This window comes from Bos mutus, chromosome 5, assembly GCF_027580195.1.
Source record: "Bos mutus isolate GX-2022 chromosome 5, NWIPB_WYAK_1.1, whole genome shotgun sequence".
Classification (NCBI taxonomy): Eukaryota; Metazoa; Chordata; class Mammalia; order Artiodactyla; family Bovidae; genus Bos; species Bos mutus.
Window position 1 is genome coordinate 16,493,555 of NC_091621.1, and position 282,615 is coordinate 16,776,169.

Sequence of the window (282,615 nt, forward strand, 5' to 3'; positions counted from 1 at the left end):
AGTTTTCCTAACACAATTTATTGAAAAGGCTGCCTTTTCTCCATTGTAGATTCCTACCTCTTTTGTCATGGATTACTTGACCAATACATATACATCATGGAGCTATCTATTCTGTTCCATTGATCTATGCGTTAGCTTTTTTGTCGATACCATACTGTTTTGATTACTGTAGCTTTGTAGTAAAGTGTGAAACCAGAGACCATACCTCTGGTTTTGGTTTGCTTTCTCAAGATTGTTTTGGCTAGTCAGGGTCTTCTGTATTTCCATACAAACTTTAGAATTATTTGTTCTAGTTCTGTGAAAATGCCATTGGCATTTTTATAAGGATTACATCTGTAGATTGCCTTGGGTAATATGGTCATTTTAATAGCAATATTAATTTTTCCAGTCCATGAGGACAGTATATCTTCCCATTTGTTTGTGTCATGTTCAATTTCTTTAATCAGTGTCTCATAGTTTTCTGTGTACAGGTCTTTTACCTCCTTAGTTAGATTTATTCCTATGCATCATTAATAAAATCGTAAATGGGGTTGTTTATTTAATTTCTGTTTCTGATAATTCATTGGTAGTGTATAGAAACGCAACAGATTTCTATGTATTAATTTTCTATCCTGTAACTTTACTGTATCCAATGATGAGTTCTAATAGGTTTTGGTAGTGTTTTATGATTTTCTATATATAGTATCATGTCATCTGGACAGTTTGATTTCTTCCTTTTTGATTTGGATGCTTTGGGCTTGTTTGGATGCTTGATACTTTGGGCTTATTATGTTGCAGTACTCTACCCACATTGTTGAGCCATGTTTTTTTTTTTTATTATAAAGTATATATAAAGAAACACACACATATATACAAACTAGAAAGAAGAATTACAAAAGTAACCCCTGTGTACCTACTATTTCGTTTAAGAAATAAAACATTACTTATTTCTTTAAAGTAGCTATTCTCAAAGTGTGGTCTATGTATGCTTCAGGGTCCCCAAGACCCTTTCTGGGGAATCCATGAGGTCAAGGCTGCTTTCATAATATACTAGATGTTATTTTCTCTTTTCACTGGGTTGACATTTGCACCGAGGGTGCAAAAGCACCGGTGGGTAACTGCTGGCCTCTTAGCACTAATCAAGGCAGAGGCACCAAACTGTACTCTACATTGTGTTCTTCACTGCCACATGTTTGCAGTTGATAATGCCAGTTTCACTCAAGAATGTCCTTGAACATCCCTGGTGGCATAGTGGATAAGAATTTTCCTGTCAATCCACAGGATGTGGATTTGATCCATGGTCTGGGAATATTCCACAGGCTGAGAAGCAAATAACCCTGAATGCCGAAACTACTGAGCCCGTACTCTTGAGCCAGCAAGTCACAACTACTGAGCCCACGTGCTGCTACTACTGAAGCCAGAGTGCCTAGAGCCTGTGCTCCACAACAAGAGAAGACGCTGCAATAAGAAGCCTCTGCACCACAACCAGAGAGTAGCCCCTGCTCTCTGTAACCAGAGAAAGCCTATGCAGCAGCAAAGATCTAGGGTGGCCAAAAATAAATAATTTAAAATATTTAAAAAATAATGTCCTTAATAAAGCAGTAAATACCATTAGTTTTGTTAAATCTCAACTCCTGCATGTGTGTGTATACACACACACACACACACACACACACACACACATATATATATATAAAGTATTTACTTGGCTGTACTGGGTCTTATTGCAGCACTTGGGATCCTTGATCTTCATTGGGACATACAGGATCTTCAGCTGTGGTATGTAGGATCTAGTTCCCTGGCCAAGGATCAAACACACACCCCCTGCATTGCAGGGTGAATTCTTAATCCATTGGATCATCAAGGCAGTCTCTGTGTTGTTGTTCAGTAGCCAAGTCTTGTCTGACTCTTTGCGACCCTATGGACTGCAGCACACCACGATCCTCTGTCTTTCCCTGTCTCCTCAGTTCAGTTCAGTCACTCAGTCGTGTCCAACTTTGCGACCCCATGAACCACAGCACGCCAGGCCTCCCTGTCCATCACCAACTCCCAGAGTTTACCCAAACTCACGTCCATTGAGTTGGTGATGCCATCCAACCATCTCATCCTCTGTCATCCCCTTCTCCTCCTGCCCTCAATCTTTCCCAGCATTAGGGTCTTTTCAAATGAGTCAGCTCATCAGGTGGCCAAAGTATTGGAGTTTCAGCTTCAACATCAGTTCTTCCAATGAACACCCAGGACTGATCTCCTTTAGGATGGACTGGTTGGATCTCCTTGCAGTCCAAGGGACTCTCAAGAGTCTTCTCCAACACCATAGTTTGAGGATGATGTGAGGCAGTGGATTCAATTTACTTTCTTTATGGACTTGTCCCAATATCAATTACTGAAAAGTCTATCTGCAGTGCTCTCTGTCACGTTATATCATGTCTGTATGTGTGGTCTGTTTCTGGGTTCTCCTTGCTCTTCTGTTCTTCCACTTATGTTTCCTTGCACAGGTATTATACTATTTTAATTACTATGATTTAAAACTGTCTTTATACCTAGGAGGGCGAGTTCTCCCATCTTGTCGTTCTTCGTGGCTATTCAGCCATACAAATTTTAGAATCAGATTGTCAGGAGCAACAAAAATAACTTAAGTCTGACTGATATTTCTTTCTTTTTCTGTTTTTCATTTCACTTAAAATGTGTTGTGTATCTTTTCATGCATATCTTACCCCAATTAACATTGTTCATGGTGTCTTATTCTGTAGATGATCTACATTTTTAGGTAGTCAGATCACTCAACATTTCCCTTTATGGTTTCTAGGTTCGGGGCCATGCTGATGCAAGCTTTTCCCATCCCAATATTTCAAAATTTTTTGTATTTTCTTCAAACTTTAAACAAATCTCTGTGTGTGTGTGTGTCTATACATGTGTGTTTAATCCTCTAATATGTACTTTTGTATGTGGTGGAAAATAGAGATGCAACTGAGATTTTCATTTTAATCTATGGATGTGTTTGAGAACTAATATATTTTGAGTATTTACTCTTCCAATCCATCAGTTCAGTTCAGTCGCTCAGTCATGTCCAACTCTTTGTGACCCCATGAATTGCACCATGCCAGGCCTCCCTGTCCATCACCAACTCCAGGAGTTCACTCAAACTTATGTCCATCGAGTCAGTGATGCCATCCAGCCATCTCATCCTCTGTCATCCCCTTCTCCTCCTGCCCTCAATCCCACCCAGCATCAGAGTCTTTTCCAGTGAGTCAACTCTTCGCATGAGGTGGCCAAAGTACTGGAGTTTCAGCTTTAGCATCATTCCTTCCAAAGAACGCCCAGGACTGATCTCCTTTAGAATGGACTGGTTGGATCTCCTTGCAGTCCAGGGGACTCTCAAGAGTCTTCTCCAACACCACAGTTCAAAAGCATCAATTCTTCGGTGCTCAGCTTTCTTCACAGTCCAACTCTCACATCCATACATGACCACAGGAAAAACCATAGCCTTGACTAGATGGACCTTTGTTGGCAAAGTAATGTCTCTGCTTTTCAATGTGCTATCTAGGTTGGTCATAACTTTCCTTCTAAGGAGTAAGCATCTTTTAATTTCATGGCTGCAGTCACCATCTGCAGTGATTTTGAACCCCAAAAAATAAAGTCTGACACTGTTTCCACTGTTTCCCCATCTGTTTCCCATGAAGTGATGGGACCAGATGCCATGAGCTTAGTTTCCAATCCATGGGCATAGGCAAATTATTAATATCATAGAAAGCCGAGTTCCCTAATCAGCAATTGTTATAAACCAATAACAGAAAGAGCCTCATAAAACACCATACCTTTAGAAATTAAAGAAATAGTTCTTAGTAACTCAAAAGTCAAAGAAAGAATGAATATCCTCTTCTTTTTAGTAGGTCTTGTTAATGGTTGAAAATGAGGTTTTATTGTTCTCTCCCCAAAGATTTTGTACACTTTTGTTAGATTTACTAGGCACTTTATATTTTTATGCCTTTGTAAATAGCTTCTTTTTAGACATTTAATTTTATAACTTTTTACTAATATCTAGAAATTTGATTGACTTCTGTATACCAATTTCATCTTAGTAGCCTCTTTAAACTCTCCTTTAGGGATTTCCCTGGTGGTCCAGTGGTTAAGACTCCAAGATTCAAATGCAAGGGGTGTGGCTTTGATCTCTGGTAAGACCCCATGTGCTGTGTGGCATGCCCCCCAAAAAAGAAAAGGAAGTTTCCTTTAATTTCTTATGAAATAAAATACAAATGCAAAAATCTCCAAAAAAAAATGGGTACAAAGTTTTTATAAATACCATTCAAGTAAAGAAATAGAAGTTTACCAGATATTCCATGATTACATCCATGTGCCCCTTTCCAATCCTTATTCTCCACTAAAAGAAACCGTTATCTTGATTTTTATAGTAACCATTTCCTTACATCTCCCTATGGTTTAAGTTTCCAAATGTGATTCCCTAAACATGATAGACTTGCCTAAGACCCAGTCTTAGGCTTCTGCTTTCGTGTCACTTTTAAATAGGCAAGCATTTTTAAACAATTACATTAAGATATAATTTACATGCCATAAAATTAATCCATGATATGTGTACAATATTATAATTTTTACTTGATAATTGTTGTGTAACCATCATGGCCGTCCAGTTTCAGAACATTTCTATCACCCCCAAAAGTTCCCACCTGCCATTTTCAGTCAACCCCTACTTTTGCCCCCAGCCCAGGTACCCCTGATCTGTTTTCTTTCCCTAAGATTTTTTTCCTCTGGCATTTCATGTAAATGAAATAATAAAATATGTAATCCTTTGCATCTGACTTTTTTTATTACACATAATATTTTTGAGATTCATTCATGTTGTAGCATGTGTCAACAGTGCTTTCCTTTTTAGTACTGAATGATATTCCACTGTAGGGATATATCACATTTTGTTTATCCATCACTTGATGGACATTTGAATTGGTTCCTGTTTTTAGTTAGTGTTAGTTGCTCAGTCGCATCCGACTCTGTGACCCGGTGGACTGTAGCCCTCCAGGCTCCTTTGTCCATGGGATTCTCTAGGCAAGAATACTGGAGTGGGTTACCATTCCCTTCTCCAGGGAATCTTCCAGACCCAAGGATCAAACTTGGGTCTCCTGCATTGCAGGCAGATTTTGTATCAACTGAACTACCATGGAAGTCCTTTCTATTTTTGGTCACTATGAATAATGCTGCTACAAACATTTGTTCTTAAGTCTTTATGTGAACATATGCTTTCATTCTCACTGGCTAGATACTGAAAAAAGGAATTGAGAGTTTGTAGGGTATGGCAACCCACTCCAGTACTCTTGCCTGGAAAATCCCTGGTGGGCTGCAGTCCATGGGGTCGCTAAGAGTCGGACACGACTGAGCGACTTCACTTTCACTTTTCACTTTCATGCGTTGGAGAAGGAAATGGCAACCCACTCCAGTGTTCTTGCCTGGAGAATCCCAGGGACAGAGGAGCCTGGTAGGAGGCCATCTATGGGGTCGCACAGAGTCGGACACAACTGAAGCGACTTAGCAACAGCAGCAGCAACAGCAGGATAAGTTTATGTTACTTTTCAAAGAAAACATCACTTCCCAAAGTGGTTGTACCATTTTACATTACCTCCAGAAATTTAAAAGAGTTCCAGTTTCTCTGTGTCTTGCCAATATTAACTATTGTGTCCTTTTCATTATATAGCTATATAGCTGTAACTATTCTAGTGGGTATGTAGTGCTGTCTCATTGTGCTTTGAATTTGCATTTCCCTAATGACTCATGATCAGAGAAGGCGATGGCACCCCACTCCAGTACTCTTGCCTGGAAAATCCCATGGATGGAGGAGCCTGGTAGGCTGCAGTTCATGGGGTCGCTAAGAGTCGGTCATGACTGAGCGACTTCCCTTTCACTTTCCACTTTCGTGCATTGGAGAAGGAAATGGCAACCCACTCCACTGTTCTTGTCTGGAGAATCCCAGGGACGGGGAGCCTGGTGGCTGCCGTCTATGGGGTCACACAGAGTCGGACACGACTGAAGTGACTTAGCAGCAGCAGTAGCAGCAATGAATCATGATATTGAGCATAATTTAAAGTGCTTATTATTATCCATTTGTTTATTTTCTTTGGTGAAGTATCTTTTCAAATCTTCTGTCCATTTAAATTTTTAAAATTTTTATTTTAAAATATTTATCTCCTTGACTGCACTGGGTCTTAGTTTCAGCATGTGGGATTTAGTTCCCTGACCAGGGATCAAATCAGGGCCACCTGCATTGGGAACTCAGAATCTTAGTCACTGGAAAACCAGGAAGGTCCCCAGTCTACTTTTAAATTGAGCTATCTTCTTCTTATTATTGAGTTGAAAGAGTTTTTATATATTTTGTGGTACGCATCAATATGCTCTCCCAGCTTTTTTTTTTTTTCCATTTTCTTAATGATGACTTCTATATAGTCTAATTTACCAATTTTTCATTTTATGGATAATGCTTTGGTGTCATGTCTAAGAATTCTTGCTTATCTCAAGGCCATAAAGAGTTTTTCCTATGCTTTCTCTTAGAAATTTTATAGGCATATATTTTACATTTAGCTCTGTGATTCATTTTGAATTAATTTTTGAGTGTGGCAAGTCTAAATGAATCTTTTGCTTATGGATATTGAATTGTCTCAGCACCATTTGTTAAGACTATCTCCCCTTCATTGAATTGCCTTGGAATCTTTGTCAAAAGTCAATGGGCCATAAATATAAGGATTTTTTTTTTTTCAGAATTCTCAAATCTGTTTCATTGATCTATATACCTACCTCTACCCCAGTACCATACTCTTTCAATTATTGTAGCTTTATAATAAGTTTTAAAATGAAATGGGCTGAGTCTTCTGAACTTCTTTTTAAAAATTATTTTGACTACTATGAGCCCTTTACACTGCCACATACATTTTTAGGGTAGACTTACTAATTTCTACCAAAGATCCTGCTGGGATTTTGCTATGGATTACATTTAGTCTATACATCAATCTGAGAAGAATTGTCAGCACACTGAGTCTTTCAAAAGACTGACAAGGCAAACCACACGCAGGGAGAAAAATTTGCAAAAGATATATCTGCTAAAGGACTGTTATCCAAAATATACAAAGAACTCTCAAAACTTACGAATAAGTAAATAAATCAATGAAAAGTTGAGTCAGTTTTGACAGTTTTTTTAGGAATTTGCATATATACTCAGTTATTTATATATAAATTTATATATTCATATATATTTATATATGAATTTATTTCTTAAAGTTGGATCATCAAAAAAGCAAGAGAATTCCAGAAAAACATCTATTTCTGCTTTATTGACTATGCCAAAGCCTTTGACTATGTGGATCACAATAAACTGTGGAAAATTCTTCAAGAGATGGGAATATCAGACCACCTGACCTGCCTCTTGAGAAACCTGTATGCAGGTCAGGAAGCAACAGTTAGAACTGGACATGGAACAACAGACTGGTTCCAAATAGGAAACGGAGTATGTCAAGGCTGTATACTGTCACCCTGTTTATTTAACTTATATGCAGAGTACATTATGAGAAATGCTGGGCTGGATGAAGCACAAGCTGGAATCAAGATTGCTGGGAGAAATATCAATAAGATATTTCTCAGATATTATCTGATATTTCTGATAATATTATCTGATATTTCTCAGATAATATCTCAGATATGCAGATGAAGCCACCCTTATGGCAGAAAGTGAAGAAGAACTAAAGAGCCTCTTGATGAAAGTGAAAGTGGAGAGTGAAAAAGTTGGCTTAAAGCTCAACATTCAGAAGACGAAGATCATGGCATCTGGTCCCATCACTTCACGGCAAACAAATGGGGAAAGGGTGGAAACAATGGCTGACTTTATTTTTCTGGGCTCCAAAATCACTGCAGATGGTGATTGCAGCCATGAAATTAAAAGACGCTTACTCCTTGGAAGGAAAGTTATGACCAACCTAGATAGCATATTCAAAAGCAGAGACATTCCTTTGCCAACAAAGGTCTGTCTAGTCAAGGCTATGGTTTTTCCAGTAGTTGTGTATGGATGTGAGAGTTGGACTATAAAGAAAGCTCAGCGCCAAAGAATTGATGCTTTTGAACTGTGGTGTTGGAGAAGACTCTTGATACTCAACCTTGGACTGCAAGGAGATCCAACCAGTCCATCCTAAAGGAGATCAGTCCTGGGTGTTTGTTGGAAGGACTGATGTTGAAGGTGAAACTCCAGTACTTTGGCCACCTGATGCGAAGAGCTGACTCATTTGAAAAGACCTTGATTCTGGGAAAGATTGATGGCAGGAGGAGAAGGGGACGACAGAAGATGAGATGGTTAGATGGCATCACCAAGTCAATGGACATGGGTTTGGGTAGACTCCGGGAGTTGGTGATGGACAGGGAGGCCTGGCGTGCTGCAATTCATTGGGTGGCAAAGAGTCAGACACTACTGAGCGGCTGAACTGAACTGAATTTATACCTAAAGAGAAATGACTGACATTTGTTATGCATTTTAATGTGTATGACTTGAGTTTCACAGTATCTTTTTAATGTTGGCAGCATCTTTAGTCATGTTCCATTTTCCAGCCTGTGGTTTCTATTTCTATTAGAATTTGGATTTAATTAACTTTTGACTTGTTGGTCCTCTCTATTGAGTGTTTATTTTATACTTCAATCTACTCTTTTTTTTTTTTTCTTGGCCGTACCATGTGGCATGTAGGATCTTAGTTTCCAGACTAGAGATCAAACTTATGCCTCTGCACTGGAACTGTGGAGCCTCAACCACTGGACCACCAGGGAAATGCCTTCAATCTACTGTTTATTTTATCATTTATCTTTTTTTTTGGCTTTCTTTTTCTTGCCTTTTTTCCTGACTTCTGGAGATGGGTGTTGAACACATTCATTTTCAACATTTTTTCTTTATTAATATATGCATTAGTAAATGCATAAGGCTATGGATGTCTTTCTACATAATATTTTACTTTCATCAAACAAGTTTTGTTATGCAGTTCTTTTGTTATTATTCAGTTAAAATATTTTCTAATTTCCATTATGATTTCAATTTTGACCCATTAATTATTAAGACATTTGAACATTTCCAAGTATATAGATCAGTCAGATCAGTCGTCAGTCATGTCTGACTCTTTGCAACCCCATGAATCGCAGCACGCCAGGCCTCCCTGTCCATCACCAACTCCCAGAGTTCACTCAGACTCATGTCCATCGAGTCGGTGATGCCATCCAGCCATCTCATCCTCTGTCGTCCCCTTCTCCTCTTGCCCCAGTCCCTCCCAGCATCAGAGTCTTTTTCAGTGAGTCAACTCTTCGCATTAGGTGTCCAAAGTACTGGAGTTTCAGCTTTAGCATCATTCCTTCCAAAGAAATCCCAGGGCTGATCTCCTTCAGAATGGACTGGTTGGATCTCCTTGCAGTCCAAGGGACTCTCAAGAGTCTTCTCCAACACCTAAGTTCAAAAGCGTCAATTCTTCAGCACTCAGCCTTCTTCACAGTCCAACTGTCACATCCATACATGACCACAGAAAAAACCATAGCCTTGAATAGACGGACCTTTGTTGGGAAAGTAATGTCTCTGCTTTTGAATATGCTATCTAGGTTGGTCATAACTTTCCTTCCAAGGAGTAAGTGTCTTTTAATTTCATGGCTGCAGTCACCATCTGCAGTGATTTTGGATCCCAAAAAAATAAAGTCTGACACTGTTTCCATCGTTTCCCCATCTATTTCCCATGAAGTGATGGGACCGGAGGCCATGATCTTTGTTTTCTGAATGTTGAGCTTTAAGCCAACTTTTTCACTCTCCACTTTCACTTTCATCAAGAGGCTTTTGAGTTCCTCTTCACTTTCTGCCATAAGGGTGGTGTCATCTGCATATCTGAGGTGATTGATATTTCTCCCGGCAATCTTGATTCCAGCTTGTGTTTCTTCCAGTCCAGCGTTTCTCATGATGTACTCTGCATATAAGTTAAATAAACAGGGTGACAATATACAGCCTTGACGAACTCCTTTTCCTATTTGGAACCAACCTGTTGTTCCATGTCCAGTTCTAACTGTTGCTTCCTGACCTGCATACAAATTTCTCAAGAGGCAGATCAGGTGGTCTGGTATTCCCATCTCTTTCAGAATTTTCCACAATTTATTGTGATCCACACAGTCAAAGGCTCTGGCATAGTCAATAAAGCAGAAATAGATGCTTTTTTGGAACTCTCTTGCTTTTTCCATGATCCAGCAAATGTTGGCAATTTGATCTCTGGTTTCTCTGCCTTTTCTAAAACCAGCTTGAACATCAGGAAGTTCACGGTTCACGTATCGCTGAAGCCTGGCTTGGAGAATTTTGCATATTATTTTACTAGCATGTGAGATGAGTGCAATTGTGCGGTAGTGTGAGCATTCTTTGGCATTGCCTTTCTTTGGGATTGGAATGAAAACTGACCTTTTCCAGTCCTGTGGCCACTGCTGAGTTTTCTAAATTTGCTGGCATATTGAGTGCAGCACTTTCACAGCATCATCTTTCAGGATTTGGAATAGCTCAACTGGAATTCCATCACCTCCACTAGCTTTGTTCATAGTGATGCTTTCTAAGGCCCACTTGACTTCACATTCCAGGAGGTCTGGCTCTAGGTGAGCGATCACACCATCGTGATTATCTGGGTCATGAAGATCTTTTTTGTACAATTCTTCTGTGTATTCTTGCCATCTCTTCTTAATATCTTCTGCTTCTGTTAGGTCCATACCATTTCTGTCCTTTATTGAGCCCATCTTTGCATGAAATGTTCCTTTGGTATCTCTGATTTTCTTGAAGAGATCCCTAGTCTTTCCCAGTCTGTTGTTTTCCTCTATTTCTTTGCATTGATCGCTGAGGAAGGCTTTCTTATCTCTTCTTGCTATTCTTTGGAACTCTGCATTCATATGTTTATATCTTTCCTTTTCTCCTTTGCTTTTCACTTCTCTTCTTTTCACGGCTATTTGTAAGGCCTCCCCAGATAGCCATTTTGCTTTTTTGCATTTCTTTTCCATGGGGATGGTCTTGATCCCTGTCTCCAGTACAATGTCACGAACCTCCGCCCATAGTTCATCAGGTACTCTATCTATCAGATCTAGGCCCTTAAATCTATTTCTCACTTCCACTGTATAATCATAAGGGATTTGATTTAGGTCATACCTGAATGGTCTAGTGGTTTTCCCTACTTTCTTCAATTTAAGTCTGAATTTGGCAATAAGGAGTTCATGGTCTGAGCCACAGTCAGCTCCTGGTCTTGTTTTTGCTGACTGTATACAGCTTCTCCATCTTTGGCTGCAAGGAATATAATCAATCTGATTTCGGTGTTGACCATCTGGTGATGTCCATGTATAGAGTCTTCTCTTGTGTTGTTGGAAGAAGGTGTTTGCTATGACCAGTGCATTTTCTTGGCAAAACTCTATTAGTCTTTGCCCTGCTTCATTCCGTATTCCTAGGCCAAATTTGCCTGTTACTCCAGGTGTTTCTTGACTTCCTACTTTTGCATTCCAGTCCCCTCTAATGAAAAGGACATCTTTTTTGGGTGTTAGTTCTAAAAGGTCTTGTAGGTCTTCATAGAACCGTTCAACTTCAGCTTCTTCAGTGTTACTGGTTGGGGCATAGACTTGGATTACTGTAATATTGAATGGTTTGCCTTGGAAACGAACAGAGATCATTCTGTCGTTTTTGAGATTGCATCCAAGTACTGCATTTTGGACTCTTTTGTTGACCATGATGGCCACTCCATTTCTTCTGAGGGATTCCTTCCCACAGTAGTAGATACAATGGTCATCTGAGTTAAATTCATCCATTCCAGTCCATTTTAGTTCGCTGATTCCTAGAATGTCGACATTCACTCTTGCCATCTCTTGTTTGACCACTTCCAATTTGCCTTGATTCATGGACCTGACATTCCAGGTTCCTATGCAATATTGGTCTTTACAGCATTGGACCTTGCTTCTATCACCAGTCACATCCACAGCTGGGTATTGTTTTTGCTTTGGCTCCATCCCTTCATTCTTTCTGGAGTTATTTCTCCACTGATCTCCAGTAGCATATTGGGCACCTACTGACCTGGGGAGTTTCTCTTTCAGAATCCTATCATTTTGCCTTTTCATACTGTTCATGGGGTTCTCAAGGCAAGAATACTGAAGTGGTTTGCCATTCCTTTCTCCAGTGGACCACATTCTGTCAGATCTCTCCACCATGACCCTCCCATCTTGGGTTGCCCCACGGGCATGGCTTAGTTTCATTGAGTTAGACAAGGCTGTGGTCCTAGTGTGATTAGATTGACTAGTTTTCTGTGAGTATGGTTTCAGTGTGTTTGCCCTCTGATGCCCTCTTGCAACACCTACCGTCTTACTTGGGTTTCTCTTACCTTGGGCGTGGGGTATCTCTTCACGGCTGCTCCAGCAAAGTGCAGCCATTGCTCCTTACTTTGGACGAGGGGGTTTTATAATTATTGCAACAATGCCAGCATGATGACTTATTTGCTTTATCACATAATATACACAAGAAAGTAGGGTAAAAGTATAATACCTCTAATCCTGTGATTACTGAAAGCAGGTAAAGATTTTGTGGGTCAAATGTACATATTATTGTATTGGAAAGACACTTAGGGTTGTTTTTTCCATGTAGTTATGCCACCAAATGGATAGATAGTTAGGCTAATTTGTTTAATTTTGTTTTTAAATTTTAGGGGTTAATTTCTTGTGAGGGGTTGGGAGACTTATTTAGTCTTATTTTTTGCAACATGTTTACACAGTCCAAAATCTTATCTGAAAAATAAAGAACAAGGCTGTGGTAGGCAGAATAATATCCCTCAAAGTTATCCACACCCAGATCTCCAGAATCTGATATGTTTTGTTACATAACAAAAGGAACTTTGTAGATATAATTAAGGTTACAGACTTTAAAATAGGGAGATTACTTTGGATTATGTGGGTGGGCCCAGTATAGTCATATAAGCTCTTAAAAGCAGAGAACTTTCTTCAGTTTGGAGCAGAAAAGATGCAGCAGAATAATGAGTTGGAAAGATTTTTCTGTATCTATTGAGATGGTCATTAGATTTTTCACTTTCATTTAAAAATTAAATTAAAATTAAAAATCATCTTAACCATTTTTAGTGTACAGTTCAGTAGTATTAAATATATTTAAGGTATACTATTGTGCAATGAATCTTCAGAACTTTTTTGTCTTGTAAAACTAAAACTTATTCCACCCCTTTTTAATTTTTTAAATATGGCTAATTAATTCATCTAAGGGTTTTTATCTTTGAATTTTCTGTGATAATCTATGGTCATAAAGTATTTTTTTAGTACATTGCTGTATTCAGTATCCTAATGTTTTAATTTATTTTTACAACTGCTTTCATACATGAGATAAGGCCATGCTTTTTTTTTTTTTTGTACTGTCCTTTTTTTGTTTATTTATTTTGGAGTCAGCTTATTTTAGCATCATAAAATGCCTTCAGGAGCATCCCTCTTTTCCTGTTTTCTGGAATAGTTTGCTAAGATAGGCATTAATCTATTCTTTAGAGATTTGGTATCAATAGAACTCTTTAAAATGACCCCATGGGGATGGCTTTTACTACTGATTTAATTTATTTAATGGCTATGCAATATTTTAAGTTTAGTACATCAAGAAGTTTCAATGAATTATAATTCCTTAGACCATTTTTCCAGAGAAGGCAATGGCACCCCACTCCAGTACTCTTGCCTGGAAAATCCCATGGACGGAGAAGCCTGGTAGGCTGCAGTCCATGGGGTCGCTAGGAGTTGGACACGATTAAGCAACTTCACTTTCATGCATTGGAGAAGGAAATGGCAACCCACTCCAGTGTTCTTTCTGGAGAATCCCAGGGACGGGGGAGCCTGGTGGGCTGCCATCTATGGGGTCGCACAGAGTCGGACAAGACTGAAGCAACTTAGCAGCAGCAGCAGCAGCAGACCATTTTTCTGTTGTCTGAGTTTTCAAATGTGTTAGCATAAAGTTATTTATGATGTTTTCTTTTTCTAAATACTATTTTTGTAGATTATCCCCTTTTTCATTCCTAATATTGACTTTTGCCTTTTCTCTTCTTGATGGTCTGTCTTACCAGAGGTATGTGTATTTTATTAGTTTAAGAACCACTGTTGGTTTTTTTTAACCCTTTATATCATCTACCATTTCATTAACATCATTATTTCTTTCCTTTTCTTTTCTCTATGTTTTTTCTTTTTTTTTTTTTTTTCTTTCTGAATTCTTGGGATTGCTTTTAGCACTAAAAAAAATCTGTATTAAAATTTTTTTAATTTTATTTTTAAACTTTACATAATTGTATCAGTTTTGCCAAATATCAAAATGAATCCATCACAGGTATACATGTGCTCCCCATCCTGAACCCCCCTCCCTCCTCCCTCCCCATAGCATCCCTCTGGGTCGTCCCAGTGCACTAGCCCCAAGCATCCAGTATCGTGCATTGAACCTGGACTGGCATCTCGTTTCATACATGATATTTTACATGTTTCAATGCCATTCTCCCAAATCTTCCCACCCTCTCCCTCTCCCACAGAGTCCATAAGACTGTTCCATACATCAGTGTCTCTTTTGCTGTCTCGAACACAGGGTTATTGTTATCATCTTTCTAAATTCCATATATATGTGTTAGTATACTGTATTGGTGTTTTCCCTTCTGGCTTACTTCACTATGTATAATAGGCTCCAGTTTCATCCACCTCATTAGAACTGATTCAAATGAATTCTTTTTAATGGCTGAGTAATACTCCATTGTGTATATGTACCACAGCTTTCTTATCCATTCATCTGCTGATGGGCATCTAGGTTGCTTCCATGTCCTGGCTATTATAAACAGTGCTGCAATGAACATTGGGGTACACGTGTCTCTTTCCCTTCTGGTTTCCTCAGTGTGTATGCCCAGCAGTGGGGTTGCTGGATCATAAGGCAGTTCTATTTCCAGTTTTTTAAGGAATCTCCACACTGTTCTCCATAGTGGCTGTACTAGTTTGCATTCCCACCAACAGTGTAAGAGGGTTCCCTTTTCTCCACACCCTCTCCAGCATTTATTATTTGTAGACTTTTGGATCGCAGCCATTCTGACTGGTGTGAAATGGTACCTCATAGTGGTCTTGATTTGCATTTCTCTGATAATGAGTGATGTTGAGCATCTTTTCATGTGTTTGTTAGCCATCTGTATGTCTTCTTTGGAGAAATGTCTATTTAGATCTTTGGCCCATTTTTTGATTGGGTCATTTATTTTTCTGGAGTTGAGCTGTAGGAGTTGCTTGTATATTTTTGAGATTAGTTGTTTGTCAGTTGCTTCATTTGCTATTATTTTCTCCCATTCTGAAGGCTGTCTTTTCACCTTGCTGATAGTTTCCTTTGATGTGCAGAAGCTTTTAAGGTTAATTAGGTCCCATTTGTTTATTTTTGCTTTTATTTCCTTTGCTCTGGGAGGTGGGTCATAGAGGATCCTGCTGTGATGTATGTCAGAGAGTGTTTTGCCTATGTTCTCCTCTAGGAGTTTTATAGTTTCTGGTCTTACGTTGAGATCTTTAATCCATTTTGAGTTTATTTTTGTGTATGGTGTTAGAAAGTGTTCTAGCTTCATTCTTTTACAAGTGGTTGACCAGTTTTCCCAGCACCACTTGTTAAAGAGATTGTCTTTAATCCATTGTATATTCTTGCCTCCTTTGTCAAAGATAAGGTGTCCATAGGTGCGTGGATTTATCTCTGGGCTTTCTATTTTGTTCCATTGATCTATATTTCTGTCTTTGTGCCAGTACCATACTGTCTTGATAACTGTGGCTTTGTAGTAGAGCCTGAAGTCAGGTAGGTTGATTCCTCCAGTTCCATTCTTCTTTCTCAAGATGGCTTTGGCTATTCGAGGTTTTTTGTATTTCCATACAAATTGTGAAATTATTTGTTCTAGCTCTGTGAAGAATACTGTTGGTAGCTTGATAGGGATTGCATTGAATCTATAAATTGCTTTGGGTAGTATACTCATTTTCACTATATTGATTCTTCCAATCCATGAACATGGTATATTTCTCCATCTATTAGTGTCCTCTTTGATTTCTTTCACCAGTGTTTTATAGTTTTCTATATATAGGTCTTTAGTTTCTTTAGGTAGATATATTCCTAAGTATTTTATTCTTTCCGTTGCAATGGTGAATGGAATTGTTTCCTTAATTTCTCTTTCTGTTTTCTCATTATTAGTGTATAGAAATGCAAGGGATTTCTGTGTGTTGATTTTATATCCTGCAACTTTACTATAGTCATTGATTAGTTCTAGTAATTTTATGGTGGAGTCTTTAGGGTTTTCTGTATAGAGGATCATGTCATCTGCAAATAGTGAGAGTTTTACTTCTTCTTTTCCAATTTGGATTCCTTTTATTTCTTTTTCTGCTCTGATTGCTGTGGCCAAAACTTCCAAAACTATGTTGAATAGTAATGGTGAAAGTGGGCACCCTTGTCTTGTTCCTGACTTTAGAGGAAATGCTTTCAATTTTTCACCATTGAGGATAATGTTTGCTGTGGGTTTGTCATATATAGCTTTTATTATGTTGAGGTATGTTCCTTCTATTCCTGCTTTCTGGAAAGTTTTATCATAAATGGGTGTTGAATTTTGTCAAAGGCTTTCTCTACATCTATTGAGATAATCATATGGTTTTTATTTTTCAATTTGTTAATGTGGTGTATTACATTGATTGATTTGCGGATATTGAAGAATCCTTGCATCCCTGGGATAAAGCCCACTTGGTCATGGTGTATGATCTTTTTAATGTGTTGTTGGATTCTGATTGCTAGAATTTTGTTAAGGATTTTTGCATCTATGTTCATCAGTGATATAGGCCTGTAGTTTTCTTTTTTTGTGGGATCTTTGTCAGGTTTTGGTATTAGGGTGATGGTGGCCTCATAGAATGAGTTTGGAAGTTTACTTTCCTCTGCAATTTTCTGGAAGAGTTTGAGCAGGATAGGTGTTAGCTCTTCTCTAAATTTTTGGTAGAATACAGCTGTGAAGCCATCTGGACCTGGGCTTTTGTTTGCTGGAAGATTTTTGATTACAGTTTCAATTTCCGTGCTTGTGATGGGTCTGTTAAGATTTTCTATTTCTTCCTGGTCGAGTTTTGGAAAGTTGTACTTTTCTAAGAATTTGTCCATTTCTTCCACGTTGTCCATTTTATTGGCATATAATTATTGATAGTAGTCTCTTATGATCCTTTGTATTTCTGTGTTGTCTGTTGTGATCTGTCCATTTTCTTTTCTAATTTTATTGATTTGATTTTTCTCCCTTTGTTTCTTGATGAGTCTGGCTAATGGTTTGTCAATTTTATTTATCCTTTCAAAGAACCAGCTTTTGGTTTTGTTGATTTTTGCTATGGTCTCTTTTGTTTCTTTTGCATTTATTTCTGCTCTAATTTTTAAGATTTCTTTCCTTCTACTAACCCTGGGGTTCTTCATTTCTTCCTTTTCTAGTTGCTTTAGGTGTAGAGTTAGGTTATTTATTTGCCTTTTTTTCTTGTTTCTTGAGGTGTGCCTGTATTGCTATGAACTTTCCCCTTAGGACTGCTTTTACCGTGTCCCACAGGTTTTGGGTTGTTGTGTTTTCATTTTCATTCGTTTCTATGCAAATTTTGATTTCTTTTTTGATTTCTTCTGTGATTTGTTGGTTATTCAGCAGCGTGTTGTTCAGCCTCCATATGTTGGAATTTTTAATCGTTTTTCTCCTGTAATTGAGATCTAATCTTACTGCATTATGGTCAGAAAAGATGCTTGGAATGATTTCTATTTTTTTAAATTTACCAAGGCTAGCTTTATGGCCCAGGATGTGATCTATCCTGGAGAAGGTTCCATGTGCGCTTGAGAAAAAGGTGAAATTCATTGTTTTGGGATGAAATGTCCTATAGATATCAATTAGGTCTAACTGGTCTATTGTATCATTTAAAGTTTGTGTTTCCTTGTTAATTTTCTGTTTAGTTGATCTATCCATAGGTGTGAGTGGGGTATTAAAGTCTCCCACTATTATTGTGTTATTGTTAATTTCTCCTTTCATACTTGTTAGCATTTGTCTTACGTACTGTGGTGCTCCCATGTTGGGTGCATATATATTTATAATTGTTATATCTTCTTCTTGGATTGATCCTTTGATCATTATGTAGTGACCTTCTTTGTCTCTTTTCACAGCCTTTGTTTTAAAGTCTATTTTATCTGATATGAGTATTGCTACTCCTGCCTTCTTTTGGTCCCTATTTGCGTGGAAAATCTTTTTCCAGCCCTTCACTTTCAGTCTGTATGTGTCCCCTGTTTTGAGGTGGGTCTCTTGTAGACAACATATGTAGGGGTCTTGTTTTTGTATCCATTCAGCCAGTCTTTGTCTTTTGCTTGGGGCATTCAACCCATTTACGTTTAAGATAATTACTGATAAGTATGATCCCATTGCCATTTACTTTATTGTTTGGGGTTTGAACTTATATACCGTTTTTGTGTTTCCTGTCTAGAGAATATCCTTTAGTATTTGTTGGAGAGCTGGTTTGGTGGTGCAGAATTCTCTCAGCTTTTGCTTGTCTGAAAAGCTTTTGATTTCTCCTTCATACTTGAATGAAATCCTTGCTGGGTACAATAATCTGGGCTGTAGGTTATTTTCTTTCATCATTTTAAGTATGTCTTGCCATTCCCTCCTGGCTTGAAGAGTTTCTATTGAAAGATCAGCTGTTATCCTTATGGGAATTCCCTTGTGTGTTATTTGTTGTTTTTCCCTTGCTGCTTTTAATATTTGTTCTTTGTGTTTGATCTTTGTTAATTTGATTAATATGTGTCTTGGGGTGTTTCACCTTGGGTTTATCCTGTTTGGGACTCTCTGGGTTTCTTGGACTTGGGTGATTATTTCCTTCCCCATTTTAGGAAGTTTTCAACTATTATCTCCTCAAGTATTTTCTCATGGTCTTTCTTTTTGTCTTCTTCTTCTGGAACCCCTATGATTCAATGTTGTAGCGTTTAATATTGTCCTGGAGGTCTCTGAGATTGTCCTCATTTCTTTTAATTCGTTTTTCTTTTATCCTCTCTGTTTCATTTATTTCTACCATTCTATCTTCTAATTCACTAATCCTATCTTCTGCCTCTGTTATTCTACTATTTGTTGCCTCCAGAGTGTTTTTAATTTCATTTATTGCATTATTCATTATATATTGACTCTTTTTTATTTCTTCTAGGTCCTTGTTAAACCTTTCTTGCATCTTCTCAATCCTTGTCTCCAGGCTGTTTATCTGTGATTCCATTTTAATTTCAAGATTTTGGATCAATTTCACTATCATTATTCGGAATTCTTTATCAGGTAGATTCCCTATCTCTTCCTCTTTTGTTTGGTTTGGTGGGCATTTATCCTGTTCCTTTATCTGCTGGCTATTCCTCTGTCTCTTCATCTTGTTTAAATTGCTGAGTTTGGGGTGTCCTTTCTATATTCTGGCAGTTTGTGGAGTTCTCTTTATTGTGGCTTTTCTTCGCTGTGTGTGGGTTTGTACAGGTGGCTTGTCAAGGTTTCCTGGTTAGGGAAGCTTGTGTCGGTGTTCTGGTGGGTGGAGCTGTATTTCTTCTCTCTGGAGTGCAATGAAATGTCCAGTAATGAGTTATGAGATGTCTATGGTTTTGGGGTGACTTTGGGCAGCTTGTATCTTGAAGCTCAGGGCTGTGCTCCTTTGTTGCTGGAGAATTTGCTTGGTATGTCTTGCCCTGGAACTTGTTGGCCCTTGTGTGGTGCTTGGTTTCAGTGTTGGTATGGAGGCGTTTGATGAGCTCCTGTCAATTAATGTTCCTTGGAGTCAGGAGTTCCCTGGAGTCAGGGTTTGGACTTAAGCCTCCTGCTTCCAGTTATTGGTCTTATTTTTACAGTAGTTTCAAAACTTCTCCTTCTATACAGCACCACTGATAAAACATCTACGTTAAAGATGAAAAGTTTCTCTACTATGAGGGTCACTCAGAGAGGTTCACAGCGTTACATGGAGAAGATAAGAGGGAGGAGGGAGTTAGAGGTGACCCAAATGAGATGAGGTGGAATCAATAGTGGAGAGAGTGGGCTAGCCAGTAGTCACTTCCTTATGTGCACTCCACAACTGGACCACTCAGAGATGTTCACGGAGTTATACAGAGAAGAGAAGAAGGAGGAAGAAGACAGAGGTGGCCAGAGGGATAAAAGGGGAGAATGAAAAGGAGGGAGACAGATCCAGCCAGTAATTAGTTCCCTAAGTGTTCTCCACCATCTGGAACACACATAAACTCACAGAGTTGGGTAGAGTAGAGAGGGGTTAGGGAGGAGACACAGGCGACCTGGTGGAGAAAAAGGAGAGTCCAAAGGGAGAGAGAGCAGTCAAGCCAGTAATCTCGCTCCCTAGTGAAAAATGGGTCCTGAAGATTGGGTTCTTAAAGGTACAAAATTGGTAACAAATACATAAAAGCAAAAATTAAAAATCTAGAGTAGAGTTTGGGATTTCAAAAATACGATGTTAAAGAAAAGAAGAAGGAAAAGAAAGAGAGAAAAAACGAACAAAGAAAACAAACAAAAGGTTTTTAAAATTATAAAGAAAATACAGGTACAAAATTGATAACTAATACCAAAAAGCAAAAATTAAAAATCTAGAGTAGAGTTTGGAATTTCAAAAACACAATGTTAAAAAAAAGGAAGAAGAAACATAAAGAGAGAAAACAAACAAACAAAAACAATGTCGCAAAAATTATAAAGAAAATATAGGTACAAATTTGATATCAAATACAAAAAAGCATAAATTAAAAATCTAGAGTAGAGCTTGGAATTTCAGATATACAATGCTATATAAAAGAAGAAGAGAATGAAACAGAAAAAAAAAAGTCACAGAAATTATAAAAAAAAAACTGTAGGTACAAAACTGATAACATATACCAAAAAGCTAAAATTAAAAATTAAAAATGTATTAAATTTTTTAATAGGCATTACATTCATATAGGTCACATATATAGAAAAGTTACATATGGCAATTTCATGCAAAGGTGAGCACAATAAAGGTCAGAAAAAGCAAGGACTTTACAGAAATTGAAGAGATTAAGATGAGGTGGTAAGAATACACAAAAGAACGATATGAAAAAGATCTTAATGACCTGAATAACCATGATGGTATGGTCACTCACCTACAGCCATATGTCTTGATGTGTAAAGTCAAGTAGGCCTTAGAAAATATTACTATGAACAAAGCAAGTGGAGGTGATGGGATTCCAGCTGAACTTTTTCAAGTCCTAAAAGATTATGCTATTAAAGTACTGCACTCAGTATGTCAGCAAATTTGGAGAACTCAGCAGTGGCTACAGGACTGGAAAAGGTCAGTTTTCATTCCAATCCCAAAGAAAAGCAATGCCAAAGAATGTTCAAACTACTGTACAATTGTACTCATTTCACATGCCAGCAAGGTAATGCTCAATCCTTCAAGCTCAGCTTCAATAGTATGTGAACCAAGAACTTCCAGATATTCAAACTGGATTTAGAAAAGGCAGAGGGAAGATGGCGGAGGAGTAGGACAGGGAGAACACTTTCTCCCCCACAAATTCATCAAAAGAGCATTTAAACGTCGAGTAAATTCCACAAAACAACTTCTGAATGCCGGCAGAGGACATCAGGCACCCAGAAAAGCAATCCAACTCTTCGAAAGGAGGTAGGAAAAAATATAAAAGACAAAAAAAGAGACAAAAGAGGGAGGGACGGAGCTCCGTCCCGGAAAGGAGTCTTAAAAAAAGAGAGAAGTTTCCAAACACCAGGAAACCTTCTCACTGCCGAATCTGTGCCGAGCTTTGGAAGCACAGAGGGCAACGTAACAGGAAGAAAAAATAAATAAACAATTAAAACTCGAAGATTGCGAGTCCTACGGTAACTCCCCCAGTGGAGAAGCAGCGCAGACGCCTGCAGGCGCCATTAACAAGCGGGGGCTGGGCAGGGAGGCTCAGCGCGGGCTGCATCGCTTAGAGTAAGAATCTGGCCTGAATACCCTGAGCACTATCTGAGCGAAATAATTTGGGCTAACAAACCAGACTGTGGGATATCTACTACGCGAAAAGCCAGCCCCAACCTAAGACCGCCAGGCCCGTGCACGGAACAAAGAATTGAACAGAGATAGCCGGCTGCAGACCTTCCCCCTCCGGTGATAGGCAGCCAGAGCCGGAAGGGGGCAATCGCAGCCCCAGAGAGACATTATCTATAAAACTGTAAGCAGGCTTTGCTAACTAAAACTTCTTGGGGTCTGGACGGTTAACATCTGCCTAAGAAGGTGCGCGGTTTTGCGCCCAGATAACCGAGTGGCGGGAGGCGATAAGTTGCAGCATTGGCGCCGCCAAACACCTCATCACTTGAGCTGCTCGGACCTGGGAAGAGCACAATACTCAGGCCCAACTGAGTCTGCGCCTCTGAGGACTATCCGAGTGCCTGAACCTGAGCGGCTTGGACCTGGGAGGTACATGCAACCCAGGGCCAGCCTTGGATTGTTCCCGGCGGAACAACCTAGAGCCCGAGCAGTGTGGGCAGGGAGGCTACACGCGCAGTGAGCGGGGGCAGACCCAGTGTGGCTGAGGCACTGCGAGAAAGACGCCAGTGTTATTTGCTTGCAGCATCCTCCCTCCCTCCCCACAGCGCGACTGAACAAAGAGAAGAAATACAGTTCCACCCATCAGAACACTGACACAAGCTTCCCTAACCAGGAAACCTTGACAAGCTACCTGTACAAACCCACACACAGTGAGGAATAGCCACAATAAAGAGAACTCCACAAACTGCCAGAATACAGAAAGGACACCCCATACTCAGCAATTTAAACAAGATGAAGAGACAGAGGAATAGCCAGCAGATAAAGGAACAGGATAAATGCCCACCAAACCAAACAAAAGAGGAAGAGATAGGAATCTACCTGATAAAGAATTCCGAATAATGATAGTGAAATTGATCCAAAATCTAGAAATTAAAATGGAATCACAGATAAATAGCTTGGAGACAAGGATTGAGAAGATGCAAGAAAGGTTTAACAAGGACTTAGAAGAAATAAAAAAGAGTCAATATACAATGAATAATGCAATAAATGAAATTAAAAACACTCTGGAGGCAACAAATAGTAGAATAACAGAGGCAGAAGATAGGATTAGTGAATTAGAAGATAGAATGGTAGAAATAAATGAATCAGAGAGAATAAAAGAAAAACGAATTAAAAGAAATGAGGACAATCTCAGAGACCTCCAGGACAATATTAAACGCTACAACATTGAATCATAGGGTTCCAGAAGAAGAAGACAAAAAGAAAGACCATGAGAAAATACTTGAGGAGATAATAGTTGAAAACTTCCTAAACTGGGAAGGAAATAATCACCCAAGTCCAAGAAACCCAGAGAATCCCAAACAGGATAAACCCAAAGTAAACACCCCAAGACACATATTACTCAAATTAACAAAGATCAAACACAAAGAACAAATATTAAAAGCAGCAAGGGAAAAACAACAAATAACACACAAGGGAATTCCCATAAGGATAACAGCTGATCTTTCAATAGAAACTCTTCAAGCCAGGAGGGAATGGCAAGACATACTTAAAATGATGAAAGAAAATAACCTACAGCCCAGATTATTGTACCCAGCAAGGATTTCATTCAAGTATGAAGGAGAAATCAAAAGCTTCTCAGATAAGCAAAAGCTGAGAGAATTCTGCACCACCAAACCAGCTCTACAACAAATACTAAAGGATATTCTCTAGACAGGAAACACAAAAATGGTGTATAAATTGAACCCCAAACAATAAAGTAAATGGCAACGGATCATACTTATCAGTAATTACCTTAAACGTAAATGGGTTGAATGCCCCAACCAAAAGACAAAGACTGGCTGAATGGATACAAAAACAAGACCCCTACATATGTTGTCTACAGGAGACCCACCTCAAAACAGGGGACACATACAGACTGAAAGTGAAGGGCTGGAAAAAGATTTTCCATGCAAATAGGGACCAAAAGAAAGCAGGAGTAGCAATACTCATATCAGATAAAATAGACTTTAAAACAAAGGCTGTGAAAAGAGACAAAGAAGGTCACTACATAATGATCAAAGGATCAATCCAAGAAGAAGATATAACAATTATAAATATATATGCACCCAACACGGAGCACCGCAGTATGTAAGACAAATGCTAACAAGTATGAAAGGAGAAATTAACAATAACACAATAATAGTGGGAGACTTTAATACCCCACTCACACCTATGGATAGATCAACTAAACAGAAAATTAATAAGGAAACACAAACTTTAAACGATACAATAGACCAGTTAGACCTAATTGATATCTATAGGACATTTCATCCCAAAACAATGAATTTCACCTTTTTCTCAGCGCACATGGAACCTTCTCCAGGATAGATCACATCCTGGGCCATAAAGCTAGCCTTGGTAAATTCAAAAAATAGAAATCATTCCAAGCATCTTTTCTGACCACAATGCAGTAAGATTAGATCTCAATTACAGGAGAAAAACTATTAAAAATTCCAACATATGGAGGCTGAACAACACGCTGCTGAATAACAAACAAATCACAGAAGAAATCAAAAAGAAATCAAAATTTGCATAGAAACGAATGAAAATGAAAACACAACAACCCAAAACCTGTGGGACACAGTAAAAGCAGTCCTAAGGGGAAAGTTCATAGCAATACAGGCACACCTCAAGAAACAAGAAAAAGTCAAATAAATAACCTAACTCTACACCTCAAACAACTAGAAAAGGAAGAAATGAAGAACCCCAGGGTTAGTAGAAGGAAAGAAATCTTAAAAATTAGAGCAGAAATAAATGCAAAAGAAACAAAAGAGACCATAGCAAAAATCAACAAAGCCAAAAGCTGGTTCTTTGAAAGGATAAATAAAATTGACAAACCATTAGCCAGACTCATCAAGAAACAAAGGGAGAAAAATCAAATCAATAAAATTAGAAATGACAGTGGAGAGATCACAACAGACAACATAGAAATACAAAGGATCATAAGAGACTATTATCAACAATTATATGCCAATAAAATGGACAACGAGGAAGAAATGGACAAATTCTTAGAAAAGTACAACTTTCCAAAACTCGACCAGGAAGAAATAGAAAACCTTAACAGACCCATCACAAGCATGGAAATTGAAACTGTAATCAAAAATCTTCCAGCAAACAAAAGCCCAGGTCCAGACGGCTTCACAGCTGAATTCTACCAAAAATTTAGAGAAGAGCTAACACCTATCCTGCTCAAACTCTTCCAGAAAATTGCAGAGGAAGGTAAACTTCCAAACTCATTCTATGAGGCCACCATCACCCTAATACCAAAACCTGACAAAGATGCCGCAAAAAAAGAAAACTATAGGCCAATATCACTGATGAACATAGATGCAAAAATCCTAAACAAAATTCTAGCAATCAGAATCCAACAACACATTAAAAAGATCATACACCATGACCAAGTGGGCTTTATCCCAGGGATGCAAGGATTCTTCAATATCCGCAAATCAATCAATGTAATACACCACATTAACAAATTGAAAAACAAAAACCATATGATTATCTCAATAGATGCAGAGAAAGCCTTTGACAAAATTCAACACCCATTTATGATAAAAACTCTCCAGAAAGCAGGAATAGAAGGAACATACCTCAACATAATAAAAGCTATATATGACAAACCCACAGCAAACATTATCCTCAATGGTGAAAAATTGAAAGCATTTCCTCTAAAGTCAGGAACAAAACAAGGGTGCCCACTTTCACCATTACTATTCAACATAGTTTTTGGAAGTTTTGGCTACAGCAATCAGAGCAGAAAAAGAAATAAAAGGAATCCAAATTGGAAAAGAAGAAGTAAAACTCTCACTATTTGCAGATGACATGATCCTCTACATAGAAAACCCTAAAGACTCCACCAGAAAATTACTAGAACTAATCAATGATTATAGTAAAGTTGCAGGATATAAAATCAACACACAGAAATCCCTTGCATTTCTATACACTAATAATGAGAAAACAGAAAGAGAAATTAAGGAAACAATTCCATTCACCATTGCAACGAAGAGAATAAAATACTTAGGAATATATCTACCTAAAGAAACTAAAGACCTATATATAAAAAACTATAAAACACTGGTGAAAGAAATCAAAGAGGACACTAATAGATGGAGAAATATACCATGTTCATGGATTGGAAGAATCAATATAGTAAAAATGAGTATACTACCCAAAGCAATTTATAGATTCAATGCAATCCCTATCAAGCTACCAACAGTATTCTTCACAGAGCTAGAACAAATAATTTCACAATTTGTATGGAAATACAAAAACCTCGAATAGCCAAAGCGATCTTGAGAAAGAAAAATGGAACTGGAGGAATCAACCTACCTGACTTCAGGCTCTACTACAAAGCCACAGTTATCAAGACAGTATGGTACTGGCACAAAGACAGAAATATAGATCAATGGAACAAAATAGAAAGCCCAGAGATAAATCCACGCACCTATGGACACCTTATCTTTGACAAAGGAGGCAAGAATATACAGTGGATTAAAGACAATCTCTTTAACAAGTGGTGCTGGGAAATCTGGTCAACCACTTGTAAAAGAATGAAACTAGAACACTTTCTAACACCATATACAAAAATAAACTCAAAATGGATTAAAGATCTCAACATAAGACCAGAAACTATAAAACTCCTAGAGGAGAACATAGGCAAAACACTCTCTGACATACATCACAGCAGGATCTCTATGACCCACCTCCCAGAATATTGGAAATAAAAGCAAAAAATAAACAAATGGGACCTAATTAAACTTAAAAGCTTCTGCACATCAAAGGAAACTATTAGCAAGGTGAAAAGACAGCCTTCAGAATGGGAGAAAATAATAGCAAATGAAGCAACTGACAAACAACTAATCTCAAAAATATACAAGCAACTCCTACAGCTCAACTCCAGAAAAATAAATGACCCAATCAAAAAATGGGCCAAAGATCTAAATAGACATTTCTCCAAAGAAGACATACAGATGGCTAACAAACACTTGAAAAGATGTTCAACATCACTCTTTATCAGAGAAATGCAAATCAAAACCACTATGAGGTACCATTTCACACCAGTCAGAATGGCTGCGATCCAAAAGTCTACAAATAATAAATGCTGGAGAGGGTGTGGAGAAAAGGGAACCCTCTTACACTGTTGGTGGGAATGCAAATTAGTACAACAGCCACTATGGAGAACAGTGTGGAGATTCCTTAAAAAACTGGAAATAGAACTGCCTTATGATCCAGCAATCCCACTGCTGGGCATACACACTGAGGAAACCAGAAGGGAAAGAGACACGTGTACCCCAATGTTCATCGCAGCACTGTTTATAATAGCCAGGACATGGAAGCAACCTAGATGTCCATCAGCAGATGAATGGATAAGAAAGCTGTGGTACATATACACAATGGAGTATTACTCAGCCATTAAAAAGAATACATTTGAATCAGTTCTAATGAGGTGGATGAAACTGGAGACTATTATACAGAGTGAAGTAAGCCAGAAGGAAAAACATAAATACAGTATACTAACGCATGTATATGGAATTTAGAAAGATGGTAATGATAACCCTGTGTACGAGACAGCAAAAGAGACACTGATGTATAGAATAGTCTTATGGACTCTGTGGGAGAGGGTGGGAAGATTTGGGAGAATGTCATTGAAACATGTGAAATGTCATGTATGAAACGAGATGCCAGTCCAGGTTCAGTGCACGATGCTGGATGCTTGGGGCTGGTGCACTGGGAAGGCCCAGGGGATGGTATGGGGAGGTTGGGAGGGGGAGGAGGGTTCAGGATGGGGAGCATGTGATTTTTTTTTTAAAAATATAAAAAAAAAAAAATAAATAAATAAAAAAAAAAAAAAAGAGAAAAGGCAGAGGAAAGAGAGATCAAATTGCCAAAATCCATTGGATCACAGAATAAGGAAGGACATTTAAAAAAATCTACTTCTGCTTCACTGGCTAGGCTAAAGCCTTTGACTGTGTGAATCACAACAAACTGGAAAATTCTTAAAGAGATGAGAACACCAGACCACCTTACCTGTCTCCTGAGAAGCCTGTATGCAGGACAAGAAGCAACAGTTAGAATCAGGCATGGAACAGCGAACTGGTTGTCACCCTGATTATTTAACTTATATGCAGAGTACATCATATGAAATGCCAGGCTGGATGACTCACAAGCTGGAGTCAAGATTGCTGGGAGAAATATCAATAACCTCAAATACGCAGATGATACCACTCTAATGGCAAAAAGTGAAGAGGAACTGAAGAGCCTCTTGATGAAAGTGAAAGAGGAGAGTTAAAAAGCTGGCTTAAAAGTCAAAGTTCAAAAAACGAAGATCATGACATGTAGTTCCATCACCTCATGGCAAATACATGGGGGGAAAGTGGAAACAGTAGCAGATTTTATTTTCTTGGGCTCCTAAATCACTGTGAATGGTGACTGCAGCCACGAAATTAAAAGACTCTTGCTCCTTGGAAGAAAAGCTATGACAAACTTAGACAGTGTATTAAAAAGGAGGGACATCACTTTGCCAACAAATCTGCATAGTCAAAGCTATGGTTTTTCCAGTAGTCATGTATGGATTTGAGAGTTGGACCATGAAGAAGGCCAAGTGCTGAAGAACTGATGCTTTTGAATTGTGGTTCTGGAGACAACTCTTGGGAGTCGCTTGGACAGCAAGGAGATCAAACCAGTCAATCCTAAAGGAAATCAGTCCTGAATATTCACTGGAAGGACTGATGCTGAAGCTGAAGCTCCAATACTTTGGCCATCTGATGCCAAGGGCTGACTTGTTGTAAAAGACCCTGATACTGGTGAAAACGTTAACCTCAGATTAGGACTTGATCCCATGTGCCAGGGCTCAAACCCAGCCAAAACTCTGCTTGGGACTTGAACCCACAATCTTTTAAATAGAATCACTCACCTGGTATCTGGAAATACTGAGGCTCAGGATCTTTGTGTCTCATTGCAGAAAGAATTCAGTGAGAAACAAAGCGTGAGGAAGAAGGGGATTTTATTCAGGGAAAAACACACTCCACAGACAGAGTGTCAGCCATCATAGAGGGTGAATGCTGCCTTGAAATGTGGTGTGGTTAGCTATTATGGGCTGGGTAATTTCATAGGCTAATGAGTTGGTGGATTATTCCAACTATTTTAGGGAAGGGGCAGGGATTCCCAGGGGTTGGGCCAGTGCCCACTGTTCGGTCTTTGATGGTTGACCTTGGAACTGCCATGGTGCCTCTGGGTGTGTCATTTAGCTTGCTGATGTGTTACAGTGAGCTTGTTCTGAGGATCAAGATCTAGTCAAGTTGACTTGTCTGCCATCTTGGACCCATTTGGTTCTAATCAATTTATGTTGTGCCTTGGACTTTGTCATTCTTTCAAAGGTTGTGCCCTGCCCCCTTCCCTCCTCTTTCACTGGGAGAGGTTGAGGGCAGGAGGAGAAGGGGGTGAGAAAGGTTGAGATGATTGGATGGCATCACTGACTCAATGGACATGAGTTTGAGCAAACTCTGGGAGATAGTGAAGGACAGGGAAGCCTGACATGCTGCAGTCCATGGGGATGCAGAGTCAGACACGACTTAATGGCTGAACAACAACAACAACCAGTGGTTAGGACTCCACATTGCTTTCACTGCCCAAGGCCTGGTTTTGATCCCTGTTGGGGGAACTGAGATCCCACAAGCTGTGCAGCTCCGCCAAAAAATAAGTAAATAAAATGAAGCTACCCACTTCACTCTGAGGTCCATGTTGGTTGCATCTCTAAAGTTTTGATATGTAGTGTTTCCTTGTCATTATGATTTATACTTGGCTTTAAAACTTATTTAGAAATTATACTTATTATATTTCTAAACAAATAAGATTTGATGTGTTTTGTTTCTGCTGCTTTTATATGATTGCTATTGATTTCTAATTTTGTGCCATTCTGTCAGTGATTTTTTGGTGATTATTTTAAACTTCTGTTTGTGATAAAATTTTGAAAAGTAGTCTGGGTAAAATTGTAAAAGCATACACATATTATAATAAGGTCTATATATATTTAACAAAGGAATAAAATCTAATAAATCAGTTTAATGAGCCTGTTTAATCATTGTCATCTGTATCCTATTTTAGTATAATATCTACTTTATTTGTCTATGCCAATTGGTTTCCAAAATTGTACTCCATGTACAGTGTATTAGAGTTCCCAGCATTTCATATCCTGGCCGATACTTGGTATTGACACACTATTAATTTTTTAAATAATTTATTGGATGTTTAATGGTATATCATTGTGAATTTAATTGATATTTCACTGATTCCTAACAGTTGATCATATTTCAAGTTTTTATTGACTAATATGAAACTGATTTAAACTAATGTACTTAACTGATATGCTAAAGTCAAACTTCAGGATGAAATTAAGTGTTATTTATTTTACTGCTACTGCTGCTGCTAAGTCGCTTCAGGCATGTCCGACTCTGTGCGACCCCATAGACGGCAGCCAACCAGGCTCCCCTGTCCCTGGGATTCTCCAGGCAAGAACACTGGAGTGGGTTGCCATTTCCTTCTCCAATGCATGAAAGTGAAAAGTGAAAGTGAAGTTGCTCAGTCCTGTCCGACTCTTAGTGACCCCATGGACTAATGTTAAACCAATTTTGTATCCCTGAAATGAACCCAATTTAGTCATTATGTGTTATCCTTGACCATCTTTTTTATATCTTGCTTGATTCAGTTTACTAATTTGTGTATGTTTGTGCTATTTTTAAAACTGAATATGATTCAAATATAACCTTATATGAGTTTTAGAGTGTACAATAGAATAATTTGATATTTGTATATATTGTAAAATGATCACCACAATAAGTCTAGTTAATACCTATTACTCTACATAGCTACAAAACTTTTTCTTGTGGTGAGAATTTCTAAGATTTACTCTTCAAATTTGCAATACAAGAGCCTCTTGATGAAAGTGAATGAGGAGAGTGAAAAAGTTGGCTTAAAACTCAACATTCAGAAAACTAAGATCATGGCATCCAGTCCCATCACTTCATGGCAAATAGATGGGGAAACAATGGAAACAGTGAGAGACATTGTTTTGGGGGCTCCAAAATCACTGCAGATGGTGACTGCAGCCATGAAATTAAAAGACGCTTGCTCTTTGGAAGAAAAGCTATAACCAATCTAGATAGCATATTAAAAAGCAGAGACATTACTTTGCCAACAAAGGTCCATCTAGTCAAAGCTATGATTTTTCCAGTAATCATATATGGATGTGGGGGTTGGATCATAAAGAAAGCTGATCGCTAAAGAATTGATGCTTTTGAACTGTGGTGTTGGAGAAGACTCTTTAGAGTTCCTTGGACTGCAAGGAGATCAAAACAATCCATCCTAAAGGAAATCAACCTTGAATATTCATTGGAAGGACTGATGTTGAAGCTGAAACTCCAATACTTTGGCCACCTGATGCGAAGAACCAACTCATCGGAAAAGACCCTGATGGTGGGAAAGATTGAAGGCAGGAGGAGAAGGGGACGACAGAGGATGAGATGATTGGATGACATCACTGATGCAATGGACATGAGTTTGACTGGCTCTGGGGGTTGATGATGGACAGGGAAGCCTGGCATGCTGCAGTCCATGGGGTCGCAGAGTTGAACATGACTGAGCGACTGAATTGAACTGATTATTAACTATAGTCACCATACTGCACATTATATCCCCATGATTTATTTATTTTATAACTGGAAGTTTATATCTTTTGACCCCCTTCACCTATTCTGCTATCTCTCATCTCCCACCTCTGGTAACCACCTATCTGTTCTCTGTATCTATGAACTCAGTTGTTGTGTTTAGTTTTTAGATTCCAGGTATGAGTGAGAAAGTTACAGTATTTGTCTTTCTCTGTCTGACTTATTTTGGGCTCCCCTGTTGGCTCAGAAAGTAAAGAATCTGTCTGCCAATGCAGGAAACCCAGTTTTATCCCTGGATTGGAAAGATCCCCTGGAGAAGGGAATGGCTACTCACTCCAGTATTCTTGCCTGGAAAATCCCACAGACAGAGGAGCCTGGTGGGCTACAGTCCATGGGGTCACAAAGAGTCAGACATGACTTAACACTTTCACTTTTCACAATGCATTCAAGTTCCATCTATGTTGTCACAAGTGGCAAGATTTCATTCTCTTTTATAGCTGAATGATATTCTATTGTGTATATATATATACACACACACACATACATATATGTGTGTATATATATACCACATTTTCTTTATCCATTCATCCATTGATGAACAACTTAGGTTGTTTCCATCCCTCACTGTTGTAAATAATACTGCAATGAACATTAGGATGAATATACTTTTGAGTTAATGCTTTCATTTTCTTCTGATAGATAACCAGAAGTGAAATTGATAGATCATATTGTTTCTGTTCAGTCACTCAGTCGTGTCCGACTCTTTGCCACCCCATGGACTGCAGCATGCCAGGCTTCCTTGCCTTTCATCATCCTGGATGGACCATATTCTAGTTCTATTTTTAGATTTTTGAGAATCTTCCATATTGTTTTCCATAGTGACTGCAAACTTTATGGTTCTGCCAACAGTGCAGAAGAGTTCCCTTTTCTCCACATCCTCTTCTTCCTGTTCAACATTTGTTATTTCTTGGCTGCAAGGCATGTAGAATCTTAGTTCCCCAACCAGGGATGAACCTGTGCCTCCTGCAATGAAAGTCCAGAGCCTTAACCACTGGACTGCCAGGGAAGTCCCATTGTCTTTTTGATAATAACCATTCTAGAGGTGTGACACGACTGAGCGACTTCACTTTCAATTTTCACTTTCATGCATTGGAGAAGGAAATGGCAACCCACTCCAGTGTTCTTGCCTGGAGAATCCCAGGGATGGGGGAGCCTGGTGGGCTGCCGACTCTGGGGTCGCACAGAGTCAGACACGACTGAAGTGGCTTAGCAGCAGCAGAGGTGTGAGGTGACATCTGTCTGTGGTTTAGATTGCATTTCCCTGAAGATTTTGATGCTGCGCACCTGATTTTCATGTGCCTGCTCGTCCTGTCTTCTTTGTAAATATATGTATTCAGATCTTCTGCATATTTTAAAATCAGACTGTATGTTTTTTTTTCTATTGAGTTATATAAGTTCTTTATAGATATTGACTATTAACCCTTTATCAGATATTGTTTGCAAATATCTTCTCCCATTCAGTAGGTTGCATTTTCATTTTGTTGATGTGAAACTCCCTTTGCTGCGTGGGAGTTTTTTAGTTTGATGTAGTCCGACTTGTTTATTTTACTTTTATTGCCTTGGTTTGGTGTCAAATCCAAAAACTCATCCCCAGGACCAATGGCAAGGAGCCTACCACCTATGTTTTCTAGTTTGTTAATTGTTTAACACACTGATCCTGAGACATAATGATTTGGGGTTTTTCCTCCTAGTTCTTTTCCTGTCTTTCTCATGTTTTGGTAACAAGGGTATACTAGCCTCAAAAAATAAGTTCAAAATGTTCTCTCTTTTTCTTCCTACTCAAAGGAGTATGTAAGATTGTAATAGTCTTTTATTCAATTTTTTCTTAATAGAATTCACTCATAAAACCATCTTGGCCTAAGTTTTTTTTGTAGAAAGATTTTAGACTAGGATTCATTTTCTTTAGTAGTTTTAGGACTATTTAAAGCTTTCAATTTCTGGTTGGATCAGTTTTAGCAAGTTATATTTTTTAGAAATTTATCTAGTTTATGTGATTTTTCATACTTATCATCATCAAGGTGTTCATGATATCCTTCTATTGTCTTTCTAATCTCTGTAGCATCTGTAATTTGGCTCCTCTTTTCATTTTTCATGGATTATTTTTTCCTCATTCTTGATATTGGTCAGTCTCTCCAGAGGTTGTTTAGTTTTGTTAGTTTTTTAAAAGAACCCATTTTTGGCTCTGTTGAGCTTCTGTATTATATTTATTCTCTATTTTATTAATTTCTACTCACTTTATTTTCCTTCTGCTTAGGAGGGCTTAATTTGCTGTTCATTTTTTCAACTGCTTTTTTAAAATATTGAGATAATTTTGTCTTACAACATTATATTATTTTCAAGTGTCCAACATAATGATTTGTATACATTGCTATTTGTATACATTGCAAAATGATAAGCCTGGTTAACATCCATAACCACACATAGTTATAATGTTTTTTCTTGTGACTAGAACTTGTAGGATCCAATCTCTTCATAACTTTCAAATATATAGTGCAGCATTATTAACTATGTTCATCGTGCATATCCCCAGCACTTGAACTGTGTTCATGGATCAGAAGATTCAATATAGTGAAAATGAGTATATTACCCAAAGCAATCTATAGATTCAGTGCAATCCCTATCAAGCTAGAACTGGACATGGAACAACAGCCTGGTTCCAAATAGGAAAAGGAGTACGTCAAGGCTGTATATTGTCACCCTGCTTATTTAACTTCTATGCAGAGTACATCATGAGAAATGCTGGGCTGGAAGAAGCACAAGCTGGAATCAAGATTGCCGGGAGAAATATCAATCACCTCAGATATGCAGATGACACCACCCTTATGGCAGAAAGTGAGGAGGAACTAAAAAGCCTCTTGATGAGAGTGAAAGAGGAGAGTGAAAAAGTTGGCTTAAAGCTCAACATTCAGAAAACAAAGATCATGGCATGTGGTCCCATAACTTCATTGGAAATAGATGGGGAAACAGTGGAAACAGTGTCAGACTCTATTTTTTTGGGCTCCAAAATCACTGCAGATGGTGACTGCAGCCATGAAATTAAAAGATGCTTACTCCTTGGAAGGAAAGTTATGACCAGTATAGATAGCATATTCAAAAGCAGAAACATTACTTTGCCAACAAAGTTTCATCTAGTCAAGGCTATAGTTTTTCCAGTAGTCATGTATGGATGTGAGACTTGGACTGTGAAGAAGGCTGAGTGCCGAAGAATTGATGATTTTGAACTGTGGTGTTGGAGAAGATTCTTGAGAGTCCCTTGGACTGCAAGGAGATCCAACCAGTCCATTCTAAAGGAGATCAGTCCTGGGTGTTCTTTGGAAGGACTGATGCTAAAGCTGAAACTCCAGTACTTTGGCCACCTCATGCGAAGAGTTGACTCATTGGAAAAGACTCTGATGCTGGGAGGGATTGGGGGCAGGAGGAGAAGGGGACGACAGAGGATGAGATGGCTGGATGGCATCACCGACTCGATGGACGTGAGTCTGAGTGAACTCTGGGAGTTGGTGATGGACAGGGATGCCTGGCATACTGTAACTCATGGGGTCACAAAGAGTCAGACATGACTGAGCAACTGAACTGAACTGAACTGAACTGAATGACAGATCCCCAGGAGGAAGGGTGTCTGGCACTCAGAGAATGATGTTCATACAGAAAGAGAACTGGGTCTGAACTGAACTGAACTATCAAGCTACCAATGGTATTTTTCACAGAGCTAGAACAAATAATTTCACAATTTGTATGGAAATACAAAAAAACCTCGAATAGCTAAAGCAATCTTGAGAAAGAAGAATGGAACTGGAGGAATCAACCTGCCTGACTTCAGGCTCTACTACAAAGCCACAGTCATCAAGATAGTATGGTACTGGCACAAAGACAGAAATGTAGATCAATGGAACAAAATAGAAAGCCCAGAGATAAATCCACACACCTTATCTTTGACAAAGGAGGCAAGAATATACAATGGATTAAAGACAATCTCTTTAACAAGTGGTGCTGGGAAAACTGGTCAACTGCTTGTAAAAGAATGAAACTAGAACACTTTCTAACACCATACACAAACATAAACTCAAAATGGATTAAAGATCTAAATGTAAGACGAGAAACTATAAAACTCCTAGAGGAGAACAAACACTAGGCAAAACACTCTCCGACATAAATCACAGCAGGATCCTCTATGACCCAACTCCCAGAATATTGGCAAAAAAAGCAAAAATAAACAAATGGGACCTAATTAAAATTAAAGGCTTCTGCACAACAAAGGAAACTATAAGCAAGGTGAAAAGACAGCCTTCAGAATGGGAGAAAATAATAGCAAATGAAGCAACTGGCAAAGAATTAATCTCAAAAATATACAAGCAACTCCTGCAGCTCAATTCCAGAAAAATAAATGACCCAATCAAAAAATGGGCCAAAGAACTAAACAGACATTTCTCCAAAGAAGACATACAGATGGCTAACAAACATGAAAAGATGCTCAACATCACTCATTATCAGAGAAGTGCAAATCAAAACCACAATGAGGTACCATTTCACGCCAGTCAGAATGGCTGTGATCCAAAAATCTACAAGCAATAAATGCTGGAGAGGGTGTGGAGAAAAGGGAACCCTCTTACACTGTTGGTGGGAATGCAAACTAGTACAGCCACTATAGAGAACAGTGTGGAGATTCCTTAAAAAACTGCCATACAATAGACCCAGCAATCCCACTGCTGGGCATACACACTGAGGAAACCAGAATTGAAAGAGACACATGTACCCCAATGTTCACTGAAGCACTGTTTATAATAGCCAGGACATGGAAGCAACCTAGATGTCCATCAGCAGACGAATGGATCAGAAAGCTGTGGTACATATACACAATGGAGTATTACTCAGCCATTCAAAAGAATACATTTGAATCAGTTCTAATGAGGTGGATGAAACTGGAACCTATTATACAGAGTGAAGTAAGCCAGAAAGAAAAACACCAATACAGTATAATAATGCATATATATGGAATTTAGAAAGATGGTAATGATAACCCTGTATGCAAGACAGCAAAAGAGACACAGATGTATAATAGAACAGTCTTTTGGACTCTGTAGGAGAGGGTGAAGGTGGGATGATTTGGGAGAATGGCATTGAAACATGTATATTATCATAAGTGAAATGAATCGCCAGTCCAGGTTTGATGCATGATACAGGATGCTCGGGGCTGGTGCACTGGGATAACCCAGAGGGATGGGATGGGGAGGGATGTGGGAGGGGGGTTCAGGATGGGGAACACATGTACACCTGTGGCAGATTCATGTCAATGTATGGCAAAACTAATACAATATTGTAATTCAGTTCAATTCAGTTCAGTTCAGTCGCTCAGTTGTGTCTGACTCTTTGCGGCCCCATGAATCGCAGCACGCCAGGCCTCCCTGTCCATCACCAACTCCCAGAGTTCACTCAGACTCACGTCCATCGAGTTGGTGATGCCATCCAGCCATCTCATCCTCTGTCGTCCCCTTCTCCTCCTGCCCCCAATCCCTCCCAGCATCAGAGTCTTTTCCAATGAGTCAATTCTTCGCATGAGGTGGCCAAAGTACTGGAGTTTCAGCTTTAGCATCATTTCTTCCAAAGAAATCCCAGGGCTGATCTCCTTCAGAATGGACTGGTTGGATCTCCTTGCAGTCCAAGGGACTCTCGAGTCTTCTCCAACACCACAGTTCAAAAGCATCAATTCTTTGGCACTCAGCCTTCTTCACAGCCCACCTCTCACATCCATACATGACCACAGGAAAAACCATAGCCTTGAATAGACGGACCTTTGTTGGCAAAGTAATGTCTCTGCTTTTGAATATGCAGTCTAGACTGGTCATAACTTTCCTTCCAAGGAGTAAGCATCTTTTAATTTCATGGCTGCAGTCACCATCTGCAGTGACTTTGGAGCCCCCAAAATAGAGTCTGACACTGTTTCCACTGTTTCCCCATCTATTTCCCATGAAGTGATGGGACCACATGCCATGATCTTCGTCTTCTGAATGTTGAGCTTTAAGCCAACTTTTTCACTCTCCACTTTCACTTTTATCAAGAGGCTTTTGAGTTCCTCTTCACTTTCTGCCATAAGGGTGGTGTCATCTGCATATCTGAGGTGATTGATATTTCTCCCGGCAATCTTGATTCCAGCTTGTTTCTTCCAGTCCAGCGTTCTTCATGATGTACTCTGCATATAAGTTAAATAAGTGGGGTGACAATATACAGCCTTGATGTACTCCTTTTCCTTTTTGGAACCAGTCTGTTGTTCCATGTCCAGTTCTGACTGTTGCTTCCTGACCTGCATACAGATTTCTTGAGGGGCAGGTCAGGTGGTCTGGTATTCCCATCTCTTTCAGAATTTTCCACAGTTCATTGTGATCCACACAGTCAAAGGCTTTGGCATTGTCAATAAAGCAGAAATAGATGCTTTTCTGGAACTCTCTTGCTTTTTCCATGATCCAGCAGATGTTGGCAGTTTGATCTCTGGTTTCTCTGCCTTTTCTAAAACCAGCTTGAATATCAGGAAGTTCACGGTTCACATATTGCTGAAGCCTGGCTTGGAGAATTTTGCATATTACTTTACTAGCGTCTGAGATGAGTGCAATTGTGCGGTAGTGTGAGCATTCTTTGGCATTGCCTTTCTTTGGGATTGGAATGAAAACTGACCTTTTCCAGTCCTGTGGCCACTGCTGAGTTTTCTAAATTTGCTGGCATATTGAGTGCAGCACTTTCACAGCATCATCTTTCAGGATTTGAAAGAGCTCAACTGGAATTGCATCACCTCCACTAGCTTTGTTCGTAGTGATGCTTTCTAAGGCCCACTTGACTTCACATTCCAGGATGTTTGGTTCTAGGTGAGCGATCACACCATCGTGATTATCTGGGTCGTGAAGATTTTTTTTGTACAGTTCTTCTGTATATTCTTGCCACCTCTTCTTAATATCTTCTGCTTCTGTTAGGTCCATACCATTTCTGTCCTTTATCGAGCCCATCTTTCCATGAAATGTTCCCTTGGTATCTCTGATTTTCTTGAAGAGATCTCTAGTCTTTCCCATTCTATTGTTTTCCTCTATTTCTTCTTTTTTTTTTAAACTTTACATAATTGTATTAGTTTTGCCAAATATCAAAATGAATCCGCCACAGGTATACATGTGTTCCCCATCCCGAACCCTCCTCCCTCCTCCCTCCCCATACCATCCCTCTGGGCCGTCCTAGTGCACCAGCCCCAAGCATCCAGCATCGTGCATCGAACCTGGACTGGCAACTCGTTTCCTACATGATATTTTACATGTTTCATTGCCATTCTCCCAAATCTTCCCATCCTCACCCTCTCCCACAGAGTCCATAAGACTGTTCTATACATCAGTGTCTCTTTTGCTGTCTCGTACACTGAGTTATTGTTACCCTCTTTCTAAATTCCATATATATGCGTTAGTATACTGTATTTATGTTTTTCCTTCTGGCTTACTTCACTCTGTATAATAGGCTCCAGTTTCATCCACCTCATTAGAACTGATTCAAATGTATTCTTTTTAATGGCTGAGTAATACTCCATTGTGTATATGTACCACAGCTTTCTGATCCATTCATCTGCTAATGGACATCTAGGTTGCTTCCATGTCCTGGCTATTATAAACAGTGCTGCAATGAACATTGGGGTACACATGTCTCTTTCCCTTCTGGTTTCCTCAGTGTGTATGCCCAGCAGTGGGGTTGCTGGATCATAAGGCAGTTCTATTTCCAGTTTTTTAAGGAATCTCCACACTGTTCTCCATAGTGGCTGTACTAGTTTGCATTCCCACCAACGGTGTAAGAGGGTTCCCTTTTCTCCACACCCTCTCCAGCATTTATTATTTGTAGACTTTTGGATCGCAGCCATTCTGACTGGTGTAAAATGGTACCTTATAGTGGTTTTGATTTGCATTTCTCTGATAATGAGTGATGTTGAGCATCTTTTCATGTGTTTGTTAGCCATCTGTATGTCTTCTTTGGAGAAATGTCTATTTAGTTCTTTGGCCCATTTTTTGATTGGGTCGTTTATTTTTCTGGAGTTGAGCTGTAGGAGTTGCTTGTATATTTTTGAGATTAGTTGTTTGTCGGTTGCTTCATTTGCTATTATTTTCTCCCATTCTGAAGGCTGTCTGTTTTCCTCTATTTCTTTGCATTGATCGCTGAGGAAGGCTTTCTTATGTCTTCTTGCTATTCTTTGGAACTCTCCATTCAGATGCTTATGTCTTTCCTTTTCTCCTTTGCTTTTTGCTTCTCTTCTTTTCACAGCTATTTGTAAGGCCTCCCCAGACAGCCATTTTGCTTTTTTGCATTTCTTTTCCATGGGGATGGTCTTGATCCCTGTCTCCTGTACAATGTCACGAACCTCCGCCCATAGTTCATCAGGCATTCTATCAGATCTAGGCCCTTAAATCTATTTCTCACTTCCACTGTATAATCATAAGGGATTTGATTTAGGTCATACCTGAATGGTCTAGTGGTTTTCCCTACTTTCTTCAATTTAAGTCTGAATTTGGCAATAAGGAGTTCATGGTCTGAGCCACAGTCAGCTCCTGGTCTTGTTTTTGTTGACTGTATACAGCTTCTCTATCTTTGGCTGCAAGGAATATAATCAATCTGATTTCGGTGTTGACCATCTGGTGATGTCCATGTGTAAAGTCTTCTCTTGTGTTGTTGGAAGAGGGTGTTTGCTATGACCAGTGCATTTTCTTGGCAAAACTCTATTAGTCTTTGCCCTGCTAACATTGTAATTAGCCTCCAATTAAAATAAATAAATTTATATTAAAAATAAAAATAAATAGATATTTTAAAAGTGAAAAAAAAATAAAATTGGAATCAACTTCTTGAATGCTTAACTCATTCATTTCCAGCTTCTCCTCTTTCATAATAGGAACATCTCATAAATTTCTTATCAAGGACTACTTTAAGTATCTCTCACAAGATTTTTTATTGCTATTTTAACTTCCTTATATAATTTAAAAATAAATAATACTTTCCTATGATTAAACCCAGAAATTTTAAAATTATGAAAATTTTAAAATTATAGAAAAGTGTATAAAAAAGAAATTATAGAAAAGTGTACAGTAAAAATCTACCTCCAAACTTCTCTCCCATAGCTCAGTTTTTATTGTGCCCTCCCCCACCACCAGGGTAACCGTACTGTTAGTTTTTCATGCGTCCTTTCAGTCTTTGTGCATTTACGAGTAATTATGACTAGGGATTCTTTTTTCCTGGTCCCTTTGTTCACACACAGATATAGGATATTAAATGCATGGCTCCGCAGCTTATTTTTATTCCCTCGAATAAAAATTGTGTTCCTCTTAGAGTTAATTGCATTCCCCCTTAGAGTCTTTTCAGCAACAATACGTATAGAGCAGCCTCCTTTGTTTTTATGGTTGTATAGTATTTCATTTAGGAATGTTCCATCATTTTGTTCCTATTACTATCCTAATTGAAATGGTTCCCCCAATCATTTGTTATTCCAAAAGTTTATCACATTGTAAATACATAAATATAACATGTTTTTGTGTTTAGTCACTCAAAAGAGTCATGTCTGACTCTTTATGTCCCCTTGGACTGTAGCCTGCCAGGTTCCTCAGTCCATGGAATTCTCACGGCAAGAATACTGGAGTGGGCAGCTATGCCCTCCTCCAGGGGATCTTTCCAACTCAGGGATCGAACCCAGGTCTCCCACATTGCAGGAAGATTCTTCAATGTCTGAGCTACCAGGGAAGCCCAAGAATACTGGAGAGGGTAGCCTATCCCTTCTCCAGGGGATCTTCCCGACCCAGGAATCAAACTGGGGTCTCCTGCATTGCAGGCAGATTCTTTACCATATGGACATATAAATACATCCATAAATGTATAGTTACTTTGCAAAGAGTCAGACATGACTGAACGACTAACACTGGGGGAAAGGTATGTTTATTTAAAGACTTCATTAAAAAAAATTTTATTATGGAAAATTCAAAACAAATATAAAATTAGAAATATTATAATGACTCCCTATGTATCACCTGGCTTCAATAATTATGGCCAAACTCATTTCATTTATCCCCTGCCCACCTCCCTGCACTATCCCCTACCACTCACAGATAATTGTGAAACAAATCCCAGACATCATATTGTGTCATCCATATGTGAAACATATTTCTGTTTTTACCTCTAAAAGATAAAGCCTCTTTTAAAAATATAACCACATACCATATCACACTAAAAAATTAACAGTGATTCTTTAACAGAATCAAATATTTGGTATTTCCAATTTTTCTAAAAATTTATTTTTTAATTGTATGATAGCTTTACAATCTTGTGTTGTACAACAACATGTGTTCTGCTGTACAACAATGTGAATCAGCTAGGAAAGTGTTAGTTGCTCAGTCATGTCTGGCTCTTTGCCACCCCACGGACTGTATCCCACCAGGCTCCTCTGTCCATAGAATTCTCCAGGCAAGAATACTGGAGTGGGTAGCCAATCCCTTCTCCAGAGGATCTTCCCGACCCAGGGATCAAACCTGGTCTCCTGCATTGCAAGTAGATTCTTTACCATGTGAGCCACCAGGGAAGCCCAAAAGAACTTATAGTGCAGGTCACAGGGATTAAACCTGTGACCTGGTGTCACTAGCACCAAGCTTATATGTATACATATGTCTGCTCCCTCTTCAACCCCCCTCTCACCTCCCCATCCCACTCATCTAGGTCATCACAGAGCACTGCCTTAAGTTCCCTGTGCTCTACAGCAGCTTCCCACTGGCTATCTATTTCACACATGGTAGTGTACATATGTCAATGCTACTCTCTCAATTCGTCCCACCCGCTCCTCCACCCACCCCACATTCACGTCCTCTGCACCAGATTTTTCTAATTATCTCAATCTTTTTAAATAAGAAAACTATACTTGGCTTGGTTGAATCACAATCTAATAAGGCCTATATACTCCATTAGATTGTTATAGCTCTTAAAATTTCCTTTAATCTGTGGAAAATTCCACCATCATTTTTTATTTCCTGTCCATCGTTTGTTAAAGAAACTAAATATTTGCCTCCTTGTTTTCCATAGTCTTCTTTTGCTGATTGCATCCCCAGGGGTCTTTTGATGTTTTCCTCAGTCCCCCTGTGTTCTCTGTAAATTGGTAAATACTGGTCACATTCAAATTTCTTTTTTCTCTCTTTTGTTGATTCTACAAGTTTTGCTATAATGATATTTCCATTACCAATTAATTACAAATGTTTTCTAGTTACATGCTGATTTCTACTTTGAACCATCAACAAATAACAGGAAGAACATGATGATCACACAGGATATTTACAGGGCCAGGCCTGAAGGTAGTGGACATCACTTCATGCACCACTGGACAAAACTCAGTTACACAGTTCCATCTGACTACAGCAGAGACTAGGAAATGTAATTTAGCTGTAGGATAAGTAAGAAAATTAAACAGGTTTGGTGAACACAGGATGTGGCCTTTACCTGAGTCCATCCTTTTAGTCACCAAATATGCATTTTATTTTTACTCACACACGTATATTACACACTTGCCTCAAGTTTTGAGAGAACCCAAATTCCCAACTAGTACTTGCATCAAGTTCAGCCCAAAATCTCAGAATGAAGTCTTCTTCCTCAGTTCCAGGTGTGGCTCCTCTCTGCCTCCACCCCCTCCTACCCCTGGCATAGGTACAGAAGAGCTGCAAATAAACACCCAGATAATCACGATGGTGTGATCACTCACCTAGAGCCAGATATCCTGGAATGTGAAGCCAAGTGGGCCTTAGGAAGCATCACTATGAACAAAGCTAGTGGAGGTGATGGAATTCCAGTTGAGCTATTTCAAATACTGAAAGATGATGCTATGAAAGTGCTGCACTCAGTTCAGTTCAGTTCAGTCACTCAATTGTGTCCGACTCTTTGTGACCCCATGAACCTCAGCACGCCAGGCCTCCCTGTCCAGCACCAACTCCCAGAGTTTACCCAAACTCAAATCCATTGAGTCGGTGATGCCATCTAACCATCTCATCCTCTGTTGTTACCTTCTCCTCCTGCCTTCAATCTTTCCCAACATCAGGGTCTTTTCAAATGAATCAGCTCTTTGCATCAGGTGGCCAAAGTATTGGAGTTTCAGCTTCAACATCAGTCCTTCCAATGAACACCCAGGACCAATCTCTTTTAGGATGGAGTAGTTGGATCTCCTTGCAGTCCAAGGGACTCTCAAGAGTCTTCTCCAACACCACCGTTCAAAAGCATCAATTCTTCGGGACTCATCTTTCTTTATAGTCCAACTCTCACATCCATACATGACTCCTGGAAAAACCATAGCCTTGACTAGATGGACCTTTGTTAACAAAGTAATGTCTCTGCTTTTTAATACGCTGTCTAGGTTTGTCATAACTTTCCTTCCAAGGAGTAAGCGTCTTTTAATTTCATGGCTGAAATCACCATCTGCAGTGATTTTGGAGCCCCAAAAAACAAAGTCAGCCACTGTTTCCACTGTTTCCCCATCTGTTTGCCATGAAGTGATGGGACCAGATGCCATGATCTTCATTTTCTGAATGTTGAGTTTTAAGCCAACTTTTTCACTCTCCTCTTTCACTTTCATCAAGAAACTCTTTAGTTCTTCTTTGCTTTCTGCCAAAGGGTGGTGTCTTCTGCATATCTGAGGTTATTGATATTTCTCCCGACAATCTTGATTCTAAGTTGTGCTTCATCCAGCCCAGCATTTCTCATGATGTACTCTGCATATAAGTTAAATAAGCAGGGTGACAATAAAAGCCTTGACATACTCCTTTTCCTATTTGGAACCAGTCTATTGTTGCATGTACAGTTCTAACTATTGCTTCCTGACCTGCATACAGGTTTCTCAAGAGGCAGGTCGGGTGGTCTGGTATTCCCATATCTTTCAGAATTTTCCACAGTTTACTGTGACCCACACAAAGGCTTTGGCATAGTCAATAAAGGAGAAATAGGTGTTTTTCTGGAACTCTCTTGCTTTTTCGATGATCCAGTGAATGTTGGCAGTTTGATCTCTGGCTCCTCTGCTTTTTCTAAAACCAGCTTGAAATTCTGGAATTTCATGGTTCACGTATTGCTGAAACCTGGTTTGGAGAATTCTGAGCATTACTTTACTAGCATGTGAGATAAGTGCAGTTGTGTGGTAGTTTGAGCACTCAATATATGCAAGCAAATTTGGAAAACTCAGCGGTGGCCACAGGACTGGAAAAGGTCAGTTTTCATTCCAATCCCAAAGAAAGGCAATGTCGAAGAATGCTCAAACTACCGCACAATTGCACTCATCTCACATGCTAGTAAAGTAATGCTCAGAATTCTCCAAACCAGGCTTCAACAGTATGTGAACCATGAACTTCCAGATGTACAAGCTGGATTTAGAAAAGGCAGAAGAACCAGAGATCAAATTGCCAATATCCGTTGGGTCATCGAAAAAGCAAGAGAGTTCCAGAAAAATATCTACTTCTGCTTTATTGACTATGCCAAAGCCTTTGACTGTGTGGATCACAACAAACTGTGGAAAATTCTTCAAGAGATGGGAATACCAGACCACCTGGCCTGCCTCTTGAGAAATCTATATGCAGGTTCAGGAAGCAACAGTTAGAACTGGACATGGAACAACAGACTGGTTCCAAATAGGAAAAGGAGTATTTCAAGGCTGTATATTGTCACGCTGCTTATTTAACTTATATGCAGAGTACATCATGAGAAACACTGGGCTGGATGAAGCACAACTTGGAATCAAGATTGCCGGGAGAAATATCAGTAAGATATTTCTCAGATATTATCTGATATTTCTGATAATATTATCTGATATTTCTCAGATACTATCTCAGATATGCAGATGAAGCCACCCTTATGGCAGAAAGTGAAGAAGAACTAAAGAGCCTCTTGATGAAAGTGAAAGAGGAGAGTGAAAAAGTTGGCTTAAAACTCAACATTCAGAAAATGAAGATCATGGCATCTGGTCCCATCACTTCATGGCAAATAGATGGGGAAGCAATGCAGACAGTGAGAGACTTTATTTTTTTGGGCTCCAAACTCACTGCAGATGGTGACTGTGGCCATGAAATTAAAAGACACTTGCTCCTTGGAAGAAAAGTTATGACCAACCTAGACAGCATATTAAAAGCAGAGACATTACTTTGCTGTCAAAGGTCTGTCTTGTCAAAGCTGTAGTTTTTCCAGTGGTCATGTATGGATGTGAGAGTTGGACTATAAAGAAAGCTGAGCACCGAGGAATTGATGCTTTTGAACTGCAGTGTTGGAGAACACTTTTTTAAAAGAATTAATTAATTTATTTTAATTGGAGGCTATTTACTTTACAATGTTGTAGTGGTTTTTGCCATACACTGACATGAATCAGCCATGGGTGTACATGTGCCCCCCATCCTGAACCCCCCTCCTACCTCCCTCCCCATCCCATCCCTCAGGGTCATCCCAGTGCACCAGCCCTGAGCACTCTGTCTCCTGCATCGAACCTGGATCCTGGACTCTTGAGAGTCTCTTTGACTGCAAGGAAATCCAACCAGTCCATCCTAAAGGAAATCAGTCCTGAATCTTCATTGGAAAGACTGATGCTGAAGCTAAAACTCTAATACTTCGGCCACCTGATGCGAAGAATTGACTCATTTGAAAAGACCCTAATCCTGGGGAAGATTGAAGGTAGGAGGAAAAAGGGACAACAGAGGATGAGATGGTTAGATGGCATCACCTAGTCAATGGACATGAGTCTGAGTAAACTCTGGAAGTTAGCAATGCACAGGGAGGCCTGGCGTGCTATATTCCTTGGGGTCACAAAGAGTTGGACATGACTGAGTGACTGAACTGAACTGAACTGAAACACTCACACTCAGAAAAGGAAAGAATGGAAGGAAGACCAGCTGTGGTCAATGGTGCTTAGTGACCTGGGCATCTGGCAGGGCAGGCCGACAATTTCTCTGATTATATTCTGGTTCTGTAATTTGAATAAATGTTGTCATCTTTTATTCTCCATGACTCATGGATCCGCCTTTGGCATGGGTGGGAGCTTACCTTATTTCCCTATCCTCATGATTGCATCTCAAGTGCTTTGGAGAATACTTTCTCCTTGAGGCTATAGAAGTTTTATATCCAACTTCCTATATGTAGAAATTTGGATGCCTTATAGTGGTTTTACATTTGCACCATCAGAGACAGTTTGTAGTTTCTATGCAGTACAATGAGGCAAAAACTTAGAGGAGATTTTTATGCCCTCTTAATTCAAGACAGAACACATTTTCAATTTGTGTTTTGCCACAAGGCAGGATACTCATGAGACTTTTTGGTCAAGGGCTTCTCAATTTTGTTTCCCACTGTTTTAAGTCTGGAAGCAATAGATTTTTCCAACACTTTAAGACCTAATGTTTCTGAACATGTAATTCCCTTTAATATTTGCTTGCAAAAAAAGGCCAGTTCTCCCCTGAACTCATCTCTTTTTTTGGTAATGCATCCAAAATTTTCCAGTACACGCTGGCCATTTGATTCTTCTTAATGCTTTCTTTTGAGCTCAGTAGCATGTAGTATGTTTTCCCGATTATTTCAGGCATCATTTTACCAAGGACTTTGTCACCATGTAACGTGATGTTCCAGATAGTGTCTTTGGTCTCTCAGCTTCATACTTATCCTTTTAGAACATCTTTTCTAACGTCAAGTAAGACTACTTTCCTCATCATGTGGTTTCCTGTTTCTGACAGCAGTGAAGGGATGATGACATCCACCGCACTGCAGTGATGACAGTGGAGGCAATGGGATCCTGAGTTCCTGTTCAGGCAGCTGGATTTCAAGAGCAGCAGCCTCAGTGCTCAGCAATGGTAGCTTTTAGGGAATGCCATTTCCCCTTTTGCTCCTCTGGGAGTTCGTGACTTCCTGCACTTACTAATGATGGAATAGTTTTATCTTCCCCTTTTTTGCTACGCCATCCCTTGTGACAGTTTGTAAACAATTTTCTGTATTAAATTCTCTCTATTTGATACCCAGAATTGTTTCTGTTTTCTTAACTGAACGGTGTTTACCATCTTGCTTGCTAACACAAATAAATCTCCATCCTTTGAGCCTCCAGTATAATTTTCTCATTGGCAGCCACCTGGTTGCTATGTTAGTTTCATATATTTTGGTTTTAATTATAGCATCACTTCACTTCCACTACTGTAACCCTGGTACTTAACCCAGACAAAGAACTACAATAAAACTACAGACAAGTATCCTTTATGAATGAACATAATGCAAAAATCTTCAATAAAGATTTATATTCTTTCTATTCTAGCAAATAGAATTCAGCAAGAACAGAAGGGATTTCCCTGGTGGTCCAGTGGTTAAGACTCCACTCTTCCATGGCAGGGGGCATGAGTTCTACCCCTGGTCAGGGAACTAAGATCCCACATCTTAGTTCAGTGCAGCCAAAAAGGAAAAAATAAAAGCAGTCACATACCCAAAAGCAAAGTTGGATTAAAAAAAGAAAATAATTCAGCAGCTTATTAAAAGGATCATACACTATGACTAAGTGGGATTCATTCCTGGAATGTAAGAATGATTAAGTATAAAAAGATTGATCAATGTAATATCCCACATTAACAAAATGAAGGGAAGGGATCACATAATCATCTCAGTTGATATAGAGTAAGCATCTGATTGCTGGACAGGGTATGGAGAAAAGGGAACCCTCCTACACTGATGGGAATATAAGTTGGTTAAGCCACTGTAGAATGGAGGTTCTATGGAAGTTCCTCAGAAAACTGAAAATAGACGATCATATGACCCAGCAATCCCACTTCTGGGCATATACCCAGACAAAACTGTAGTTCAAAATGATACCTGCACCCCTGTGTTTATAGCAGTACTAATTACAATAGCCAAGACATGGAAGGAAACTAAATGTCCATCAACAGATGAATGGATAAAGAAGACGTGGTACATGTACGCAATGTAATACTACTCCGCCATGAAAAGAACAAAATAATGCCATTTGCAGCAACATGGATGCAACTAGAGATTATCATAGTAAGTGAACTAAGTCAGAAAGAAAAAGACAAGTAATATATGGTCACTTATCTGTGGAGTCTAAACTATGACAAATGAATCTGTGAAACAATATGTATCTGTGAAACAATAGAATCATGGACAGAGAGAACAGACCGGTGGTTGCCAAGGGGGAGGGGTTTGGGGAAGGGATGAGGGGGAGTTTGGGATTAGCAGATGTGAACTATTATATATATAATGAATACACAACAAGGTCCTACTGTATAGCACAGGGAACTATATTCAATATTCTATGATAAACCATAAGGAAAAAGAATATCTTAAAAAAAAGCAGAGTCTCAAAGAGATTTTTTAATATTTATCTTTATTCATTTATTTGGCTGTGCCAGGTCTTAGTTGTAGCCCACGGAATCCTCGATCTGTGTTACCACATGCAGGATCTTGAGTTGCAGCATGCGAAGGCTCAGTGGCAGCACGTGGAATGTAGCTTCCTAACAAGGGATTTATCCAGGCCCCCTGCGTTGGACATGCAGAGTCTTAGCCACTGGACCAACAAAAAAGAGATATTTGTACACTCATGTTCATAGCAGCATTATTCCCAATAGCTAAAATATGTAACCAACCCAAGTGTTCATCAAGACAAGACTGGATAAGCAAAATGTGGCATATATATGCAATGAACTATTATTCTGTAATATGTAATATGCTTCCATGTAGATGAAACTTGAGGCCTTTATACTGAGTGAAATGTCAGTCACCAAAGTACAAATACTATATGACTTTGCTTTTATGAGGTACTTAGTGTAATCTAAATGGTAAAGACAAAAAATACTTGGTGGTTGCCAGGGGCTGGGGTAGGGGATCAGTTCAATTCAGTTCAGTTTCTCAGTCGTGTCCAACTCTTTGTGACCCCATGAATCGCAGCACGCCAGGCCTCCCTGTCCATCACCAACTCCCGGAGTTCACTCACACTCATGTCCATCGAGTTGGTGATGCCATCAAGCCATCTCATCCTCTGTCGTCCCCTTCTCCTCCTGCCCCCAACCCCTCCCAGCATCAGGGTCTTTTCCAATGAGTCAACTCTTTGCATGAGGTGGCCAAAGTATTGGAGTTTCAGCTTTAGCATCAGTCCTTCCAAAGAACACCCAGGACTGATCTTTAGAATGGACTGGTTGGATCTCCTTGCAGTCCAAGGGACTCTCAAGAGTCTTCTCCAACACCACAGTTCAAAAGCATCAATTCTTCGGCACTCAGCTTTCTTTTCGGAGAAGGCAATGGCACCTCACTCCAGTACTCTTACTTGGAAAATCCCATGGATGGAAGAGGCTGGTAGACTGCAGTCCATGGGGTCGCTGAGGGTTGGACACAACTGAGCGACTTCACTTTCACTTTTCACTTTCCTGCATTGTAGAAGGAAATGGCAACCCACTCCAGTGTTCTTGCTTGGAGAATCCCAGGGACGGGGAAGTCTGGTAGGCTCCCGTCTTGGGGTTGCACAGAGTTGGACACAACTGAAGTGACTTAGCAGCAGCTTTCTTTATGATCCAACTCACACATCTATACTTGACTACTAGGAAAACCATAGCTTTGGCTAGATGGATCTTTGTTGGTAAAGTAATGTCTCTGCTTTATAATATGCTGTCTAGGTTGGTCATAGCTTTTCTTCCAAGGAGCAATCATCTTTTAATTTCATGGCCGCAGTCACCATCTGCAGTGATTTTGGAGCCCAAGAAAGTAAAGTTTCTCACTGTTTCCATTGTTTCCCCATCTACTTGCCATGAAGTGATGGGACCAGATGCCATGATCTTCATTTTCTGAATGTTGAGCTTTAAGCCAACTTTTTCACTCTCCTCTTTCACTTTCATCAAGAGGCTCTTTAGTTCTTCTTTGCTTTCTGCCAAAGGGTGGTGTCATCTGCATATCTGAGGTTATTGATATTTCTCCCAGCAATCTTGATTCCAGTGTAATAGCCACAGAGTTTCAATTTTACAAGATGAAAAGTGTTTATAAGATGGATGGTGATGATGGCTGCACAATGTGAATGTACTTTATATCACAGAACTGTACACTTAAAAATGGCTATGATATAAAATTAATTAAAAATTAAAAAAAATACAAAAAAAATGGCTATGATGGCATATTTTATGTTACGTATATTTCAACACAATAAAAAAAAATCTTTTAAAACAATTGTTTGCCTATATACCAGTAATGAACAAGGGAAATTTGAAATTAAACTCACAATATCATTTACTTTAGCATTTCTCCAAATGAAATAATTAGATATAAATTTAACAAAATGTGTATTGTATCTTTATGAGGAAAACTAAAATTCTGATGAAGGGAATCAATGAAAAATTAAATAAATAGAGAGTATTCATGTTCATGGATAAAAGGCCTCAATATTGTCAAGATGTCAGGTCTTCCCAACTTGATCTATAGATTCAACACAATTCTAATCAAAACACCAGCAAGTTATTTTGTGGTTATTGACAAACTGGTAACTAAAGTTTATATGGAGATGGCAAAAGACCCAGAAGAGTCAACACAATATCAGAGGAAAATAACTAAATTGGAGATTGACACTGCTTGACTTCTTGACTTTCTATAAAGCCACAGTAATCAAAATACAGTGGTACTGATGAAAGAAGAGACAAATCAATGAAGCAGAATAGAAATCTCAAAGATAGACCCACATAAATATAGTCAACTGATCTTTGAGAAAGGAGCGAAGTCTGAGAATTTCCTGGTGGTCCAGTGATTAGGACTCTGTGCTTTCACTGATGAAGGCTTGAGTTCAATTCCTCATGGGAGAATTAAGGTCCCAGAAGCATCATGGCATGGCCAAAAAGAGAGAGAGAGAGAAAGAAAGAAGCAAAGGCAATATAATGGAGAAATCGCAGTCTTTCCACAAATGGTTCTGGAACAACTGGACATCCATACACCGAGAGAGAGAGAGAGAATCCAGACATGGACCTTACACCTTTCACAAATATGAAAATTATACAAATTCAAATGGACCATAGGCCTAGGTATAAAATGCAAAACTATAAAACTTCTAAAAAATTAGTGGAAATCTAAATGATCCTGGGTATGGCAATAACATTTTAGATACAACACCAAAGATACCATCTATGAAAGAAATTACTGATAAGCTGAACTTCCTTAAAATTAAAAATTTCTGCTCTGTGAGATATGCTGTCAAGAGGCTGAGAAGCAAGCCACAGATTGGGAGAAAATTTTTCAAAATACATATCTGATAAAGGAATGTTATCTAAGATATACCCTGAAACTCTCAATTTCAACAGTAAGAAAACAAACAAGCCAATTAAAAATAGGGGAAAACACCTGAACAGAAACCTTACCAAAGAAGATATACAGATGGCAAATAAGCATATGAAAAATGTTCCACAACCTATGTCACTATGTCACTGCTAAGTCGCTTCAGTCATGTCCGACTCTGTGCGACCCCATAGACCGCAGCCCACCAGGCTCCCCAGTCCCTGGGATTCTCCAGGCAAGAACACTGGAATGGGTTGCCATTTCCTTCTCCAATGCATGAAAGTGAAAAGTGAAAGGGAAGTTGCTCAGTCGTGTCCGACTCTTAGCGACACCATGGACTGCAGCCTAACAGGCTCCTCCGTCCATGGGATTTTCCAGGCAAGAGTACTGGAGTGGGGTGCCATCACCTTCTCCACACTATGTCACTAGGGAACTATAAATGAAAACAACAATAAGATAGCACTAGCACATTGCTGTGTGGATCACAACAAACTGTGGGAAATTCTTCAAGAGACAGGAATACCAAATTACTTGACCTGCCTCCTGAGAAATCTGTATGCAGGTCAGGAAGCAACAGTTAGAACTAGACATGGAACAACAGACTGGTTCCAAACAGGAAAAGGAGTACGTCAAGGTTGTATATTGTCACCCTGCTTATTTAACTTATATGCAGAGTACATCATGAGAAATGCTGGACTGGATGAAGCACAAACTGGAATCAAGATTGCCGGGAGAAATATCAATAACCTCAGATATGCAGATGACACCACCCTTTGGCAGAAAGCAAAGAAGAACCAAAGAGCCTCTTGATGAAAGTGAAAGAGGAGAGTGAAAAAGTTGGCTTAAAACTCAACATTCAGAAAATGAAGATCATGGCATCTGGTCCCATCACTTCATGGCTAATAGATGGGGAAACAATAGAAACAGTGAGAGACTTTACTTTCTTGGGCTCCAAAATCACTGCAGATGGTGACTGTAGCCATGAAATTAAAAGATGCTTGCCCCTTGGAAGAAAAGCTATGACCAACCTAGACAGCATATTAAAAAGCAGAGACATTACTTTGCCAACAAAGGTCTGTCTAGTCAAAGCTATAGTTTCTCCAGGAGTCATGTATGGATATGACAGTTGGACTATAAAGAAAGCTGAGCACTGAAGAATTGATGCTTTTAAACTGTTGTGTTGGAGGAGACTCTTGAGAGATCCAACTAGTCCATCCTAAAGGAAATCAGTATATTCCAATATTCATTGGAAGGACTGATGCTGAAGCTGAAACTCCAGTACTTTGGCCACCTGATGCAAAGAACTGACTCATTTGAAAAGACCCTGATGCTGGGAAAGATTGAAGGCAGGAGGAGAAGGGGACAACAGAGGATGAGATGGTTGGATGGCATCACCGACTCAATGGACACGAGTCTGAGTGAACTCCGGAAATTGGCGATGGACAGAGAGACCTGGCGTGCTGCAGTCCGTGGGGTCTCAAAGAGTTGGACATGACTGAGCAACTGAACTGTAGCACACACCTATTAGAATGGCCAAAATCTAGAACCCTGACAACCAAAGGGCAATGTGGGTCAGAAGAAACTCTCATTCATGGCTGGAGGGAATACAAAATGGCACAGCCACTTCAAAAGACAGTTTGGAAGATTCTAACAAAGCTGAACATACTCTTAGTATACAATCTAGCAAAGTGGGCCTTGGTATTTATGCAGATGAATCAGAAACTTACATGCACACAAAAACTTGCACATGAATGTAGTAGTGGCTTTATTTGTAATAGTGCTAATACCTGGATGAAGGACAAAGATGTCCTTAAGTAACAGAATGGATAAATAAACTGGGGTACATTCAGACAATAGAATATTATTGAGCAGTTAAAAAAAAAAAAAAAAAAGCTATCTAAGCCATGAAGAGACATGGAGGAAACTTAAGTGCTTATTACTAGATGAAAGAAGCCAATCTGAAAAGGCTGCAGACTGGATGATTCCGACTATATGACACTGTGGAAAAGGTAAAGCTATGGAAACAAAACGATCAGTGTTTTCCAGGACTTAGTGGAGAAGGGGTGAATAAACAGGTCACAGAAGATCTTGAGGGCACTGAATCTATTCTGATGATACCATTAATGGTAGATGTTATTACAACATTTGTTAAAACTCAAGGGAAACAAGGGCTTCCCTGGTGGCTCGGTGGTAAAGAATCCACCAGCAATGCAGGAGACACAGGAGACAGGGGTTCGATCCCTGGGCTGGGAAGATCCCTTAGAGGAGGACATGGCAACTCACTCTAGTATTTTTGCTTGGACAGAGGAGCCTGGCGGGCTACAGACCCTGGGATTGCAAAGAGCCAGACACAACCTAAGTGACTGGGCATGCATGCCTGGGATCCAGAGGCCCGGGCTGGGAAGGGAGCACAGGCAGCTGGTTTCAGGAGGAGCAGGAGCAGTTGGCCACAGTAGAGACCTCCCAGCCAATCACAGGAGAGGAACGTTGAAGGACACCAAGATGCCTGGTGAACAGCAGATTGAGGAGTGTGGGGAAAGGAGGAGGAGGAAGAGATGCAAGACGAGATGGTGCTGCCAGTGAAGAGGGAGGAGGATGAGGGTGAGAAGTATGATGTGGTGGCACTCAAGATCCCCATGGACCACAAGGAGGTCTCCAGCAAGGTGCCAGCGCGATTGGCCAACATGGCAGGTTCACACTTGGGCTGACCTGCAGCCACACCCTCGCTGGCCTCCCACACTGGCCAAGTACCCACTGACATGGGTGAAAGGCCCTTCCTGTGCACTTAGTGCAGCCAGGGCTTCTTGGTGAGATGGGTGCACACCAAATATAGCCAGAAGAAAAAAAGAAAGAAAAAACCCGCGTAGAATGTATCACTATAGCACCAAGAGTGAATGAACCCTAGTGTAATCTGTGAGCTTGGATGATGTGTCATTGTAGGCTCATTAATTATAAGGGATGGGTCACTCTTGTGTGGGATGTTGAGAGCAGGGGAGACTCTGTGCGTGCGAAGACAGGGGATACATGGGAACTCTCTGTACTTGATACTCAATTTTTCTGTGAACCTGAAATTGCTGTAAAAAATAGAGTCTGTTTACAAGGGAAAAAAATGAAACGTAGATTTTCAAAATACAAGCCGCAGGACCACAGTGGTATATAGAAGGGTGAATTTGAAGTGGAAAGACATTCATCTGCTGATGGGCATCTAGGTTGCTTCCATGTCCTGGCTATTATAAACAGTGCTGCGATGAACATTGGGGTACACGTGTCTCTTTCCCTTCTGGTTTCCTCAGTGTGTATGCCCAGCAGTGGGATTGCTGGATCATAAGGCAGTTCTATTTCCAGTTTTTTAGATGCCCATCAGCAGATGAATGGATAAGAAAGCTGTGGTACATATACACAATGGAGTATTACTCAGCCATTAAAAAGAATACATTTGAACCAGTTCTAATGAGATGGATGAAACTGGAACCTATTATACAGAGTGAAGTAAGCCAGAAAGAAAAACACCAATACAGTATACTAATGCATATATATGGAATTTAGAAAGATGGTAACAATAACCCTGTGTACAAGACAGCAAAAGACAGCAAAAGAGACACTGATGTATAGATCAGTCTTACGGACTCTGTGGGAGAGGGAGAGGGTGGGGAGATTTGGGAGAATAGCGTTGAAACATGTATAATATCATGTATGAAACGAGTCGCCAGTCCAGGTTCGATGCACGGTACTGGATGCTTGGGGCTGGTGCACTGGGACGACCCAGAGGGATGGTATGGGGAGGGAGGAGGGAGGAGGGTTCAGGATGGGGAACGCGGGTATACCTGTGGCGGATTCATTTCGATATTTGGCAAAACTAATACAATATTGTAAAGTTTAAAAATAAAATAAAATTTAAAAAAAATTAAAAAAATGACTATTATCATGGCAAATGCAAGAAAAAAAAATGAAGTGGAAAGACATATTTGATAATCAGCACACTCTCCTTGCAGATAATATAAGAAACCTTGAAAATTTTAATTTGGTTCATCAAGTTCCCAATGTATGTTATTGCTTTGGTGTGTTTTAATTCCTCCCTCTTAAAAGTTAAACCCTAGAAAAAGTTTTTTTTCAACTGTCAATAGTCACGTAGGATTTTTACCTATTTCTCCACTTCATTCCTTCTTATACCTCAGACCTTTCATTTAGTATCCCTGCCTTTCCCCTGAAGTATATCTTTTAGACTTTCCTTAGTGACAGCCTTCTGGTTGCAAACCCTCCTGGGGAGTTGTTTTTGTGTGGTCTGAAATTTTGCCCTCATTATTGAAAGATATTTTCAGTAGCCATAAAATTACCAGTGGAGATTACTTTGTTTCATCACATTGAAGATATCATCTATTGTCTTCTGGCTTCCATTGCTGTCATTCAAGAAGTCAGCTCTCAGTTTAACTGCTACTCCTTTGAAGATAATCTGGTTTTCTGGCTGCTTTACATTTTTTTTTTTTTTTTGATATTTGTCTGCACTGGGTCTTTGGTGCTCGCCTGGGCTTTCTCTCGTTGGCGGGGAGTGGGGCTACTTTCGTTGTGGTGTGTACTCTTCCTGTTGCTGTGGGTTCTCTTGTTGCAGAGCACAGACTCTAGGGCGTGTGGGCTCAGTAGCTGTGGTGCACAAGCTTAGTTGCTCCGCAGCATGTAGGATCTTCCCAAACCAGGGATGGAAACCGTGTCGACTGCATTGGCAGGAGGATTCTTAACCACTGGACCACCAGGGAAGTCCCTCTGGCTGCTTTTAACCACTTTTGTTGTGGTTAAATGTACATGTAGTGAAATGCACAGGACTTACATGTTGTAGGTCAATGAGTTCTGAAGAATGTGTCCATTCATCCAACTCACACTCTGGGTGCTTTTAGTATCTGTTTTTCTTCAGTGTCACTCAGTTTTATAGTGATATACCTATGAACAGACTTCTTTTCATCCATTCTGCTTTAAAATTTTGGTGGGGGACATCTTGAATCAGTGGATTTTGTATCTTTCATTAGTTCTAGAATATGCTAAACCATTATCTTTGCTTCATTCTTTCCTGAACTTTAATCGGTTTTCTCACTTTACTCTTTATATATCCTATTTTCTCTTTCATATTTCTCCCTTTGTTGTTCTGTGTTTCATTCTGGGTAACATCTTCCAGTGTATTTTCTACTTCACTAATTGTATCTTCAGCAGAGACGTTACTTTGCCAACAAAGGTCCGTCTAGTCAGGGCTATGGTTTTTCCAGTGGTCATGTATGGATGTGAGACTTGGACTGTGAAGAAAGCTGAGCGCCGAAGAATCGATGCTTTTGAAGTGTGGTGTTGGAGAAGACTCTTGAGAGTCCCTTGGACTGCAAGGAGATCCACCCAGTCCATCCTAAAGGAGATCAGCCCTGGGTGTTCTTTGGAAGGACTGATGCTGAAGCTGAAACTCCAGTACTTTGGCCACCTGATGCAAAGAACTGACTCATTTGAAAAGACTCTGATGCTGGGAGGGATTGGGGGCAGGAGGAGAAGGGGACGGCAGAAGATGAGATGGTTGGATGGCATCACCGACTCGATGGACATGAGTCTGAGTGAACTCCGGGAGTTGGTGATGGACAGGGAGACCTGGCGTGCTGTGATTCATGGGATCACAAAGAGTCGGACACGACTGAGCGACTGAACTGAACTGAACTGTATCTTCAGCTAAGTTTAAACTGCTCTTTGAGAGTTTAAAAAGAAAATTTAAATGAAAAATTTTCAAATACAATTCAAAGTTAAGAATAATGAATCTGTATGTATTACGCGCTGCTTCAACTAAAAATATGATCAATTTTGTTTCATCTATGCTCTCACCACTTCTCCTAGACTCCCACAGAATTATTTTAAGGCAAATGGCAGTCATTACACTCTTTCATTGGTGAATACTTGAGTATGCAATCCCTAAGAGATAAGAACTATCTTTTCAACATAACCATAATGCCATTATTATATCAGCAAAATTAACAATGGTATTTTAATATCGTATAATATCTACTCAGGGTCTGAATCTCCCTAACTGACTCATAAAGGTCTTTTTATAATAGTTTGATTCAAGATCCAAACAAGAGTTATATGTTGCATTTGACAGGTTTCTCAAACCTCTTTTAAACTATAACAATTATTTCCCCCCGCTTTTTCCTTGCAATGTATTTGTTGAAGAAACTTGAGCACTAATCCTGTTTTATTCTTGATTACATTCTGATGGTGTTTAACATATTGTCCCATTTCTAATATTTCCTGTAAAACCAGTATTATATTTATAGTCTTGTGTGTTTTTTTTGGCAAGAATCCTTTGTAGAAAACGCTCTGTGCTTCCTACTGTATGCCATCAAGAAGCACATACTATCCGGATTCTCCTCTTTTCGTAATGTTAAGTTTTATCGGTATATGCACGTGGTGTCAGTTTGATTCATGTGTCAGCCTCTTACTTAATATTTCTGATAGTCATTGATGACTATTGCCTAGATCATTTCATTGGGATTGTAAAATGATGATGGTATATAATTCCTTCTGCTCTTATTAGCTAGAATTTTTCCATGAAGACTAATTGCTTCTTAGACTACTTAGTTACTTTATTCAGTTTTTAGTTTAAAACTTTATAATTTTATTTCTAGAATCTCTACTTTAAATGTTAGATCATTTTTATAGCTTCCTGTTTTCTGATATATTTTCAATTTTGTCTTATATTTCTTTAAGTATAGTAAGCATAATTACTTTATAATCTATGTCAGATAATTACAATATCTGAAGTCTTTGAAGCTCAGTTTCTGCTGTTGTTTCTTCTGGTTCTCATTCACAATGTCTTACCTCCTTTTGGGTTTAGTTATTTTTCATTACGAGTCACTAACTTCCCTAGGAAAATGATCTGTAGGCGTTCTTTGGGGCCTGGGATGAAGGGGACATTTTTCCAGAGTGAATTTGTGTTTACTTCAGCTAAGTGCCTACAGCATTATTTTCTCGTCCTTGGAACCACTTAAATCTAAATTTACAGCTTGAATTAAAAAAAAAAAAAAAAACATTTAAACATTGTGAAATTGTTCTGTAAAATTTTTTAAAGTCCTACTTGTAATCACACATTCTTCATCTTTGTTTGGCACTGAGGCTACCTTCCTTGCAGGTCTCTGGAGCTGCAGAGCTGGGGGCAGGTCCACCAGCAGGAGAATCTTTCCTCAAACTCTCCACCCCCGATGGATCTTCTTTCCCTTTCTCTAGAGAGCAAAGCTCACATCTGCACACTGTTGGTGGGAATGTAAATTGGTGCAATCACTGTGGAAAACAATATGGTTTCTCAAAAAACTAAAACTAGAGCTACAATATGATCCAGCAATATGTATATACATACAGTGGAATACTACTTGGCCATAAAAAATAACGAAAACCTGCCTTTGCAGCAAATGGATGGACTTGGAAGATATCATGCTAAGTAAAATGTCAGACAAAGAAAGACAAATACTGTATAATATCACGTATATCAGATCTAAAAAATACAACAAGCTAGAGAATATAACAACAAAAAGAAGGGCAAACTCACAGATATAGAGAAAAAAGCTAGTGATTACCTGCACAGAGAGAGAAGGGAGGAGAGGCAATAGAGAGTAGTGGATTAAGAAGTACAAACTGTTAGGCATAAAATAAGCTACAGGGATATATTGTACAGCACAGGGCAGATGACCAATACTTTATAATAACTATAAATGGAGTATAACCTTTAAAAATTATGAGTCAATACACTGTACGCCTGTAACTTACATAATTTAGTGTATCACCTATGAAGTGAAGTGAAGTGGCTCAGCCATGTCTGACTCTTTGTGACCCCGTGGACTGTAGCCTACCAGGCTCCTCCTCCAATATAGGTGAAGTATATCACCTATACTTCAATTTAAAAAAGAGTTCAAAACATACATTAAAAAAACAAAGCTTAATTCTGCAAATTTGGCAAATGCCCTCCAAGCAAATGTGACTACAGGGTTTTGAATACCTCTCTAGGTTTCTGACTTAATTTAGGTTTTAGCCTGTTAATTCTTTACTGTTTTGTTGGCTTTATCCATGCTTTAAGAAGGAAGATAATTATATTTCGCTCAGCATTTTAAATCATCTTTAGTGTAAGGTTAACAAACTGTGTTGAAGAAAACAGAAGTCTGGTTAGCTTTTCTAGCACAACTTTTTATCTTCATAAGGATTAATGTGTTTTTTTCCCCTTAACTTTCTACACGTGTGTGCGTGGGTTCATTCAGTAATGTCTGACTCTTTGACGTGCCACGAATTGTAGTCCCACTAGGCTCCTCTATGTACCTATCATTAATATATCCCCAGGTTCTCCTCTGGTTAAGCAAATGTCTCTTCAGTAAGTTCCAATGTCTTAGGTAGTCTATCAACTTTATTTCTTAAAAAAATCACTCCTGAATCCTGAATTTTCTCTAATCTTGATGAATTGATCTCTGGTCTTGCCCTACAACTTGAAATCTCCCTTTAACATCACCTTGGGGATTCCTTTTTCTCTTTTGTGCTGGATACTGTTTCATGGATTTCATACCTTTCTCTCTTTTGACTAATTTATTTGTCTTGATGTAATAAACCCTCTCCTAACTTTCTGAAGAACAATGCATGGAATATCTGTATTTTGAATTGCATGTCTGAAATTGTCTTTATTCTGGACTCATAGTTAGATTATAGTTTGGCTGTGTGTATTAATAGAATTCTAGGTTGGAAACAGTTTCCTTCAAAATTTTGAAGCCATTCTCTACTGTCTTCTATCTTACAGAGTTTTGATAAGCCAAATGCTATTCTGATTCTTGAGCTTTGTATGCAACTTGTCCTTTTCTCTGGAAGCTCTTAGAATTGTTTGTCTGTGTCCAGTGTTCTGAAATTCTTTGATGAAGGATTTGGTGTGGGTTTGCTATCAGTGTGCCCTTCCAATTTAGAGACTTTCTTCATTTTAGGATAACACAATACTTTAAAATAATTTTGGTGATTGTTTCTTCCCTTCTGAGTCTCTGTTCTTTTTGTGAAACCCTCGCTATTCAGAGAGGCTTCCCTGGCGGTTCGATGGAAAAGAATCCACCTGTGACGCAGGAGACCCAGATTCAATCTCTGGGTTGGGAAGATCCCCTGGACAAGGGAATGGCAACCCGCTCTAGTATTCTTGCCTGGAGAATTCCTTGGACAGAGGAGCTGATTGGGCTGTGGTCCATGGGAGTCGCAAAGAGTTGGATACAACTGAAGCAACTGAGCACGCATGTATGCGCTATTCAGATGCTGGACCTGCTGGACTGATCCTTTACTTTTTATTAATTTTCTCCTAAAGTAGGCCACATTTCATTTTCTATCTTTCTTTCAAAGACTTACTTGTTTATTTATGGCTGCACTGGGTCTTCACTTTTGCATGCATGACCTTTCTCTAGCTGTGAAGAGAGGGATGTAGCCTGTGATGCTCAGGCTTCTCACTGGAGTGCCTTCTCCTGTTGCAGACCCCAGGGTCTAGAGCACTGGATCAGGAGTTGTGGTGCACAGGCTTAGTTGCTCTGAGGCTTGTGGGATCTTCCCGGATCAGGGATTGAAGCCATGTCTCCTGCATCGGCAGACAGATTCCCAACCATTAATGTTCAACTGTATCCTCTAGTCTTTCTATTGAATTTTTATTTTTATTGGTTTTGATTTCCAAGAGCTCTTTTTTCTTATCTGAATAGTAGCTGCTTTTAAAAATTGCTTCCTTAAAAAAAATAGCTTTCTGTTGTAAATTTTTTAAGTAAAAAATTTTATTTCTAAAATATAATCCAATGACTTCACAATCTTTCATGAACAAACATACTACCAATTCTCTAAAGGATAAAGAAAATTGAACCTGTCTTTAACTACATATCTTGCCTGGATAGTCACAGAATATTTCATTCAATAATCAAAGAAAGTGATTTTTCCAATGAGGAGTCAAGAGATCTATATTACAGTTCAAACTCTTTAAAATTAAAATACATAATATACTGCAATATAAAACAAGATTTGTAGGAGGGATAAGCAAGATAGTAGTCCAGTTTCCTTTTTGTAAATAAGGTGAGTTGGTCTATTTAATTTATAATCCTTATTGCACTTATACCTGAAAATTCTAATTTAGGGCTCAGACTTTGGCCTTATCATCCAAAATAGCAACCAAATTAAAATGCAGTAATTCTTCTACTTGAGCTTACTATATATTAAAAACTCAAAAGACAAAAAATTCTATAATACATATTACCAATGAACAAAAATCTAAAAAGTTTATGGCAATGCATCACATAGAATTACCTTGCAATATTTTTGTTTAAAGTAGACTTTTTAAATAGAGTACTTACATATTTCTTTCATACATTCATACTTGGCAATTTCACATCTATAAAAATCTTATAATCATTCTTTAATAAATACAAAAGAATAAAAACACCTATGAAATTTGGACAAACAACATTAGCACTAAGTATAACCCATCCAGATTCTTAGGTTAACTCATTCAATTACTACAAAGATCTTTATAGAGTTTAATCTAATACTGTATATTGTACATCACTGCCCTCTGATGGCATCACCAATATATAATTTTAAATTAAGCAAGCTAAAGAAAAACTTTATTATAATGTAAAACAGAGTGTGTCAATTTTATAAGCTACAGAGGTAGAAAATAAATTATAAGAAGTTTAATGTTTTCCAGAAATATTAATTTCTTAGTAAGTTTAAAAATTTACAGTGTTCCTTCATATAAGCCCTTCAAATAATTTTTCAAGATTTCCCCTGATGATCAGTTCAAAAGGCACTGAGTCTCTCAGTCAGTCAGTTCAGTCTCTCAGTCGTGTCCGACTCTTTGCAACCCCTTGAATCGCAGCACGCCAGGCCTCCCTGTCCATCACCAACTCCCGGAGTTCACTCAGACTCATGTCCATCGAGTCGGTGATGCCATCCAGCCGTCTCATCCTCTGTCGTCCCCTTCTCCTCCTGCCCCCAATCCCTCCCAGCATCAGGGTCTTTTCCAGTGAGTCAACTCTTCGCATGAGGTGGCCAAAGTACTGGAGTTTCAGCTTTAGCATCAGTCCTTCCAAAGAACACCCAGGACTGATCTCCTTCAGAATGGACTGGTTGGATCTCCTTGCAGTCCAAGGGACTCTCAAGAGTCTTCTCTAACACCACAGTTCAAACGCATCAATTCTTAGGCGCTCAGCCTTCTTCACAGTCCAAGTCTCACATCCATACATGACCACTGGAAAAACCATAGCCTTGACTAGATGGACCTTTGTTGACAAAGTAATGTCTCTGCTTTTCAATGTGCTATCTAGGTTGGTCATAACTGTCCTTCCAAGAAGTAAGCATCTTTTAATTTCATGGCTGCAATCACCATCTGCAGTGATTTTGGAGCCCAAAAATATAAAGTCTGACACTGTTTCCACTGTTTCCCCATCTATTTCCCATGTAGTGATGGGACCAGATGCCATGATCTTCGTTTTCTGAATGTTGAGCTTTAAGCCAACTTTTCACTCTCCACTTTTACTTTCATCAAGAGGCTCTTTAGTTCCTCTTCACTTTCTGCCATAAGGGTGGTGTCATCGGCATATCTGAGGTTACTGATATTTCTCCCAGCAATCTTGATTCCAAGTTGTGCTTCTTCCAGCCCAGCGTTTCTCATGATGTACTCTGCATAGAAGTTAAATAAGCAGGGTGACAATATACAGCCTTGACGTACTCCTTTCCTATTTGGAATCAGTCTGTTGTTCCATGTCCAGTTCTAACTGTTGCTTCCTGACCTGCATATAGGTTTCTTAAGAGGTAGGTCAGGTGGTCTGGTATTCCCATCTCTTTCAGAATTTTCCACAGTTTAGTGTGATCCACACAGTCAAAGGCTTTGGCATAGTCAATAAAGCAGAAATAGATGTTTTTCTGGAACTCTCTTGCTTTTTCGATGATCCAGCGGATGTTGGCAATTTGATCTCTGGTTTCTCTGCCTTTTCTAAAACCAGCTTGAACATCTGGAAGTTTAAGCAAAAATCTTCACATATAATGAAATAATGAGATATAAGGTTAAGTGGCAAATTAAAAATAGCTAGATCACTTTATAAAGGAGGGGAAATACAAGTGAAAATTTGAATATTTGAGATGTATGCAAAATTTTTCCATGCAATATAAATATATATTCACAATTTAGGTCCATGTTCTAACTACTGAAAAATGGCAAATCACCCACTGTCTGCAGAAGAGCACATGTAGGGAAAATAGGTATTTAATGAAAGTTCTGGCCATTTTCTAAGTCTGACAATCAAAAGAATTTTCAATATTCAGTTTTGAAAAAGCACTGCACTTAAGAGCACTAAAATTACAAAGTCTGAATCTTCATTTGTCCAGAGAAGAAGTTAAATTGAGGATGTCCACTTGATTGCAGGTATAGTAATTGGCAGTAGACTCTTACACTCATGCTTTATAAAACTGTCCATCTAAGTCCACCTTCTGGTGGGGGTTCAGATGTAGCCATTTCTTTTTCTATTTTTTCCTTTTTCTTTCTCTTTTCTTCTACAGACTGAACATTTAGAATACTCCGAGATGCAGCCTCCTTCTGTCTTCTCTCTGCAGCCTCTGCAAGCTTTGCTCTTTTCTCTCTCAGGTCCGGCGAGGGAGGCGCGGTCTCCATGGGACAGGGAAAACACACTCCCACGGGGATCGCGGTTGGAGGTCCCCTCCTCGGCCCGCCCAAACTAGGCGGTGAGAACTGCGCGATCAAAGGCTGGTCCCAGGTCTGCGATGCTCGCTCCGCCCTGCTCCTGCTATAATTTTATGCACACAATATATTATTTCTCTGAGGCTCTTACTGATGGTTTTTTTTTTGTTTAATTTTCGGTTCCTTTTTCTCCCTTGCAATTTGTTTCCTCTGAGTTGCTGCTCTTCTTCTTCTTCTTGCTTGTTTTGTTTTCTTCTTTTTATATTAAAGACATTCCTTAAATGTTTTATGATCCTTGACCGTCGGCTTATATTTTGGAGTGAGGCTATCAAAAAACTGTTTGGAAAGATTGTGTGCCGGCTCAGATAGAGAAGAATCTCCCTGCAATGCAGGATTCTCGGCCAAGGACTTAAATGTAGGATTCCCTCATCTTATTTCTTTAAGAGAACCCTGATGAAAATATCTTTGGGATTTCTCTGTTGGGCGGGACAGAGTCTCCAGATAAGTTTTTCCAAAGATATAGTCATGCTCTTGTTTATGTTTGTTTAGGAATCAATTTCTCAGGATTGCTTCATCAGTTCCCATTCCTCCATTTGCTTTCTAGCTTCTGAAATGCTGCTGTCTCCTTTCCCTTTGTTCCTACGTGGCCTGGAAGACAATACCTACGTTTGTCACTCGCAGCTCTCCAGCTCCCAGTTTTCAACTGGAAGTTCCCATTATTTCTTTAGGATAATTTTTATTGGAAGACAACTGCAGGATCGTCCAGAAAGGTTTTGACACAAATTACCAGATCACCCTAAAGTTGTATGTATCTATGAAAAGAGGAATGCTACTATACAATAATTGTTTGTTTTGTAACAAGTATTAAGTAGCTTTCAAGAGTATTGTGTGCACGCACCCATCCACCTCAAACATCCGCTTGGCGGCGGCCAGACACAATATAAAAAATGACTTAAAAAGCAATCAGAAATGCGTACAACAGCTGGGCTAAAACAGAGAAAAACAAAACAAAACAACTGCTTAACTGGGCCCGGCGTGTAGACCGCGCCTCCCTGAAACTGGGAGAGGGGAGGAGGGGATCCGATATCATTGGTGATTGGTTGGCCTCTTCAACCAATCACGCGTAGTGAGTGATTTTGCTAATTGTCGTGATACACCTCCTCGTGGGCTTTAGAGCTACGTTGACAAATGGGAATAGGGCACGTGAGAGGGACAGAAAGTTTCGCCAATAAGACCTTGGGACGTTATGGGCGGGATGAGGCCGCCGCCAGGTTTAGGGCGGAAGGAATTGATCTGGATTAGAAGGGGAACGAAAGATGGCGGCGGAAACGCTGCTGTCCAGTCTGTTGGGGCTGCTACTTCTGGGGCTCCTGTTACCCGCAACCCTGACCGGCGGGGTCGGGAGCCTGAACCTGGAGGAGCTGAGTGAGATGCGTTATGGGATCGAGATACTGCCGTTGCCTGTCATGGGAGGCCAGGTGAGGAGGCGTAGAGGGGCGAGGGTCCTGGGCAGAAAGGGAAGGAGAAGAAGGTAGAGGAAGAAGGGCAGCTGTGGAGTCTGTGGCGGAAGCCTAAGGAGAATCGGGAAGAGTAAGCAGTGGTTTTATGAGGACTCCTGAGGATCGTAGTCAAAGACCCATTCCCTTGGGGCCAGGGACTGGGAGGGGTGGGGCTTCCCTCTGTCAACTTCAGGTCCCAGTTCCCTATTGAAACACCCAGACTCCTCCCCTGTGAAAAAGTGGGAGTGCCCTCTCCCCTCACCCGCTGAACACCGCTGGAGGACTTGTGGCTCACTCTGTCTTGACTGGACTCTTCCCCATTATGTGAAGAGGGATCTCGTTGTTCTCCCTGATCCCAAACCTCTCTTTGCCTCCCTGTCCCCCGACCCTCACTTCTTTCCCAGAGCCAAGGTTCGGACGTGGTGATTGTCTCCTCTAAGTACAAGCAGCGCTATGAATGTCGCCTGCCAGCTGGAGCTATTCACTTCCAGCGTGAAAGGGAGGAGGAGACACCTGCTTACCAAGGGCCTGGGATCCCTGAGTTGTTGAGCCCGATGAAAGATGCTCCCTGCCTGCTGAAGGTGAAAGGAACTGGGATAGAGGGAAGGAGGGCATGGAAACTAGTTATCTATTTGGGAACTAGTTATCTATTCACAATGTGTCTGTGAATGAGGAGTGATCAGAGTATCTGTAGGAGTTAAGAAGGCCACTGAAGGAGCAGGCATATTGCACAGACAGGAAAGAAGCAAAGAATCCTGTAACCAATGATGATGCTTTGCTGATTATAGAGGAGTGTTAGGATAGAAAATCTCAGAATAAAGATTAAACCAATATTGAGGTGCTTAAAGAGGGTCAGGCTGGGGCAGTAGGGGTACTCCCCTAGAGAAACTTTCCTGGTTAAGTCACTCCTTTCCCTGTCGCTCTCTGCCCAGTGTCCTGTTTTTTTTTTCATCATGGCACTTTTCATGACCTGAAATTATTAACTGAATTATCAGTTGATTTTTGGTCTGAATCCTAGTACTAGAACGTAAGTCTGTGAAATCAGAGAATTTATCTTGTTCACAGCTGTATCCACAGTAGCTAAAACAGTACAAGGAAGTTCAATTAATACTTTGATATTCCATGTTTCCCTGGTCTGAGTGCTTCAGGATATCATGATTTTTTATCTTTATGGACAACAAAGAAGGATTAAAAAAATATTTACAAAGAAAAAAATTTTTTAAAATATTTAGAAAGAGAAGGCTTTCTCTTTCTAGGCTGTAGAGGTCTCTCTCCAATTTATAGAAGAAAAACAGCCCTCCTCACCAAGAATCTGGAGGATTAAGAATAAGGAGGAGATGAGAAGTAAATCAGTGGTTATGTGTTTTGGGGCCAGGAGAGATTTTGGTTCCAAGAAGAGATGTCTGCATTCCATCCCCCTGACAGTTCTTTTTTCTTTTATTGTCAGACCAAGGACTGGTGGACATATGAATTCTGTTATGGACGCCACATCCAGCAGTACCATATGGAAGGTGAGTTCCACCTATGTTTTCCCTAAGCCCTCAGAAACCTGTCATGGAAGGTGACCTGCCTCCCCAGTTCCCTTCCCTCCCAGTCCTCTGAGAACAGGGTAACCATGCTTCACTGTTCTCTTTCTTGCAGATTCGGAGATCAAAGGTGAAGTCCTCTATCTCGGCTACTACCAATCGGCCTTCGACTGGGATGATGAAACAGCAAAGGTGGCAGGAGTGTGGGACCAGGAGAGAAAGGGGTCTGGGCTGCAGACTGAGAGCCCTGTCGAGAAGGGGAGGGTCAGGATTAACTGGCGTGTTTCTCTGGGCTTCGTCTTAGGAGAGAGTGCTCTTTTTTTTCCTCCTTGCTGTCTTTCTCACACCCCTCCCTCATGCCTGATGTCCTCCCCAGGCCTCCAAGCAGCATCGCCTGAAACGCTACCACAGCCAGACCTATGGCAATGGGTCCAAGTGCGACCTCAATGGGAGGCCCCGGGAGGCTGAAGTTCGGGTGAGTCTTGGGAGAGGGAAGTTGACACTCCGACAGTGGCAACTCAGAGTCTAAGGGAAGAGGGCAGGATTGTGTGGTATCGTCAAGAGTGTCTCTACCAGGCCCTAGACCCTAAGTTTAAGACTCATATTTCCAGCTTTGTGTCACTGCCTCAATTTTCACAGGCACTTCTTTTTTTTTTTTTTAATAGGTGTATAATTGCTTTACAATGTTGTATTAGGTTCTGCTCTACAACAGCATGAATCAGCTATATGTGTACATACATGCCCCCACTCTTGAACCTCCTGTGTCCCGCCCCACATCCCACTCCTCTAGATGATCACAGCCCTGAACTGAGCTCCCTGTGCTATACAGGAGCTTCCTACTAGCTACCTGTTTGACACATGGAAGTGTATACCTGTCAGTGCTACTCGGTTAACTCATCCCACCTACTGCTTACCCCACTGTGCCCGGAAGTGCACTCTCTGTGTCTGCATCTCTATTCCTGCCTTGCAAATAGGTTCATCAGTACCATTTTTCTAGATTCCATATATACACATTAATATATGATAATTGTTTTTCTCTTTCTGACTTCACTCTATATAACAGAATCTAGGTTCATCCACATCACTACAAATGACCCAGTTTTGTTCCTCTTTATGGCTAATGTTCCATTGTGTATATGTACCGCATTTTCTTTATCTCTTCTTCTGTTGATGAACGTTTAGGTTGCTTCCATGTCCTGGCTGTTGTAAATAGTGCTGCACTGAACACTGGGGTACATATGTCTTTTTGAATTGTGGTTTTCTCAGGGTGTATACCCAGTGGTGGGATTGCTGCATCATATGGTAGTTTGAGTTTTTTAAGGAAGCTCTGTACTGTTCTCCGGGCTTCCCAGGTGGCACTAGTGGTAAAGAACCTGTCTGCCGATGAAGGAGATGTAAGAGACTTGGATTCCATCCCTGGGTTGGGAAGATCCCCTGGAGGAGGACATGGCAACCCAGTCCAGTATTCTTGCCTGGAGAATTCCATAGATAGAGGAGCCTGGCGGGCTACAGTCCATGGGGTCACAGAGTCGGACATGACTGAAGCGATTTAACACACACGTACACTGTTCTCCAGAGTGGTTATATCAATTTCCATTCCCACCAACCAACCACACTTTTATCTGTGTTTCTCTTTTCTGTCACCTAAGCTGAACGAGTTTCATTACTAACTCTTACTCTTCACTTTGTCCTCCTTTCTTCACTTACTGACTCTGCAGTGAGGTCATGCTGGTGTCGGTATGGGGCTCCGCTCTGGAGATGCAGTGGGGCAGACATGCAGCCCCTACCCTCCTGGACTGCAGGCGGGAGAGGAAGGCAGAGGTTAAAGGATCACAAAAATGAGCCTGTGATTACAAGCTGAGAAGTGATGTAGAGGAAAGGAATCAGAGCTGATAACGAAGCTCCTTCATTCTACTTCTGTATTTCTCTCACAGCTGTCCTCTCCTATGCTTCATACCTTCATTTCTCACCTGCATCATCTCCAACAGCCTCTTAACAAAGTTTCCTTATGTTGTGGTACTTAAAGGAATTCAGGCAGGCAGCTGTCTGGTAGGCCAAGTTCCTCAGGTGATTCTAATGTGTATTCACAAACATATACACCTGTAGAGAGCCAGGACACAAGAGTTCTCTTTCTGCAATACAGATTTGCACATGCAGTTGTGTGCTGGTAAGTGTGGGACACTAGGATCGCCCGGGTAGGGTGGGGTGGTGGAGGGGGAAGCCCAGGTGTAATGTCTGCCAATATCCATGGTATAAATATCCCCACCATGGCCAAATTCATGCTATCACTGTGACGTCAGTCATCGTGCAACATTTCTGAAAACTTACCAGTTGGCTTTTGTGAACTGGCCTGAGTTGGCTCTAACACACCGCTCTGAGCAGGTGTCACTTCTCTACCGAGTTCTGGCAAGCCTTCAATAATTCTGCCTGACACAAAGGATAAGACCCAAATACTTCAGAGTAGACTGGGGTGGTAGCAGCAGAGAAGGGGGAAGCAGCCAGATTCTGGATAGATTTTGAAGATAGAGCCAATAAAAGTTGTTGAAGGATTGGATGTGACAGGGAGTCTATGATGATTCCAGGGCCTTTAGCTTGAGCAGCTGGAAAAATGGAATTGTCATTTAGTTAAGTGGGAGGGAACGGGTGTGGAGGAGGAAAGTAGGCTGGTGTTGGACATATGAAGGTCAAAATGTCTAGTAGATATCCCAGTGGTGATGGGCAGTTGGTAGTTTGCTCTCTTAATTCTGGAATTCCAGGACAGGGTCTGGGTTAGAGATATAAAATCTTACTGTGTTTCTGTCCCATTGCTGTTCTTCCTGCCCTTTGATTTTTTGTTGTTGTTTGTTTTTTAAAAACTTTTTTTTATTTGGCTGCACTGGATCTTAGTTGACATGTGGGATCTAGTTTTCCCAACCAGGGACTGAACCCAGGCCCCCAGCATTGGGAGCACAGAGTCTTGTCACTGGACCACCAGGGAAGTCCCTCTTCCTGTCTTTTGAACCATTGGGTCTATTTCCTCTGCCTAGAGATCTCTGAATGGCTGTCTCCATCCTCTCATTCAGATTATATATCCCTGTGACACCTCCACAGGGAGATCTGACATAGGCACACAGACACACACACCCTTCTGCCTTCATCCTGATAAACTCCTATGGTGTTTTACATTCTTCAAAGCATGTGTCATTTCCTGAAATTAGCTTATTTTGGGGGTTTAATTTCTTTGTCTATCCCCACTAAAATAAGCTCCAGGAAGTCAGGGACAATATCTGACTGTCTTATTTTCTGCTGTATCCTCAGTGTCTTCCACAGTGCCTGGCACCAAGTAGATGCCCAGAGATTATTCACTGAATGAATGGAATGAATGATGAACCATTTCAAATGTCACTGTATTTTCTGTGACCTTTCTTGGCTAGCCCAGAAAGTTCATTGTGTTCTTTCAGTGCTCCATATATCAGTACATCCGTGTCCACATATATCCACATCTTAGCCTGTTTGGGCTGCTATAACAAACTACCACAGGCTAGGTAGCTTATAAACAACAGAAATTTATTTCTCAAGTACTGGAAGCTGGAAGTCTGAGACTGGGGTGCCAGTGAGGTTGGGTGAGGACCCTCTTCCAGTTACAGACTTCTTGTATCCTCACAAAGGAGCTCTGTGGGGTCTCTTTCATAAGAGTATTAATCCCATTTATGAGGGCTCCAACCTCATGAGCTAAGCATCTCTGACAGGACCCTCTCCTGATACCGTCACAGTGGGCATGAGGATTTCAACCTACAAATTTTAGGGAGACACAGACATTCAGACGACAGCAATCCACAGCACCCACACACACATCTAATCTATTATAGCACTTACTTCATTGTATTCTGTATATTTCTTTACTTGTTTGTATGTTCAGTAACACTGAGAACTGAAGGCAAAGACTTCATTTTCCTCATAGCTACTGACAATGTGCCCTGTGCCAAGCACTATGATAGACAGCTGGAGAGGAAATGCTGACTGAGAGGCCTAGTCCTGCTGTCAGGAGACAGACATACAAACAGCCACAGCACATAGGCAGACTCTGCGATGGGTGAGGTATTTTTCATAGGGGAACATACAATGAGAGAACTAACCCAGGTCAAGGGGAGACCTCTGGGGAAGGTGACCTTTGAACTGGCAGTAGAAGGATGAGGACTTAGTCCAGCCACTGTAGAGGAGTGGGAAGGAGAGGGTGTTCCAGGTGGAAGGCACATGGAATTCAAAAGGCCTGGAGATGGGAGGGATTGATAGCTGTGCACTGACTGGAGGGAACTACGAGAGGTGAGGCTGGGCAGTCGCTAGGGGACAAGTCACACATCACGCTAAGCTCTGCAGCTGTGTTGAGGAGTTTGGACAATCTGAGAAATGAGGGGAAACCAATGAAGTATTGGGTTGGCCAAAAAGTTCATTCAGGTTTTCCCATAAGCTGTCCTAGGGAAAACCCAAATGAACTTTTTGCCAGCCCGATCTTTTGAGCAGATGCTGACAAATTCAGTGTTGGTTTTGAAGGCTCGCTCTGGCACAGTTCACTTCAGTCGCTCAGTCATGTCAGACTGTTTGCAACCCCATGAACCGCAGCATGCCAGGCCTCCCTGTCCATCACCAACTCCTGGAGTCTACCCAAACCCATGTCCACTGACTCAGTGATGCCATCCAACCATCTCATCCTCTGTCGTCCCCTTCTCCTCCTGCCCTCAATCTTTCCCAACATCAGGGTCTTTTCAAATGAGTCAGCTCTTCACATGAGGTGGCCAAAGTAGTGGAGTTTCAGCTTCAACATCAGTCCCTCCAATGAACACCCAGGACTGATCTTCTTTAGAATGGATTGGTTGGATCTCCTTGCAGTCCAAGGGACTCTCAAGAGTTTTCTCTAACACCATAGTTCAAAAGCATTAATTCTTCGACGCTCAGCTTTCTTTATAGTCCAACTCTCACATCCATACATGACCACTGGAAAAACCATAACCTTGACTAGACGGACCTTTGTTGACAAAGTGATGTCTCTGCTTTTTAATATGCTGTCTAGGTTGGTCATAACTTTCCTTCCAAGGAGCAAGTGTCTTAATTTCATGGCTGCAGTCACCATCTGCAGTGATTTTGGAGCCCCAAAAAATAAAGTCAGCCACTGTTTCCCCATCTATTTGCCATCAAGTGATGGGACTGGATGCCATGATCAGAGTTTTCTGAACGTTGAGCTTTAAGCCAACTTTTTCACTTTCCTCTTTCATTTTCATCAAGAGGCTCTTTAGTTCTTCTTTGCTTTCTACCATAAGGGTGGTGTCATCTGCATATCTGAGGTTATTGATATTTCTCCTGGCAGTCTTGATTCCATCTTGTGCTTCATCCAGCCCAGCGTTTCTCATGATGTACTCTGCATATAAGTTAAATAAGCAGGATGACAATATACAGCCTTGATGTACTCCTTTTCCTATTTGGAACCAGTCTGTTGTTCCATGTCCAGTTCTAACTGTTGCTTCCTGAACCTGCATATAGGTTTCTCAAGAGGCAGGTCAGGTGTCTGGTATTCCCATCTCTTTCAGAATTTTCCAGTTTATTGTGATCCAAACAGTCAAAGGCTTTGGCATAATCAATAAAGCAGAAGTAGATGTTTTTCTAGAACTCTCTTGCTTTTTCGATGATCCAGCGGATTTTGACAATTTGATCTCTGGCTCCTCTGCCTTTTCTAAAACCAGCTTGAACATCTGGAAGTTCACGGTTCACATATTGCTAAAGCCTGGGTTGGAGAATTTTGAGCATTACTTTACTAGCGTGTGAGATGAGTGCAATTGTGTGGTAGTTTAAACATTCTTTGGCATTGCCTTTCTTTGGGATTGGAATGAAAACTGACCTTTTCCAGTCCTGTGGCCACTGCTGAGTTTTCCAAATTTGCTGACATACTGAATGCAGCATGTTCACAGCATCATCTTTTAGGATTTGAAATAGCTTAACTGGAATTCCATCACCTCCACTAGCTTTGTTCGTGGTGATGCTTCCTAAGACCCACTTGACTTCACATTCCAGGATGTCTGGCTCTAGGTGAGTGTGAGTGATCACACCATCATGATTATCTCAGTCATGAAGATCTTTTTTGTACAGTTCTTCTGTGTATTCTTGCCACCTCTTCTTAATATCTTCTGCTTCTGTTAGGTCCATACCATTTCTGTGCCTACCTTTGCATGAAATGTTCCCTTGGTATCTCTAATTTTCTTGAGTTCTCTAGTCTTTCCCATTCTATTGTTTTCCTCTATTTCTTTGTATTGATTGCTGAGGAAGGCTTTCTTATCTCTCCTTGCTATTCTTTGGAACTCTGCATTCAAATGGGTATATCTTTCCTTTTCTCCTTTGCTTTTGGCTTCTTTTCTTTTCACAGCTATTTGTAAGGCTTCTTCAGACAGCCATTTTGCTTTTTTGCATTTCATTTTCTTGGGATGGTCTTGATCCCTGTCTCCTGTACAATGTCATGAACCTCCATCCATAGTTCATCAGACACTCTGTCTATCAGATCTAGACCTTTAAATCTATTTCTCACTTCCACTGTGTAGTCATAAGGGATTTGATTTAGGTCATACCTGAATGGTCTAGTGGTTTTCCCTACTTTCTTCAATTTAAGTCTGAATTTGGCAATAAGGAGTTCTTGATCTGAGCCACAGTCTGCTCCCAGTCTTGTTTTTGCTAACTGTATAGAGCTTCTCCATCTTTGGCTACAAAGAATATAATCAGTATGATTTCGGTGTTGACCATCTGGTGATGTCCATGTGTAGAGTCTTCTCTTGTGTTGTTGGAAGAGGGTGTTTGCTATGACCCGTGCGTTCTCTTGGCAGAACTCTACTAGCCTTTCCCCTTCTTCATTCTGTACTCCAAGGACAAATTTGCCTGTTACTCCTTTCTTGACTTCCTACTTTTGCATTCCAGTCCCCTATATGAAAAGGACATTCTTTTTGGGGTGTTAGTTCTAGAAGGTCTTGTAGTTCTTCATAGAACCATTCGACTTCAGCATTACTGGTTGTAGCATAGACTTGGATTACTGTGATATTGAATGGTTTGTCTTGGAAACGAACAGAGATCATTCTGTTGTTTTTGAGATTACATCCAAGTACTGAATTTCGGACTCTTTTGTTAACTACGATGGCTACTCCATTTTTTCTAAGGGATTCCTGTCCACAGTAGTAGATATAATGGTCATCTGAGTTAAATTCACCCATTCCAGTCCATCTTAGTTTGCTGATTCCTAGAATATCGATGTTCTCTGGCTGGAGCGAATCAAATGATTGGGAGACCAGTGAGGAGGTGGTCACGGTGATCCAGGTGAGAAAACAAGGTGGCCCAGGGATGAAGACATTTGAATTATTGGAGAGATTCAAGGGGCAAAATTAACAGAGTGAGATTCCCAGGTCTCTGGCTTGAGCAACTAGATAGATGGTGGTTTCCGTTCCCAAGATGGGTATAGTGGGAAGAACAGTAGGTTTGGTAAAGGAAAATGTTGGTTTGGGTTTTGAATAGGATGATTGTAGTGGCTATAGGCATCCATGTATATATATGAGGAGGCTCTGGGATCTCTGGGTTCACAGCTCAGGAGAAAGATCTAAATTGAACCCAGAGTGTTCGGAGCCATCAACCTACTGGTTATAATTGAAGCTGTGGTATGGATGAAATCCCGCCCAAAGAGACAGAATATAGTCAGAAAAGTGGAACAGAGCTCAAGGAAGCCATCATTGAAGGCCTGGGCAGAAGGGGTCTCTGCCAAGAAGGGGCCAGAAAGGAGACTGTGGTGACATAGAACATAGAAAGGACATGTCTTGAGAAGGAACTGGCCTGTGGTGTTGCTTGCGTCTGAACCTTCAAGGAAGTGGAGAATTAAAAACTGCTTGTGAGCAATCATAGGAATTGTTATTTTAATAAAGCAACACACAAACATGGAAATAAAAATTCAGATGGTAGGGAGGGGAGCCAGATGAAGATTGGTAAGTGCTCTGTTCGCAGCCTCCCCTGGCCAGTCCTTGGTTGGACTCCATGCCAGAGGTCGTTGGCGGTTTCCTGCAGAGCAGTTTCAGGGGGCTGGTGAAGCTGAGGTGTTGAGCACCGTGGTGAGGAAGTGGAAGTCTTTGAAGAAGTCTGGACTTGAAGGGGACGGGTGTGGGCTTGGGAAGGTGGGACTTTGTGCTTGTTGTTTCACGTGTTAAGGTAGGAGCAGGTTTACATGCTGGGTGGACTTAGTAGAAAGGAGAGTAGGTTGAGGTATAGGAGAAGGAATGAGAGCAGAACGTGGGCAGGGCTGGGATCTGAGTAGGGAGCTGTTACTGTAACTAGAACAAAAAGCATATTTTCTGGGGAGTCTGGAGGTTTTGGTGGCAGAAAATTGATGGTATTCCTATCTGCCTGCTTCTCATTTTCAGCTTTTGATGGGCCCCCAAGTTAATAGCTTTAGTGACTGAGTGAATCCCCCACTCCAGGGCTGGCCTGGTGATGTTCCATCTTCCAGGTGCCTCCTTGGTGGGAGCAGTGTGCACAGAATTTGGTAAAAGTGCATTTTCCATGGAGTTTAGAAACAGTGGGTTAGCCATCTGGAATTAAATAAATTTGGATCCCTATCTCAATTCTTATATTAAATAGGATTTCAGAGAGACCTAAGATTTTTTTCCACTAAAATGTTTAATTATGAAACATTTCAGACATACAGGAAATAATGTCATAGACAAGTTAAACAGATGTTTAACATTTTGCCATATTTGCTTCGGATCTGTTCTTTGTTTTTTAAATAAAAGGAATAAAATGCTAATGATATAGTTAAAGCCCACCATCTCATTTCTTTGTCTTGTCTCCAGAAACAACCAGAACCATCTCTGTGGTTGCTTTGTACTTTTATTAGTGCTATACACATCCCAGGCAACATGTATAGTTTTGTGTTTTAAAATTATGCATCAGCATAGTTCTGCTTTTTCACTAATGGAGGTATTTATCATTCTGTGGCATGACGTGGAGATCCAGTTCAGTGATTTTAATGGCTGCATTGTGTTTCATTGTTTACTTATCCATTCCTCTATTGAGGAACAGTTGGATTTCAACTCTACTGCCCTTACACACAGTGCTGCTATGTAGACCACATTGTGAATGGGGAAGAGTTCCTCCAGGGAAATACCTAGTAGAATCACCGGGTTATAGCGAATGCAGATGTTATTGGTGAATTTGGTGCATTGCCCATTTTTTCAATGTCTTTTTAACATAAAGTCATTCTTCATTTATTTTTAATTATTGTTTTTTAAGTTATAGTAAAACAGACATTAAAAGTTGCCATTTTAACTATTTTAAGTGTACAATGCAGTAGCAGTAAGCACATTAACAATGTTGAATAACTGTTACCACTAATTACTATTTCATTAACACCTTCATTTTGTTGTTGTTTTTCTTCACTAAGTCGTGTCTGACTCTTTGAGACCCCATGGACTGTAGCACGCCAAGCTTCTCTGTCTTCCACTATCTCCCAGAATTTGCTCAAATTCATGTCCATTGAGTCAGTGTTGCCATCCAACCACTTCATTCTCTGTCGCCCACTTCTCCTGCCCTCAATCTTTACCAGCATTAGGGTCTTTTCCAGTGAGTCAGCTCTCCTCATCAGGTGGCCAAAGAATTGGAGCTTCACTTTCAGCAACAGTCATCCCAATGAATATTCAGGGTTGATTTCCTTTAGGACTGACTGGTTTGATCTCCTTGCAGTCCAAGAGATTCTCAAGAGTCTTCTCCAGCACCACAATTTGGAAGCATCGATTCTTTGGCGTTGAGCCTTCTTTATGGTCCAACTCTCACATCCATACATGACTGCTGGAAAAAACCATAGCTTTGACTATCCAGGCCTTTGTTGGCAAAGTGATGTCTCTGCTTTTTAAGACACTGTCTAGGTTTGTCATAGCTTTTCTTCCAAGGAGCAAATGTCTTTTAATTTCATGGCTGCAGTCACTTGTCTGCGGTGATTTTGGAGCCCAGGAAAGTAAAATCTGTCACTGCTTCCATTTTCTCCCCCATCTGTTTGCCATGAAGCGATGGGACTGGATGCCATGGTCTTAGTTTTTTTTAATGTTGAGTTTCAAGCCAGCTTTTTCACTGTCCTATTTCACCCTTGGTTGCTGTTCACTTTCTGCTGTTAGAATGGTGTCATCTGCGTCTGACATTGTTGATATTTCTCCCAGCAATCTTGATTCTAGCTTATGATTCATCCAACCCAGCATTTTGCATGATGTACTCTGCATATAAGTTAAATAAGCAAGGTGACAATATACAGCCTTGTACTCCTTTCCCAGTTAAGACCCAGTCAGTTGTTCTATGTCTGGTTCTAACTCTTGCTTCTTGACCCACATACAGGTTTCTCAGGAGACAGGCAAGGGGGTCTGGTATTCCCATCTCTTTAAGAGTTTTCCACACTTTGTTGTGATCCATGCAGTGAAAGGCTTTAGTGTAGTCATTGAAGCAGAGCAGATATTTTTATGGAACTCCCTTGTTTTCTCCATGACCCAGCAAATGTTGGTGATTTGATCTCTGGTTCCCCTGCCTCTTCAAAACCCAGCTTCTACTTTTGTAAACTCTTGGTTCACATACTGCTGAAGCCTAGATTGAAGGATTTTGAGCATATGCCAGCATATGAAATGAGCACAATTGTATGGTAGTTAGAACATTCTTTGGCATTGCCCTTCTTTAGGATTGGAATGAAAACTGACCTTTTCCAGTCCTGTGGCCACTGCTGAGTTTTCCAAATTTGCTGACATACTGAGTGCAGCACTTCAACAGCATCATCTTTTAGGATTTGAAATAGCTCAACTGAAATGCTGTCACCTCCACTAGCTTTGTTCATAGTCATGCTTCCTAAGGCCCTCTTGACTTTGCAGTCTGGGATGTCTGGCTTTAGGTAAGTGACCATACCATCATGGTTAACTGTGGGTCATTAATATCTTTTTCATATAGTTCTTCTGTGTATTCTTGCCACATCTTCTTAATCTCTTCTGCTTCTATTAGGTCCTTACCATTTCTGTCTTTTATTGTGCCTGTCCTTGCATAAAATGTTCCCTTGATATCTACAATTTTCTTGAAGAGATCTCTAGTTATTCCCATTCTATTTCTATTTCTATATTTTTCCTCTGTTTCTTTCAACTGTTCATTTAAGAAGGCCTTCTTATGTCTCCTTGCTATTCTCTGGAAGTCTGCATTCAGTTCATTTCAGTTCAGTCACTCAGTCATGTCCAACTCTTTGCAACCCCATGGACTGCAGCACCCCAGGCTTCCCTGTCCATCACCAGCTCCTAGAGTTTACCCAAACTCATGTCCATCGAGTTGGTGATGCCATCTAACCATCTCATCCTCTGTCGACCCCTTCTCCTCCTGCCCTCAATCTTTCCCAGCATCAGGGTCTTTTCAAATGAGTCAGTTCTTTGCATCAAGTGGCCAAAGTATTGGAGTTTCAGCTTCAGCATCAGTTCTTCTAATGAACACTCAGGACTGATCTCCTTTAGGATGTACTGATTGAATCTCCTTGCTTTCCAAGGGACTCTCAAGAGTCTTCTCCAACACCACAGTTCAAAAGCATCAATTCTTCAGCGCTCAGCCTTCTTCACAGTCCAACTCTCACATCCATACATGACTACTGGAAAAACCATAGCCTTGACTAGATGGACTTTTGTTGGCAAAGTAATGTCTCTGCTTTTGAATATCCTCTCTAGATTGGTCATAACTGTCCTTCCGAGGAGTAAGCGTCTTTTAATTTCATGGCTGCAGTCACCATCTGCAGTGATTTTGGAGCCCCAAAAAATAAAGTCAGCCACTGTTTCCACTGTTTCCCCATCTATTTTCCATGAAGTGATGGGACCGGATGCCGTGATCTTTGTTTTCTGAATGTTGAGCTTTAAGCCAACTTTTTCACTCTCCCTCTTTCACTTTCATCATGAGGCTCTTTAGTTCTTCTTTACTTTCTGCCCTAAGGGTGGTGTCATCTGCGTATCTGAGATTATTGATATTTCCCCCAGCAATCTTGATTCCAGCTTGTGCTTCATCCAGCCCAGCATTTCTCATGATATACTCTGCATATAAGTTAAATAAGCAGGATGACAATATACAGCCTTGAGGTACTCCTTTTCCTATTTGGAACCAGTCTGTTGTTCCATGTCCAGTTCTAAGTGTTGTTTCCTGACCTGCATACAGATTTCTCAAGAGGCTGGTCAGGTGATCTGGTATTCCCTTCTCTTGAAGAATTTTCCACAGTTTATTGTGATCCACACAGTCAAAGGCTTTGCCATAGTCAATAAAGCAGAAATAGATGTTTTTCTGGAACTCTTGCTTTTTCAATGATCCAACGGATGTTGGCAATTTGATCTCTCATTCCTCTGCCTTTTCTAAAACTTTTCTTGAACATCTGGAAGTTCACAGTTCACGTATTGCTGAAGCCTGGCTTGGAGGATTTTGACCATTACTTTACTAGTGTGTGAGATGAGTACAACTGTGTGGTAGTTTGAACATTCTTTGGCATTGCCTTTCTTTGGGACTGGAATGAAAACTGACCTTTTCCAGTCCTGTGGCCACTGCTGAGTTTTCCAAATTTGCTGACATATTGAGTGCAGCACTTTCACAGCATCATCTTTCAGGATTTCAAATAGCTCAACTGGAATTGCATCACCTCCACTAGCTTTGTTCATAGTGATGTTTCCTAATGCCCTCTTGACTTCACATTCTAGGATGTCTGGCTCTAGGTGAGTGATCACAGCATTGTGGTTATCTGGGTCATTAAGATATTTTTTGTACAGTTCTTCTGTGTATTCTTGCCACCTCTTCTTAATATCTTCTGCTTCTGTTAGGTCCATACCATTTCTGTCCTTTATTGTGCCCATCTTTGCATGAAATGCTCCCTTGGTATCTCTCTAATTTTCTCGGAGAGATCTCTAGTCTTTCCCATTCTATTGTTTTCATCTATTCTTTGCACTGATCGTTGAGACTGTCATCTCACCTTGATAGTCTTTGTTTTTTTTTTTAATATAAATTTATTTGTTTTAATTGGAGGCTAATTTCTTTACAATATTGTATTGGTCAGTCTTTGGAACTCTACATTCAAATGGGTATATCTTTCCTTTTCTGTTTTGTTTTTTGCTTCTCTTCTTTTCACAGCTATTTATCTGCATTCAGTTGGGTATAAATTTCCCTTTCTCCCTTACCTTTTGCTTTTCTTCTTTCCTCAGCTGTTTGTAAAGCCTCCTCAGACAACCACTTTGCTTTCTTGCATTTCTTTTTCTTTGGGATGGTTTTGGTCACCACCTCCTGTACAATGTTGCAAACCTCTGTCCATAGTTCTTCAGGCACTCTATCAGGTGTAATCCCTTGAATCTATTTGTCACTTCCACTGTAAAATCATAAGGGATTTGATTTAGGTCATACCTCAATGGCCTAGTGGTTTTCCCTATTTTCTTTAATTTAAGCCTGAATTTTGCAATAAGGAGCTCATGATCTGAGCCACAGTCAGCTCCAGGTTTTGTTTTTGCTGACCGTATAGAGCTTCTCCGTCTTTGGCTGCAAAGAACATAATCAGTCTGATTTCAGTATTGACTATCTGGTGATGTCCATGTGTCAAGTCTTCTTTTGTGTTGTTGGAAAAGGGTATTTGCTGTGACCAGCATGTTCTCTTGACAAAACGCTGTTAGCTTTAACCCTGATTCACTTTGTACTCCAAGGCCAAACTTGCCTGTTATTTTGGGTATCTCTTAACTTCCTTTTGCATTCCAATCCCCTATGATGAAAAAGACCTTTTTTGGTGTTGGTTCTAGAAGGTGTGGTAGGTCTTAGAACCAGTCATCTTCAGTTTCTTTTGCATCAGTGGTTGGTGCATAGGCTTGAATTACTGTGATGTTGAATGGTTTGCCTTGGAAATGAACCGAGATTATTCTGTTGTTTTTAAGACCACACCCAAGTACTGCATTTCGGACTCTTGTTGATTATGAGGACTACTCCAGTTCTTCTAAGGAATTCCTCCCCACAGTAGTTAGTAGATACAGTGGTCCTCTGTATCATCAGAATTAAATTCTCCCATTCCTGTCCATTTTAGTTCACTGATACCTAAGACATCAATGCTCAATTTTGCTATCTCCTGCTAGACCACTTCCAGTTTACCTTGATTCACGAACCTAACATTCCAGATTCCTATGCACTATTGTTATTTACAGCATCAGATTTGACTCTCACCACCAGACACATCCACAGCTGAATGTCATTTCCACTTTGGTCCAGCTGCTTCATTCTTTCTGGAGCTATTGGTAATTGCCCTCTGCTCTTCCCCAGTAGCGTATTGGATACCTTCCAACCTAAGGGAGGGCTCTTCTTCCGATGTTATATCTTTCTGCATTTTCATACTGTCCAAGAGGTTCTCCAGGCAAGAATACTGGAATGAGTTGCCATTTCCTTCTCTAGTGGACCACATTTTGTCAGAACTCTTCACTATGACCTGTGCCCTTGGGTGGCCCTGCATGGATTGGCTCATGGCGTCTCCAAATTACACAGGCCCCTTCGCTATGACAAGGCAGTGATCTGTGAAGGGGAACATCATTATTTTACCATTTATTTCCTTCTGTTCTCTTTCTGACTTCTTGGATTTTTTTCACACTTAGAAAATTTTATATTTAATTTTTGAATAGGTATGAATTTTCATAGCTCTAATATAGAAATGCTTTACAAAGTATACAGAGAAAAGTCTTAACACACTTTCCCCTCATCACTCTATTTCTATCCCTGTAGAAAGGTAACCATGGTTAGCTTCTTTTTTTACACTCAGAGATATTTTTTTTGCTCTTATTTTTAAAAAATTAAAATTTTAATTGGAGTATAATTGCTTTATAATGTTGTGTTAGTTCTGCTGTGAAACAAAGTGAATCAGCTATATGTGCATATACATCCCCTCCCTCTTAAGCCTCCCTCGCAACCCCCCCAAATTTTTTAATTAAAATATAGTTGATGATGAATTATGTAAATTATAATGAACAGTATAATGATTCACAATTTTTAAAGGTTATACTCCATTTATGGTTATTATAAAATATTGGCTCTCTTCCCTGTGTTGTTCAGTATATCCTTGTGCTTTATTTTATACATTATAGTTTGTACCTCTTAATCCTCTGCCCCTGTATTGCTCACCCTTTCATCTCCTTGCTGATAACCACCGGTTTGTTCTCTGTACCTGTGATTTGACATTATGTATCGATTTTCTAATGTTAAACCAATTTTGCTTTCCTGAGATGCATCTAGTTTTTAAAATGTCTTTTTAAAAATACTATTAGTTATTTATTTTTGGGTGCACTGGGTCTTCATTGCTGCATGCTGGCTTTTTTCTAGTTTCAACGAGCTGGGGCTACGCTCTAGTTGTGGTACAGGCCCCATGGCCCCAAGGCAGCTGGAATCTTCCCGGACCAGAATCAAACCCCTGTCCTGTGTTGGTAGGTGGATTCTCCACCACTGGCCCACCGGGGAAGTTCATATGTATTATCTTTGAGTATCCTTTTTTTATCTTGTTAGACTCAGTTTGTGATGTTTTTAAGGATCTTGTATATATCTCCTGAGAGAGACTGACCTTAGTTTTTCCTTCTAGTACTGTCCTTATGCTTTAGATAAGGTTATGCTAGCTTCAAAAAATCAGTTAAAAAATGTTCACTTTTTTTATATTCTGAAGATTGTGTAAGATTGTAATATTTTATTCTTACATGTTTGCTTAAATTCCCCTGGAAAACCATCTTGGTCTAGGTTTTCTTTGTAGGAAGATTTTTACTTATTTATTTTAGTAGTTTTAGGAATATTCAAAGTTTTTTTATTTCTACTTGGGTCAGTTTTAGTATATTTTCTAGGAATCTGTCTAGTTTGTCTCATTTTTCCCATTTCTTGGTATAAAGGTGCCTATTTCCTTCTAATCTCTGTCAGTTCAGTTCAGTCACTCAGTTGTGTCCAACTCTTTGTGACCCCATGAACCGCAGCACGCCAGGCCTCCCTGTCTATCACCAACTCCCAGAGTCCACCCAAACCCATGTCCACTGAGTTGGTGATGCCATCCAACTATCTCATCCTCCATTGTCCCCTTCTCCTCTTGCCCTCAATCTTTCCCAGCATTAGGGTCTTTTCAAATAAGTCAGCTCTTCGCATCAGGTGGCCAAAGTATTGGAGTTTCAGCCTCAGCATCAGTCCTTCCAATGAACACCCAGGACTGATCTCTTTTAGGATGGACTGGTTGGATCTCCTTGCAGTCCAAGGGACTCTTCAAGAGTTTTCTCCAACACCACAGTTCAAAAGCATCAATTCTTCGGCACTCAGCTTTCTTTATAGTCCAACTCTCACATCCATACATAACCACTGGAAAAACCATAGCCTTGACTAGATGGGCCTTTGTTGACAAAGTAATGTCTCTGCGTTTTAATATGCTATCTAGGTTTGTCATAACTTTCCTTCCAAGGAGCAAGCGTCTTTGAATTACATGGCTGCAGTCACCATCTGCAGTGAGTTTGGAGCCCCCAAAAATAAAGTCAGCCACTGTTTCCACTGTTTCCCCATCTATTTGCCATGAAGTGACAGGACCTGATGCCATGATCTTAGTTTTCTGAATGTTGAGCTTTAAGCCAACTTTTTCACTCTCCTCTTTCACTTTCATCAAGAGGCTCTTTAGTTCTTCACTTTCTGCCATAAGGGTGGTGTCATCTGCATATCTGAGGTGATTGATATTTCTCCTGGCAATCTTGATTCCAATTTGTGCTTCCTTCAGCCCAGCATTTCTCATGATGTACTCTGCATATCAGTTAAATAAGTAGGGTGACAATATACAGCCTTGATGTACTCCTTTTCCTATTTGGAACCAGTCTGTTGTTCCATGTCCAGTTCTAACTGTTGTAGCATCTGTAATTAGATTCCTCTTTTCAGGTTATTCCTCTTGCATGTAATTCCGTCCTCAGAGTACATCAGAGAATTCACACAGGTGTAAAATCCTAAAAATGCAGTGAGGGTGGGAAGACCTTCTCCCCAGAAGTCACATCTTAGTGCACACCAGAGAGTTCACACAGGAGAGAAACCCTATGAGTATGGTGAATGTGGGAAGGCTTTTACTCAAAATTCAGCTCTTGGAGTACACCTGAGAATTCACACATAGAAGAAACCTCATGAATGCATGAATGTGGAAAACCTTTGTCCATAAAACAGCTATATTAGAGTATATCACACCACAATGCATAAAACATAGGGAAAACCCTAGGGTGTAATGAGTTTGGAAAATGCTAAAGGAAGTATGGGGCTTCCCAAGTGGCTCAGTGGTAAAGAATCCACCTGCTAAGCAGGAGATGCAGATTCAGTCCCTAGGTGGGGAAGAGCCCCTGGAAAAGTAAGTGGCAGAATCCCATGGACAGAGGAGCCTGGCAGGCAACAGTCCATAGGGTCTCAAAGAGTTGGACATGACTAAGTGACTAAACAGCACCCACAGGTTTTGTTACTGGTCAGTCTCGAGAGGCTGGTCAGTTTTATTAGTTTTATTTTCCAAGAACTAATTTCAGCTCTGTTGAGCTTCTGTATTATATTTGTTTTCCATTGTATTTATTTCCAGGCTAATCGTTCTTTTCCTTCCACTTTTTTCAGCTTTAATTTGCTTTTTTCCCCCCTAATTTCTTGAGTATTTAACTCATTTCCAGCTTTTCCTCTTTTACATCTCTGATAAATTTCTCTCCAGTTACTACTACAAATATGTCACGGTTTTCTGAGACTATTTTTTTTTAATCTAATTTTCAAATTGATAATACTCTTCCATAACTCAAAACCCAGAAAGTATAAAGGTGTGTGATAAAAATTTTCCCTCCCAAACTTATCTCCCACCTGCTTATTTCCCATCATGCCCTCCCCAACTGCCCAGTAACCCTGCTCTTATTATTCTGTCGCCTTCCAGCCTTTGTGTGTTTAAAAGCAGTTGTGATTAGAGATTCTTATTTCCTGTTCCCCCTTTCTTTTTAAACATACAATGCACAGTACATTAAACATACTTTGTACCACCTTATTTTTATATATCTTGACAATAATTCTTAGCGATCTTTCAGGGGCAGTACATCTAGAACTTTATTCTCTGTTTTCATGTTTACGTACTATTCCATTGTATGAATGTTCTATCACTTTGTCAGCATTACTGTATGCTTAAAATCATTTCCCTCCTACCTTTTGTCATTACAGAAGATAATTCTATTATACATATGTATACGTGTAACTATATCTTGAAAGTATAATTGCTGGGTGCAGGTGATATATATTTAAAGATTGTCTGTAAAAACTTTCTGTTACAGAAAATGAAAAACATAAAAACAGAATTATCCAGTGACCTCCCTGTGTATCATTTGGCTTCAACCAATATGGCCAGTCTCATTTCATCTATCCCCTTGCCCACCTCCATGCACTGTACTTCCACTCCCAGCTTATTTGGAAGCAGACTACAAGCATTTCATCTCATTTCATCCTTAAATATTTCTGTGTTATCCCTAAAAGACTAGAGCTCTTTTAAAAATATAACCACAGTACTATATCACACTAGAAAAATTAACCACAATTTCTTATCACCAAATATTCAACCATTTCAAGTTTCCCTGATTATCTTTTATATATATATATATATCTCATAGTTACATAGACTTTCCTGGTTATACCATTAAATTTGAGTCCTTTCAAATCTGGTTAGGCTGGTACAGTACAGTGTATGTCAGAGTCTATGAATGATTCTTTGTGTTTGAAAAGAACATGTCCTCTACTGTGAGGCACGATGTTTTCTGTATGTCTTTTAGGTCATGCTGTTCAAATCTTTTGTATCCTTACTGATCTGTCTCCCACTATGATTATGGATTTGTCTGTTTTTACTTATTATTCTTTCAATTTGTTTGTCATTATACTGTCAGCTGTTGCTTTTTGTATCTTGGGGCTACGTATCAATGTATTCAGCAAATGTTTATTAAGTGCTTCTGTGTGCCAGGAACTGTTCTAGTTGCTAGAGATATTTCAAGAGAACACGAGACAAAAATGCCTCATCTCACTGGGAGAGACAGACAAGGAAGATAAAGAATTACATACAATTTAAATTATTATTCCTCATAAATTGAATGTTTTAACATTATGAATTGACCTTTATCTTAGTAATTTTTTGACTTTAAGTCTCTGGTGTGATGCTAATACAGCTGTAACGGCTTTCACTGAGTTATGTTTACTGATTTTTTTCATCCTTTTACCTTTTCTATATTCTTATGTTTTAAGTGTGTCTCCAAATAGTACGTACTTGTATTTAAAACATTTTTAGCCATTTATATGTGTGTGTGTATATTTGGACTTATGTCTAACATTTTATTTTATGCTTTCCTTTGTTCCACTTTTTCTCTCCTTCCTTGCTTTTGGTTTGTTTTATCTTAATGATGCCATTTTTCTCTCATCTCAGTGGGAAGTTTTGCTCTATCTCTTTATTTTTTAAAATAACACATTTATGGAGATATAAGTCACATAGCACACAATTCAGGGTGTATTTCAGTGGTTTTTTCATATATTCAGAGGTGTGCAGCCATCAGCACAATCAATTGTAGACCATTGTCATCACCCTGAAAGAAATCCTCTACCCTTGAGCAGTTACTTTCTATTCTACCTCCACTCCCCACCCCATCCACCTCTCCAGACAACCTCTCATCTTCACCCTGTGGATGTAATGTGTATAATGTGTGACCTTTTGTGTCTGGCTTTGTTCATTTATCATGTGTTCAAGAGCCATCTGCGTGTAGCATGTACCAGTACTGCTTTACATTTTATTACCAAATAATATTCCACATTCTATCTATTCTTTCATCAGTTGGTGAACACTTGGGTTGTTTGCACTTTTTGGCTATTATGAAGAATGGTGCTTTTAACATATGTGAACAGGTTTTTGTGTGTTTTTTTTTCTTTTGGTATATACCAAGGAATAGAATTGCTGGATCATATGGCAATTCTATATTAAATTGCCAGACTTTAATATTTTTAGATTGCCAGACTTTCATTAAATTCTATATTTAATTGCCAGACTTTTTCTGAAACAGTCCCATTGTTTTATTATATAATCCCACAAGTGGTGGGTGAGAGTTTGAATTTCTCCACATCCTCATCAGCGCTTGTTTTTCATCTTTTTAAAAATTAATTAATTAATTTTGTTTTATTTTGGGCCACCCCGGGTCTTCATAGCAGTGTGCGGTCTCCTCATTGAGGTGGCTTATCTTGTAGCAGGCTTCAGGAGTTGCAGGACGTGGGCTCAGTTATTGTGGCTGTTGGATTCTAGATTGCTGGGTCAGTAGTTGTGGCTTAGTTGCTCCTCGGCATGTGGGATCTTCCCAGACCAGGGACTGAACCTATGTCCTCTGCATTGGCAGGTGGATTCTTAACCACTAGACCACCAGTGAAGCCCTGTTTTTCATCTTTTTGACTGTAGCCTTCCTAGTGAGTATAAGTGGCATCTCATTGTAGTTTTGATTTGCATTTCCTGATGGTTACAATGTGGAGCAACTTTTCATAGGTGTATTAGCAATTTGTCTTTTTTCTTTAGAGAAATGTCTATTCAGATCTTTTGCCCATTTGAAAATTGCATTGTCATTTTATTATTGAGTTGTAAAATTTCTTTATATATTCTAGATACAAGTTCCTTTTCAGATATATGATTTGCAAATATTTTCTCCCATTCTGTGAATTGTCATTTCACATTCTTGATGGTGTCCTTTACAACACAAAGGCCTTTAATTTTGATGGATTCCAATTAATCTTTTTTTTCCTTGTTACTTGTGCTCTTGATATTGTACCTAACAAATCATTGCCTCATTTAAGGCCAAGAAGACTTACACTTATGTTTCCTTCTAAGAGTTTTATAATTTTACCTTTAGGTCTTTGATCCAATGGGAGTTAATTTTTATGTATGGTATGAAGTAGGAATCAAACTTCGTTGTTTTGCTTGTAGATATCCTTTCAACTTAGCGTCATTTGTTGAAAAGACACTTCCCGTTGGCTGATCTTGGTAACCTTATTGAAAGATGATAATAGTAAGGTTAACTTCTGGACTCAACCCTGTTTCATTGGTCTGTACACTTATGTTAGTGCTACAGTGTCTTGGTACTGCAGCTCTGTAGAAGCTTTGAAATCTAGAAGTACGATTTGAAATCCAGTCCTGTTCTTCAAGATTGTTTTCGCTTTGTGTAGTTCCTTGAATTTCCATGTGAATTTTAGGAACATAACTTCTGCAAAGAAGGCACCTGAAATTTTGATGGTGATTGCAATTAAATCTATTGCCATCTTCACAATATTAAGTCTTATAATCTGTGAACTTGGATATCTTTCCATTTAAGTCTTTAATTTCTTTCAGCAATGTTTTGTAGTTTTGGGGTTTTTTGTTTTGTTTTTTTTGCCTTTGAAATAATGGATGTTAAAGAATAGTTAGCTATTGTTTTTATATTACATTTTAAATTTATTTTTTAAATGGAAGCATTGTTGGTTTATGGAATTCCCTGGTCTCATAGAATGAGTTGGGAGGTGTTCCCTCTTCTATTTTTTGTGTTTTGGGTTTTTTAAAATATTTATTTATTTTAAAAAATTATTTATCTTTGGCTGCACTGAGTCTTTGTTGCTGTGCATGGACTTTCTCTAGTTGCGGAGAGCAGGAGCTCCCCTCTAGTTTCAGTGCCCGGACTTCTCTTGTTGCAGAACATCAGCTCTAGAGCTCAGTCTCAGGAGTTGAGTCACACAGGCTTAGTTGCCCCATGGCATGTGGAATTTTCCTGGACCAGGAATCGAACCCATGTCCCCATTTGCAGGCAGATTCTTAACCAGTGGACCACCAGGGAAGGCATTATTTATCTGTTTGTCTGTCTGTGCCAGGCATGCAGGATCTTCTAGTTGCAGCATACAGGATGTTTAGTTGTGGCAAGCGGACTCTTACTTGTGGCATGTGGGGTCTATTTCCTTGACCAGAGATCAAGCCTGTGCCCCCTGCATTGGAAGAACAAGTCACTGGATCACCAGGGAAGCCCCTCCTCTTCTATTTTTTTTTGAAGAGTTTGAGACCAGTTGGAATTTTTATGTTTTAAATGTTTGGTAAAATTCATCAGTAGACCCACTTGACCCAAGCTTCCCTGTGTGGGTAGTTGTTTTTAATTACTAACCTCTTTAATTGTTACTGGTCTATTTGAATAGATTTTTTCTTCTTGAGTCAGTTTTGGTATTTTGTGTCCTTCTAGAAATCTGTCCTGATTTCATCTGAGTTATCTGATTGGTTGGCATATAGGTGACCATAGTATTCCTTTACAATCCTTTTTACATCTGTAAGGTTGGTAGTAATGTTCCTTGTTTCATTTTGAATTGTACCAACTTGAGTCTTCTCTTTTTCCCTTGATCAGTCTAACTAAAGTTTTGTCACTTTTATCGATCTTTTTAAAAATCAACTTTTAGTCTATTTTCTCTATTATTTTTCTGTTCTCTATTTCATTCATTTCTGTTCTAATCTGTATTATTTATTTCCCTCTGCTTACTTTGGGTTTAGTTTGCTTTTCCTTTTCTAGTTTCAAAGTGGAAGTTCAGGTTATGGATTTGATCTGTTTCTTCTTTTTTATACTTTACAGGTAAAAATGTTCTTCTAAAAGCACTGCTTTAGCTGCATCCATAAGTTCTGATATATTATGTCTTCATTGTGTTTTCATTCATCTCAGTATTTTCTAATTTTCTTGTTATTTCTTTGAGCCATTGGTTACTTAGGAGTGTATTGATTTCTATACATTTATGAATTCCCCAGATTTCTTTGTTATTAATTTCTTTTTTAAATATAAATTTAATTGGAGGCTAATTACTTTACAATAGTGTATTGGTTTTGCCATACATTGACATGAATCTGCCACGGGTGTACATGTGTTCCCCATCCTGAACCCCCTCCCACCTCCCTCCCCATCCCATCCCTCTGGGTCATCCCAGTGCACCAGCCCCGGGCATCCTGTATCCTGCATCGAACCTGGACTGGCGATTCGTTTCTTATATGATATTATACATGTTTTAATGCCATTCTCCCAAATCATCCCCCCCTCCCTCTCCCAGAGTCCAAAAGACTGTTCTATACATCTGTGTCTCTTTTGCTGTCTCTCATACAGGGTTATTGTTACCATCTTTCTAAATTCCATATATATGCGTTAGTATACTGTATTGGTGTTTTTCTTTCTGGCTTACTTCACTCTGTATAATAGGCTCTAGTTTCATCCACCTCATTAGAACTGATTCAAACGTATTCTCTTTAATGGCTGAGTAATACTCCATTGTGTATATGTACCACAGCTTTCTTATCCATTCATCTGCTGATGGGCATCTAGGTTGCTTCCATGTCCTGGCTATTGTAAACAGTGCTGCGATGAACACTGGGGTACACATGTCTCTTTCAATTCTGGTTTCCTTGGTGTGTATGCCCAGAATTGGGATTGCTGAGTCATATGGCCGTTCTATTTCCAGTTTTTTAAGGAATTTCCACAGTTTTCCATAGTGGCTGTACTAGTTTGCATTCCCACCAACAGTGTAAGAGGGTTCCCTTTTCTCCACGCCTTTCCAGCATTTATTGCTTGTAGACTTTTGGATAGCAGCCATTCTGACTGGCGTGAAATGGTACCTCATTGTGGTTTTGATTTGCACTTCTCTGATAATGAGTGATGTTGAGCATCTTTTCATGTGTTTGTTAGCCATCTGTATGTCTTCTTTGGAGAAATGTCTGTTTAGTTCTTTGGCCCATTTTTTGATTGGGTTGTTTATTTTTCTGGAATTGAGCTGCAGAAGTTGCTTGTATACTTTTGAGATTAATTCTTTGTCAGTTGCTTCATTTGCTATTTTCTCCCATTCTGAAGCCTGTCTTTTCACCTTGCTTATAGTTTCCTTTGTTGTGCATAAGCTTTTAATTTTAATTAGGTCCCATTTATTTTTGCTTTTATTTGTTATTAATTTCTTATATCATTACACTGTGGTTAGAGAACATACTTTGTCCCTGTTTTTTTAAAAAATGTATTTTATTGAAATATAATTGATTCACAATGTTGTATTAATTTATGCTATGCAGCAAAGTGATTCAGTTATACATGTATATACATTCTTTTTCATAATTCTTTTCCATTATGGTTTATCACAGGATATTGAATATAGTTCCCTGTGCTGTACAGTAGGACCTTGTTTATCCATTCTGTATATAATAGTTTGCATCTGCTTGGGCTTCCCTGGTGGCTCAGATAGTAAAGAATCCGCCTGAAATGTGGGAAACCTGGGTTCGATCCCTGCATTGGGAAGATCCCCTGGAGAAGGGAATGGCTACCCACTCCAGTATTCTGGCTGGAGAATTCCATTGGCAGAGGAGCCTGGCAGGCTATAGTCCATGGGGTCATGAAGAGTTGGACATGACTGATCGATTTTCACTTTCACATCTGCTAACTTCAAACTTCCAATCCTTCTCTTCTCCACCTCCCCTCCCCCTTGGCAATCACAAGTCTGTTCTCTATGTCTGTGAGTAGATTTCTGTTTCATAGATAAGTTCATTTGCATCATATTTTAGATTCATGTAAGTGCTGTAATAAGGTATTGTCTTTCTCTTTCTGAATTACTTCACTTACTATGATCTCTAGAGGTCCATCCATGTTGCTGCAAATGCCATTATTTTATTCTTGTTCACAGCTGAGTAGTATTCCAGTGTGCATATGCACCACATCTTTATCCATTGATCTGTCAATGGACATTTAGGTTGTTTCCATGTTTTGGTTTTTGTAAATAGTGTTGCTGTGAACATACGGGGTGCATGTATCTTTTTTAATTATAGGAGAACATACTTTATATGATTTAAATTTTTAGCTCTTTGAATTTATCATAATGACTACTTTAAAATGTTTCTCTCTGAAATCTAACATCTGTGTCCTCTCACAGGCATTTTCTGTTGCCTGTGACAAAGTGTGGGTCACACTTTGTTTCTTTGCATATATCATAATTTTTTGTTGAAAAGTGAACAAAAATATATTAAAATTTACCTAAAATATATTTTAGGTAATATATTGGAGCAAGTCTGGATACTGATTCTTGGCCTCCACCATGAGACTTGTTTTGGTCATTTGCTTCTTTCGTGACTTGGCTGAGCTATTTTAATGAGGCCTCCTCCTCTTGCAGTATGAAGCCACTGATGTCGCTCCTCTGAGGGCATAGCCGTGGGCATGCTCACAGCCACAGTGGATGATGGTGTGTCAGCAGGGCTCCCTTTGACTGTCTCTCTTGCTGATGTGTTAATCTGTCTGCCTCTGCTGATATCATACCCAGCTGTTCATACTCATTAATTGCTAGCCAGTTGCTCTGTAGTTTTTGACATGTGGGGCGTAAGTTGCTCCATAATCTGATCCAGTTAAATTTGGGCTTCTGTACCAGGGTTGCTTTTGATGATACCAGCCTCTTCTTTAGTGCTTACCACCAATTTTTTTCATTTTTTGGAAAGTGCCCTTAGGCTTAAACTTCCTCATACTGTTTCACAAGAATTCAGTTCATTTGGAAAGAGCTTTGGGGCTTTCTATTCTAATGGATTGCCTCTCCCCCTGGCAGAATCTTTAAGCCCCTGCTCTGGAGCTGATGTCAGAGACACTGACCCAGTTCTGTCAGAGTGACACTCCTGTTTCATGAGCAGAGACCTGGGCAGGGGTGATAGCCTCTGGTCCTCTCAGTTCTCATCTCTGTTGTGAAATCTCTGCCCTTTCAGTGATCTATGGTGAGGGTGATCAAGGCCCAGTATTCCTATCCTTCTGCACCTGAGGTGCAGCCACTGTCCTGAGTGGGGCTGAGTGGAGGAAGGGAGTCCTCCGTCTCTTGACCGTATTCAGCAGGTATTCTCTGCAACTTGTAACTAGAGAGGATTGAGGAATATTGGTGGCCTGCCCCTCTGGTGACATACCATATCTCTTGACTGGATGCTGAGGGGATAGAGGCCCCATTTTTTGGACCTTACTCACCTGGAATGGAGCATCTGTCTGAGCTGTGAAGTCAGGGTTGGAGAAAAAGGAGGGTCATGGTCCAAGTACTATAAATTTTCACTATTCAAGATTTAGTGGATTTTCTTGAATAGATGTTTCTTAATTTGTTGTATGTCCTTAGGAAAATTTCCAGAGATTTTAAATGCCTGAGTTAAAAAAAAAAAGTGTTCACCAGTTATGGAATTTCACTAGGGAGTGGATCTGCAGAGCTCCTCGGGCTGCCACTCAGAAGTGGGACCTCTTCTACTTGTAACAGTTACTTTAGAAATTACAGAGTGTGTGTGTGTGCGTGCTCAGTCATGTCCAACTCTTTGCAACTCCATGCAGCCCTGCCAGGCTCCTCTGTCCATGAAATTTCCCATGCAAGAATACTGGAGTGGGTTGCCATTTCCTCTTCCAGGGATCTTCCTGACCCCAAAAATCAAACCCACATCTCTTGCATTGGCAGGTGGATTCTTTACTGCTGATCCACCAGGGAAGCCCCAGAAATTACAGTGGTGAATCCTAACTAATGAAAGGCTAACATTAATTGATATCTTTACTCTCTTTCTGATTAATACAAAGACCTTAGAACTGTTTAAAGTTTTTTTAAATCATACACATATGCACACACACAGAGAATATACGTATTTCAAATACATATAAAAATATATATCAAATATGTATAAGTATGTACATACTGTATTTATATAAAGCAAGAACATGAAACAAATCAGCTGGTTACCTACAGTTAAGTTGCCCAAGTTCAATTCGTATTTTTACCACTTACCAGCTGGTCAGCCTGAACAAGTCCCTCAACTATATCAAACCCCAGTATCTTAAGCCACAGAGTTGAGATACTATTACCTCCCTCCCTGGGTTGTCGTGATAATTAAATGAGCTAATGCATGTAAAGGGCTCCCTTGGTGGCTCAGTGGTAAAGAATCCACCTGCCAATGCAGGAGATGGGGGTTCCATCCCTGGGTCAGAAAGATCCCCTGGAGAAGGAAATGGCAACCCACTCCAGTATTCTTGCCTGGGAAATCCCATGGACGGAGGAGCCTGTCAGGCTACAGTCCATAGGGTTGCAAAAAAGTCAGATACAACGTAGCAACTGAACACTAACAATGCATATATAGCACCATATACACAATGCACAGAGCACAGTGCCTGACAGTCAGTCAGTCCTTAATAGCAGACAGCTGTTTTAAGAAATAACGGTAATGGCTGGTGGTGATTACTATTTATTCATCCTCCTGTCCTGGCAGTTCCTCTGTGATGAGGGTGCTGGTATCTCTGGGGACTACATTGATCGAGTAGATGAGCCCTTGTCCTGTTCTTACGTGCTGACCATTCGAACTCCTCGGCTCTGCCCTCACCCACTCCTTCGGCCCCCACCCAGCGCTGCTCCCCAGGCCATTCTCTGCCACCCCGCCCTGCAGCCTGAGGAGTACATGGCCTACGTTCAGAGGCAAGCTGGTGAGTAATTAAAAGAGGACAGGGAGGAAGGAGACACATAGGGAGGGACAGGCAGAAGATCAAGTATCAAAGAGCTGAGAATGTATCCCCGTCCTGCTGACACGCTATCTTCCTGTAGACTCAAAGCAGTACGGAGACAGGGCCATAGAGGGGCGGCAAGACCCGGACCCTCCAGTGTGGAGTGAGACCAAGCCTGGCGTGGTGCCACCAAAGAAAGCAGGTAGGTCCTTGAGTCACCTGTTCCATGACACATGTCTCCACTTCTTCCTTTCTTCAGTGTTACTGTCCTGTGCACCCAGGGATGTGTTGTCCTCAACGGCCCAACAGCCCTGACTTTTGGGGTGGGGGAAGGAGTACTACAGGCCCTAACACCTTACGATAGAAGAGGAAAACATATCCCATCTCTCCTTTCAGGTTTCTCCTTGTTTTCTGTATTCTAGGTGCAAGCCCAGCCAAGGAGAACAGTAAGGAATCAGATTTCTGGAAGATGCTTCACGAGCCAGAGGAACAGCCCCCAGAAAGGGAGGAGACACAGGCCGAGGTGAGAGCCAGCTTCCTAGCCACTTCTCTGAGGAGGCTGAACGTGGGCTTTGGGTTGGAGGGCCACTCAAGCTGAGGTTCATTATGAGATGACCTCTTTTTATCTAGGGATGCAAGGCCATACCCAGAGGCAGTGCCTTAAGAGTGTGATTGGCATGCAGAAGCCCGTGTACTTGACTCTGCCCTTTTCTCCCCATCAGGAGCAGGAACCAAACCTTGAGGCCACAGACCCACCGCCAACCTCTCCCGATGGTGAGTGAACTCTCCACGTCTCCTATACTGCTTGCATGTGTTTTCAGGTTGGCAAGCATGGCGTGGGTTTAGACCTAGACTCTAGGAGGGAGGCTGGGCAGCCAGGCCAGCAGCAGATTCCTTTTTAGAGACAGAAGTGCTTCTCTAGGGGGGTAGCAGAACATAGTGGTTCCACTGCTTGCCTGACTTTATAGTCCTGGATAATTTCACTCAAGCTCAATTTCCTCACCCATAACATGTGGGCAATAACCCCTAACTTAGAGGGCTGTTACAGGATTAAATGAGAATGAATCTAGTTTACAGTACAATCCCTGGAACTGAGTAGACAAAAAAGGGTTTGTATTTGTGGGGAGAACAGGATTCAGGGAGGGGGAGCCCTTGGCCCCAGAATCTCTTCTGTTGACCTAAAAGCCAGGTTGATTGCCAGGAAGGCCTCAGTGGCGCGTGAAAGAGCAGGTGACTCGGCAGCCTGTTAGCATCCTTCTCTCTCTCACCTGTGAGGCTCCCTTAGGCCCCCTAAGTGCTCTTTGGAGGGGTGTGCTGGCCGCTGTCTCTCAGACCAGACAGGTAGTCCCACCACGTCCTTCCTTGACTTCCTCAACTCCTCTTCTTAGGAAGTAAAAGTAGAATTAATTTACGATCTATTCCTATTCCTTCATCTCAGATTTTCAGAACAACGTACAGGTCAAAGTCATTCGGAGTCCTGCAGACTTGATTCGATTGATAGAGGAGCTGAAGGGTGGAACAAGAAAGGTATGAGCCCTGCTCCCAGGAAGGATGGAACCTTTCTCCCTGCTGGGGGCACCCGGAACACCACCCCTGAACTGGGCCCAAAGAGCTACCTCAACTTCCTTTACTCCTCATGAGTCCCCAACTAAACCACATCCCTGCTGTCTGCCCCTACCCACCCCCACTGTCTGTCTCTATGGAAACCCCAACCATCTGCCATCTCTTTCTTTCTCCTGATCCTCACCCATGCAGGGGAAGCCAAACACAGGCCAGGAGCAGCCTGGAGACAGTGCTACAGAAGTCCCTTCCAGGGAACCAGAGGTGAAGGAAAAGGGCGACCCAGAACAGCAGAACGAGGTGGAAGAAGAAGAGGATGATGAGGATGAAGACGAAGATGAGGATGAACGGCAGTTGCTGGGAGAATTTGAGAAGGAACTGGAAGGTATACTGCTCCCATCAGACCGAGAGCGGCTCCGGGCAGAGGTGAAGGCTGGCATGGAGCGGGAGCTGGAGAACATCATCCAGGAGGTGAGCTCTGCTCTCCCGCCTGCAGCTTCCAGCTTCCTCGGCTGCCTGCGCCGGTAGGCAGGACCAGTTGAGGGGCGGGGAGAGAACCCGGGCCACACCTCGCCTGCCTGGGGCATTCAGCCAGGAGCCCTGAACTGCTAGTTGCTTAATTAAAACTGGGACAGTGGGGAAGGGGATCTGTGAGAAGCATGAGACTTAGCCATTACTCCTTTGTAGAGCTTGGACGGCCCCTCACTCCCCAGATCCCTGACTCTCCACCCCCACCTTGGGCCTCCCAGACAGAGAAAGAGCTAGACCCAGACGGGCTGAAGAAGGAGTCAGAGCGCGATCGGGCTATCCTGGCCCTGACATCCACTCTCAACAAACTCATCAAAAGGCTGGAGGAAAAACAGAGCCCAGAGCTGATGAAGAAGCACCGAAAAAGGAGGGTTGTCCCCAAAAAGCCTCCCCCACCCCCTCAATCAACAGGTGAGGGCTGTCAGACAGGAACAAACGGCCAGGTCCGTCACCTTTATCCCTTCTGAGAACGCTCACCCTCTCACTCTTTCTGGAACACCATTCTTGGGCTTCCAACACCTCTAGCCCTTTGCCTGGTTACTTCCTAGTGAACCATTTGAGAAGCAGCTTTCAGAGCCTGTGTGGCTCGCTGGCATGGCTGTTTACTGGCTTGCTTCTATACATCCAGTGTCTAGCACTTTGCCGACACCTTGTGATTGATGAGTAGATATTAAATGAGTGACCGTGAGTGTGCAGGCCAAAGACCACACACCTGTGACAGATGCTCCTGTCACCTAGGACTGCACAGGGAGTGCCCTCAGCTGGCAGAGAGGAACGGGCAGCCCAGCTACTCATAAGCCAATTGCCTAGACAGACTCATTCCCTCCCTGCTGTGTCCCTTGTGTCTGTCCCACGGGTCCTGTGTGTGTGGAGACCAGGCATTCCAGGTCTAATGTCCTAGTTTCAATCCTTCCATCCTACTTTCTCTGTTATAAACACTGAAATGTCTTTCAAGTCCCAACATTGTAGGGTGCCAAACCAAAGTTTTCCAACCTTCTTCTTAAACTTCTCTGCAGGCCCCAACTTCTCTGATTTTTGCTTCAGAAAACAGTTGTTTTCCTGTAGGTGACGGGCAGAATTACTGGGTCCAGAGGGAAGAAAGGAAACTGCAGTCAGTAGAGGGAGATTTATAGGTTGGAATGGGGTAGGGGGTGATGGGTCCTAATTTATTCTGAACCCTGACTCACATACCTGTTTGAGAGGGAATAACTTGCCAAAACCAACTGATGGCTTAGGGAGAGGCAAGCACCCCAGCCCCTAACCCTGGAGTCACGGCTCTGCTTTGTGTCTCCCTGTGTGTCTCCCCCTCTAAGAGGAGGATCCTGAGCACAGAGTCCGGGTCCGGGTCACCAAGCTCCGTCACGGAGGCCCCAATCAGGATCTGACTGTCCTCGAGATGAAACGGGAAAACCCACAGCTGAAACAAATCGAGGGGCTGGTGAAAGACCTGCTGGAGAGGGAGGGACTCACAGCCGAAGGTGGGCCCTGGGGGGCGGGCTGGATTCAGAGCTGTTGGAAGGGCTTGCTGCTGGAAGTGGAGGGGCTGGGGACTTCGGCTGGGGACCCAGGGGGCAGAAGACCTGCACTGGAGCTGCCACCTGGCCTCTCCTCTCACTGCCCATCCCACCCCTTTCCAGGGAAAATTGAGATCAAAATTGTCCGACCAGGGACAGAAGGGACTGAGGAGGATGCACGTTGGCTGACTGATGAGGACACAAAAAACCTCAAGGAGATTTTCTTCAATATCTTGGTGAGAGGCACCCCGCCCCTGAGTCCTGGACTTCCCGCCTTCCCTGTCCCCCAGCAGGCTGAGGGGTTGAGGGTGAGGTTCAGAGTCCTCAAGGCACCCCCAAGCCTCACCTCTATTGGAGCCTCAGTTTCCTCATCTATAAGACGAGGCTATCAGTTCTGGGTGTTGAGCCCTCAGCAAGAGCCCTACAAGTCACCTGTGTGAGTGCTGGCTCCTGCCTCCCCACCTACAACTGCCCATCCGCCCCCTACCCCCACCCTCCAGTGTCTGCTACAGCCTCTGCTTATCCCACCTCCCCACCCCACCGTGTGGCCTTCCCCAGGTGCAGGGAGCTGAAGAGGCGCAGAAAGAGCGGCAGCGGCAGAAAGAGCTGGAGAGCAATTACCGCCGGGTGTGGGGCTCCCCAGGTGGGGAGGGCACTGGGGACCTGGATGAATTTGACTTCTGAGACCACCACCATCAGCTTGCCAAAGAGTCCAGAGTCTTCTAGACTGGCCCTGCCTCTGCCCCCACAACCCCCAGGGCCCTGAAGGCAAAACAGCAGAGAGCTGAGCTGTGAGCTGTGGATCCTGAGACCCTCCTGGGGTGTGGAGGGGCTGTGGGGCAAGTGCTGCTGCTACTGCTGAGACCTGGAGACCTCCCAGGCCTATGTGATCTGCTGTCCCTGGTTCTCCCCACACCCTCTTCCTTCCCTCCTGGCTTCCCCTGCTGTCATCCCCCAGCTTGTGGGTTCCTTTCCCCTCCCTAACGAGCATTTTTGAAATCTTTCGAGTAGAGCAGGCAGAGTGAGAAGAATGGGGCCAGTCAGCAGGCCCTAAGAGGTAGGCCCCCCACCCCCTGCCCCACTCCTGTTGAGAGTCACCTCCCTGCTTCCCCCAGATCAGCTTGAGATGTCCTGCCCCTTTCCCTTTCCACACTGTTCCCTACAAATCTGTGCTTCTAAGTGGAAGCACCTTCTCTCTGTTGCTGAGAAAATGGGAAGAAAGTTGCCCACCACCTCTGACACAATCCCATGAAAAGGGTAGGCTACAGACCCACCTACCATGTTCTAGAACAATCAGGTTTCTAAATAAAGAACTGGACCATCAAACCATCAATTTTTTTTTCTTTGGGGGTGGGGGGCTCAGTAGAGGAGGCTTGGTGTTCTCCTAGGACGGAGGGCATGTTCCCTGATCCCTTTCTGTGCTTCACAGTCAGGGCAGTGGCAGTGGATCTGGAGTATGCAGGAGAGACCAGGACAGTGAAGCAGAGCCTGCTGGCCTGGCCAGGACTGAAGCAATTGCAGTGCTAGTCGCCCTCCTTTTCCTCATCTGTCCATTTCTGCTCCTTCTCCCCCTTTATACTCCAAAAGCCACAGGGTACATACAGAGTTACCCCACCATGGGGATCCTCCTGCTGCACTCTCCCTACAGTGTGCTGCAGACTCCATCCCCATACCTGCCAGCCATACCACTTCATTTCTTAGAAAAGACTAGCTTTGGTCATGCCCAGAGAGAGGGCTGCCACTCACACAGGCCAGCTCCATAGTATGCCAGTGGTTGGTGGCCTGGTTAGGTGTCTCCATCTCTTCCTCACTACAAAGTGCAAATCTAGGCCCCCTGCTTCCCCTACTTTCTTTCTCTGCATCTCTCAGGTGTGCAGCATTTCTGCTGACAACTTCACTGACTCATGAGATAAGAAATAGAGGGCATGAAACTCCCAGGTCTCCAAAAGTGGACAAAAAGATTCAGCTGGGGAAGGAAGCTGTATGAGGCTGACCCTCTTCTTGCTGAAAGTGGTCTTATACTTGCTGAGCAAGTTATGCTTAAATTGTTTTATTTAAAATTACAAATGGGTAGGCTTCGAGAACCCTGCAACCCCAGATCCACTTGTGCATCTTAAGGAGAGGGATCTAAGACACTAACACAAGTGCAGCTACAGGCAGAATGGTGGATTCAAATTCTCACCCCTCCACTTACTATTAGTAGGGCCTTGAACAAGCTGTTTAATTTTTGCAGTGCTGTTTCCTCCTGGGTAAACTGTGGACAACTATACTGGCCTTGGGTGGTTATGAGAATTGAATGAGATAGTGTGTGTGTTGTGCTCTTAGCACAGTACCTGGCCCATAGGAAGTACTCAATGACATAACCACCTGCTGAGTTCTGAAGAGACTGGAAGGTACTTGGAGACAAGAGTCATAGAAGGAATACCATCAGAAGCTGATCAGAAGCTATAGCAGAATTTTGTAGAATGGGAGCATGGGGATAGGCTGGGGCAGGAGGCTTATCTTTGATTTGATAGGCATAAAGTCTTAAAATCATCAGAAAAAACAGTGCATATAAGTGCACATGGAATATTCTCTAGGATAGACCATATACTAGGACACAAAACAAGCCTCAAAACATTTAATTGGATAGAAATTATTTCAAGTATCTTTTTTGATTATAAAAGCATGAAACTGGAAATCACAAAAAAAGAGAAATGAAAAAAAAAAAACAATTACACAGAGATTAAACAATATGGTACTAAAAAAAGCAATGGGTCAATGATGAGCTCAAAGAGAAAATTTAAAAATACCTTGAGATGAATGACAATGAAAACATAACCATACAAAATCTAGGAGATGCATTAAAAGCAGTCTTTAGAAGGAAGTTCATAACCATACAGACCTTGCTCAGAAAACAAGGAAAATCTCAAATAATCAACCTGGAGAAAGAAAAAGAACAAACAATCTAAAACAAGCAGAAGGAAGAAAATAAAGATCAGAAAGTAAATAAAATAGAGATAAAAAAAAAAATAGAAAAAGTCAATGAAACCAAGAGCTGAGTCTTTGAAAGGGTAAACAAAATCAGCAAACCTCTGGCCAGGCTCATCAAAAAGAAAAGAGAAAGGACCCAAATCAAATAAGAAATGAAAGAGGAGAAATAACCAATACTGTAGAAATTTTCAAAATGTAAAAAATACTATAAACAGTGCCGAAAATTGGACAACCTAGATGAAATGGACAAGTTTCTAGAAATATATCCCACAAAAACTGAATCAAAAAGAATTAATTTGAATAACCCAATCATTAGAAGTGAAATAGAATTTGTAATTAAAAAACAACAATAAAATACAACTCCCTGCAAACAAAAGCCCATGACCAGATGGCTTCACTGGGGAATTCTACCAAACTTATAAAAGAAGAAATTATACTGATTGTTTTCAAACTCTTCCAAGAGACTAAAGAGGAGGGAACAGTCCCAAAGTCATTCTATGAAGCCTCCATCATTCTGATACCAAAGCCAGACAAAAACACTACAAAAAAAGAAAGTTACAGGCCAATATCTTGGAAGAATATAGACACAGAAATTCTCAACAAAATATTAACAAGCTGAATCCAACATAGATCATGTACCACAGTCAAGTTGGATTCGTCCTTGGGACAAGGATACAAAGATCATTGTGATATACCACATCAACAAAAGATAAAAACCACATGATCATCTCAATAGATGAAAAAAAGCATCTAATAAAATTCAACATCTATCCATTTTAAAGAAAACTCTTACCACAGTGGGTACAGAAGGAACATATCTCAACATAATAAAAGCCATATTTATGACAAACCCACAGATTATATAATACTCAATGGTGAAAAGTGGAAAGCCTCCCTGCTAAAATCTGGAAGAAGACAAGGATGCCCACTCTCACCATAGTATTGGAAGTCCCAGCCATAGCAATCAGACAAAGAAAAGAAATAAAATGTATCCAGATTGAAAAGAAAGAGGTAAAACTGTCATTTATGCAGATAACATTATACTAGGTCAAAAAATTCTAAAGACACTACACAAAAACTACTAGAACTGATAAATTCAGCAAGATACAGGATACAAGATAAACATACAGAAATCTGTTGCATTTCTTTACACTAACAATGAAATGTCAGAAAGGGAAAGTAAAAAAAAAAAAAAAAATCCCTTTTAAAATAACATTATTAAAAAAAAAACTTAGGAATAAACCTGACCAAGAAGGTGAAAGACTTACATGCAACTATAAAACATTGATAAAGGAAATTGAAGATGATTCAAAGAAATGGAAATATAGCCTAAGACCTTGGATTGGAAGAATTAATATTATTAAAATGGCCACACCACCAAAGCAATCTACAGATTTAATACAATTCCTATCAAAACACCCATGACAGTTTTCACAGACCTGAAACGAATACTCCTAAAATGTATATAGAACCATAAAAGATCCAGAATTCCCAAAACAATACTGAGGAAAAGACAAATTTAGAGACATAACCCTACCAGACCTCAGACCATACTACAAAGCTACAGTAATCAAAACAGCATGGCACTGGCAAACCAGAAAAATGAACAAACAAAAAAACAGACATATGGATTAATGCAACAGAATAGAGAGCCCAGAAACAAGCTCATACACCTATGGTCAATTAATCTTTGACAAAGGAGGCAAGAATATTCAATGAAAAAAAAAGGCAGTCTCTTCAGCAAATGGTGTTGGGAAAGTTGGACAGCTGAATGTATATCAATGCAGTTAGAACATTCCCTTACACCACACACAAAAATAAATTCAAAATGGCTTAAAGACTTAAATATAAGATATGACACCATAAAATTCCTAGAACATAAGCAAAACATTTTCTGACAAATTGTATTATTTTCATAGGTTAGTATCCCAAGGCAATAGAAATAAAAGCAAAAATATGCAAATGGGACCTAATCAAACATAAGCTTTTGCACAGCAAAGGAAACCATAAATGAAATGAAAGGACAACCTATGGACTGGGAGAACATATTTGCAAATGATGCAACTGACAAGGGCTTAATTTCCAAAAATATACAAACAGCTCATACTACTCAATAACAACAATAGAAACCAACTGAATAAAAAAACGGGTAGAAGCCTTAAACATTTCTCCAAAGGAGACACAAATGATCAATAGGCACATGCAAAGATGCTCAACATTGCTAATTATTAGAGAAATGCAAATCATGAGGCATCACCTCACACTGGTCAGAATGGCCTTCAGTAAAAATGTGTACAAATAATAAATGCTGGAGGGGGTGTGGAGAAAAGGGAACTCTCCTACAGTGTTGGTGGGAATGTATATTGGTATAACAAGTATGGAAAACAGTATGGAGGTTCCTTTCAAAAAAAAAAAAAGAGTTGCCATATGATCCAGCAATCCCATTCCTGGGTATATATATCCAGAAAAAACTAATTCCAAGAGATGCATGTAGCTCAGTATTCATTGCAGCACTATTTATAATAGCCAAGACATGGAAGCAACCTAAATGTCCAGGGACAGATAAACAGATAAAGAAGATGTGGCACACACACACACACACACACACAGAGGAATACTACTTGGCCATAAAAAAAGAATGAAATAGTGCCATTTGTAGCAACATGGATAGACCTAGAAATTATACTACATAAGTCAGAAAGATAAATATCACATGGTATCACCTATATATGGAGTCTAAGATTTGATACAAATGAACTTATTTATAAAACAAAAACAGACTCATAGATACTGAAAACAAACTTATAGTTACCAAAGGGGAAAGTGGGTGAGAGAGGGATAAATTAGGAGTGTGGGATTAGCAGACACAAACTGTTATATATAAAATAAACAACAATGTCCTACTGTATAGCACAGGGAACAAACTATATTAAATATCCTGTAATAAATCATAATGGGAAAGAATACCCCAAAAAATGTATATACATGTGTGTGTATATATACACATATATATGTATATGTAACTGAATCACTTTGCTGTTCACCAGAAACTAATACAACATTGTAAATCAACTATATAATTCAATAGAAAATAAAAATAAATAAGAAAGAAAATAGAGTTCTAGACACTTTGCTAGATTTAATCATTTTGTACTTTCAATAATAAATTCCTTTTTACTTTCCTTTGGCTTCTGGTGAAACTCCCAGCTGTGCTAAGGCAAACAAGAGGAGGGGAGCAGGATGTGTGGCAGATGGTAACTGGAAGAGGGAAGAGCAGATAGCAGCAGGAATCCAGGTGAGGACCCCAAGGGGAACTGGGAAGTTGGCGTGGACGTTAGGGGTAGCAGCGCCCCTCCAGCCCGCAGGGAATTCACTTGTAGAGTCCTGTTCTGCCACAGTCTGGAGGACCACCTTTTACATTTCCCACAGGCCAAGATGCAGCCCATGACAAAAAGAAGCCAGTGGAGTCCTTAGTGTGGGGATCTGATGTGGGACTGCTGACACCTTGACCACCTTTCACTGCTAGGAACTGAAAGGAACATCCCACTCGCCCTCTGGTTCCCTGTGGTCATTCATTCTCTCCAGGGTCCTTGTTTCCTTCCCACAGTCTCTCACATTCAAGCTTCTGAGGAAGGGAGTGAGTTTTTGCTACCAAAAAAGAAAGTGAGGATGGAGTGGGGGCATCTAGGGGCTCTGATGAAGGCGGGCATGGTGGCTGGGTCTCCCAGTTGAGTCTTCTTTGCTACTTGCCTCTCTTCCTCTTGCTTTGCCTTCCCAGACCACACACCTGCAACTACATCTGCAACCCTGACTCCACCTTCTCCTGGGTCAGACTGCTGTGCTAGGAGGCCACCCAGCCTAGGACCCTGCAGAAGCAGGACCTCCCATGTGAGTGGGATCTGGGCTCCTTCGTGCAATCAGCTCACCGGCGCACCTGTAGCTGAATGGCCCTCGTGAGGCTGAGTGTGCCTGGGGGGCCAGAACCAACTCCACTGGAAGACAATGGGCCATAGACTGGTTTATCAAAGTGGCTGACAACATGTGTGTGGCTGTGCCCAGGTTGCTGGCCCAACAGCACCCCCATCTGGCCCCTCTACCAGGTTGAATGCTTTCAGCTGCAGACAAGGAACAGCAGGACTGGCTACATGCTGAACCACAAGATGCTGCAGCTCCTGGCGCAGTGCTGGCCTCAGGCTGCCATGTCCTTGCAGTCTTGTGCATGTCATGGGGGTGGGCAGATGTCTGCCTCAGTGGAGCTGGAGTTTGTGACACCAGTGACATCTGTGGTTGGGAGATCTCCCAGCTCTTCCCTCCCTGCCAGGAGAGGGACTCTACTGTAAAGCTCTACTTCTGGTACCAGATGCTCAAAGTGAGTAGTCTGGCCTGGGGTGGTCCTCCAGGGCTGATGCTGGAGCCCTGACCAGGTGCCCTCTGAACAAATATTGTTCAGATTACAAATAAACAGATGCCACCAAGATAACTTATCCAAGATCACTTAACTATGAAGCGGAGGTACTGGTGTCAAAAACAGATTTGACTCCAAAGTTCTTGCTTTTAACCAAAGTGACCTTATCTTCTCATTCCTCCAAGCAGCCCCCTCCCGTCTTCTCTAAACTTCACACCCCAACTCCCACCCAGAACAGGAGTCATCTTGGGAGTTAGTGACTCCTCTACTCCCTGGGTCCCCACTGTTGCTCTGACTTGCCTGTCTCCTTCCACTCCAGGAACTGCTGCACATGATGGAGTACCTGACCTACCACCTCGTGCCCCTGGATACTGCCCTGCCACCAGCCCCAGCAGGAGGCACCCGCCCTAGCCCTCTCCCACCTCCAGTTCCCCAGCCTGACCAAGGCCATTCCCTGACCCAGCTCTTCAAGAACAGACCAGCAGCTCACCCCCTAGACAAAATCACTTCCTCTTTAATTGCTGTTGATGAAGATTCACACCACTTGCCTTGGAGATGATGAGGGGGTAGTATCCCCTGCTGCTCCCGCCCCTCTTCTCTCCCCAATTACCTGGTCCTCTGCAAAATATTTTAGCCAGGAAAAAAAAAAAAAAAGACCGGAAACCACTGACACAGACGGCCCAAGGGCTGGGTTGATTGAGGGAGGCGGGGCTGGGCCAGGTAAATTCACCCCACCACCCCCTTTCTGGGGATGGGACAGGGAGGTCTGGAAACCCTCCCAGCCGCCTCACACCATCTTAACCCTGGCTGGGAGGGATCATGGAGTTGAGAGATGGGTCTGGAGCTGCTCCAGTGGGAGGGAGGGGCTGGACAGGAAGAATAGTGGGGGAGGGGTCCCACTGTAGGGGTGCCCCCTACCCCAGATCACCACGGGCGCTGCACAGTCACAGGGACGCAGTCACGGTCACAGACACTCACAACCCGAGAGCACCCCCACCCCACCCCACCCTCTGCCCACCCTTGGCTTCCCCTACCCTGAAACGCCCTCCCCAAGCCCTGCCCGCCCCCGCCCCTTGGTTGGGGAACAAAGCAATAAATTACAAGGCCCCTCCCCAGTCCCCCTTAGCACGCTCTTGCTCTGTCCCTTCTCCCTCCCAAGAGAGTAGTGAGGAGGGACCCAGGTTTTTGGCTCCCCCGACCCTTTAGCTTCCATCCATGGGTGGATGTGGGGGGAACGTCCTGATTTCCACTCCTCTTGGTCCCTTTCACGGAAAGGGTTGGGGACCCCCTACCCCCATGGGCAGCAGGGGTCCTGCCCCTCGCTGCCCTTCCCCCTTCACTGGGCAGTGAGATTAGCATGGAGGGGTAGGGTCCCCCTTATTGGCCCCAAGTCCCAGGGCTAAGCCTTCCCACGTACTAACCCCTCCCTGTGGCGTGGCGTCGCCCCAGGAGCCAGCCTGGGTAAATGCTCCCGCCGTGGGATAATCGAATACAGGCAGGACTTAGTCCTTTCCCCCACCCCTAGGGGGCACATTCAAACGGCCAGGAGCAGGAACCTCGGCGGGGGAGTCCCTCCAGCGGGTAGACCCAGAGCAATCCGAGTGTGGAAACAGTGGAGAGGGGGCGTGTCAAGCTGGGGTCTCCATGCCTCGTTGGGGAGAGGGAAGTGAGTTTGTGTCTTCTGGGAGGCGCGGGGGCTGTGCCCTCTTGCGGGGATGGGGTGGGGGAAGAAGTGCTCCCACGGGAACGAGGTGCGGATCGGAGAGGTGAGTGGGTGCATCTGTCCAGCGGTCCACCCGGTGTGGTCGTGCCCGGCCCGTGTGGGGGTGGGGGTGTCTCTCCGGCGGCGCAACTATACCAGCGCGACTGGAGCGTCGGCTCGGCCCACGCTGGCGGCGCTGCTCCGGCGGCGGGGGCTGGGCGTGGCGGTAATGCTGGGGGTGGTGGCCGCACTGGGAGTGGTGGCCGTGCTGCCGCCCTCACACGGGCAACCGTGCTGGAGAAGGATGTCGGCGCACAGTTGACTCCCAGCCTGGCGAGCGTAGAAGAGCGCGGTGCGGCCCTGAGCGTCGCGGGCGGACACGTCGGCGCCGTACTAAAGGGGGCGGAGACGGCCGCGTTACGGTGCGTCCCCGGGGCCAATCCCCTCCCGCCGGCTCCCCGGGATCGCCAGGCCCACTTTCACAGGGTGCGTTTGGGGATCTCGCGCCGCCCATCGCGCGCCTGCCTGTTTCCCAGACGGAACCCTCAAAGCCCCCTTTACAACATCCCCGGTTCACTTACCCACAGCAGCAGTTGCGTGATGACTACGTGGGAGAGCTCGGCCGCCAGGTGAAGTGGAGAGCGAAGCTGCGGGTCCTCTACGCTGGTGTCGAGCGGCCCGTGTCGCGCGTGGGCCAGAAGCAGGAGAACGGCGGCCACGTCCTGGGCCTGCACCGCGGCCCACAGCTGGCGGCCCAGCGGTTCCTCAGAAGTGCCCAGTGGCGCCAGGAACAGCAGCTGTTCGTATTTGGCGCGAATCCATGACTCACGCTCCTCCCTGCGACACCAGAGATCAACAGGAAAGGCTCTAGGGACCTCCCACCCCAAGACCTCTGCTCCCTACCCAGGTGACCCTCCTGGGAGCTGCACACACTAAGTTGCCCCCACCCCTCTTCTGCGCGCGTACCGCGAAGAGTCCCGCGTGGGTTTGACGCGGCCCCGCGTGTCACTCTCCCACACGCGGTTGGCCATATCGTTGCCAATGGCTGTCAGCACCAGGGTCAGCTCCCGCGGCCAGTCGTCCAAGTCGAGCGAGCGAACGCGGGACAGGTGTGTGCCCAGGTTCCGGTGAATGCCAGAACACTCGATGCAGATGAGTGCGCCCAGGTTCAAGCTGGCCCACGTGGGGTCTGGGGATGGAATGCAGGGTCAGCTGCCTGGCCGAGCAGCTGGACGGGCCACCCAGCAGCATTCATCAGTTCCAGCGAACCACACTCCCTCCCGGGTCTCTCCACTGCCCCCTTGTGCTCACTGGGGGCCCCGCAGTCCACGCAGATGGAGTTCCCCTTGGCATTCCGGATCGCCTGGATGGCCACGGCTTCGCTTTGGCTGTCTGTGCGCAGCTGCAGAAAGGGTTGGAATTAGTCAGACTCTCCTCTGAGCCCTTCTCCGGACGCCTCAGACACTCACCTCTGCTTTCCGCCCAACACCCGACCCTTTACCTTGACCTTGCTGCTCTCACAGCACTGGAGACTGGCTAGGATCTGACTTTCGATGGCCTGAACCCAGGCGTCCCGCTCCTCAAAACTGGCTGCCTCAAAGTGCCATGTCTGACCAGTGCTGGACACGATCAGGAACTCGAAGTTTTCTTCTAGGTGAGGGGATGGGATGGGGTCATTAGGGACAGAATTCAAACAGGAGCTGCCTTGCCCAAACCATTCCTCCCAGAGATCCATCCCAAGCCCCTGGGAATGGAGCAGAGTGGTTGGGGAAGCAGAGGGTGCGGGAGAGCAGGAAGCCCAAGCACATGCAGGGGAAGGCAGGGGCACCCCCACCCCTCTGCACCCCAGCTCAGCGCCCCACCCAGCTCCCCACTTGTTACCTGCTTTATAAATATTTCTTAAACTACCAAAGGATTTTAGTTTCCACATTTTGCGCTTGGCTGGTTTCCCGAAGCAAAGGAGATAGAGATAGAATGGAGAGCAAAACAGAGAAAGAGACCAAGAAAGGAGAAAAAGAGAGGCAGATGGAGAGGTGGAGAGAGAGATAGTGACAGAGAGTGCCAGAGACAAAGCAGGACAGACAGATGGGGAGAGAAAGCAGAACTAAAGTCAGTGGCCCCCGAGCAGAGAAGAGCGGAAGCCAAGAGCCATGAAAGTAGGCAGATCTGGAACCTGGGTCTGAGCACCCGGCAGAGAGCAGGGGCGGTAGGGACTGGGTATCATGACCAATGAGGAGCCGGGTCTCTGGGAGGGGAAGGGATGACCAGGATCTGAGGGAACATGGGGAAGGCGGACAGGAGTTCAGAGGCCAGGGGTGAGGGGTCCCTGGGGTTCAGGAGGAGTCTCATGGGTCTGTGGGAAGTCACAGGGAGGCAGGAATGGAAATCACTGTAGTCAAAGGCTGTTGTGGGAGCTTGGCAATCACAGAAAGTTATTGGGAACAGGAGCTGGGTGAGTAGACCCCAGGAGCTGAGGAGTCACTGGGGGACACTGAAGTCAGAGACTGAGTCCTTGGGGATAATGGGGCCTTCTGGGCACAGGGGCTGGGGTGTTAAGCAGAGTTGGGTCTGGAACATGAACTAGAGGGTCATTAGGAGAGGGAGCAGGAGCTACAGACTTACAGGGGTCATTGAGAACAGGGGCTGGAGCCTATTGCCATAAAAGGCATTGGCTAGGGACTAGGAGGAAGCACAGGGGCTGAGGGGCATCCATCCATTTTTCACTAAATAATGTACAGAGTGGTGATGATAGTCAAGCACTCCGCTCAGGCTCCTTTCCTCCTCCTGCAGGGGTGACCTGGAGTTTGGGGGTGAGGGTCCAGGGTGAGAGTGAAACTGCCCACCAGGGCCTCACCTTCAGCCTGCCCAGCCGAGCCTTCAGTTTTAGATGGTGTCGTCAACTTTTTCCTCCTCTGTTTCTTCACCATGGGAGAAGGAGGGGGTTCCCGACTCAGGGGGCTCAGGTCTCCAGATGGGGTACAGTCTTGGGGAGGGGAACACAGCTGCCTCAGCTGTCCCCTCCACAGATTCCCTGATTTCTCCATAGCCTGTCTCCCCTGAACTAGATTTGGCATTTTAGGGTCCCCCTCCTCAGCCATCCCTCTCTAGGAGGTCCCCTTTGATCAATCCTGGGGAGGAGGGCAGATGAGTGGTTTAGAGTCAGACCTGTACTCAGATCCTGGCTCTGCCACTTACTGGCCTTGAGACCTTGAGCAAGTCACTTAATCTTCTGAGTCTCAGTTTCTTCATCCCTAAAATGGGGATAATAATCTTGACCCAACAAGGTTGTTGTGAGGACCACTTGTTACAATGTTACTTGCTATTTGTTTAAAAAATTCATATTTCCAAACATTCCAAACGTTGATGGCTGGCTATGTGCAGGACAATGTTCTCAGTTTAAGCCTCAAAGCAACCCTCTGAGGTAGAAACTATTATCTCCATTTTACAGATGAGGAAACTGAGATGTAGAGAGGTCAAGTAACTTGAATCCTCAAGTTCAGGCAGCTTAGCTCTAGAACCCACTTGTCTTAGCCATTATGCTAAACATACTATGACTGAGCTTGGTGCCTGGGTACCCAGTCATTGCTTGGGGTGTCCACTTATTCACTGAGTCGAGCCTCCAAGTTCCCACCCCAGTTTTAGTTCCCACCGCATCCCTTCTGGATCTGGAAGACAGTAATGGAGGGTGATTCCTTACTGACCGGTGCTGAGGGCTCGTGCCAGGCTCCGGTCTGGCTTCAGCAGGTGCTTGGATGTCTGGTCTGGTGGTGGCTGCAGGGAGCTAGGGCTGGGGCTTGGGCTTGGGGTAGGAGTGGTGGCTTCTGTCAGATGGGGAAGAAAATAAATCCTCAGTGAGTTACTCAGTCTCTGAGTGATTCCTTATGTGGTCCCTTGTCATTACCCATCTTCCCACTTAACCAGTCCCATTCCCCTCTTCCTTCCGCCTCCTCTTTTTCCTAGCCCTGGCCCCTCTCCTGCCCCTCTGTCAGCAGCCCCACTCACCAGGACCTTCCCCCATCTGGACAGTGCTCATGTCCTTGACCAGCCCGTTGATGCTGGCTGAGGGGCCAAAAGCAGAGATGGCCCGTGGGGGCCGCTTGCCAGGGACTTTGACTGTTGTTCGTAGTAAGTCCATCTCCTTGCCATGGGTACTGTGGATGTAATCCTACAGGAGTATACGGGTTGAGAGTGTAGGGAATGTTGGGGTCCTCAGTAGTGCTGGGAGGCAGCCAATATTATGGGCAGAGAGGGACTGGAGAGAGAGCTCTGGGAGCTGATTGGGTTGGGATGAGCCCAACAGACTGGGCCCAGCACTGTCTCCCCCAGAAAGCATCCCTGAATGGCAGGCCAGGTAGAGGTCTTTTCTCCATCTGCTCACACTAGATTGCAAGTCCTCGGGAGATGGATTTACATTTCTATCTGCAGCATGGGCACATGGTAGCTGCCTAACAGATGTTTTGCTAAAGTAAAAAGAAGAGGACTAGCACTTCCCAGAACCAGTGTTGATATCTGCTAGAGGCACAGACTGGAAGAGCTAGAAGTGCACCCAAGGCCAGCCACTGTAGCCCAGCCAGTCTCTGGCACTCACATTAATGCTGGGGTGGTAGAGTAGGAAGCCATTACTGGACAAGGTCACATATTTTTTCTTCCATTCTTTGTTCAAGGAGTTGCCACTTCGCTTTAGTAGGAAGCTCTGAAGAATGGAAAGAGACATGTGGGAGAAAACCCAGTGAAGACCGGCTCCCCCCAGCCCAACCCCAGTCCCTGGACCACCCACCTGTTTGATGGGGATGGCTCGCCCACTTCCTGTTGTCTCTCCCCGACTGTCCAAGCTCCGTTTCTCAGAGTCACTGCCCCGACGATTCTGGAATGGTTATTGGCATCAATTAGAGGATGGATATGCTGATGGAAGGACATGAGAGACAGATGAAGGGCCAACAGAGAGATTTAGCGGCCAGGGAAGATAGGCATGTAACAGGGGACAGGCAGATAGGGGGTTAGACTGTCTAATACCGCAAAAAGGCTGGTCCTACGCTTGGCTGCCCGGTGCAGGGACCCTGGTGTGCTCAATCCGGCCACTGCAGCTGCCTCAGCCCGGAGCTCCCGGTGACCGACATTGGGTGAGGACGGGAGAGAGGAAGAGTAGTCGCTAGTGTGGCCCCCGTTACCAGCCTGCAGGCAAACAGAGGGCTCAGAACCACCGAGGGGCCCCCAGCCCACCAGGCTAGAGTTACATCAAGTGATGAGGAATTTGAGATAGTCCCTCATCTCATCACCATTTATTTGTATTATCATTGATAATAAAATTCTTCACTAGCGTTGTCACAGTGCTTTATATTTTGCAAAGGTTGACTTCACAAGTATTATGCCATACAATTTTCCTGACAACCTTGGGATGTTTAGGTGAGTTGCTCAAGGACACTGCAAATGGTGTTTCATACCTGGTTGATTTCCAGTCTGATGCATTTTCTACAAACTATCACCACCATTTCCATCTGCCCTCACCCCCACAACTTCCTTGGGTTCTTTGTGCCTCTCCTTGGACCAGCCCCTCCTCTAATTCCCACCAGCCCTTCTTTGGACCCTGAAACCCTGACTCACCTGCCCAGCTACAGGAGTGGAAGCTGCTGAGTGGCTTGGGGAGCTGGGGAGGGACTTGCAGGCAGCCAGAAGCTGCTGCTGCTTTCGCAAGGTCACCACTTTCTGGGCCACTGGAGGAGGGGAGGGGAAGAAGGCATGAGCAGGGCAGATATCCAAGACCACCCTTTCATGCCCAACTTTGAGAAGTGCCCAGGAGATAACAGGCTCCAACTTCCTTGTTACTGTGGCCTTCATGCCATCTGTGGCCTTGCCAGCTCCTCCTGCCCAGAAGGACCTGTGGCTATTAAGCAAATCTTCTCTGACCTCCCTGGTCCCTCCTCCCTCCCACGCAGGCTAATTTCCTGTCGCTCACAGAGGGAGGCCTGGAGGTGGGACCTTGAGGAATATCTAAGTCCCCCTGCCGCCCAACACATGCAGGGGATGGCCAAGCTCACCCTCCTGGAACACCCGATCCACATTGAGCCCATAGGTTGCACAAGTCTCATAGTAGCTGCAGCGCTTCATATCAGCACACAGAGCCCTGGCGCGAGCATCGCCCACCACGCGGGGGGAGGAAGCGCTGATCCTGTCTGAGGGGACGAGAAAGAAGGAGTGGTAGATGAGGGCTCCCATGCCCACTTTGCTGCTTTCCCTTCTTCTGGGTTCTAGTCCTAGTCTGGGACCACTGCTGCTGCTGCTGCTGCTGAGTCGCTTCAGTCGTGTCCAACTCTGTCCAACCCCATAGATGGCAGCCCACCAGGCTCCCCCGCCCCTGGGATTCTCCAGGCAAGAACACTGGAGTGGGTTGCCATTTCCTTCTCCAATGCATGAAAGTGAAAAGTGAAAGTGATCGACTGCAGCCCACCAGGCTCCTCCATCCATGGGATTTTCCAGGCAAGAGTACTGGAGTGGGGTGCCATCACGTTCTCCGCTGGGACCACTAGGGATAGGGTATGAGACAATATCCCTCCTATGACCGGGTGCAATGGGAGCGTATAGTCTTTTCTGAATGTTGGGCCCAGCTGCATCACGAGTAGGCTGGGTGAGCTCGGTGTGCGAGTCTTCAAAGAATACTCCAGAGCTGACTGGAACGTCCTGATAAGGTCTGACACGGCTGAGGCTTCTGAGTGGCACTCCCCCTGCCCTGCAAATTCAGTGAGTCCTGAACTGAGTGGGAGGACACCTGGCAGCATATGAACTGGGATGAGGCTGAATGTCCATGGTAACAGGTGGACTGTTCATCTGCAGCAGGAAGCCAGGAGGCAAGCAACAGGTGGAAACAGCCACCTGCAGGACAGGCATCCAGACAGAAAGACCTGCCAGCTTCGTACAGGTGGGTCCTGGAGAAGCTTTTCCTGGCTCTGCTGGGGAAGAGGGCCTGGTGGTGGCATCAGGAAACAGCAGTGTGAGAATACCAAGCAGGTGACACCTCAGAGGAAGGAGGTTGCCACTGCAGCTGTCCTTCCTGGAGGGTCCTGTTTTCTCTCTCAGACCTTGGGGAGTTTGTGTTTGATTTAACGACTCATTTAGAGACCAGGCTCCTTCCAGAGGGTTACTGAAATCCAAGTGGCCCTGTCCACACACCTTGCCAAGCTCTCACTTGTGTTGGGTGATACCCAGTAGCAACTCCCCTGAAAGCTGTGCTTCCCCAGCCCCTCCTTACCTTGTGTCCCCACCAGTGCCAGGGCAAGGCCTCCTCGTCCCTCACCCCGAAGGGAGCTCAGCTGCCCGTGAAGACGGCTTACGGCCTGGAAACTGTTCTCATCCTCCAGGCTGAAGACGAAAATCACAGCATCTGCCCAGCCTGAGAACTTGCGGAGGGTGAGGGAGCAAATGGATGGTCAGACAGGTCCACTCCTCTGGATGTTATTCCCAAGGAGACCTGGGAAACCAGAGGCCTCTCCTTTGGCCAGTGCTGACCCCAGCCCACCTGCCTACACCATCATCTCATCCCTCACCTTGGCATCGGGTGCCCCAGCTTCCTCTCGGATCAACACCAGATGAGTCTGTCCATCCACCAACATTTCTTTCTTGTGCTGCTCACCTGTCCAGAAGAGTTGGAGTGATAGGAGGTCAGAGGTCATAGGTCACCAAATCTCCCCATGCTCCTTGTGTTTTAGCTGTTGTGGCTGCATTCTTCCCTCTGGTCACCATACCTGCAGAGTCATTGATCACATTGCCCAGATCCCTGACCCCAACCCTTAGCTTACTATGGCTCCTGAGAACTCACTCTCTGTCTTCTCCAGGACCTGGTATGAACCAGTCAGGAATCGGTGGATAAGCGATGACTTCCCACTCCGGGCATCACCCAGCACACCCTGAGGAAAGGTTGTAGAGCAGAGATGGAAGGAATTAAGAAGCGGTAGGATGACTGAGTCTGAATATTCCAGAGAACTCAAAGGGACTGGCAGTGTTAAGTCTTCCAAGCAGGGTTCTACAGGGCCTGGGTGACATCAGTCAGGAGGGCATTTGCGAGGATCAGGCCACGAGTGTTGTAATAAATGATCCCAAGCTAGAAGTGGACCACAAGCTGAAGAATGTCAATTCAGTGCCATTTTTTTTTTTTTTTTTTTGTGGGGGTGGGGAGGTGTTCTGTTGTTTAGGAAACATACCAGATGCATGTCTGGTGAGGGACATGTTACAGCTCTAGGCACTAGTTGGAAATTTTTACCCAGTTCTAGGCAACAGAACATGAAGGACTGAAGGGGAGAAGTCAGAAATGAGGAGAAATCTGGAAGAGGACCATGGACCAGCAGGAAGAAGGGAAACTATAGAAGGAAAAGTTATGAGGATGTATCAAGCCCCAGGAAGGTGCTATGAAGGTAGAATCTCAGGAGAACTGGAAAACTATTCCCCATTCTCATAGAGGGAGGGAAGGGAAGAGGTGAAGGTGAGAGAGCTGAGAGTGCCAGTGGCAGGGAGATCAATCTTCATACAGACAAGGAGACTGGGTTACCTACCAGGCGCAGTTCAGGAATGGAGCGGCTCAAAGTCCATTCCTGGCTATTGATCACAGCTTCTGTAACAGAAAAGGAGTCTTAAGAGGGATACTCCAGGCCAAGGAGGGCTCCCAACCCTCAGTTACCCCTCTCCTTTTGTAGTTGCCCTGCCTGGGCTGGAGAGCTGTGTGGAAAAGCTGAGTTGAGAGTGGTCCCCAGTCCTCCCATCCTAGTCTCTCTCCCCACAGCTGTTGCTGCCGCTCAGTGGTTGCTTAGCAACGGAGCCAGCAAGACAAAAATACTTCAGTGGGCATCTCCCTTAAAACACATCCCCAAACGTGAGTCCCTGCCCCAGACTGGGGGACCAAGGCTCTGACAGTTGACGGGTCTTCCCTCTGGAAGGCGAAAAGGTGTCCTGCTCACCAAACTGACTGATTCCCAGGGTAAATCCCCAGAAAAAGGGACTGGGACATAGGAGGGAGTGGGTCCGCCTCAATCTCCCTTTCATAGGACCGAACCTGAAGTGAAGATATCATTCCCCCTTTTCAAGGTCAACGGCACTGTGGCTCTGACTCCTCCCCACAGCCCAAGGAATGGAGCTTGGATTTTTCTATACCCCCTTCTCATACTCTTCTCACCAGCACCCTCCAGAAGAACGATGGGGAACCGGGCTCCACTCCCAGGCCGAGAGAAGCCACCGGCCTGGGGAGGGATAGAGCGGGGGGCGGGAGAGGAAAAGATGCTCCTTCCGCCCGCCGGGTCCAGCCCCCGCGCCTGACACTAGCCGGACGTTCCCGGGGCGCCGCAGCTGCGGCGGGAACTCTGGGATCCGGAGCCATCTGCTCCCACCCGCTCGAGAGCCAAACCCCGGGGGCCGCCTGCGCTCCCGGACTCGCCACCTCTCCAGGGAGTGTGAGCTGAACCGAGACGCCCTCGCCTCTCTTTCCCAGAAAATAAATAAATAAAGACCACCACCACCACCACCCCCCCACCGCCACCGGAAAAAAAACAACAACAACAAAACAAAAAACAGTACTTTCTCCGTACCCCTCCCAAGTCTCCAGGGGTAAGAATTGCCTTTGCAGCAGTTCCACCCCACTGAGTCACTCCCCCTAGGTCAGGCCCCCTAGGAATTTCAATGCGCTCTGGGGCTGGGGTGGGCGGTGGGGGGTAGTGAGGCTACCTATCCGCCCCCTCTCACTTCACAGGCAAGTGTTCAGCACGTTCCAGCCCCCGTGCACTCCCGTACTGCCCAATTCGCCTTCACTGAATGGAAAGAACCCTGTCCCTTCCTGCTAGAAACCTCACCAGCCTGCTCTCAGCCCAGCAAAAGACCTGTCCCTGGCGAGGACTGTCTGCAAGGTCACTCTGATGCCACCCACCCCAAGTGCTCAGGAGAAACTGAGGCTTCCCCACCCCTTTCTCCTTCAGTAACCCTCTGGGCAACGCAAAGCCGTTTCCATGCTCCCAGAGGCCAGCTGAAGCTGGGAGTGGAGTCTGGGGCTTCTCTGGGAGCAATTTCCTACAGCCGCGCTGACCAAGGGCATTATTTATCCCAGAAAGCTCTGAGGCTTTCTGAGTCTCTCTGACATCGTCGTCTCTCATGTCCCACAATGCCTACTCACCCCACTTCCAGGACCTCTTATCCTTTTTGCCCCAGTTCTTGGCAGAGAAATGAACCTGGTTAATCCATCCACCCAAGAAGCTTCTCTCAGTCAGTCCTGCACACCACTCCTCCACCCCAAGCTGAGCATTCCAGGTGCCCTCCCCTCCCTGTCCTCAGGCCCTGGGCCTACTCACTAGGGGAGGCGCGGAGCTCTGCACCCAGCAGCTCCCTAGACCCGCTGCCGGAAGACAGGACCGGCGGACCCGGAGGGGGCCCGGGGCCAGGAGGCCCTCCTGTGCTCTTGGTAAAGATGCCGCTGATAAACTTGAGCATCTTGCGATCTCGAGTGGATGCTCGGCCCCCCTCCCGGCCCCGTTTCAGCCCGGGAGCTGGAGGCTCCAGAGTGATTGGAGGTGCAGGCCCGGTGGGCAGCGCGGAGGCGGCGGTGACAGCAGAGGTGGGAGTCAGGGTGGCTGGGACGGTTAGCGGAGGAGGAGAGCCGGCAGGCGGTCCTGGGTGCAAGTCACTGTTGTCCAAGGTCTTACTCTTGCCTTTCCGAGGGGACAGCTTCCCTCGGACTCCGGGCCCAGCCCCGACCCCACCAGAGGTCGTGGCTGCCGCTCCCCCTCCCCCGGCGGCGCCGGCGGCGGCAGAAACTCCAGTCCCGGCGCTGCTCTTTGACCCCTTGACCCTGGGCTTGCCCTCGCTTTCGGGCCATGACAGGCGGCTACCGGCGCCCTTGCCCCCGCCGGCTTTGGCGCCACTCGTGGTCACGGTCTTGCAAGGTTTGGGAGCCGGCGGAGGAGGCGCCACCTTGAGCCTCCGGCTGCCGGTGCCGGGGTGCGGGGAAGACGAGCCGGGAACGCCGACTCCCGCCCGGCCTTCGGGTTCCGGGCCCCCCCAGCTCGGGCTGCTGAGCAGGGGGCGCCGGGAGGAGGTGGGGGCGCCCCCGGGCTTGGGGTCTGGACTCAGGCCCCCGGAGAGCGAGGGTCCGGGAGGGGCGGCCCAGAGGGAGAGGCGGCGGCCGGGAGCTGGGGAGACGGGGCGGGCCGGGCTGGCCGGAGCCGGGGACAGGGCGAGGGGCTCGGCGCCCCCGGCGCCCGCGCTGCTCGTGCTGATCCATAGCGCATCCTGCCGGTGGAAGAGCCGCTCGTGCCGCTTCTTGCCCGGCTCCTCAGCGCCTCGGGGGCTGCCGGGATCCGCGGTCTCGGTACCTCTGGTCCCAGGGGCGCCGGCTGCGGCCGCAGACGGAGAAGGCGGCGGCGGAGGCACCGACTCGAGCTTGACCAGGGTCAGCGAGATGAGGTAGGTCGTTGTCCGGCGCTGAAGCGCGCCCGCGCCCCGGCTCATGGGGCCCCGAGACCCCAGAGCTGGGGAGGGGAGGGGACTCCCCCGGACTGCCTCAGGGGGGCCCGGCCATGGGGCCGCCCTGCTCGCTGCCCCCAGCCCCCGGACCCCGCTGAGCCCCCGGCCCGGCTCCGCTGTCGCCGCCGCCGCCGCCGCCTCCGCTTGCGCCCCCCTCCCATCACACGGGGCGCCCCCTCCCCATGCTCCCCGCCCTGCGCCCCCACCCCGTTGGAACCCCGGGACCTTGGTGCTGCTCCAAGGAGGCGCGCCGGACCCTGCACCCCGGCCTGGGTGGGGGCGCTGAGATGGGCGGGGGAGGGCGGGGAGGACTGTAGTGGGGGCAAAAGGGGAGAGGGAGGAAAACGGGGCAGAAAAGAGGAACCCGGGGCTGAGGGAGAGGAACCGGTGCGGGGGAGGCAGGGGCGGGGAACGAGGGACTCGAGGGACAGGGGCCGCGGATGGGGTCGAGGGGGGTCTTTAGGAGGGTGGGAAGCTAATGGGGCTGGTCGTGCGGGGGATTCGCAGGGGCGCGGGGAGGATGCTGGGCATGGAGATACAGGCGCCGGCGGGGGAGGAAGGAGGGAAGCCGGAGGGGGTGGGAACCCACAGGTCTGGGGTCCGGGAGAGGAGGGGCATGAGATCCGGGCGCAGGGTCCGGGGGGCTCGCCGGGGCTCGGCTCGGTCCGGATGCGCGCTGTGTCCGGGCGCTCCCCTCACAGTGAGGAGGAGGCGGCCCCCCGCCCCCCCACCCAATCTCTCCCCCACCTTCTCTCCACCAGCACGGCTGTCTGCGAAGGCGGTGCAAAATCCAGGACTGGATTTCCCTCCCAAATCCTGGGCTGGATTTCCTGGAACTTGGACTCATCTACTCCAACATTGAGCCCCCTCCCCTAGTACACCTCGGTTAGGGAGCGCTACTGTTGGGTGTGGCCTTTAGGCAAGAGAGTAAAAATTGTTGTATGGGTGGGCAATCCCCGGCGAAAACGGAGCAAATTCGGGTTCACTGTCAATTACGGGGAGGCTGACGTGGGAAAATGGGGAGCCTTGAAATCCCTTTCCCAAGACCCCTTGTTTTCCCCAGGTACTTGCACAGGTTCCTCTTCTCACGACCCAGCCCCGTCGCCCACCCCCACCTTCCACACGCAGTGCATTGACTGGGCCATGACTTGAGCCTAACTGTCCCAAAGTGAACTTGGAAAGTGTTCCCTGGGGATGGGGACAAACATGGAACTTAGCAGGGTGGGTGGAAGGAGGGGTTGCCTCAAGTGGAGAGAGATCTACGGAGTGGAGGAGCCCGGCGGAAAAGTGAGTCCCAAGGCTCCAGCTCGGGGCGGAAGGAGAAAGAAGACGTCTACAGATCGACACCACCCCCCATACCAAAATGCATCCGGTCTCCATAGCAACCGTAGCTCCAAGAGCGCCTCAGAAAGAGCGGGGATAAGCAGAGAGGAGGATCGGTGTGTATGGTGGGTGGGGGGACAGGCTGGGTAGTGGAGGCACTACCTTCACACCTGGTTACACACATGCTGAACATTTAGCGGCCCAACATAAAGACCCCGTCAGCTGAGGCAGAGGGTACAGGCCTCCTCTGAGTTCCATTCAGTCTGCTGAGGTTTTCGGGGTGGGGCTTTTTTCCGAAGGTTAAAGAGGAGATAGAATAAAAAACGCCTGCTCTGTGTCCTCCAGCCCTTTAGGGACCCTGGAGTTAAAGGCTGACTGTCCTCCAGCCCGGGGAGAAGGTTGAAAGGGCTAGGCCGATGGAGGACAGAGGATGAGATGGGCAGGTGTGCACCAGTCGAGGGAGGCCTCCCTTCCAGCCTTGAAGTCCCCTCCCTGGGACTCGGGGAGTCTCAGCGTTCCCCTAATTTGGCGTCCCACCCTCCTGACGCAGCGGAGACTATAATAAGTGCTGCCGTGGGCGGCTCTTGGAGGCAGAAGCCGGCGGCATGCTGGGCCCGGTAGGGGATGAGGGGGGAACGGTACCAGGATGCTGGGTGCCCTTTGTTCTCCCTGAAACTTGTACCCAGTCCCTCCGCGGTCCTCAGTCAGCACCCACCAGCGCCCCCCTCCCACCCCCAGCAGAAGGATGACACGATCCCCAGAACAGAAGACCCTTCAACAGCCTTTTCTGAAAGAGGGTGAAAATGTGTTGCTTCTGGCTTAATATTCCTTCCTTTGGTTGCCTCACTTTTCGTTTATGTTCAGTGGGAACAGAATCCTGACTCTTAAGAGTGGAGTGGAACAAATCACTTAGGAAGAGTGGTTTTCTCAGAGTTCAGCCTCCACCCTTCCTCTCTCCCTCCTCTCCAAAGATAAGCTGTGTTCCTCTACCTGGCCTAAACCTCTTTCCTCCCCCACTTTTTTTTCCCCCCTAAGCAGCGGGTGGAGCTTGGAGGAGGCCTCCCTAGGAGGCCTCATGGGGCCACTCCCTGTTAGGTCTCCTTTTCTAACCCCTGTAGGGAAGTTATCAGCTGTAATTCTTGGCAAAAGGTGGGGGAGAGATGGTGAGAGGGGTACCAGTGGAAGAAAGGCAATGAAAAAGGAATTAGACTGTTCCCTTAGGAACCTGAACCAAACTGTTCCTTCCCCAAGTGAACCAAAAGTTCCTGCTGGCCTCTATCAGAGGGGTCTGGCAGAATCATCCTTGATGGAAAGAACAGTCTCTTGCCCACTCACCCCCCACCACAACCCCCAGGTAGGCAGCAGCATGGAGAGCCTGGAAGAGACCAGGGTATAATGGAGGATATACTTCACCCAGACACCTTTAGTGAGCAAAGTAGCTAGCTTTTATTGGCTCTTTGCAGCTTCAGAGGCAAATTAAATGACACCAGACCAGAGATGACCTCCAGCTCCACTAGTTCCTTAGTGGTGGGGCCTTGTGGATAGAGAGAAGCTACTCCTGCCAGGGCCCCACCACAGGATTGAAGGCTGGGGTGGGCAGGAGGATGTGGCGGATGGTGTTGCCATGGCAGCACTTCCTCCCTGTGTTGTCATCATTGCTTTAATGGCACTAAGGAGGTAGAGCGGAAGGTGTGTGTGTGTGGGGGGGAGACAGGAACAGGAGCACGGGGAGGAAAGGGGACCGAGGAGAGTCCTGGGGACTTCTCTGCACTTTCAGCTGTGCAGAGCATGCTGTGTGAGTGTTATGTGTGTCTGGGAGCCTGAGATACTCTGAGTGGTGTATTTCTGGTATGCGTGTATGTGTGTGTTCTCTCTACAGCTGGAAAACAAGAGGTCACTGATCCTTCGTGGGTCCTGGGAATGACCATATTATCCGGTCCTGGAACCTCCTGTCCCAAACTGCTTCCTGCCCCAGACTCCCCCAGCAGGGTCCAAGTCTACCACGGGTCTGTCACGGCCTGTCTTCCTCATGCTCACCCACTTCTCCATTGCCAAGGTCAGCTCAGCAGTGATCTGTATTTTGATCCCCTGGGAGGACGAGCAGAGTTGGGGAAAAAAGAAGAATGACACCTCCTCTGTCTTTTTACATCCTTTCCAGATGTATTCTTTCCCCAAGTCCAAGCTCCATCTTGAGAACCAGAAAGTGGCTGATTGGGAAATGATGGATGACCCGGCAAGCCCTTATATGCCCCTGCTGGTCCTCAAGACACCCAAGTTGGGAGCTAATCCTTCTCTTACCTCGTACGCTGTCCAGTGAGGCTTGAATACTGTCCCGAAGTTCAGGGTTGCTCACCCTCTCTGCCAGCTTCCTGAGGCGGTTTAGAGCCTGCCTGGCCACCTCATGTCGTCTGACTTCTGCTCTCACTGCAGCTACAGTCAACTGCCTCTGGGCATGCATGTTGCCCAGACCTGTCTTGCTGGGCTAAGAGCAACCACTGGCCCTGAAGCCCATGGCCCCACAGCCCCCAAACCCCAGAAGGCCCCTTCTGTTCAGCCTCAGAACTCCCCTCCCCTGCCCGCCCTTCCGTCTGTCGACTTCACTTCCTGACTGGTGAGTTTCAAACCCACAGCCTGGGTCAGCACTACCTCCTGCACCACCCACCCCCTCTAGCGTTGGCCCATCAGCTCTGCCAGCCAGCCCCTGCCACAATTGCCCAGCCAGGTGGATGGAGAGGTCTTAATGAGCATCCGAGGGCCTCCTGTGGGAGGTGGCTAATTAAGATGGGTGCTGGTGAGGGGAGAGTGTGGCATGTCAGGTCCCAGGTGCAATCCCAAACTTTTTTTTTTTCCAATCCCAAACTCTTGACCTATAGGTTTGTGTACAGTCTCAAACCCTCACAGGAATCCACACACTCTCAGTCTGGCACCTTTAATGCCCTGCATTCCATCTTACGGCTGTACTCCCCACCTACTCTGCACATACAAAGGGTTCACACACTTTACATCTTACAATGTAACCCTTCTTTAGTGGGCTACCCCACTGCAACCACCTCCTGCTTAAAAGGGCCAAGTAGGCACAGGGAGAACAAGTTATGGAGGATAGTAATCTGTAACCAGACAAAACCACCAGGCTCCATGTTCAGTTACTTTCATAATAATTGATTTGTCTATAACACTTAATAGTTTACAACACACTTTCATATATTGACTGCACAACAGGCCCAAGGGGTAGGATTTCTCTCCCTATTTGGCAGAAAAGGAAACTGAAGCTCAGAGTGGCCAGAAAGAGGTGACACAAAGATAAGGATTTAGGTATTCTGATTATAATTCTGATACACTTTTCACTACACCGCCCAACTAAGACGCTCGCCAACCAGCTCCCCTTATGCCTGATACCACTGTCCTGTCCTTGATTTAGTCCCTTAAAGAGAGTGGGTGAGGAACTGAAGGACAGAAAGAGATGCGGTAGGGGGAGGGAGTGAAGAGGAAAACAGTGGGTAGTTTGATGTAATCATTTTGTTTCAGGACTTAAACCTTTCTGGCCCTGCCAAATGCCTCTTCTCCTGTATATCTTACTGAATACTAATTTGTGATGGACAGGGGATTTTAATATATGAATGTGTAGTTGGAGATAAGAGAATTAGATTTGGGATTACCCACTGGAAACTGTAAAATAGCCCAAAAGATAATAACTAGCAGTGAGTGTTTACTATGTGCCAGGTAACCATTCTACATATATCCTAAGCATTCTATATATATTAATTCATTCAATTTTCACAAGAGGTAGGTGTATGGTTATTTATCCCCATTTTACAGATGAGGAAACAGGCACAGGGAGCTTAAGTAACTGGCCAAAAGTTACACAGCTAGTTAAGCGCAAAGTTGGAAGCCCTGCGGTCTGACTTGAGCGGTAAGACGGTGCCACTTAGGCAGTCATAGAATCTAAGTACACACAAATGTAAATCATTCTGTAGGGCTGAAGGGAGGTTTTTCATTTGTGTTCCTACTACGACTGCCTCTTTGTTTTGGTGGAAAGAGGAACTCTGTCTTTTCATATCCCCACGCAAAAGGCGGTGCGTCAAAGCACTTATTCCTTAATAAACAGATATTGATCAACCACTACGCCCGCCCCTGGAGTGAAAATGTGAAGACTCCTCCTTCCTCTGATATTTATTCATATTCCAGGCCCCTCCCTTTGTCTTTTTTTTTTAACCGCCCAGGATCAGGCATGTGCTCTGAAGACTCCAGCACACTCGTGTGTCTTGTGGTTTTGTCCGGAACGCGCCGCTCCGAGGCTGCTAATTTTCATACTGAATTTCTAGCATGTTTACACCCCATCAGGGGGGGGATATGAATCAGGCTATGTGCACTAGTGGACGCACTTGCAAAGACGAGAGTATTTGCTAGGTGGTGTTATGCCCAACCCGGGGCCTCTGTGGCCGGGCTAAATAGCTTAGTATTTCGCTTCTCTAGGTGTTCCCGAATGTGATGCAATAGTAGCAAACGAGAGCGTCATCATGAAGTCATTGCGGGACAAGGGGAAAGGGGCGGGAGGGCCCTCCCTTGAGGGGAGGAGCCCTTTCACCTGGCCCTTGAAGCACCTACTCTTCACCGGAATTTCCCGAGAGCCTCCTCCCTCGGATAAGTCCTCTTGCAGCCGCCACCACAGAAATCTCCGTTTTCAATCCGGGGTTTTGAAATTTAGGCTCCGGTCTCTATGAGACTCTTCCGAAGCCCTGCCCCCAGTTTTAAGTTTCATCCAATAAAGAACCTAAAGGAGGGGCCGGCAGGCGGGTCAGTGACGCGATGCAGATTGATTGGCATTCAGGACACCGACGTCCTAGATTAGTCCCAAATTTCGCCAATCCAAAGGCGGGGGTGGGACGGTGCAGGCGCAGAGGACTGGGTTTGGCTGGACTCGATTTAAAGAGACAGAAGCTGTCGGGGTCCAAGACCGTCCGCGAGACCCTCCCCCCAAGTCCTTGGGACCACTTGGGTCCCCAAAGCTGGGGAGATGGTTTGCGGAGGCTTTGCCTGCTCCAAGAATGCGCTCTGCGCGCTCAACGTGGTCTACATGGTGAGGTTTTGGAGGTGGGGGGAAGCGCCAGGGCGGAAAGGCCAATGTAGATAATGTCTAGGGGACTTCGGATGGGGAGAGGGATGTACTAGGGGTTCCGGGAAGATTCCCGGGAACTTCCGGCGAAGAGGGAATTCCTAGGGACTTCCGTGGGAAGAGAGGAGACTTCCGGTGATCAGAGGGTTTATCTAGGGCTGGGGAGGTGATGAAGTGAAGGCTCATCGTGGGGATAAAGGCCCAGCCCTCCCTCTTCTGAATTTAGGCTTCTCCCAAATGGAAGTGATGGATGAAGCTAAATGTCCCGTTTTATATTCATAGACTTTACGCTCCCTGCCGCCTCTCAACCCTATTCCAGCCATTCTGACCTCTGATGGGAGGAGTGCCCAGGGATGGTCCTGGTCCTGGTAGTAGTACTTCTCACTCACACAAAACTCAGTTCTTTATTGTCCAGCCACCGCTCTCACCTTGACCATTGGCGGTGATGCACACTGAAATTCTTTTAAGATATATCCTGCTGTTTTCCTTAGCTGGTAGGCTTATTGCTCATTGGAGTGGCTGCATGGGCTAAGGGCCTGGGTCTGGTGTCCAGCATCCATATCATCGGAGGAGTCATTGCAGTGGGAGTCTTCCTTCTTCTCATCGCGGTTGCAGGACTGGTAGGTGCTGTCAACCACCACCAAGTACTGCTTTTCTTTGTATCCTGACCTGAAGTGATTGGGGCACCAGGGCTCTTGGGAGGACTGTTAGCTAGGAAGTTAGAAAGGAGGGTAGGAGACCTCCAGTGTTCGGGGGATATGTCTCCTTGCCCTCCCTTATACCATACTCTATGAAACAAAAGCCAATGATTTTGTTTTCAACTGACATAATTGTGTAAGTTCTTTGACTAGATCAGATTGTTACTATAGGTGGAACATAAAGGAATCTAGGACTTTTTTTTTTTTCCATAACTCTTCCTCTCAGTACATGATCATCCTTGGTTTGGTCTTCATCTTCCAGTTTGGAATCTCTTGCTCATGTCTGGCTATTAACCTAAGCAAACAGGTAAGAAGGTGCCCTTTCAAGTACTCACTTTTTTTCCCCACCCTCTAACCTCTTGACTCTTTACTCTCAGTCTGGCCCCAAAGATCATTCTTAGACCCACTACTTCCAGAGCTATTTGCTTCCTTTGGGATGTCTGGCTAACTGACCGTGAGGACCATCCAGAAGGAAGTGGATGGTAACTGTGTCTGCACCTTTGCTTTTCAAGGACATTAACTCTGCTTAAAAAGGGAAATTGAAACTGGACCTGGGATCAAAATGTTAGGGGATTCATAAGATTAGCATCAAATGATTTCCTTCTGCCTATATCCTCCAGACAGATGTCATCAATGCTTCTTGGTGGGTCATGAGCAACAAGACCCGGGATGAACTGGAAAGAAGTTTTGATTGCTGTGGCTTGTTCAACCTTACAACCCTGGATCAACAAGATTATGCTTTCTGCACTGCAGTGAGCTGGCATGGGAGGGGTTGGGGGGTGGCGGTGGTTTGTGTGATAGAAAACTGGCTAAGGCCAATGCTCAAATTGGCAGATTTGAGCTTAATGTGATTGCCTGTCTCTAGCAGCTCACTTGTATTGGGGCTGTGTGCTGGTAGGAGTTGGGGGATGGATACAGATTCTAGAGAATTAGCCAAGTGAAGAGTCCAGTCTATAGGATACTAATCAGGAACTGGAAAATAATTCCTAGGGTCATTCGCCATAGTTACGATAGAGCACCATAGCAACTCTGCATCCTCCAAACATGCATATGTGTGTTTTTCGCTCAGGTCTGCAAGAGCCGGAGCCCCACATGTCAGATGTGTGGAGAAAAGTTTCTTAAGCATTCAGATGAAGCCCTGAAAATCCTGGGGGGTGTTGGACTCTTCTTTAGCTTCACAGAGGTAACATTCTCTAGTTCCCTTATATCCCTTCTGTACACCTCCAAATCTTAGCCCCAGAAATTCATAGTTCGTGCTTATCTCTTTTCTCTTTGCTGCTACAGATCCTTGGTGTTTGGCTAGCGATGAGATTTCGGAATCAGAAGGATCCTCGAGCCAACCCCAGTGCCTTTCTATGAGACTTTGGATCCTTCTGACATCTTTCCTGCTGTTTGCTCTCCCTAAGCTTTTTCTTCCCCTTAGGGAAAACTTGGGGTCTGTAGCCCTTTTTGAGAAAAAGGAAAGGGCCTTTGCCATGTTCCCTAAAGATGACTGAACAGTTAGGCTTTATGCCTTGATATGTTTTGCTGGGAGAAAGATTATAAGGAATAAAGAAAAACCCTTCTTCCTTCCTCTCTCCCTAAGGGATATGGGAAGTTTCCAGGATTACATGAGATGGGATGGGGGTTGGAGTCATTCCTGGCTGTTTCCCCTCTTCTCCCTTCCATATGCTGGACCACCTCAACACATCTTTGCTCCAAGGTAAATCAGGGACAGATCCAGAGAGAAAACTACCAAGAACTCTTGTAATAAGGAGGACCTGGTTTGGGGAAGTTCAGTAAATATAAAAATAAAAACCATTTAAACTCTATAATCAAAGAAGCCATGTAAATGCCTTTTCTTCTCTTGTTAGTAGAGGGGCTCCACTGACCCTGTGACCTAAAGAGAATCTGCAAGGAAGTTCCATCTTCCAAATGGTTTTTTCCAAATCCCCAAACAGTAAAGCCAATCAGAGGAAGAAACATTAAAAAAAAAAAAAAAGACCGTATTTCTTTGTTTTGTTTGTCCTGTATAAAAAAGGATCCCGATATAAAGGTATAAAGAAGGGGAGAACAAGGGACATATCCCTTGGTGTAAGGACACAGGATAAAGATAAGCCTCAAAAAGAAGGGTGGGAGGGGAATATGGTTAAGGCAGTAAAATATTGTCTGTAAAAAGTTGGAGGAGGAGTCTCCACAGCTTCAGAGATGAAGGCAGAGGTTGCCTTCTCATTGGTGGGGCTCTCCACTCAAGTGTTCAAAAGAAGGGAAATTTGGTGTCTCTCGCCTTGGTTCTGTTCCAGCCATTCTGTTGTTCACTCTGCGTCACCTTCTGCCTTGTGTAGATAAGAGTGCTGCAGGGCTCGGAAGGCAGAGATTCGCTTGTGTGGGTTAAAAGTCAGCATCTCCTGAGAAGGGACACAAATGTCAGAAAACATGGAAGAAACAAAAAAGACTCCTGCTTACCCCCAACAATACCTAGAATGGGTGATTTTCTCTATCCCTCTTGTGGACAGCCATTCAAAACAGTAATAAAAACCAGCCCGTTCACTAACAAGTCTCAGTAACAACAATGCATTTGGGTTCCTTTTATCTTGCTCCATTTCCCCCTACTGGTGGCTCAAGTGGTAAAATAAACTGCCTGCAATGCAGGAGACCTGGGTTTAATCCCTGGGTCGGGAAGACCCCCTGGACAAGGAAATGGCAACCCACTCCAGTGGGCTACAGTCCATGGGGTTGTAAAGAGTCTGACACGACTGAGTGACAAACACGGGATATCCCCCTGCAGTCTCGCCCTGTGCCCATGCCTGAGTCTATTACCAGCAGCAGCTGTGCTCCAGATTCCTCCAGCTCAGGGACCACCGACTGCACTGGGCGGGGCCCTCGGGGGGAAAAGGCTCCTCGGGGTAGAGAGACATCTCGGGGCCAGTCATCCTCTGGGGGCAGTCCAATCAGGCTATGGGGAACAGGAGAATTCTGGTCAGGAGGGCCCTTTTCCAGCCCCCATCTCCAGGGGCAGAGCCAGCTGCTGTCAAGGGCTCAGCAGAAACAGAAGGACTCGGAATGCAAAGTTCTTCCCCTTGCAGGTCACTTACTCAAAGATTTTGCCTAACTGGTCAGCTTCAGAGTTTCCACAGAAGAGAGGCCTAAGGTGAAAAGAGACATTCATTCCAGTAGCAGTCTTTCAAAGACAGGGTGGTAGATAACTACTTAGTGGCTCAAAACATTAGGGTGTGGAGAATAAAGGGCTACGAAATTCCTAATTCCAGAACATTTCAGAGTTTCTGGCTATGGACAAGGTAGCCAGTAGTAAGTGGAAGAGCGGGCAGGGTATGAGTGTGGTTTATGAATAAAAGACTTGGGAAATCAAAATGTTTGGGATACTTGGGCCCCATACTTTCGACGAAACATCTCTGCAAAGATACAGCCAACGCTCCACATGTCCACGGGTGTTGCATACGTAGACTGCAAAAGAACTTCTGGAGCACGATACCAGAGTGTAACAACCTGATGGGAATAAGTAGTGCAGATGAGAGTCCTGCAAGTTACTGCAAAGCACATGAAAAAACACACTCCTTCTCAACTGCTATGGGCAATCACTCTTCTCCCCCAGCCAGATCCCATCTTGGCCACCATCATTCTACTGACCACAGGTGTAAGTGCCATCTGGTAGCTGTAGATTCTGGCCAGGCCAAAGTCAGCCAGCTTGACTGTCCCACCACTTGTCACCAGAATGTTCTCTGGCTTCAGGTCTCGGTGAACAATGCAGTTGGCATGAAGGAAATCCAGGCCTCTTAGAAATTGGCGCATGAGATCCTGGTTTGGAAGGGGGAAGTACAGAGAAACTGAGAACCAGGTGCCACACCTGAAATTACAACAGAAACTACCACAATGGTCTCAAGCTACCTCTCAGTGTCTGCCCACCCTACTTACTTTTATGGTCTCCACTGGCAAGCCTGGTGGGGGTGCCTTGTCCAGATATGTCCTGAGATCTTGGTCCACATGCTCAAACACCAGGGTCACTTTGGTCTCCCGGTCAGTTCGGGCTGTTGCACAGACGTCCATAAGCCTGGCCAGAACAAGTGGTCACTCACTGACCAATGGTCTTGGACCCAACATGGCCTCCCCTATTTCCTCAGGGTTCCCACTCCTCTTCTGACCACCACTCTACATCTATAGGTTAGGCTGTCTTTTTCCTTTCACGACCCACTCCCATGCTTCCATCTTCTCACCTGACAACATTGGGATGCTCAAAAGCCTCCAGACGCCGCAGTAAGGCCACCTCCCGAACGGTGCTGATGGGCAGGCCCCCTCCAGCACCTCCTCCATTGGGGACTCTTACACTCTTGAGGGCCACAAAGTGGCCACTGTGGGGATCACGGGCCTTGTACACTGTCCCATAGGCACCGACACCAATCTCAGCCACTGGCTCATATCGGGAGGTAGCCATTCTCAGACCAGAGAAGACCCTACAATCACAGAGGCTCAATGAGCCTGCAGGAACAAAGTGACTCCCACGAAAGACATCACAAAGACAATATCAACAGCATTCCCAAACTTCCCTGAGGGCAGCCCCCTAGGTAACACAATAACTAAACCCAAACCCTTCAGCCACGTGAGGCCCCATAACTTTTTCAAAGATGCATTTTCCTTGGGGACCATCAAGCCCCACACAAGGGAAATCCCATACGACACACCCCCTACATCAAAGACCCGACACCCAGTTCCTGAAATTACACCTCCCTTCGGCCACAAAGGAACATTATCACATCCTGCCCCACTTCCCGCCCTCGAGCAACCCTTCCATAACCAGCCCGCGTAGGAAGCAGTGGAGGGCGAGAATGGTCCCCATTCCTGAGAAGGGCTACACTCACCTCGCCCCGTGTCAGGAGCTGCGGGGTCGGCCCGTTATCCGGACCCCGGAGCCGGTCCCTGCAGCGCCATACACTCGAGGTCTGTCCTGGGCAGCTGGACGCTATGGGCCCGACCATAGACACAGGCCGCAGGCTAGAGCGGCCCCCTTTACCCCCACCCTCACCATGTGACCAGCTGCCAAAGAGGCGCGCGGAAATTGGAGGGGCGGGGCGAACGCCGGACGTTCGGACCACGTGACCGGACTACTCATGCGCAGAGGGGCAGCCGAGAAGCAGCTTTGAACGAGAAAGGGGCGAGGAGGGGAAAGAGGCGGAGGAGAGATGGCAACCACATGATCTGTTGCTATCACACGTGACCGTTTGACATTGCTTGGAGGAGCAGAGGTGTGGTTACGCTGAAGGGCACGTGACTGGCTGCCTTAACTCTGGCTGGAGCGGAGGGGCGGGAGAAGAGAGAGGGTGGAGTCCAATGCGGTGCCATGGCAACCTGGGCCACCCAGGATTCCCAGCTCCCGGCTGCAGGCCGAGCCTGAGTCTCACTACCCTTCTCTCACTCTCTCTAAGCGGGGAGGTGGGTCGAGGGACGGGAGGTGGTCCTGTGGTCTTTCTGCTCCATCGTCCATCGCCAGCGGAAAACATGTTTTCATTTGTGTCTTTGTTGCATTCATTCATTCAGCAAATGTTTACTGAGTCCTTGCTTCCTGTGTGTATGTGGGGTTTCTTTTTTTAATTTTTTTTCGAGTCTCAGACACTTGACCTTTTTTTCAACTAGTGATAAGGTTATCTATAAAGATAGTCACATATTTTATATGTGGTCATATAAAATAGGGAGTAGACGGTGCCCAGTTCAGTTCAGTTGCTCAGTCGTGTCTGACTCTTTGCGACCCCATGGACTACAGCACGCCAGGCTTCCCTGTCCATCACCAACTCCCGGAGCTTACTCAAACTCATGTCCATCGAGTTAGTGATGCCATCCAACCATCTCGTCCTCTGTCGTCCCCTTCTCCTCCCGCCTTCAATCTTTCCCAGCATCAGGGTCTTTTCTAGTGAGTCAGTTCTTTGCATCAGGTGGCCAAAGTACTGGAGTTTCAGCTTCAGCATCAGTCCTTCCAATGAATATTCAGGACTGATTGCCTTTGGGATAGACTGGTTGGGTCTCCTTGCAGTCCAAGGGACTGCCCATGTGAGGACAAAACTGGGATTAAAGGACTAATGGAAGACAGGTTAGTACAATAATCCAACAGGACGTGTGGCAAGATAATGTCGTCCCCTCTTCCCAACTTCCAAAGCAGAGACCAGATACCTTCTGACAGAGAAGTTATTGATGAGCCGGAAAGAGGAATACTTGACCTTTAAGGTTCTTTTCTGCAGTAAGATGGTATGACATGTGTGTATGATATTATATACATCACATACAGATAGACATAGGAGTGAGCATGAGCAAGGAAGTTACCACCACACTGCATGAAAGTGAGCGTTCCCTTCTGCAAACCTTGTGACTCCTTATATGGGGTTGTTGCGTTTCTCTTTTTTCCCCTATGGCAAGCTTTCCTAGCCCTTGTCCTAAGAGACTTTTCCCAAACAACCTCTGCTCACAGACATCTAGGTAGACAACAGGCAAGTTTCTCTGACTTCCCTTGTCTTACTGACTCCAACTTCTTTGTCTCCCAACCCTTTGAGAGAATGGGAATAAGGAAAAGAAGGGATCGGTTTCTCATTTATGAGAAACTGTCTAAAATCTGAAACCATTCTATTGTTCTATTTGCTCTCCTTGTGCCCTAACTTCTATTCTCCTTAATCATCTGGCTGAGGATATGAGTTCAAGCTTGAGATTCATATAAACCATGCTCCAGGGCGAAATGGAAGACATGTCAGTACAGATTTCCCCTGTTTGCATTCTGATAGTTGTAGTCCTGGGCCTTTGCTGGCAAAGGCAACTGGAATTCTGGTAAGAAAAATCCCAAGGTGCTAACTGATTAAGGGGCTTGTGAGGTGAATGTTTCATTGACTATTTTGCTAGGATTGGTGGGTTTGTAAACCTCTGGAAGGCTAAGTTTCTCTGAGTGTGTTAAACTTTCATCCTACCCCAGCAAGGTCTCACTTTAGCCTCACCCTCCACATAAGCTCACTGTTTTTAAAATAGAAGTCATCCTCCATCTTGGCTTGGGTTCCAGACCCTTTTTCTGATTAATTCATCCATCCATCCAAAATATTTGAATGATTTGTAAGAGCATTACTCTCCTTAATCACTTTCTATTGAGGATCTTTAGTTTGGCAGTCTGTCCCTGATTACATACCCTCCCTTTTCCTGTTACTTTTTTTTACCAATTAATTTTTCCCCCAGTGTGTTTGACCCAATGAACTTCCCTGGAATTCCTTTTCCCACAGCATTGATAAGGAGAGGAGCAGGATGTAACTGTAAGGTAGAAATAAGGAATAAGAGGGTACAACTGGTTCTCAGGGTCGAGAGCCCCCATACAACAAAGAGCTAAGCATGTGTGTGCGCGTGCGCGTGTGCGTGTGTGTGTGTGTGTGTGTGTGTGTGTGTGTGTGTGTGTGTTAGGTATGGTTCACTTCAGTGCAGTGGTGGTGGGTCAGGGGAATACCAGGAAAGACTCACCCCTTTAACACTCCGCTCCTTTGCTCACTCACCTCCCTCACACAATTACACACTTCTGTTTTTCATACAATCCAATTCCACCCCTTACACATTCATCTCTTCCACAGCCCCACACTGTGCACACTTTTCAGTCTTTTGTGTAAAAGTGTTTATTGCTTGAGCCCATGTCTTGCTCACTCACCTCGGACCCTTGTTTAGCTTGCTTTCTTTGCACACTCCCTTTTGCACAAGCCTCTCCCTCCCTGGTGCACCTGCGTCTGTGACCACTCACCTTCCATCCTCACCCGCTCCCCCCCACCCCCATTCACACACCTAATCTCTAACCCGTGTGCACATCCCCCTTCCTTGGCCACTCCCCTCCCTCCACCCTCCCCCGGGTTCGCACACTCGCCCCCGCCTCTGGGGACACCTGCTCGTGCGGGGCAGGGCGGGGATGCGCAGCCGCGGCCACTTCTCCTCGTCTCCCCCTCCCCGCCCCGCCCCTCCCTCCATCCCTCACCGGCTCCCCGGCTCCCGCCCCTCCCGCCCCGCCCGCCCGCCGCTCCGGGGGGGTCTCCGCCGCCGCCGCCGCCGGAAGGAGCCGCCATTTGCCACCGCCGAGCGCACGGGCCGAGCCGGAGCCGGAGCCGGAGCGGGACTGGGGCCAGGAGGACGGCGATGGGGGGCGGCCCCGGCGCAGGAAGACCGGGGTTCGTAACCCCGGGGGCCCGGCCCGCTCCGGACCCGGACCCGCGGGGCGCGGCACCCTGAGCCCACCCCCACCCCGCCCCCTGCCCCGGCCATGGCTGCCCGCCCCGCCGCCCCCGGGCCGCCAGCCCTCTCGGCCCCGCAAACCCCGGAGTCCCGGCGGTGGCAGCAGTGAACGGCTCTCGCAGGCCCCGTAGACCCCAGCCGGGCTTGGCTCTCTAGCGCGCGCCCCCTTCCCGGCCTTGTCCTCTCCCTTCCCCCCGCCGCCCGAGAGCCCCCCTTGCACGCCGCCCCCCGCCCCCCGCCCCCCGGCGCCCGGACGATGCTCAAGTCTCGGCTCCGCATGTTCCTGAACGAGCTGAAGCTGCTGGTGCTGACGGGCGGGGGGCGGCCCCGGGCCGAGCCGCAGCCCCGGGGGGGCGGGGGAGGCGGCTGCGGCTGGGCGCCCTTCGCCGGCTGCTCGGCCCGGGACGGCGACGGAGACGAAGAGGAGTACTACGGGTCAGAGCCGAGAGCCCGGGGCCTGGCCGGCGACAAGGAGCCGCGGGCCGGACCCCCGCCGCCGCACGCGCCGCCGCCGCCGCCCCCGGGCGCTCTGGACGCCCTGTCGCTCAGCAGCAGCCTGGACAGCGGGCTCCGAACCCCTCAGTGCCGAATCTGCTTCCAAGGCCCTGAGCAGGTCAGGCCTGGGCACCCGGCGGGGCGGGGAGGGGTTGGGGCGCGCACCTGGGGCGCCCGGAGAGACCGGGAGCAGGGGGCGGGGCCTGAGGAGGCTGGGCGGGACCCAGGGACCTGGGGTGGAAATGGAGTGAGGTTGAGGGGCTTGGCTGGAGACTTCAGGGCGCGGATTTGGGGTGGAGGCGGATCAGGGGTCTCCAGGAAGGGGTGGGGCTTTCTCCTGGGAGGGCCCCAAATCCTTCTCGCGGCTTAACCGAGACAGCCTTTCTCCCCCACTTCTCTCACCCCAGGGTCTCTGTAGGCTGAGGGCTGGGAGGTGGGCAGACAGGAGAATGCTTCTGTTTCTACCTTGAACGGAGGCGCCCAGCCGGTGCCCTCACCTGCCTCAGTAGTTCTCTCCGTGGGGCACTTTTCTTCACTTCCCATTCCACAACTTTCTTTCTCATTCCAAAGAATATTCTTTGTTTAAATGTTATGGACAAAGTTGTCCCGGGATAGTACCAAGGGGGTGTCTCTTCCTGTCTTGAGAAATTACTTTGATTAAAGGGGAACAGCTTCCACTCCCAACCTTAGGATATCTTCCTTTCAGATTCTTGGAACCTGAGGACTGTAACCTATCCCAGTCCGCACCACATCTGTGAAACACTTTACAGTGATGGAATGGGTTAGGAAGGCATGGCTCAGAAGCTCGCACTTCTGTTTCTCCAGATCCTAAGGGGTGGCTTAAGGAGCACCCTCCTCAAACTCTAGTAACAGAGAAGACCCAGTATTTACCAGCCAACTACCCCCTCCCCGTCCCTTCTCTGGTCTCTTCTATTGGGTCCAGGAAGTTTACCTTGAACTCTAAATTTTTTTTCTTTTGGGCTTGTAGCCTTAGCGTCTTGCTTTGTTTTGGTTGAAAGGCCTGATTTTTATTTATTTATTTATTTTTAAGGTAGGAGACACCTGGAGAAGAGGTTTCTCTCTCTCGAGTGGAGAGGACTGTGGTCGGGTGGCGATAGCTGACAGGGACTCTCCTTACTCTTCCACCAGGGGGAGCTCCTGAGCCCCTGCCGCTGCGACGGCTCAGTGCGCTGCACTCACCAGCCCTGCCTCATCCGCTGGATCAGCGAGAGGGGCTCCTGGAGCTGTGAGCTCTGCTACTTCAAGTACCAGGTCCTGGCAATCAGCACCAAGAACCCCTTGCAGGTGAAGTATAAGGGGAGCACTCTGAGACTGGGGCAAGGGCCTTTCAGCAGTTAGAATCAGGGACCCTCCAGGCAGCTTATTTCATCCATTTACTCTTGCTTCAAAGTCACCCTCTCCTCCATTATCATAATCTCCTGTCTATAAATATCTCCCTTCCTTCGTTTACTCACAAAGACATTTATTGGGTGCCACCTGTGTGCCAGGCCTTGGGACAACAAAAGAGGAAAAGGCAGTGGCGCTGCTGTTACTGCTAGAATCATACATGTAGAGTGATCTATGTGTCAAGTTCTTGGTGTGTATTAACTCTTTTAATCCTAATAATTATGTACCATTAGTATCTACATTTTAAGTCAGTGAGGACATTGATGCACAAGTAAATTTTAAAACTTGCCCGAAGTTACTCAGCCAGAAAGTGAGTAAGGATTTGGAATTCAGATCCTAGATGATCTGATTTCAGAGCAGTGGTCTGTCATGCCTTTCTAAAATAAGACAGGAAATGGTCTCAAATAATATAAGAAGTGCCACATTCTAGACTTGATCAAGGCACAGAGAAGACAGATTATTAGTCCTACCTGAAGCATTTCAGGAAGGCTCCTGGTGCATCCTCCTAATAAGGGCAACCCTAACCTGGCTTTCCATCTCTTTCTGTGACTTTTTGGAGCCTTTTCTCCCATACAGTGGCAGGCCATCTCCCTGACGGTCATCGAGAAGGTCCAGATTGCAGCCATAGTTCTGGGCTCACTCTTCCTCGTCGCCAGCATCTCCTGGCTCATTTGGTCCTCACTTAGCCCTTCAGCCAAGTGGCAACGGCAAGATCTGCTCTTTCAGATCTGCTATGGCATGTACGGCTTCATGGATGTCGTCTGCATAGGTGAGGGCACCTCTCTCTCACCTGCCCAGCATCTTCCTCCAACTGACACACATCACTTTCCCTGCCCATTCCCTCAGTTTCATGGCCACGTTTTCTACCACTGAGAACCTTTAGGGCAATCCTGGTGTCTCTCCCTTCCCTGCTTCTCCAGGCCCTTTGCAACCCTATCTCCGCCCCCCTGGAGAAATGTTGGCTTAAGTACCTCTGGTCTAGGTCTGGGCAGCATTGACTCTGGACTTCTTTTTTTTTTTTTGACTCTGGACTTCTTATCCTCTTGCTCAGGCCTCATCGTCCATGAAGGCTCCTCCGTCTACCGTATCTTCAAGCGCTGGCAGGCAGTAAACCAGCAGTGGAAGGTCCTGAATTATGACAAGACCAAGGACATAGGAGGAGATGCAGGGGGAGGGACGGCAGGGAAGCCGGGCCCCAGGACCTCACGGACGGGCCCCCCTACTGGGGCCACCAGCCGCCCCCCGGCTGCCCAGCGCATGCGGACGCTCTTGCCTCAGCGCTGTGGCTACACAATCCTGCATCTCCTTGGACAGCTGCGGCCACCAGATGCCCGTTCCAGTTCCAATTCTGGCCGTGAGGTTGTCATGAGGGTCACCACGGTCTGAGCTGAACTCCAGGAGTGGGGATGTTGAGTCAGTGCATCGGCCAGAGATAAGCTGTCATGGCTGCTGGAGGTACCACCTGGACAAGGTGTTTGGGGCACACTGCCTCCACCAATGAGGATCTCTGTGGACAGCTTCAAGCTGGAGACATTGTCTGGCCTCTACTGCCCACTGGGTAGAGACACCTGGATACATTCCAGCCCCCACTGACAGCCCCTCACACTCATCCTGGGGCAGCCAGTGGGTAGGTGGGGAGAGCATCATTTCTTCCCTAGAGAACCGTCCTTACCTCAGCTCCTAGGGCCTCCAGCCCCCCAGCTCCACTATGGTGACTTGGTGAAGGGGGACCAGTGCCAGAAGAAAGGGGCTGTAGACCCCCCCATTCCCTACCCCATGGCCATAGGGCAGCTGGCAATAAGACTAGTATACATTGACCTCCCGTTCCCTGCATGAGGGCGGGGGTACTTCCCTGTGCTCCACCCCCCCATTGCATGGGGGGAGGGGCATAAAGAATCATTTATATGCACTTGGAGACTCCTTTCTCATCTGGGGGTTTTCTGGAGGTTTGGGAGGTGTGGGGAAGTTTCTCTGCAGAGGTTGCAAATCCCAAATGCAGCAGTGGTTTCTGAGTTGGAGGTGTAACTCCCACTTGGTGGTGAATAATTCACATTGGCTGCTAGGTGGCAGCGCTCAGAAGCATCTCAGGGGTGGACCTGACACCTGGGTGTTTTGTGATTTGGAAAAAAAGTCTCCCCACCGTGGTTTTCCTGTCTACCTCATAGGGCTGGATTGAGGATAAATGAGGGACAGGTTGAATGCCATTGTAGGGAAAATCAGTGATGGCATAAAAAGATTTCTAGACTAGTTCATGGTGCATTTATTTCAAATAATAGCTGATTTACAAATTCCAAAATGTTTTTCAACTGGAGTTACACAGAGTCTTGGAAATTTGTGTTAAGTATCATAATAGATACGGAAAATTTGAGGGGAAATAGACATTGCAAATGTGAAGGATGGTGGTTATTTGCAAGAATGAGAGCTCCTCCAATCCCCTAAACATTGGGGGCTGGAGCAGTCCTTGTTCAGGGAATCTTGCAGGTTCTATCAATCCCTACTAGGTAACGTGCTCACCAGGAGAAGTGGTGTGAAGTGAATTTGGACTCTTTTGGAGTGAGACAGACAGACTTTCCCAGGGTTATGAGTCTCCAGCCCCAGTTTAAGCTCCCTTGTTCAGGGCCACAGGTCTGATCTTGGTGTGCCCCAGCTAGTTGATATTAACTGGAAGATCTTGTGCTTGGAGGCAGGCACGTAGAGGGCTGAAAAAGGTTTGGGAAGGACTGATGAAGATGCCAGCATGATGCCTGGTCCCTTTCTCTTGCGGCCTTGGGGCTATGTGTTATATGAAGGATGGTGTCTTTTACGTGAACTATTCATCAGCAATTAAAATAATTACTTCATAACATTGCTTAAGTCAGATCCAGAGACCTCTCCTATTATTGGTCCTCCTCTCAGGGAAGGCTCTGCTTTGTCTTCTCCCTGGGGGTGTTTTGGGAATGTTTCTCTATTAAAGGTCACATATGCTTGCCCAGGAAATGGTCCTCCCCAATCCCTCTCCAAAAGGGGTCTCAGCCGCTGTCCATGGTGCTGGCACCCAGACTCGCTTGGGAATATAGGAATCAAAGCTGTACTTGGGTGTGAGTAACCTGGAAGTGTTGAAGTGTATCACCTCCAACCTCAGAGGGGATTCAAGTGAAGAGAAAACAGGCTGAGCCCTATCCCCCCGCCCCAACTTTTCCAGTGGGAAATAGTTTCCCCAGAAAGATAACCTTCCACATTCTCCACCTGGGGACACAGAAGGACCAGACTTCACTGATTTGCCTTTCACAGACTAGCTGGTGAGAACCAGAAGGGAGACAGCAAAACTAAGTGACTCCTAGTTCTTATCCAAGTAGATAGGGTTTAGGTAGGTATGACACAGGTGGGGTTTCCTGTGCCAAGCCTGAGCTTTCCCCCTTGATGGCCCCACATAAAGGCTTAGATATAACCAAGAATATAGGCACTTAATGTACAAGCACACTGTCCATTTCCGTGCTGGGTCCTAAAACAGGGCTAAGTGAGACAGCATTTTCCCCTCCCCTTCAGGACCATTGGAGGTATAGGTATGGAGGTTGGGACTGGCAATCTATATTGTCCTCTCTCCTTTTTCCACCTTTAAAGGATTATTGTCCAGGAAAGGGTCAGAAGGTCTGCTGCCCTTCTCAAGTGAGCAGGCCTACTTTCCCATGAGGAGTGTGAATGTGAAAAATCTTGACCACTGATTCCAGGGGAAAGGGTCTGAGAGGAAGTGGGGAGTTACTCTCCCTCTAAGCTCAGAACTGCCCCAAATCAGGTCACTTAGGTTCAAGTTGAGCTAGTGATAGTGAGTAGGGTTAGAGACTGAGAACACAGCTGAGAAGGAGCTGAGAGGAGGAGCAGTAAAAGCACTAAACCTTGGTCTTTGAACAGGGTTGGGGGTATACCCTTACCCCTCTGTAGATCTTAACATAAATAGATAACCCCCAGAAGGCTAGTGGCTAATGGAGTTTCTGTGGAAGGGAGCCATGTCTAGGGCAGGGGCTGAGGTAGTGAGAGGAGGAGGAAGTGTGAAGTGAAATCTCCGTCTCCATCTGCTAATTGGAATGGAGGGGAGCAGGAAGAAGGAGGACAAGTCCTGACATGGGGTGGGTAAGCTAGGCTACAAAAGGCGCTGCAGGGAAGGTGCTGAGAGATTTATTTGTATGGAAGATGAGTTAATCTATATACATTACGAGTAGAGAACTGAGTCCAGCCTCTGGGGGGGCCAGAGAGTGCTGACTCAGGGGAACAGGGACTCTTGCGGCCCACTCCTCTTCTGCTTTGGTGCCCTAGGGCTTCTAGCCACCCTCACACTTGGCGTTCATCCTCTCTGACATCACCTCTCTGTCTGTATCCTTATCTTTCTCTGAAGGAAATTACCTTGGAGCAACATCTCTAAAGAGGGCAGAGTGGCCATGCTAAGGTGTCCTTTTAGTCCTGGCAGTCCAGGTTCCAAAAGCACTCATCTACCAGACAGTCAACCATCTCTGCAAGTCCCTCCCCACCCCTTTTAACAGCCTAGCCCTTGAAGCTACTTTTCAACACTACCCTTCCTCAATCTCTTACAGGCAGCCAGACTTGGCTGTTCCCACAGATAGAAATGTGTCTGGGTTTGTGATGCAAACCTTTCTCCCAAGTATCTAGACCTCCCATTGTTATGGAGGCAGTGGGGGCGGGGCGGGGGGCCCTGCGGGTGGTCACTTCAGGGACCTGAGAAACCAAAGTAGGGAATCTGGGTCAAGGTCTTACCTCCAGGTCTTTGTAGGAAGTGAGGGAAATAAGTCAGTCAAAAGTCAAGGATGGAACATTCAAAGCAATTTTTTAATTTGAAAACAGTATTTAAAAAACTTCAATATGTAAAAGGAGGACTTCGGTCCAAAGACATCTCTGCCTGGGATCTAAGTGGTGGGGCAAGCAAACTTAATAGTGACCAGAGAGCCAAGGAGAGCTTTTAAAAAAATCATAACCCAGGTGAGGATAGACTCACCTTGCTAGGGGCAAGATGAGGAAGAAGCAGAGTAGACAGAGCCTGGTAAGCTGCTTGTCCCTTCTGCCACATCATCCAGATAGAATCTGAGAGTCTACATGGTGTTCCAGTCAGGGACAGGCCCTGGCAAGGTGTATGAAGACAGAATAAGGCTTCATCCTTCCTCTCAAAGAGCTCACAGGCAACAACAGAGGATCAACCAGGGGCAGACCAGATACACACACAGCTCAGGCTATGGCAAGTGCTTAGCCAGCAGCATCGGTAAACACTGTGAAGCTCCAAAAGGCCAGTGGTTGAATTCTCCGTCAGGCCACCCAGCATGATTAGTTAAAATTGAAGTTGGCCCTTGAAGGACGCATATGATATGACTAGAAGGGCTAAGCAGGTTAATGGGTCATGGTTTTCTCAAGGCTTGCTGGGTCAGGCCAGGTACATACTTCCTACGTCGGTCAGGGCTGCTTCAAGCACTTTGCTATGGTCTCTCTAACCAGACAGACTGCAGAGAAACATACATCTCTTGGTCTCATGCCTAATAAACCCCTATGATGAGAGAAACAGTAATGACAGTCTGCTTCCACCATATTATCTGTCCACAAACTGTAGGTTGATGCTTCTCTCAGGTACCAGGACAGTCCGGGTCATTGGTCTGACAGGGGCAGAACCTGGCTCAGGTTGTACCTCAAAGTGGATCAAGATCTGGAAAGGGAGGAAGAAGGCTATCACTATGGAGGGGTCTACAATGGTGGGCTTGATTGGTAATAGGCATTATTAGTGTTAGGATGGTCAGTGTTGGAATGGCGCCTGTGGCTACTAGGGGATGTCTTAGTCAATGAGGGTAAGAGATTATGGTAGGGAAAAAGATAGTCCAAAAACCCTCACCCTCCAGGCCTGTGATGGGACTGACATATTTCAGAGGATTAGGTCTCCCAAGTCTTATATATTTCCATATGCCTATCAGGAGGGCTTCCCAGGTGGCTCAGTGGTAAAGAATCCACTTGCCAAGTAGGAGATGTGGGTTCAGTCCCTGGGTCAGAAAGATCCCCTGGAGAAGGAAATGGCAACCCACTCTAGGATTCTTGCCTGAGGAATCCCATGGACAGAGGAACCTGGTGGGCTACAGTCTATGGGGTTGCAGAGTCAGAGATGACTGAGTGACTGAACAACAATAAAAAATGACTATCAGAAGGAGAGATCATGGCTTTAGAGCTCTCTGCTCTGGGGAAGGTAGAAGATCTAGATCACTCACCTGGGCCAAGGCCATTTGCAGCTCAAGCTCTGCCAGGCGTCTCCCCACGCAGCTGCGCTTGCCAAAGCCGAAGGGGAGAGATGCAAATGGGTGGGGAGCTGGACCTTCCCCTAGCCAGCGAGCTGGACGAAAAGAATTTGGTTCTGGGAACTGGGCAGGGTCCCTTGAAGTGGCATAGTGACACAGAGTGACCAGCGTCTGGTGAGGGAGGAAAACAAACTTGTCAATTTTGGCCCAGGAATGCCAGGAGGGTGGTAGAGAACAGGACCTATGGATAGGGAGGAAGGCAGGTTCTGGTTGACTGTGATTCGGAAGTTTTCCGGAGCTACTTTTCTCTACTGCCCCATTATAACCCAGAGAGGCACCCAGGCCAAGGAAAGGGTTTGAAGGGCTTATGGAGAGTATCTGAGAACAGGACCAGTCCCAAGGTAGGGATGGCTTAGCAGGAGGGGCCCATAGGCTCTACTCACATTTTTGGGGATGATATATTCACCCACACAAATGTCTCTGTCTGGGACACGGGAATTTCCAGGTACCACAGGGTACAGTCTGGATGGCAGAGCACAAAAGGGAGACAACAAGGTGAAGCACGGGCTATAGCCCTCTCCTGCCACCCAAATTCCACACCCATTCTTGGCCAAGGGTAGAGTACCATTTTCCTGCATCCCCTCTCCCAACTCCCACCCGCTGTATGCTTCCCCAGCCTTCCCCCAGCATTTTCTCTAGTTTTCCTCTCCTGCCCCTTCACCTTAGCACTTCCTTGACCACGGCCTTCAGCAGGGGCAGCTGGGACAGAGCAGTGGCTGAGGGTTGGGTACTGGAGCCGGGGCCCAAGGCAGCTGTGATCTCAGCATGGAGTGCTGTCTGGATTTCGGGGTGCCGGGAGAGTTCATACAGAGCCCAGGAGAGAGTGTTGGACACCTGCGGGGACAGGGGGAAGCGTTAGAGGTGTTGAGAGTGGGGACCCAGCATAGGGGGCAGGATATGAGGCAGTCTGGACCCCAGGAGGTGCTAAGCCAAGCTGGCCTAGAGGACCACAGTGGGTTTCCAGCGGCAGGGAAATAGCCCCAAGATGGAGGAGGTTAAGCTATGAAAGTGGGGCTCCCAACACAGAGGGAGAACCTCACCGTGTCCACCCCAGCGAGAAGCAGCTCCGTCACATTCCCCAGGATGGACGCGGCAGGCAACTCTTTCTGGAGCAAGAAGTAGGTCAGGTGTGCCCCAGGTCCCATGTCCTCCTCAGACTTCTCAGACTGGTTCCTCATGGCTACCTCAGCCTCTCGCTGCTCTACATGCTGCTGGGCTGTGCGGACGGGGACAAGGTGTTCCTCACCACCTGGGAACAGCTTTATGTTCCCCCATCCCCACTTCATTTCTGTGCCTTGCTGTGCGTGTGCCTGCTAAGTCGCTTCAGTTATGTCCCTGACTCTTTGTGACCCCAGGGACTATATCCCGCCAGCTCCTCTGTCCATAGGGATTCTCCAGGCAAGAATACTGGAGTGGGCTGCCATGCCCTTTTCCAGGGAATCTTCCCGACCCAGGAATCGAACCTTCATCTCTTATGTCTCCTGCACTGGCAGACGGATTCTTTACCACTAGCGCCACCTGGAAAGCCCAGCCCACCCGGGAAGCCCAACCCGTCTGTGCATTACCGAATGCAAACATCTGGTCCCAGTCTCGGCAGAGGCGGTCCCAGGGTCCGGGCACGACGCGGTGCAGCCAGCTGGGCATCGCCATGGTCAAGAGCGTGGACACGAACACCGAGCCGACCGCGCGGATGAAGGTCTCTGTGTCTGGGGGCACCTCTGCCTCCAGGCAGCCGAGGCGGGAGCCCAGCAGCACCGCAGCAATGCCTGGCCGGGAGGGGGCGCTGTCAGGGCACCTCGAGACCTGGCCCAGGTGCCTCTTACGCGTGTTCCAGTCCTGGGACTCACCTTCCAGTCCAAACTTGTAAAACTCTCCCGCCACGTCTCGAACCAGGGAGGGCGGCCCAGCGCCCAGTCCTCGCTGGCGCCGCAGTCGCCTCACAAGGTCACGCACCACGCCGTGTAGGGTCCCGGCATAGCGGGCGGCCGCTTGAGGCCGGAGGAGCAGCGGGGCCAGGAGGCTGCGAAGCCTCTGCCATTCTTCCCCTTCCCTGTGCGGGGGTGCGGAGAGGGGGCGCATCAGGGCAGACGGTGGTGTGGAGAGGCGACCCGACGGGGCTAGTGGCGCTGGAGATGGAGCGTGTCGGGCTGGGGTGGCCAGGAGAGGGATAGCGTCTTCTCCCTCAGGAGAACAGAAACCTGATCCTGCCGGCACCCGCTTTCCTTCCCCCCTCCTCATTACTCATTTCCTGCCCCGGAGGGGCCTGGGTTCCTGGGTAAGCTGAGTCACAGAATCTTCCTTTGCATCTAGATCCTGGTGCCTCAGCCCCTTCCGCGAGTCCCCAAGATTCCGGCTTCAAAAGATAAAGAGGTGAACAAGCACGAGAGCCGGGCTCCACCTGAGCTTGAGCGAAACGGACTGGGGTGGGAACCTCGATTTGCCAGAAGGTTGGGGAGAACGACCTCCACCTCCCCAGACTGTCTCCAGACCGGGCCGCAAGGGAGGAAAGCAGCTGGACGTCGGGGGCTTTGGGGCCAGAGGACTCACGCGGTGAGCAATCCGCAAGCCCGCTGGCGGCGGCGACGGTGCTCAGTCCAGGGTGAGAAGCTGCAGCGTTCGGGCCGGGGTCCCTCCTGTCGTAGAAGCTGCTCGACGAGCGTAGGGGCCGCCAGGTACACGGTGCGCACCGTCCCGAAGCTGGCCAACCACACCGGCCCGAAGCGCGCGGCGCCCTGCACCTGGGAGAATGCGAGCGGCGGACCTGGAGATCCGGGCCGGGAGGTCCCGGCTTGGCCTGCGCCAACTCCAAGGGCGCTGTTTCGGGTATGAAAAGGGGAGCTTCTGCTCCCAAGTGGTGTATGGCTCTGATGCTGCAAACCCCTCTCCTTTCCCTCACTCCCCATCCCTAGTAAGTCTGGGTGTGATGGGCAAAACGGAGAAGCTGGGCGCAAAGCTGACTTTCAGCACCTCTCTTTCACCACCTGGGCGGATAAATCCCTAAAGTCTCCTCCCGTGGACTGTTCATCTTAGGACGAGCCCCTCCTGAAGGTATAGGAGCGTACTAGCTTTAAGAGAGTCCCGCCTCCCGCGCACTTGTTCTGGATCTGCGAGCCTCCAGACGCCTGCATCGCGAGAAGGGGCGTTTTGAACGCACTCCTCCGCGGGGTATCCAGAGGACTCCGCGTCTCGGGAGCCACCGGCCCCAGTCCCAACTTCGTCTTTTCCGTAACGCATGGGCATCCGTTCCCACCGGCCCTCCTTGCTACGTTCGGCACTAGGGTTTGTGGAAGCCAACCTCCCCAGCTTTCAGTCGTGGGAACGGCGCCCCATTCTACCTGCAGCTCGTGTAGCCGTGACAGCCCCCCTTTGCAGAAAAGCTCCGCAAGGAAGCCGGGCGTGGAGGGGCCTGGGATGTCCGCCAAAACCCGGGGCGCTGAGTCGGAGCCTCTGGAGCCCAGTGAGGCGCCCAGCTCAGGACAGCGGACGCGATGGAACACTCTGGATGCGAATTTGAGGGTCTGGGTCATGGTCTGGCTCCGGAACCCACCAAAGCTCGCTCCTCCAGAGCATCTTGCCCGGCCTCTATTTAACTCTTGGGCGCGGTAGTGGCGACGCCCCCTCCCCGAGCTCCTCAGCCAATCCTCTCTCCTGAGTGGTCAATGCTGGGGATTAGCACCCAGAAACAGCAGGCGGGGCTGGAGCGGCCAAGGCAGCTCCCTTGGGTCTCATGTTACCATGACCCTCTGGGGAGGCGAGGCTTGCCTCAGTTTCTCCTGGGCTGGTGCCCTAGTCCATCAGCCTAAAGATCTCTTCCTCAGAAAGTCTATTTGGTGAGGTTTAGTTGACCAAGATACAGACTCGGTCTCTGGTGTTCCCACCACTTCCCCAGGGAGCTCGGCCCGCTCCACCACCACTACCACCATCCCCGCCCCCCCGGGGCCCTCCTCAGGAATTCCCCGACCTCCAGCTCCTCAAGGAGTTAAGAGCCGGAAGAGGCACAGCTGGAGCTCTCCTCAGATTCTTGCCTCTTAGGGCTGCACATTTTCTGTACCTGAGCAGAATTTTTCTGCACTGCCACATGGCTCCCCCTGCCCCTATCCCTGCGACGGCCGCCGCCCCCTTCCCCGCCCCGCTCCCAACTGGACAGAGGACAGGTGGGATCATGGGTTAAAATGGTTTCAGGAGCCTTCATTTTTATTCCTTGAGGAGACGGGGTTGGTCTTTTGGGTCAACAAGCCCTGTCCTACCAGCCATAGGAATATGAGACTTGAGGAGCAGAAATGAAGAAACTTATTGCAAACTAGAAAAGTTGAGAGATTTTTCTGGGCTCGTGGACAGAACAAGGGCTCTCAGGTACAGAAAAGGTGCAGCCCAATGAGGCAAGAATCTGAGAGCTCCAGCTGTGCCTCTTCTGCCTCTTACTCTTTGAGGAGCTAGAGTTCTGACTCTCCAGCTGACGCAGTCTCCTGTGTGTGTGTGTGGGGGGGGGGGGGCGGTTCTAGTCAGCAGCCCCTTTCCACTTTTAGCCTCAGAATCCTCCCCAGTTCAGCTCTTTGCTCCTTACTCCCGCCCCCCTCCCTCCCCAAGCAGGTTCAGCGCTAGTCAGTCAGCTCTGAAATTAAAGCAAAGGTCAACAGGAGAAGGCAGGGGGTCTCCACCACCACACCCAGGATCTCCAAAGACAGCAAGAACAAAGGGAACACGAATTCCCCAGGTCAAGTCTTAGGCAGGGAGAGGATGGGAGTGATACACACTCTAGCCTTTCCTCAAAAACATAGCATGTTATGTGCACACACATACATGTTACCCTCAGAACCATAAAGCAAACATGAGCAGGCAGGTGATCTGAGTCTAGCAGGCAGTGTAGATGGACAGTGGAGAACTGCATTCCTCACTCCAGCTGAGAAGGAGAGCTCCTAGGAGAAGGGAGTGCTAAGGAAGAGCAAGTCTCCACTTCTTTCCAAGGATCCCTTCTGGTCCAAGGTCTTTTGACCTTCCCAGTCAGCTGCTTTGGGTTTCTGCTGCCACTGGAAGGGCAAGAAGGTAAGAGGCGTCTGGGGCAGTCCTGAACTCCAGGGTCCTGCCCTGGGCAGCTCTTCAACTTGAGAGACTGCTGCCTGCTCTCTCTGTAGCGGGCTCGGCTGGGAAGGTCCAAGGGCCTGATCTCCTTTCCAGTCCCCCAAATATGGGGTTCCACTAAGGCAAAGGCAAAGTCAGTGACCAGGAGGGGTAGGAGTGGGAGTCACTGCCGGGAGGGCGGGATCCTGTATTCTTCGGAAGATGGCTGGGAAGTTCTTTCCTCCATTGCGTAGAACTTTCTTTCCCTCCTCGGTTGAGGTGCCCAGATGTCCCACAATGGGGTCTTCACTCTGGGAGAAGGAAGGGTCCAGTAAGTCCTCGCCCATCTTTCAGATTGCCCTGGTCCCTAGACATTCATCCCATCCTCTGGGCATTAAGCTGGATTCAAAGAAGACAGAACCACTCTGGCAAGGATCTTTCCGTAACTCTCCACAGTTTCTCTTAGGCTCCCTACTTACCAGCTCCTCCAGAGGCACACGCTCAAACAAGGGGTGCCCTTCAAAGTGGGTGCACATCCACTCATGCAGCTCCAGCACGTCAGTTATGGTGTACACCAGCCCCTGCACAGGCAAAGTCACTCTGGAGGGGGCGCTGCGAGCGGTCGAGCAGCAGGGTGATGGGGATGGTGGTGAGCCCCCAACAAACCCCCACTGAATTCTCGGTTGGAAGGCCCCTTATTAGACCCCTCACCCCGTCCTCCCTCCTGCTCTCGACTCACCCCAACTCTCAGCACGTAGGCATATTCTGCCAGCAGTGTGGGACTGATGATTCGCCACTTGTGCTTTGTCCGCTTGAAATGTGGGTCAGGGAAGAGGAAGAACATCTTTGTCAGCTGTGAGACAGATGAGCACCAACAGGATGGTGAGAGCCTGGCCTCCACACCCCACCTGCTTACCAGCCTAACCCCCTGGGGCCCGGCCCCACCTGGCCCTTGTGGAAGAAGTTAGGAAGGTGCTTCATGGCATTGCTGCGGAGACAGGCGATGTTCTGGAAACCACCTCCAGGAGCGGCTCGCAGGGCCCGGATCCGGTCTTGTACATAGTCTGAGACTTTCACCCGGATCTCCAGACCCAGAATCAGCGTGTCTGGGAACAGCGGTGACAGTTCCACTGGACACAGAAATAAAATCAACCTCATCCTTACAGGATGTACAGCGGGGTCAACATGGGAAAGGAAGCCTCAATCAGCAATTACCCAAATCAGGAACGGAAAGTGTGGCCAGAGAGCTACCTCTATGGATAGCTCTGTGCTGAAAAGGCTGAGGGACACCCCAAAATTGTCACCAGAACCGGAAGTGGGAAGGCCTGGCAATACACATGTCTTCGCACATGCTTTAAAGTCTTCACAGTGTTTCCACACATTGTCTCACTTAATTCTCATGACATTATGTGGTAAACTGCAAAGATGATAAAACTGAGTGTGGGAAATGGCTGAAGCCACAGAGCTAAGAAGAGGCAGAACTGGAACTTGGAACCGTGGTTTCCCGCCACCAAGTACTATGCTCTTCCTCTCTCTCATGCTGCTATTTCCATGGAAGAGCTCGACATAGAGAAGGAGGTCTAGCATGCATGGCTGGGACAACACAGACGATATAAGAGAAATCTGAAAATAGTATCTTGGAGAAGGAATGAGTTCTGGTGAGGAAGGGGGAAGGGAGAGAGGGGTGGAATCCCCGAGAAAGACAGTTCAGGATCATTGGCCACAGCGACTAATCTCTGACGCTTGTGCTGACCAGCTCACTGACCCGGCACCTGGCAGGTGAAACGGCTCATGTAGGGACCAGAGCCAGAAGCGGGGCCAGACCAAGACAACTCAAGTTCTAAGAGGCTTTGAGGCAGCCCCCTCCCTTCTCCTGGGCGAAGGCCACAGACCCAGAGTAGAGGGAAGGTGGAGGTTCTTCACAACGATGTCACAGCAAGCAGTGTCTGGTCCGAAGGGGAAAGGCCAACTATGGCCCCCAGCAAACCTGCTGAGGTGGCAGAACCTAGGCACTGCCTCTCCTTGCCCCAGAGAGAGGGCCAGAGTGTTACCTAACAGGCCGCCATAGCCACAGCCTATGTCTGCAAACTCCACTTGAGCCTGAGCTCTCTTTTCTTTCTTATCCTTTGGGTCATCATGGCTCTGATTTTGAGGCAGTGGAGCGAAGAACTCTGGGTATAGCTCAGACCAGTCCATGTCCTCTGGTTTCACAGGGCTATCGGAGAGAAGACGAGAGAAATGTGGTTACGCCACTGTGGATGTGGTACTATGTGTGTGGGTGGATGGGTGAGGGTGGGAGATGCATGAGAGGAGGGTTTCTCAAAAATTCTGTAAGAGTGGGCCCTTTGGCCTCTGGGGAGCACAATGGAAACCACCCTTAACCCCCAGTATGAATCATCGGCCTATCATGGGGCCCATGACTGTGATCCGCCTGTCTCCCTTTCCAGGGTTGATGTGACTGTGCATCTCTCCTTTCTGGGGTTCAAGTTCCCCTTGTCCCAGAGACTGGCTGCCTAAGGCACTGGGACTTGTCTTTGCTGAAGTTCTCTGCGGGAAGAGGATGGAGTAAGGTGTGGGTGGGGTTGTGTGGAAGTTCCTCTTTTTTTAAAAAAAACTGATTTTATTGGAGTATACTTGATTTACAATGTTGTGTTAGTTTATGCTATAGAGCAAAGTGACTCAGTTACACATATACATATAACCACTCTTTTTAAGAATCTTTTCCCATATAGGTCATTACAGACGATTGAGTAGAGTTCCCTGTGCTATCAGGAGGTCCTTATTAGTTATCTACTTTAGTAGTGTGTACATGTGGATCCCAGGCTCCCAATTTATCCTTTCCTCCAAGTTTGCCTTTTGTTAAATTTCACAGATGAAACTGAAAGATGGAAACTACATTCTTCCTCCATCACTGTAGTCTCAGGAACAATTTCTTTATCTTCCCAGCCTAGCAATCCTACCCAGACGTTGGCCAGAACACCACGCCCCCTGCAACCCGCAAACTCCGCCCTCTGCCGAACCTTACCCACCCAGACCCCCGCGCCACCACACACAAAACTGATGTCACCCAGCGATCCTCCCAAGCGTACCCTAAACCCTCCCAACCATTCCAACACGATCGCTTTTCCGGGCTAATCCGAGAAGTCTGCCCTCCTCTCGTTTCCCTGCTCGCCCTGCCTCTCTCACTCACTAGCGCAGCGTATGATCCGCCATGGGGTTGGAGTGAGCCCGCTGCCGATAGTAGCGCTTCTGAGGCTGTGGGGCCTCGGTTCCTGCTGCGTCCCCAGTCTCGGTTCCCGCCATGATGTCCAGAGCGAGTTTCTCTACGGAACCCACGTGGAGATCTAGGCTCTGGACGCACGAGAATGACGCAGTCAGGCACGTATGCTCAGAGGCCTCCCCTTAAAGCCCCAGGAGTGAATTCGGCTGGGCTGGGCAGGGAGGACCGCAGCGGGGCCCCGCTGGAGGATGCCTCCGCGCCGCTGGTCTTTAACTGGGCTGGCAAGGCCAGACTCGCACCCAGCCTCTATCGTTAGCCTTCTTCTGTTTGGTCTGGGTTACTATCCCTGTTGCAGGCCCCTGTGCACCCCGCAGGTGAGAGGGGTCCAGGGACCCCGCTTTCCTAAGTTGAATTAATCCTCGTTCCTCTCCCGTCCTCTCCTTCCGAACAGTGCATTGCGTCTGACCCCCTGTAGCCCTGTGCAAATCCCGTCGGGTGTGCGCTGGGGACCGGAGCCAGGGAGGTAGCTCCTCATCCCACCTCCAGGAAGTCAGACTGGAGGAAGGAGGGCAAACTTGAGGAGGCGGGGCTCGGTGCCACGGGGCAGCCGTGGGGCTCGCTGTCCCCCATCCCCCACCCCGCTTCAGATCAGGGATCCGAGCGCTGGCTGGCGTCAGGGCACTCTCTCGGCCAGATGGCAGATTCCCGCCCAGATCCTGAGTCAGAGCCCGATTCGGTGTTCCCACGTGAGGTCGGGCTCTTCGCCGACTGCTATTCGGAGAAGAGCAGGTTCTGCTTCTGTGGGCACGTGCTGAATATCACGGAGAACTTCGGGTCCCGCCTCGGGGTGGCAGCGCGCGTGTGGGATGCGGTGAGGAGTGGGCGGCCCTGGGCTAGGGTCCGCGGGGAGGTCAGACCCCGGACTCCCGCTCTCCCATAATGGAGCCATCCCCGCTGCAATCTTATATTTTCTGTTTTTTCTCCTATAGGCTCTAAGCCTGTGCAACTATTTCGAGAGTCAAAATGTGGATTTCCGAGGCAAGAAAGTGATCGAACTGGGCGCGGGGACTGGTATCGTGGGAATCTTGGCAGCGCTGCAGGGTGCGTGAGCTTTGCGGTGGAAGCGGGTGAGGGGAATGGGGATGTAGAGAACTTGTCACTTCCTGGATTCTTGAAAGAGGGAGGGGAGTGCTTTGGGACCAACACAGTGTTTTCTTTATAACAAACAATTTTTTTTTTTTGCCCCTGCCTGGTCCTGTGTGCCAGACAGTGCTGATTCGCTGTTCTGGCACCCATGGTGATTGACTGGGGGGTGGGGGTGGGCAGAAAATAAAATTTGGGCAGGCCTTAGTAGGAGTTTTTCCTACCTTTTTGCGATTTCCTGGACAATGCTGTCAGAAAAAATCTTTGCTTTGGATATGGTCTTCTGTTAAAATGTCTATATGGAATTACTCTCTAGAGGGAGCAATCTGCAGGTATTAAACCTCATGAGTGCTTTATAACTTCACTGTGAATATATTTTTGATTCTTTAGGTTTTGATTGCTTGGGAGGAACAAGCTTATGAGTTTTTGAGGGTTAGGCTGTGTTTCGTGGGAAGTGGTGTAGGAATTAGGCACTGCCGACTTGGGAAATAAAAAGGTAAAAATTCTGCTTTATTTTTGTGAAGAATCAAAAACTACAAAGGAAAAAGTTCCTTGGTTTATAATCTGATGGGCAGGCAAAACCTCACACTGAAAACATTCCTTTAAAAATACTTATGATGACATCTCCCTAGGAATGCAAATTAACATGTCCTCGTTCATAGGGACATAACACAAAACACATTCAGAAAAGTCTTCCCAGTAGCAGGCTTTCACTCTTTTATTCTATTCATTCTATTCTATTCTATTCATTCAACCAACATGTATTTGGAGTCCTATATGTGCCAAGAATCGTGCTAAGTATTGGGATACAGCAATGAGTAAGACAGATTTCCTCTCCCCAAGGAGTTTATGGTCTAGTGTTGAAGATGGGGGAAGATGTTACAGGATGTTATGGAGAGCTATGTGCAGAGCCAGTGGACATGCTCTGGCCATGTCTCCCTTGACTCTCTGGGAATCCAGCAAGAAGATGGTCTATCAGATGAGGAGTATGAACATAGCAGGCTCAGAAAGAACCGAAGGAATGTCACCAGCAGCTTTCCATGAAGGATGAGTGGATAAGTGGGCAGCTATGCTAAAATGGCAGAAAAGATGTATAATATCAAGGGAAACACCTTTCACTTGCTTCCAGACTGACTTCTTCTTTTGTCTTCTGTTCTGCTGCCGACTCAGAAATCTGGGTGTCATTCTCATCCATTGCCCTCTCCCCTCACATCCTGGCAGTCAGCAATTCCTGTGAGTCACATGTCCTTAATACGTCCCCAGTTGTCTGTCCTCTTCCCCTCAACTCTAGTTCAGGCCACTGCCAACTTTCCCGTGGATTTTCACGAGTGTCTTTGAGCTTCCCTAGGGAGAAGTTTGGCATGCCCAAAGTAGATCTTGTGATCTTCTGCCACCAAACCTGTTTCTCCCTCAGGCTTCCCCATCATAGTGAATCACACTGCCATCCAACCAGTGGGGAATCTAGACCCACCTCTGACATGTCCCTTTTTCTCATCCCCATCTCCATTATCCAAGTCTGGCTGATTGAACTCCTAAAAATCTCTTGAAGCTCCTGTTTTTCCATTTGCACTGATGGCTCCCCAGTCCTTGGCACCATCACTCTCTTGGATGGCTACAGTTAATCAAACTGGTCTTCCTGCTTCTACTCCTTGCCCCCACCTAGACCTCTGCTCGCTGCACCCAGCTGGCAGAGTGATCTTCTCAGCACACCTTCCCCATCTTTCAGTGGCTTCTTGCTGCTTTCAGGATGGAACCAGTCCCTTTGGCATGGCCTCCCTGTGTAGCTTCTTTCTGTGCCTCTCCCTCTTGGACTCCTTGTGCTACCTAGTGCTCTCCTGCCAGTTTCTCAAGCTAACTCGGTGTCCCCTTCCTTGGAGCCTTCACATAGGCTGTACTTATACTCTATGTGTATACCGCTCATGCCACTTGGTTAATGCAAATGCCTTCTTCAGTGCTCAGCTCAAACATCACTTCCAAGGGAAGGCCTCCAGGGCACTCCCACCCCCAAGCTATCTTAGCTACTTCTAGTATTATAGACACAATTGTGCTGAGTGGTTTCATTTTAAATTTGTTGTCATTATCCTCAGATGTGTCCTTAAATGACGTCCCGCTAGCCTCTTACCTCTCCCTCATCCAATTATTCTTCTGCTCTCCCAAACATCTTATTCCTTACCATTTCACCCTTCATACCTCCAAATGTCTCTCTCCCCAGCCTATGACTTTGTTCCCCAGCTCTTCTGATTGCTTCTTTTTTTCTTATAGAAAATGTCCACAAGTTCCTCTCACAGCATCTACTCACCCAGCTGTGTCTGTCTGCGCTGCCTTCTCTCCTGGTACTGTGGTAGACGTGCTGTGCTCCTAGTTAAGGTCAAGCCCCTCATGCCTCATGAGACCCCAAACCTTCTCTCTATTTAAAGACATTGTCCAAGCAGATACCCTGCTCCCCTGCCTCTCCTGCATTATCTGTTTTCCCTTCTCTCTGGATCATTCCATATGTGTGTTTGTGTGTATTATGCATATAAATATGCTATAATTTCTCCTATCTCAGATCCTACACATCCCTCCAGTTACCATTCCATTTCTCTGCTCAGCTTTGTGATGAAACTCAGAAGAGTTAATACTCACTGTCGTTCCTCTCTTCCTATTGTTTCTTCAATTCCGTTCCAGAACACACCCTCACAACCCCCCCCCCACCCCCAACTTGCCTTCTCCATTCCCGTTGCTCCCATCAAGATTGTGAGCTTCACTTTTGACTGCATGTTGTTAAGTACAACACTCAGCAGACTTCCCTGAGGGTCCAGTGGCTAAGACTCCGAGCTCCCAATGCTGGGGGCCTCGGTTCCATCCTTGATCAAGGAACTGGATCCCACATGCTGAAACTAAGAGTCCGCATGTCGCAACTAAAGAACCTGAATGCTGCAACAAAGGTTGAAGATCCTGCAACTAAGACCTGGTGCAGCCAAATAAATAAATATTAAAGAAAAAAAAAAGTACAGCAGTCAGTATCAGCCCAACTTCCTGGACTTGGCAGTTGTCATTCCCTCCTTGAAATACTCCTTTGGATTCCAAGACACCACGCTTCTGGGTTCTACCCACCTTGCTGGCACTTTTTCCATTCTCCTTTGTTGGTTGCTGTTCCTCTTCACAACCGAAAGTCTGAGTGCAATGGGGCTCAGGAGCAGCCCTTTGACCTCTCCCCTATTCTATCTGTATTCACAGCTCTAAATACCCTTTCCATGCTGATGACTCTGACTCTCTTACTTATATCTCCAGACTTGTTTGTATAACCTACGGCCTACTTGATACCTTCCTGTGGTTGTCTGATGAACATGTCAAACTTAATGTGTCCAGAAAAGCATGATTTTCCTGTCCAGCCTGCTCCTCCTGCAGCCCTCCTCACCTAAATAAATGACAATTTGATCTTCTGGTTGTCAGGCCAAATATCTTGGAACCAGCCTCTCTCTCTGATAGTGCATATCTAATTTGTCAGAAACCCCGTTATTGACTCTACCTTCAAAATGTATTCAGGATCTGCCAACTGCTGCCCTGGTTCAAGCCATATCACTTCTCACCTGGGTAACTGTAGCCACCTCCTAACTGGTCTGTTCTGACTTTGCCCCTCCGTAGTATTTCCTCATCGCAGTAGCCAGAGTGATCACTTTAGAGCCATTCTTCAATTCTTAAAGCCATAAAGTTTATGACACTCTTCCATTACAAATTTTCCAATAGCTTCCCATCTCACTCAGACTAAAAACCAAACTTCTTGGTTGCTTTTTCAAGGCACTATCTAGAATCTGACCCTTACGATGATTTATCTCACTTATTTTTCTCCAGCTACAGGCATTCCTACTGGTCTTCAGACTTGTTAGGTGAACTCTTGCCTCAAGGTCTTATTCTTGGTCCTTACGTTTATGGCTGTTTTTTTTTTGGACGGGAGGGGTTTCTAAGCTCTGTCAGTCTTTCCTTCCTAATGTGTTTTACCTTGACCTCTTTTCTTTCTGTTAGTCCGTCATTTGGTACCTTTTAATCTGAGAGACCCATAGAGTCTGCCCCATCACTTTGTACAGGTCATTGCTCAAACATAATCTGCTCCCTAACTACCAGTTTGAAGCTTTCCCTAACTACCCCGTTTAAAGTGACATTCCCTGCCCTGTCCCTCAAGCAGTTCTTATCCTCCTTCCCTGCTTCAGCATACCATCTGATTTACAGTGTGTTTTGTTTCATTTTTGTTGTCATTGTCTTTAGCCACTAGACTGTAAATCCTAGGAGTGGAGGGATTCTTGTCTGATTGGTTCACTGCTGTATTCTCAGCACCTGGCATATAGGCACATAATGACTATTAATGGGAGAATGAATTCTGAATATTTCCTGTTTCTGTAATAATCACTATGATTATGACTAAATAGTATTTTGCATTACCTCACTTGTCTTCGCCTCTATAACAAATCTCAAGGAAAAAGCCAAGGTCTTGTCTGGCTCACCTCTGTACCCTCAGAATTTGGTAGATGCTCAATACATGTGCTTACTGCATGAAGGAAGATTTCTGAAGTCCTAATCTAATCATCGTCACCCTCTGCTTCTGCCCTTAAACCTGTTGCCCTCAGGATCAAGCCTGGATCTCCTTAGCATGTCATAATGATTTTCCTCTGTACTCTCATGTCTTAACACATTTCCCTTCCACCTTCTTTGAGGTCTAGCCTTCCTTGCATACGCCGTGCTCTCTCATCACCAGGCCTTTGTACTCTCTGTTCTCTGCTTGAGAAGCTTCACCTGACTAACTCCTCCTTGCCCTTTAAGGCTGCTTGTTGAGGTCATGTCTTCTGGGAAGCTTTCCAAATCCATGAAGGCTGGTTTGTGTCAGTAGGGGGTGGGTGCATAGCCCACCTCCAGCTTAGTCCTGCCCAGGCTTCTGCTGACATATGATTGTTGTGTGTTGGGCAGAGAGGTTGAAGATTAGCTCAGCGAGAATGTTGATGTTGTAGAATGTAGAGTAATGAGATGGCAGTGGATGAAGCTGAGGTTAGGGCAGCTAAAATCCAAAGTGTGGACTTTGGGCAGTCAAAACATTATCCTCTAGGCCTCGAGGTCTCTGGACCTTCTAGGCAGGAGCTGAAACCCCTTCGTTGGTCCCTCTGACTTGCATTTCTCCTCCTTCCTCTCTCTCAGGGGGGGATGTTACCATCACTGACCTACCCCTGGTCCTAGAACAGATCCAGGGCAACGTCCAGGCCAATGTGCCCCCTGGAGGCCGGGCCCAGGTCCGCGCCTTGTCCTGGGGGATTGACCAGCATGTCTTCCCTGGAGACTATGACCTGGTGCTGGGGGCTGATATCGTGTACCTGGAGCCCACCTTCCCACTGCTGCTGGGGACCCTCCGACATCTGTGCGGGCCCCATGGCACCATCTATCTGGCCTCCAAGATGAGAGAGGAGCACGGGACAGAGAGCTTCTTTCAGCATCTCCTGCCCCAGCATTTCCAACTGGAGCTGGCCCAGCGGGATGAGGATGAAAATGTCAACATCTATAGGGCCAGGCACAGGGGACCAAGACCTGCTTGACGTCACCCTTCTGCTCCTCTGAACCCCTCGTTCTCATGAAGGAACTGCCATATCTCCAGAGCCATAAACATAAGGACCAAAAAGATGGATCTCCCTTGCCTGTCTTTCCTCCTTCCCTCATTGTTTCTTGAGAGCCTCCTGGGAAGCTGCAGGGAGGGGCCGCTTGTTAGGGATACTAGAGCCCTTGCTGTGAGGGCTAGAGTGCAAAGGAAATTCCCAGTTCCTGTTCTCAGCAGAGGAAGATGAGAGGGCAGCCAGGATTTTAGGAGAAGGGGAGGTTAGGTGGGATGTAAACAGTGGCTGAAGAGAGATAGTCCTGATCCTGTCTGTCCAGCCACTGTCTTTTTATACAGAATGGATTATTTTTTCCAGATTCTATTAGAAATTTTTTTAAAGGAAAATAAGCATTAAAGATCTCTCCTGCATCCAGAGAACATGGGCTTTTGCTGGGGGGCACTGGGAAGCAAGAAACCTTAGAGCACCCACTTCTTGCTTCTAGAGATAGTCTAGTGGAACAGTGGCTCTAACTGGGTCTAGTCTTCCTAGCCCTGAAATTGGGGTTAGGCCGCAGAGCTGACCTTTGGACTGTAGCTCCTTCAGTCTTTTTGGAGTTGGAGTCCTGATCGCTAAGTTCCAGGTTCTCTTTGATTTTTTGGGGGGGTACCTTTCCAAGCCCTGTCAGTCCTTCCTTCCTAATGTGCTTTGCCCTCACCTCTTTTCTTCTCCCACTATGGGGCCTCTGATTGGTCCTCTCTTGACTTACTCCTTGGGTCACACATCACCTCCTATGGCCTCCTAGCCTCCATTCACTCCCATTCAAACTGTTTTGTAAACTCTTGTAATCTTCCACAATCAGATCCAATTAGCTTCTGCTGCTTCCAACAGAAGCAAGAATAAGCTCTTCTGCTTGGTACTCAGTGTATCCCATGTGATCCCAAATTACCCTTCTATTTCATTTCCTACTGGTTTCCTACATGTGTTCTAACCTCTGGCCAAATTAAAAAAGGTCTACTCTTTGTTCCCTAAACCCACACCAAAATTCTCTCACTTCTTCCTTCATTCTGATGATTCCCTGCCTATATTTCTACCTCTGAAAATCTTCATTGCTCTTAGCCTGTCTCCTGAAAAAAGCTTTATCAGAGCCTCCTGTTTGAATATGATTTTTCTCCTTTGAGACCCTTTAGCTCTTCGTCTCCTGGGGTTTTATGTACTTTGTCTTGTGTGATCATTTGCTCCCTATTTTCTCACCATCAGATCACCTTAGAGGGTAGGGCTATATGGTTCCAGGCACACATCAAATATTTCTGCTTGTTCAACAAATAATTTACCTGGTTTGTTGGAAGGACACCCGTCCTCCTCCCTAGGTGACCTTGGTCAAACTTCTGAACCCACTCTCCTACCTCACAAGTTTGTCAGTGAGCCATAAATAGATACAGAAATAAGCATTGGAAATAAACATAAAGTCTTACCACGTGTCTTGTGTTGTTATTTTGTGACAACTCGGTTTCATGTTTTCCATTATTTTACCTCTGGGGAATAACTCTCTTGTGAAATGTTGTCTCAGGAAACCAAGTAGGGGAGGCGAATGCGCCCCCTAGACAGCAGGTGGCGCTGTCCCCGCTCGGCGCGTTCTGGTGCAGAGTTTTGGCCCCGCTGCCACGCCGTAGGCCCGTGGCTTCATAGGTGCGCCGACCGGCTGCACTGTACGGCCACCGGAAAGATGTCGCTGCTGCGGTCATTGCGTCTCTGCCTGGTCGCGCGGACCGGGAGCTGCCCGCTGAGCGCTCTTGGCCCTGGTCCCTTGCTGCCTTCCTTGCAGGTCTCCCGTGCGCCCGGAACGCTCCCTTCCCCTCCCCTGGCTGCGTTCGGCTCCATCTCACCCTTCTCCCCACCTCGGTGCCTCTTCGTGGTCCAGCGTCCCGGCGCTGCCTTTCCCCCCACCTCCTGGGCCCGTCTCTCCTGAAGTCGTTCCCCGGCCGACGTGCTCCCTCCCCCGGAGCTCCTCGCCTCTTCCTGCTTCTCATCCCTTCTTATTCCCTCCAGGCCGGGCTCCCTCTGCTTCAGTCGCCCCAGCAGTGGCATACTTTTCACTCTGGGTCCTGGCTGTCCTCGGCTTCCAGCAAGGAGCTTCTCATGAAGCTGCGGAGGAAAACGGGCTACTCCTTTATAAACTGCAAGAAAGCCCTGGAGACTTGTGGCGGGGATCTCAAACAGGTGTGGGGAAGGAAGTGGAGGGGAGCGGGGGTGAGGTACTCGGGCCCGATCCCAGTGCTTTCCAGAGGTCGCGCCGGGGACCGTAGAAATCACACTTGCTGTCCAGTGGCCCATACACAGTCCTACACAGGAGTCTGACTTAAATGGCAATCTCACCCTTTGACTCTTACCTGTTTTGAAGCAACTGACTCAGGGTCCCAGGGCTAACACACTGTTCCATGCAAGGCTGTTATAGTAGTCAGACCAACGACCAACGCTCAGATCCTGGTACCCTCACAAGAATCCCCGCGACCTTGGATACCTTACTTAATCTTTAAGAGTTCTTTTTTTACATAAAGAAAATACTGCTATCTCCCCCATAGGGTTGTTGTGAAGATTAAACTTACCCAAAATACCAGGCATGGGACTTCCCTGGTGGTCCAGTGGCTAGGACTTCAAGCTCTCAGTGCAGGGGACCCTGGTTCGATCCCTGCCTGGGAACTAGGTCCCACCTGCCGCAACTAAAGGTTTGCATGCTGCAGCTAAGGATCCTATATGCCATAATGAAGATGGAAGATCCTTCATGCTGCGTCTAAGATCCAAAAGCCAAATAAATAATTTTTAAAAATTTAGTAAACATGAGGCACAATGTCTACTGTTTGGCATTTGGTGGTATGCTGCCAGTAAATGATAGATTAGTTTCTGTTGTAGGTTAGAGGAGAAGGAGAAAGAATTGGGGAACCTGAAGATATTTTAGAGCCCCATTCCTTTCTAAATTCTGTGCTTATGTCATCTGCCCTTTATCTTTTTTGTTTATAGGCAGAGAGCTGGCTCCATAAGCAGGCCCAGAAGGAGGGCTGGAGTAAAGCTGCTAGGCTCCATGGGAGGAAGACCAAAGAAGGTCTGATTGGGCTGCTGCAGGAAGGAGACACAACTGTGTTAGTAGAGGTGAGTATCAGAGTTCTAGATATCAGAAGCAACTGTCTCCTTGAGTGCGAGCTTTGTGGTAGATCTTTGCATTCTTAAAGAAGAGGTGTATGAGAACCATAAAAGCTAGTTAGAATTAAGCCCGTGAGACCCCAGTTATTAGCTCTGAATTCATTTAAGTATAGACATGCACAGGTTGTTGGTGAGGGAAGGCCTATTAGGATAGCCCAGAGGGTCTCCAGCCTCCAAGCTACAGACTGGTACCGGTCCATGGCCTCTTAGGAACTGGGCCACAGAGCAGGAGGTGAGTGTCAGGTGAGGGAACGAAGCTTCCTCTGTATTTACAGCCTGTCCTGATTGCTTGTATTACCAGCTGAGCTCTGTCTTCTATCAAATCAATGGTGGCATTTGATTCTCATAGGAGCTTGAACCCTGCTCTGAACTGTGCATGTGAGGGGTCAAGGTTGCGTGCTCCTTATGAGAATCACAAAAGTGGTTTGGCATTGGAGGAGCCCAGAGAATGAGAGGATTATGGCTTGCGGGCCCAGGCAGGCGTGAACTTGAAGTGAATCCTTTGGGGACATTACGGAACCAATCTCTGAAGGTGCAGGTCAGTGCTGACTCATTGGCACAGCAGGGATCACTTCATTAAGTTTCTGGCCTCACGCTAGTGGAGCAACTGTAGCTTTAAAATCCCACAGACATTTGTTTCTGTTTTATTGGATCTGCTGCCTGTTCTGTCAATACCTTGCTTTAAGACACTTTTGGAGACTATTAGTAAACAGCTTATACAACAGTATCAATTTATTCCCATAGGTGAACTGTGAGACAGATTTTGTTTCCAGAAATTTAAAATTTCAACAGTTGGTCCAGCAAGTAGCCCTGGGAACCCTGTTGCATTGTCAGAACTTAAAGGATCAACTCTCCACATACAGTAAAGTGAGTTTTGGGGTTGTCGCCAGCATGCTGGGTTTGTTCCTCCCCTCTTAGGGTCTTTGCTGTTCCATTTTTTCAGATGTTCTCATGTCTCACTTCCTTATTTCATGTCTCTGCTTATTTCTCAGGAGAGGAGTACCTTTCCTCCCATTGCTCTGTCCCCTTATTTTGCTTCATTTAAAATATTTTGTTATGGTGCTTATATATTAAATTTATATTTATTCATTTCTTGTTTGCCTTCCACAATAGACTATAAGTTTCATGAGACAGGAAATTTGTCTTTTCACTAGTATGTCTCTGGTGCATGAAGGGTGGGCCCAGCACTTGGCTGGGGCTCATTACATCTCTGTTAATGAATGAATGAATGCCCGTGGGATAAAAATCCATCAAATCAGGTGAAACTTTGTATTTAGGAATCTAGAATGTCCTAAGAAAAGGATTTCTAAATACTGGTCCTAGAGAAAGGCACAATTGAGGAGACCGAACATTTTCTTTTCTGTAGAAGGATCAAGGAAGAAATTATTGACATATCCGTATGCCTTTGATCCATCCTTATTGTCAAAACAAAAACAAACCAACTACTCACAACAATTTTTTTGTTTGTACCACCCTTTTCCTTCTATTTATCTTTCTCTTGAGATCTTGTGATAAATGTTAATTACTCCTGATATTGTGCTGTTTAGTCGCTAAATCGTGTCCAACTCCTTGTGACCCCATGGACTGTAGCCCGCCAGATTCCTCTGTCCATGGGATTTCCCAGGCTAGAATAGTGGAGTGGGTTGCCATTTCCTTCTCCATTGTAGATTCTTCTTGTGTATTGAATGTGGTAGGCTACAATTCATCATATAATCCATTAGTCGTTTTAATGCTCAAATTATCCCTGGATTTGACCAGTATAACCTAAGCCTGTGCAAGCTGTCTCCATTGTCTCTTTGGTATAGCTTATTATTTTCCAAGTATTTCCTTACTTTTTGGCATAACAAAATATTCTGGGCTTATGTCATACTTTCCTTGCCCCCATCCATGGAACTGGCCACTTCTACAAGGGGTCTTGATCCTTTTTGGTGGGGGAATGGTTTTTAGAAACATAGATCTGGGTATTGTGTGTATGTGTACATGCTAACTCTCTTCAGTCGTGTCTGACCCTTTGCGACCCTATGGACCATAACCCACCAGGCTCCTCTGTCCATGGTATTCTCCAGGCAAGAATACTGGAGTATGGAGAAAGTAACATGAAAACTTACATTACCATATGTAAAATAGATAGCCAGCAGGAATTTGCTGTGTGGCTCAGGAAACTCAAACAGGGGCTCCGTATCAACCTAGAGGGGTGGGATGTGGAGGGAGATAGGAGGGAGGTTCAAAAGGGAGGGGACATATGTATACCTATGGCCGATTCATGGTGAGGTTTGACAGAAAACAACAAAATTCTGTAAAGTAATTATCCTTCAATTAAAAAATAAATAAATTAAAAAAAAATACTGGAGCAGGTTGCCGTACTCTCCTCTGGGGAAGATCTGGGCATTGGGTATGCTTAGTTCTACTGAGATGTCATTGCTGCTCTGCTCTTTCAGCAGAGCTAGAAGTGTGTGTGTGTGTTTCAGTTCTAATCCTGCACCACAGGCTCCTTCCTTTTCTTCCCCCATTCTGTAATTTATACCTTTCTTCTCTCATAGTGAATGCACTGGCTCCCAGCAACTTCAGTATGTTTGCTTATTTACTTGCTGTACAATGCATACACACTTTGTTTCAGAGTTACTATCCCTGATCACTGCAAGTAATAAACCTACTAAGTAGTTCAAGATTCCTTTGAGGTTCTTTTTTGTCCTTCCTTGAAGTTATGTGGTCAAAGGACTGTATCAAAAATAACTTGGATTAGTTGTGTTCCCCCTTTTGAAGTTATGTTATTCCTTTGAATCTTTGTTTCTGTTTGGTCAGTGTTAGAATCTTTGTTAGAATCTTTGTTTCTGCTTGGTCTGTTTGTTTCTGTTTGGTTTCTCTTTGGTCAGTGTTCATTTTCACTCCAAGTCCTCCTTAATTTTATCTTTGAATATGTAAAACTAATGAAGTGCTGAAAGTTAAAACTGTAATACCTCCCCCCAACACACACAAGTGTTACCCCCCCTTCTCCCTTCTACCCCATTCCTATCCACTCTTGGTAGATAACCAACTTCATTGGTTTCTGGTTATCCTTTTTGCAAAAATAAGCAAATTCATCCTGGTGGCTCGGATGATAAAGAATTTGCCTACAATGCAGGAGACCCAGGTTGGATCCCTGTGTTGGAAAGATCTCCTGGAGAAGGGAATGGCTATCCGCTCTAGTATTCTTGCTTGAAGAATCCCATGGACAGGGGAGCCTGGCGGGCTGCAGTCCATGGAGTCACAGAGTTGGACATGACTGAGAGGCTAACACTTTCATACAAATATTTATTACACAAATGGTGATATAATACGTATATATTCTTTTAGTTTGCTTTTTTCACTTCATATACCCTGGAAATACTCCTTACCAGCTCATGGAGGCATCTTTTCTTTTTTCTCAGCTACATAGTATTCTATCTGTGACTGTACTGTGGTTTATTCAGCCAGTCTCCACCTATGTTTGGACTTTTAAACTTTACAGTATTTTACAATTAGAAATATTTGCTCAATGAATAAGTGTGCGTATGCACTTTTGTATCATTGGAAGAGTATTACAGTAAATTTCTAGAAATAGGATTGCCAGATCAAAGGATAGAAGTATATGTAATAGTTTGGTTAGCTATTATCCAATTCCCTACCATTGGATTTGCACCATTTTTCCTCCCTACCAACAATCCACTAACTTTTTAGCTTTAGTATTTTATGATTGTATGAAAATATTATTCCTGATTTCTAGGAAGCTACATTCTAAGAAGTTAGGCCAGAGATTGGGATGGATTTGGGGGTGGAGTGTTGATAGAATAAAATATTTATAAAAGTGGAGCTGTTATCAATTGTTAATGTCCTTGGCTTAATGAAAACATTCTTTGTACTTAACTGTCTTAAATAACTTTCTGAGGAATAACCTATAACCTATATTTTTGCTTAGTCTCTTGGTAATTTGAACTGTACAGACTGACTCATGTTCATTTGTACTGAAAATGACTCTTGTTCATTTTCTTTGCACACTTAGGGCTTCTTGAATTCCTCTGAGCTCTCTGAACTTCCAGCAGGACCTGAGAGAGAGGGTTCTCTCAAGGATCAGCTGGCTTTAGCAATTGGTGAGTATTTGTAAGGATATGGAAACTGGAAATTAAGAACTGAATCTCCTGGTATCTTTGATATTCCTCCAAATCTAGATCAGAAATTACAAGGTCAAGTTCCTGCAAAGGTCAGACAATATGAATGCGAGAGGTGGGTTGCGTGTTAGAGATTGGTGAGCAGTGGACACCCTGAAAAGCTCACATTCCACTGAAGGAAACCATTACCAAGCCACCTGATAACTTTGAGGGAAATAGGATTCCATTGTCATCACAATTTTTTAATTCCTTTAAATGGATTTAGATTTGTATGAAAAAAAAAATCTTAGTTTTTAGCTGTTTGCAGCTAATTAAAATTAGCAGGTATCACTGCTGACCAAACAAGGCATGTCTTTAGGCAGAGATGGCCTTTTGACCTCTGGTTGACTGCCTCTGTATCCACTGTGAAGGAAATAGTCCATCAGAGGTTGTTTCACCTTTACGAAGGGATCCAGGAATATTTCAGGGCATGGTGTTTAGGAAATTGTCCTCTCTTTAAAAAAAAAAATCTGATCCTGAGTTTGTGAAGGTACATTTTTTCAGAACCACTGGCTGCAGGAACCGCATCTGGATCATTGTGGTGGGAGCAGCAGGGGTTTTGCCTTCCTCCTGTACGACTTTGATGGGAGGAGGGAAGCAGGGCTGGGGTGGAGCTTGCGGGAAGTCACTGCTCATCTGATGTTTCCAGTCAAGGCATCAGTTCTGTTTTTATCATGTCGTCTTGAGGTATGTATGATGTTTCAGTGAGTCATGGTTGAGAAACCAGCCAGCCAGCCAGCTGTGTATGAAACTTCTTAAGAAATTCTGGAAGAATTGGGTGTTTCAGCCTTGTCAATTTCTCAGAATTGACTGTTGGGTAGGTGCTTAGAGCTGTTTTAAGATCCCTTTTGGTTTATGACTTCTATGACTTTTAGATGTAACAATGGCTAATTCAGGGGTATTTACCCAGACCCCGTTATTTTCCTACCCTTTCCTACCCTTTGACGTATTTGGGCTTCCGATAGGAGGGGATAGCATCCTGAGAACAGTGTTGGGGGAGGGGTGGAACTAGAATCTGGTTTTGATTCTTACAAGTAACTCCAAAGATGTTATCTTTTTATTTTTGATGAAGGGAAGTTGAAACCACCAGATGACATGGGGTTTCAGATTTTCCAGGGCTTTTAGTTTGGGATTTTCCCCCCAATATAATGGATGATCAGGAGTCTGTGTCAGTTACGGTGGTTTGGGGGAGGGGTGGTGATTTGGTGGGGAAAAATCCTGAATTGAGTCAGATCTGAGTTTGAATTCCAGCTGTGCCATACGTTAGCTCTGTAGCTTTGGAGAGGTTCCTTAACCTCTCTAAGCCTAAGTTTAATGTAGTGATGTTAGCCAGATGGGAGTACTCATATTAGAGGGCTAGATACAGTAATAAGTTCTTTTACACCTCTTATTTATTTCTCCCAGTAACCCTGCCTTCACGTTAAGTGACATGATCTCCATTTTGCAGATGAGAACACAAAAGACTTGATGAATTAGTAAATGGGGTTATATCATAAAGTTATTTCCCTAAGGTCGTGTGGCCAGGGTCTGTGTGACACCAGAGTCTGTGTTTCTAAATACCAGCATGGCACCTGATTGGTGCTCCATAAAGTAAGCTCCATTTCTCCCACCTTCTCCCCCCAAACCCCTTTTCCTTTGTCCTGAAAATGGTATCTTTCCATCTTACGGCACATCCACAGTATAAATGCAGACGACTGTCTCCCAGGTTTGGCCACTGCTGTGCATATTTTGGTACTACCATGAGCATTGTATTCTGGAAGCATGTTTTTTTTTGTTTGTTTTTGCTCTCTCACAGGGAAACTGGGAGAAAACATGATTCTGAAACGGGCTGCATGGGTGAAGGTGCCAGCTGGTTTCTATGTTGGCTCTTATGTCCATGGGGCAATGCACAGCCCCTCACTCCACAACCTGGTGCTGGGGAAGTATGGGGCCCTGGTCATCTGCGAGACGTCAGAGTTGAAGGCAAACCTCGCAGACCTTGGCCGCCGCCTTGGGCAGCACGTGGTGGGCATGGCTCCCCTCTCTGTTGGCTCCCTGGACGACGAGCCCGGGGGAGAGGCGGAAACCAAGATGCTGTCCCAGCCATACTTGCTGGACCCTTCCATCACACTGGGACAGTACGTGCAGCCCCATGGGGTGTCCGTCGTAGACTTTGTGCGGTTTGAGTGTGGAGAAGGTGAAGACGCAGCAGACGCCGAATAGATCCCAGAGATTTTGGGCCCAGGAGGACGTGTTTATTCTTAACCCTGGACATTTACAAAAAGAAGTTTACTTCCTAAGCCTCTTCAAACCCAGAATTTGTTTTTCATTTGAGTTTATAAATGAAATTATATACTTTGTGGGTAAAACTATTAATAAAATTGTTAGGTAATAAAGAAAGTAGAATCTTTTCCTTGTTTGCGTCATGCTGGGTCTAGCTTTTTTGAGCCTGACTTGTGACACGTTTTAGAAAACAACAGGTGAGCCTCATGGAAGTGGCTGACAGTGTCTGGGAGAACTGTGCTGCTTCTCCCTTCCGCGCATTTATTGTGGCGTCCCCAAGATGTCTGAGTCTTCCCCTCCTCCTCCTGTGACATAGGCCTCTCTTGTTCAGTTTTACTTTGTGATGCTTTGGACTACGCTTGTATCCTGGAACTTCCCCAGTTACATTACTTTTGCCACATGGACTCTTCTGCAGTTGTTGACTCAAACTTAGAGTTGTCTGGAAAATGTGGTTCATTTGTTGATGTCTGTAGCATGCTTTGAAGGCTCTCTGTGGTGGTATACACACTGGTTCTGGCCTCATTCCTGAAATTAATAACACATGGCCTTGTTTCTCTTCTGGATAGTAGGGTGTAGCTGGGTGCGGCCTGAGGTTTCCTGGACAGCTGTGTGGCAGATTCTGGGATTCTTGTGCCAGAAACAGGGATCCCAACTATCCAGAGAGCTCCCTCAGCGGTGCCTCTTTTTAAAAAAAAATTTAATAGTTGTATTTGTTTATGGCTGTGCTGGGTCTTTGTTGCTTTGTGGGCTTTTACTCTAGTTGTGGTGCTCGGGCTTCTCATTGCAGTGGCTCCTCTTGTTGCAGAGCACAGACTCTATAGAGTTTGCAGGCTTCCGTAGTTGGGGCTCGTGGGCTCAGTAGCTGGGGCTTCTGCGCTCTAGAGCACAGACTCAATAGTTGTGTCTCAAGGGCTTAGCTGCTCCATGGCACGTGGAATCTTCCCAGAGCAGGGATTGAACTCATGTCTCCTGCATCAGCAGGTGGATTCTTTACCACTGAGCCACTCTAGGGAAGCCCAGCAGTGCCTCTTGACTTCCCCAGTCCTGAGACATTTCTCTCATAGAACACAATAGTTACCCTAATGGGCAGACCCAAAATACTGAAAAGAACTCCCATTTGTTCTTATAGGTATCTTTATTTGAAAACTTAAAAACTTCTGGCACATACAGATTTGAGCATTTAGATTTTGACTTCAGGGTATATATGTGAATAACTTTGATGATTTGTGGGTTAAATAGAAAATACCAACCTTAAAATTTAAAACAAACTTACGCCCTTGCCCCAGAATTAAGCACTTTAAACAATTTTTCTGTTCTCTTACTTTTGACTTCTCCAGATTTTCTTGCAGTTTTAGTGTTTTCTGCTAAGGCTGCAGCCAGAAGACCATAAAAATTTCAAAGTGAGCAGCTAACATTTTAGGTATATGACAACTAAGAAATGCAGGGATGAGAAAAATGGAGTACATGCTGTGATTGGCAGGCTCTACTATCTCTCCATTAAGTAGCTGGACATTAGGCAGAAATTAGAGAAATTCTTTCCTTACATTGGCACTGACTGCTCTCTTCTGGGATCTTGCAATAGGCAGATGCCTTCTTGCCTCAGAAAAGCCCCTTTTCTTTCTTCATCTGGAGCTGTTTCCAGCCAGGCAGAGCAGCAAACTGCCCTCTTGTGATGCCAAACACAGAAACAAAGTCCTTTTCAGAGAGGTAATTCTAAGAGAGAAAACAAAGTTTCTAGTTAGAAGACCTGGCACCTGACAGTGTTAATGGGGTGGGGGCAGAGGGGCCAAGAGATAGTCCCAAGTAGTTTCTTGAAAGGGGAAGTAGAATGAATTTTCCAGAAAGTCTGTGTTTGACTTAAATTATTCATTGGTGAGCTCGTCAGCTGGTGGAGTCCCACCGTGGCCTGCGGAAGCGCTGACTGGGTTCACGGCGCTCGCAGTCCCACCTGGCACCAGTCTTGCCAGAAGGACAAGAAATGGGTTGTGTATTATGTATGAGTGCTAAACATTAGGCTTTGGCTGAATGGAGAGCTAAACTGAGTGACAGTTTTCCTTGCCTTATGCCCTCATCTGCCATGTTTTATTAATATTTTTCTTTTTTTAATCTGCCATTTTTTAGCCAGATGTTTTCCAATGCAGGATCAAGTGGATCTTGTTGAGAGCATAACATTCTAACATTTATTTATTAATGATTAATGAATATTTTCAGTCCAAGTAAAATTATTAAGGTATGGTTTCTGTTTTCAAGGAAGTTGTTGCCCAGATACTTAAGAATTGGTTATATAAGACACTGTGGAAAATTTAGAGACCCTTCAAGTGAAAGTTGCTCAGCTGTATCCGGCTTTTTGCGACCCCATGGACTATATAGTCCATGGAATTCTCCAGGCAGAATACTGGAGTGCTTAGCCTTTCCCTTCTCCAGGTGATCTTCCCAACCCAGGGATTGAACCCAGGTCTCCTGCATCTCAGGTGGATTCTTTACCAGTTGAGCCACCAGGGAAGCCCATGAATACTGGAGTGGATAGCCTATCCCTTCTCCAGCGGGTCTTCCCTACCCAGGAATTGAACTGGGGGCAGGCACATTCTTTACCAGCTGAGCTATCAGGGAAGCCCAGAGACCCTTCAAGGGAAAAATAAATTCATTCATTCAACATGACTGTTAATTAAATCAGCTGAAACTTAAGTTGTGCCTATGATCTGCCAGTCACCGTTTAGGTGCTAAAAAGCTGAGAATGTGATGGTGAACAATACAGACAAGCTCCCTGCTTTTGAAGGTGTCGGGGAGTGGGGCAGATAGACAGTGAGTGACCAAGTACAAAAGGACTGTAGGGGCTGAGGGAGGCAGGGTCGGGTGGTCAGGGAAGGCCCTCCTGGGGAGGTGACCCTGCAGCTGTGACCTAAACAATGAGGCGGACCTGGCTTTCTGATGATCTGGGAGAGGGATGTTTTTTCAGGCAGGAGCAGTAGCCAGCAGAAAGGCTCATGTTTGAGGAACAGAAAAACAGCAACTGGCTAAAGGGCTGTAAGTGAAGACAGTACTGGCCTGTAAGATGAAATCAGGTGGGCAGGGGCCAGGTTGTATAGGGCCTTGGAGGCCATCGCGAGGACTCTGGATTTTAAGTGCAGTGGGAAGCCATTCAAGGTGTGTTAAATAGAAGAGTATCATCTGCTATAAAAACCCACTGGTGGTTATATGGGGATCAGATTGTAGGGACAGAGGTGAAAATTCACTGGGGGCCTATGGCAGTGGTCCATGATGGCTGGACCATACTGGCAGCAGAGAGATGGAGAGCAGTGGGTGGCAGCTAGCTGATGGGTTGATGTGGGAGGTGAGGAAAAAGAATCAAGAAGGAGCCCTGGGTTTCTGGCTTGAGCTCCTGGGTAGGTCAGTTGTCTGCTGAGTATTTACACTGTTGGCCGTACTCCGAGATGGTGCTTCTGCAGAGCTCCACTCATGTCAGTCACTCACCTCCTTTTTGGCAGGGTTCACATCCTCTGGCAACTCCTGACTCTGATTTTTCAACAGAACTTCTAGGGGGTAATATTTTGGCTCAGAATTCAGGGCAAGGGTTGTGTCTCTCATATCCTAGGGAAGATAAGAATGTAGACACAATAAAAGACCACTCAGGTCTGTGCAATTGAAGTTCTATGTTTATAACATTAAATTTTTTTTTTTTTTTTTTACCACTTCATGCTTTATAATCATCTTTTAGAACAGTGGTCCCCTATGCTGGCTGCATGTCAGAGTCATCTGGAAATCTAAAATAGTTTAGTTTGGGGGTTCTTGGGAAGCTGATTCAGTGAGTCTAAGGTAAATCCTGTATAGTCAGTTGGCGTAAATGTTTTGCATAAATCTCACTTAAATACTGTGATCACATCCCTTCTCTTGGTACTTTTACTTGGGCTCTACATTTCTGGCCTTGAGATGGTTTCAAATTGAAGTCATATTTCTCTTAAATACATTTTAAAGATGCTACGTTGCCATGAGTTTTGAAATCTTGAGTTTGTAGAGCACAAACAGCAAAACGCCAGATGGTTTGGACAGTGGTGCTGTGCACTGTCCTGATGCTAAAGAGCTGCTGGGTTCTCGGCCGGGAGCTCCACTTCTGGGGGCCGTTAAAACAGGGGTAATGGCCTGAGTTTCTGTGGATGCCACTGTCAGAAACTAATAGTGTCACCTGGGTTACAAGCTTATTATTTCTGAAAAATACTACTAGTTAATTTAATCTCTCCTGAGTGACAGAGTTGAATAATTCGATTTGGTAACAGCAAGTCTGTTCTAAATTCTGGAAGGCAGTAAAATAAGGAACTCGGCTCTGAAGCCTGCTCTTTCTACCGATTAAAACAATCTTCACATCACATTAGACCATCAGAGTGATACTGAGAAGGACATGATAGGGTTTCAGCCATGCTGTGTCTGCAGCATCTGCTGTTTCTTTCTGGCTCTGGTTGCCTGTGAATAGCTCCTCCAAGAAACTTACAGCAGTGATTCTTGTGATAGCAACAGCATCTCCCAGCTCTTCTTTTAACTGTTCATATGATTTCCCTGCCTAGGAAGAAGATATAGAAAACAGGATGAGATGCTGCTTATAGTGGAGGGACGTCTCAGGTCTGGTCTATAACCCTTGAGAGAAGCAAAACAGCCAGGGGACAGAAGACATTTCAGAGATAAGCAGAAAGGAAAATCCCCTCTTCCAGGTCTGTGCAGGGTTGGAAGGTACTTAAACATGATCTGCACTCTTTGCTGGTGGCTCCTCAATATTCCATACTAAGAGCAGTTGACTAGGAGTCAGAAAACCTGGCTTCTTCCTACTGGTTGTGACTGTAGACAAGTAACTTCTCTGAGCTTCCTCATTTGTAACACAGGCAACAATGTTCCCCTGGCTATCAGGATGTAATGTGTGTGGACAGACTTCACAAACTTTACTGCTTCTCACGTTGCCTGTTCCTGAGGCACGCTGTGAATTTGCTGACTAGACTTAACTGCTGTGCAGGGTGCGAAAGAGAAGGAAGGTAAAAACGGGAGAGGGGAGAAGGGAGTGGGGGGGTACAGTCCTGGGTTGACTCGGCCCTCGAGTACCCTGCCATCCTTCTGAGGTGTCAGTGCTGAGCACCCTGGCAGTAAGAACATCTCCCTGCTTCTCTGTTCTTACGCTCCAAACGTGAGGGTCCCAGGCCAGGAACCAGCCTGTGAAGATGGGAGGCTCGAATCCCTGTTTAACGATCAGGATCGGTGTGCCGGTGTCTCGGCCGCTGGGGTGAGTGTGCAGGTACTCCTGGGCGGTAGACAGAGCACTCTTCTTCTCTGCAGCGTTGGCCTCAGCCCCGATCCACAGGAACACCTGTTGTTGTAGAGACCTGTTACTGCGCTCATGCCAGAGGCTAGTGCTAGATAGTACGCGCTGCCCCGTCTTTCCCCGTCAGCAGTTTACAGCCTCAGCAGAGTAAAGTTTTTCTCAGATTTGTTTTGATTTGTGTATCTCCCACATCTACATCTCCAGTCCTGAACTCTCTGAACGTCAGCTTCCTGAATCCAGCTTCTTGCAAAACATCTCCTCTTGGCTGTCTCCAAGCACCTCAAGTATAACACCCCCAACATGTAGCTCTTTTCTAAACTTGTATCTGTGTCTCCATTCTTGGGGAATGGTGTCCATTCAGTCACCCAAGGCAGTAACCTGGGAATCATTCTGAATGCAGTCTGTATCCCCAGGACTTAGCTAGTTTACCTCTCATGCTTCTGTCAAATCTGTCGCCATCCATCCAGCTCTACTCCACTGCTTCTGTGGGCCAGCAGCAGCTCTTTCTGGACTAGGACCATGTGTGCTGACGGGCCTCCCAACGTACAGTCTTCTTTTTTCTCACACCCCCTCCCTCCTCTCCTACACTTGCTAGAGTGAGTGATCTAAAGCACAATCTGACCATGTCACTCACCTGCTTAAATTTCAGTAGCTTTCCAGGGTAAGTTCCAAACTTCTTGACTTGGTTGGTAAGGTCCATACCTACTTCTTTCGCTTCACCTCTAGGGCACTCTTTAACTCTGTCTTATACTCTGATAATACTCTTTGTAGTTCCCTATATACTAGACTATTTCCTGCCCTGCTTTTCTTTTGCCTGGAATGGCCTCTTTACCTGATTAATACCTGTTTCTCCTTGGAGTCTGGGAGACATCTCCTCCAGAGAATCTTCTCTGAGCCCCTAAACTGTGTTGAATACCCTAATTTGTGCTCCTGAGGCACTTCATATGTACCTCCATCACAGTAAAATGATGATCCTCCGTCTGGTCTCCTCCACCCTCCGTCAGCCTGTAGACTCTGAGAGTGGGGTGGGGCCCTTTGCCTTAGCGACACCACGCCCAGCACAGTGATTAGAAAGGAAGAGGTGTTTGCTGAGCCAAATTGAAGAAAACCGGATGTGGCAGAGGGGTGGCCTTGAAGATGTCCCCTTTTATCCCTTTATTCCCCCAAAGGCCCATATCTCCAGGTGTGCAGCCTACTGCTCTTGGTCCTGAGAGAATGGAGTGTGTGATAGGATGGCATGATTTTCCCAGAGCATAGTGGGAAAATTCCCAGGATGGTGAGTTTTAAACAACATTCTATTCTCTCTAACCCTGGCAAAAAAGCAGGCTCTTCCTTCGGTCACCACTGACAATTGTTTGATTGACTTGGGGATGGTCCAGGGCTACCCTGGCTTACCTGGGGTTTGGGGGAGAGATACTATACAAAAAAATAGCCTAAAGCTTGAGGATGTCTGTCATTTGTTCCAAGCTCTCCGGCTGTGTCTTACCTGGTCCCAGGTATCCAGGAGCATCACGTCACCTGGGTTCAGGTCGTCCTGGGTAAAGTCTATGATCTCAGTGACAGTGAACCGGCCAGTCTTATTGGAACATTCAAAGAGACGAGACTGGACATCTAGGATCTCCTGCTGTAGTCTGCAATACAGTCCATGTAGAGGAGCTGAGCTGCTTGGAAATCACCTGCAGTTCACCAGTCTGGGAGGCAGGGGGAGCCAAACGGAGGGGATGCTGTGGTCCTGTACCTTTTGTCACTGGCATAGGGAGTTTTCCCTCCCAGCAGGTCCCAGAACTCAGCTGGCTCCTGGCCCTCAGCCACTGTGTTCTCAGTACCGTCACAGAGAAGTCTGGCCAGCTCCTTAGCCATCGCCCGCTCATCCCCACTAGACCCCTGAGAACGGGGTGGGGAGAACACAGATGTGAGTCACACACAGGCATGTTGATGTGGGAATAAAGTGCTTAGACTAATAACTCAGTGTAGAAGGAAATGGCAACCCACTCCAGTGTTCTTGCCTGGAGAATCCCAGGGACGGGAAAGCCTGGTGGGCTGCCGTCTATGGGGTCACACAGAGTTGGACACGACTGAAGTGACTTAGCAGCAGCCAGGATTAGTTACCAAGCCAAAAGACCTCAGGACAGGGAGATAGATGGGTTTGTTCTGGTGCTGGGAAGGGTGGAGGCAGGGTGAGGGGTGGGGGGTGGGGGGCTGGGGGGGAGGTGGGTGGGGGTGGGGGTGGGTGGGAAGGAGGAAAACAGTGTGGTAGCAAAGGACCAGACTAGACTCTGAAATGCTCGGTGGGTATTGAGAGGTCACTTTTGTTTTACCTTCAGTTGGAATTTTAGCACTTACTTGTGATTATTTTTTTTAAGAAAAATATTTTTAAAATTATATACAGGAAAATTCACCCTTTCTGCCATAGAGTTCTATGACTCTTGACAAATGCATAGAATCACGCTACCACCACCACAACAAAAAAGAGAAGTTGCCTCACCACTGCAAAAGTTTCCCTCCGACCACCCACACCTTTGTAGTCAAACCCTCCCTGCATCCTTAGCCTCTGGCAACCACGGATCTGTTCCCATCCTGACAGTTTTGCCTCTTCCAGAACCTGGTAAATGGAATCCTGCATAGTGTGGCCTCTGAGTCTAGCTTCTTTCACTTCGCATAATGCATTTGCGATTCTTCCTTGCAGTTGTGGGTGTTCTGTAGCTGAGTAGTATTCCATTCCAATTGTGTGGAAGCACCACTGCTTGCTCATCCATCCTCCAGTTGATTTGCTTCCAGTTTTTGGCAATTAGAAATAAAGGTGCTATTAAACATTTGTGTATAGGTTTTTGTGTGAAGGTAGTTTTTTCACATGGGTACATACCCAGGAATGGGCTCATACAATAGGTATATGTTTTATAAGAAACCATCAAATTGTTTTCTAAGGCCGTATCTGCATTTTCACCTGCAGTGTGTGAGAATTCCTATTGCTTTTGTCACCAGCACTAGATATCATCGGTTTTTTAGTCATTAGTCATACGTGTGTAGTGGTATCTCATTGGGGTTTCTATTTGCATTTCCCTAATGACTGTTAATATTGAGCATCTTTTCCTATTCAATTCTCTTTTGTAAAACAGTTCTAGTGCTTTTCATTGCAGATGAAATCTGAATTGACAAAAATCATATTTTTAGTGTTCTTTTGTTCAGTGTTAATGCCTGTCCTATTACAGTGCACCAAACTGGTGTGGAAAGATTGACTTTTCCATCCTGCATCCAGCCTCCATGTGTTTAGCTGTTTATGGAGGGTCTCCTGGGTGTGCGAAGTGCCATTATTGAGTGTGTAACTGGAGGCCTAATTGTAAGGAACATTGCTGGTCCCTTTGAAGAATCTTTAGGAAAAGGCTCCTCTATTTGAGGACTGCTCCAGCCTATTCTCAGTTCCTTTGCCCTTGCTGACCAGAGGGTGGGTGCAGGGCTGGGAGCCAAGGGATGGGTGTGACTGCTGGGCCAGCTGTCTTACCTTGCCAAACCACAGGTAGTGCTCTGCCTGCGTCCTCAGCAGAAAGACATCATTGGAGTTTAGGGAGGAGGTGAAGGCTGGGACCTCCACTGCTTTGGTGTTAGATTTGTTATGTCCTTGAATCTGGAAGAGTCTTACTGGAGGATCCGGCTCAGCATTTCCCTTCCTAGAAGTCCCACCCTAGAGAGAAAGAAAAAAGCAGAGTCCAGATCTAAGGTATACAGTGTGTGCTGAGCACTGGGCCAGCGCTGTGGAGAACAGGGCTGTATCTGACACCATCTTTGCCCTCAAGGAGCTTCTCAGCCAACTGGGAGAGGTCGAGGTGAGCCGGAGTTATGGTACCAACAGTGTTAGCTTTCAGGGGACTTCCCTGATGGTCCAGCAGCTAAGACTCTGTGCTCTCAGTGCAGGGGGCCCAGCTTCAATCCCTGGTCAGAGAACTAGATCCCACATGCCATAGCTAAGACCCTCTGCAGCCAAATAAATAAATATTTTTAAGAAATGGTGTTAGCTTTCATTCTGAGACCTGGGTTATATGCCAGGCTCTTTTCTGGTGCCTTAGCTATATCATTTTATTGATCCTCATAATAACTCTGTGAAGTAGGTATTATTATCCCATAGTGCAGGTGGGGAAACTGGGGCTCAGAAAACTGGGTAATCAATGACAAGACTAGGACTTGACCACAGACTTGTGTATATCAAGCGTGTGACATCATACAGTTCTGGTGGTGCTTCAGCCAAGGCTTTCTGGAAGACATGGGACTGGAGTCTGAAGGGGCACATGGCTGGGGGAGGCAGACAGGGAATGATAGAGCACATGTGAGGTCTAAAGAGGAGACCCACCTGACTGGAGTGGAGTGTGGAGGTTAGGGAGCTGAGGGTGATGCACCTGCACAGGTAATATGGGTCAGATTATACAAGACCTTGAACATGAACTAGGCAGGGGTGAGGACTTGAAGCCCTAGGCAGTCGGGATGCACTTCAGTGTCTTAGAGAGATTCATCTCCTTCTCGTCTGTGTCCTCCCCAAGCCCCACTCTCCACCCCTCCTCTCCTCTACTGTAGCTCCCTGCTGACCTGCTGGTTCTGAGCATTCTGCTTCTGGTGTAGTTTTACCTTAGGTTTCTCACCTCAAAGATGACCAGCTTTCCTTTGAAGATGGCCATGAAGTGGCGTGGCTCCTTTCCCATGGTAACCCGAACCTGCACAGGGGCCCCTTCAAACTGCTGGTCCACCTCTACCGCCTGATATGCCGAGGCTGCCAGCTCATCCTGTGAGGCATGGCGGCCCTGCAGGGGTGAGAAGGGTGCAATGGGTCCCTGCCACCCCTGGCCCCAGCTCAGTGGCCAGAGGAAGCACCAGGATCCAAAGCTAAGAGCCTGCCCCAGGCCTACCTGCCAGATATACAGGATGTAATGAGGCTTCCCATGCATCTCGTACGTATAGAGAACCAGATAGCAGTCTCCCCCATAAAAGAAGCCATACCACTGGTGCTCCACGGGGACCAGCTCCAGGTTTTCTATCCTCCAGACCTGGGCATAGAAGAGACACAGTTCCCCAGAGATGGGGGGAGTCCTCTTTGAACAAACAGCCACCTGGAGGGAACTGGGCCATGCTGAGCAGAGAATCCAGGTGGATGAGGCACAAAGGTCCATTCACAGTACCCCTTATCCTCTGGTGCTTCTTCCCAGTACTGAGGGCTTATCCCATTTGCATAATTTGAATCCGGAGAAGTAGGTCATCCCTGGTCAGGCGCACCCCCATCACAGCTCAGAGGTCATTTGAATGCGTCTGCCAGGTGAGCTGTTGACAGCACACTGGGATGCCTACCTTTCCCTTCCCTGAAGAATTGTGGGAGAACCCTGAAGATGCAGACACCTCTTAGGGAAGAGTCCCGAGGCCCCAGAGATGACAAGGGAAACAGAGGAGACACAGGATCCTGTGCGCTCCTCTGCAGCAAAGCAGCCAGGAGACCGGTGCCCTGCCTGCCCTAGCACATGGGTCACTGGGCTTATTACCTCAACTTTGCCGTTGCCGTCATCCACCATTCTTTCCTGGGCTGCCACCTCTGGTTTGGTGTGCAGCAGAGTTACATCAAATTTATCCTGGAAAACCTTCGCTGCAGAGAAGGGGTTGGGAGAAGCCAGGTGAATGAAAAGCATCCATGCCCATCTTTCTAGAGACTCCCCACAATGAGAACACCATCTGGGGGCAGTCTTACCAACTTTACCCACGCTGAACGTTTTCCCCAGACCCACGGTCTGTTCCTTCACCGTCCACTTCTGGAACAGCTGCTTGAACATGGCTGACTCGGCACCGTCATTGACGGTCTCCACGTTGGTGCTGCTGGGGTAGCCCTTCATCCTGATGAAATCCTGTGGGTACCCCCCACCCCCAAAGGGCAGGTCAGTCAGGGAATGTACTGGTTTCTTGGCTTGACTGGTAATTTACCCCTTTGAAGCCACTGGGTAGGATTGTTCCCTTCTGGGAGTCAAAGTCAAATTCTAACTCACTTCTGTCTAGGGACCACGCTAGCTGCCTCAAGGAAAGGACTAAATGGAACATTTTGGCATTCCTTCATTGGTCATGATTATTACTGATTTTTTTTTTTTAATTCTGTCTAGTATATTCCTTCAGCACTTCTGTACTCTACTGATTTTGCATCACTTTCATTTGTTTTTTGTTTTTTTTTTTTTGCTTGGTAGATGCATCCTGCTTGGTTCAGCTGCAGGATGCTGCACAATAATGTCATAAGTTCCTTGAGGACAGGGCTGTTGATGTGTGGTATTGCCTTCAATAATAACAGCCACCTTTTATTGGGCAGGTGTGTGTGCCAGTGTGTTTAAATGCTTTACAAATGTTATTTAACCGTCACAACCCCAGGAAGTAACACTAGACCTGGATTTGAATCCCAGTTTGTCTGTCTGACTTTGAAGTCATGGATATAACTGCGATGTTTTGTGCTCCAGCACCTAATATGGCTCTCTGAGCACCTCTGATGTTTCGTGAACAGACTTTTTGGATAATACTGCATGTCCATAGCTCCTACCAGGGCTTTAGACATGGCCATCTGTTTCTCAACCTTTGTGGCTCCTCTTCCTTTCCACACATAGATCTTGGTTCCACTTTGGTCCAGGATGTAGCAGTCCTGAAGCAGATGGCCAGGGACAAAAGTGGTTACTGCTGCCCGAAACCATAAGGAAGGCCTCTCCGTGGGGCCTGCCTCTGAAGCCAGGTCCGGCTACCCCAAGCCAAGCCCACCCAAATGCTACTCACATCAGGATTCAGTAAGTCCTGGACCAGAGGCCTCGTCGCTACCTCTGTGACCACCAGCTGCCCAGATGAATCCGAGACACTGGAGAAGGGGAGAAGTTAGCCTGTACATTCCCTTCTACAAAGCATCATGTGGTCAGTTTGTTATTTCCTGGCTTGGTCTTAGGATGGAGTTTCTGGGTAGAGTTTGACTTCTTGCGACAGGCATGGCATGAGTGCGGACTGGGATGTGATGGACACTGTTGTCTGGGAGAGCCTTCTGTGCATCTCTTTCCTGAATATTATCTCTACCCTTCCCCTGACATTATCCTGTCCACACCCCTGGGATGCATAGACTTGAGTCAAGGAACATTCTCTCCCAGAGATCAGGAATCATTGCTAACAAGAGCAGACAGTAGCTGCTCAGGGAACAACAAACTCCTTGTAGAAGCTGCATTCAAAGAAAGACTGAAAGAAACCCAGGTGCCTGCACCCCAAATGAAGCCAAGCAGAAGTGCTTGTTTCTCTGGGGGCCACCTTCCCCTGACCCCAGCTTCCAATCAGCAGCCAGCCTTAGCTACTCACTGATACAATGTGATGTTTGATTTCTGCTGCTGATCTATGACCTCATCTGGGACTGCCGGTTGGATAATGGAGCGCCGGCCGAGGGTGTCCTGAAGGACCTTCATCAGCTCCGGGCTGGCTGCCTCCTTGTCTCCCTCGATCACTCCTATCTCAGCACGGCCCCCTCGCTCCCTGTCCCGAATATCCTTTGCCAGAAGCATTGCCTGTAAAGAAGGCCGGGGATGCCCTTAGCTCCAAGAGAAACAGCCTGGATCCCAGACACAGGGGTTACCCTGATACTGAGGAACCCCAGGCTGAGTTGCAGCCTCAGTCATGTGGCCTATCTCTGAAACAGATGCTGCTCAAAGGCAGACATTTGGCTGGAAGGGCAGGAAAGAGCCAGCCAGGAAAGAAGGAAAGAGTAGCTGGGGGAAAGGAGGGGCCGACCGCATGGGCCACACCTTCAGGCGCTCCCCACTGCTGCTCTCTGGGCCGTTCCACTGGACGATGACCTTCCCAAGATCCAGCAGGAAGACATCCCCTCGGTTAAAACTGTCCCAGCTCATTTCCACCTGCAGGGAAGAGACAGACATAGGGCAGAAGGAATTCCTGGGTGCCAGGCGGAGAGGCCTCAGGCCCAGGACAGATAGGGGGCAGGACTGACCTCGGTGGCCCGGATGTTTCTCTTCCCTTTCACATGCAGCAGCCGCTTCACGTTGTAGGTGTTGGTCTCCACGTGCTTCATCCCAGAGGCCACACCCCCTTTCTTGTAGCTGAGGGAACAGCCGTTGCGTTATTTACTGAGAACCTGCTGTTTGCCAGGTCCTGGGGAGAGAGTGGTGGGCCACACAGAGGCAGCCTTTGCCCACACGGGTGATGACAGTAAATGAGCAAGGCAAACACTGATGCTGGTCACCCCTGCCACAGAGTTGCCCCTAGTGGAGGCTTTTTGACCGAACATTTGGGGCTGTCTTCTCTGGAGGACTGACATTTGAGTTGAGATATTAAGAGTAGGAACCAATCACCGGAGGACTAGACCTCCAGACAGAGGAGTGATAATCCCCACGGCAGGAAGAGGTTGTTTTGTTTTGTTCTTGAAGCTGAACATCATGTGTGTTGGGGCAGGGCCCTCTTCAGGCCATCTCCCGTGGCCTGAAGACCAACTTACTCCCAGAAACCAGTCTCCTGCCTCTGGTTCTCACCCCAACCCAGCCTCCTCTAGGCATCCCACACATGAAGGGCGCCCAGAAAGCCCCCGGGAGCAGAGGGCCTCCGTTGCTGGGTTCCCTGGTGATTCAGCAGGCTGCTCTGTGCCCAATGGGGCCTCAGTGAGGACTGCTCACCTGCAAGAAGCTGGCCTTCAAGCAGCCTCAGAACGCTTGAGCTCCTTGGAATCCTTTTGTTGTCAATCTCCAGTGTAAAGTTTGGAGGTGATCAAACTCCTCAGTTCATGGCAGGCTGTCATCACTGGCCTTTACAAGACCCCGCTCTTGCAGTGTATGTGTTCCCTTTTATCTGCATACCCTCCCCTCCCTGCCTTTTCCTCCCCACCATAGGCATCCATTCTAACTGTTTAACATCTATCTTTCTATTTTCATTCTGATAAAACATGGCCTGTTGTTTTGTGCTTATGTCATTTTTTACAAACAGGAATTGGCATTCTGTTCTATATTTCAAGCCTGTTTCTTCCTGTGTTCCTTAAGCCCAGTGTTTTTAAGGTGTGTCCACAGGTCAGATGTGTCTCTAATGTGATGGCATGGTACTCCCTGCTGTCTCAGAGTGTTTCTCCTGTTCAGTCTCCCTGGGGGAGGCACATGCCCCACTGCCTGCAGCTTCTCACCACCACTAATACCACTGTGAACATTCTGGCTCCCGTGCCCTTGTGGCAGTAGCAGACTGCCCTCCGGAACACTGGGCCAGTCCTCGTTCCCACCAGCAGGGCCCCCGGGTGCCCATCTACCCACAGCCTTGCCAACACTCAGCACCACCCAGCTCTCTAACTTACACTGGTGGAGAGGACAGCTTTGTTTTGATTCGCATTTCTCTGATTACTTTCTTCGCATACTTTTTAGCCTTTGGGTTTCTTCTTTGGTGGACCACGTCTACATCCTTGCTGTGTGCCCAGCTACTCACATGATGCCCTGCTTGAAGTAGCCACGGAAGGTGTCGGACTCGTGGTACTGGACCTCCCGGTGCTGAACGGGGCTGCCCCCCAAGTAGTCGTCCAGCTGCGTAGTGTAGATGGCTGCGCAGCTCTGTTCATCCTGGGAGGAGTCCTTCCCAATCCAGAAGTGGATGTCTTGGGAGAGGAGGCAGCCCACTCTCCGGGTCTGGGGTGTAGTCAAAGAGATTGGCTCAGGGGCTGGTTCGCCCCTCTGGCCTGGGAAGGTAGCTGCCTAGGGTGGCTTGTGTCCCATTCTTGGCAGGCTCAGGCCTCTGTGTCCTGCTCTGCAGTCTCTTGCCCCCTACAGTGGCCCCTGGGCAGACCTGTTCCGTGACTCAAGCCCTACCAGCCTGAGTCCCTCCCTACATTTGGGGAATGCTGACAGCTTACTGTCCTCCACATAAGCAGAGGTAGGGGGAAATCTTGCCAGGTTGGAATGCAGGCAAGAGTTCTCTTGTTGCTCATTTGCACCCCTGCACTCTCACAGCTGTATAGAGCTGCTGTCTCCCAGCGTGGCTCTGTCGGCACCGTCCATGTGGGAGACTGTTCCCTCGGCTAGGTGACCACTTTGAGGCCAGAGACGGCCCTGTGTCCACCTGGCCTTCCTCCACAGCACTGTAATCTGGGGTCTGGGCTCAGGAGGCTGAAGCCTGGCTATGGGCCACATGCTGATGTTCAGACTGACGGCCACACCTCTCCCCCATTCAGATGCAAAATTTAAAACCCTGGCCTAAGCACAGCCTTTGATAGTCAAACTGGAAGCCTGTTCCATGCAACAGCGAGGAAGAATCAAGACGGATACCAGAGGCCTGATTAATTTTGTGGGCAAATCTCCCAGGGAAGCCCTGGAGCTGGCTCTCTGGGGAGGAGCTTGTGAGAATCAGGGGAGAGGGCGGATGGTGCTCACCGAGAGGATGACGTAGCAGTCTCCCTCATAGAAGTTGCCGTGGGCGCTCAGAGGCACCAGCGCCAGCTCCATTTTCTGGAAGGACAAGGGGTGTGGATAGGCTACATCCCTTCCCCCTCGTCCCACAAGCCTCCTCCCTCCATGCTATTATTTGGCACAGGTGACAGGGCTGGGGAGTGGGTGGAAAGGTAGGGAGATGTCCCCAACGGGTCATGGCGGCCAGCCCCAGGATGAGCGCACATCCCTCCAGCTTCTGCTGAGCTCCGCCTGCACAGCCCTGGGTCTGCCCTCCTCCTACCACCTGCCTGGTCTCATCTCACTACACTGAGCAACCTGGTGAGCCCCCTCAGTCCTATGCAGTTGGGTGTAAGCCCTCAAGGAAGAGCCTCAAGTCTCTGAGCCGAAGCACCAGGGTCTCCAGCACTGACTCCATCCACCCAGCACCGGCCGAGGTCTGAGAATGGAGTGGAGTACCCGGATTCCGTGAGGCTCTGGGGGCTGAGGGCTGGCTGTGTGCAGGTTCCGTGCTGAGGGCTCCTGTCTGGAGTCTGGATTGGAGCTCTGATGCATCTGTCATAGCATGTCTGGCTCGTCCCAGGAGAGCCGTTCATGTGGCCTCTGATGGGGACTTTCATCACTGTCTCCAAAGAGGTAAACCTGCGGTCCTATGTGAGTATATTCTATATAAAATATGTGTGTCAAATGTGAGAATGTTAACTATCCCACAATTTGTGTAACTTTTTGTTCCTATTAGTTGTTAAATGCACGGGGAGCCTTAAAAGCAGTGGGAGTGACCTGGCTCTGAGCAGCTTGCTAGGCAGCTGTGACCCCTCTTGAGGACGATAGTGAGGTGGGTATCTCCTCTGGGTTTTATGCAGCAGTCCCTCACTGGGCTCAGAGCAGGGAGGAGGAGGTAAGGCTTTCTGGGCCAGGGCGGTTCCCAGCTACAGACCGGTGGCGCTCCGGGTCAGCCAGAGGGGCTCAAGCCGGAGTAGAAGGGAGGAGCAGGGCCCCCATCTATGCTGTACCCAAACCTCCTCCTACTTTGCAGGAGCCAGAGTGCCCCGTGGAAGACAGGTTCCATTGTCCTGACTAGAGCAGCCAGTAGTCTTGGCTCTCTGGGTGGCCTGGGCCCCACCCATCTCTCCAGGGCATTTACTGGAAGTGCAGATGGCTGGATAAAGGGCCAGCTTATTTTTGCTTGTGAAGAGCATTTCTTCCACCTCACCTCCCCCCTGCCACCCCGCTCTGTGCAAGAATAGGAGACTGTGCTCTTCAGCGCTGCCTCTCACTGCTGCCGAGCCACTAGCAGGAGACTCAGTGTTGGGGGCTTTCGGCGGCCCAGGAGGTGCCCCGTCCCGCCCAGCTCACCTCTATTCTCCAGGTGATGATCCCAGGGTCGTTGCCCACAGCCTGGAAGGCGCTGCTCAGAGACATGGCGCTTGTCTTCCCGGGACTGAAACATCACAGAGCAAGTGGAGAGGTGACGCTTCTCAGAGCAGGCATCCTGCCCGCTTTCCTCCTAAGTCACTTCCCAATCTCGTCAGCCATCCGGCCACATCCTCATGGCGCATCCCTGCACTGTTGTCTCACAGTGATGTGGGAAATGACTTGTCCAAGTTCATGTCGTAAGCCTGGCTGACCTGGCGGCGAGGTGGTGGCGGGCGGGGCAAGTTCTGCTTTGCCCTTGCCACTTCCCTTGTTAAGAGCTCTGGTAACAGGCATCATTATTTACTGAAGGGGTGACAAATGTGTTAAACCCTCTGTTGACTGATTTTACTTCTCTCATTTAATTCTCATAAGCTGAATATATTTCCTTCATCTTATATTGTGGGAAAATTGAGGTTCAGAGAGGTTAAATAATTTGCTCAGTATCACCAGAAAGAAATCCCTCCCTGATCTTAAAATCTGTTCTAATTACTCTGAGGTACTACAACTCTTCCTAACTTACCTAAATTCAGTGGCACATGGGCTGAAAAGCTTACATCAGAGTATTTCCAAACTGAGTTTCCTTCTCTCATTCTTATTCCAGTTCTCCCAGACTCTCTGCTTGGCAGGTCCTCTTCACAGTCCACTCTTTGGGCTTTCACTTACCAGACTTTTTAAAGTAAACCATCCTTAAACTATCCCATCCTGCTTTTGTCATATGACTAATATATTCCCTGTGCCTCACAGAAGAAAAGGGAAAGTAAAATGGCAGAGCTGGGACATAGAATTCAGGGTGTGGACTTCCCTGGCAGTCCACCACTTAAGGCTTGGATTTCCAATGCGGGGGGTGGGGGCGGGGGTGGGTTGATCTCTGGTTGGAGTACTAAGAGTTCAGGGTGCCAGCAGGGACAGGCGGGCGTGGCCTGTGGACAGACCCTCCCCCGCCCCCACAGACCCAGCCAGTGGTGCAGTGCCCTTCCGCAGGCAGGGTGTGGAGAGACAGGGAGAGGTCAAGAGAAGAGCATTATGCACCATCTCTATTTGAGGCGTGTCTAGGGTTATCAAGCTCTTACACATGTCCACAGTCGCATAGCTTTTGCATCATGAAAATTCCTGTCCGGTTCTTGCTCTCAAGGGGCTTGCAATCTCGTGATACACAGTAACTGACGAATGCTCTCACATGGCAAAGGTAAAGGATGGGCTTGACTGATTCATTAATACACAGGAAAAAGAAAAACAAAAACCAAAAGCCCTGAAAGGTCTAGCTGGGATTTTGTGAAAGTATTAGTCACTCAGCCGTGTCTGACTCTTTGTGACTCCATGGACTGTAGCCCACGAGGCTCCTCATCCATGGAATTCTCCAGGCAAGAATACTGGAGTGGGTAGCCATTCCCTTCTCCAGGGCATCTCCCCGACCCAGGGATCGATCCCGGGTCTTCTGCATTGCAGGCAGTTTCTTTACCATATGAGCCACCAGGAAAGCCTGGGGTTTGGCTATTTGGAAGCATATTGTCCTCGTCAGGAGGAGCACGTCTGGCCATTCTTTTCTTGAGCCTTGGTAGATGAACCTAGGTTTGGGTATGTGCCATTATCTAGTGTGGACATTGGCAAAACAAAAAAAGACAAACAAAAATCTCCCTTTGTCTACTGCTGTAGCAGGCCTAAAGCAGAGCAATGATGCGGAGCAGTAATGTTTGAGGATTTAATTTGATAACTGGCACTGCCCCACCCTGTGCTGCTTGGAACTGCTGGGGAATATTTGTTCAGGTTTCCTGCAGATCCTAGATTTCAGTCACTAAAGGCAAATGCCATGACCCAACTAGGGGAAGGGGATAAAGACCAATTCGTTCCTGGGAGAGAGCTAAGTGTAAACCTGCTAAAAGTCAAACCAGCTGTCACTAATTAGGACTGTGAGTCCAGAGGCCAAAAGCGATCCCAATTCCCAACAGGGACTTAGCAATCAAGACACTGGGCCAGGAGCCCTGAAATACAGGACAGGACATGCTCACAGAAGGAACTCTGCCGTACTGGAACACCTAGAAACTGACACCGAAGTCTCCCAAAGCGTCTCTCCATCCCTCCTCAACTCCTAATTTATTAACGTAGTACCCTTTGACACTACCGCTGGGTGGGGTGCAGTTTTGAAATCCCAGGTTAAAAGGTAGTGGCCCTTAATTCCTATCAACACTGTGAATGGACCAGAAGTAGAGGAAGCTGGTTTTCATTTATGCCTTGCTCTACACCATCTTTTTGAGCTGGGGTATTCTGTTTCTTAGTTTTTGAAAATATGCCTTAATGTTTAGGGAGCTCTTAAAAATTACCTCAACTTGTCAGCAGGAAGTTTGCAAAACTGACAAGCTTCTGGTTCAATCCTCTAAGCCTCATCCAAGAAGACAAGGCCAAGGAAATTTCAATCTCTTGTTTCTTTCTAGTCCATGCTCTACTGACATGCACCCATAAACCGAAGAGAACTTACCTTGCCTTCTACCAGTCTTCCCAGTTTTCTGGCAGTGAGTAAGCAGTGTTGAGGAACCACCCAGTGCAGGAGGCTCCAGGCCCTGCTGCCTTCTCTTAGTAATGGCTGTGCAGATACTGGGTTTTATTTGCTTGGGTTTGCATCTTAACCGCATTTTCCTAGTCCTGGCCAATCACAGCCATCCTAGCCCTGGGCTCGACTTATTCAAACCAGAGGGAAAGCTTTATCTGTTCCTATTCAAAAGAGCAAAAACAAGAGCAGACTTTTAAAGGCTTCTTTTTAACTCCAGTTCCACGCCCTGATATAATTGATTTTTTAAAAAGTGAAGTCATCAATAATGCAGGAAAGAGGGTGGGAGGATATGAAATTTGCCATCCTGTAGATATGAATGCATTACACTGATGACAGGAGGCAGGGCTGGGCCGCCCGCTGAGCCCCTGGGATGTCCAGGCTGGCAAGCGCCTCCCCCAGAAGTTTCTAGGCATTTCTCGGAGGTGAAGTCTGGGTGAAGGGCCTACAGTGTGTTATCAGGTCATTCTGTTTTGTCCCTTGGGGGGTCATATGGCAGTCCAATCAAAATCTGAGTGCTTACTAGGTGCCAGGAACCACTGTTGAGTTCCAGGGCTCCTACTCTGGGAAAACCAGTAAGGGGTACAGAAGGAAGACTCTACATCCCTAAGTCCCTCCGGAGCTTCCAGTTCCTCACCAGAAGTCAACAGAACACCAAGCGTATGCTTATTAAGCACCTGGAGGGAATGGGGTTGATTCTACCCGGGGGCCAGGGAAGAGCTAATGGAGCCCAAGTTCTGTGACCTTGGGCAGAATCCCTGTGCTGAGTCCACAGTTGGTCTCCCAGCCTGGGCACTCCAGCCTCGTAATGACAGAGGGGTTCTGAGGGAACAAAGGGTGGGGGGTAAGTTCCGAATGAACAAGAGCAGGGACAGGAGACAGCATCCATTCATGGATGGGTTTTTTAAACCCACTTTTATTCATTAATTGTAAGTAATACAAATATTTCAAAAATATAAACAGACACTTAATGGCATCCTACATTTCAAGTTTTTGAATACAACAAATTTATCAAATTATGGACTTGTAAGCAAGGTGGTCAGAACCCCAGAGCCCAGTCACAGTGGGAGGCAGACCTCCCTGACCCTCCAGATGGCGTCTTGAAGGGGGTTGAGCGGCACAACAGAGACAGGTCAAATCTGAGATAACTACAAGCAAAGAAGCTCAGGGCCCCAAAGACGAGAGTCTGCTCCAGGGGCATGCCCCACAGCATTAAGAGAAATGTAGCAGGGGGCCAGACCTCTGCCTTCCCTCCCTGGCTTGAATGCAAGTATTTACCGGTGTTTTTTTTTTTTTTAGAAGACAAAACTAAAACCTCATTTTACAAAAAAGGCAACTGAGGGACAACAGTTAACAAATAACCAAATGAAGACCTAAAGGGGAAAACAGGTTTACCTTCTGTAGACACTTGACTTGGCTGGGAAATGCAAGACAACCTTGGCGGGGGATGGGGAGTTGCCTTACTGAATGAGGCCTCCTCAGGAACAGGGTATGGTTGCAAAACAGAGCGGGACTCACTTCCCAGGGAATGACTGCCTTTAGACTTCCCATGCTGTTAGCACAGGGAAGCTTCGGGGCCACTGAGAACAGAGGTGAATTTATACATTTATAAAATGGTCCAAATCTTTGGGAGGCAGGAGGGAATTAAACAGAAGGTCCCAGGTTAACTGAAGGCAAGTTACCTCAACCTCTTTAGTGAGGGACCATGGGCCCGCAAAGGGTCCCCTCTACAATGTGCAGAGTGGAGACCCTTACCTGACCCTTCCACACTGGTCCTGTGTCCAAAGCTCCCCCTATGAGAGGGACACGAACATCAGGCTTTTGATTTAGAAGCCCAATCAGAGAGACACTCTGTGTCCCTGAAGAGGCACCTTAAAAGAACTGAACTTGGCAGGTGGGCAGATTCCTGGCATGGCTTGAACTGGGGTTGGCCAGGCCTGGTGGCCTATTGCTTCCCAAAGGCCAGCCTCAAACAGGAAGGGCTGGTAGGAAACCCTGAAACAGATCCTGGGGTGAACTGGCTCCTTCTTGCAATTTTGCCCTCCTCCCAAGTTGAGTCTGGCCTGATTCCTCTAAGGAGCAAGTTTTTCAATCATCTCTTGCCCCTAACACACTGAAACTGGAGACCAGAAAGCACATAACGACTTCAGGCTGGCTCTGGTCCACACGGATGGACCCTGCTTAGACTTATATTTGGCTGAGCTACCTCTCCAGGGAAGGGTGGGGGGAGGGGGTGTGGCATTTCTGGTACGAACCGCAGGGGGCGGGGCAGGGGTCTGGTGAGACAGGCCTGTGGAGCTGGGCTTCATGCAGCAGCAGCGGGACACTCCCACCAGGTCATCCTGGGCCCTGGTCATGATCCCTCGGAACACTCAGACAGCCTGACAGGAAAGTGGGTGGCACTGGCTCTTTCTGGAGACCAGGTGACCCAAAGGAGGGCAGAAAGGATCCTTGGAACCGGGTCAGCCTAGAGCCTCTTATTGCTTGTTTAGTCAGAAAGCTTGGCTGGACCCCATGGCAGATCTGGCCAGAGGTCTAACCCTTTGAGTGGGGCTTAGGAGAGAGGCCCCCCTGTGATACCAGGAGAGAGGCCTAGACCAGGGCCTTGGAATCCGAAGCTCCTACTTCTCTTCAGATGTGGTTCCTGGCCAGCCCTGGGGCCCTCTTTCCCTACCTGCATGAAGCAGGATCCCACAGGCACCAGGAAATGATGCTGGGGAAATGACCATACATGCCTTGAGGGCCCTACTCCACTCATGGGACAACAAAGTGAAAGACAAGGCCTCACCATGCCAGAGGAAGACACTGGGCAGCCAGAAGCCCAAGCTGCTGCTCCGCTGCCTGGTCCTGGTGAGCTCCTCAGACTGGCCTAGTGTGTGGGAACTGGAAGGGACAATGGGGGAGAGTCCTGAGTGGGCAGTCTTCTCGCACCTGAAGCAACTTACAAAAGCTTGGTGACGCCTGCCTCCAGGGAAAATGGGGGAGGGGTGACAGGAACTCCCACCTGAAGGAGGGAGGGGAGACCACAGTTAAGGCAGTGATGCTGAGGTGGGGCTCCCCCTGGGGGGCCCCTTGTGCTCCCGATTACAGCAGCTCTTCCTCTTGTTTTCCATCCTGGGGAAACTTCCTTTTTGTGGCTTTTTTTTTTTTTTTTTTTAAAGCATTGCACTATTAAGAAACTTTGAAAGCAAAGAGACTCGCAAAGCACAGGCGAGTGAAGAGCTCACTTACACCTGTTACTGCTGGCAGGGAGCACGTGTGTTACATTGGCAAACTAAACGCAGAGAACACCCAGCCCCTCCGCCCAGGAAATGCAAGTGTGCCTGAGGCTCTGGAGAGAAAAAGTGCCAGCCAGCCAGCCAGGAGGGATGAAGACACTCGGCACAGGCCAGGCCCTGGGGGAAGACACGAGAGGAGAGAGCCCTGCCCAGGAACAGGAGGGTGGGACACTGAGCGCCCTTCCCGGACTTGGGAACAAAGTCCTTGTGGCAGCACCAGCAGAGATTCCCTGAAGAGCAGACCGAGAGACACAGCCCCAAACTCAGCTGCCCTATAAGCCAAGGAGACACACACATTCATGCTTTGGGGATTCTGCTCGTCCCCGCACCCCCGGGGCCTCCCACATTCACCTCAGGCCCAGGACTGCAGCTCTGTCAGAAACAAAACAGCTCAACACTCTGTATTTAGAAAGAGAATTTTAAAACAGAGTCAAAAGAACGGAAATCAGTTATCTGTCCTCTTCCAGGGCAGGGAGAAGACCTCCTTCCCCACAGGTTCAAGACTATGGCTAGGTGGCGAGGAAGGCAGGCCCAGTGCCCAGGCCTTGGGGAGATGCAGACAGGACCCGAGACAGGCACTCAGCTGGAGGCAAGGGCAGCTGTTGGGCCACAGGACTTGCCACTGGGGCTACCAGTTCTGGAAACAAGCTTTCATCTTCCCAGAAATGTCATTTCTCTGTCTGCAGCAGCTGGCAAGAGAAAGGCTTCAGAAAGATGCATGCCTGGGGCACCAGAAGGCAGCCCCTGACCCCTCTCTCTCCTTGGCATAAACCTTACAAGACTGAGGAAAGGCCATAGGTTTGGCAATGGAGCCTTCAACAGTCTTCATGCCTGGAGCTCGGTGGCTCTCAGGGTGAAGGGAGAGGAGACAGACTAACTTGAGAAGACTCTTGATCCTTCACTTTCTCCCCCAACCTGAAACGCTTATATCCTGGGGCCACAGTTCAAGGCAAGACACACACACACACACACACACACACACACACACACACACACGCACATAGACTCTCACTCACATCTCAGGAACCCAACTCAGGGAGCAGGGAGCTCTGGGTATCACTGGTCTGATATTTGCCCACTTGGCATCTAACCTGTCCTAACGCTCTTTCCAATCACGTCTATTTCCAGGCCTCATTTGGTGAGATGCTCCAGCTTCCACTCTGTCAAGCTGATCATAAAGGCACAGTGTAGGAAAGCCCCCTACTGGGATGCCCGTGGCTTGGCAGCAGGGAAGGCTAAGGGGCCCGCAGCTGCCCCAGGCTGGTGTAGACATCCTCGGCTCCGCTCAGCTCCTCAAAGATCGGGATCAGGTTAAGCAACTCAGTGTCCGCCATGTCGTCAAACCAAGACTGCACAGGCACCTGGGGAGCGAGAGGGGGCCTAAGTCTCCCTGTCCCGGAGCCCCCTGGAGCTTGGCCATTCACCTGGGCTGGTGTGCTCCTCCAGTAAAGCCCACAGCTCACCACCCTCCCTCTCCTCCCCCCTCCCCCAGCTCTCAGGACAGGGACTCTGCCACGCCCTGCTGTGTGGGTGTGTCTGGAACACTCACTGCATTCTCTGGGTGGAAGATGTAGGAAGCAGGCGAGTTGTCCAGAATGAGGGTTTTCCTTAGGTCCCTTCCCAGGCGGCTGAGGTCCTTGACGTAGCAGCCCTGGTGGAACACACAGGACTCACGAAACAGGCGGGCCCGGAACACCCCACACCGGTCCAGCAGATCCGTCACGGGGTCGGCATACTGGGAGGAGAGAGGAGGCTTTCTGTGTGGATGCGGTCCTAGTTTCCCCGTGGCCTCCTGCAGACCCGCAAGGGGCTGCCACCCCTGCTCCCGGTTCTTTGCTCCCCTCCTGCCCCCAATACCTTGGCCAGGCTAGCAGTGAAGAGAACACATTCAAAGAGCTCCCCCATCCGTCTCAGGAACTCGTCCACATATGGCCTCTTGAGCACGTACACCTGAGGGGAAGCAGAGCAGATTGCTGGAGGTGACCCTGTGAGGGGGAAGCTGCGCCGCGTCAGGCCCCGTCACCACTTGCGCAAGTGGGAGAACTGGCTCAGTCCACACTCCCACAGCCCCGCCTCTGGGCCACCCGGACAGCAGCATTCTGCCCCACAGACTGGGGCACTAGCATCACCTCCTCACCAAGCTCCTGCTGGCTCGGTGGTCTCAACCTTGACCCAGCTCAAAAACAAACAAAAACACCTCAGGTCCCAGGAGCCATCTCTTTCCGGTGGTGAACCATCAGCTGCCTCCAGAAACAAGTAATCAAGAATAGGCCTCACAGATGGAAACAGCCTATCCTGGATTACTTGAATCCAGCCACAGCCTCGGCAGGAGTTTCCTATCCTTGGTTCTGGCAGGATAGTCAGTCCAGGTCCCCATTAGGCAAGGTCGCAGATCTTTCCTAAAACCTCAAGCCCTCCCTTGCAGAGCTTCTCTGAAAGGCACCAGGGGAAAAGTGGCCTGTTCCCCTCCCGTGACCACAGATCAACACCCCACAGCATCTTGCCCTAGTGACTCCCACTCATTTGTGCTTGCTCCTGCCAGCCACCCACCCCTCGTGTCACCTTTCATCACCTTGTACATCATGGCCAGAAAGCTTCCCTGGGTGCGTGGCCCTCATGGGTCTGCTACGTCCCTGCCCCCATCCAGGTGTTCTCCTCCCATCCAGCCTACTTAGGTGCTCCTAGAACCATCCCTTCAAAGTTCTTTTTACCACCGTCTCTCCCTGCTCAAGAGCATGTGCCTCTATGACTCTTCCTCCTGGAGGTGTCTTGGACTGGCCATCACTCACCAGACCCCTCCCAGCTCTGCAGCAAGAACCCTCTGCTCCAGGTGTCCACAACTGGGCCTCCTCTCGTTTGCCGTTTCTTTAACCTTTAACAGGTCCTCTCTCCTTCCTGGTTACTCATCAAGCTTGGCATCCTCTCACCACTCTTTGCTGAACACCCAACTTCTGCATGTAGACACCCCACTACTACCCCCACCGCCAAATCATTTAAATCGCATCCCTTTTCCATTATTCACATCTCTCCTTGTTAGCCAGGAGTTCACTGTGTTTGTCTCTCTGAAGATATGCCTTTGTCTTCTCTGTGAGTTTTGTACATCTCTATATACTCAAGTGTATTGCTCAGTTGTGTCCGACTCTTTGCAACCCCATGGACTTGCAGCCCACCAGGCTCCTCTATCCATGGGGATTCTCCAGGCAAGAATACTGGAGTGGGTTGCTGTTCCCTTCTCCAGAGGATCTTCCCAACCCATGGGTTGAACCTGGGCCTCCTGCATTGTGGGCTGATTCTTTACCATCTGAGCCACCAGGGAAGCCCTCAAGCAGACTGTAAAGGGCTGCCATGCAGAATCTGGCACTAGGCCTGGAGGAGCACCTCAGCTGGGAGGAGGGTCTTGGGATGAAGAGAACTTTTAATGGACATAGGAGAGTGATGACCACCCATGGGAACCTCAAGCCCCATTTCCCTACAAGTAACTCTTCTGTTTGACTATCAACACCACCGATCCTTAACCCTGGACTGAGCCGGTTATACAGGGGCAGAGTCTGCTCTTACTCAGAATTAAGTGTTTTTTGATAGATGTGTATTGAGCATTTATTGTGGCTGAATCCAGGGTAGGGACCCAAGGGGATGGAGCTGCATAGAGAGATACAGAGGAGGAGATGCCTGAGCTGGGAAGGAAGAAAATTCACCAGCTAGATGGAATGGGTGGGCAGGGTAGGAAAGGAAACAGCCAGTACTGGCTTCCTTGCCTGTAACAGGCAGACACCAACTCTTCAGATCAGAGAAAATGTAATAAGGCATTAACAGTGCTGGTCACATTCAGTAGGGGCAGGGCAGGTAAGTAAATGATAGCTATTACTATTATTAAATAATACTTGTTTTTTAAAAAGTTTGGCTGCAAAGAGAATAAAAATGGCAACTTGAGGCGACTGGGGGGCTGAATTTTTTAAGATGAGAAAGCCTTGAGTGTGCAAGGTACCAATAAAAATGGAGAGACTGAAGTTACAGGAAAGGATCAACTGATGGAACACAAGCCCTGAGGCACGGAGGACCCCGGGCCCCTGGGCCTGGCAGTACTTACCTGGTGAGTGGTCCCTTCGATCTCTACAGGCACTATGAAGTCAGCGTTGTTGATTGGCTGAAAGGCAGAGGAGTTAATGAGTCAGCTCATGAGAAGAGACAAGAAGCCCAGCCACATCCCAGTCCTGGCCAAGGCCTGTCCCCTGGGAAGAGGAGGGAGGGTCAGATCTCAGAGGCTCTAGAAAGCTCCTGCCGCCCCACTAAGTGGCTCTCACCCCAGTACAGGCTGCAATATCCCTTCTGGTTTTCTCTACCTACCACCACCTGCAAATTCTACCTGAGCTGAGAGTCTCTGGGCCTGATAAGACAGACAGGGACAGGGCCCAAGTCTGACTCGTGGCCCGTAGCCCTCTTTTGGGCCCGCCCTGTACAGAGCCCTGGTGGCTCCTGTGCCACAAGGGGCAGTTGCAGCCTGTTGGCAGTGACCAGAGAGAGCAGGAGCTCCCGCTCAACATTCTCTGGAGTGGCCTCCAGGTATCTGCGATGCCAGTGTGGCCAAATCCCAGAGGCCGGCCCTCCTGTCTCTAATCACTCTTCCAGCATCAACTTTAGGCCAATTCATGGCACCTGAGTCAGGTTCCCAGGACAGCCCGAGATGGGTGAGGAAGGGCTCCAGAGGCCACGTTACCTTAAAGGAGCTATGCACAAGGGTTTCATCCAAGTCAATGACCACGCAGATTCTTCCTTGATCTTCCTCTGTCACCTCTGGGAGCAAGCAGGTCCCTGGAATCTAAAACCAGAGCCAAGGTGCTGAATCTGCCACCAAGAAAGATTACTTTCCCTCAACAGAACTCTGGGAAGAGCTAGGCCCATTGAGGAGACGAAAGATGCCCCCCACTTCAACCCAAGAGAGGTGACACTAGAAGACCAAGAGGAGAAAAAGTAGAGACTAACTCCCTGCTTCAGCCTTCCCCAGGGACTGTGATGTGATCCAGATACTGGAGATGGAGCCAGGGCTGGTGATCAGCTCCACAGGGTGGAGGCCAGCTGTCCCCTCAACGATCTAATGCCTTGCACATAGTGGGCCTTCAGCAAATGTCTGGGACAAACAGCTTCCCAGGTGGGGAGCTAGCCCGCAAGATACAAGGACTCAGGATGTCACCACATGAGGTTAGCAGGGCTCACTGGGTCTCAGGGCTTCTGAGCACCTGCCCTGTCAGAGTCACATACCTGGTAAAACTGGTACTGGAGACACTGGAGCAGATCCGACTACGGGAGAAAAGGAGGTGGTCAGTGCCAGCCACTAATGCCTTTCCTGGCCGTCTAAAGCCCACTCAGCCCTGCAAGGCAATCTTCTCCCTAAGATCCCAGCCCCTTGGAAAACCGTGACATAACAGAAGTGACTTTCCTTCAGAGCTGGGCAGGAAAGGGGCCGAAGTCTCCCTTCCGCACTAGGCCTGATGAAGGATGGAGAAGGCAGCGTCCCTGAGCTCGGCTACCATTGCCTCTCAGAGGAACAGGGAACTGACGCAGTTGATGCAGGTGCACAGAGCCAGAATCCAAACCAGAACCCCTTATTACAGAGGCTTAGCCTCTTGCTTAGTCCAGAAACCAGGCTTTTCTTTGAGAACCTGTCTTTTCCCTATGTTCTCCGTTGGGGGCATAGATGGCGGGTGTGTGTGTGTGTGAACACACTGAGCCCCTACAGAACACAAGTAAGCCGATGTGAACCCATACTGTGGTCCTAAAATGTGAAGGGAGATAGAGTGCAGAGAGATCAGAACCGTTTCCCTGCCTTTGGCTAATAATAAAAATGTTATGGTTGTAGCAAATAAGTGATCTTAATGGAAACCCTGAAGAAAAATGAAAATCCGAGCACTTAGAGAAACAATGTTGGCATTTTACTGCATTTCCTTCAAGCTTGTTTTAGCAGTCTTTCCCCCTTATGATACATAATTTTCCTTTCTGCTTTTTGACTTAATGTTGCAACTCAACACTTCCACATTGTTGTGAACTCTTGGTAAAAGTTAACAGTTCAGTTAATACTGTCACCTTGTACTTCACTGAACCATTCCCTGTTTTGGATAGTGAAGTTCATGTCTATAGCCTGGCTTTGAAAGAGAGGAAGGACAGCTAAAACTTGGTGGTTCAGAAAGAAATACCAATGGCCTAGGGGGAAAGAATAATTTCTGTCCCCACCTCTGAGATGCCAGATGTATTTTCTGGTAATTATGAGAATCAAAGACACCCTACATATTTCCAAATGTCTCTAATAGGTACAGGTCAGAGTGCTGCAAGGGGTTATCAAGAAATATGACAGACTTTCAATTCCTTGGTTCCCTGAAAGTTCCCTGAAAGATAACTTGGAGGTTATCTTTGCTTAGTTAAAAATAAAAACAACAGTCACAGGACTTACAGCCAGAGAGATCTGAGTTCAAACCTTGATACTACTATTTACCAACCAATAACTCTTCAGGGCTACATATACCCTCTGGGTTTCAGTTTTCATGTCTGTGAGCTGAAATCCTTGAGTCTATTTGCAAGGCTGCTATGGGTCATATGAGACAACATATGCAAAGTGCCTTGGACAGTTCCAGGAACTTGGAAGGATCTGGATTACAGGGGCCCTCAGAAACCACAAGGACATCCAGGTGGCCCACACCACAAATGGGAATCAACAGGAAGAAGATGGCCCACGATGGAAAGGACAGAGGAAGGGCCTCCTCTGGGTCAGAGATCTGACGCAGGCAAGGCTGGCTTGCCCTCCTGCTATGGTTACATTGACCCTTTCTCGCCCATGGCAGTCACATCCTTGCTGGCACCACACCACCTTGGATCCAGCTACCTTAGCAATGGTGTTGGCTTCCTCCTTGTAGGGGGAGAGCTCAGTGGAGGAGGTTGACTGGCCAACATGCTGGGCACGAAAACAGCAGAAAAGGGCCTTGAAGATGTTACGGCCACGCGGCTTCTTAGGAGAGGACTTGGACACCAGGCCTAGAAAGGAGGGAGCAATAAGAGACATTAGCTACAGGACATCCACAGATGCCCACTTCCCATGCTGTATTCCCTCTAGTCTGTAAGCTCCACTGGGGCACATGGCACGGGCCAGGTGAACAACCAAATACAGTCAACAGTGAAATGTACATGTTTATTCCATCATCTCTGTAAAGTAGAAACACAGGAATCCCCAGTCCCTGGTTTGGGAAATGAGCTGCATAAAACTTGCTCTTAATTGCACAGTGGGGGAAGGGGCACTGAAAGATGGGGCCAGGTACAGAATCCACTTTGGTAACAGCACACTAAGGGATCCCTCAAGATGAATTCACAAAACCCCAAATCCTCCCTATCACCAGTTCCCAGAAGACTACCAATTCTAGAGAAGGGAGTGAGCTAGACCCCTTCAAGTTAGCAGAACTCCTGTCCTGTCCTGGATCAGCTTCCTTCAATGCCCGATCAGTTGGCAGCACTAAGCCCAGACTAGAAAGCAGAACAGCTTCAGTCTCAAGAAGAACTTACATGCTTTGTTCACACCCCGTGCCCTTCCCACATTCCAGCCACTTTCCTTACCACTCCCTCTCCTCCAAGACCACAAGAAGGTCACTCTCTTGGGACACATACATCCAGCGCTGGGTTCTGGGTTGATGTCCCTGCTTCTAGGCTGTAACTGCTAAGTCCTGCCTTGACAATTTGGGCTTTGGAAATACAAAGCCATCTTAATTGGAGGCTTGGTAAAGCAGCCCCAGAAAGGTCAAGCTGATACAAAAAGCTATAGGTGTTACAGGATCAACCAGAACCAGACTTTGGAAAATCTTTTTCAAGTTCCTTTTATTTTTAGATGAATTTGTTCCAGCAACTGGAGCCACAGTAGGAAGTCAGGATGTGTGCCGTGGCCAGGAGGTGGCACTGCACCACCGCTGCCAGAACGGTCCTCGGCCACAGGCCTGCTCTCCTGGGTCCCCACCCACTCTAAGGCTTAAGGCAAACTCCAATGCAGGAAAATAAGCACCGGAAATACCTCCATCTCTGGCGAGGGTAGGGGACAAACAGAATGTAGTAATGAGGACAACCTTCCATGCGCTGTTGGGTTTAAGAAGGGAAAGGGGAGGCAAGGTGGTACCCAAACCGCCATCCCAGCAAGGCCAAGCTCCCTCGGCTCAGTCCTCAGAGGGCATGCTGCACCTGCTCAGAGGCCACTCCTATATAAGTGATGGAAGAGACATTTAACACCCAGTTCCTGGACTGCCTGAGCCCCTGGAGAGGAGGGAAAACCAAACTCTGTTCCTGGGACCAAGGATGAGGAAATGGCTGTTGACCATCAGTCAAGTGGCAGTCAGCACCGCCCCGGAACAATTGACTCAGCTCTGGCTCAACAGAGAGGCTGAGATCAGGCACCAGTCGGTCCAGTCTAGCCGTCTCCCCTCCCTGGATCAGGCAGATCCCCTGACACTGGTATGACCACTTACAATCTTTCAGAACATGTTCAGGCTTCCCCAGCGATTAGCCTAAAAACCTGGATATCACTTTTGAGCTCCTGGCCCTGGTGGAAAAAGCAAGATTTCCAGGGACTGGGGATCCTGGTCCGAAGGAAGAAGCTGCATTGGAGACCTTGCCCAAGGCCCCTGCGTCCAGGAGACAAACCTGTGAGCAGAGACCAGTACTTAAAGACCGCAAGGTAAGAGGTTCCTTGGACTTTTTCCTACTCTGAATAATCTATGCAGATATCAGAGGGAAAGGACAGTTTCTCCACCTGTCTGTATGACCCACGTTCAATACCAAGCCCAGGGACTCAAGCAGACGTTGACACAAAGCTCTAAGACCAAAGCTGAACCATCGCTTTTTCTTTGGCTTATGGTTTCTTCACACAGAACCACAATCAGAGGCTTAACCTGGGCACCGAGCCTTTCTTAAAAGGCCACACAGCCCAAGCCCTTCCTGAAGAGAAGCCGTCAAGAACGCACTCAGCATCTTAGTGACAGACGCTGTGAAGGCCGAGTAATCCTGGGAGGCAGGGGGGGTGAAAGGGGCAGCTGGCTGGGGCCATGGAGAGGCCTCGCTGGTTCTCACTGCGGGAGGCCCAGCAGGCAGGAGCACTTCAGCCTCAGAGGGAGCTTGTGGGGAGGGGCTGGGGCCACCTCAGCTTGGTTCGGACTCTGCAGGGGATGAGGGTCTTCTCAAAAACACAATGTGACCAGGCAGCCCCTGGGCCTCGGAGACCACGAATGCCTTGACCCTGAGGGCATGCACTTGGAGCAGAGCACAGAGCTGAGGAGCCTTGGGAGGGGACCCCAGACCCACGAGAGCAAGGTCAGTGCCCCAGACGCCCCTCCCCACCCCTCCCCCTCTGGGGCCCCACTTCCCTCAATCCTTCTCCAGGCTGTCCGTCCTCCTTACTTTTACAAATAAGCCACTGAGAATCCAGCAGGGCCTCTTCGGCCTCCCCCTAACATGGCTGCCTCCTGACGGAGCCTGCAATGGCCTCCAGCTTCTAAGTAGCTGGTGCTCAGAACTCTGGCTGAGTGAGTGACTCTGGGGCCTCCAGGGCCTTGGTCAGCTCGACAGAGCCAGGACCTGTGGAAGCCTTCTGTGCAACTGGCCCAGAAGAGTTAGAAACAAGCTCCCTTATGAGAGGTGGGTAGACTGAGGAGCTGAGCACCTGAGACAAGCCACTCAGTCCTTCTGGAACTCAGTCATGTTTACTGAGCATCAATGATGTGTAGGCCCACGATAAGACACCTGACATTATTATTTCATTTAATCCTCACTACAAACCCATCCCTAGGCATTAATCCCCCATTTTATAGAAGGCTAACTGAAGCACAGAGGTTAAGCAACCTGCTTGAGGTTACACAGGGAGTAGTATAGCAAAGATTTGAACCCAGATCTGCCGGAATCCAGAGTCAGGGCTCTTAGCTACTCTGTCGGGCCCCCAGCAGCTCAGGCTTCGTGAGCATTTATTCCTGCAACAAGTGGGAAGCGGTGGGGCACTCTCAAGATCTCTTTTAAAGTGTTTGCTCTGTTCCTCTTTAGGCTGGGCTGGTGAAGGATCAATTTGGGGTTTGGCCCCCTTCTTTGCTGCCCTTCTGAGCAGTCCCTGAAAGGGGTTCAGGGGTAAAACAGTACAAGACTCTGGGATTCCATTCCAAGGCTCCCTTCACCCTCACCCCGGCCTGGCACCTACTCTGACTGGCAGACACCTCTGGGAGATCAAGAGGACAATGGGGGGCGGGGAGAAGCTGGAGCCAGGACTTCTGGTCAGAGATCCACTGTGTTGAGTGGGTTTAAGGGTGAGGGGAAACACCCAGGGTGGGATCTGAGCCTTGTGTCAAAGAGCCTGTCACAGGACTCCTTTCAGCTAGCACTCAGCACTGCGCCCCCTCCCCAGGAGAGGAACCCTGGCACAAGCAGGTGTACAGGCCGGGGGGGATTGCACAGCATACGGTTTCCCCGGTGAGGGAGGGCAGGACTCCAGTGGGTACCACAGAGCTCCATTACTGATGTGCGCCTGCGCCCCCTTTTCCGAACCTCTGGTCTGAGGCTGAATGTCAGAAAGGACCAGCACTGATCTAACGGGGGGACCTCTGGCCTAAGAATAAAGTGTGCAGGTTGCTGAGAAAAGGGAGGACAAGACACCCGTTTAACTCACTGCTGCCAGGCTTCCTACTGAGGCAGGATGTGAAGAGAAAGGGCAACGGGGAAGGCACTGCCCCCCCGCCCCTCTCCCTGCCCCAGGATCACCAGGGCTGGGGTCCAGGCCCTGCCAGTTACCGACTCAGCCACACACCTTCTTTGAGCCTTAGTTTCCTTATCCGTTAACTGCGATAACAAGACCACTCCTGACTGCAAGGACAGATAAAACTTACCAAGCACAGTGGCGCACCATGTAGAATAAACCTAAATCCATCCTGGTTTTAACGCGTTATCTAAGGAGAAAACGCCTGCACCCTGGCAACCCCATGGGCCCTCCCACCCCAGCATGCGGTTGAAGCTCTAGAACAGAAAGCAAGAAAGGTGCCAGAGGAACTCCAATCCTGAGCAGGCTTCAAAAAGTCAAAACCACCCCATACCTTCTCCTCAGTTCACTACAAAGTTGTTTTCCAGTTGCAAACTCCCTGGCTGGCATCAGCAAGTAACAGGAAAGCAGGTGAAGCCATTCCACTTGAGACAAAGAATGGCCTCTCCCCTTGTGTCCACCATGTCTGCCCCAGAGAAGCACCAGGTGGGGATGCTATTTGCCTCTGCCTCTTAAGAAGCTAGTGCACAAACATGTGTGCATGTACACACACACACACAGATGGAGAAGGGCTTTGCCAGGACAACACTATTTTTAACCTCCTTCTGAAGGTCAGGCTCAGATATCACCGTTGCCAACAACACAGCTTCGTGTCCCAGGAAAGGAACTCCTCACATACCCGCCTGGGATTCGGCAGAAGGCAAGCTCTTGGGCTGTCGCGTTTTAACAAGCCCATTCATGCAGAAGGATGCTTTCTTGGTTCAGCCCTCAAAAGTACTTCTCTCGCCACCATCTCTTATCCCCCCACAGCAAAGGATGCTGCCTGGCTATCACTATAAAATGGCCTCTCAGAGGGGCCTCCCTCCCCTCAGCGTTTGGAGGAAGGAGCATGTGTGGAGCGTTTCCGGCCTTTCCTGGCCAGCTGCCTGGGACCTGAGGCCAAGACGCATCTGATTGGGGCTCCCCGTGGAGTGGAGTCCTCCCGGGTCCCCAGCACGGGGCATCCGTGCCTTGGCTGAGGAGAGGCATTGAAGCGCCAGGTGGATGGAAGGGCTCTTGGACCATCAGGCAAGTCAGCAGGGGAGCCAGGTGAGAGGTGCCTCGACATCCCCCACACAGGAAAGACTGGAAACGCGGGGAGGGCGCAGCCAGCTCCTCGGTGCCGACACTGCTCTCTCCAGGTGGCAAGGCAGGCGGGGCCTCGCCCAGCTCAGCCAGGTCCCCTTGTTCCAAAGAGCAGCCGTGAAGCTGACGGTATGGACTTTCAAAAAGTTTTAGCCATGCTGTTTGGCTTATGCCAGCGTGTTCTGTACAAGCGCCATCCCTGTGGCCAGCAGTGGGGCTGTCCTGCCTACACAGACGCCTTCATTAGCTCTTGTCAGGGCAGAAGGGCTCCCTGCCTCTCCCTCTCTTCTAAGAAAGGAGGACTTCTTTCAGTCCTGGGTCCTTCAGGCCACTGTGGGGTGGGAGAGGGGTACCCGGTCACCGGCAACCCCTTCTGCTTTTCCCTGGCCCCCTTTGGCAGTCTTGTCACTGATCACAACATGGGGCCACAACTTCAGGGACCTTCCGTCAAGGACGACTCAGTCCTGGAAGCAAGGGATTCCTGGCAACTTCTAAAACAGGACCAAGATAACTGGGTCAATTTCAGAGTCAGCCTTTATAAGAGTTATTGGCAAAACACCCTTCCGGGCAGCTCTAACATATTTTAGAAACAGGCTGGGGTTCCCAGGAGAAAGAACAGGCCCTGGACCAGAGCATCTCCTCACAGGTGCATCAGGAGCAGGCTGAGACACAGCCCATACCAGGGTGCTCTGGGTGGATGTCAGGAAGTGACCGGATGGCCCACCACAGCAGCAGGGACAGACATGAGATGCCACCCAGGAGAACCCACAAGCTGGCCCCTGCCCTTGTTTCATTGTGTGCAGCATCTGCTAGGCCAGAGATGTCATCGTGGGGGACTGGAAGCCATCCCCCAACCTTGAGCCTTCCTCTTCCCCTAAGGAGGTGCTGAGCAACCCCTGTGGGAGGTTAGGGGCTAAAAGAAACCTGCCAGCGGACACAAACATCCTCTCAGTGGCTGTTTCAGCCCTTGTCTTGGCGCTCTGCCTGATTCCTGGTTTGCTGAAGACCTGAAGAACTTAGTGCCTCCTCTCTCCCCAGCTATGGAGCCTGTTCTAGGTGACACATGCATGAGAGTGAGATGGAAAAAGAAGGCCCAAGATACAGCAAGGGACCCTCGACCATCTCTCCTCTGACCAGTGAACAACAGGGTGGTGACACAGGTGTCACAGACTTAGGCTTCAATTTTGGCTCTACTGCATACAAGGTGTGTGGCCTTGGGGCTCAGTTTCTTCCTCTGTAAAATGGGAAGACTAACATTACCTATTTCACAGAGCTGTGTGGATTACAAGGTGGTCTGGGTGTGTCCTTAGGAGTAATACACTGGTAAATTCAGCTGCTTGCCTTCAGCACAAAGCACTTTCATACCCTTATCTCAGTCTCAATCTCAAAACGGCCACATTGAAAGAGACCACAGGTTTCTTCCCATTCCAGAGGTCACACAGAGGTCATGGCAGGGCCAATCTTGGGAAATGGCGTTTTCCAAGACTCCACAAAAACCAATCATACACACACACTCTCTCTCTCTCACTGAGGGTGGCCAACCATTTCCTTCCTTCCTTCCTCTAGTGGCTGGCCCGTGCAAATGAACGGGAAGGAGCCTGCCAGGGAGTCTGTCCCACCTACAGGGTCACTCACCCGCTCCCCCCACAGCCTAGCTGCACGTGGGACCAACCAGCAGTCTTGGTACGTCCACTGACAGCACTAAGCTGGACATGAGGAAACCTGGCACCTGCCCCACCTCAGCCACTCAAACAGCCTTGTGGGCCTGCCTAAGGCACAACCACCCTGGGTTGTCTGCTTGAAGGCCAATCAGGAAAGGCCAGGCTGCACAGTTACAAGGTGGCTTCAGGTCACCTGAAGCTTGAACCGGTACCCTGAGAGGTGGCCTGCACAATGCAGAGAAGAGGCTGTGTGGGTCAGGGTTAAGCTTGACTCAGTCAGTCCTAGCTGCCCCGAATTGGCTATGTTCCTATGGACAAGGTGCTTGGTTTCTCGGCAGAGGATTTCCTTACCTGTCCAGAGGGGATCATTCCTACCTCACAAGGTCACTGTGGGGCTTAAGTGAGATACTAGATATAAAGGCTGGGGCACTCCTGCCCCACAGTAAGTGCTCTCTAACTATCATCTGTGATTATTATTGGTGAGCGAGGACCATGACTCTATTTACACTCAGAAAACTTTCAGACCCCCCTTTAGGAGCCACAGGATGGTTAACAGCAAAACTGGATCCCTCCAGGGACTCTTCATGCTCAAGGCTAAACAGGCAGTTGGGCCACTGCTGCGCTCACCTGGCTTTTCTCCAGGGACACCTGTCAGACTCACAGGGAGCACTTGGAACACACGTATGCCTGGCCCACCTGCTCATGCTCTGATTCAGTAGGACCCAGGTGGAGGCTGTATTTTTAGTAAGTGTCACAGGAGAGTCTGATGTGTGTCCCTGGCTAAGAGCCAATGTCTAAAGGCTGCCAGTGGTCCTTGACTAACCATTCCAGGAGCGGAGGGTGATTCAGTTAGAGAACCCAAGGCCCCTTTCCCCACCACATCCCATCGCCTCAGTGTCTCTGCAGGCTTCAGGGGACTTGCACCCCAGAGCCTCATTTTCCTTTCTAGGGGTACTTGCTCTATTCTATCACGGAGTCAAAAGACCCAAGCCTGCCGTCTCTTACTATAGGCCCTTGTTCCTGAGAAGGAGGCCTAAGCCCCCTCGGCGGACCCAGGAGACACTTTTGAACATCTGTGGTACACGCTCTGAGCATTCTCATGAATCTGCTTGGCTCTCATTGGGTTTGGGGCCCCATTTGTTCCCTGAGATCTATGTGGGTGGGAAAGAGAAATTCTACAGGATGCAAAAGAGATGAAAAGAGGTTTTGAATAAAAAGGGAGTAAGAGCAAAGTCTGATTCGGGATAGGGGGTAGGGTAGGAAAGGAGGACAAGGATCACCTGGGAAAGAAAAGGAGCTGTCAGCAGGTCTGCTGAGAGATCAGGTTTAAGGCTAACCCCTAGAATAGCTGACGAATAAAACAGAACATGCCTGTAACTCCTGCCCAGGAGGCCATGTGCTTGCTGGAGTACCCATTCTGCCATAACAGACCTGGTTCAGGCACACCAAGACCTGAAGGGCTGGGCACTTGGCCAGACAAAGATACTCTGTTCTGCTTGGCCTCTGGTACAGAGAGGCTTCCAGTGCTAAATCATTTTCTCCACTTTGATTTCTACTAGTTCATTCCTAAGATGTGCAAGGTAATAAACTCATCTGCATCTCAGCTGGGAACTGTTCCTCCTCTACAGAAGAGGGAGGGAGCCCTGACAGGGCCACACCCAATCCCATGTCCCCAGGACAAGTGAGTTAACGCAGTGCTTCCTGAGCTGGCCAGCCTGAGACAGGGTGAGAAGCACTTTAAGGCTGTTTGTGCTTTCTCAAGGTTTACCCCAAAAACACAGAAAAAGACATAGCTTTGGAACATCTATTTCTCTTCAAAATCCCAGTTTATTTTTCTCTCCTTGTTACCAGAATTTCCTAAAAAAAAAAAAAAATATATATATATATATGTATATGTATATGAATCTCACTGGGTTCTTTAACTCTTAAAGCGAATGCAGACAGTAAGAACGTAGCATACAGTTGTCTCAAGTCTTCACTGTACCCACTTCTGAGGGACTGAGCAACTGTTCAGAAGATTTAGACTTCAGGGACCCTCCACAGGAGGTGTGTGGCTCCCTGGCCCCCTCCCACCCCAGATGCCTGGGCTCCAGAAAAAGAGCAAAAGGCCCAAGGCATACTCTACTTGCAAAAAATTCCATCCAGTGTCAAAGGGGCACAGAGGGGGTCTGTGCAGCAAGGCTATGATCCTCCCAGAAGGCTTAAGCTCCCACATTAGTGTTCCCTCTGACCCTCAGCCACCTGTCTTTAACAATAAAACCCACATGATTATTTTGCTGCTTGTACTGTGTCCTTCAGGGAATGGAGGAACACTGGAGTGGCGGTCTAGCTGTCTAAAAAAGAAGAATGTTAACATTTTTCAATCATCTACTAAGTACCAGGGATTACATATGCATAGAGACCAATACTTCCATTTTACAGAAAAGTCACTAAGTTGCTAAGGACAGAGAAGTGATTTGTCAAGTCTCACTGTAAACAGGGAAAGCAGGGATCTGCACCCAGGCCAGAAGCAACCAATTCTGCTCCCCAGCAATTCTCCCAAACAATTTAACTGCTGCCCCTGCCTTCCACCCTCCCCTCCCCAACCCCCTCTCCATCCCAAGAGACAAGATGAGACTATAAGACAATAGCTCAACATACCCAAAAGCTAGAAGGAAGAAAAGTTGAGAAGGGGAAGGGACATATACTTATATATAAATACATACTTTCTCTTGCTTAGTAATGAACACATGTATTAACTCCACAGAAAAGTTGGGCGCATCAACTTACTTCTATTTACCATTTTAACAAAGTTTGTGATCATAAGGGATTTGGAAGGTCCCACTGAGAGGATGAAAAGGGACCTCTCTTCTATTCAGCTGAAGACGCCTATAGTTGAGAGGGAGGAGACAGGAGTCAGGGACACGACCACCTCTGCCATCTCTGGAGGGGTTTTCACAGCAATGCCTGAGTCCAGCTCCACCGCAAATTGTCCAAGTCAGACTCAGCAGCAGAACTGCAAACTCCCAGCCCAGGATGGCGGGCATTTACAAACATTGTTGCTGAGTTAGCAGGGCTCCCTTAGGCTGCTTTGGCAGGGAACAAACACAAGTGTCAGTCACCACCCAGGCCCCCACCCCACTCCAAGGTGGGGCAACAACTCCAAAGGAGACACAGGAGCGAGGCTTGGTGGCCACAAAGAGGCCAAGGCTGAAGCTGGGCCAGGATGGGAGAGGAACCCATGGGGCGGGAGGAGCCAGCTATAAACACACACCCTGGACGCTCACCCAGCAAGCTGAGGACGAAAGCCAAACTTTTCAAGTTAAGGGCCTAGCTACAACTACAGTGAAAGGTGTCTGAACTTTTACGTGAGCGAATAAGGCAGAATTTCTCCCTTGTAGGGAGGAAGGAAGAGTTAGAAAAACCTGCCATGATCCTATTCTTAGGGATGGTCAGTTACCAGAACCTGTTGCTAAGACATGTGAGAAGACAATCCAAAGCATCACCATCAACTGTCTGAAAAGAAGGGGCGTCAGGTCCCACAAAACAAAACAGAAGCAATCCCAACTCCCATAAAAGGGCTGTGGGTCACTCAAGCTCTGGAAGAGGTTGCCCCACCCTCACATTTCACCCGGGGAGGTTATAAGCTAACCTATTTCCTTGGCTTCTCCCCATCTAACCTCGAAGCCCAAGGCACAGTCTCCCAGCAATGGGGAGACATCCTCAATGGCTGCCATAAATGGTGCTTTTCTAACCAAAGTGATACTAACTTTCCTTTTCCACTTTGGTACTCCACACAGCCCTAGCCTTGCTGGACCAGGGATACTAACTTTCCTTTTTCACTTTTGATACACCACACAGCCCTAGCCTTGCTGGACCAGCGAGCCATTTCACCCATCTGTCTGGGGAGATGGTCCAATTTGGGTCCTTTCATCATCAACGCTTTCAGCAACTTTGTTCTACTTCCCCTACTGTAATTACTTTTGAATCATCAACACACCCAGCCAGCCTTAAAGCTCTGAGAGCAGAATGCTAAAAAAGAAGAAGAAAAAAAACACCCAGCAAACAACTTCACTAAAAAACCACCCAAGCAAGGAGCCATTTGTATTTTTCTAGAAATGTACTGATTAATAAATTGTCTCAGTACGCCTTCCTCATTTTTCCAAAGGGAGGCAGAAGCGTAGAGACAGAACACTGGAGAGAGGGCCAAACTCTTAAAGAGAGAGAAAACATCTGCTCCCCACCCCCACTTTTTTTTTTAATTTAAGATGCAGGATTTGTTTGTAAAGGATGAAGGAATCAGAAAGTTGGCTTGCTGGTTGCCATTTGCCCAAGCAGTTCAGGAAGAAAGCATGTCTTCTCTGGAATGCAGTCAAATTACAGGGGAGGAGAGAGACCCCCAAGCTGCCGGCTTGAGGATTCAGATTCCTCCAGGGATAAGTTTGAACGATAAACCACACACACAAAAATGAAAATCGTAACTCTAAAAATTCAACCAACATCAGCAGCTAAAGACTGTCAAGAAGCCAGCTGCTTGCTTTCTGCTGTTATCTATTCTCTTCCCCACCACTTGCCCTGGTGGATGAAACTTCCAGCTTTTATTGGTAAGCTGTCTCTTCAGCAGTCCAGCTTTCCCCCACTCCTGGTGTGGTCCTCTCCCTGGGAGGGCACCCTCCTGAGCCCCTACAGGAGGGGAGGACCAGAGTGGGTCCAGGGCAATTCTTCCCCTTCTCATCAACACTGCCCCCTCTGGAATCCTCCATCCACACGTTTCTTCATTTTTGGCTAGCACTTTTTCTCAGATGAGGTTGGGAAGAGAGCGGGAACAGTCAGGAGTGAAGTTATAAAAACAGAAAGCCTCCCCTGTTCAGCCCTCAGCATAGCTGAGCAGCCAGGGGAGGGGTAAAGCTGCAGCCTGGTTAGTGATGTGGCCAGGAGAGCAGGGAGTCAGGGGCTTTGGGATCTGAGTAGGCAAGGTTTATTTAAGTAAGGCCAGCAGATGCAGGAAGCACGCACTACCTCCCGCCCCTCAGCATTCCACCAAGGGAATTAGGGAATGGTGAAACCACCAGCCCAGCTTTTTAGCCTCTAGGCAAGTTGGGGGTGCTCCTTGGGACCAGGAACCCCGAAATAAGTGATCTGCTGACTAATGTTGCCTAACAGGGAGCTGTGGGGCTACACCGAGGCCCCAGGGCTGGCCCCTCACAAGGCACTGGGCCTTTTTTGCCCTGTTCTGGGGGATCGAGGGATGAGCAGGGACGCTCCGAATTTGGTCGCAAGAGCGTGAGCTCCCCAGCCTCCCCAGGCCAGGTGGCCCCAGTTTGGGAAGTTCTCCAGAAAAAAAAAAAAAAAAAGGCTCTAGTCTTTATTCCCCGCGGAAATTCTGTCCGCTCTTCCAGACACATTCCTCAAGGCCCGAAGAGGAACGTGGGGGAGGGGGAAAGAGTTTCGGGGCCTTCTCCAGGACCAAACTCAAAGATCCCACCGTCGGACCCCCACCTTCCCCGTCCCTAGGAAGGGCCTCGGCCTAATCAAGCTCCAGTCCCCAAACCCACACCCACAGAGAGCCCGAGACTCCCACCTCGTATCTCCCCGCGACCCGCAGGAAGGCGGGGGCCGCTAGCCGTTGCCCACCGAGAACTCGCACTTTTTCGCAGCGCGATTCAGATACACGCCGGGTCTGATGCCATCCGGCGAATTATGTAACCAGGGACACCGTTCTCGGGCTAAACAAACGCGGCTCTGTGTGTGTGGCTGCGGCCCGGGGGAAGCGCATCGGGGCAGGGAGGGGCTCCGGTCGGGCCTTGGGGTCGCGCTTGTTTGCTCAGCGAAAGCGGCAGGAGGCCGCCGGGGGAGAGCCCCACGCGCCGAGGTCCCTGGCCCAGCAAAGGGCCGCGGGCGGACCAGGTCCGGTCAGCCAGGGCTCAGCCCCTCCCCCACCGCGGCCGCCCCCGCCTCCGGGCGGTGAACTTGGTCCCAAGTCCCGCCGGACGCCGTCACCGCCCGCTGCCTGAGCAACCCCGAGCTTTGGCGGGGGTGAGGGGCTGGGGGGTGGGGCTGGGAAGTGCTGGACTCCAGTCCCGGCTCCATTCTAGCCCGAGGTCGCCCGGGACCCCCTCTTTCCCCTCCTCTCTCCAGTCCTTGTAGTCCTGGGGCAGCCGCGCGCTCCGGTGCGGGAAAAGTGACGACCCCACCCCCTAACTCTGGAGAGGATGGACGCGAGTAGACTCGCGCTTCGAGAGCTCACCCCTTAGTCTCTCTGCCCGGAGAGGGGGTGCAGGAAGGGGTGACAGCTGCGCGGATGACGCCCCTCCCCCTAGGGCGCAGGGAGCCAGGGCCCCGGCGCAGCCCTCTGCCGGGTCTGAGTGCGCACCAGGACGCAGGGGCGGATGGAGTAGGGGAACCGGTTGGAATCGCCCACTCTGAGCCCTGGGAGGTCAGGGGCCGAGACTCGGGTTCGGAGCTGTGCTAGCCCTCTCCCCGCCCGGGGGCGACGCAAAGTTTTGGGAAGTTGCTGCCCCTACCTTGCTTGGTGAGCACCAGGGCGTCTTCCCTCCGCGCCTGGGTGATGATGGAGCCGTGTTCCATCTAACAATCCCGCGGGCCCGGGCTGGCTGGGCGGGAGGACGCGCGGGCGCACAGGCTGGGCTGGGCTGGGCTGGGGGGCCTGGGCGGGGGCCCGCTCCGGCTCAGGCTCCGGCTCCCGAGACTCCGACTCCCACTGCTGTTCACATCCCGGCTCTTGTTCCCTCCCTGAGCCGGGAAGGGAGGCGGCCTGTATGGAGAGCGGGCGACCCGGGTAGCGGCTCTCCCGGGTGCCCCCAGCCCCGATCCCCCGGCGGCAGCTCCGGGCTCCTCAGTTTGGGTCCAACATGGAGAATCCGGAGCGAAAACAAGAGGAGGAAATGGGACACGGGGCGGTTTCCAGGCTCCCCCCTCCCCTCCGTACTCCAGATAAACAACCCGCGGCTGCAGCGCCCACCCCCGCGCGCCTCCAGGCTCTGGACCCGGCCTCTCTACAGCCTGCAGGCGCTTCCCGCTTCGGAGCACAGTCCTAGGCCCCGGGCCCCTCCACCTGTGAGCCGCCGGGGCTGCGGAACATCCGGAGCTTTGCAGTTTTGTTACGGAAAAAGCGAATCCCCGAGGGGGTGGGGTGGCGGGCGGGCTGGCTGGCGGGGGAGACTTGAAACCGCTCCGGCATTCCGATTGGCCCTCTCCGAGAAAAGGGGCGGGGCCCCTCCTTACTATGCGGTGCGAGGACCCAACAACATTCCAGACGTTAAGGCCACGCCCCGGGCCACTCCCCCCTCGTCGGGCTGCGGCCTCCCAGTCTCCTCGGCCACACCCCCCTTCCCAACTACTTAAAAGGACACTCCAAAGCTCACGTTTTCTTGCTCTGTATCGGGGTGTTCTTGTCTGGGTATCTCTACCCGCTTACGGTGGAATGGTTGCGCCCTTCGGGTAGCCAAGCAAGCCTCCAAGCATAAGTCAGGTCGGACCAGGATGAGAGAGAGGTTTCGGGCAGTTGTTTTACTTCCTGCTTGGCGCACGAATTGTGGCCCCCTCGTTTCACGTAAGAGTACAACCACCGAAACCAGAAAGGGATACGTGTGTGTGTGTGTGTGTGTGTGTGTGTGTGTGTGTGTGTGTGGTGTGTGAGTAGGCCGAGGACTTTAAGAATATCAGAGCTGGAACTGACCTCGGGATGGTCTGACTCCCACACTACAAATGAGACCTAAGGAGCCATGCTTTGCTCAAAGCCTTACTCCCATTTAAGGCTTCTTCCCTTCTTCCCCTCCTCTCAATCCACCCTTGGGCGCTTCCCTCCCCCTCCCCCACAGTACCAGTCTCAATTTAGATGGATAGAAGTCTCTAAGCTTAAAGCTTCAGCTCTGTGGACCCTTACTGCCCTCCCTCCGTGATTTTAGGCCCCAGGCACTTTCCTGCTGGCTGTGACTCCTGGACTCAAGATGGTGAAGGATACACATTTGTTCCCAAGAAGTGGAAACTCCAGAAAGGCAAATTTCAGTTCAATATGTCTCTTCCAGTGAGCTACAGCTATCCACAGGTGACATGGGCGCCTTAGGAGGAATGGAGCTGTTCAAGTCAAGGCTGGGGAGAGTGATGTCCAGTGAGATTGCACTGAGTGACTTCTGAGCTATTTCCAACCTCCATAGTTTATGATGAATGAAACTTACGCTGCCAAGGAAGAAACTCTCTGGAAGATCAAGATTTCTCTGGCCCCTGGGAGGTTGGGGCAGCTGACGGCCTTCCTGCTGTAGTTCCCATTGCCCAATATGCACCAGGTCTCACTGGGGGTTGCCTGCCAAGCAGGTCACATCTTAAACTGGCTCCCCATGAGGACAGGTGAGCTTGTGATGCATAAGCGCCTGTGTGCCTTAACAGTGCTCATGTGCACCTGTTCCTTCTGTTCCTACACATACATACATAAAACGTTTTTATATAACACTTTTAATGGAAATGCAGTTTTTCCAAAGTGAAAGCTGGTACAGAAGATGTGAATGATGCTTATGTAACTTTAAACACTGAGTTTGGGTAGATCCTAATTCATTAAAAGAAGGGGAAAGGGAGGAGTTCTCATGTATTTACCTCCCACCATTGTGAAAAAGTTCATAAAAACCTTAGAAGATTCTTAAGGCAAATCTTTTAATAGGTTGCTAGGGGGCCTTTTGGGGCCCTGCCCCCATCCTCTTGTGGGGAATTCAGCTGCAGTGAGGGGAGGGGGAGTGCAGGCAGAAGCTGAGGACAGAGGATTGAAGGGTACCTGCCCTGCCCACCCTTACCCCCCAACACTCCCTTCCTCCTGCTCTCTAGTGTTAGGACACTTCACCTCTCTACACTGTCATTTCCTCATCCGTGGAGACAATCCCTCCCCCTTTTATAGTTTACAAAGTACTTTAACATACATTTTTTGTCATGTTTGATCTCTTACTGTTTTGAGATTGACAGAGCAGATATGCCCATTTTGTAGACAAGGAAACAGGGTCTGGAAAGATTAACTGACTCACCTAAGGTCTCACAGTTTGTTAAGAAGGGGAGGCAGGACTAGAAGTTGTCTTTTTTTTTTTTTTTGGCCAGGCTGCTTGCAGGATCCTAGTTTCCCAACCAGGGATCGAACCTGGGTCCAGAGCAGTGGAAGTGTCAAGTCCTAACCACTGGACTGCCAGGTGACTCCCTAGAAGTTGTCTTTAGACTTTAAGACTTGAATCTTAACACTTTACCTATCACTTTATCGTTCTTTTCCTATCAATAGGATGGAAGAGATACCAGAATCTAGTCACCGTTTTTTCCATTTCTTCTTTTTCTTTCTTCCTTCCTTTTTTTTTTTCTTGTCACTGTCTTTTCCTATTAAGAACTCTGACTGCATCACCTCCTCTGGGAAACCCTCCCAGATACCCACTTTCACACCAGGGCTTTATAGCCTCTTACCTACTCTCTCAGAGCACTTAGCATCATTTCTTGCAGATAGTTTGCTTATTGCCTTCCCCACCAGCAGATGGATTAAAACTGTATTGCTCATTTTGGATCTAGCATAGTGCCCGACACAGAAAGGCTGCCCGCAGCCTTTCTTTCTGTATTTGCTGTTTGAGTCTATGTCTTAACTAGTGCTCTGAACCAGGAGTTCAGTGACCCACAGCAAGAAACATATTCTGAACCGTGAGATAACTGAAACAAAAGTTTCTTGGGATAATACTTACCCTTGCTGTGTATGTGCACTATGATACTTTATTTATTCTACTTTTTTTTTTAAGATGCTGGTCATGATTTCATGACCCATTACCAGGTTGTGGCCAACAGTTGGAGGCACACTGCTTTCATCTCTGTGTGCTGAGGATGCCTTCTGAGTGCAGGGCTCTAGCTGTCCCTGAAGGATATAGAGTAGATGGCCCTCAAATACCTCTTGCTCTGAGGTCAAAGATAGTTTCATTTATAAGAAGACATACAGACCTAAGACCAGAGGCACAACGGTGCAAAGAGAACCCAGGGTGGAGAGGTTAGATGGGGAAAGGTCCCCAAGAGGCCTGGTAAGGACCTTTGTGCCTCCAGAAACTACAAAGGCAGTGGCAGCTTTACTGGACCCTGACACAGGCAGGGGCCTGGACTCTTGATGCCATGGGGTTCTCACTGCTCTGTCCTCAGATTTCAGGTCCCTGACCCAGACAGCTCTCTGAGGTCATGCTGAGCATCTCTCCTACAGTTAAGGGTGTAGGGGAGGTGAGAGGCCTCACTTTTGCCTCAAACCGTCTCATAACCTACCTCTAGGCCTTGGGCCAGTTGCTGGCTGTGTGACTTTGGGTGGGCCCTGTTTAATTAGGCTCAAGGATGTTAGCTGAGGCCAGGGCTGTCTAGGCCTAACAATTCTCCCAAGAGAAAGCTTGCGAACTGTCTCAGGTCACCTACCCGTTTCTTCCATTTATCTCAATTTACTTCCACCGGAAGGCTAAGGAGAGGCATTCCGGAAGCAACAGGATCTTAATGCCCCTCCCAACTCCCCAAGTGCAAGGAGTGGGGTAGTGAGGCTGGGGCTCCAAGGAGTGCCGCCCCTGTCTGCCTCCCATGGCTTCTTGGGTTGGCCTGGGTGTTCCTGAGTCAGGGTTGGGAAAGGGAAACAGCTGGAGAAGTTTCCTCTATGGGAGGGGCACACTTGCTCCAGAACTCTGCCCCTTTCCCCACAGAAAATGAGCACAGGGTTGGGCCAAGGATGACCTTTCTTGACCCTCTGATGTCACTGAAATGTTCCATTAAAATGAAAAAAAATTTTTTTTACTACAAATGGACCATATCCATTTTCTTACTTTCTCTGATTATTTGTTGCAGTGTCTCAGTTCCGTTTTGTACTGTAACTGAGAAGGTGGGATCTTGGCACCAGGGTTGCAGAGCCCTGTGGCCTCCTGACCCAAGGTTTGGCCCTGCTCTGGCTATTCCGGGCAAGGTCCTGGGGGTGAAGTGGGGTGGGTTAAAGATCTGGTGACAGTGACTGAACAGTTGTGGGTGATGCCACATGTAGGATCTGGGGAGGGGAGGAGGAACCAGTGGTAGTGGGTATACTTTCTATGTAAAGGAGCCTGGGGAACTTCACTGGAGCTTCAGATGGGGATGATGCATTCTGCAAGGTACAGGTATGTTCATCATCCCAACCCTATTACTTCGTTATTGAAACTCTTGATTTAGTTTCCTCATCTTAAAATGGGAATAACCAATAGTATTACTTCACAGGTTACCGTGAGGATTAAATGAGATAATATGGGAAGCACTGAATGCCTGATATACTTGAGGTGCTCAATAAATATGACTTTCCTCATCAACCTTGCCTTCTGCATCCATCATCTGCCCAGTTCCCCAGGCCAGGAACCTGAGGTCATCCAAGACACCTTCTCCCCACTCCTCCCCACTCCCCAATCCATCCTGAAGCCAAGTGGCTCTTCCCCTCACAAGTATTTGTCAAGCCTTTTCATTCTTCCGGTTCCCACTGCTGCTATCTGGGAGGAGGCTGGCAACAGGCTCCTAATCAAGCTCTCTCCTGCTCTAGGGCCCGCATCCAAATCCATCCCCAGTTCTCCTGGAAGATGCAAATCTGATCCTGGCTATATGAAATGATTCAGCAGTTCCCCAGGACTTTCAGAACAAGCTCAGATGCCTGGCTCTGGCTCCTGGTGGCTTACCCGCCCCATTTCTCACACACCTTCCTACACTCCCTGGTGCTTCTGTCCCGAGGAAGGGGTCACCTGTGGTTCTTTGGCACTGTGTGCTTCCATGCTTTTGCACCCAGGGTTTTTCTGTCTGGAGGCCCTACCCCCTCCCCGGTGCAATGACGCCTCATCCTTTTAAAATACAATTCAAGTGCCACCTCTTCCTCAAAACTTCCCAGGTCCCAGCTGGACTTAGATGTGCTTTACGTATTTCTCTGTGCTCCAGTATTTTCATTCTGCTTTACTTGACTGTTGTCCCTGCTCCAGTGTAAGCTCCTTGAGGGCAGACGCTGTCTTTTTTCCTCCACACCCCTCATGCCCTCACAGTGGGCTCTGTTGGAAGCCACTCCCGGTGGGCACTTTCCTCCCTGGGCACTGTGGATCTCCCCGGCCACTAAGCCAGGGAAGCCAGGAGGCAGGACACCAGGCTCCTGGACACTTTCTCTGCCACCCAAGATGGCGAGTCCTAGACCCAGAGCAGAGCTTCGGAGCCTGACGGCCACCACAGGCACAGGAGTCTGGGACCAGGGAGTCTAGTCACATCTAATCCGGGCTTTGCAAAGGAGGCCCGGAGCCGATTGAGGCTTGGTGGGACTGACAGACACACTTCGCCAGGGCATTCAGAAGGGCTCGTGGCGTGCAGGAACCCGCAGCAGGGTGGACCCTTGACTTTCCCACCCCACTGGCAGGGTGCGAGCGTGTAAGATGAGGACAAATGGAACTATTTGGGGCTCGAGCCGCCAGGCCTGGGATGGCGGCCTCCCTGAATCCCGGTTCCTAGGAGCACTCCCCCTCCCACCACCTAGTCCTGGGAAGCCACGTGACCTGCGCCCCCAGGAGCCACTAATCGCCCGTCTCCGTCCCTTCTAAATAGGGAAGCGACAGGAGCAGATCGAGTTTCTCGGCCCGTATTTACAGGTTTCCTGGACGAAGCCAAACCGTCTACCTCTTTGCCTCACTCCCCCAGCGCGCGCCCCACCCCCACCCCTCCAGTCCTCCCAGCCGCGGGTGCGGCCCCTTCCTTTTCCCTCCCTCCCTCCCTCCGCCGCAGCTCCGCCGGCCCCTCCGGGGGCGACGCTGAGGTCGCCGCATTCCAAACCCCGGGCGGCCCTTTGAGGTCACGTGGTGTGATGGGGGTGGGGCGGCAGGACGCCCCTGACCCAAGCCTGCGACCTGCAGGCCTCCCAGTGAGGCGAATTCTCCAGCCTGCTCCCCAGACCTCGCGGGAGTGAGGCAAGGCGGATTTGTACTCCCCAGCACCTACTGTGTGCCTGGCCCAGGCTGAGCACTCACGCTTCTTACCTCCAGGCCTTCCTGAACCCGGGCTGGGGGCTCACATCTTTCCCAGTGGATATACTGACCCTGATGCCGGGAAGGATTGAGAGCAAGAGGAGAAGGGGACGACAGAGGATGAAATGGTTGGATGGCATTACCGACTCGAGGGACAGGAGTTTGTCTAACACCGGGAGATGGTGAAGGACAGGGAAGCCTGGTGTGCTGCCGTTCATGGGGTCGTAGAGAGTCAGACACGACTGAGAGGCTGAACAATACTGGCTGGGAGTCAACAAGACAGAATGGAACGGGGGTGGGGGGTTGGGGGGGTGAGAGACTGGGTAGAGCCAATCGCTTAGTTTATGCAAAGACAGACCTTTGTCAGGCCGAAGTTAAGAGAAGACCGTGTCCCCTCTGTTTAACCGGGGACCCAGACGTCTCTCTCCGTGGGGAAGATCCCCTGGAGGAAGGCATGGCAACCCACTCCGGAATTCTTGCCTGGAGAATCCCATAGACAGAGGAGCCCGGCAGGCTACAGTCACAGAGTCAGACACGACTGAAGCGACTTACCACGGCAGGCCGACCTCTGAGACCTGTATTTTAGGCTCTGCGACAAGAAAACTAAGAGGGAGTTGATTTCCTCCCGGGTTGGGCAGACGGTCTCTAAGCTGCTCCCTCTATTTTAGTATGAACTGGGTTAGAAATTGTCTTTACTGGAGCTGAACCTGGTCATCGTGAAGGGGCCTTGATTGCTTTATGGGATCAAGGCAGGAGTGAGGTTGAGGCACTGGCCACAGCCAGCTTGCCTGGGAAGTTTGATCTTATAGGACAGGGAGAGTACAGAGGATAGAATGGATATGACCAAAGGGTGGCATGTTTTGGATGGGGGCAGGAGGTCTGGATTTGAATATTTATAACTCAGATCTGAACCCTTACTAAATGTGTCATGTATATTAATATTTAGCTATTTGCATGATCATTCACTATTTTACCAGGAACAGGCCCTGACCTGAAACTGGAGGGATTAACACTGAGTTCCTGTCTTCTTTGAGCTTACAGTCTAGTGGGAGAGCTAAACAAGTGAGGGGGCATTTGCAGTGCAGGGAACTAAAGAGTGACAGTGAGGACCAGATACACAGCTGCAGGATAACACAGAGGGGGAGCATTTAACCCCAGACTAGGTTGGAAAGGAGGATGGCTATGGAATAAGTGTTATCTCAACTGACACTTGAAATTTAAACTGTCCTTAATCTGGGACTCCCCTGGTGGTCCAGTGGCTAAGACTCCATACTCCCAGTGCAGGGGGTGGAGTTTGATTCCTGGTCAGGGAGCTGGATCCCACATGCTACAACTAAAGATCTCATATGTCACAATTAAAAAAAAAGATGCCACGTGCCACAACCAAGAGCTGGCACAGCCAAATAATAACTATGAAAAAAAACCTTTTATCTATTGCAGTGAGAGTGGGTGAGAGTGGAATAGGAAAGAATAGCCTTCCAGATCGAGGACACAGTGCACACAAAGGCCCAGAAGCAGGCTCAGTAGGGCTGGAGTATAGCCACCCTGTGGATGGTGCGCAGAACAGGAAGAGATGGAGGGAGCGCTTCTGGGAGAAGAGGGCTGAGCTGATGAGTAATGCCCATTTCGGGGTGGGGGAGGGGGGATGAGGACAGGAGACCCCTGGTCCTCTGAGGCTACAGCAGGGTCCCTCAGGCACTCTGTCTTGGAGGATGTGACACTTCCTTTTACAGTTGCTTTATAAAAGTAATATTTATTTTTATCGAGCTAATACATACACATTGCTTACAAACCAAATCCTTCTAAAGGGCTTGTAATAAAAACAGAAGTCCTACTGGCCTTTCTCCCAAGCTTTATCCTACTCCCCAGGGGCAACCACTTTCAACTCGGTTTGGCCGTTTCTTCTGGAATTTCCTTCCTTATTTCTAAATAACATGTGCACTGCCGTTCTGGGTTCATTTATCTAATTTGTTCACTCCTTGTCTTGGTAGATGAGGGCTCTGATTCTCTTCCTCTCTACCCACCCCCATTATGTTTATATCACAATTTATGGTTAAATCCATGTTCAGTGATCTCATTATTGACTTTGAAAATGTTGTTTACTTTTGAGGCAAATATGCTGGTTTCATTTCCTTTTCTAATATAACTTTTTGTTGTGTGCTCTGTTTACATTTCCTTTCTTATACAACTTTCTTGTTTTTCCTGGAGTTAATTGCCTCATTTTTTTTTGTTTGCTTCGTTTTCTTTGAATCTCTGGCTCTGTCTTCCCACTCCCTTCAATGGTTCTGTAAAACGCCTTCTCGGTACAATTTTGCATATGGCCAAACCTGTCATATAATCTTACTGGTTCTGTTTTGTTTCTCCTTGGAGACATTTGTCCTGTGGCACCCCATCCTTCTGCTTTTCTATGGATGCTTTGCTCTTAAGTCTTGCAGCACACCTGTCACCCTGGGACTGCTCAGGACTGGTATTTAAGAATTCACTTTGCCCTTTTCCTCTTTCAGGGACTCAGTGTCTTCCTCTTCCTCGATTTATTTCCTTTTGAATGAAGCACATCCTCCAGTAGCTTCCTGAGAAAGAATGCCTGGGAAGTAATATTTTAGAGATTTAATGCTTACCTAAAATGGCTTTATCCCACCCTCATTCTTCTTCTTCTTCTTTTTAGTGCATCTGTGCTGCCTGAGCTTTTTTTTTTTTTTAATATTTATTTATTTATATTTATTTGGCTATGCTGGGTCTTAGTTGTGACACATAGGATCTTAGGATCTTCGATCTTCATTTTGGGATCTAGTTCTCCATCCAGGGATGGAACCTGGACCCCCTGTATTAGGAGCACAGAGTCTTCACCACTGAACCACCAGGGAAGTCTCCCACCTTTACTCCTGATGACTACTTTTCGCTGGGTATAGAATTTTAGGTTGAAAATCATTTTCCTTCAGAATTTTGAAAATGCTCCTTCCTTATCTTGCAGACTTTGATTTTAGAGCTGAGAAATCTCACCCTATTTTGATTCTCAGGTCTTTCAATTCACCTCCCCCATGCCTACTTTTAGGACTTTCTCTGTTATTCCTGATATAGTAAAAGATTACAGTTTATCAGCATGGCTCATTTTTCATGGCACTTGACAGGCCTTTTTAACCTAAAAGTGGCTTTCAAAATGTGGGCCCCAGACCAGCACTACTAGCATCACCTGTGAGAAATATTAGATATGTTAGAAAGGCAAATTCTGAGCCCCACCTCACATCTACGGAGTCAGAAACTCTGGTGATAGGTCCCAGCAAACTGCCCTTTGTTGTTGTTTAGGAATAATTGACATATGATGTCATATTAGTTCCAGGTATATGACATAATGATTTTATATTTCTATACATTATGAAAGGATCACCACAGTAAGTCTGGTTAACATCAGTGACCACTGTTGTTGTTTTCAGTTGCTAAGTCGTGTCCAACTCTGAGACCCCGTGGACTGCAGCATGCCAGGCTTCCCTGTCCTTCACTATCTCCTGGAGTTTGCTCAAATTCATGTCCGTTGAGTTGGTGATGCTATTTAACCATCTCATTCTCTGCCACCCTTTTCTCCTTTTGCCTTCAATTCTCCCAGCATCAGGGTCTTTTCGAATGAGTTGGCTCTTTGCATCAGGTGGCCAAAATATTGGAGCTTCAGCTTCAGCATTAGTCCTTCCAATGAATATTCCGGGTTGATTTTCTTTAGGATTGACTAGTTTGATCTCCTTGCTGTCCAAGGGACTCTCAATAATCTCCAGCACCACAATTCAAAAGCATCAATTCTTTGGTGCTCAGTTTTCTTTATGGTCCAACTCTCACATCCATACATGACTACTGGAAAGACCATAGCTTTGACTATATGGACGTTTGTCTGCAAAGTGATGTCTCTGCTTTTTAACACACTATTTAAGTCTGTCATAGGTTTCCTTCCAAGGAACAAGCTGCAGTCACCGTCCGCAGTGATTTTGGAGCCCAATAATATAAAATCTGTCACTGCTTCCACTTTCCTCCCTTCTGTTTGCCATGAAGTCATGGGACCAGTTGACATGATCTTAGTTTTTTGAATGTTGAGTTTTAAGCCAACTTTTTCACTCTCCTCTTTCACTTTCATCAAGAGGTTTTTTAGTTCCTCTTCACTTTCTGCCATTAGAGTGGTATCATCTGTATATCCAAGTATGTTAATATTTCTCCTGCAGTCTTGATTCCAGCTTGTGGTTCATCCAACCTGGCATTTCCTATGATGTACTCTGAATATAATAAGTTAAATAAGCAGGGTGACAATATACAGTCTTGTTGTACTCCATCCTCAATTTTGAAGCAGTCAGTTGTTCCATGTCCAGTTCCAACTGTTGCTTCTTGACCCGCATATGGGATTCTCAGGAGACAGGTAAGGTGCTCTGGTATTCCCATCTCTTTAAGAATTTTCCACAGTTTATTGTGATCCACACAGTCAAAGGCTTTAGTATAGTCAATAAAGCAGAAGTAGATGTTTTTCTGGAATTCCCTTGGTTTCTCTTTGATCTGATGGATGTTGGCAATTTGATCTCTGATTCCTCTGCCTTTTCTAAACCCAGGTTGTACATCTGAAAGTTCTCAGTTCATGTACTGCTGAGACCTAGCTTGAAGGATTTTGAGCATTACCTTACTAGCATGTAAAATGAACACAATTGTTCAGTAGTTTGAACATTCTTTGGAATTGCCTTTCTTTGGGATTGAAATAAAAACTGACCTTTTCCAGTCCTGTGGCCACTGCTGAGTTTTCCAAATTTGCCAGCATATTGAGTGCAGCACTTTCACAGCATCATCTTTTAGAATTTTAAATAGCTCAGCTGAAATTCCATCACCTCCACTACCATTTTTTGTAGTAATGTTTCCTAAGGCCCACTTGACTTCACACTCCGGGATGTCTGGCTCTAGGTGAGTGACCACACCATCATGGTTATCCTGGTCATTAAGATGTTTTTTTATATAGTTCTTCTGTGTATTCTTGCCATCTCTTCTTAATCTCTTCTACTTCTGTTAGGTCCTTACCTTTTCTGTCTTTTATTGTGCCCATCCTTGCATGGAATATTCCCTTGATCTCTCCAATTTTCTTGAAGAGATTTCTAGTATTTCCCATTCTATTGTTTTTCTCTGCTTCTTTACATTGTTCATTATAGAAGGCCTTCTTAGCTCTCCTTGCTATTCTCTGAAACTCTGCATTCAGTTGGGTATATCTTTCCTTTTCTCCTTTGCCTTTCACTTCTCTTCTTTACTTAGCTAATTTGTAAACCCTCCTCAGATAACCACTACGCTTTCTTGCATTTCTTTTTCTTAGGGATGGTTTTGGTCACTGCCTCCTGTACAGTGTTACAAACCTCCATCCATAGTTCTTCAGGCATTCTGTCTACCAGATCTAATCCCTTGAATCTATTCATTACCTCCACTGTATAATCATAAGGGGTTTGATTTAGGTCATACCTGAATGGCCTAGTGGTTTTCCCTACTTTCTTCAATTTAAACCTGAATTTTGCAATAAGGAGTTCATGATCTGAGCCAGTCAGTTCCAGGTCTTGTTTTTGCTGACTGTATAGAACTTCTCCATCTTTGGCTGCAAATAATATAATCAATCGGATTTTGGTATTGACTGTTTAGGGATGTCCATGTGTAAAGATGTCTTTTGTGTTGTTGAAAAAGTGTGTTTGTTACGACCAGTGCATTCTCTTGGCAAAACTATTAGCCTTTGCTCTGCTTCATTTTGTACTTCAAGGCCAAACTTTCCTGTTACTCTGGATGTCTCTTGACTTCCTACTTTTGCATTCCAATACCCTATGATGAAAAGGACATCGTCTTTTTTTTTAATGATAGTTCTAGAAGGTGTTATAGGTCTTCACAGAATCAATCCACCAGCTTATTCGATATCAGTGGTTGGGGCATAGACTTGGATTACTGTGATGTTTAATGGCTTGCCTTGGAAATGAACTGAGATCATTCTGTCTTTTTTGAGATTGCACCCAAGTACTGTATTTCGGACTCTTTTGTTGACTATGAGGGCTACTCCATTTCTTCTAAGGGATTCTTGCTCACAGTAGTAGATGTTCACTCTTGCCATCTCCTGCTTGACCACATCCAATTTACCTTTATTCATGGACCTAACATTCCAGGTTCCTACACGATATGGTTCTTTAAAGTGTCAGACTTTCACTACCAGACACATACACAACTGAAAATCGTTTTCACTTTGTCCCAGTTGCTTCCTTCTTTCTGCAACTATTGGTAATTGCCCTCTGCTCTTCCCCAGTAGCATACTGGACACCTTCAGACCTGGGAGGCTCATCTTCTGGTGTCATATCTTTTTGCCTTTTCTAACTGTCCATGGGATTCTGCAGGCCAGAACACTGGAGTGGTTTGCCATTCCCTCCTCCAGTGGACCATGTTTTGTCAGAACTCCTCACTATGACCCATCTGTTGGGTGGTCCTGCACAGCATGGCTCATAGCTTCATCCAGTTCTGCAAGCCCCTATGCCATGACAGGGATGTGATCCATGAAGGAGTCAGTTACCATACATGGTTACAAAATTATTTTTCTTGTTAAGATAACTTTTTTTCTGTTTATTTGTAGAAGTACAGTTGATTTACAATGTTTGTCAATCTCTGCTGCACAGCAAAGTGACTCAGTTTTATACACACACACACATATATATATATTTAATACTTTTCCATTATGGTTTATTGTGATGAGAACTGCAAGCAACTTTCAAATATACAGTAGTATTATTAACTCTAGTCACCATGGTGTATGTTACATCCCCATCACTATTTTATAACTGGAAGTTTGCACCTTTTGAACCCATTCACCCATTTCTCCTACCCTGCCCCCCCGACCCCTCATCCTACCCCGCTATCTTCTGGCAACCACCAATGGATTCTCTGTATGAAATTCTTGTTTTTTTTTTTTTGTTTTTTTTTAGATACACATATAAATGTGACCATACAGTATTTGTCTTTCCCTGTCTGCCTTATTTCATTTAACATAATGCCTATGAGATCTATTTATGTTGTAGTGAGTGGCAAAATCTTTATTTATTTATATATTTAAGGTGGGCCGTTAAAAATTATTCATTTACTTCTAGTTACACTGGGTCTTAGAAGGCGATGGCACCCCACTCCAGTACTCTTGCCTGGAAAATCCCATGGACAGAGGAGCCTGGTAGGCTGCAGTCCATGGGGTCGCTAGAGTCGGACACGACTGAGTGACTTCACTTTCACTTTTCACTTTCCTGCATTAGAGAAGGAAATGGCAACCCACTCCAGTGTTCTTGCCTGGAGAATCCCAGGGACAGGGAGCCTGGTGGGCTGCCGTCTATGGGGTCACACAGAGTCGGACACGACTGAAGCGACTTAGCAGCAGCAGCAGCAGCAGCACACTGGGTCTTTGTGTGTGCAGGCTTTCTCTAGTTGCAACAAGCAGGGGGGCTACTGTTGGTTGTGGTGCGTGGGCTTCTCACTGAGGTGGCTTCCTGTGCTATGGAGCATCTAGGCTCATGGGCTTCAGTAGGTGCAGCATAAGCGCTCAGTAGTTGTGACTCACAGGCTTTAGAGCTCAGGCTCAGTAGCTGTAGCACTCATGCTTAATTGCTCTGTGGCACGTGGGATATTCCCGATCCAGGGATGGAACCCATACCCCTTGCACTGGCAGGTGGATTCTTATCCACTGTACCACCAGGGAAGTCCCTGATGTGGACCACTTTTAACGTCTATTGAATTTATTACAATCTTGCTTTTATTCCATGTTTTGTTTTTTTGGCTGCGAGGGATGTAGGATCTTGGCTCCCCAACCAGGGATCGAACCTGTGACCCCCTGCATTAAAAGGTGACATCTTAACCACTGAACCACCAAGGAAGTCCCAAGATCCTTCTTTTCTTAAGGCTGAATAATATTCCTTGTGTGTGTGTGTTTTAACAATTTGTGTTTTGACAGTCTCTCCATGTATTCTGATGCAAACTAATGATGAAGAATCTCTGTTCTAACAATTTATGTCCTTTGGATCTTGGAATTTCTTTTTTATTTGCTTCAGATTTTTAAAATTCTTATTATTTGGTTACTCGGCAAGAGGCTATGATCAAAGAGGACTGATCCTCTAGTTTTCTTATTATTTCTCTCTTACTGACTGTTTCTTGCTTCTGTATTCTGGGAGATGTTCTATTCCCAGTGTTCTCTTCCAATCCATTTACAAAGTATGTTGTTATGACTCTTTCTTTCTTTCTTTTTTTAATTTTCAAGAGTGCTTTTGTGTTCCCTGTTTTTTCTTTTCCTTTCTTTTCAGAATGGTTTCATGTTCTTGCTCTTTGGATGCAGTCAGCATCACCTCTTGGAGGATATTTGTTTGAAGTAGTCTCCCTATATCATCTCTGTTTCCTCTGATTTCATGTTTTCTGCTGTTTGTATCATATTAGAGACTTTCCTCATACACCCTGTCTTCCTTGGCTGTCCATTCATGTTTGAGAGGGAGGCAGTGTGAGCCAGTTGGGAGCACTCACTGAAGGTTCCTGGTAGAGCACTTGAGGGGCTGGCTGAACTCTTTCTTTAGGGAGCTCCAGTTGTCAGCATCAATGGCACAGTTTGGTTTTCCCAGAAGATGATCCTGTAGTCTAGCCTCCTGCTTGGAGGTTATAAGCCCACCTGCCAGGGTTCCTTATGCTGGTAGAGTGTGGGGGGTAGAGAGAGGTGTGTGGCAAGCAGGCCTAGTAACACAATCCAAATGCTGATTTTCCCTAAGCTTTTGATCCCACTCCTCCTCCACCCAACCTCTGCAAAGTCCATGATCTCTCTATTACAGTATTGTATCTCCAGAATTGATATCCCTGTCTCCTGCATGAGTGGAGAAGGAGGTCACAGAAAGTCCTTGATAGTGCTGAGTACTGCTGAGTTTCCTATCAGATTGTTCTTTAAGTAGCTCTTCAAACAAGCCTCTTAGATTTTAGGCCCCTGCCTTCTAATTTACTCACTCCTTTCAATTCCTAGCTTCTCTGAGGGAAGGGTCAGCTTGCTTCTTGTGGGCACTTGTCTCTGGTTGCTTTGCCTTTATTAGTCATTTGCCACTCTCCCATCCACTGTTTTCATATGATGTACTTCAGGATTCTTCTTTAAAAAGTGTTATGTATTTGGCTGTGCCAGGTCTTAGTTTTGCACATGGGATCTTTAGCTGTGGCACTGGAACTCTTAGTGGCAGGATGTGGGATCTAGTTTTTTGACCAGTGATCCAACCCAGGGCCCCTGCATTGGGAGCTCAGAATCCTAGCCGCTGGACCACCAGGCAAGTCCCTAGTTCAGGACTCTTAATGTCTCCTGGTTTAGTTGAAGATGGAGTTTAGGTTTCTGTTTCTGATTCTCCTTGTTGTTTGCAGAGTAGTTTTTTGAGAGAGAAGTGGAGACAGAAAGGACTGTACTCCACTCTCTTGTGACCAGAAGCCTCAGATATCTCCCTGAGGTGAACAGTAGAGGCTGACACCCCTGCTGACAAAGGGGGAGGTGGTTATCTGTAGGAGCAGTGGGCAGGGCAGGAGAGGAGCTTCAGAGCTTAGAAGAGCTGCTGGGGGCCCTTGATTGGGAGCTCTCCAGAGATAACAAGCATTACTGGGACCTAGTGAGGTCTCCTTGAGGTGAGATGGAGAATCAGTGGAGAGGGCAGCAGGGAACAGTAATGGAGGTAGTGAGAGGCACGGAGTAACCCCCTCCCTAACCCGCACTGCCCCCCCCGCCCCCCTCCCCCCGCAAGATGGAGAGAGTGAGAAGGCTGCGGGGCATTCTAGAATAGGGGAGGGCATAGTTACGTGACTGGCCTCGGGGTAGGCCATTCACCAGGAGTCAGAAGAGGATGAGACAATCTTGATAACCATTAATCATATGTCATTATATGCCAGGGACTGAACCAAGTTCTTCAGGGCAGCGAGTGGGCAGCCGAGAGGAGGAGAGGAAGGACAGGAGTTTAAGGTCAGAGACAGCAGGTCTGAGGCTCAGGTGTGAGGGTGGGGCAGGTCTAAGAGATGGTGAAGTCTTGGGTCCAGAGGTGAGACAGCGGCTCCAGTGCTGAACCACGAAGAGGCATCTCCTTGAGGAGGGCGAGACGTGAGGTAGAGGAAGTGGCGATGTGACTGCTCACGTCTTCTTCAGGAAAAGCAGTGGTGGAAAAGGCCAGTCATCTACATGGATGGCCTCTTGGACACCAGGGAAGCACAGAGTTTTTTAAAGGGAGGGCGGTCGCTTCAGTCAACTTCAATATTTACTGAACCTTCATGTGACCTACCTTTCCCAGGTTACATAGCCTGGGGCTACAGTCACAGTAAAGTCACTCAAAAATATACGGCCTCTGGCTCTAAGAACTAATCACTCAGCTCCCCAAACCCCGCAGACTGTTTCCGGGGTCTCAGGACTATTTCCTGCCCGCTCCTTGTGTGGTCGTTCCATTCCACCTCAGGGCCATGTGCTGACATCACTCCTCCTGGCCATGAATGCCGCTCTGTCACTCCTCACTGTGTAGCCCCTGGGCTGCATCAGCCAAAATTCTGTGGTTACAGGCCACAGAAACCAACTCTGGCTAACTGAAGCAGAAAAACAATTTATTGGATGGTTACTGGGCAGCTCATAGATTCAACAGCCACTCCCTACCTTTTTTCTGGGCTGGTGAGCCTTGATTTTGTTCTAGAATTTACCTGCCCTGTACTCAGGGAAGGAAACCCCCCTCTCAGTTACAGGCGATGCTGTTGATAAGTCTAAGCAGCCAATCAGGGTGCTTCTGTCTCCTTGCCAGTGATTGGTTTAGGCCTCGGGCATGTGATGCAGTCCTGGCCAATGAGACAGAAGGGGAAGCCCACTATGTCCAGGGGTCTCCATAGAATCCCGGAGAAGCTGACTGAAGCCTTGATTTTATTGAAAGTGGAGTTAACCCTCTCTACCTCTGAAAAAGGATATACTTGTTCATTGCTTAAGTCACTTGTAGTTGGTCTTCTGTTGCTTTCCACCAGAAGGTCCTGTCTGACATATAGCACATGCTTAGTCGCTCAGTCGTGTCTGACTCTTAGTGACCTCATGGACTATATCCTGCCCAGCTCTGTTCAAGAAATTCTCCAGGCAAGAATACTGGAGTAGGTTGCCATTCTCTTCTCCAGGGGATATTCCCGACCCAGGGATAGAACCTAGGTCTCCTGCATCTGCATGCAGGCAGATTCTTTACTCTCTGAGCCACCAGAGAAGCCCCAACTGACACATAAGACACTGCCAAGGATCTTTCCCTGGTAGCCTGGGGTGAAGGAGGGAAAAAATAAGCTGATGGAAACAGAGTAGGATTGATAAATTTTCAAAATGAAGGAGGCTGATGTATCTTTTGAAGATACAAGAATTACCTCATAAATGGGAAGTCACTTCGGTCATCTCTGATTCTTTGTGACTCCGTGGCTTCTCTGCCAGGCTTCTCTGCCTATGGGGTTTTCCAGGCAAAGATACTGGAGGGAGTTGCCATTTCCTCCTCCAGGGGATCTTCCTGACCCAGGGATCAAACCCACGTCTCATGTCTTCTGCATTGGGAGATGGATTCTTTACCACCAGAGCCACCTGGGAAGCCCACCCCATAAATAAGCACTGACTAAAAATGCTAGAGAGAAGAGGAATAACTCTGGGAGGAGACTGCTAGTTGTTAAGTAGACACTTACTGTATACCAGGCATTGTGAAAGGGGCTAGGATGTGCTGGTGACCAGAAGACAGATCCTGCTTTTATGGAACTTTTGGTCTGAGTGGAGCAGAGAAACAAAAAGCATGCAAGTAACAAAATAAACAGGATAGGGTAATGGAAATTAATCTTCGGGCAGTGGCTAATTTTGATAGATGGTGGTCAAGGAAGTCCACTCTGAAGAGGAAACCCAAAGGGTGAGAATGAGCCAGACACATGAAGAACCATATGGAGACTCCAGAAAATGTCTCAGGGAGCAGCAGTTGGCTCTGTCCTGGCTGGGAGTCCAATGCTCATTCCAGAAGGGGAACGACATGGCAGCAAAGCTTGCCTTGGAGACTCACCCAGGCCAGGAGTAACAGAATAACTGAAGACATGTAGTTTCCCAGGTCTGCCAAGGACATTCACACCCCTGTGACAGGATAGGCTGGGAACCCAGGTGTCATTGACTTTCTAGAGGCTTAAAAGGTTCGAACGGATAATTTTGAGAGAGAGCACCTGTGAGTTGAAGCAAAGACACTTGGAGCCAACAGATGCCCCTCGTGCTACCACCTGTCTCCCCCTGTCCCTCCATTCTGGAGTCTCATTGTATCAGACTGCTATAACGTGATACCATAGACTAGAAGGCTTATAAATGAGAGAAATTTATCACATCCCCATTTCCAGATCAAGGTGTGGGAAGAGTCAGTGTCTGGTGAGAGCCTTCTTCCTGGTTCATAGGCTAGCAAAAGGGACAAGAGCGCTCCGTGTGATCTCTTTTAAGAGGACATAAATTCCAGTCATGAGGGTGCATGATCTAATCACCTTGCAAAGGCCCGACCTCCTAATACCATCGCACTGGGAGTTAGGATCTCAATATATACATTTGGGGAAGGGGACACAAACCTTTATAGTCTATGACAAACAGCTCAACCAAATTACTAGGTACTTTGAGAGTGTTAACTTTTTGTGTAGCTTCTTCTGGGAGTTTGTGTGAAGTGGCTACCACAACAGAAAGATAAAAAACCTGACCTCAAGGAGCTTGCTGGTAAAGGATTCAAGAACTCTGCATCTGAAACAATTAGGAAACAATTTACCAGCTGAAAATCAAGGCCATCTCATAGAGTTATATGCCACAGCAACCATCGCAAGCCCCTCACTGTCTACTGGTCACAACCTCCCAATGTAGTACCAAGGGTCCCCTCTCCTCACCCACTGTCCCCTTCTTCCCTCAGAGTTAAGGGTGGCCTATTTCTTACTGAGCCCCCAACTCCACCCCATCCCTTTAGGGTGATTCATCAACTTGGAGCCTGATGCATGATTTCTCCTTATCCCAAGCTGCTTCCTCCAATGTCCTGGGAATGAGAAGGAGGAGGAGAAGGGACCACTTTGCTGGACTGAGATCCCTTTGTCCGGAGGCGACAGTGCCACAGTGGGGCTCTTCTTACCCAGCAAGAGGCCCTGGTTTGGGGGATCCTGAAGCTGAACAAATAAGAAAAATATTAAAAAATATATTTATTTGACTGTGTCAGGTCTTAGATGTGGCACATGGGATCTGCACTGCATTACCAGGTATCTTTCATTGTGGTGCACTGGCTCTCTAGTTGTGGTGTTTGGGCTCAGCTGTTGTGGCATGTGGGATCTTAGTTTCCCCACCAGGCATCGAACCCGCGTCTCCTGCATCACACAGCAGATTCTTAACCACTGGACCTCCAGGGAAGTCCATGGACAAATAAGAAAAATACTGAACGTGTTCCTTGTTGGTCTGTTGAAGAGGCAGACTACTCATATTTTTCTTGTACTCTCTCATTAAATCCACACAACAATCCGATGGGGGTGGTGGGGGTGGGGAGGGGACTTTATTCCATTTCACAGTGGAAGAAACTAAGGCACAGAGAGGCAAAGCCACTGTCCTAGTCAAACAACTAGTAGGTTGCGCAGCCAAGATTTGAACCCAAGCAGTCTGACTGCAAGCCTCCCCGTTTGACACCACAGTACACGCTGCCAAATTGGCTCATTCTAGGAATTTCCCTTCTCCTTGCCACAACATTAAGAACTGAGCTAGAGGCCATTCTGAGTGAGGACCAGGTCCACTCCTCCCTGTGTGAGGAGAGGGAGCTGGGATCCAAAAGAGGAATTCCAGAAAAGACAATGCCATTTTGGCTATTTTTCCTTAATGTTCTCCAGGCAGGAAGAGCTGGATTTTGATTTGCCAGGTGTCTCTCTGTTCTAATTAACACCAGAATCTACCTTTAGCCAGAGCTCTGCATGAAGCTGGAATCCCTGTCCCTGTAGCTCAGGGGCCGTCCTGGTGAGAGCCAGAGAGGACAGAGCCAGTCCTAACTCTGGGTGGAGTTTCCTGTGATGATGTTCCCTGCGCCTCATCTATAAAAAGCTCCAATCTGATCTCCCCCATTTATGGTGGAGGGCAGGGTGGCAGGGTGTGCGGGAGGAGGAAGAATCAGGCTGAGACAGCTCCTCTTTGCCTCCCTGGATTCTCTTCCAAAATGCTGTCAGCACTGCCAGTTGGAAAATATTTTTCTCCCTCCCTTTGTCTTCTTTCTTATTTAAAAAAAAAAAAAAAAAAAGCCATCTGGTGTCAAATTCACTCCTGGCACATCATAAAGGGTAGCACTAAAAATGTCCCTGAAAAACTAAAAGCAAAACCACAGCAGTACACATGGGATTTAGCCTCAGCATCCTAGGATTTCAGAGTTGCTAGGGGCCTCGGAGATCAAATCGTTTGCTGCATCCGAGGAGGAAACTGAGGCGGGGGATGGGGGCGGGATTAGCTCACGTTTTCAAAACTGCTTATTAAGCGCCTACTGTGGTCAAGGCACTTTGCAGGCGTGGGAGACTAATCGAGATCATGACAAAAACCTCTGCCTTCCCGAAGTTCTCGGTGGGAAGTTCTTGTCTCTGTCCGCTGCCTCTGCCACCGCTCTTCCCAAACGGCCCGGCCATCCTAGCCCCACGCTGCGCCACCGGTCCGCGTGGTTGTCACCCCCTCCACCGGCCGTGGGCCCGCTGGAGCCCCGGGGTGCACCCGCGGTTTACGTCGGGGCCAAGTGTGCCGCGCGCCGCCCCAGCGCGGTCCCCGGCCGGCCGTCGCTGTGATCTCCCTCCGCTTCCTCCCGCCGCCGCCGCCGCGGCTCCGCATTCCTCAGGGTTGAGCAACAACTTTCCCTCCGAAGGCGGCTGGGCCGGGGCCAGGCGGGGAGGCTTGCGCTGGGCCCCTCGCGGGGCGCGGCCCAGCTCGCCGGCGTGGGCCTCCTAAGGGGTGCGGTCTGATCTCTGGTACCTGCCGCAGGGGCTCGCCCGGAGCGCGGCGCCACCGACCCAGCCCCTGGGAGCCGAGGCCGGCGCTGGCGGGGGCGCAGCCCAGGGACCGCTCCGCGCTTCCTGCCCGCAGCACCGGGACTGCCTGAGGACCGAGCGGCTGCGTGGGCCTGACCCTGGCCTTGATCCTCCCCCTGGTCCAGGCTGACCGCCCAGTCTGGAGCCTTGCGCGCGCTCAGCATGCAATGTTTGCCTCGACTTTTTACTCCACTTCCGAAAGTTCTTCGACGACGGAAGGAGGAGGGTTTGTAATAATTACAGAAGAGAGGCCCTAACCCACGTCTTAGTCTTAATTTAAATAATTACAACGATCGTATTAGTGCAAGTGCCTTCTTCGCGCCCACTGAACTTCAGCGTATCTCCGGCAGAAAGTTGGTTTCTTACTGCTGTGTTCATGTAACAGATGAGAAAAGGCAGGCGCGTAGTTCCATCTCTAGTCGGAAGCCAAAAGTTAGGCCAACTCAGCGTCCGCTTTGGAGCCACCTCAGGCCTCCTGACTCTTGCTGGTCAAACAAAGCCCTTCCTACGACCCTGATGTGATTCCAGGAGGAATTGGGCCCACTTTTCAGTCCTAGGAGCCGAGTGTTGGAGCCTGTAGGGTAGAGTGGGGTTAGGCAGAGTAAGCTCCAGATGCACTACAAATGTAAGCTTCAGGATGGCAGGGATTGGCTCAGTTTTGTTCATTGCTGTACCCCCAACTCTGAAAACAATGCTTGGCACATAGTAGGTGCTCCATAAGAGTTTGTTGAGTGGATAAATGTATACAGTCAAGGTCTTCAGATTTCTAACTAAGAATTAAACGTAAGTCCCACTTCTTGCACCTTTTGTTGTTGTTTAGCTGATAAGGGGTCGCTAAGAGTCCGGCACGACTGAGCGACTTCACTTTCACTTTTCACTTTCATGCATTGGAGAAGGAAATGGCAACCCACTCCGTATTCTTGCCTGGAGAATCCCAGGGATGGGGGAGCCTAGTGGGCTGCCGTCTATGGGGTCGCACAGAGTCGGACAGGACTGAAGCGACTTAGCAGCAGCAGGAGCAGTTGATAAGTTGTGGCCAACTCCTTGCGACCTCATGGACTGTGGCCGGTCAGTCTCCTCTGTTAGTGGGATTTCCCAGGCAAGAATACTGGAGTAGGTTGCCATTTTCTTTTCCAGGGGACCTTCCTGACCCAGGGATAGAACCCCGGGCCTCCTGGTTGGCAGATGGGTTCTTTACCGCTGAGACACCTGGGAGGTCCTTTGGCACCTTTTGTTGCTGTTCAGTTGTGTCCGACTCTTTGTGAACCCATGGACTGCAGCACACCAGGTTTCCCTGTCCTTCACTATCTCCTGGGGCTTGCTCAACTCATGGCAATTGAGTCGGTAATACCATCCAACCATCTCGTCCTCTGTCATCCCCTTCTTCTGCTGCCTTCAATCTTTCCCAGCATGAGGGTCTTTTCCAAGGAGTCAGTTCTTCACATCAGGTGGCCAAAATATTGGAGCTTCAGCTTCAGCATCATTCCTTCCAAAGAAATCCCAGGGCTGATCTCCTTCAGAATGGACTGGTTGGATCTCCTTGCAGTCCAAGGGACTCTCAAGAGTCTTCTCCAACACCACAGTTCAAAAGCATCAATTCTTCAGTGTTCAGCCTTCTTTATGGTCCAACTCTCACATCCATACATGACTGCTGGAAAAACCATAGCTTTGTGTGTATAGACCTTTACACCTTTACCTTCCCTTTAAACTTTTGCTTTCTCTTTCTGCCTCTTAAAATTTGAACTTATGTTTTAAGGATTTTTTTTGTTTGTTTTATTTTAATATATTTGGAATAAGTTTAGACTTACAGAAAAGTTGCAAAGTATTACAGAGAGTTCCCAAATACTCTTTATTTTACCTAACTACCCCTAAAGTTAGCAACTTCCCTAACTGTAGTTCGTTTGTCAAGATGAAGTGAACTCTGGCCCGATACTGTTAACCAAAGTATCAACTTCTTTTGGATTTCACGTTTTCCACTCGTGTCCTTTTTTCTTGTTCGGAAATCCAGTCAGGGATATCACACTGCATTTAGGGTGTGAAGCTCTTTAATACATAAGCCAGATTTCATTGTGTAGGGTCTCTTTCCCTGGCAGTGAGGCAGGAGACCGTTGTTCCTGACACTGGAGTGAGCTCCCTGTCCTGGGGGCCAAAGAAATACTTTGAGCCCTGGATTTCCTGACAGCACTATTTAAGGGATCCCTTCTGGGTCTGCCTGCTGCCTCCAGTAGTGTCTGCTTCAAATATAGACCCCACTGGGTCTCCCCTTCCTGTCTCCTTCCCTCCACCATGCACATACCTGCCAAAGAATGACCACGCTGCTCCAGGTCTGCATTTCCTTTGAGACCTGACTCTTTTCTATGCCCCTCATGACTTGGCTGCCACTCCTTGGTCTTCATGAGGGGCAATCCCCCATCCACCTCTCCCCAGCCTCACTGTTCCTCTTTCTCCATCCTAGAGTTGTCTTCCAGCCTGAAACTCTCAGGGAGACCTCTCTCTCTTGAACTGTGTTGCTTGGTTACAGCTCATCATTGAGCAAGCCTTGGATTTGAAATGAGTGAAATGAGGGTTGTTGTTGTTTTGTTGCTAAGTTGTGTCCGACTCTTCTGCGATCCCATGGACTGTAGCCCATCAGGCTCCTCTGTTCATGGGATTTCCCAGGAAAGTATACTGTAGTGGGTTATCATTTCCTTCTCTAGGGGATCTTCTTGACCCAGGGATTGAGCCTACATCTCCTGCATTGGCAGGCGAGTTCTTTACCACCAGAGAAGCTCTGGAGTGAGGGACAATCCATTTCTTTGGTCAGCCAGGATTTATTGAGCATGACTGGGTCACAAAGACAACAATTCTTGTCCATTCTCTCCAGGATCTTACTATCTGGAGGAAGGGACATTGTGCACAAATAATTGCATATATGGGGACATGTATGCATGGAGATAGTGTGTGTACACTGTTGTGTGGTGGCACAAGGGGAAGAGCCCACCTGCTGGGTTTGTGGAGGAGCATAGGGCCAGCTTCTCAAATGAGGCCATGCTGGAGCTGGGTCTTGAAAGATGGATAGGAAGTGGTAGGTGCCCAGGAAGCGGGCAGTGAGAGGAGAGAAGAAGGGCATTTCCAGGAGGATTGAGAGAAGGTGTGACTCTGCTGGGGTGTTTGAGAATAGGGTGTTTTTGGGAGCTGCAGGGTAGCCCAGTGTGGCTTGCCCTCAGGTGGTTTAGGAGAGGGTGGTTAGAAAGGCCGCTGGGATGGGTGGGACAGTCAGGTCTCAGGTACCATGGTAAGGCCTGTGAAACTTGTCCAGCGGGAGTGCGGCTATGAATCAGTTTACTTCTTAGAATGGTCACTTGGGTGCTCTGTGGATCCTGGATGGGAAGTTGAGGGTACCTGGTGGGTGGCTGCGATGAGAAACCAGACAAGAAGCAATTGGGTTTAGGCCAGAAAGAACAGATACCAGAGATACTTAAGAGGCAGGGCTTAGTGATTGGATGGTGGGGCAGCACAAGAGGCGAGAAGGGTTAAGGGTGACTTCAGACCCCTGCTTGCAGGAGGAAGGGCAGGGAAGCTGAGGGGGCTGTTCACCAGACAGATGAGACAGATGTAGGGGCTGGGGATGGGGTGTTGCACAGATGAGCTGGCTGGACCCCCAGCTTCATTGCCCAGAGGAGAACTGTCTTAGGGCAGGGAGACAGCAGCAGAACAGGCCGACTGAGTGTTGTAGCTCCCTCAGGTAGGTCGGGGGCCCTGACCTGGGAGACACTGGTGGGAGGGTGGGGTAGCAGGGAGGAGGGGCACTGGAGGAAATGGGGTGAAGGATGGAGAAGGAGGGAAGTTTGATTCAGGGAACTGAGGGAAGGTCATCAAGTCATTCCGGATGTAAAGGCCAGAGCAGCACTCAGCATCCTCCTGGCATCTGAGAACAGACCACGCGGGGACAAGGAGGTCCATGGGGTCCTCAGAGAACTCTCAGTGGGGAGCAAGTGTTTTAGCGACCCTGACTTTGAACATTTCGGAACCTGCTTGAATTCTGGAAGTGGCTGGAATTTCACCCGAAGGGTACTCCCTCTGTTTGATTGTGGGAGGGGCAGAGGTACCTGGAAACACATGTGTGGACAGTTTTTGCAGCTGGAGGTGGTATCTAGTAATCCCTCCCACAGAATCCCTGATTCTTAGCTGAACACTGTCAAGAAGATCTGTGAAGATCTGAGATTTTATTCTATTTACAAGCTGGAGAATTAGTCTCTGTGATAGCTGCTCGGCAGCTGAGACTCCTGGCTCAGAGATAAAGGACAGTTTATTACAGCCGTAGTCACAGAGGAGTATTGGCCTTAGTTCCCATAGGGGCTTCACAAAGATAGCCAGGTGATGATGCCTGGACACACAGTGGCTTGCATTTCAGGAGAGGAATCCGAACTTGGGGAACCCAAAACTTTTATCATAGGCACTGTGCCTGCCTTTCCCTCTGGAGGAATGCATCTTATACCTTCCATGGATGTTCACTATATCCTGGAAATGACAATCTGAAATGGACAGTGTTTCACTTGGAAGATATGCAGAAATGGAATAGAACTGTGAATTATCTGCCAGGAAACACATAGCCAAATAAAACAAAGAACGCAGTTCTCAGCCTCTCTTGCAAGGTATAAACATTTAACTAAGTTTTGGTGTATTAAGTGTAAGCTTTTGTGGCAACTTCTGGGAAATGCACAAAAGAAAAAAAAGACTGGCATATGCCCTGGGCCCCTTCTCATCTTTTCTCCTGATGGCTGGAATGTGGATGTGATGTTGGAGTATGAGCAGCCATGTTGGGCCAGGACTGGTATGTTAGGACTAAGGATGGCAGAGCAGCAGGTGCAAGGGGCCTAGATCTCTGATTATCTTTGGACTTCTTTACATGAAAGAAAAAGAAACTTTAATCCTAACTTTTTTGTGTGTGTATGCAACTGAACTTGTTTCAGCAGCTGTTATAGGGCTAGCACAGAGGACTGGCAGAGGGTTAAACTTGTCAGCAGACAGAAGGGTTGGGGTACTTCTCCCCCTTCCTCCTGTCTCAGCCTCATCAGGGCCAGGGGGAGGGGACGGGGAGTCACCTCTGGCTTGTTCACCACCCACCGGTGATGCCCCATTCATAAGGGGGCCCGGGTTGGCCACGCGACCCAGCAGCGTCCATTTGAAGGCAGCAAGCAACAAGCTGGCTCCATTCACAAACCCTGTTCTCCTTTGAAAACCAATCACCGTGCAAAGCGTGACTGGGTGGTGGCCAGCGCTGGCCCATCTGTCATGCCCTTTCAGAAAGCCAGGCGTCGGCAGCCGGCCTGGGTCTATCCATCCCCTCTCCCTTTGTACCCCAGGGACACGCACTGTAACGAGATCACGGCGCCTACTGAATTATTCAGAGCCACCCTGAGTGTCAGTATTATTATAAACATGCAGATTTCTCCCAGCTCCAAACTTCCACATCTCCAGCAGCCATCTCCCTCTGGGATTTGCCATTGGCTGCTTTGTGCCTGAGATTTCAGATTCCCCAGGCCTTGATGGCCTAATCTGCCTGTGACTAGTCCCTACCTGCCACCAGGCACGCAGGCCTCGGGTGGTGCCCTTTACCCTCCACTCTGGGCCCCACTATTGGCTCAACAGTCGTCTTCACTGCAGCCCCAGCGGCCTGCCTCTTCCCTGTCTCCTCCCGGCTTCACCGCCCAGGTCGGTGACATCACACTCTCCCAAGTGCCTGCCTGATGGGGCCACATTAATAACAGCAACCTCCACTTCTGTGGCTCTTCATCTGATCTATGTTCTCATGAGGCTTTAAGCCTCTGGATCTCCCCTCCCATCCCCATGTCGTAGCTCCAATTCAATCTTCCCCTTCCCCACAAGTCCCAGATTCCCAGTTCTCTCCGGAGTTGGTCTGGAGAATACCCCCCAGCTGGTAATGAGGCAGAGATGGTAATGCACATTTAAGAGTAATGAAATGCAGTGATATTTCAGGCCTGACAGACCTATTTCTGGCAGCCTTAGAATTAAAGTGTGAGGCTTTGTACTGCAGCTGCTACTAGGAGCCTTCAGAGTTTTTCTAAAGATGTGAATAAAGCTTGCAGGGTTTCAGCTCAGATCACTGCGGCTATTTATCCTGCTGCTGCTTTCATTGTACCTTTTTATTTGAAATTTTAGAGCTTTTAGATGAAGGAAACGCAGCAGCAAGTGCAAAGCATACAAAATACCCTGGTGGGGAGAATGTCCCGGTTTTTCTCTCAATTGTCCACAACAGCTCTGGGGAGGAAGAGGGCTCTCAGGGCTTCTCGGCGTGGCCTCCAGCTCTCCTTTGAATGGGCTCCTCCTGGATCCTTGCTCCACCACAGCAGGGAGTGGGGCCTTGTGAGAAAGCTCTAGGAGGGAGACCATGCCACCAAGATTGATGGGGCTGGCGCGGCCAGCCCTCGCTCACTGCCTCACTGCTGTGAGCTGAGCCTACGCCATCCCTGGTGGGGGCATGTGATAGAAAGGAGTAGCTCCACTCTAGCCCAACAGTGAGAGCTCACTCTCCAGGCTCTGGACAGGAAAGGCGGCCTGCTGGTCCCTGCCTCGGCATGCAGCTCCATCCTGCCATGGCCACCAGGAAGGCTGGAGGCGTTCCCACAGAGGGCAGAGGTGGGAAGCATGGGCTCTGCTGTCAGACCAGCCTAGGAGTGGATTCTGACTTTGCTCACCAACTTCAGTGTCTGGGGCAAGCCACCTATGCTTTCTGGACCTCAGTTTCCCCACTGGTAAAATGAGAATAATGATGCATTCTGCTCATCAACTTCAGTGCTCAGGGCAAGTCACCTACCCTTTCTGGACCTCAGTTTCCCCACCTGTAAAATGGGGATAATGAGGCATCTATCGTTTATGATGTATGTAAGGCACCTGCACGTCTCAAGTCACAATGTCTATTACGAATACGGAAAGAGAAGGGGCTTTGGAGTCAAACAGAACCAGGTTCCAACCCATCTCCTTCATTTTCTGGCTCTGTGAAATGAATAGGTTGCTTAACATCTCTGAGTTCCAGTTTCTTCACCTGTCAAAGCAGTGATCATACGTACTCATCTCAAAGGGTTGAGGTGGGGAAGAAATGAGATCATCTTCATAATAGAATAGATCATCTTTATAGAACCCACTCAGTGCCTGGCATATAGTAGGTGTTGTGTAAATAATGACTGACTTCTCCTTCCCTTCTCCTCCCTCTGCTTCTGTTCGAAGGGGAGAAGTTTTAGATCCAGCCACCAGTTCACAGGCAATGCAGCAGGAAAACAAGGATGTTGAATGACAGCAGGGCAAAATCCAGAGTTTCACAAACTCTGTAGGACACAAATGACCCAGAATCCTCCACTGGTAAATGACAAGAGAGAGAGAAATAGAGAGAACAAAATGGAGTGTGTGGACCTTATTTGGATCCAGGTTCAGATAAACCAACTGGAATAAAAAAAGACACTATCAAGGAAATTCTGCTTCTGGCTTGATATTTTATAATGTTAAGTAATTATTGCTAATGTTTTAGGTGTGATAATGGTATTGTAGTTACTCTTTAAAAGAGTGTTTATCTTTTAGGGCACATAGTGAAGAAATTATAGATGAAATAATATGGTAATTGGGATTTGCTTTAAAATAATTGAGTGGACTGAAGCAGGGAGGTTGGGGCGTAGATGAAGCAAAATTGGCTGTGTGTGGAGAACAGTTGAAGCTGGGTGATGGTATATGGGGGATTGTTAAACTATTTTCTCTTCCCTTGTATAAAAAAGGCAGTGATCCTTTCTAGATGGGCAGTGTCTTTTCCCGAGCATCTTCTCAGCACTTCCCTTGATTCAACTCCACCTCAACCCTCTAGACTATTACCGCAGCCTCCTATAGTCTCCCAGGCTTTGGTTTCTCTCCCTTCCAAGCTCCTTCCCATTTTTCTACCAAAGTTATCCTCCTGCCGCTACTGTTGCTGCTAAGTCACTTCAGTCGTGTCCGACTCTGTGTGACCCCATAGACGGCAGCCCACCAGGCTCCCCCGTCCCTGGGATTCTCCAGGCAAGAACACTGGAGTGGGTTGCCATTTCCTTCTCCAGTGCATGAAAGTGAAAAGTGAAAGTGAAGTCGGTCAGTCGTGTCCGACCCTCAGGGACCCCATGGACTGCAGCCTACCAGGCTCCTCCATCCATGGGATTTTCTAGGCAAGAGTACTGGAGTGGGGTGCCATTGCTTTTTCCGAAAGTTATCCTCCTAGAACACAAATAAGATCATGTTAGTTACCTGATTAAAAATCTTTGGGTAGCTCCTCATTGCCAATAATCTACAGGAGTGTAAAACCCATATTCTGATACTTAAAGACCTTCAGAGTCTAAACCCAGCCTTCCTGTTAGTCCCAGCCCCAGCTGCATTCTCACTCCTCATGAAGCCTGACTTTGCTCACATTTGGTAGGCACTTTGAGACCTCCATACCTTCTCCTGTACAGCTCTCTGTTTGGCAGGTCCTCCCCACTCCCCACTAACTTCATCTATTTAAGACTAAATTATTTTTCAAAGCTCAGTTCAAGTGCCATTCTGCCTTCATGCTTTCTGGAAGTCTTTGCACTGTTCACCAAATACCTCTGCCTCTCTGCCTTCTGGCATATGGTAGGCTCTCACTTCCCTGGCTCTCTGAGGCTGGATGGGGCCATGTGATCAGTTTTAGCCAATAGGTTGCGAGTGGAAGTCAAACATTTCACTTCTGGGCCAAGAATTCAATTGCTAATTCAAAACCCTCTCAAGCTCTCTTTCCCTCTGGTTCAGCAATATCCATATATTGGCTGCTTCGTCAGGCTGGGTTTTGGCGTGAGCATGACACCATGGAGCAGAACCTTCTGTCCACTGTGAAGGCTGGCTATTGTAGGATAAATAAATCAGAGGGGGTGTTTGTTTCTTCAGCATAACCTAATCTATTCTGACTGATAACTGTTCCCTCTGTGATTTAGACTCAACTGTGCTGATGTCTCTGTCTGCTTCATCATCCTGTGTGTATAATGTGTCTAGATGATAGAGTCCTTCAGGTCAGGAATTCTATTTTGTGGTGCTTGTATTCAGGAAACTAGCAGTTAGCATGGTGCCCTGCAGGGCACAGGTGTGAACTGAATGCCCAGCAGTACATAGCTATGGATAGCTATGGTTGGTGCAGGTTGGGGAGGGGTGGAATGTGTGGGGGTTAAGATCTGCCATCCTTGTGAGGGGCCTCCCACTCATTAGTCATGGGAATCATGATGGTTTGGAGATGGAGCTGGGTGGTAGCTTGATGCTTTCCATGGATGTTGTGCCCAGCCCCTGGGAATGGGTCATGACTGGTCTAAACCAATCAGTCATCCCCATTCCTTGGGCTCATGATGAGTTTATGCTTGGGCACATACATGGTCCAGTTCTGAACTGTGAGATGTAAAGGAAAGTCTTGTTCTCTTCTTGAAAAACTGAAAGAGAAATGAGAAATGGATCTGAATTTCACTGAAAGCAGAGCCTGAGAAAGGATTCAAATGCTAAGGGTTTACACGGGAGGGGTTCCCAGGGAGCAGATGAGAGGGTAGTGGAAAGATTTGAAGACAGACAAAAGGCATACTTATTTTTGAGTTTGTTACCCTGGGGCTCAGTGCTGCTTGGGACCTTCTGAGGGACACTGGAATTGTCCCTCCTGCTGAGAAACCTATATGCAGGTCAGGAAGCAACAGTTAGAACTGGACATGGAACAACAGACTGGTTCCAAATAGGAAAAGGAGTACCTCAAGGCTGTATATTGTCATCCTGCTTATTTAACTTCTATGCAGAGTACATCATGAGAAACACTGGGCTGGAAGAAGCACAAGCTGGAATCAAGATTGCCGGGAGAAATATCAATAACCTCAGATATGCAGATGATACTACCCTTATGGCAGAAAGTGAAGAGGGACTAAAAAGCCTCTTGATGAAAGTGAAAGAGGAGAGTGAAAAAGTTGGCCTAAAGCTCAACATTCAGAAGACGAAGATCATGGCATCTGGTCCCATCACTTCATGGGAAATAAATGGGAAACAGTGGAAACAGTGGCTGACTTTATTTTTTTGGGCTCCAAAATCACTGCAGATGGTGATTGCAGCCATGAAATTAAAAGATGCTTACTCCTTGGAAGGAAAGTTATGACCAACCTAGATAGCATATTCAAAAGCAGAGACATTACTTTGCCAACAAAGGTCCATCTAGTCAAGGCTATGGTTTTTCCAGTAGTCATGTATGGATGTGAGAGTTGGACTGTGAAGAAAGCTGAGCGCCGAAGAATTGGTGCTTTTGAACTGTGGTGTTGGAGAAGACTCTTGAGAGTCCCTTGGACTGCAAGGAGATCCAACCAGTCCATTCTAAAGGAGATCAGTCCTGGGTGTTCTTTGGAAGGAATGATGCTAAAGCTGAAAGTCCAGTACTTTGGCCACCTCATGCAAAGAGTTGATTCACTGGAAAAGACTCTGGTGCTGGGAGGGATTGGGGGCAGGAGGAGAAGGGGACGACAGAGGATGAGATGGCTGGATGGCATCACTGACTCGATGGACATGACTCTGAGTGAACTCCGGGAGTTGGTGATGGACAGGGAGGCCTGGGGTGATGCAATTCATGGGGTCGAAAGGAGTCGGACACGACTGAGCGACTGAACTGAACTGAACTGATGGCATGAGGTGGGGCATTTATCCAACGACATTCATGGGTTGCCAGTTGCCCCTCCTTTTCTGGGAACTGGATGTTCACCAGTAACTTCCTGGTGACCAGAATCCAGTGGGCACCTTGCTACTCAGTTGTTTCTTTGCTGTGTATGTCCCCCACTTCCTGCTCCAGAACTCTTTTCTGCCTGGGTTTCTAGGCCGTCTTCCTCCAGTGCTTCTTTGCAGCCTCTGTGGCCACTTCTTGTTTTCCCTCCCAGGCATCTTTCCCTGTTTCCACTTGGTAGACATCTCCTAGGTTCTATTCTGGTCATCCTCACTTCTATCTACCCTCACTGGGCATACCGATTCATGGAATGGTTTCAGCTGTTACTGTTGTGATGCCAGCTCCAAAATCCACACCCCCAGCCCTCTCTCCTGAGATCGGCAGGCATAAATCTATTCATTCAACCAACAGATATTTATCAAAAAGGTTTTTCTTTTCTCCTTTGGCCACACGGATTGGTTTGTGGGATCTTTGTCCCCTGACTCGGGGTTCAACCTGGGCCTTGACAGTGAAAGCACCAAGTCCTAACCACTGGACCACAGGGAATTCCCTTTATCAAGTGGTTTGAATCTGCCAGGAGTTGGGATAAAGCAGTAAATAGGAACTCAACTTCTATGAGGGAACAAGTGGGCAAAATCCAAGAAAACCAGATAATTTTGGCTAGTAAATACTAAATGCTATGCAGACAATAAAACAGGTCCGTGTGATTGAACATGTGCATGTGTGCACACTATTTCAGAGTGACTGCTTTGACGATGTAGTGTTTGAGCAGGGATCCTGTTGTTTGTGACTGTGCAAGTGCAAAGGTCATAGAGAACTTCCCAGTGTATTTGAGGACAGATAGGAAGACAATGGCACCCCACTCCAGTACTCTTGCCTGGAAAATCCCGTGGACAGAGGAGCCTGGTAGGCTGCAGTCCATGGGGTCGCTAAGAGACGGAAACGACTGAGCAACTTCACTTTCACTTTTCACTTTCATGCATTGGAGAAGGAAATGGCAACCCACTCCAGTGTTCTTGCCTGGAGAATCCCAGGGACGGGGGAGCCTGGTGGGCTGCCGTCTATGGGGTCTCACAGAGTCGGACACAACTGAAGCGACTTAGCAGCAGCAGCAGCAGGAAGGCCAGAGTGGCTGGAATGATGTCAGCATAAGGCCACAGCGTAGGTAGACATAAGGTCAGAGATAAGGTCAAGAAGATAGCAGGGCTGATGCAAGCAGGGCCAGGAAAGCAAGGGTCTAGCAAGACTCCCAGGCAATGCTTATGTGTGCTTTTGCACTCATTCGAGAACAACTGGGGCAAATGGAGAAGGGAAGAGATGAGAAGAGAAACTTCATTTAAAAATTATTTTGGGGGTGGGATGAATTGGGAAATTGGGATTGACAGTCAGTCAGTCAGTTCTGTCGCTCAATCACGTCTGACTCTTTGCAACCCCATGAACCACAGCACGCCAGGCCTCCCTGTACATCACCAACTCCTGGAGTTTACACTCATGTCCATTGAGTCGGTGATCATCCAACTGTCTCATCCTCTGTTGTCCCCTTCTCCTCCAGCCTTCAATCTTTCCCAGCATCAGGGTCTTTTCAAATGAGTCAGCTCTTCACATCAGGTGGCCAAAGTATTGGAGTGTGAGCTTCAACATCAGTCCTTCCAATGAATACCCAGGACTAATCTTTAGAATGGACTGATTGGATCTCCTAGCCTGGTTGGATCTCCTTCGGGTTGACATATGCACACAATTTTTTTTAAAAGTATTTATTGAATTTGTTACAGTATCACTTCTGGCTTATGTTTTGATTTTTTTAGCTGAGGCATGTGGGATCTTAGCTCTGCAATTGGGGATCCAACCCACACCCCTTGCATTGGAAGGCAAAGTCTTAACCACTGGACCACCAGGGGAGTCACTGACATGTAACACTATTGATGCAATGTATAAAATGGATACCTAGGGTAACTAGTGAGTTTGTACCTACTGTGTAGAACAGGGAACTCAGTGCTCTGTGGTGACCGAAATGGGAAGGAAGTCCAAAAAAGAGGAGATTCATGGGTACATAAAACTGATTTACTTTGCTGTACAGCAGAAGCCCAACACAACACTGTAAAATGACTCTGCTGCTGCTGCTGCGTCGCTTCAGTCGTGTCCGACTCTGTGCGACCCCATAGACGGCAGCCCACCAGGCTTCCCGTCCCTGGGATTCTCCAGGCAAGAACACTGGAGTGGGTTGCCATTTCCTTCTCCAATGCATGAAAGTGAAAAGTGAAAGTGAAGTCGCTCAGTCGTGTCCGACTCTAGCAACCCCATGGACTGCAGCCTACCAGGCTCCTCCGTCCATGGGATTTTCTAGGCAAGAGTACTGCCAAGAAAAATTAATTTTTGTTAATTATATACATTTATGTATATATACATAAATGTATATCTATTATAATCAATAAAAATTTTCTATTTACTTCATAGGATAAAAGTAAAAGTTATTCTTCCAGGAAATTCCTTGGCTGTCTATTGGTTAGGGCTGGGTGCTTTCACTGCCGGGCCTGGGTTCCATCCCTGGTCAGGGAGCTGAGATTTCAGTCAGTTCCAAGACTAGGCCAAAAAAAAGTCCTTCGAAAGTTTTTTGGGGATGTGTAGAACACAGAGAAGTATAAAATACTACCACACCCTCCTATGAGCTCATTGCCAGTTTCAACACCATTAACTTAATTTAACAAAGGAAACAAATTGGCAGCCAGGAAGGAGGAGGAAAACCAAGAAAGTATTGTGTCCATGAAACCTGTCAAAGAGAGAGGCCAACAGTGACAAATAAAGGCAACGATGTCTTGTAGGTTTATTTTAATTTTAATCTTTTTACTGAAGAATAGTTGATTTTAATACTGTGTTAGTTTTAGGTGTTCACCATAGTGATTCAGTATCTTTGAAGATTATACTCCATTATAGGTTATTACAAGATAATGAGGGTAATTACCTGTCCTGTACAGGATAGCCTCATTGTTTATCTATTTTATATATAATAGTTCGTATCTATCTAATAGTTAATCCCATACTCCTAATGTATACGCCCCCACCCGCTTTCTCCCCTTTTAACTGTAAGTTTGTTTTCTATGCCTATGAGTCTATTTCTGGCTTGCATAAACATTTATTTGTATTGTTTTTTAGATTTCACTTACAAGTGATATCCTACGATTTTGTCTTTTTTTGTCTGACATTTCACTAAGCATAATATTCTCTAGGTCCATCCATGTTGCTACAAATGGTAATATTTTGTTCTTTTTTATGGCTGAGTAATATTCCATTGTATAATTTATACCACATCTTCCTAAGCCAGTTGCCTGTTGATGGGGACTTGGGTTACTTCCATGTCTTAGCTATTGTAGATAGTGCTTCTATGAACATTGGGATGCATGTATCCTTTTGAATTAGTGTTTTTATTTTTGTCTGGAAGGAAATGGCAACCCACTCCAGTGTTCTTGCCTGGAGAATCCCAGGGACGAGGGAGCCTGGTGGGCTGCCGTCTCTGGGGTCGCACAGAGTCAGACACGACTGAAGTGACTTAGCAGCAGCAGCAGCAGCAGCATGCCCAGAAATGGAGTTGCTGGATCATATGATAGTTCTATTTTTAGTTTTTTAGAGAACCTCCTTACTGTATTCCATAATGGCTGCACCCTTTTTTCCCCATCCTTGCCAACATTTGAGAAGTCTTTCTAAATTTCTTCAGGCAGAAGTAGGTGTACCTTCTTTTATTCCCCCTGGTTAATGTTACAGTCCTAACCTCATTTTGGTAATACCATTAAGAGGTCTGCTCCCCTCTGCATTTGGCTATAAACTCCTTCACAGTACCTGGCTCCCTTTTAGAGGATTTCATCCATTCTCAGCCCTGGGATTTGGGTGGGGTGCGCTCTTATTCCCAGTTATCCCTTAGCTACTCAGCACACTGGCCACAGTGACTGGTTCAGGCACGGGTTGTTGTTCAGTCGCTAAGTTATGTCCGACTCTTTGTGACCCCATGGACTGCATGCCAGGCTCCTCTGTCCTCTACCATCTCCCAGAGTTTGTTTAAATTCATGTCCACTGAGTCGGTGATGTTATCTAACCATCTCATCTTCTGCTGCCCTCCTCTCCTTTTGCCTTCAATCTTTCCCAGCATCAAGGTTTTTTCCAGTGAGTCAGCTCTTTGCACCAGGTGGCCAACATTTTGGAACTTTAGCTTCAGCATCAGTCCTTCCAATGAATATTCAGGGCTGATTTCCTTTAGGATTGACTGGTTTGATCTTGCAGTCCAAGGGACTCTCAAGGATCTTCTTCAGCACCACAATTTGAAAGCATCAATTCTTCAGTGCTCAGCCTTGTTTCTGATCCAAATCCCAGTTCTGTACATGACTACTGGAAAAACCAGTACAGTCCATAGAGTCACAAACAGTCCGACACTACTGAGCAACTGAGCATATAGGAGGCACTCAGGGATGGGTATTTGATCCATTTCAAGTGAATGAGAGAGTATGAGTCTCAGGACTTATAAAGCAGTCACTAGTATGAGGATGTGAGTCTGGAATTGCTATGACCATTTTATAACTCCGAACCCGAAGCTGATGGAAGGCCACTGTTGAAACATAATGAAGAAGCCACCACGAAAGGCTGAGTGACATAGTGGGGAAGCGAAGTCCTTGGTGACACTGTATGAACTCTTGCATCAAGCCTTGCTAAGAGCCAGCTTTTCCTCTGGACTTTAATGTGAGCCAGTAAATTGTCTTTATTGTTTAAGCCAGTTGAGTTGGATTTTTGTTTATTCCAACTTAAAGCGTCCTAACTAGTACAGTAATTAGTGCCATGAGTAATATGTGTTAGTTGCTTAGCCGTGACTCTATGACCCCATGGACTGTAGCCTGCCAGGCTCCTCTGTCCATGGAATTCTCCAGGCAAGAATACTGGAGTGGATTGCCATTTCCTTCTCCAGGGATCTTCCTGACCCAGGGATCCAAGGGTCTCCTGATTACAGGCAGATCCTTTATCATCTGAACTACCAGAGAAGCCATGAGTAAGAGGCCACACAAATGGTTCAGCCCCAAAGTGATTCAACCAAAGAGGAAAGATGAAGGGCAGTAATAACCTCTCTATCTTGGGTTGAGAAATTAGCAATCCGATCCAGCTAGTTATATGGTTTCCTGTTGTACCTTGGAATGCAGCTCACGTGCCTGTTATGGTTATAGCAGCACATTACTTAGTAGAGAAATTCAGAGTGTTGGATTGGGTTGGTTCCTTCTTGTTGCTATTAGTAAAGTACTATAAAAAGGTAAACTTATGTTCAAACTAGCCTACCCAAAAAGAGAAAAGGAAGAAAATAGAGCTTTGCTAAGAGAAGCTCTTTCTGCCTATGGTAGAAAATGCCTAAGATTCTGGAAACTGGCAGACTCGTAAAATCCCCAAAGCTTTGCCCCAGAGTCTCTGAGTATAAGCAGAAGCAGGAATGGGGTATACATCACAGGAGATAAGACTGGGACATGTCCTTTCCTAAGTACTTCCTGGTTTTCACTCTCTTGATATGTACATGGGATATAGCCTACAGGCAAGGACCAGACTCTCCTGTTGTCCTAAGCTATAGCTATCCTAAGGTAAGGCCAAGAGTCTGGAAGAGCACTGAGGTTTGTTGCTTAAAGAAAGAAATACTTGCTGTAGATGCCAGACCCAGAGACCAGTCTCAGCAAGACTTTTGGTTTTATGTACTAGCTCACAGAATCCATCAGAAGCAAATAGATTGGAAGCCTATAGAGAGATTTGCAGTGCCAAAGAAACTCTGAGCCCAGATGTCAATGACCAGAAACTTCAACTCTAACGGAATTTCTTAGGTGTCCAAATACAGTGAATGAAACTTCATAGGATAAAACATTACAGCAGTATTTCTTACACTTTTATGTATATAAGAAATTTATTAAAAGTGTAAGTTCTTGGGAATTCCCTGGTGGTCCAGTAGTTAGGACTCTGTGCTTCTACTGTGGGGGACTCCAGTTCCATCCCTGGGATCTCTGATTTGAAACTGAGATCCCACAAGCCTCATGGTGTGGCCCCCTCCCGCCCCCCCAAATATTAATTCTTGGGCTTTGTTCCTAAAGAATATGATTCCTTCTGTCTGAGATTGAGCTCAGGCATCTTCACTATTAATAAATGTCCCTGATGGTTTACATGCAGGTGATTGGGAAACCTCTCTTTGGGAAAAATTGCATTTAGGGAAATGATTAAATTCCTTAGTGACAGCAGGACTCCTTTTGTCCTTACAGTATCTAGCACTGTGTAGGGCACAGAAGGGGAGCTTGGCAGAGACTTGCCCACTAGACTGGAAAAGCACAGGTATCCAGAGCCACCGTGGGTTTGGGAAGTATGCAGACTCTGATCCCAGAGACTGGTGTGCCCTGTGTCCCTGCTTCCCTGCCCCTTGATTCTGCTTGCTCCTGCTTTGCACCTATTGGGGTGGACTTATCCAGACACTGAGCTGGCAGTGAATGTACCCGGGGTCCTCTGCCAGTGCCCCTTGTTCAGGCAGAGAGTTCTGGACACATCTGTGGGAAGGAGGATGTGTCGAATGTCGGGGAGTGTTTACTAGGCTTCTCCGTGTTTATTGTCTTCCTTCCACCACACCTCAGGACAAGGAGCATTCTGAGAGCCTCAGTGGAGCAGTCACACTTTTGTGGCACCTTGAGTGACTCATGTGTCTCAACTCTACACACCCTCCATCAAAGGCCTTGGAATTGTCAAGGTCAGGATATTTAAAGCCACATTCTTGGGAGTGCTCTGGACACTGCCAGCTCAGCTCAGGAAGAGGGACATGCCCAGAGGACAGCTGTTATAGTTGGTGCCCATGGTTTATGACAAGTCTGAAGCACATACCAGTCATGAGTATAGCCATATGGTCCTGTTTGGTCATGGCCAAGTGATCATAGATTTCTCTTTATTCATTTTCCTAAAATTTTAATTCAGCACCTACTGTATGCCAGACACCAGGAATGATGCAAAGGTATATAGAAACAACCTCAAATTAGCTCACAGACTTCCTTTAAAGACAATGAAAGCCAGAAATCCGTGGAGCAACGTCATTAAACTACTGAAAGAAGAAACTATCACCCTTGAATTCTATGCCCAACAAAACTATTTTTCAAAAATTATGACGAAATGAGAACATTTTCAGGCAAAATATGAAAAAATTCATCACCAGCAGACCTGCACTATGAGAAATATTGACATAAGTCCCTCAAGCAGAAGGAAAATTATACTATGTAGGACTGTGGATCTATACAAGACAATTAAGGTGGTAGAAGTGAGATGTTCCAACTACTAAATGAAGAAGGAATGTTATAACTAGATCACAATTTTGAAAGCCTTACTGAAATAATGGAGCTAGGCAATGAAGAACAATGGCTGACAATATGACCAAAAGAGAGGCATGCTGCATGCTAGGTAGTTCACTTGTGTCTGACTCTTTGTGACCCTAATGGATTATAACCCTCCAGGCTCAATCTGTCCTGGGTTCTCCAGGCAAGAATATTGGAGGGAGTTGCCTTTTCCTTCTCCAGGGGATCTTCCTGACACAGGGATTGAACCCGCATCTCTTACATCTCCTGCATTGCAGGTGGACTCTTTACCACTAGTGCCACCTGGGAAGTCCCACAAAGAGAGACCACCAGATATTATATATATTGACAGGGGCACACGTCACCACCTATGTGAAATAATATTGTCCAAAAGCAGAAACAAAAAGAGGTAATAATAATCAAATCTGAATCTAGCCTGGTGGTCCAGTGGCTGAGACACCCATGCTCCCAGTGCAGAGGACCTGGGTTCAACCCCTGGTCAGGGAACCAGAGCCCACAAGCCACAGCCAAGGCCTGGTGCAGCCAGATAAATAAATAATAAAACAATAAAAAATCTAACTATCAATTTATAGGAAATTGGGGAAGAGAAACAAGTTAAATGACACCACTGTGTTTGTCTGGCTTCTTTTAAATAAAATATTTATTTGGCTACACGAGGTGTTACTTGCATAATGCGGGATCATCAGTCTTCACTGTGGCAATTGGAATCTTGAGTTGTGGCATGTGAAGGCTTAGTTGCGGCTTGTGGGATCTAGTTCCCTGACAAGGGATTGAACCCAGGCCGTGTGCACTGGGAGTGTGGTGTCTTAGCCACTGGACCACCAGGGAAGTCCCCTGTATGGATCTTTAGATCCCTAATTCAAACTAACTAGAAAGGGCAAAAAAAAAAAAAAAGATAATACACTTAGGGAAATGTGAAATCTGACAGATATATTAAGGAGTAACTGGGGGGGGGGGGACAGTTATCCAGGCAAGAGCGAGAAGGTGGGCACAGCACTGGCAAAGACATGTCCTCTTAGGAAGAGGGCGAGAGTTGGCAGGTACAGGAGAAAAGACTCCTGCTGCATACATGTCCTCTGACCTTTACCCCAGGCTAGGACTGGTGGGGGTGCTCTGGTTTCTGAGAAAGAAAAATGCAGAATTTTGACATGGAGACTATTTCTCTTGACCTCTTCTGGCCACCCTGGGTGTGAGGGGCCACCTCAGGGGAAGAAGTCTTGTTGAGGGCTTTCAAGGTTACCCTCAGCAACAGGGTTCGAGCGCCAGAAGCGCTGGGGAGACAGAAGCTTTGAGCACTTCAGCCCCCTTCCACTCTCTCAGCTCTGCCTGGGGGTAGAAGAGTAGGAAGGCCGAGAGATCTGGCTTGAAGAAGAGGTAAGAAAAGAGGGAAGGAGAGACAGAAGGGAAAAGAGGAGAAGAGGGAAGAGAACAGGAAAGACAGTGCAGCACACACTCAGATGCTCCCCTCCCAAGTACCAGTTGACTTCAGCCTCTAGACATTAGGATAGAGTCCTCCCCTCCTCTCCTCGCACTCCCTGCAGTTCAGTCCAGAGGCAAAGTTGCTCGTGAGGAGGGATGAGGGGGTGCTCCGGCCACAGAGATTAATGAGTTTGCTCAGGTCAACGGGCAAGTTGAGATGATGAAATGGCTGAAGGACGTGCCCTGGGCTCTGACCCTGGTTTGTCCACCATCACTCAGGGTTGATCCTGTACGCTGTGGTGCCTCTGTCCTGTGGCCCCTTGTTGCACAAAGTGCCCAGTGAGAAGCAATAACCAGAATCTTAGCTGGCATTATTGAGGGCTCAGCCTGCCATGTTCTCTTCTACATGCTTTACACAGTAATTCATTTCATCAACAACCCTTTGAGGAAGGTACTGTTATTAAACCCATGTAATAGATGAAGTAGGGATACCCTCATAGCTCAGTCAGTAAAGAATCTGCCTGCAATGCAGGAGACCCGGGTTCTGTTCCTGGGTTGAGAAGATCTTCCCTGGAGAAGGAAATGGCAACCCAATCCAGTATTCTTGCCTGGGAAATCCCATGGACAGGGGAATCTGGTGGGCTACAGTCCATGGGGTCACAAGAGTCGGACACAACTTAGTGACTAAATCAATAGATGAAGTAACTGAGCTCAGAGAGGTTAAGTCACTTACTTCAAGTCACACAGAGAATAAGTGGTTCCCCTGTAACCAAACCTAGGAGGAGTCTGGTTCCAACCACTCCGATGGCAGTGGTGACCTCACTACGCTCCCCCAGACAGAGGCTTCCAGTTCAGACTCCCACTTCCCCTGCCCCCTTGAGCAGCTGGGGCCCAGGGTTGGAATTAAGGCTTCCCAGAGCTCTGGAGGAGACCTGGGGGCCACACCGGAAAAACCACCCTGTATTCACAAGGCTGAGGGCCCCCAAGGCTGGGGAACATTTTGCCAAAAACAACAGCGTGGCTGCCCTAAACTGTTCTCAGCTGAACAGCCTGGATGCAAGGCTGATCTGCGTATGATTCTTATCAGCTCTCCAAGAGAGAACTCTGCATCACGACATTCTGATCCCAGGATATGAAAAGGGAACTGGGGAAGGGGGTGTCCAAGGCCGTGCGGCGTCAGGAGAAGGGCTGGGGACTGGAGGGCAGCCCAGCTCTCAGGGGGCAGCTGGGTCCCCTCCCCAGGTTCTGGCAGAACACCCTTGAATGATTTAGCCTGAAATAGCATAAGAACTTCTTTCCCATTTTTTCCAGGCTTTTGGATGAAATTATATTTTACAAATGACTCATTATTATATTTATAGCTTCTCTCCAAATGATTCAAATTGTGGTTTGTCGCCTCCCTGTCTCTCAACTTCCCCCCTAGCTTGACAGGAAGAAGTGCTGTTTACTGTACGGCCAGGTGTGGCCGCTGAGAGTGGCTGTGCCCCCTATAATTACGTTCCCTGAGCCCTGACAGGCACTCCGGCACTCGGAGTCATGTGCAGCCTTTGTTCCAGCACGTCTTCGGGAACTCGGCTTGGAATCCACTGCTGTAGGAAGTGCCTGTGTGCGTGGTGGGAGGGAGTGGGGAGGAGTGGGCAGCGGGAGGAGGCGGGGGCCTGTTCCCCGGGAGGCTGTGACAGAGGGGGCCTTTGTGAGGGCACAGGCTGGAGAAGCCAGAGCTGCAGGTCCTCAAAGCACCCTGTGAGAAGGCTGGGGAAGGGGTGGATCTGGGCCCAGATCAGTGAGGACCCTCCACCCCCACCCCGGTGTGGGGGGCGGGCAACACTCCGCCCCCTCCCCCAGCCTTCATTGAGAAGTTGAGAGGGTGGCTGGTGGAGGCGGTGGCGGCTCAGACATTTCAGGCTGTGCTAGGGTCTGGTTATTGACACCACGGTTTCTTGTGAGGAACCACTCTGGCTCTATCAGGAATGGGAGCGGGTGGTTCTTGAGTTCCCTCCCTCTTCCAGGCTCAGCTTCCCCACCCCTACCCTCCCACTCCGGCACCGCCCCCGCCCCCCTCCCTCGCCCCCAGCTCCCAGGTGTGGTCAGATTAGCCTGAGAGAGTGGCTTGCTCTTAAACAGGCCGTCTTTGAGGGGAAAGGTGGCCAGGAGGCCCCATGTGCAACGATAGTTTATTCTACCAGATGCCCATAGGATCAAAGTCCCCTTGGTCTGCCCTCCTGGGTACTAAGAAAAGCTTAAAGTCCACAGAATGGGACAGAAGGACATTCTGGAAGTCACAGTCTCACAACAACGCCCCTGTCCCTCGGGGTCCTTGGACCTCAGACATGGTGACCCCAAGATGCCTGTGGCTGGCTGCGGGGTGAGGGTCCTGGGACCACAGCAAGGACAGGCCACCTGGGGTGCCCAGAAGACCCAGAGGGAGCTGGCCTCTCAGGCAGGACCTGTTTGCAGACCTCTCCCTGGGCCTCAGGGGAAGAATTGGCTCCTTGATGTTACGATTCTGCGCTGAAAGGGAGGCTGGGCCCCTTGAGGATCAGAGCCTGGAGTTGCATGCTGGCCAAGCCTTGGGCTCTGGTTGTATCCCCAGCTTGCCTGCCCGCCCGGGGTTCCTTCGGGTCTGCTTCCATTTTTCCTTCTTGGAACTGCCTGAGTGAGTGTGAAGGGGGCTCGGGTCGGGGTGGAGGTGCTTGTGGAAATGGGTGTGGACAAGCATAACGTAATTATTGGTGAAATCAGGGTGAAGCCCAAATACAGATGACTTCCATCTGGGCTGAGCTGTGTCCCTGTGAGATGTGAGAGGCAGTCCTGAGGAGTGGCTAGGGACCCAACCGGGGACCCTAGATAAGAGGCCTTGGGACCCCCTTTCTCTGGGGGATTCCATGGAAGAAAGCAGAGAGGCCTTGACAAGTCCCTCCTCAGAGAGAAGGGGAGGCTGTGAAAAGAACCAGAAGGGGTCCTGGTGAGGTCGGGGTGGCAAAAAGGAGGAAGGGGCAGGGCCAGGTGTGCGTTCACCTGGGCTGTGGGTGACCCGAATGTACTCCTTGGGCTTGAGGGACAGAGAGACTCTTTGTTGGAGAGAAATGCTGCCTCCTGCATCTGGGGTAGAGCCGGGGCTGGCGGCCTTCCGACAGCAGCCAAGCCGGCTGGCGGTCAGACTGAGGGGCAGCCAACTCCACCAACTGAAGCCTCCTTTGGACCACCTTCTTCATGGGGTTTGTGGTCCTGGAGCCACCCTCCTTGTGCTGGCACCTTTTTACCAGGCTGTTGACCGTCGTGTCAACGTGTGAGTGCCATGAACGTGGTTCTTTAATCGCTAAGTTGTGTCTGTGTCCAACTCTTTGCCATCTCTTGGGCTACACCCCGCCAGGCTCCTCTGTCTGTGGGATTTCCCAGGCAAGAATACTGGAGTGGGTTGCCATTTCCTTCTCCAGGGGATCTTCCCAACTCAGGGATTGAACCCATGTCTTCTGCTTTGGCAGATGGATTATTTACCACTGAGTCACCAGGGAGGCTTGAACATGGTTAGAAGGTGTCATTTTTGAATATGTGTTCAAGGGATTATGCTCTTCCTGGCCTCTCCCATACCCCTCTCCCAACTCTGCTCCTGCTTGGAACCCCACTGCATGCCTCATGCAGGCAATGCTATGGGCAGCCTGTGGGCAAAACTGGATCCTTCCTCTGAATTAAGAGCAAATCATGGAGGAAAATGTGTCTTGACAAAATGGGTTTTCACGGCAGAGAGAGATCAGGCTGGGAAGAACTTGGCATCATTCCACCTTCAATGAGGATGATGATTTAGGGATGATGATGGAGGATCAAAGTATTATCTTTAGGTTGTATTTATGGAGCGATTTACTGTCTACCTCCTTATTATCAGGTAGAAACTTACTTCTAATGTTTGAAATGTTTTTAATTTGACAAAGTGAAATTAGAGATGATGAAATCAGCTTGCACACACTTCTCAAACTGTGTTCATATCCATTATCTCTCGAGGGGCAGCCTGTTCCCTTCTCTATTTTCTTTATAAGGATATTGAGATACAGAGATTAGATAACTTGCCTGAGGATGCACAACTAGTTACCAACTAGGTTTAGAATCAAGGTCCTCTTCCTTGGGCTTCCCAGGTGGCACTAGTGGTAAAGAACCTGCTTGCAAACGCAAGAGACCTGAGAGAAGCTGGTTCGATCCCTGGATCGGGAAGATCCCCTGGAGAAGTGCTCAGTAACCCACTCCAGTATTCTTGTCTGGAGAATCCCATGGACAGAGGAGCCTGGCAGGCTACAGTCCATGGCGTCGCAGAGTCGGACACGACTGAATGACTTAGCACACATGCACGCCTACGTGAATGGTGCCTCCTCTGCGGTTCTTCTGCTTTCTGTCAGTTTGGAAACAGAACTGAAGCCTACAGCCATGTAGGGGGGGTCAGCAGAGAGATGACTGAGAGCAGGTGAAGGTACTCTCCTTAGCTTGGGGCTCCCTGAAGGTGTTCGCAGAGCTGCTGAAATGTAGGGTGGCAGAAGGAAAAGCCTCCCTTTTTTCAATTAACTTCAAGTCTCTCTTGGGGTCAGAGTGGATGGGTTTTGTTGTTGTTAAATCTATTTAATGTATTTGGCTGTGCTGGGTCTTAATTGCGGCATGTGGGATCTTTAATTGCGGTGTGCAAACTCTTAGTTGTGGCATGTGGGATCTAGTTCCCTGACCAGGGATCGAACCCGGGTCCCCTGCATGGGTAGCACAGAGTCTTAGCCACTGGACCACCAGGGAAGTCCTGAAGTCAGAGTGAAAGTTGCTGACAGTACTTATTTATTGTGGTAAAGTATGCATTATATAAAAGTCACCATTTTTACCACTTTTAAGTGTACAGTTCAGTGGCATTAAGTATATTTACATCATTGGGCAACCATTCCCACCATCCATCTTCAAAACCTTTTTCATCTTCCCAGACTGAAACCTCATACCCACTGAAAAATCACTCCCCGTTCTCCCCTCTCTCCAGCCCCTGGCAGCCACTGTTCTGCTTTGTGTCTCTAGGAATTTAACTACTCTAGGGACCTCATGTAAGTGGAATCATATAGTATTTGTCCTTTTGTGTCTGTTTTGCATTGCCTTGTTTTTTATTGGATCATCATTTTTAACTATAACAGGGATAGTAATTAGCAGTGCCCCGTGCCCATAAAGGGGTGAAAAAAAGAGAACAAGAGCGATTTGGGGTGGATTTCTCAACTGAGAGGGGTACCAGATGTAAGGGGGTGGTGGTGGAGGGTGGATAGGAAGAAAGTGTTACATAGAGAAAAAATGCTGTACTTTATCATTCTAGGGGAGGGGTGCACCATTCCTCCCCACCCCAGCCCCCGGAGGTAGATGCCTCTTTTTTTGAGGATTATGAACTCTGATGGAGAAGCCCCTCTGTCTGGTGAGAACAGAGTGACCCTCTGGGCAGGCCGGAGGCGAGACAAATTGTTGTGTGAGAGAAATCAGCAGGAACTTGGAGTTCGGATAGAAGGGTCTGGAGGAGAAGTGAGAGGCTGGAGAAGATAGTGTAAGTTGGGACTTAGGAAACATGAGAAATTTTTTGAGGTGGATGGATGGCTGACAAATTTTTAGGAGAGTGATGTCTGTTCGATTCAAATGTGTTTATTCTGATTCTCTATTTCCTTGAGGTTTAAGTAAAAGTCTGGGCTTCCCTTGTGGCTCAGCTGGTAAAGAATCCGCCTGCAATGCAAGAGACCTGGGTTCGACCCCTGGGTTGGGAAGATTCCCCTGGAGAAGGGAAAGGCTACTACTGTGTCCGTTAGCTTGGTGTGAGCTGGCGGGGTGGCTGGGGGGATGTGGGAAGTGGGCAGTGCATGGGTAATAAGAGGTAGTCAAGCAGGAAACCGAGCCAGAGGTCTTCAGAGGAAGCATAAACCCTCTGAGAGGCCTGGGAGCACAGTCAGTTGTGGGACAAGAGACAAGAGGGACTGGGAGGTTGGGTGTGGGAAACAGTGATGAGGTCCCCACAGTCGGGAGGGAGTCTCCAGTCTTCTCTTGAATATTTGGGGCCAGTGTGTCAGTTAGAGAGCCTGAAGGAATGAGTGGATGTGGGTTTCCCTTCTTGAAGTCCTTCTGGTAAAATCTAGACCGGACACAGCCTGGGTCATCAGGAAGCAGAGGCTCCCAGCAGTCCTGTCAGCTCAGCTCACTGCCTCCAGGGTGTCCAGATTCACGGGGGATAGAACTGGTGATGGAGCTAGAACCAAAGCCAAGCCCGGAACATGTCTTGAGCTCTCAAAACACCCTGCTCTTTAAAACCATCTGAAAGCAGAGACCTGGAGCTGTGACTGTCTCTGATGGAGACAGATGCTTTTTGGAATTCCCAAATCTAGCAGGAGCCCAGCGAGAGGGTCTGGCTACTCCTACCCAGAGACCCCAGAGGAATCTGACGTGGAAGGCGAGCTTTGTGTTACTGGGAATGTTGGAGATTCCCTGACCAGGTCCTTGGCTGAGTGTGGGTTGGGGATGGAGCCCTGCCTGGAATTACTGATGCATCCTAAGATCTCAGAACTAGCCTGCGTGGTGGCGGTGGGGCCGACCGAGGACATTTCCCTCTGGTCCTCTCCAGCCTTGGCCCAGAGAACCAAGGCTCAGGGCTTGTCTGGCTGGACCCCATTTTGGTCCCAGCCCAGCATCCCTTCATCAGCTGGGTCCTGGGGAAAAGGGCCCAGCCTGGCCCACACTTGAGGAGGTTTGCCAAATGTGTTTAGCTGCCACTAAAAGCTTGTAAACTGGGGTGCAGGATACTGAGGGGCCTGGGCTGGCCCAAGGATGTGCTGTTTGGAAGTTCCAGAAGTTGCCTGCAGGTTGGGAGGGAGGAATGTCCCTGCAGAATCGCAGGCAAGCCTGTCCTGGGGCCGGGCCAGCTTTCCCTTCGATGGGCCCCTCTGCTCTGGGGGAGCTGTGTGTTCCCTTCTACTCTGGCAGCTTGGGAAAGACCAGAGGCCCTTTCAGGGAAAGGAGAAAGAGGGAAAACAGGCCTGAAAACACTGCAGTGAAAGGCCTAATTCTGAGCTCCAGCTGCGGACCCAGGCCCAGAGCACAGATGCATCCGCTATTCTGTGATGAGGACGTGGAGGGTTCTGAAATAGGTTGTTTAGGGGAGCTGCAGAGCCTCGGTGCTAGAAGGACTTGGAAGAGCAGCTAGTACAGCCCCCTCATTTTGCTGGGAGGCTAATCTGAAACAGAGTGGAATTTGGCAGGGGTTAGGATGGCTTTTTTCTTTGGAGGCCCCTGTTTCCTGAAAGAGACAGTGTCCGAGATGAGCTGATTTCACTCATTGCCCTCCTGGGTGCATTTTTTAAAAAAAGAAAAGAAAGAAAGCCCTCAGAGGTCCTGATCTGGCTTTTTTAAAAATCACTGAGTTTGTGGCTTCCAGGGTGTTTTCAGTTTGGAGCCATCATTTCTGTTTGTTCATTAAAATGTTTGTTCACCACAGGCTTCTCGCCAGATCTCCCTTCGCACGTTATCAGGCCATGCTGATGAATGGCTGAGGGAAGCCAGAAACCTAACTCAGGAAAAGAGTGGAATAAGGGGCGGGTATGGTCTTGGAGTGGGGTGGGGTTAGAAGGTGGAGGTTGACAGGGCCTGCGGTTAAGGGTGAAGGTCTGAGTACCCTCAACAAGAAGCCTTAAGGCAACAGAAGAGACCTTGGCTTGGCCTCTGTGCAGGGCTGGGTGCTCGGGCTCCTGCGGAAGCAGAGAGGCTACCTTGAGAATATGGTACTCAGAGCATTAGGGAGGCTCTGAGGATGGGCAGACCCCTGGCATATGAAGCTTAGGAAAGAGGAGCCCTGCATGGGGGGCAGCCGGGTCCCTCAGAAAAAAGAGCAAAGAAAGAAAGGGGCACGGAGTGAAGTGGGGCCTGAATTATAAGTTTTGGGAGGGGCCCAGGAGGCTGCCAACTTTGATCTCACTTTCTGGATAGGCCTTTGGGTTATTTCTTATACCCACCACCCAATCACCAGAGAGAGGTGTCGCCTTCTGACAGAAGCAGCTCTTGGCAGACAAGTGAGACACATGCAGCTGGACTTGGGGGCAACACAAGCTGGGTGTGGGCTGGGGAGGGGACATTTGTATGCTGGGGGGGAGAGGAAAGTCTTTCCTGTCTGGGGTGACAGAGTGGGGAAGCAGAAAGTAAGGTTAGGGCAGGGGCCTGTGTGTCCTGTCTCCACGGTCCCCCTGGTGCTCAGCTCAGGGCCAGGCACACAGGAGATGCTCCCTGATAACGGCATGAAGTTGGTATCTGTCCGAATGCATAGAGTGCTATTCCCTTGAACCCCTATGTTAACTTCTATTTTTCTTCTTCCGGATTTAAAGAATAATCGAGACTATTTGCTTAACTTGAGCTCTCTCCTTCAGGAAGGAACTTACTGTCCGTGTGACAGAGCATTAGGCACTGTCCTGGAAACTATCTCAGCATAAAGGCCCTCCATCTGTGGGGGGAGGGGAGATAGGAGGTGGGCCAGAATGACCTCTCAGGGTCCAGTTGGCTCTGTGGGATGTAGAAGATGGACTGAAATTGGCCAGGCTGAGCTGGCGATGGCGGAGGTCACCACAAGATGACGCATTACCAACTTCATTAATTGCATCATGTTTTTCTCCATGTGACAGCACTGGGCTTATGCCTCATCCCTAGCAGATAACCAAGAGAGGAAAATAAAATGGAATTCCAACCTTCTCTCTGGCAAGGTTTAACACCTGGAATTGGTAACTCAGAGAAGGGTCTCCTTCCTTGGACAGTATCACGGCCCATCACTGAGGTTTATAGAAAAGAGGGATATTATGGTTTATGGCATTAAGAGATATTTCCTCCCCTCCTAGCCCTTTGTCCTGAGGGAGCTCCCCCCACTTCTCTTGGGTTTGGTTTCGGAAGTGATGGTTAATCCTCTCCCAGTTGGAAGCACTTCCTGGAAGGCCTTAGTCTAGTATTCCTCCAGAGACGGGGATGGCTGAGACGACCTCTTCAAGTCTTGCCCACTCTACAGTTTCTGCAGCTCAGGAGGATCTAAGCATTTCCTTTCCTTCAGAAGTTGTCAGAGTTAACTCCGCGAGGGCGTGGGCTCCTTGTAGCTACACTACCCTTCCTCTAATATTTAAAAGATCTGTGCGGGTTCTTAGGGCCTCGGAATCATGTATTTATTTTCCTTGGCTCTGGCTGAAAAGGCCACATCGGTTTTTTTTTTTTTTTCCCTGAAAGCTAGGTCTTTTGGGCTAAAAACACAAACCGCCTTTCAGCTCTAGAAATGGCTGATTTTCATCATGCCCTTTCCGGATCAAATGATTTCTTAAATTGCTCTCCCTCCGCCCCGCGCTGGGTGTTCGGGGTGCGGGGGACACAGAAGTCCGGCCGTTGGGTCCCCTGGCTTTCCTTTCTCCTGGAGGACTTGGGCGGGGGAGGAGCCTCAGTTTCTCCGTCGCACACCTTGGTCGGAATCGGGCAAGGGGCCCCCGGGAGGGGATGCTCGGGGAGCGGGCAGCTGCGGCCCAAACCGCTGCGCCCCTTCGTCGGCGTCTGGGGCCACCGGGCAGCGCCGGAGTGAGGCGCCGTGGACCCAGGCCCCTCTCGGTCACGGGCGCGCCCCGACGCGCGGGGCTCCCGCACTCAGAGAAGGGAGGCTGGGGGCGCCCCCAAGCCCGCCTGCCTGGCTCACTCCCCTCCAGCCCTGCCCGGCGGTCGGGGCCGGGGCTCCTCTGGGAAGAGCTGGAAGCGACACGACACGGGAAGGGGGCCGGTGGAGGAGGGAGCGTTCCTGCAAATCACATGATTTTCCCGCTTATATAAATCACAGCTTGTTTTTCTCAACTGGCTGCAGACTTAAAGGTGCAGTGTCTTCTTTCTCTCCCAAGGGCAGGGGTGCCCAGGGGTGCTTCTGAAGGGCCAGCGAGCAGGCTGGAGGTTGCATCCCCAGTGAGAGGGTCGGGGTTTGGGGTTTAGGGAGCCTCCCAGCCCAACTCCATTGTCTGGGCTGTTTCCTTCTAGCTGGAGACCAGCGAAGGACATGAAAATGTGATCACTAAAGTAGCAGACAGAGCCAACCCTGGTTGGTGGTGTGGATCAGAGACCTCTCTGGCAGACCAGTCTCCTCTGAGAGCAGTTGATGCCCTCCATGCCCCAGGGGTGGGGGAACCCTGGGGAACCCTGATCTGAGAGGTCAAGATGAAATTGTCCTGCTGGAGATCTGTAGTGGCCAAAAGCAGGCTTCCAAGGCTGATGCTTATTATTCTGGCCAGCCCTGGTTGTTTGAGGCCAACACAAGTTCATAGAAAAAGGAAATCAACACATGTGTTAAGCACCCTCTATCTAAGTACTAGGCACTGCAGGAAGAAGCTTAGACCCATTAGACAGTCTACTTCAAGTAGTTTATACTGCTTGGGATGATAAGATAGAGACCTGGGAGAGATTACATGCACTAGCATATTTCAAAGCCTGTTCCAGGCTAAATAGAAGAGTTACAAGGCAGTATATAATTACTGCCTGATGAACAGTACAGATAATGGGTCTTGCAGGCTTGGAGGGGAGGGCTGGCAGGCCTCAACTAAGAGGTGGCAGGAGGGAAAAATGGACAGCCTCCTGGGGGCACTGGGGCCACAAGTGGGGAAGAGAGGGGAGGAAAGTGAGGGGTGTGTGTAGCCAGCAAGCAATCCTTTGCTAAACTGAGGAACTGAGGAGTGGATGGGGTTGGAGGCTGGGAAGCCAGGCAGGGCCAGATGCAGGCAGCCTTGGGGAGCAGGGCTGAGCACATCCTTGATTTGACGAAGGCAGCCTGCCATCCAGCAGAGCAGGTATGCGGTGTGATGTTTACGGCATGGTGTACAGGTGAACTGAAAACCTCGAGGAAACCTGCTGGAGGCTTCTGTAGGGGCCAGGCAGATAGAAGGTTCACAGTGCTAGGCTGCCAAGAGAGAAAGGAGAAATGAAGAGTGAAGGGTAAGAGATTTTGAAGAATGAATTGAGATCATTGAGTGATTGTGTATATGGGGAAGGGGGAGAAAGGACCAGAAGTGATGGTGATTTTGAGCTTGGGAGGCTGGGAGGATGGGGTGTGTGAGTGGGGAGGTGAAGAACTCCTTTTAGAGCCTCTTGTGTTTGTGAGGGCCGTGGGATCTTAACTGGGAACTGTCCAGGGGGCTGGAAATCAGAACAGAGGATGTGCATGGAGGAATTGACCCAAGGGGTGAAATGACCCAAGATTTTAAAGGGAGATAACAGAAAGGGAGAAAGGGGAGGGGCGGGAACACCCACATTTAGGGGGAGGAGCCAGTGGTGAGGCTGTGGAGGGAACTACAGCCTGGGTGGGTAGTGTCTCTGTCTGACCTTGGCTAGGTTGTTCATTCCCTCTGATCTGTAAAATGGAATAAGCACACTTGCAGCATATTCTGCGTGGCTTCCTTGGTAACGCAGTGGTAAAGAATCTGCCTGCCAATGCAGGAGATGCAGGTTCAATCCCCGAGTTGGGAAGCTCCCCTGGAGAAGGAAAAGGGGCAATCCACTCCAGTATTCTTGCCTGGAGAATCCCATGGACAGAGGAGCTTAGTTGGCTACAGCCTGTGGGATTGCAAAGACATGACTGAGTGACTGAGTGACTAAGCAACAACAGTCATATTCTGTGCAGATTAAAGGAAACACATGTGGCCTCTTGCACACTGTGTGGTGTTTGATACATAGCACCGATTCCCCGGTAGCTCTGTGGTAAAGAATCTGCCTGCAATACGGGAGACCTGGGTTCGATCCCTGGGTTGGGAAGATACCCTGGAGAAGGGAATGGTAACCCACTCCAGTATGCTTGCTTGGAGAATCCCATGGACAGAGAAGCCTGGTGGGCTACAGTCCATGGGGTCGAAAAGAGTAGGACACGACTCACACACACACACACACACACACACACACACATACATGCTTAACCCAGATGTCCTCCTTCTCCACACTACCCTTCCCACCTCCCTCACCCCCAACCCCAAGTTCGTTTATGTGACAGGCACTCAATGAGTCTCTCCCTTCTTAAATTGTAACCGAGCTGTTGCTGTTTTTTTTTTTTTTTCTTACCAACCCCGCTTCGTCTTCTCCTTCTAGAAGAAACAGTCTTGTTTGTGTGACGAATTATTTGAACTGGATATATCCTCCATTATAAAGGAAGGAAATAATAAATTTGTTTCCTAAGGGCCTCTTAGCTAAGATGGCTATTACCTCGTTTGATCCTTCCAGCCGCCCTGCAAGGTTTGGGAGGGAGGTATTGTCATCCCCCCTTTTTTCCCCCTACAGTTGAAAAAACAGAAGAAAGCTTGTAAAAAGTTTGATTATTATGTTTCAGAACCACATGTCTGGCGGTACCTGCTAGTTTAAAGATTTCCAAACTTTTATTTTCAGCCTTTTATTTTGGCAGTAAATTTTACCGGGAGTCAAAACAGATACAGGTTACAGAGTTCTGGTTTCAGTAGAGTCAGGAGGCTCTGAGTCTCCATTGTTGGGCTCCACTCCTAGTGCCAGTCCCTAGGCCAGGCTGGGAAATGGGGGTTCTGCACCTACAGCCTCGGTCTCTACACACAGTTTCTTTCCCCCACCTTTTCAGCCACAAACTTCCTGACTTTGGAGGTCTGGCCGGAGCCCACGAAGCCTTTGCAGACCCCTGAGTGTGCCTGTGGTGCAGGCTAAGTGTTGTCTCTGGTGATGCTGCTCCCCTGGGTGTGAACCAGCTAAGAGGAACCAGCGGGGCTTGGAGGCAGAAGGCCCAGGGCCACGTGTCTGGTCTGACATGGTAGACAGCAATGCCTGGTATCCCCGGGCCCAGAAAACTGTACTGGCTGGTATGCTGGGCTGCTCTGCTAATGTGCTTTGGGTCCTTATTTCCTCTTTGAACGTATTTCTTGGTAAACAAACCCTCTGAGGTCAGAAAACATTTTATGGTTTTCAAAATGGTGATTTGAAGTAAAACAAATAGGGCAGCATATTCTACAGATAGATACACAAAGCTGTGAAAGAGCCGCAAATGATGCACTCTAACAGCAGTACTGTTTATCATCCTGTTCAAAGCAGTCACCTTTAGGATTCATTTTTTTGAGTGCTCTCAATTCCCGAAAGAGATAAGCATAAAAAATGATTAAAAGAGTTTCATGTGATTTTTGCTTTTAAAATAAAATCTTGGTAAACTAACATCCTAATCTTATAGCTGTTATTTGTTTTTTCCACTGATTTATCTATTTATTTATTTGTCTTAGAAAGGTAATATATACTAATGGTGGAAACAGAAATGCAAATCATTCTGAAGGGTGTAAAATGAAAAGTAGAAGTCGCCTCCCATTACCCAGTCTTACTCCCCCGAGATGATCAAAGTTAATGGTTTCTTATGATCCAGATTTTATGTGTGTGTGTGTGTGTGTGTATACATCTAATCTTATATTTTTCCACAAATGGTCTAGTCCTGTGATTATTTTTTCCCACTTAAATATTTATCTTGGCATACAGGTCTAGCTCAGGCTTTTAAATGATTGCCTAACTCTGGCATTTTATTGAATATTTTATATAATATTCCCATATTTAGGTTAGTTTCAATTTTTTCTTCTTATAAACTGTTATAATAAGCGTCTTTGTATATATTGTTGTATTCTTGTATATATGCAAATGTGTATGTAAGATAAATTCCTAGCAGTGGAATTAGGTGAAAGTATATGTACATAAATTAAAAAAATTTTATTCTGCACTCCTTAAGACATATGAAAAGACATAAAGATCTTCTGACACTTGCATCTTTTCCTCAGCATTATATTTCTGAGATTCTTCCAAGCTGATACCATTTTTTGAGCTAATTTCTTTTCAGTACTGAATAACTTCAAATTATATGAATGGATCACAATTTATATATCAATTTCCTGGTTAATGGATATTAAAGTTGTACTAGTTTTATTTTGTCATAAATAATGCTGCAGCAAAAGTTTGTGTTCTTGATTGTATCTCCTGAGGGGATTTCTCAAGGGTACTTGCCTAGGAGGGAATTTCTAGTTCACGAAATATGAGGACCTTCAGTGATATTAGAAATTGTTCTCCAAAGTGGTTTTGTACTCTCACTCCAGTCAGTTACTCCACATCTTCACCAACACTTGGTATTGTTCGATCTTTTGATTTTTTCCAGTTTGATTGATGTGAAATGCTTCTTGTGGTTTTCGTTCACTTTTCTTGGATTACTCACGAGGTTGGGCATTTTTTCTCGTATTTTGTGGCCATGCATGTTTCCTCTCGTATGAATTGCCTTTGACCATTATTTTTTTCCTGTTGGAGTGTTTGTCCTTTCTGATCTTGGGTCGCCTCAGCCTGCAGTGACTTCAAGCAGGATTTCGGTTCCCTGGCCAGAGACTGAAGTCAGGCTGAAGAAGTGAGACTGCTGAATTCTAGCCACTAGACCAGTGGCCAGTGACAGTGCCCTGTCCCATTGGCTTTGTAGACATGAATTTCCACAAAGAGATGGAAAGTAGTGAAACAGGTAAAGTGTTTATTAGGAGGGAAAGTGTATTGTAGGTAGACACATGGGCAGGCTCAGAGTCAAGCCCTCCTGATAGTTGAATGACTTATATGGGGCATTTCTTCGAGGTTTCCTCTGGCCAGTCATCTTGCTCTGCCTGGTTCTGAGTCTGTATTTGGTTTATTTCCCCTGTGTGAGGGCCTGTTGCTTAGCTAAGATGGATTCTAGCGAAGAGGCCTCTGGGTAGGTTGACATCACCTACTATGGGGTGGCATCCCCTCCCTCTTTGACCCCTGAGGAGCCTTTCTGCTCATGTGTAGTCAGGAAGGTCTCCTTGACCTTGAGAATGAGAAATTTGTGGTCTCTTTATCTTTTATTTGGGCAGAATTCAGCTCCTTTTAGCCCCTGTCATTACTGTTATCTTCAAGTGTCCACTGGGGACAAAGTCCAGCTATTTGCCCTTTTCCTGTTGCTGTTATTTCTTTTTTCATAGTTATTCAGCGTTTATTTTGATTAGTGTTAGTAGGGTTTTCTGTCCTTATTTATCTGGCTGTCGGGTCTCAGTGGTGTCATGTGGATCTTCCGTTGTGGTGTACGGACACTAGTTGTGGCCTGGGGGCTCAGGGGCATGTGAGCTCCGTAGTCGTGGCACGGGAGCTTAGTTGCTCCAAGGCATGTGGGATCTTATTAATAGTTACCCAAGGCCAGGGATTGAACCCGTGTCCCCTGCATTGCAAGGACCATCAGGGAAGTCCCCCATGTTGTTATTTCTATTTGGAAGTGTAAACAGGATGCTGGCTGTAAATGTCTAATCTGGAGCCCATCTATCTCCTGTCTCACTTGCTTTAGTGATTTGTAGAATTTCATTATATTTTGTGCTTACTGGTCTGTTATGAGTTAAATAGTATCTTTTCTCAATCTGTTGATTCTCTTTTCACTCTTATTTATTTTTATTTTTTAATAATTAATTTTTGTTTGAGTTTAGTTGATTTACATGTTGGGTTGGTTCTGCTGTATAGCAAAGTGAATTGGTTACACATAGGCACATATCCACTCTTTTTTAGTTTTTTGTTACCCCCCTCCTTTTTAGATTCTGTTCCCATATAGGTCTTTATAGAATTGAGTAGAGTTCCCTGTGCCATACAGCAGGTTCTTATTAGTTATCTGTTTTATACACAGCAATGTGAATATGTTAGTTCCAATCTCCCAATTTATATTCCTCTTGTCCCCCTCCTTCTCTCTTGGTAACTGTAAATTTGTTTTCTCCATCTGTGACTCTATTTCTGTTTTAAAAATAGATTAATTTGTACCATTTTTTTAGATTTCACATATAAACAGCATCATATAATATTTGTCTTTCTCTGACTTACTTGACGCAGTATTGACAATCTCTGCATCCTTCCATGTTGCCGCAAGTGATGTTATTCCATTGTTTTGATGGCAGAGTAATATTCCAGTTTTGTATCTATATATAAACATCTTCTTTATCTACTCCCCCATTGATGGACATTTAGGTTGCTTCCATGTCCAGGCTATTGTAAATAGCAGTAAACATTAGGGTGCAAGTATCTTTTCAAATTAGGGTTTTCTCTGGATATATGCCCAGGAGTGGGATTGATAGGTCATATGGTATCTCTATTTTTAGTTTTTTAAGGAACCTCCATACTTATTTCCATAGTAGCTGTACAATATACATTCCCACCAATAGTGTAGGAGTGTTCCCTTTTCTCTACACCCTCTCCAGCATTTATTGTTTGTAGATTTTTTGATGCTGGCCATTTCTGACTGGTGGGAAGTGATACCTCATTGTAGTTCTGATTTGTATTTTTCTGATAATTAGTGATGCTGAGCATCTTTTCATGTGCCTTTGGCCATCTGTGTGTCTTCTTTTGACAAATATCTATTTCTTTTCACTTCTTAAGTGGGTGACTTTGGATGAACAAAAGCTGAACTAATGTTTTTGTTTTGATTTAAATTTTTTTGTTAGTGTTAATTGCCCAGCTTAGACTTTAGTCAATAGTGTATAAGAATGCCCGTTTCTCCACACTGCTGCCAACATTGGGCATTATCGGTTTTAATTTTTATTAATCTGATAAGTGAAAAATGGTGCCTCATGGTTTTGATTTGTCTTAATTATGAATAAGTCTGAGAATATTTTCACAGGATTACTAACATTTTGCATTCTTTTCCTGTTCTTAGTCTTCATTTTTTTTTTTTTTTTCCTGTTGAGTAGTTTCCTTTTTCTTAATTGATTTTCCTAATTGGTTTTTAAAGGTTTCTTACTGTTAAAGAAATTTGTCCCATTCTGCCATGTGTGTGTCTGTATACTGTACACATAGCCCTCTTTGGCCCTTGAACACTTGGCCACATTGAATAATAAGGTAAAAGTTGTAGTTGGAGGCACAGGGGCGCAGTGTGGCTCCATGTAAGTAGGGGTGAGTGAGGTAGGGAGTGTGCGTTTGCACTGTGGGTGTCCATCTGATATTGAGGTGGATGGAAACCTGGAGGCTGGGGCGAGAGTTTGAGTTGGGGCAACAGTGATGTAACATGCTTTCTTATTTCTTACATCAAATGTTACTAATGCCTAGATGAGTAAGTCTGAGGTGTCTTAGGTAGCTTGGCTCTCTCGGCTGGCAGTGAGTGCGGGGGATTGAATAGTTCTGAAGGTCCAGGTGTGCCGGGCACACAGCCCGAGGGCAGGCATTACTGGGTGGGGACACGGAAGCTTGAGAAAGCTGATTTGCTCCAGGTCACCAGGCTGTAAATGGCCAAGCTGGGTCTCATCTCAGGACTAGCTCACTCTCCAGGCCAGTTCTTTGCTGTAATGCTAATGATTCTACCATGATTAGGCTCAATTAGGGGAGGACTCAGCTGTTATAAAGAGGTTTGTCAGGAGAACCTTCTAACAAGAGAGTAAAATTAGGACATTTTAAATAGATTGCCATCTCAACAGTGAAATTTCACATTTCTATGTTTTAATGTTAGTAATTGGCTTAAGTAGTCCTTCCAGGAGAACACAGGTAAATGAACAGTAATTATAATTGGACTCTATTGAAAAACAGCAGTAGTATTAATAGCCCTGTTCACTCCTGAAAGGATGTTCAGCACAGAAACCAGCCAGAAATCCATTTCCCCATCTTGGATTTGGTAGAACTGGATCATACTAGACTTTCTGTTCATGCATTTTTTCACTCAACAGCTGTTTATTAAATGTATATACTTTGTGTTGTTTTGCTGAGAGCTGAGACAGGAGTGAACAGAACTGACTCAGCCCTTGCCCTCAGGGAGCCTAGTCTAGTGGAAAAGGTGATAAACAGGTAAACAAACAAATCAAGGACTTAAGGGCTGTTATCTGTGCTGTGACGGACAGTGCCGAGACAGAATAATCTGGGCATCACCTTTAAATGGGGGGTGGGGGGGAAGCCAGGGAATGTCATATAGATTCTCTGGGTGCTTGGGTGAAAGTGAAAGTCACTCAGTCGTGTGCAACTCTTTGCGACCCCGTGGAAGTTGCAAAGTATTCTCCTAGCCAGAATACTGGAGTGGGTGACTTTTCCCTTCTCCAGGAGATCTTCCCAACCCAGAGATTAGACCAAGGCCTCCCACATTGCAGACAGAGTCTTTACTGTCTGAGCCACCAGGGGGTGGGAAGCCTGTCCCTTCTCCAGCAGATCGTTCGACCCAGGAATCGTATCAGGGTCTCCTGCATTGCAGGTGGATTCTTTACCAACTGAGCTATCAGGGAAGCCCAGGGTGCTTGGGTGCTAATATTTAATTTTTGGTTGAAAATCCCTCCTATAACCAACCTGCCTATTGAGAGTTTTCTCTTAACACAGGAGAGACAGCAACACGCTGTGAAGACGAACAGCGGCACACAGAACGGTTTCTTCTGGGGGCTACAAAACTGAAATAATGATGAGGCTCCCTGGACAGCCGCTTCTGCTCAGGTCTTCTGAAGGGAAGTACCATGTACCCTTAGGGCAGTCTTTTCTGACTATCTGGGTGTCAGTCACGATTTTTTAAAATTGGAGTCTAGTTGCTTTTGCAGTGTTGTGTAGGTTTCCTCTGTACAGAAAAGTGAATCAGCTATATGTATACATATATCCTCTCTTTGTCACCATAGAGCACTGAGTAGCTCCCTGTGCTGTACAGTAGGTTCTCATTTGCTATCTATTTTTTTTTTTTTTGCTATCTATTTTATACATAGCAGTGTAAGGACCAACCTAGATAGCATATTGAAAAGCAGAGACATTACTTTGCCAACAAAGGTCCGTCTAGTCAAGGCTATGGTTTTTCCTGTGGTCATGTATAAATGTGAGAGTTGGACTGTGAAGAAAGCTGAGCGCCGAAGAATTGGTGCTTTTGAACTGTGGTGTTGGAGAAGACTCTTGAGAGTCCCTCGGACTGCAAGGAGATCCAACCAGTCCATTCTGAAGGAAATCAGCCCTAGGTGTTCTTTGGAAGGAGTGATGCTAAAGCTGAAACTCCAGTACTTTGGCCACCTCATGCGAAGAATTGACTCATTGGAAAAGACTCTGATGCTGGGAGGGATTGGGGGCAGGAGGAGAAGGGGACGACAGAGGATGAGATGGCTGGATGGCATCACTGACTCGATGGACGTGAGCCTGGGTGAACTCTGGGAGTTGGTGATGGACAGGGAGGCCTGGTGTGCTGCGATTCATGGGGTCGCAAAGAGTCGGACATGACTGAGCGACTGAACTGAACTGAACTGAACTGTATATATGTTAATCTCAGCCTCCCAATTCATTGCACCCTCCTTGCCCTGCTTGGTGACCGTATGTTTGTTCTCTATGTCTATGTACCTATTTCTGCTTTGCAGATAGGTTCATCTGTACCATTTTTCTAAATTCCATGTATATATGTTACTATATGATATTTGAATCATGATTTTTAACGGAAGGGCTTTCCAGGTGGTGCTAGTGGTAAAAGAATCTGCCTGCCAATGCAGGAGACACAAGAGACATGGGTTCGGTCCCTGGGTTGGGAAGATACCCTGGAGGAGAGCATGGCACCCCACTCCAGTATTCTTGCCTGGCAGGCTACAGTCCATGGGACTACAAAGAGTCAGACACAGCTGAGCACACAAACACATTTTTAATGGAAATCTCTTGCTTGAGGTAAATAACTAGCTCAACTGTAATGGGAGGACCTGAAAGCATCGAAGGAGAATGTAAATTCCAGAGGTCTGTCCAGAACGAACATGAATAATTCCTTCACTCAAGCCTGGTCCAGAAGATTTGCGTTCTGCACCCATACCCGCCTCCCCTTTCCACCTGCCAGCCCACCAAGGGCCAAGTAGCAGCACGTGGTTTTCTTGGCCCAGAAAACGTCTCCGCCAAGCAGGAGTTTCCTCAGTTCACAAACACTTTGATTTTGGTTGTTTGAGCCATGATGAGAGCACCAGGCTTTCAGGAATACAGTTTGATGATTGTGGTTGCGATTCATCAACCCATATCCCAGGACTTTTTAAAAAGAGACTTTTAGTTGCCTTTAGTTATGTATGTGTAGAATTTGGATAACATTGAACTTTCTCTTCATTCAAAAAGTGTTTACTGAACACACACTTTGTGCCATTGTGCAAAGAGCTGAGAGAGTGGTGGCCAGGAGAGACCTGGGTCCTGCCCTCATGGGCTGAACACCACTTATTAAACCACTGTTCTTAAGAAAACATCATTAATTAATTTGTTTAGGTAATATTTTGAATTCACCTAAAACATCATCTACAGTCAAATTTCTGGTCTTTTATTTGGCCTGGAAGAGGGCCTTCTCTTTCTAGCTAATTTTAATGAAGTTCTTAGTGTTGCTCCTCTTTCTTCCTACGTTCCCTCTTCCTAAACAAATATAGCTGTAGACAATTCCAAGGTATTTCCCGATTACCTGTGGGAGAGATTTCAGTTTTCAGGGAAAAGGAATAAGAGAAACCGGATTCTAACATGCAACTGATGGAAAGTAAATCCTTGCCTCCGTTAAACTGGTGTTTGGGGTCCATCTTGTGGCCGGAAGGGTTTTAACACAAACCTGGACTCCCTGTTGCCCCCTCGTGGCAAGAGGCAACAGCGCGACACCCTAGGAACCTTTCCTAGCATTACGGAAATAAAGATACAGATCAGGAAGGGAGTTAACAGTTGACCTTTACTTAACACTCATAAAGCAGAGATGAGCCAGGAGAGTGCCAGCACTGGAATGGCATTTGCAATTGCTGCTTGCTTTCCGAAGGATATTGAAGAAACCCTCAAATATGAAAATCCAAATTTATAATTTTGTGTGGCTATGACATAAATATATGACATATTCTCAACTATTATTTTTTGATCTTGATGCTGTGCCTGAATCACAGAAATTTTAGACCTGGAAACGACCTTAGAATTTAGACAACAAAATTGTATTGAATTAAAAAAATTATTTATTAATTTTTTTTTGATGTGGACCATTTTTAAAGTCTTTATTGAATTTGTTACAATATTGTCTTATGTTTTGGTTTTTTCAGCTGCGAGGCATGTGGATATTAGTTCCCCAACCAGGGATGGAACCACCTGCACCCTCTGTACTGGAAGGTGAAATCTCAACCACTAGATCACCAGGGAGGCCCCTAGATTTTTACTGTTAGTCTCCGTACTGAGTGCTGTTAAGGACCTAAGGTGAATGAGATACAGTGTATACACCCTGTCCTTAGGAGTTAAAGTGTAGAGACAGATAAATGAACAGGTAAATGCCATGTAGAATGCAGTGATAGTGGAAGGGCTTGCTGTAGGACAGAGGTGCAGAATGGCCACCTCTACCTGGAGGCTGGGAAAGGCTTGAAAGAGAGGAGGCAGCACCTGATTTGTGTCTTGCAGAATAGGGAGTTTTCTAGGTGGGCTGGGTGAGGCTGGAGATAGAAGACGGAGGCCCTGGGCAGTGGGAAAGCACATGCCGGGAGGCGGGACTTTCCTTTAGTTCAGGACTTTACCTGCTTCATAAAGCCTCGGTGGACGGATGAATGAGAGAATGAATGATGATGAGAGGAGTGTGAGAGAGGAGGGGGAAGGGGTTATGTGGGGAACGGATGACAACACTAAGGAAAATGAACATGACGCTGCAAGAGGTGAGAGAGGGAGGGGTGGAGGACCAGTGAAGGGTTTGAACAGCGGACTTGAAACGGAGCAGGACCGTATGGTCCTTGCCCCTCCATCATGTTCTCTGCCTGACTTTTGCCCGTGGAAAACTTCAGTCAAAGAATAAGTTTGAATCAGAGAAGTGAGAAATATAGGAACAAAGGAAAACAGTCTAAGGAGACTAAATAATAATAATGTAGTCATTAAGCATAGTCAAGGACCTTTACTTCTTTCTCAAGGGCTATAGATAATATTCTGAGCCATATCTTGTGAGGTGTCTTATAGATACCAAGACAGCAGGTGGAGAAGTTAACTACATGATGACCAGACTGTACCTGGACTTGAGCTGCCACAATTCTAAGAACTGACTGCAAAGAAATGGGACCAAGTGTACCCCGAACTGAAGATTAACTGTACCTAAAACAACCAAGATGATGCTAGTTAGACCACTGATACCAATTTGAAGATGACTGTTAGAGATGGCTGTACTATTTCTGCATGTAGTACCCCAATGCCACTCTGTCTATAAAAGCTCTCACCCACTGCTTGTCAGGGCGGGGAGTTGGCCTTTGGACAGATGTCTGCTCGCCTTCACCCCAGTTGCTGGCATCTGAAGTAAAGCAAACTTTCCTTTCCACCAACCTGGCCTGTTTATTGGCTTTTAAGCAGCGAGCAGCTGGACCCTCCCCCCCCGCCCCACCCGGCTGATGCACACCTTTGGGTAACAGAGTGACAGTATCAGACTTATGTTTTAAAAATAATTTGATTAGGGAATTCCCTGGTGGTCCAGTGTTTAAGGCTCTGTGGGTCCCCTGCAGGTGGCAGGGATTTGATCTCTGGTTGGAGACTTCCCTGCAGCTCAAACGGTAGAGAATCTGCTTGTGAGGCAGAACACCAGGGTTCAATCTCTGGGTTGGGAAGTTCCTCTGGAGAAGGGAATAGCAATCCACTCCAGTATTCTTGCCTGGAGAATTTCATGGACAGAGAAGCCTGGCGGGCTACAGTCCGTGGAGTTGCAAAGAGTTGGACACGACTGAGCAGCTAACACACACACACACACACACATACACACAAGGAACTAAGATCCTGCATTCTATACATGTATATATATATATATATATATATATATATATAGCTAATATATATTAGCAGTAAGAAGGAAGCAGAGAACAAATTAGCAGGCTATTTTAATAATTCAGTGAATGATAAGGACCTGAGATGGTGGAAATGGCATTTTGAGGAAGGAATGGATTCAAGTACTATTTATTATTTTACATTTTTTCCAATTTTATTGAAATAAAATTGACATGTAACTTTGTATTAGTTTAAAGCATACAACATAATGATTTGCTAATATGTGTGTATTCAGAATGGTTACCACAGTAAATTTAGTTAGCATTCTCCACCACCCATAGCTACAAATTTTTTTCCTTGTGATGAGAACTTTTGATTTACTCTCTTAACAACTTTAAAATACATAATAAAGTGTTAGCTACTACAGTCACCATGCTGTACACCCCCCAGAACTTATTTAGTGTATAGATGGAGGTTTGTACATTTTGATCACCTTCACCTAATTCCCTCTCCTCTGCTGACTACCAATCTGCCATGTTTCTATGAATTGTTTTTTTCAGATTCCACAGATAAGTGAGGTCACACAGTATTTGTCTTTCTCTGTCTGACTTACTTCACTTAGAATGATATTTGGCAAAACTAATAAAACATTGTAAAGTTTAAAAAAAAATAAAATTAAATTAAAAAAAAAGAAAAAAAAATAAAGTTATTGATATTTCTCCCCCCCCCGCAAAAAAAAAGAATAATGCCTCAAGGTCCATCCATGTTGTCACAAATAAAAGGATTTCCTTCTTTGTTATGGTTGCATAACAGTCTCTTGTATTTGTATACTTTATCCATTCATCCATGAACACGTAGGTTGTTGTCTCCACATCCTCACCAACACTTATCCTTTGTCTTTTTGATAATAGCCATTTTAACAGTTGTGAGATGATACCTTGTTGTGGATTTGATTTGCATTTCCCTGATTAGTGATGTTGTGCACCTTTTCATGTATGTGTACATTTATTTTGGAAAATGTCTAGTATACAGTTCCTGTGTCCATTTTAAATCAAATTAGTTTTGTTATCAAATTATATAAGTTCTTTATATATTTTGAGTATTAACCCCTTATCAGATTTATGGTTTGCAAGTATTTTCTCCCATTCCATAGGTATCCTTTTGATTTTTCTGATGGTTTCCTTTGCAGAAGCTTTTTAGTTTGATGTAGTCCCACTTGTTTATTTTTGCTGCTGTTGTCTTTGCTTTGGTGTCAAATCCAAAAACATCATTGCCAAGGCTGATGTCAAAGAACTTACCAACTGTGTTTTCTTTTAGGAGTTTTATGACTTCAGGTCTTATGTTCAGGCCTTTAATCTATTTTGAATGACTTTTATATATGGGGTAAGATGGGGGTCCAGTTTCATCCCTTTACGTTAGCTGTTTTGTTTTCTCTTCATTTACTGAACAGACTATCATTTTTCTGGGCTTCCCAGGTGGTGTGGTGGTAAAGAATCTGCCTCCCTATGCAGGAAATGCAAGAGACACAGGTTTGATCCCTGGGTCAGGAAGATCCCCTGGAGTAGGAAATGGCAAGCTGTTCCAGTATTCTTGCCTGGAAAATTCCATTGACAAGAGGAACCTGGCGGTTCCTGGCAGTTCCATGGGATCAAAAAGAGTCCAGCATGACTGAGCACACACACACATACACACACATCATTTCTCCGTTGGACATTCTTGGTTCCTTTGTTGCAATTAGTTAGTCATATGTGCATGGGTTTATTTCTGGGCTCTTTATTCTGTTCCATTGATCAAGTGTCTGTTTTTATGCCATTACCACACTGTTCTAATCATTATAGCTTTGTAATGTAGTTTGAAATCAGAAAGTGTGATGCCTCTAGCTTTGTTGTTCTTTCTCAATTTCTTTGGTTATTCAGGGTCTTCTGTGGTTGCCTACACATTTTAGAATTGTTTTTTTCTGTTTCTGTGAAAAATGACATTGGAATTTTTATAGGGATTTAATCAAACCTGTAGATTGCTATGAGTAATGTGGACTTTTAAGCAATATTAATTCTTCTAATCTATGATCCACTTACTCCTTGGAGGGAAAGTTATGACCAACCTAGATAGCATATTGAAAAGCAGAGACATTACTTTGTCAACAAAGGTCCGTCTAGTCAAGGCTATGGTTCTTCCAGTGGTCATGTATGGATGTGAGAGTTGGACTGTGAAGAAAGCTGAGCACTGAAGAATTGATGCTTTTGAACTGTAGTGTTGGAGAAGACTCTTGAGAGTCCCTTGGACTGCAAGGAGATCCAACCAGTCCATCCTAAAGGATTGGAAGGACTGATGCTAAAGCTGAAACTCCAGTACTTTGGCCACCTCATGCGAAAAGTTGACTCATTGGAAAAAACCCTGATGCTGGGAGGGATTGGGGGCAGGAGGAGAAGGGGACGACAGAGGATGAGATGGCTGGATGGCATCACCGACTCTATGGACGTGAGTTTGGGTGAACTCTGGGAGTTGGTGATGGACAGGGAGGCCTGGTGTGCTGCAGTTCATGGGGTTGCAAAGAGTTGGACACGACTGAGTGAGTGAACTGACTGACTGACTGAATCTATGATCATGGAATATCTTTCCATTTATTTGAGTCTTATATGTCTTATAGTTTTCAGCTTTATCTCTCAGAACTCCTCTTTTTGCTTCCTCCAAGTCAGACCCCTAGACACATTGGTACACATTTCTCCTTCCTCTATATTGCCACCAAAATTCTTTCCATCCTTTAAGGTCAAGATTACACAGTCCTTCATTCAACAATTCAACACTCCTTAATTCTTCCAACCCAAACTTCTTTGTTTTTCCAACTCTTTTGAACTTCCACAGCACATTTACACATAGTATGTGTAAGCACATACTCTATTCTTTGTAGTAATTATGAATCCATTTTATTCCCTCTAAGCCTGTTTAGGTAGAAAGGTCTTGTCTTATTTCCTTTGTTTTCTTCTAAAAGCATAGCAAAATGTCCTGCGCTTATGCTCAGTGAATATTAGAGGAATAATTGACTATACAGAAATCCTTAAGAAGTAGCTTAAGGGAGTGCTATGCTCTGAATGTACCCTTGAAATTCAATTGTCAAAACCCTAATGACTGATGTAATGGTATTAGTATAGTGCGTATGTGCTCAGTTGCTTCAGTCATGTCTGACTGTTTGGGACCCTGTGGACTGTAGCCCGCCAGGGTCTTCTGTCCATGGGGTTCTCCAGGCAAGAATACTGGAGTGGGTTGCCATGCCCTCCTCCAGGGGTTCTTCCCAACCCAGGGAATGAACCCACATCTTTGGTGTCTCCAGCATTGCAGGAGGATTCTTTACCCACTGAGCCACCTGGGAAGCCAGTTAGTTTAGTAGGTAGAGCCTTTGGGAGATGCTTAAGCCATGAAGGTGAAGCCCTCTTACATGGGATTGATGCCTTATGAAAGTGGCTCCAGGACTGCCCTGGTGGCTCAGTGGTAAAGAATCTGTTTGCCAGTTTGGGAGAGACGGGTTCAGTCTCTGGCCCAGCAGGATCCCACATGCTGAGGAGCAACTACGCCCATGTGCCACAACTACTGAGCTGTGCTCTAGAGCCTGTGCTCTGCAACAAGAAAAGCCACTGCAATGAGAAGTCCAAGCACCAACTAGAGAGTACCCCCAGTGCACTGCAACTAGAGAAAGCCTGTACAACAACAAAGACCCGGTGCAGGCAAAAATAAATAAAATTATATATATATAAAAAAAGTGACTCCACAAAGATTCCTAGCCCCTTCCACCATGTTAAGACAGAGTTAACCAGGAAAAGGGCCCTCACTCACCCATGCTTATGCCTTAATTTTAGATTTTCCAGCTTCCAGAACTGTGAGCAATAAGTTTCTGTTGTTAATAAACTACTCAGTCTGTGATATTTTGTTATAATAGTCCTAACAAGTGAAGACATGGTGGAACAGCAAAAGTAGTATTTTTTCCCAAGCTATAAAAATACAGATTTGGGGCAGAAGCACTCTATAAAGAGGCCCTGGGAGGGGCAGTCCTTTGAGGAAGAGTTTGGGTACCTGCAGAAAAGGCAAAGAAATTGATCTAGGGATTACTAAAGGATGAGACTCTCAGAACTGGGCCCAGAGATGGTTAACATGGGCTTCCCGGGTGGCTCAGACAGTAAAGAATCTGCCTGAAATGCAGGAGACTCGAGTTCAATCCCTGGGTGGGGAAGATCCCCTGGAGAATGAAGTGGCAACCCATTCCAGTATTCTTTCCTGGAGAATTCCATGGACAGAAGAGCCTGGTGGGCTACAGTCAGTGGGGTTGCAAAGGGTTGGACATCACGGGGTGACTAACAGATTTCAGATGGTTAACATGAGGGTCCAACCTGAAGCAATATTCTGCTAAGAGCTTGATGATGTATAAGTCATGACAGGTAAGTGTAATGACTAGAGCTATTTGTGGAACTTACTTGGCTTGAGTGCAGTCTGTATTCCTTGCCTCCATTCACCACACAGTTGAAAGTCTTAGGTGATGTAAATTCAGTGCCAACTGCCCAGCAACTCGGTGGGCTCTTTTCACCCATTATTTCTGATCCTCAAAAATTTCTGATCCTCAAAAACAGGTGAAAGATATGAAGTCCAATTAATTTAAACATCTCACTCAGAGCCACATAGCTAATAAATGCTAGAAATAGTATTTAAATTGATTTCTCACCCTTGCAGTTCCCACAGCTGAAGGAGGGCTGGAGAGGGAGTGAGGAATGAAGTAAGGCTGGTGGATGCAGTGAGGGCCTGTGATAAGGTGAGCAGAGGCAGAACCAAGTTCTGTGCGGCTGAAGTTTCTACGATTTGGAAAGTGAAGCGAAAGTCTTTCAGTCGTGTCTGACTCTTTGCCACCCCATGGAATACAGTCCATGGACTTCCCCAGCCCAGAATACTGGAGTGGGTAGCTGTTCCCTTCTCCAGGGGATCTTCCAAATCTAGGAAATGAACCAGGGTTTCCTGCATTGCAGGCAGATTACAATTTGGGGGGCTCCTTAAAGAAAAAGGATGCAGGTGGTCCAGTGGCTAAGACTCTGTGCTCCCAATGCAGGGGGCCTGGGTTCAATCCCTGGATGGGGAGCTAGATCCTATATGCTACAATTAAGACTTGGTGCAGCAAAATAAATATATATATTTTTAAAAAGCAGGCAGATGTATGTAGAAAATTGCCTATTTAGATACTTATTTAGGATAAAGAAATAAATCACAATAAATGATTGATGCTTTGGGGACTCAGAATACTTTCTTATGGTTCTTTTTAGGCAGTTTAATAGAATTGCTCACATAGAAATTCCTCCTGGGACTTAACTGGTGGTCCAGTGGTTAAGAGTATACCTGCCAGTGCAGAGGACACAGGTTCAAGCCCCAAGTCAGGAGGATTCCACGTGCTGTGGAGCAACTAAGTCCGTGCGCCACAACTCTGGAGCCCAAGTTCTAGAGCCTGTGCTCCGCTACGAGAGAAGCCAGCACAGTAGGAAGCCCATGCATAGCAACTAGAGAGCAGCCCCTGCTCTCCACAACTAGAGAAAGCCCGAGTGCAGCGATGAACACCCAGTGCAACCCAAAATAGATAAATGAACAAAGAAAGAAAATTAAATGAAAAAATAAAGAAGTGAAGCTATCTCCCTTCAAAGACAGCATGATGTTACATATGGAAACCTGAAGGAATCCCCCCCCACACACAAAGTTAAAAAAAAAGAAGGAAAGAAGTACCTTCTGATTCCTTGGCCTCTCCATCTGGACCCTGCACACCCAGAGGCCTCACAGGTTGAGGCCCTGAGGCTGAAGCTCCCTTAGCTTTGCTGTGAATCACCTTTGGAGGTGACTAGGGTGTGGGGTGAGGGATGAGGGAGAGATCAGAGCTGGGAGATGTGGACCAGGAGAAGGATGTGGACACTGCACAGGACCTGAGGATACGAAGTGAAGGGGCTGGGGAGACAGGATGAGGAGAAATGACGTTGTCTTTCAGATTTAAAAGAGAAAACAACTCCACATCAAAATAGCCCTGATGAAATATGATGTCCCTTTCCACCACAGCGAGTTCTCGTAGAGGAGCTGGGGTTGTCTTGTCCATTGTGTCAGGAGATGGTTTAATGAAAGAAACACCTGGAAACGTTTGAGTTTTGAAACAGTCTATCAGCAACAAACCATTTTTAATATTTAAGGGATGTGTGTGTGTGCACACACTTGTGAGCAAGGAGGAGGACAGAGTTTTTGAGCAAGTCAGTCTTCAATATCAGAATGATTTTATTTCTTCATACATTTTTAGATTGGCTGCTAAATCTTGTTTTAAATAAAGAGAAAACACATCTTCACATCTATTCTGTGCAGATGATTATTCCCAATACCTTTTAAAAATTGAGTATTTCTAAAAACCAAGGATGCTGGGAGACAGTACCTGGGCCAGATATAAAGGAGATAGTTGAAAGTGGTCTAGGCCACCGGTATCTCTCTGTAATGCAAACTCCTTCCGTGGAGGTCTATAAGCTTAAACAGTAGGCATACACATGGTGATCTCTTGGAGACGGTAAGCTGAGCTGGGGCTGATGGTCTGGATCAAAAGGTGAGACCCCCTAGAAGGGAGAGGGCATTAATGATAGTCCCCAAGGTACAATCAAGTGATTGGGGTTGATTGCTGATGATAAGAACAAAACGAGGAGGACGAGGTTGAGCAGAAGCATTTAATGGGCCTCTGACACAGCTTAAATGCAATCCACATTTAGTAATAAATTCTATGTGATTTGAATAATTCTGCAATTCTATTTTTTTTGCTCTATGTTATTAGAGAAGAGTGACTGCTTATTAGTTTTTAACAATTTAGAGGGACTTTTTTGAGGGGTTCTGCAGTTGGATGTTTGTTGTGGCACGTGGGTTCTTTGTTAAAGTATGCAGGCTTCTCTTGTTGTGGAGCGTGGTCTTTAGAGCTCTGGAGCTTCAATAGTCCCAAGCACAGGATTAGTTGCCCCAGGGCACATGGGACATTCCTTCCCTAACCAGGGATGGAAACCATGTCCCCTGTATTAGAAGGTGGATTCTTTTTCTTTTCCCTGGCAATAGCTTTAAAAAAAAAAGTTAATTAATTTATTTTGATTGGAGGCTAATTACTTTACAATATTGTGGTGGTTTTTGCCATACATTGACATAAATCAGCCACGGGTGTACATGTGTTCCCCCCCATCCTGAACCACTCCCTCTCCTCCCTCCCCATCCAATCTCTCTGGGTTGTCCCAGAGCACGAGCTTTGAGTGCCCTGCTTCAAGCATTGAACTTGGACTGGTCACCTATTTCACATATGGTAATATACATGTTTCAATGCTGTTCTCTCAAATCATCCCATCCTTGTAGAAGGCAGATTCTTAACCGCTGGACCGTAAAAGGAATTTATGTTATTAGATATTTTTTCTGGACAGTATAGTGAAACTTTATTTTTTTAAGAGGAGAAAAGGTAGAGATTTGGACGTCTTAACCTGGCATTCGGAGAAAGAGGAGTGGGGTGCTGCTGGGGCCTAAGTCCACTGGATCTTTCGGCAGGGGGGTTTAGGTGGTACTTCATCAACTAGTAACTAAAAGAAGACTGTGGATGCTGTTGAGGAGAGCATCACACAGTTTTTGCTGAAGGACACCTTGCACAGGGGCCGGTCACCAGTTCTCCTTTCTCTGTGACTGGAATGGGGCAAGAAGCACAAATGTGTGCCCGAGGCTGATTCATGTCGATGTATGGCAAAAACCACTACAGTATTGTAAAGTAATTAGCCTCCAATTAAAATAAATAATTGAAAAAAAAAAAGGACAAATGTTGGGTGGAAAGGTGTTGTAGGCCGAATAATGACCCCCTAATCCCTGGTGTCTGTGAATATGTTAAATTATGTGGTGAAAGAGACTTTGCAGAGGGAATTAAGGTTATGAACCTTAAAATAGGAAGATTATCCTGTATTATCCAGATGGACCTAATGTAATCACATTGTAATCACATGAGCCTTTAAAAGGAGAAGAGAAAGACAGGAAAATGAATCAGAGAGATGCGACTGAAGAAGAGGCAGGAGCGACTTGAAGCTTGAGAAGGACTCAGACCCTGGCTTTGAATATGGAGGAAGGGGGCCACGTCCAAGAGGCAGCCTCTGGAGGCTGGGAACAGCACCCAGATGACAGCCAACAAGGAAGTGGGGGCCTCAGTTCTACAGCCACGAGGAAGTGGATCCTGCCAACAACTGAAATGATCAAGCAAACAAATTCTCCCCTAGGGCTTC

General features: G+C 46.3%; 11 protein-coding genes, 1 non-coding gene and 1 pseudogene across 23 annotated transcripts; 5 read left to right on the forward strand and 8 right to left on the reverse strand.

Moving 5' to 3' along the window:
* Window positions 1-64,539: 64,539 nt before the first annotated feature.
* On the reverse strand, window positions 64,540-65,691 carry LOC138987850 (small VCP/p97-interacting protein pseudogene; annotated as a pseudogene).
* A 372-nt stretch (window positions 65,692-66,063) lies between these two features.
* Window positions 66,064-100,259, forward strand: OS9 (OS9 endoplasmic reticulum lectin). 2 transcript variants are annotated; one of them, XM_005901667.3, is made up of 15 exons: window positions 66,064-66,254; window positions 66,680-66,856; window positions 67,723-67,786; window positions 67,917-67,993; window positions 68,178-68,276; window positions 95,103-95,313; window positions 95,432-95,533; window positions 95,754-95,854; window positions 96,054-96,105; window positions 96,770-96,858; window positions 97,087-97,362; window positions 97,641-97,830; window positions 98,733-98,897; window positions 99,057-99,169; window positions 99,492-100,259. In XM_005901667.3, exons 1-15 carry the CDS (start codon window positions 66,093-66,095, stop codon window positions 99,615-99,617), a joined length of 2,004 nt encoding a protein of 667 aa, XP_005901729.2. In that variant the 5' UTR covers window positions 66,064-66,092; the 3' UTR covers window positions 99,618-100,259. The 2 variants fall into 2 exon arrangements, with proteins under 2 accessions (XP_005901729.2, XP_005901731.2); XM_005901669.3 differs by lacking the exon at window positions 98,733-98,897.
* A 124-nt stretch (window positions 100,260-100,383) lies between these two features.
* AGAP2 (ArfGAP with GTPase domain, ankyrin repeat and PH domain 2) lies at window positions 100,384-125,585 on the reverse strand. Of its 3 annotated transcripts, XM_070370496.1 has the most exons (19): window positions 118,333-120,079; window positions 116,554-116,612; window positions 115,824-115,911; window positions 115,552-115,637; window positions 115,257-115,404; window positions 114,049-114,183; window positions 113,615-113,724; window positions 113,027-113,185; window positions 112,791-112,877; window positions 112,602-112,706; window positions 112,016-112,178; window positions 111,715-111,834; window positions 110,868-110,996; window positions 109,515-109,663; window positions 109,325-109,415; window positions 108,980-109,202; window positions 108,595-108,850; window positions 108,170-108,406; window positions 100,384-106,929 (listed from the first exon to the last, which is right to left on the reverse strand). In XM_070370496.1, the coding sequence occupies exons 1-19, from the start codon at window positions 119,486-119,488 to the stop codon at window positions 106,918-106,920; spliced, it is 3,513 nt and encodes a 1,170-aa protein (XP_070226597.1). In that variant the 5' UTR covers window positions 119,489-120,079; the 3' UTR covers window positions 100,384-106,917. The 3 variants fall into 3 exon arrangements, with proteins under 3 accessions (XP_070226597.1, XP_070226599.1, XP_070226598.1); XM_070370498.1 differs by lacking the exons at window positions 100,384-106,929; window positions 118,333-120,079 and adding an exon at window positions 123,125-125,585 and having other exon boundaries at window positions 107,376-108,406; XM_070370497.1 differs by lacking the exon at window positions 100,384-106,929 and having other exon boundaries at window positions 107,376-108,406.
* Window positions 125,586-125,706: 121 nt separating this feature from the next.
* On the forward strand, window positions 125,707-128,451 carry TSPAN31 (tetraspanin 31). Its single transcript, XM_005901665.3, has 6 exons — window positions 125,707-125,903; window positions 126,431-126,598; window positions 126,864-126,944; window positions 127,258-127,389; window positions 127,707-127,820; window positions 127,922-128,451. The coding sequence occupies exons 1-6, from the start codon at window positions 125,841-125,843 to the stop codon at window positions 127,994-127,996; spliced, it is 633 nt and encodes a 210-aa protein (XP_005901727.1). The 5' UTR covers window positions 125,707-125,840; the 3' UTR covers window positions 127,997-128,451.
* On the reverse strand, window positions 128,309-131,678 carry CDK4 (cyclin dependent kinase 4). Of its 2 annotated transcripts, none has more exons than XM_005901664.2 (8): window positions 131,491-131,678; window positions 130,849-131,085; window positions 130,550-130,685; window positions 130,265-130,432; window positions 130,014-130,123; window positions 129,712-129,762; window positions 129,437-129,572; window positions 128,309-129,024 (listed from the first exon to the last, which is right to left on the reverse strand). In XM_005901664.2, exons 2-8 carry the CDS (start codon window positions 131,064-131,066, stop codon window positions 128,932-128,934), a joined length of 912 nt encoding a protein of 303 aa, XP_005901726.1. In that variant the 5' UTR covers window positions 131,067-131,085; window positions 131,491-131,678; the 3' UTR covers window positions 128,309-128,931. The 2 variants fall into 2 exon arrangements, with proteins under 2 accessions (XP_005901726.1, XP_070226600.1); XM_070370499.1 differs by having other exon boundaries at window positions 130,849-131,110.
* Window positions 131,679-134,608: 2,930 nt separating this feature from the next.
* Window positions 134,609-138,674, forward strand: MARCHF9 (membrane associated ring-CH-type finger 9). Its single transcript, XM_005901719.3, has 4 exons — window positions 134,609-135,476; window positions 136,508-136,663; window positions 137,342-137,534; window positions 137,817-138,674. Exons 1-4 carry the CDS (start codon window positions 135,120-135,122, stop codon window positions 138,149-138,151), a joined length of 1,041 nt encoding a protein of 346 aa, XP_005901781.2. The 5' UTR covers window positions 134,609-135,119; the 3' UTR covers window positions 138,152-138,674.
* Window positions 138,675-141,143: 2,469 nt separating this feature from the next.
* CYP27B1 (cytochrome P450 family 27 subfamily B member 1) lies at window positions 141,144-146,951 on the reverse strand. Its single transcript, XM_005901663.3, has 9 exons — window positions 146,418-146,951; window positions 145,630-145,820; window positions 144,930-145,132; window positions 144,648-144,848; window positions 144,123-144,298; window positions 143,744-143,916; window positions 143,466-143,544; window positions 142,996-143,193; window positions 141,144-142,445 (listed from the first exon to the last, which is right to left on the reverse strand). Exons 1-9 carry the CDS (start codon window positions 146,607-146,609, stop codon window positions 142,332-142,334), a joined length of 1,527 nt encoding a protein of 508 aa, XP_005901725.1. The 5' UTR covers window positions 146,610-146,951; the 3' UTR covers window positions 141,144-142,331.
* A 304-nt stretch (window positions 146,952-147,255) lies between these two features.
* METTL1 (methyltransferase 1, tRNA methylguanosine) lies at window positions 147,256-151,582 on the reverse strand. 3 transcript variants are annotated; one of them, XM_070370506.1, is made up of 6 exons: window positions 151,331-151,582; window positions 150,192-150,355; window positions 149,086-149,246; window positions 148,880-148,993; window positions 148,620-148,721; window positions 147,256-148,451 (listed from the first exon to the last, which is right to left on the reverse strand). In XM_070370506.1, the coding sequence occupies exons 1-6, from the start codon at window positions 151,441-151,443 to the stop codon at window positions 148,296-148,298; spliced, it is 810 nt and encodes a 269-aa protein (XP_070226607.1). In that variant the 5' UTR covers window positions 151,444-151,582; the 3' UTR covers window positions 147,256-148,295. The 3 variants fall into 3 exon arrangements, with proteins under 3 accessions (XP_070226607.1, XP_005901724.1, XP_070226608.1); XM_005901662.2 differs by having other exon boundaries at window positions 149,086-149,270; XM_070370507.1 differs by lacking the exon at window positions 148,620-148,721 and having other exon boundaries at window positions 149,086-149,270.
* A 25-nt stretch (window positions 151,583-151,607) lies between these two features.
* EEF1AKMT3 (EEF1A lysine methyltransferase 3) lies at window positions 151,608-159,548 on the forward strand. Of its 2 annotated transcripts, none has more exons than XM_070370508.1 (3): window positions 151,608-151,734; window positions 152,350-152,461; window positions 157,670-159,548. In XM_070370508.1, the coding sequence occupies exons 1-3, from the start codon at window positions 151,609-151,611 to the stop codon at window positions 158,059-158,061; spliced, it is 630 nt and encodes a 209-aa protein (XP_070226609.1). In that variant the 5' UTR covers window position 151,608; the 3' UTR covers window positions 158,062-159,548. The 2 variants fall into 2 exon arrangements, with proteins under 2 accessions (XP_070226609.1, XP_005901723.1); XM_005901661.3 differs by lacking the exon at window positions 151,608-151,734 and adding an exon at window positions 151,744-152,231 and having other exon boundaries at window positions 157,670-159,547.
* Window positions 159,549-159,721: 173 nt separating this feature from the next.
* Window positions 159,722-167,802, forward strand: TSFM (Ts translation elongation factor, mitochondrial). Its single transcript, XM_005901658.3, has 6 exons — window positions 159,722-159,880; window positions 160,105-160,275; window positions 161,074-161,202; window positions 161,998-162,120; window positions 165,272-165,359; window positions 167,212-167,802. Exons 1-6 carry the CDS (start codon window positions 159,782-159,784, stop codon window positions 167,616-167,618), a joined length of 1,017 nt encoding a protein of 338 aa, XP_005901720.1. The 5' UTR covers window positions 159,722-159,781; the 3' UTR covers window positions 167,619-167,802.
* Window positions 167,803-168,800: 998 nt separating this feature from the next.
* AVIL (advillin) lies at window positions 168,801-189,428 on the reverse strand. Of its 5 annotated transcripts, none has more exons than XM_070370502.1 (20): window positions 187,267-189,428; window positions 184,734-184,818; window positions 183,363-183,437; window positions 182,425-182,621; window positions 180,956-181,064; window positions 180,753-180,863; window positions 180,313-180,515; window positions 179,752-179,830; window positions 179,525-179,623; window positions 178,697-178,850; window positions 178,494-178,594; window positions 177,870-178,007; window positions 177,606-177,764; window positions 176,477-176,656; window positions 174,716-174,861; window positions 174,464-174,608; window positions 172,834-173,022; window positions 172,162-172,230; window positions 171,150-171,266; window positions 168,801-169,391 (listed from the first exon to the last, which is right to left on the reverse strand). In XM_070370502.1, exons 2-20 carry the CDS (start codon window positions 184,797-184,799, stop codon window positions 169,278-169,280), a joined length of 2,451 nt encoding a protein of 816 aa, XP_070226603.1. In that variant the 5' UTR covers window positions 184,800-184,818; window positions 187,267-189,428; the 3' UTR covers window positions 168,801-169,277. The 5 variants fall into 5 exon arrangements, with proteins under 5 accessions (XP_070226603.1, XP_070226604.1, XP_070226602.1 ...); XM_070370503.1 differs by having other exon boundaries at window positions 185,348-189,428; XM_070370501.1 differs by having other exon boundaries at window positions 185,314-189,428.
* A 141-nt stretch (window positions 189,429-189,569) lies between these two features.
* Window positions 189,570-211,122, reverse strand: CTDSP2 (CTD small phosphatase 2). Its single transcript, XM_005901657.3, has 8 exons — window positions 210,659-211,122; window positions 197,485-197,633; window positions 195,870-195,908; window positions 195,328-195,429; window positions 194,701-194,757; window positions 192,471-192,563; window positions 192,163-192,348; window positions 189,570-191,974 (listed from the first exon to the last, which is right to left on the reverse strand). The coding sequence occupies exons 1-8, from the start codon at window positions 210,720-210,722 to the stop codon at window positions 191,849-191,851; spliced, it is 816 nt and encodes a 271-aa protein (XP_005901719.1). The 5' UTR covers window positions 210,723-211,122; the 3' UTR covers window positions 189,570-191,848.
* A 45,228-nt stretch (window positions 211,123-256,350) lies between these two features.
* TRNAG-ACC (transfer RNA glycine (anticodon ACC)) lies at window positions 256,351-256,423 on the reverse strand. The gene has a single exon. It is a non-coding gene; the product is annotated as a tRNA-Gly (tRNA).
* Window positions 256,424-282,615: the final 26,192 nt, after the last annotated feature.

Coding starts and splice junctions, on each gene's coding strand:
- AVIL (XM_070370502.1), bottom strand. CDS start 184,799: ATGTCTCTGAGCAGCGCCTTCCAGGCTGTGGGCAACGACCCTGGGATC. Junction 179,624..179,751: donor AGGACTTACTGAATCCTGAT/GTGAGTAGCATT, acceptor CATCTGCTTCAG/GACTGCTACATCCTGGACCA. Junction 172,231..172,833: donor GGGACCCTCACGTTTGGAGC/GTAAGAACAGAG, acceptor TCTTCTTCCTAG/GCAGGGAAATCATATGAACA.
- MARCHF9 (XM_005901719.3), top strand. CDS start 135,120: ATGCTCAAGTCTCGGCTCCGCATGTTCCTGAACGAGCTGAAGCTGCTG. Junction 136,664..137,341: donor GCACCAAGAACCCCTTGCAG/GTGAAGTATAAG, acceptor TCTCCCATACAG/TGGCAGGCCATCTCCCTGAC. Junction 137,535..137,816: donor CATGGATGTCGTCTGCATAG/GTGAGGGCACCT, acceptor CCTCTTGCTCAG/GCCTCATCGTCCATGAAGGC.
- OS9 (XM_005901667.3), top strand. CDS start 66,093: ATGGCGGCGGAAACGCTGCTGTCCAGTCTGTTGGGGCTGCTACTTCTG. Junction 66,255..66,679: donor TGCCTGTCATGGGAGGCCAG/GTGAGGAGGCGT, acceptor CTTCTTTCCCAG/AGCCAAGGTTCGGACGTGGT. Junction 95,534..95,753: donor GGTGCCACCAAAGAAAGCAG/GTAGGTCCTTGA, acceptor TCTGTATTCTAG/GTGCAAGCCCAGCCAAGGAG.
- METTL1 (XM_005901662.2), bottom strand. CDS start 151,443: ATGGCGGGAACCGAGACTGGGGACGCAGCAGGAACCGAGGCCCCACAG. Junction 149,271..150,191: donor TGGCTATGGCGGCCTGTTAG/GTAACACTCTGG, acceptor TTCTGTGTCCAG/TGGAACTGTCACCGCTGTTC. Junction 148,722..148,879: donor CCTACGTGCTGAGAGTTGGG/GTGAGTCGAGAG, acceptor TTGCCTGTGCAG/GGGCTGGTGTACACCATAAC.
- CYP27B1 (XM_005901663.3), bottom strand. CDS start 146,609: ATGACCCAGACCCTCAAATTCGCATCCAGAGTGTTCCATCGCGTCCGC. Junction 144,299..144,647: donor GGACCAGATGTTTGCATTCG/GTAATGCACAGA, acceptor CCGTCCGCACAG/CCCAGCAGCATGTAGAGCAG. Junction 143,917..144,122: donor TTCTCGCTGGGGTGGACACG/GTGAGGTTCTCC, acceptor CTGTCCCCGCAG/GTGTCCAACACTCTCTCCTG.
- TSPAN31 (XM_005901665.3), top strand. CDS start 125,841: ATGGTTTGCGGAGGCTTTGCCTGCTCCAAGAATGCGCTCTGCGCGCTC. Junction 125,904..126,430: donor CGCTCAACGTGGTCTACATG/GTGAGGTTTTGG, acceptor TGTTTTCCTTAG/CTGGTAGGCTTATTGCTCAT. Junction 126,945..127,257: donor CTATTAACCTAAGCAAACAG/GTAAGAAGGTGC, acceptor TATATCCTCCAG/ACAGATGTCATCAATGCTTC.
- EEF1AKMT3 (XM_005901661.3), top strand. CDS start 152,055: ATGGCAGATTCCCGCCCAGATCCTGAGTCAGAGCCCGATTCGGTGTTC. Junction 152,232..152,349: donor CAGCGCGCGTGTGGGATGCG/GTGAGGAGTGGG, acceptor TTTCTCCTATAG/GCTCTAAGCCTGTGCAACTA. Junction 152,462..157,669: donor AATCTTGGCAGCGCTGCAGG/GTGCGTGAGCTT, acceptor CCTCTCTCTCAG/GGGGGGATGTTACCATCACT.
- AGAP2 (XM_070370496.1), bottom strand. CDS start 119,488: ATGAGCCGGGGCGCGGGCGCGCTTCAGCGCCGGACAACGACCTACCTC. Junction 115,405..115,551: donor CTGGGGCACCCGATGCCAAG/GTGAGGGATGAG, acceptor ACCCTCCGCAAG/TTCTCAGGCTGGGCAGATGC. Junction 110,997..111,714: donor GGCACGAGCCCTCAGCACCG/GTCAGTAAGGAA, acceptor CCCCTCCCCAAG/ACTGTACCCCATCTGGAGAC.
- TSFM (XM_005901658.3), top strand. CDS start 159,782: ATGTCGCTGCTGCGGTCATTGCGTCTCTGCCTGGTCGCGCGGACCGGG. Junction 161,203..161,997: donor ACACAACTGTGTTAGTAGAG/GTGAGTATCAGA, acceptor TTATTCCCATAG/GTGAACTGTGAGACAGATTT. Junction 162,121..165,271: donor AACTCTCCACATACAGTAAA/GTGAGTTTTGGG, acceptor TTGCACACTTAG/GGCTTCTTGAATTCCTCTGA.
- CTDSP2 (XM_005901657.3), bottom strand. CDS start 210,722: ATGGAACACGGCTCCATCATCACCCAGGCGCGGAGGGAAGACGCCCTG. Junction 197,634..210,658: donor CCTGGTGCTCACCAAGCAAG/GTAGGGGCAGCA, acceptor CCTCCTTTCTAG/GCCTGGTGTCCAAGTCCTCT. Junction 194,758..195,327: donor TTGTGCATAGCTCCTTTAAG/GTAACGTGGCCT, acceptor TCTGCCTTTCAG/CCAATCAACAACGCTGACTT.
- CDK4 (XM_005901664.2), bottom strand. CDS start 131,066: ATGGCTACCTCCCGATATGAGCCAGTGGCTGAGATTGGTGTCGGTGCC. Junction 130,686..130,848: donor GAGCATCCCAATGTTGTCAG/GTGAGAAGATGG, acceptor TGTTCTGGCCAG/GCTTATGGACGTCTGTGCAA. Junction 129,573..129,711: donor CAGTTAGGCAAAATCTTTGA/GTAAGTGACCTG, acceptor TGTTCCCCATAG/CCTGATTGGACTGCCCCCAG.